Source organism: Podarcis pityusensis, assembly GCF_964106645.2.
Source record: "Podarcis pityusensis genome assembly, chromosome: 2".
NCBI classification, from domain to species: Eukaryota; Metazoa; Chordata; class Lepidosauria; order Squamata; family Lacertidae; genus Podarcis; species Podarcis pityusensis.
Genome location: NC_138029.1, coordinates 9,660,973 through 9,920,368, shown reverse-complemented (window position 1 = coordinate 9,920,368; position 259,396 = coordinate 9,660,973). Strand labels below are relative to the sequence as shown.

At 46.4% G+C, this 259,396-nt stretch overlaps 4 protein-coding genes and 6 long non-coding RNA genes across 16 annotated transcripts; 3 read left to right on the top strand and 7 right to left on the bottom strand.

Moving 5' to 3' along the window:
• Positions 1–313: 313 nt before the first annotated feature.
• On the bottom strand, positions 314–2,554 carry LOC308472070. The gene is made up of 2 exons (XR_013983295.1): positions 2,209–2,554; positions 314–1,504 (listed from the first exon to the last, which is right to left on the bottom strand). It is a non-coding gene; the product is annotated as an uncharacterized lncRNA (long non-coding RNA).
• A 1,151-nt stretch (positions 2,555–3,705) lies between these two features.
• LOC308472069 lies at positions 3,706–5,685 on the bottom strand. The gene is made up of 2 exons (XR_013983294.1): positions 5,366–5,685; positions 3,706–5,240 (listed from the first exon to the last, which is right to left on the bottom strand). It is a non-coding gene; the product is annotated as an uncharacterized lncRNA (long non-coding RNA).
• Positions 5,686–18,165: 12,480 nt separating this feature from the next.
• On the top strand, positions 18,166–31,838 carry TMEM106C (transmembrane protein 106C). 5 transcript variants are annotated; one of them, XM_080995012.1, is made up of 9 exons: positions 18,210–18,312; positions 19,519–19,539; positions 24,868–25,096; positions 26,381–26,444; positions 28,298–28,457; positions 28,571–28,711; positions 28,817–28,866; positions 29,593–29,646; positions 30,226–31,838. In XM_080995012.1, exons 3-9 carry the CDS (start codon positions 24,910–24,912, stop codon positions 30,440–30,442), a joined length of 873 nt encoding a protein of 290 aa, XP_080851138.1. In that variant the 5' UTR covers positions 18,210–18,312; positions 19,519–19,539; positions 24,868–24,909; the 3' UTR covers positions 30,443–31,838. The 5 variants fall into 5 exon arrangements, with proteins under 5 accessions (XP_080851135.1, XP_080851138.1, XP_080851137.1 ...); XM_080995011.1 differs by lacking the exon at positions 19,519–19,539 and adding an exon at positions 18,588–18,619 and having other exon boundaries at positions 18,237–18,312; XM_080995010.1 differs by lacking the exon at positions 19,519–19,539 and adding an exon at positions 18,588–18,623 and having other exon boundaries at positions 18,244–18,312.
• Positions 31,839–33,066: 1,228 nt separating this feature from the next.
• AGAP2 (ArfGAP with GTPase domain, ankyrin repeat and PH domain 2) lies at positions 33,067–152,806 on the bottom strand. Of its 3 annotated transcripts, none has more exons than XM_080994388.1 (19): positions 152,287–152,806; positions 61,820–61,878; positions 60,227–60,314; positions 59,082–59,167; positions 57,173–57,314; positions 55,617–55,751; positions 53,494–53,591; positions 52,763–52,915; positions 51,671–51,757; positions 51,454–51,558; positions 50,594–50,756; positions 45,128–45,229; positions 44,858–45,004; positions 43,139–43,198; positions 41,708–41,859; positions 40,614–40,704; positions 39,146–39,368; positions 37,869–38,124; positions 33,067–35,358 (listed from the first exon to the last, which is right to left on the bottom strand). In XM_080994388.1, the coding sequence occupies exons 1-19, from the start codon at positions 152,444–152,446 to the stop codon at positions 35,152–35,154; spliced, it is 2,514 nt and encodes an 837-aa protein (XP_080850514.1). In that variant the 5' UTR covers positions 152,447–152,806; the 3' UTR covers positions 33,067–35,151. The 3 variants fall into 3 exon arrangements, with proteins under 3 accessions (XP_080850514.1, XP_080850512.1, XP_080850513.1); XM_080994386.1 differs by lacking the exon at positions 152,287–152,806 and adding an exon at positions 108,723–110,466; XM_080994387.1 differs by lacking the exons at positions 43,139–43,198; positions 152,287–152,806 and adding an exon at positions 108,723–110,466.
• LOC308471229 lies at positions 35,732–37,862 on the bottom strand. The gene is made up of 2 exons (XR_013982818.1): positions 36,906–37,862; positions 35,732–36,524 (listed from the first exon to the last, which is right to left on the bottom strand). It is a non-coding gene; the product is annotated as an uncharacterized lncRNA (long non-coding RNA).
• Positions 80,483–82,836, bottom strand: LOC308471186. Its single transcript, XR_013982768.1, has 2 exons — positions 82,689–82,836; positions 80,483–80,586 (listed from the first exon to the last, which is right to left on the bottom strand). It is a non-coding gene; the product is annotated as an uncharacterized lncRNA (long non-coding RNA).
• Positions 132,994–134,904, top strand: LOC308471204. The gene is made up of 2 exons (XR_013982788.1): positions 132,994–133,467; positions 134,663–134,904. It is a non-coding gene; the product is annotated as an uncharacterized lncRNA (long non-coding RNA).
• A 16,135-nt stretch (positions 152,807–168,941) lies between the features above and the next one.
• Positions 168,942–171,496, bottom strand: LOC308471174. The gene is made up of 2 exons (XR_013982750.1): positions 171,231–171,496; positions 168,942–169,385 (listed from the first exon to the last, which is right to left on the bottom strand). It is a non-coding gene; the product is annotated as an uncharacterized lncRNA (long non-coding RNA).
• Positions 171,497–176,185: 4,689 nt separating this feature from the next.
• On the top strand, positions 176,186–198,089 carry TSPAN31 (tetraspanin 31). Its single transcript, XM_080995087.1, has 6 exons — positions 176,186–176,452; positions 184,575–184,742; positions 190,429–190,509; positions 191,847–191,987; positions 193,427–193,540; positions 194,803–198,089. The coding sequence occupies exons 1-6, from the start codon at positions 176,390–176,392 to the stop codon at positions 194,875–194,877; spliced, it is 642 nt and encodes a 213-aa protein (XP_080851213.1). The 5' UTR covers positions 176,186–176,389; the 3' UTR covers positions 194,878–198,089.
• Positions 198,090–201,168: 3,079 nt separating this feature from the next.
• On the bottom strand, positions 201,169–222,733 carry CDK4 (cyclin dependent kinase 4; the record flags this gene model as incomplete). Its single annotated transcript, XM_080994879.1, is given in 9 exon segments — positions 201,169–202,106; positions 205,081–205,216; positions 206,796–206,846; positions 211,461–211,570; positions 212,735–212,902; positions 213,396–213,531; positions 218,452–218,700; positions 222,581–222,684; positions 222,686–222,733. Coding segments are annotated over 9 exon segments (1,095 nt in total). The 3' UTR covers positions 201,169–202,013.
• Positions 222,734–259,396: the final 36,663 nt, after the last annotated feature.

Here is a 259,396-nt window from a genome sequence, read left to right as displayed (position 1 = left end):
AGGAGTCATTCCCAACAGCATAGTTTTGGGGTCCAATGCAAATTTAGGGGTTTTTTTACATTTTTTCATTTCGAAATGAACTTTTCTCCAAAACTTTTTGGTCTTTTCACAAGTGCACCATAAATGGAAGAAGATTCCTTAAGGTCTATCACATTTCCAGCAATGTCCATTCATTGCATTATTCATCACCACCCCCACCCATCGTTCCCCCCCTCCACCTATTTCCCCTTTTCTTCCTAATGTCTCAACAAATGAAAATGATTTATAAAAATGTTACATGGGGAAAAAAACATGAAAGAGAGACATTGCACACTTTTGTAAATCAACAAAATCTTTAATAAATAAATAAATAAATAAATAAATAACTACTAGTCATAAAAAAGAGGCCTCCTCACCTGAAGGACATCAAAGCCCACCTGAAGTCCCAAAACAAAACTATCATATCCTGATCCACGCAGATCCATCCGTGTATGGAGCGATCTGCGTTGATCTGGATCTGATAATTTACGACTCCCTGTTGTAGGGTATAACATGTATAATAGTATGTTTTGGGACTTCAGGTGGACTTTGATGTCCTTCAGGTGAGCTTTGGGGCGTACGGCTTTCCTCCATCTCTACTGCACAGGATTCCTCAGGAATGACAAGATCACTTGCACAGCTTTCCTCCATCTCCACTGTGGAGGATTTCTCTTGAATTACCAGATCTAGCAAAGAACCACACTTCGAACAAGTAGTTAGACTCTCGCTATTCACTGCACTTCCTGGGGTAATCACCACTACAGTTTCTATTAGAGATGTATCTGTTGTGGTGGTCCTGATGCAACATCTCTCCATCCCAACCAATGCTGCACTCAGCAGCTGGAAACCCGCAGCGATATAGCCTAGATAAATAGAAGGTCCAATATGCTGCTCGCTGGGAATTTGAGGCAATTCAAAAGTTTCGGGGAAGTCAATTTCCCCATTTTGTAAGACAGCAGACATGTTCCATACCACAGAAATCAGGACGAGTATTCCTGCAGATAAGTTCAGCAGAGCTCCAAGCCCAAAAAAGGTTAAGAGAAAATCCTTGTGTTTTCCGGGCTCCAGCACATTGTAAAGGGCAAATGACTGTAGTACTATGGCCGCTGAATTCATAACGGCAGCTAAGACCATTAAGTCCTGAGCAATAAAAATTTCCCTCGGGAGGGTTGGATATTGCTCACTGAGATCTTCACAATGGTAATAAGAGTTGCCGTCGTTAGAAGGGTCTTTCCAAAAGCAGGCATCCCAGATTCCAATCCAGATGTTTCCAGAGCCGATTCCCTTGACGTTTTCCACACGCCACACTCTCCAGTTGACACTGAGTGTTGACACAATGCACATCGGCAAGGCCAAAATATCCATTAGGAATGCGGATAATTGGAGGCAGGACACGAATCTCAGCCACCTGACCACTAGGGAGCCTTCTTTCACCCGCAGGGGGGGTTTGGCCAGGAGGGGACCCAGGAAGACATTGGCAGACATCCTGGAAACAAAAGAGAAGACAAGATGCAGTGAGAGAGGGAATAACAAGCATGTCTAGTCATTGAAGGACATCCTTCCTCCTGCATTCTTCCTTCCATGCACAGAAAGAAGCAGCAAAAGAAAGAGTTCCCCTGCTCTCTCCCACCCCCTGGTTAGGTAGAGACATCTGATCCAGAGAAGCCGACACTCAGACTTTCTTCCAGCACACTGCTACTGATTTAATCTACTGTTGCATTGTTCCTGTGAAAATGGCCAGAACCTCAGCAACCTCTTGTGGATGGGAAGCTGCTCATGATTTTGCTGTTTTGTGGGTTAAACCACAGAGCCTAGGACTTGCGGATCAGAAGGCTGGCGGTTCGAATCCCCGTGACGGGGTGACCTCACGTTGTTCGGTCCCTGCTCCTGCCAACCTAGCAGTTCAAAAGCACGTCAAAGTGCAAGTAGATAAATAGGTACCTCTCCGACGGGAAGGCAAACAGCGTTTCTGTGCGCTGCTCTGGTTTGCCAGAAGCGGCTTAATAATGACCCGGAAGCTGTATGCTGGCTCCCTCGGCCAATAAAGCGAGATGAGCACCGCAACCCCAGAGTCGGTCACAACTGGACCTAATGGTCAGGGGTCCCTTTACCTTTACTGCACCTATCTTTTTCCACTGAGCATAAACACAGCTGATGGCATAGTGAGGAATGTTTAATCCATAAACTTACGTGAAATGCCTTCCTCAGCTACAGTCTAGCGTGCCAGGAACAGCGCAGGTATTTGAGCTGACGTTCGCCTGAGCAGCCAGCCAGCCACAGCAGCAACTGCTCTGCAGAATTCTTAGGTCAGTTACAGTCCAGTTAGAATCCTGACAACAACACAAATCATAACTCCAGGGTACTGGTCATTTGGAACATCAGGAAGTGGAAAATGGGAGGGAACTCAGTTCCCTTCTTTCCCAAAACAGAGTGTCTATTCCAGGACACTGTGCAGTTAAAACGCGTTCTTCCTGAAGTCAGATTCAGAGCAGTTCCAGCAGTAAAAATGGTGATACAGTATGTGTATCTCAGTACAGATTTGATGGGCCTGAATGCATTTCATAATGGATCTCCATGTACAAGAAAGGCTAATAGCATGAGCCATAAGAATTTCCTTGGCAAAATTATTGAAGACTCCTTACAAACCTCTCATTCTTCTTCCCCATCACATCTTGTTTGGACATTATAGTAAGGGAGAAGATCTTAGCTCTTTTCCTTTGCACTGGGACCACATGGAATGTGTGCCATGGGACCCCATCCCTCACACCAATACAGGCAATACCATTTTCAGAACCTAGGTGTCCGTGATTTAAAATGGCTTTCCTAAGACTCTTCCCTCAAAATATTTGTGTGGCTTTCTTTCTGTTTCTTTCTGTGTTGATGCTCCGAATGTGAGCTGCTCAGCTGCATGCAGTTTCCACTGAAGTGTGTGTGTGTGATTAACATTCGGCCAAGCAATAGGCGTAAATAACTTTGGGAGCCAGCCTTTAAAAATCTAAAGGAGATATCAAATTCAGAGGAATTAAAAGCTGTCATCTTTTTGACTATTTGAAACATCTTAGAACATACACAAATGCTAATGTTTGAAGGAAGGCAGCAAATGGAGCATTGGAGCCATCCATTCATTTCAGGAGTTGTGACCATTGATAAGATGAAGCACTTTCACATCGCATGGCAGTGTGCAGTGCTTTTAAAAAGGTAAAGGTAAAGGACCCCTGACACTTAAGTCCAGTCACAGGCAACTCTGGGGGGGGGGGTGCCACTCATCTGGCTTTACTGGCCGAGGCAGCCGATGTTGGTCCGCCGACAGTTTTTCCGGGTCATGTGGCCAGCAAGACTAAGCCGCTTATGGCAAAACCAGAGCAGCGCACAGAAACGCCGTTTACCGTCCTGCCGGAGCGGTACCTATTTATCTACTTGCACTTGGAACTGCTAGGTTGGCAGGAGCTGGGACCGAGCAATGGGAGCTCACCCCGTCAAAGACGCAAGTCCAGTTCTGTATCTGCATGACATCATCCACACCCAAATGCTCTCCCATTCTGTTTCCCCCACTTAATCCGGATACACCATCTCCATTGAAAAGTCTGCTCAGTGACACCCATCCAATAGAAAAGTGCTGACCGTCTTCATGCAGATACACTTCCGTGCAGGGGTTTGGCCGACAAGTTCTTCCCGAGTGGGGGGATGTTTTCAGGGGCTCTTTGCTTTTCCCTGCCTCCCCTTTCATCCTCACCTGAGGAGATCTTGGCCATTCTCTTGACAGGGACCTCCGTTCTCAGGCCGGATTTCTGTTTTCCTTCATTCCTCCTTCTCCCGGTGTGGTTCACTGAGCAAATAAGAGAGAGGAGGTTTCATGCAAGTCAATGTGTGCAATGGATCTTCAGGGCATTTAGAAGGAAGAAAAGGTTCAGGAAAAGCGACGCAGCAGCCCCCCAAGCGTAAAAACACATTTGAACATATCGCTCATGAGATCCCCCCCCCCCCCGCAGGATATAAATGCAGAACATCCTGTGCTCCTATTAATATACAAAGTGGGGTATTTCATATGATAAGAACAGAGGAAGCTGCCTTATACGGAGCCAGACCAATTTTGGGAAAGTGCTACATGGGCAAGTCCACCGATTGGCTACCAGTGAGAACATAGCAAAAGACAAAATGGCTGCCATATGGTGTGGTATGAAATAAATTTGCCTGGCTGTGGGGCCTGAAGGCCGCACCCTGCAAGACCCTTTCCACGTGGCCTAGGCCCAGACTCGCTAGCCCTACAAAAGAGGCCCCTCATGAGGCCAGAGGAACATGGCCTGGCTGTGGGGCATGATTCGAAACCTCCAGTCCCAGTCCACTGCTCTAACCACTAAACAAACACTGCCCCCCATTGCAGTCTATAACAGCCTGGAGGGCCACAGATGCCCCATATTCTCTGGCTCTGAGATTGCCCAAAGTTTCCTTTCTATCCCTTGTTGTGCAAAAAGAAAAATGCCCATGACAAAAGTGACATTTTTGGTTCTTTGGAGACAGTTCTGCTTCTCTCTCTCTCTCTCTCTCTCTCTCTCTCTTCATTTGAAGGAGCCTAATTCCTTTTCCCACCCAACTTCCTCCTGCACACAGCTTCAAAATTTCCATGAAGAACTAACTAACTAACCAACCAACCATAATTGGAATTTACGAGATTAAGGAGATTATTTATTTTTATATAATGAAAATAGACGGGAGGATAAGTGAATTGCGCAAGGCAAGAATATATAGGATGGCAAAAATTAAAAGAAACAAAGAATATGAGTTGGGTTCTTAAAATAACAACACATGCCTCCTCAGTGGATTTCAGAACAAATGTGTCTCTCTTTTTTAAAATTACCCAAACACTGTAATGCAAGGAGTTCTGGTGACAATGCAGTGAGATTCTACTCAGAGTAAGCCTATTGGAATGAATGGGTTTGAATTAGTTGTGTCCTTTAGTTTTTGCTTTTTACCTGGATAATGCCTAATTAGGGGTAGGGATTGGTTTGGTTTCTTTCTGTTCTGGATTTTATTAAATATTTTGTTGTGTTGTTGTTGTTGTTGTTGTTGTTGTTGTTGAAATTCCACAAATTGCACATCAGGATTCGTTACATAGTAAGTTTCCCCCCCTTTTCTATTATCTGCTTCCCATCCCATTTCCTAGGATGTTTTTTTTCTTTTCCACCCTTAGCTGCAACTTATCTTCCCTCTTTTATATCAGAACACTAATGCTCTATTAGAATTAAAAGAGGGGGAAACCCAGCCGGATGGGCAGGGTCTAACTAAATCATTATGGTTGTCTTATTTATTTCTGTTTTTATCTTGTGTAAAAAATTAAACTCCCCAAAACCAAAGTTGAAGCAAGAAGGAATCTTCAAATATTAAATAAATGCAATGAGTGAATTGCCAGGACTTGGAAGCCCCCTGGTGATGAATTCACTCTTTCCACCCACCCACCCCCCTTTCAAAAATGTGCATGGAATGAATGAGCTGGCATTCAAATCTATTCTTTAAAAAAGCATATTTCCTATTATTATTGGGTCCATTCTGACAAATATTGGGTCCATTCTCTCACTTCTGACCCTTCTTGATTCCCTCATTCCTGGGGGTTGGACTAGATGACCCATGGGGTCCCTTCCAACTCTTCCGTTCTACAATTCTTTCGCCTACAATTCCCAGTTCCCTGGGAAGTTGTGGGCATCTCTTTCGAGAGGCAATGGAGTGCGCCTCTGGGGGTGAAATCAAAGGTTTTCAGCAGGCGCTAGAAGGAAAAACGTAGGAGACGCCTGCGAGAAGCCAAGTTACAGGGAACCAGGCAGAGGCCTTCTGGGTGGTGGCACCTTCTTCATGGTGATCCACAACTGCTTTAAGGGAGGTCTTGGAATAAGTAGATTTGTTGCTGATCCAAAACACCCACCCACCCCACTCACACATGAAAACAAAGACCACCACAGCCAACTACAAATGAATAACCACACCCTAGGCCAACCCCAACCTCTCTCACCACCAAAGGAACACAAGCAAACAGCAAAGAACTTGCACAAACAACGCTGACACCAAACCCTACATATAGGAAGAAAAATATAAAAATCGCCACCCAACCCCACCCCACCCATCTTTTCCCCTCCACCTCTTTCCCCTTTTCTTCCTAATGTCTCAACAAATGAAAATGATTTGTAAATGTGTTACATGGGGGGGGGGGGGACACACAAGAGAGAGACATTGCACACTTTTGTAAATCAACAAAATCTTTAATAAACAAATAAATACTAGTCATAAAAAAAGAGGCCTCGTCACCTGAAGGACATCAAATCCCATCTGAAGTCCCAAAACAAAACTATCAGTTTAGTCTTTACGGTTGAAAGGAATCACATGTATAATCATATGTTTGGGGACATCAGGTGGGCTTTGATGTCCTTCAGGTGAGCTTTGGGGTGTATGGCTGTGGCATTTGCCTCCTAGGATGGGTCATAAGGAAAGGGTAAAAATGGGTGTCATGTGATTGGCCAGTGAGAATGCAAGGGGGGAGTAAAAGTTTTGAAAGTCAGTTGAGGTTTGGGAGTTGGAGAAGGAAGAGGGAGGAATAGGCAGTGGGTTGGTCAAGTTGTATTGTGAGAGAGTGAGAGGAATTGTTAGGGAGAGTCAGATAGATAGTTGGAATAATCAGTTTGGAGTTGTTAGGAACTAAAATTAAGAAACTGAGAAGAGAAAAATAAACGGAAACCGTACGCTTGTTCCTGCATTTAAAAATAAACTTGATTATTTGTTAATGTTAGCAACTGTCTGGACTCCGTGTGTCCCCGTGAGAAACGGGGTGGTGGCAGCCAAGAAAGCAATCACCCTGGTGGCCACATGTGGTGGGAGTGTGAAAAGATGAAAAAAAATTGGGACTTTATATATAATGAACTGAAGAAACTTTTTAAGTATACATTCCCGAAAAAACTGGAGGCTTTTTTATTAGGGATAATAGGGGAGGAAGTAAAAAAGGAGGATCACAAATTATTCCAATATGCTCCAGTAGCAGCTAGGATCCTTGTAGCTCAAAAGTGGAAGTCACAGGAGACCCCAACGGTTATGGAATGGCAGGCTAAATTTTTTGAATACACAGAATTAGCGAAAATGACGTATAAAATCCGGCACCAAAAAGGGACAAAGTTTGAAGAAGAATGGGGTAAATTTGTGGCATACATAAGAATTAACTGTAGAAGTTTAAAAACTACAGCAGGGTTAACATAAATCCTGTGATGCGTATAGAAGTGAATAAGAATCTGTAAGAGAAGATCTATATTAAGAAAACCGCAGCTGGGAAGGAAGGAAGTCTGGGCGTGTATATACGCAGTGTAAATAAGATGACATAAAAGGATGACTAAAATATTGTTTTATTTTGTTTATGAAAAAACTGAATAAAAAGCATTTGCAAAAAAAGAAAGCAATCACAGTGGTGGCACAGGGTCAATAGACCGTCAAACGTCCGGGGGCCCTGTGTGATCGCAGTGGTGGGATAACAACCGTAGGTGGGATCACAACCGTACCTGTGGTGGAATAACATCCCTACCTGTCACCACAGAAGTGGTAGGCAAGTGGTGGGATTCGGTGGGAAAAACAATACAACTGGAGGGTCAAGGGTAAATCTGTGAAGGGATTACCTAGCCCGGGGGTGTAGTTGTGAGGTACCCAAGATAAGCCTCAAAGCCAAGATAACAAAGAGAAAGAGAGCTCAAAGTGTGTTCTGGTAGAGGGTTTCGGCTCCTGGTCAGAGGAAGGAGAGCTTGAAGGGTTAGAGAGAAAACCCATAGCAGAACTTTGGGACCAGAGTCTTGAGAGAAGCCTAGCCAGAAGAAACAGAACTGAGAGGAAATTTCTCTTATTTGTTAATTTATTGATAGTTCTCACTCACACAATATGTCACCCAAAAAGATAAGAAACCCTGTGAGGGAAACAATTTATGAAAGCTCTGAAGGAGAGGAGAATGGAAATCCTCAGAGGGAAGAGCAGAGTTTAGAAAATATAACTAATATTCAACCTGAGGCAGGAGGTCCAAAATTCTCTGAAGCGGAAGTTAGAACAAGAATATAGATTGGAATTGGAAAAGATTAAATCTGCACAGAATTAGAAAGAATGCAATTTCAGTTGGAGATGAGGAAACTGGAATTGGCAGCTACGGAGAATCAAAATAATAGTAATAACACCAGTAGTCCAACTCAAGTGAAGGTAGATTTAAAGCGTTTTCCTGAGTTTAAGGAAAAAGTTTGCCCTGAGGCTTTCATTATATCATTTGAAAGAGCTTATCAAGACTTTCAAGTGAAAGATGAGGATAAGATGACGATCCTTAGAGCCAGGATCAGTGGGTCATTAGCACCAATTTATGCCCAAATGTCGGAGAACTATTTTAAAGATGTTGATATATTTAAGCAACTAATATACACCAGGTTTGGGATTACCTCAGAACAACTGAGAAAGAAATTTAGAAGTTTGACTAAAGTGAGGGAGGAGACATCTGCTCAGCTTGGGGCAAAAATCTCAAACTACCTCACAAAATGGTTAGAACAGGAGAGGGCAGACTCTGTTCCAAAAATCAGAGAAGTGTTTGCTCTGGAACAATTTTATGAAACAATAAACGACCAATTAAAATATCTTATAAAGGAAAGACACCCTCAAATCACTTCAAGAAGCCACTAACTTAGCTGACCAAATAAATGAAATAAGGGACCATAGGTTCAATGAACCAAGTTTTGGCGGGAAAGTGTGGGGGACTAACAGAAATAAATTCCAACAAGCAAAGGGAAACCCCTCTTCAGAGAAAGACAAGGGAAGTAGGCCATTGTCAAAAGGGCAAAATGACAAGGCCCAAGCCAACACCAGTCTCACTGAGGAGAAAGGGTGGAAAACAAATTATACAAATCCCAAAGAAGTTCAACGCTGGGGATGTGGAAAATTTGGCCACAAAAGTTTTAATTGTAGAGCTGGAGGACAAAAGTCTGGTAATATTAGCCCTCAGAAAAAAACACTTTGCATCAAAGCTGAGGAGAGTCAAGCTAGACAGGAAAGGCCGAAGCCTATCACTACAACTCCTTGCATTATAGTGTTTGGGTAATTTTTAAAAAGAGAGACATATTTGTTCTGAAATCCACTGAGGAGGCATGTGTTGTTGTTATTTTAAGAACCCAAATCATAATCTTTGTTTCTTTTGATTTTTGCCATCCTATATATTCTTGCCTTGCGCAATTAACTTATCCTCCCATCTGTTTTCATTATATAAAAATAAATTATCTCCTTAATCTCGTAATTTCCAATTATGGGTTGGTTGGTTGGTTGGTTGGTTGGTTAGTTAGTTCTTCATGGAAATCTTGAAGCTGGGGGGGGGGTGCAAGAGGAAGTTGGGTGGGAAAAGGGATGAGACTCCTTTAAATGAAGAGAGAGAGGGGGGGGGGAAGCAGAACTCTCTCCAAAGAACCAAAAATGTCACATTTTGTCATGGGCATTTTTCTTTTTGCACAGCAAGGGAGAGAAAGGAAACTTTGGGCAATCTCAGAGCCAGAGAATATGGGGCATCTGTGGCCCTCCAGGCTGTTATAGACTGCAATGGGGGGCAGTGTGGTTTAGTGGTTAGAGCAGTGGACTGGGACTGGAGGTTTCGGATCATGCCCCACAGCCAGGCCATGTTCCTCTGGCCTCATGAGGAGCCTCTTTTGTGGGGCTAGCGAGTCTGGGCCTAGGCCACGTGGAAAGGGGTCTTGCAGGGTGCGGCCTTCAGGCCCCACAGCCAGGCAAATTTATTTCATACCACACCATATGGCAGCCATTTTGTCTTTTGCTATGTTCTCATTGGTAGCCAATCGGTGGACTTGCCCATGTAGCACTTTCCCAAAATTGGTCTGGCTCCGTATAAGGCAGCTTCCTCTGTTCTTATCATATGAAATACCCCACTTTGTATATTAATAGGAGCACAGGATGTTCTGCATTTATATCCTAAGGGGGGGGGGCCGAATCTCATGAGCGATATGTTCAAATGTGTTTTTACGCTTGGGGGGCTGCTGCGTCGCTTGTTCCTGAACCTTTTCTTCCTTCCAAATGCCCTGAAGATCCATTGCACACCTTGACTTGCATGAAACCTCCTCTCTCTTATTTGCTCAGTGAACCACACCGGGAGAAGGAGGAATGAAGGAAAACAGAAATCCGGCCTGAGAATGGAGGTCCCTGTCAAGAGAATGGCCAAGATCTCCTCAGGTGAGGATGAAAGGGGAGGCAGGGAAAAGCAAAGAGCCCCTGAAAACATCCCCCCACTCGGGAAGAACTTGTCGGCCAAACCCCTGCACGGAAGTGTATCTGCATGAAGACGGTCATCACTTTTCTATTGGATGGGTGTCACTGAGCAGACTTTTCAATGGAGATGGTGTATCTGGATTAAGTGGGGGAAACAGAATGGAAGAGCATTTGGGTGTGGATGATGTCATGCAGATACAGAACTGGACTTGCGTCTTTGACGGGGTGAGCTCCCATTGCTCGGTCCCTGCTCCTGCCAACCTAGCAGTTCCAAACCATGTCAAAGTGCAAGTAGATAAACAGGTACCGCTCTGGCAGGACGGTAAACGGCGTTTCTGTGCGCTGCTCTGGTTTTGCCAGAAGCGGCTTAGTCTTGCTGGCCACATGACCCGGAAAAATTGTCTGCGGACCAATGTCAGCTCCCTCGGCCAGTAAAGCCAATGAGTGGCGCAACCCCAGAGCCGTGACTGGACTTAACTATCAGGGGCCCTTTACCTTTACCTTTTTAAAAGCACTGCACACTGCCATGTGATGTGAAAGTGCTTCATCTTATCAATGGTCACAACTCCTGAAATGAATGGATGGCTCCAATGCTCCATTTGCTGCCTTCCTTCAAACATTAACATTTGTGTATGTTCTAAGATGTTTCAAATAGTCAAAAAGATGACAGCTTTTAATTCCTATGAATTTGATATCTACTTTAGATTTTTAAAGGCTGGCTCCCAAAGTTATTTCAGGTGAAATAAATGGATTTAGGCCCATTGCTTGGCCAAATGTTAATCACACACACACACACTTCAGTGGAAACTGCATGCAGCTGAGCAGCTCACATTCGGAGCATCAACACAGAAAGGAACAGGAAGCAAGCAACACAAATATTTTGACTGAAGTGTCTTAGGAAAGTGATTTTAAATCATGGGCACCTAGGTTCTGAAAATGGTGTTGCCCGTATTGGTGTGAGTGATGGGGTCCCATGGCACAAATTTCATGTAATCCCAGTGCAAAGGAAAAGAGCTTAGATCTTCTCCCTTACTATAATGTCCAAACAAGATGTGATGGGGAAGAAGAATGAGAGGTTTGTAAGGAGTCTTCAATAATTTTGCCAAGGCAATTCTTATTGTTCAGGGCCTCGTGCTATTAGCCTTTCTTGTACATGGAGATCCTTTATGAAATGCATTCAGGACCATCAAACAAATCTGTACTGAGATACACATACTGTATCACCATTTTTACTGCTGGAACTGCTCTGAATCTGACTTCAGGAAGAACGTGTTTTAACTGCACAATGTCCTGGAATAGACACTCTGCATTGGGAAAGAAGGGAACTGAGTTCCCTCCCATTTTCCACTTTCCTGATGTTCCAAATGACCAGTACCTTGGAGTTATGATTTGTGTTGTTGTCAGGATTCTAACTGTAACTGTAACTGACCAAAGAATTCTGCAGAGCAGTTGCTGCTGTGGCTGGCCGGCTGCTCAGGCGAACGTCAGCTCAGTGGCCAACAGCTCAGTCTTCTTGAGGCTCAGGAGCACCTAGCAAATACCTGCGCTGTTCCTGGCACGCTAGACTCTAGCTGAGGAAGGCATTTCACGTAAGTTTATGGATTAAACATTCCGCACTATGCCATAGCTGTGTTTATGCTTGCAGTAGCAGATAGCAGAACAGCGAATCATGAGCAGCTCCCATCCACAACAGGTTGCTGAGGTTCTGGCCATTTTCTCAGGAACAGTGCAAGAGTATATTAAATCAGTAGCAGTTTGCTGGAAGAAAGTATGTGTGGATCAGATGTCTCTACCTAACCAGGGGGTGAAAGAGAGCAGGGGAACTCTTTCTTTTGCTGCTTCTTTCTGTGCATAGAAGGGAGAATGCAGGAGGGAGGATGTCCTTCAATGACTAGACATGCTTGTTATTCCCTCTCTCACTGCATCCTGTCTTCTCTTTTGTTTCCAGGATGTCTGCCAAGGTCTCCCCTGCTCCCCTCCCCTCCAAACCCCCCGTGCGGGTGAAAGAAGGCTCCCTGGTGGTCAGGTGGCTGAGTTTAGTTTCCGGCCTCCAGATATCTGCATTCCTGGTGGATATTGTGGCCTGGATTATGTGCATTGCCTCAACAGCCGTTGTCAACTGGAGAGTGTGGCGTGTGGAAAACATCAAGGGGATTGGCTCTGGAAACATCTGGATTGGAATCTGGCAGGTCTGCTTTTGGAAAGACCCTTCTAACGACGGAAACTCTTTTTGGCATTGCGAAGATCTCAATGAGCAACATCCAAGCCTCCCGAGGGAAATTTTTATTGCACAGGATTTAATGGCATTAGCTTCCATTATGAATTCAACAGCCCTAGGATTACAGTCATTTGCCTTGTATAATGTGTTCAAGCCCAGAAAACATAAGAATTTTGTGTTAACCTTTTTTAGGCTTGCAGCTCTCCTGAACTTAGTTGCAGGGATACTCGTCCTGATTTCCGTGATATGGAACATGTCTGCCGTCTTACATAATGGGAAAATTGTCTTCCCAGAAGCTTTTGAATTGCCTCAAATTCCCAGCGAGCAGCATATTGGACCTTCTATTTATCTAGGCTATATCGCTGCAGGTTTCCAGCTGCTGAGTGCAGCATTGGTTGGGATTGAGAGATTTTGCATCAAGACCACGACAACAGATAAATGTCAAATAGCAACCGTAAGGCTGATTACCCCAAGAAGCGCGGCAAAAAGCGAGAGTCTAACTACTTGTGGAAAGTGTGGTTCTCTGCTGGATCTCGTAATTGAAGAGAAATCCACAGTTGAGATGGAGGAAAGCCATGCGGAAGATTTTGTCATTCCAGAGGAATCCTGTGAAGAGGAGATGGAGGAAAGCCATACACCCCAAAGCTCACCTGAAGGACATCAAAGCCCACCTGATGTCCCCAAACATACAATTATACATGTGATTCCCTACAACAGGGAGTGGTAAACTATCAGATGCAGATCCACACAGATCGCTCCATACACGGATGGATCTGCGTGGATCAGGATCTGATAGTTTTGTTTGGGACTTCAGATGGGCTTTGATGTCCTTCAGGTGAGGAGGCCTCTTTTTTATGACTAGTATTTATTTATTTATTAAAGATTTTGTTGATTTACAAAAGAATGCAATTCTCTCTCGTGTCCCCCCCCCCCCATGTAACACATTTACAAATCATTTTCATTTGTTGAGACATTAGGAAGAAAAGGGGAAAGAGGTGGAGGGGGGGAAAGATGGGTGGGAGTGGGGGTGGGGGTGGGTGGCGATTTTTTCTATTTTACTTACTATATGTAGGGTTTGGTGTCAGTGTTGTTTGTTCAGGTTCACCTGAAGCGGTTGTCAGAATTGTATGCGAGAGAATTGTAGAACGGAAGAGTTGGAAGGGACCCCATGGGACATCTAGTCCAACCCCCAGAAATGAGGGAATCAAGAGGGGGCAGAAGTGGGAGAATGGACCCAATATTTGTCAGAATGGAACCAATAATAATAGAAAATATGCTTTTTTAAAGAATAGATTTGAATGCCAGCTCATTCATTCCATGCACATTTTTTAAGGGGGGTGGGTGGGTGGAAAGAGTGAATTCATCACCAGGGGGCTTCCAAGTCCTGGCAATTCACTGCTTGCATTTATTTAATATTTGAAGATGCCTTCTTGCTTCAACTCTGTTTTTTTGTGTTTTAATCTTTTATACAAGATAAAAACACACACACATAAATAAAACAACAATAATAATAATTTAGTTAGACCCTGCCCATCCGGCTGGGTTTCCCCCTCTTTTAATTCTAATAGAGCATTAGAGTTCTGATATAAAAGAGGGAAGATAAGTTGCAGCTAAGGGTGCAAAAGAAAAAAAAAACATCTTAGGAAATGGGATGGGAAGCAGATAATAGAAAAGGGGGGGGGGGAACTTACTATGTAACGAATCCTGATGTGCAATTTGTGGAATTTCAACAACAACACAACAAAATATTTAATAAAACCCAGAACAGAAAGAAACCAAACCAATCCCTACCCCTAATTAGGTATTATCCAGATAAAAAGCAGAAACTAAAGAACATAACTAATTCAATCCCATTCATTCCAATAGGCTTACTCTGAGTAGAATCTCACTGCATTGTCACTGCAACTCCTTGCATTAGAGTATTTGGGCAATTTTTAAAAAAGCCATGCAGAAGATTTTGGCATTCCAGAGGAATCCTGCAAAGTGGAGATGGAGGAAAGCCCCAAACATACCATCATACATGTTACTCCCTGCAACAGGGAGTAGCAAACTGCTAAATATTGGAATATATTGATATATGGCAATATCTGAAATAAGGATGGAGCTATGTAGAGGCATTGGCTGGCTTCACAGTTTTCCCCACGTTGTGATTTTTGTACAACACACACTCACACACTTCACTAGTTGCGGGACAGAATCTTTAAACTATTTTCTGTCCCCTGTGCGTGTCAATACTGTACATAGATTTGAGTCACCTGAACCTGCAGATGCAATCTCTGGAACATGACTGTATAATTGGATGCTGGGAGTGTGTTTGGGAGGAGCTGCAGGAGTCCCCTGTTCTGCTGTCCTCTCCCCCTTGGTCAAGCAACTACTCACCAGCTACTTCTCTGTCGTCAGTGCCTCTGGCATGTGCCTCAAGGTCACAAAGACCAACATCTTGCACTTAGCATTGCACAGAAGAGCACAGGAGCCCTTCTCGGCTTGGGTGAGGAGCTCTCAGTAGAAGCTAGGGTTACCCAGCTGGCGTGCAGCCCATTGATGTTTTTCCTCTTTGTGTTTGTTGGCCTTGTGCTGGTGCCAGGCTATTTTGTGTCCTAGGCATGGCTAGCTACTTGCTCTCCTCTCCCCAAAACTGCTAAGTTCAACTTTCCAAAACAGGTGCCTTGCCGGGGGGGGGGGGGGGATGAAAAACACAAAATGTGAAACTGCTATCTTTATATTAAATTATTACCAGCCTCCTCTCTGCAATTTGTTCTTATTACAGTTACGTTAAAAACAACAATAGCTTCTCTCACAGATATTTGTCAAATCAGTAGTTCGTGCTTTGAACCTTAAAAGTTCTAAGGTGTTGTTTAATACCGTAAATGTCTGAATTTGAAAACAAAACAAAGTTTGTCTAAGATTTTTGAACAATTAAGATGAACCTACTATATATATGAAGTGAAACAAACATAGAAAGATTTCTTCCAAATAATCTGAAAAGGAGTCTGAGAATTCATTGACACAACTCTTGAGAACCTGCAGTTGTAGAATGAAAAGAACAGCCAATAAGGAACAGCATCTGTAGCTACACCTTCACAAGAGTTCGAGAATTTTCTGTTTTTATTTTAGAGCTTACAGTCTGTAGACTACAGTTCTTCAGTGTAGCTCATGGTTTTGAGAGCTCTGTAATTGCTTTATTGAAGAGCCCATTTTTTCAAAACATCAACTTTTGTCAAAAGATTGACCAGGTAGAAGATGTAACATTTTTAAAGGTATACTGCTATTTTAAATGTGTCGTTTACCTTTTTATTTTAATTCACAACTGAATGCTTATTTGCTTTGAGGACAGATTAACCACAATATAGAATTCTGGAAATGGGAATCTTAGTACAGTATTTGGAGGGTCTTGTATGAGTATAGCATCCTGATCATGTGAGCTATTAACCAGACTGACTCCAAGAAACCAAATTAAGGTTAAAGAGCTTGCTTCAGGAAATTTCCAAATGACATTTAGTTGAGAGATTATTGAAGCCTCCAAGGAATTTTGTAATCCAAGCCAAACTTGGCCTTGTCTCCAACCTGCCATTTGAAGTTCGAGCTATTAACACTTGCAATGTACAGTATGGGAATAATAGTATGGCTTTGGCAACAGAGCAATTTATAGAAGTTTAACAACCTCAAAAAGCAAAAGCAAAGAACCAACCATCCTCAAACCTTTCTCCCAATGAAATAAGATGTAAATTAGGAAGACCTTAGGTTCCCTTTTTTGCTGCTATCTTTTATTTCTGGGTGGACATCCCACTGGTCAATGTCAGGCAGCCTAAAGCCATGAATTGCGACATTGTTTTCCATTGTTCTCACTTCTGCCCCACCAAGGTAGATGGTGAGGAAGAAACAGCAGAAAAAAGAACCAGGAAATTCCATCCCAGACAATTGAATCTTATATCTTTTCCTGTCTCTATGCATAAGAGGCCTAAGGATGTAAGTGCAGAAATCCAGTGAACTAAGTGGGTCTTATTTCTGAGTAAACATAGAGTAGAATACAGTAATAGAATTATAGAGTTGGAAGGGATCCCAAGCTATTTCAACCCCCTGCTATGCAGGAATCTCAACTAAATCATACATGATAGATGGCCATCCAACCTTGGCTTAAAACCTTCCAAAGAATCATAGAGTGCTTATTGTGAAGTGGTGCAGGCCCAGCTCTACCACCTCATTGCCACACTATAAGTCATTTATTAAGGGACGCGGGTGGCGCTGTGGGTAAAACCTCAGCGCCTAGGACTTGCCGATCGCATGGTCGGCGGTTCGAATCCCCGCGGCAGGGTGAGCTCCCATCGTTCGGTCCCAGCTCCTGCCCACCTAGCAGTTCGAAAGCACCCTTAAGTGCAAGTAGATAAATAGGTACCGCTTTATAGCGGGAAGGTAAACGGTGTTTCCGTGTGCTGCTCTGGTGCCGGTTCGCCAGAGCAGCTTCATCATGCTGGCCACGTGACCCGGAAGTGTCTTCGGACAGCGCTGGCTCCCGGCCTCTAGAGTGAGATGAGCACACAACCCTAGAGTCTGTCAAGACTGGCCCGTACGGGCAGGGGTACCTTTACCTTTACCTTTAAGTCATTTATTTGCCTTACTCTTAGGTTGCAATACTCTCCGCACTCATGGGAGTAAAGCCCATGGAGCTCAGTGGATTGCTTCTGAGTAGTCATGGGATTGTAGTGTTATGCACCTTCACTTTGGAGGCGAAGGTCAGTGGGATTCAACAGGGAATACGTGGGTTTAGGATTTATCCCAGAACCAGGAAGGGTAAGCAGCCCATTCAAAGGGAATAGGCTGGATTTGGACATAGCCATGCTTAGAGGAGACCCACTGAATTTAAAGAGTCTGCTCTCATTGTAGAATTAATTCTGGATTCAGCTGGGTCTTTTACAGCTCATGCAACAGAATGCTTACCACTGTGGAATTAAATGCATATGAACCACTGGTGTGCATGTGTGTGTGTGATTAAACTGAATTAATGGCACTGGAGCAAATTGGTGTCAATCTGTATTCAGATACAAGACAGTTTGGGCAGCTGAGGCGAACCACAATATGGTCCCCCCCCCCCCCAAGGCAGAAAGGGTGAGTGAAGATATGCATCCGTGTTTCCTCAACTTGGGTCGCCAGCTGCTTTTGGACTACAACTCCCATCATGCCTAGCTAGCAAGACCAGTGGTCAGGGATGATGGGAATTGTAGTCCATAATCAGCCAGCGCCCCAAGTTTGGGAAACACTGATCTACATGGAACAAAGCGGGGAATAATGGGCTAGAATGATTCAATAAAGCTCTATACTGTCTTGGGATCTGCTGCCCCAGCGCCTCCTGCGCCCGCCTTCTTTTGCTTCACGGGCGGGACCGCCCCTTTCAGACAGCCCCGCCCCTCTCAAGAGACAGAGCCTTCACTGCCTAACCATCGTTCGCACATGCGCAGTGAAACCAACAGCGCTCCCTTGTGGGGGGGGCGAGGCTTCGGCGTCTCAGCGCGTCGTTGCACCTGCGCCTACTCCTCGTGATACGGGCTGACGCCGGTGCTAGGACTGCGCACGCGCGCTGGGGTGTCACGCCCGTATGCCGCGCCTGCGCACGGAGAGGTGAGCGGCTCCTTATATGGGGCGGGCTTGAAAACGCCCCTTCTTCTGTTGCGTATTGCGGCTCCGGACGGGGGCGTGGCTTCCTCTCGGCCCCGCCCCTCCCTCGTTGTGACGCTGCTGGGTGTCATAGCGACGCTAAGCGGCTTCAGCAGATGGCGAGGAGCCGCCGGTGAGGACGGAGCTGGGGCGCCTTCAGCCCGGAGGTGAGGGAGGGTGAACGTGTGAACGTGTGACGCGGGAGAGGGAAGAGAGGGGTGGCCCGAAGCTGGTCGGGGTCTTCCTCAGCTGAGGCGAAGCGGTTTCAAGATCCCTTTATAGCACCTGCTGTTTCTACGACACCAGTCTCCCCCCAAATGCTTAGAAAGCTGAGGTGGTTTTTAATAGGGGTCAGCGTTTTAACTTTTGTATTTCTCTCTCTCTCTCCATTTCACTGTTTTATCTTTCTCTCTCTCCATTTCACTGTTTTATCTTTCGTAAGCTGCTTTGGGGTCGTCGTTTCGCAGTCAGGCGGTGTGTAAGTTTGATTAAATAAATACCTCTCCTTTTCCTCCAAGTTGCTCCCCCTCCCTCCATTCTTACGTCTTTTTATTTTATTCCCACAACACCCTTGTGAGGTAGGCTTTGCTTAGAGAGGGGCAGTGGCGGGTGGGGCTGGCCGGCCAATAATAATAATAATAATAATAATAAATAATTTATTATTTATACCCCTTCCCCAGCCACTCTGGGCGGCTTCCAAAAAAATATTACAATACTGTAATACATCAAACATTAAAAGCTTCCCTAAGAACCCTTGAGCCCTAGTTTGACACCCCTAATCCTTACACCCTGCTGCCTTTCTTCTAGTATCTGTCCCAATAGTCTTTTAACCTTACCTGCTATGTGAGACTGGCTTCAATTATTATTTTTTAGGAGTAGCTCTGTCAGTAGAACTCATGAATCTTAATCTCAGGGTCATGGTTCAAGCCCCACGTTGGGGCAAAAGATTCCTGCATTTCAAGGGGTTGGACTAGATTGACCCTTGTGGTCCCTTATGATTCTATATACAGTGGTACCTCGGGTTACATACGCTTCAGGTTACATACACTTCAGGTTACAGACTCCGCTAACCCAGAAATAGTGCTTCAGGTTAAGAACTTTGCTTCAGGATAAGAACAGAAATCGTGCTCCGGCGGCGCAGCAGGAGGCCCCATTAGCTAAAGTGGTGCTTCAGGTTAAGTACGGACCTCTGGAACAAATTAAGTACTTAACCTGAGGTACCACTGTGTGGCCATCTTTCTACCTTTGTCTTCTCTCCCCACCCTCTTTCTCCTTCTGCATCTCATTGTTTGAAACTGACACCCCCTTTAAAAAAGAAATTAAAGGGTGGTTCTGCCTTTGCACAGCCTATCCAACATGTTTCTTTTCCCCAGTTTTGGCTGTCAACCCGCCAGGTGAAGTATCTCATTTAGTCTTGCTATCTGCTTTAGTAATTCAAAAGCCACGGGTTGTGAGAAAACTGCTTGTGTGCCATGAGAAGTAAAGTTTGTGCGCATCCACGAAAGAGGCCGTCTGTTGTGTCTCTGCAATGCATGATTCACTATATGGGTCTTGCCTCCTTTCAGTTAGTCTCTTTGCCAGGGGTGAGAGGATAATCCTGCCACCTCTCTGCATGGGGTTGTGTGATGGCATCATTCAGTTACCCCAATATAGAGTTGCATTTTTGAGTGCCTCTTGACTGTAAGGTGGAGGCAAGCATGAAGTGAGCGGTCCTTGTAGAAAGGTGAATGTGCACTCATCCTATAGAAAAAAATTGGCCGCTGTCAGAATAGCCTTTTTCAGGTTGAAGAATGATGTGTGCCTCCAACTTTAAATTTGTGTGTGGGATTGTACTGAATAGTTGGGCATGGTAGTTTTAAAAACTAGCTCCTCCTGTATGACCCTGCCTGTCTATTGTGGTCCTCAGTGGAGGTTGTTCTGTTTCGCGACCATGAGAGGTGTGGCTGGAGTCCACATAGGACAAGGTCTTCTTCTTTTGTGGAACTCTCTCTTGAATATTTGTTTGCCCCCCCCCCCTGTATTTCCACGGCTTGTAAAGGCTGTGTTCTTGTCATGCCTTAGGGGTGGATTAGCTCTCTCCGTGACTTCTGTTTGTGCTGCTTATAAAGCGTTTAAATTTCTGAGATGCTGTTGTGTTTGATTATGGCCCCTTCCAGATGCCCTTTTTAGTTTGCATTCATGATCTGTTCTCATGATAGTATCAAGGTGGTTATGTGATCTGTTTTTCTGGTACTTTTTGCACATGCAAAAGTTTTGGGCATACAACTTGGTTTCCTGCCAGTGCATGTCCTTTAACTGAAATTCTGTAAGTTTTTATGCCATAAATGTCCTGCCTTTTTTTTTTTTTGTCCCACTCTTGATACATTATAGTTCAAGAGTGCCTCTCCAAATGGCACCAGTGCAGTAGCACTGGGGAAGCATCACAGAACAACTTATAAAGCAGAATGATGGGTAAATGGTCCACTACAGTGGTACCTTGGTTTAAGAACAGCTTAGTTTATGAACAACTTGGATTAAGAACGCTGCAAACCCGGAAGGAGGTGCTTTGGTTTGTGAACTTTGCCTTGGAAGCAGAAAATGTTCCGCTTCCTGTTGAGTGTGTTCCATTTGTAAATTGAGTCCCCCGCTGCTATGGGAAAGCATGCCTTGGTTTAAGAACGGACTTCTGGAACAGCTTAAGTTCATAAACCCAAAGTACCACTGTACTAATGTTCTGTTACTGCTTCAGTGACGTATTGCAGAACACGCCCCAAAACAAACAAAAAACATAGGCTGGAGGTGCCCTACACATTTTCCTGTTTTGGTTGGTTGGTTCTGTTAATTTTTAAGTTTTGAAAGGTGCACTTGAGGGCCTTTTAAAATGGCCAGGTATACTATTTGGATTACCAGGAATGTGAAAATATGAACTTAATCGGTGAAAAAGGACTGTCCTCAACATTTTCTCTCAGTATTCTGTCATACACCAGTGTGACCCAAGTCTTAGAGCCCAACCCAGTGGTGTCCCCGAATGCACCCTTGTATAAATCTCTCCCCTTCTCTCCCCCATGTAAAATAATGATGAATAATCCCATCTTTGTTGGGGGGATATAAAATGCTGTACAGTATATGGGAGGAAGGGCAGTGTTACAGTGTGATCAAGGCCTTTCATTCCTGCTGCTGAAAGGCCTGACCCACAATGACAGTACAGTATTGCAGTCATCCCTACAGTCACACATTGTCCTAATGACATTCATCTTGCTAGTAAATAATGTTTTTGTCTTGGTGCTGGTGGGGAGCGAGCTACTTGTAGAGAAATGGGGTGGGAGGCCCTGTAGGAGAAGTGGGTCAGGGCCATGAGAGAGATGCTCTTGGGGGTAAGAAGAAGCAGTGGGTTTAAGTGGGGGGAAGGGGGTGTAGCTGGATGTGGCTTGTGCTTAGGGAACTTGGATTTCCTCACTTTCTAGGAGAAGTCTAATTAGATACAGTGGTACCTCGCAAGACGAATGCCTCGCAAGACAAAAAACTCGCTAGACGAAAGGGTTTTTTGTTTTTTGAGCTGCTTCGCAAGACGATTTTCCCTATGGGCTTGCTTCACAAGATGGAAACGTCTTGCAAGTTTGTTTCCTTTTTCTTAACACCGTTAATACAGTTGCGACTTGACTTCGAGGAGCAACTCATAGAACGCGGTGTGGTAGCCTTTTTTGAGGTTTTTAAAGACTTTGGTGATTTTTGAAGCTTTTCCAAAACTTTCCCGACACCGTGCTTCGCAAGACGAAAAAAATCACAAGACGACAAAACTCGCGGAACAAATTAATTTTGTCTTGCGAGGCACCACTGTACTGTTATGAGTGTTTCTGGTCTTCCTTAGTGACCCTCTCTCTCCTCCTTTTTTGCCCATCTTGAGTGGTGAAGGGTCTGGTCTTGATTTTACGTGTTTTTCTTTGTGTTACGTGTTTTAAGTTTGTTCTTCCAACATCTCCCAACCAGTGCACATTCTCTTTATCTATCCAAAAAATAGCGCTATTGTTTTTTAGACATGGGTATGCTTCTTTTAAGGTTATGTCCACAACTAGAGCTTAGTTCTTGTTTGTTTTATTTATTAAAACATGTTTCCCTGTTTGGGTGGCTCTTAAGATGTCTCACAACATATTTTAAGAACAATACCACTGGGGTGGATTTGATTTAAATCAAATAGATTTAAATCACTAGTCAGTAAGACTTGATTTAAATCAGTTTCTGCATACTCGTTCTTGCTGGTATAATCTTAATATTTACAACCAGATGAAGGTTTCAATTTTGGAATAATAAAATTTAAAAGTAGTTTTTACAGTTATATCAAAAATTACTGATTTGGTTATACTATTAGAAATACATAGACATAATTATGAAATTATTGTGAGGTTTAATAAGTTAACTGTTTACATTTAGACAACTTTTCTGCTGTACTTTATTGGAAGGAGAAAAATAATCATTTCCTTAATAACAATTTAAATAATTTATTTATTTAACATTATAGCATATGTATCCATATTTGTTAACTAATGTGGTTAGAGACTTTATTGTTTAGACAATGTCAGGCGAGTCCTGGGAAGAAGGGCCTGGAACCAGTGAACTCTTATTAGTTGACTGGCAAGCACTTTAAGGACTTATAGATCCCAGTTACTATTTCCACCCTACCCCCCTTTGGCTATGCTTCTACATTCAGGTGTATATTCTGTACAGTTCAGTGCAGTTGTTGGAACCCAGTGGGGGATTATTTAAATAAAAAAAATCCTATTTTTTAAAAAAAAATATCGTTGATTTTTATCCACCCTGAATACCACAAATGAAACAGTATTAAAAATCATCAGCTGATCAGAAAATGTTGTTAATCTTGTCCACATTCTTCTTTTACAAATCCAAACCTTAACTTCTTGACTCAAAGTGAGCGGTGCCCTGGGCGTTCCATAGTTTAAATGTTACAGTTGGGGAAAGTCTCGTCTCACATTCATGCATGCCTTACTTCAGGTGAGGGGTGAAGAACTTGTGCCCCCCTCCCACCCCCATGTTGCTGGACTAAGTACCATGATCATTGGCTGTGGCTGATGGGAGCTTGAGTCTGACAATATCTAGAGGGCCACAGATTTCCCCATGCCTGCTTTAGATGACGGGGGTTCAGGCTGCAGACCTGCAAGTCTTGAATGGTGCATATTACCAAGTTTATATCAAAGGAGGCGGTTCCTGAAGTATCTTGGTCCCAGACTCTTTAGGGCTTTGAAAGTTAAGACTCGCACAAGCGGGCACTCAATGAAACTGGAACAACACTGTATGGTAATCCAAAACATCTTGCAGCAGGCAACAGTCTGGCTGCTGCATTCTGGAGCAATGGTAGTTTCCAGACTTACTTCAAAGGATGATGCTGGATCCACAAGCCCTTCCTAGGTGTACACTATACCTTTTCTTGCCTGGGAGCATAGCCCCACCAGCGGCAGGCCAAACATATGGATCTGTATGATACAGTATACATATATATTCATGTCATAGCTGTCAAGTGTCCCTTATTTGAAGGGACAGTCCCTTATTCCAGCGCCATGTCCCACTGCTGTCCCTTATTGATGGATGTCCCTTAAATGATGTCCCTTAAATTTCAATGGAAGCACCTCCTCTCCCTCCCTCCCTGCCAGCCAGGGAGGAGGGAGGCTCCAACTGTGTTGCTTGGCTGTGTTGCTCACCCAATAAGAAGTCTAAGAACGAATGGGGGGTGGAGCTTGCATGCCTTGTGTGTGGCTGGTTAATGCAACCTGAGGGGGTTTTTGAATGCTGGACGCCATTTTGTTGCACGTGCTGCTGCAAACTTTGCAGTGCAAAGCCAGGCCGGGGAGCCATTTTAAGCTGAGGCTGCATAGGCCTTGTGGTGCATGTGCTTCAGATTCTGTTCAGTTGAACCTCTGGTTACAAAGTTGGTTGGACAGTGTTCTCGAGACTACCCAGCATGTTTGACCAGACTGCAGGAGGACAGGAAAACTGGAGTGCCTGGAACAGGTGAGGCTGCAGGTCCCTTATTTTGGCTGCTGGTCCCTTATTTTCAAATCTGTAAGTTGACAGCTATGATTCATGTGCAGCGAAAACAGCGTCATTTGCTGTTTTTCCCCCTATTGTGATTGCATTAGCAAGAGGGAGGACAAAGGTGCTGCAACTGTTTATATGCTGCAAGCTGTTTGGGATCCAGATAAAGTGCAGGAAGTAGAACTGGACAATAAATTTTGGTTTCCGAGTACTGTATCTACTTTTAATGATTTCTAGGCTGTCTTTCTAGGGCAAACCCTTCTCAAGGCAGCCTAACTTCAAATTTAAAAAAGGCAGTTAACTTAAAACATTTCAAAAGCCAGCACCCTGCTCATATACTTGGTTGTCACTCTTCTCTCTCTTTCTCTCTCTCTCTCTGTGCTTTCTTATGCCTGGGCAAAGCAAGCTACAATTCTGAGGTGAGAGAAATGAGATATCCTCTTGTTTTGCCCCTTCCCAGAAATTTAGCACAGCCGTAATACATGGTGTAAAAGTGAAGAGAAACAGTGCAAAAATGTAGATTGTATACAGGTTGCAGAATTCATTCATTTCCCCATCACCATCTTGGTGCAGAATTCTAACCTTTTCTTTTGGATTACATGTGAAACTGATGGTGTCCCTTTCTGAAGCAGATTAACCTGGGGTGGGAGAGATACTGATTTTAATGTCAACATTTGCCCTCTGCTTCACCATTTCAGGACACATTAGGAACCCCCTCCTTCCCGAAAAAACCTGATGCAATGGGGTCTTTGCAATCTGTCGGCACCAGCTCCTACTCCTCCAGGCGACGACAGAGAGAAGAGGACAACGATTTGCTAGACAACAAGGATCGGGAGGAAGACATTGCTAAGTTTCCATATGTTGAATTCACTGGGCGAGACAGCATCACCTGCCCCTCCTGCCAAGGCACTGGCTGCATCCCAACAGGTAATTCTGGCTCTGTATACCTTAGCCTGCTAGCTTACTTCCAGAGGACGGTGAGTTTTTGCACTACTAGGCCATACCTTAATGGCATCCTGAAGTGCCTTTTCCTACTCCTGCAAATCCTGTCTTCTAGCATTTCCTACGATCTCACCTTGGGCTGTGCAATAACTGTACTTGAGAAGTTCCTCTTGGGCCAGGCCGGCCAATGGCCTGGAGAGCTTCACCTGTGTATGTTGTGGCTTACTACTTTGATCTATCTGGATTTGTGTGGAGTAAACCAATCCCTTGTCCTGCAGGAATCACTGGCATGGTATTCACACAACTTGCTGTTGTTGCACACCAGTCATGCCTAATAAGTGAGGGCTGTTGGAAGCTAGGAATCCTACCCCCAACATAGTACTTGGACTGGGCTTCCTTCAGGCCCCTTCCTGCTATACAGTTTTGCAATCTGCTGTTGTCAGTGGACTCTATAACAAGCTTCAGCTCCCACTGGTTTTGAAAGCATGTTTCATCCCGTGGGATCTTCCCTGCTCCCCACCCCCTTGTGATTTTCCTGCCACTTGTAGCTTATGTCCTTTATAAATAACAGTCACATGGTGATGTGGTGTGCACCTCGTTTCTCAGAGGTGAGGTTGGACAGACTGAATCTCACTCTGCAGACCTGATGTTGCCTGCCTCTGGTGGGGCAAACTTGGCAGATTCTGTGGAGTGGTAGGTAGCACCTCTAGATCAGGATTCTAGACTCATTTCTGCCACAAGTGTATAATTTTGTTCAAGTTACATTTATTTCTATTTCTACCCTATACAGGGATGAAGAACCTGTTGCCTTCTAGATATTGTTGGATTCAAACTCTCATCAGCCCCAACAAGCCTGGCCAATGGCCACAGGGGATGGGAGTGGTAGTCCAATAATATCTGGAGGGCCTCAGGTTCCCCTTACCAATCTTGTTTGTTTATTTTACTTAAACTAAAGGTTCCCAAGGTGGACTTGAAACCAGTCTGTTGTTTTGTTGAGTATGAGTTATCATAGCCTCCAGTCCTTTAAACAGCTTAGGTAACACCTACCCCATCCCACCCGTTCTTGTAGAGTTGTTCACTTCTCAGTCCTGTTGATAATTCAGGAAATTCAAGTAAGCGATTTAGGACTTTTTCATATGGAAACCCAGATTTCACAGTTCTCAGGCTGACCTTAAAAAACTGTGAGGTGCATATCTGTGCATTGAAAACAAGCCTGTAAGACTTGAGAGCTTCTAGCATTGGCAATTACTTCTTGCTTTCTTCTTCTAGAGCAAGTCAACGAATTGGTAGCTCTAATACCATACCATGACCAGAGGTTAAAACCTCAAAGGACGTAAGTACAAATGAAGTCTCTAACTCCTCTTGCTGCCTTTATGTTCTGGACATAGACATGGAAGTGAATTAATATCCTGCTGAGATATCTCACCTCCGCGTCCAGTTTGCTTTCTGCCCAACTACTCTAATCTACAAAATGCCTTGACTACTTCTTGATTGTAACCTGAAATGTTTACTGAATAAATCAGAGCCTATAAAAAAAGGCAACTCAGTTTGTTCCCATTCTACAAAGTGAATTCCAGTATTTCTGGTGTTTAGCAAGGCAGGTGTCTTAACAAGTTTGCTGAATGTGTTAGCAGATGCACACCATACATTTAAAGCACACCAAACACACATTTAAAGCACATGGCTTCCCCCAAAAGGATCATGGAAACTAGTTTTAAGAGCAGCGGAACTGTAGGTCTGTGATGGGGGAACTACAGTTCCCTGGATTTGTTGGGGAGGAGTCATGTGCATTGAATGCACTTTAAAACATATGGTGTGGAAGCAAAACTGAACGTCTCATATTGAAGGCTTTCCCACACATGAAGTTTACATAGCCATCGAACATCTCTTCCATAAGCTTGGGGATACAGGAGAGCAAACCACAGATTTGCTACTGTAGGTTTTTATAGAACTAGAAAAATAACTGCTTTAAGTTCCATGTGTGGAAAGGTCTTCAAACCACCAAAAGGAGACTTTAAATACTTTAAAGACTGACAGGTGCATTGCGGCAGAAGCTTTCATGAAGAAGAGTTTGCTTCCTTAGAAGTGTTTTCCTTGGTCAGCAGATGTGCACCCACTCATGGGGAGAGCAAATGTTTAGTCTTGAAACTGTTCTTGGCCAAGTTGTGTTTTCCCTGTAAAAACAAACTCTGGAAGTACTGTTTACAAATTCATTCTTGGCTTTAACAGCCATTTTGACCACAGTGGCTGGATTTTGAAGGGAAGGAGAGGGAGACAGTGACTTGTGGGCCTAGTGAGTGAAAACCTAATGTTATGCTTCAGATTGCAGCCAGCTTTGTACAGAACCTCTCTCTGCCTTGTTGGGGTGAGCCCAAAGATGGCATTGTCTGAGCATCATAATTTCCTATTTCAGGCTTTGTGCTGGAAAGCTGTAGTGCTTTTTTTGCTGCCTGGCTTGATGCATATCCTGAACAAAAAAAGGGTGTATTATCTGTTGCCTGCCCCCAGAGATACTGAGGTGCATCTTCAGGATGTTTTGAGGAGCTTTTGTATAATGAAGGGTTAAATTATTTTTTCTGATGGGAGGATAAGGGGAGAATTTTGCAATGATAGGACTTTGTGTGGAGAAGAACTGATGGATTAAATATAACAGCCTAGTCCAGTGCCTTGCGCTTCCTTTGTGTTATGTACTGAAGTTCTCACCCTGGGCCAGCAGGGGGATACTGTAGATAGTTATGCAAATAAGGGATCAAAAGTGACACTCAGTGATTGGATAGTTTTAGAAAATTGTTACATTTACGTTGTACTGGAGCTCTATATAAGCAGGCTGACTGAATCCTTCAGTTCAGTTCTGTTCTGGCCTGTGAATAAACAACAGCTGTTTGAAGAATCGCTGTGTCGTCTGATATGTTCACCCACAACTTAACACTTTGCAAAATGGAGATGTGCTTTGGTGTGTTCACTAGTTGCTGGGAATCACGAGCAAGGAGAGTGCTGTTACCCTGAGGCCCTGCTTGCTGATGCTCTTCCTGTAGGCATCTGTTTGACCAGTATAAGAACAGGAAGCCTTTGGCCTGATCCAACAAGGTCCTTCTTATGTCCTTATGCATATAATGTGTGGATCTGTTAGCAGGAGCTGAGCCTAGGAAGGGAAGCTGGCTAAACTGTTGATCTTGTCCTCTGCAGGAAACTCTATGTTTTGGTGTCGGTGCTGCTCTGCCTCCTGGTGTCGGGGCTGGTGGTCTTCTTTCTCTTTCCTCATTCAGTCCTTGTGGATGACAATGGCATCAAAGTGGTTACGGTCTGGTTTGACGAGAAAAACTCCCTTGTGGTCCTTGCCATCACGGTAATACCCAAGTGTGTCTATATATTACTTAATGCAGCTGTAGTTTTCTGGATTGGTGCTAAGAATCTTACCGGCTTCCTGCCTTTCTTTTCCTCTGTCCTACTTTATAATAGGCCACTCTCCGGATCAGAAACTCCAATTTCTACTCGGTAGCAGTAACCAGCTTGGCCAGCCAGGTGCAGTACATGAATACTGTGGTTGGGACTCGGCAGATCAACAACGTCACCCGTATCCAGGCACTGAGCGATCAGCTGGTACTGCCGTCTGGAAAAGCAATAGGGGTCTTTCCTTTATGGTGGGGAGAGAGGAGATGCAGCCTCTTAAACTAATGCGACTTTGCTTGTGCCCTGTTTTTCCAGGTGAACTTCACAGTGAAGGCTGAAATGGGTGGACCATCTTCTTATGTATAGTAAGGACTTGGTTTTTGCTTATCTGTGTTTGGACCTCAGCTAGGCTCTGCAGCACTTACCCCAGAGTAGCTGCCACCTCTCTCCACCCACCTCCACTTTTCTAGAGAGCTTTTGGTTCCCTCAAGTAGTTAATTGTCTTATGCCTGCTGGAGCAACTGCACAAGCTTTGGAAATGGTCTTTCAGCAATATCTTGCAATTGTATTATAGCATTGCCTCTCAAGATGTGGAGAATCATGCCCCTCCCAGCCAAACTTACGATAGCTTTTATTGCATGCTCCCACCACAAACCAAGAAGCCTCACTCGAGTGTGGTGTCTTGGTTCTTCCATGCCACTGCTCTCCTGGTTCCTAGGTTTCCCTTCCCTCTTCTTGCTACTTTGCTGCAGGCCCAGCTATCTCACACCAGTGTGGTATAGTGGTTAGAGTGTTGGGCTAGGACAAAAGAGACCCAGGTTTGAATCCCCACTGGATGGTTGGGCTAGCTCAAGCTCTTTGCGTAACCTGCCTCACAAGGCTGTTCAAGCTAGAAAGTGCAGATAGCTCCCAAATAAAGCTAAAAAAAGGCATCAAAATGTTATCAAAGCTTGAAGAGCACTGCACTTCATTAAACACTTGTCGTGAGATGGTAATTTGTCAATATGATTAACGTGACAAGACTTCACATTTTGTGTGTTTCCTTTTAATTGTTCAAGTCTCTTGCCAATTTATTTCTTGGTCTCTTCCAGTTTCTTTTGCACTTTACCCAAGATCAGAGTGCACAACATGGTGATTTTCATGAGGTATGCTGCTCTTATATTCTGCTTTGCCTCTGCTAGAAGTAAATTTGACATCAGTCGATAAAGTGTGAATTCCTAACTAGACCTGTTCCTGACCTGTAGGACCATTGGACTCCCAGTAAATGTGTGGGTTGCAAGGAAGTAGTGTACCTTGGGTTACAGACGCTTCAGGTTACAGACTCCGCTAACCCAGAAATAGTACCTCGGGTTGAGAACTTTGCTTCAGGATGAGAACAGAAATTGCGCAAGGGCAGGCCCCATTAGCTAAGGTGGTGCTTCAGATTAAGAACAGTTTCAGGTTAAGAACGGACCTCCAGAACAAATTAAGTTCTTAACCCGAGGTACCATTGTAGAGCTTTGTGAGAAATAAAATAAAAAATTATCTGCTGGGTCAGTCCAAATCTTGAAAGCTGAACTCTGTGACCAGAATAAATCACACAAATCCCCAGAACAGATTGGGGAAGGAGAGGGGAGAATGTTTGCCTCGGTGCTTCTTTGAATGACTGCATTTTTAGCATAGTAGAAAGGGGTACAGCCTCCCCCCCCCCGCTGTGATTCCTTCTCTTTGCTTCTACTTCTCAGGACTTCAGTGAAGATCTCCTACATTGGCCACATAACTCAGAGTTCCCTGGAAACTCATCATTACGTCGACTGTGGTGCGAATATCACCTATACCCAAGGCAGTTCTCGGCCTGTACCCACACTACCAACTAGGGTAGGTGTAGCTCAAGAGAAGAACAGTTTAAGTCAGCTAATGTACTTCAGTGATCCTAGCAGCCTGGTTTCGACTACTGTATAAACTCAGGACAATGGGACTTTGCTTTTGTATTTTTGGAGGGCAGAGAGGGGTTGTTGTAGTTCTTGGTGAAACGGAAGCTATGAATGTCTCTGCACGCAGCACTTCTCCCACATTATTACATGAATAGCTGGACGACGCCTCGGCTCTTGTTTCGGAACAGCCTCTGCTTAGTCCCCCCCACCCCCTTCACGCTGCCAGCATCTAGCTTGTGTTATTTTGCTCTTAGCTGATCAGCCTTGGTTCTTGAGGACACCCTCTTGAGAGCTTCTCTGTTCCTCCGTAAAATTAGGGAAAAGCGTGTTTCTCCAGGTGCTTCATTCCGCTGGACTACAAAGAATGAAATAATTCCCAGGATGGTGCTCCTAACTCTGTTGTTACCAAAGAGGGAACTAATATTCGATTGTGGAAGGGGAAGTAATCTTAACCTCATTTCTCGTGTACTGGTTTGAAACACTTGGCTTGCTTGTTGTCGGTGAGACCGACTAGCCAGGAAGTGAGAAGACTAGCCAGCAATCTAAGTTTTGCCGAAACAAATGGATTTTGCAATAGTTACAGCCGTGTTGTGGGTGGGGATTTCTAGACATTCAACGGGGTTTTCATGGTTGCAGTTCTTTTTAAGCTAGTTTTGACATGCTGAGGATTGGGAAGCTCCTTTGATGTCTCTTAAGTGTATTGTTCTAAAGGGAGTGCTATTGATTTAGAGCAGAGGTGGCTAACCAGTGGTCCTCCTGCCCCTAGCTTTCATTCTTCCTTCCTGACAACTGGCCATGTTAGCTGGATTGATGGGAATTGGAAGGCCACAGGTTCCTTATCCCTGACTTAAGAGTTGTCACACTTTCTGCATCAGATTTTTCTGCTAGGAAAGGGCTACGAGACTTCTGGATCTTTGCATTAGGAAAACCTATGAGCAGTGGGCTTTTAAAAATCTGACTCTCCAAGCTGGGAAATGTTGGGTCAGTTTAGTTGGCCCCTGTGCTGTTTAGAGGGGTTTGTTCTCAGTATTTTTGTACTTTGTAGTAAATAAAAATATTTATCTTTTTAGTGTTTCTGTCTACAATGTTCCCCTCTCTTGTAAGGATCAAGAGGGATACATCCTAGGTAAACCGGGAAAGTAAAATTTAGGACTGGAAGGATACTCCTCTGGGTCACTACTAATCCTTTTCCCTTTACACTTTAGTAACTTAAAATATCTGCTGCTGAAGTTCATCTTCCCTTTAACACTTTTTTGTGTTCTAGCCAGTCTGTGGAGAAAAAAGACACCCATTTGAAGTGAGTTTTAACTCTGTATTTTGATACTTAAATGACGGGGAGAATTAATGTTTCTATAGAATCTGTACCTTTCTGCTTGGAAGACTCTAGTGCTAAAAAGTTAATAAACCTTGTCTTTTGCTTTTGAGAGTGGTGTGCTGATTTTTCTCTAGAATGTCAGTTTGATACAACACGGCTTTGTAGGATACTTGATGGCATTGCAGAAGTTGTGGTTTCCGGTCTTGCAGTACAATGACTGGTGGTAATAAACCCAGTCACAGGTACGAAGCCTGCTAGGAGGGAGTTGGCCAAGGATAGTCTGGGACCTGCAATGGCTTATTGCTCAGTGGAATGTTTATCCAAACTAATAGTGGGGTTTCTTCCCTTGGACACACTTTCCCTCCTTTTAAACTCTGTGTTAGCCGATCGCCAATTTCCACAACTCAAAAATTGATTTGCCTTCATTTGGAAATTACTACACCAGTGGATTGTGGTTGTAACAAGAATGGGCAGAAGCTTTGTTGATACAATGAGAATGATTTGTTGGGTGGTGCATGTACTTGGAATGTGCTGTGTGGACAAACTGCTTGTGAAAATGAATGCCCTTCCTACATTCATAACGTTACCATCAAAGCTAATGTACACCTGTTAGTGTTAGTTCCGGCACACGTTTTGTTGCAACTCAGACAACATCCCTGGTTCAGGTGTGATACCACTTGCTCCAACAAACTGGTTTGTAGGCAGCACCTAAAACCTTAGTTGCTCAATTGGTTGAAGAGCAGCATTTATTGCAGCTCCTGTGGACCCTGAGTCCAGCAGATTTGCACACCTGAGCCAAGGAAGGAAGCAACATGAAAACCTCCGAATCACCAACCTTACCGGAAGCAGGCTTTCATGTTAATGCTAGTATTTTGTGAGGCCTCGCATCAGATCAAGCAGTATAGCTAACTGGGGTGGGGTAGGTAAACGAAGCAAACGCTCTCCTTCTCTGTCTCGCTAGTCCTCTTGTTTATAGTCCCTCCTGTTCACCAGGCCTGTGTGGTTTGAGAAACATTTTGCCTGCTGTGATGTGCAGAGGAGTGTTGTTCTGTTCTTGCTTCCCCAGGCAGGGTGAACTTGCTAGCTGCTTCTGAGACCTCTCAAGGCGAGAGCAGCATTGAAGTGTCTGTGCAGCCAGTCCTCCACCAACCTCTTGACACCCAGCCTTGATAATCTCTCTTGTGGCCACAAACACTTTCCTACTCCCTCACCCGTGCAATTCAGGGTGGCCTTAAAAGGCATCCTTTCCAGCTTTAATCTCTGCTAGGAAGGAAGGAAACCGAGTAAGAACTGTTTCCCGCCCAGCAGCAAATCCAACTCCAGACCACAGTCACAAGAAGGAATAACCAGTCTTTGTTATTACATCTTCTTACATTGTCACGTACTTACAAGTTACAATCCAAGAGATTACAACAGCGGCACAGGGCCAATACTATCAGCTCTGGCACTTCTGCGTCCCCCTCCCCCCACCCCCAAACCTCACATTTCCCCCCAGGAGGTATTATAATCCCATCCCACTGTGAGGGCTGGCACCAGAGACTCTCCTAGAAGCTTGTGCTGAACTGCCATGCCCAACAGCATAAATTACATTCAGTCTTCAAGAGCCCCCCATACCCCACCTGTCCCCCTCATGACCACAGGCTCCAGTCCTCCAAGGCAGGGGGAGGAGGAGCGCAGGGGTCTGAGGTGCAAGGGAGCCCCTCTCAACATCTGGTTGTGCCAGGCCCAGCTTTCTTCACTCTGTAAGGGAGGAGGCAGTGGCACCAGGGTAGTCCTTGCCAGCAGGCCCTTCCACCTCCACCCAGGGCCTGTAAGCCTCGTGCAACACAATTGCCAATACATTCATGAGTGTGGTCCAATTCAGAAGGGCAAAGAAAGGCCTGGCGCCTCTGTGAGGTGGCCGAGGTGGGCTTGTGCATCTGGCCCACTCGTTAGCTCCAGCCCTGAACAAAGCAGCCCGGATATGAACTGAGCCACAGCCAACCACTGTGGGGAGTCAGTGCCTGTTCACCTTCCTCCTGGAATTCATTGCCATGACCCTCATCACAGATTTGAAATAAAGCCTGAGGCCACACCACTCATCGCAAACCACACAGGTGCCTCTGCTGCAGTGATGGGACAGGAGGACGACGAACCCTGGCACCAGACATGCTGCCCAGCCAGAGAGAGGGAAGAGTTTTATGAAGCAATAAATTAAAACAGCAGTAGTCTAGCCAGAGAGGGAAGTGGAGGTGGCGTCTGGGTGACAGGGGGAGGGAGGGAAGGGCCTTTTTTCTTTAGTTTTCAACAAATAACCCTTTATAAAAGCACTCTTGTTTTAAAAGCCAAGGCCTGGGCTTTCCTATCGGTGTCCTTTGTCACACTCTCCCGGCTTTTTGTAGGCCACACCGCCAGCAGGCTGCTATAAGCTGCATTCACAGCAAACAACAGCCACGCCTGAGCTGGCAGGCAGTGTTTTGGCGGCTGATGGCGGGAGCCTCTCCCAAGGAACCAGAAAGTGATTTGAAGGGATGAGCAGAGAGCAGGTGAGGGGGCAGATCAGTGGGAGGGGGAGTGCGCATGGCGGTTGAGGGCCAAAAAGAAACCTTGTTGAAAGGCAGAAAAGGTGAAGGGTTGAAGCAGTGCCTTCTCACCCCCTCCCCAGAGGGAAAGGAATCAAGGTGCCAAGACTGAAAGGGGTGTGTGGCCTATTTGGAGAGGCCTGGCAGGGCCATGTGGAAAGGCCAAAGGGTTTCTCCCTCTGCAAATGGCATGGAGGCCCCCTCTCAAACCTTGGGCCCCTGCGCACTGCCTTACAAAAGATAAGACTCGCTGGACCATTTTTAACCTTTTCCCTGACAGCCAAGCTTTTCTGGGCCCTCTTAGAGTTGGTTAGGTGAGGCTGGGTCACTGACCACTCCAATAACACTGATTTACATTCCACCTTCAAAGCTTGTTACAAACACAGAAAGAAAGAAAAGGAAAACCCCCACTCACCACTTGCCCACCCCCGCCCTCCCCATTTCTAAAAGTCCCCAGTAACTGGGAAGAGAAAGCCATCCTGGGCCCTGATCCTTCACTCCAAGCGCTGGGGCGCATTGCTCTCTCTGTTCCCCGCAGGCGTTGGCGGCCTGCCTTAGAGATGGCTGTTGCCCTGGAGACCAGCAGAGCAGCTCAAGGCCTGGCAGTCGGGAGGAGAGTCGCGAGCCGCCGAGGTGGTTCGGGTGACGGCGGCGGCAGCCTGCGCCAAGCAGAACCATTGGAGCAGAGCTCTGGGTGGGCACCACCTCCTCATCCTGTGCGAGACGGGAACTCGTGATCCAAGCTCCTTGGCACGTAGTCCGGATGCCAGAGGGGTGTGGGGTCTCCCTAGGGAGAAGAGGCATCAGTTGCTGGACCCCTGCTGCACCACTGGGATAGGGAAAGAGGCTCCCCCTGGGATGCTACACCAGGGCAGTTCGGGCCTCGGTCCTTCCCACGCTGGCACTGCTGCTCTTCCGGCGCAGGCCAGGGGTGGCGATGCTGCTGTAGCCTTCGTTTGGGCAGCCGTGTTGCAAGAGGATGTCAGTGCATTCCTGGCTCCCTGATTGGCGGGCGTAGAAGAGGGCTGTGTGCCCAGTGGCGTCGCACGCCTTCACGTCAGCCCCATACTGTGGGGGAAAGAGCGGTTGAGCCATGTTAGGAACCCCAAGGTGCTCACTCCAAGAAGACACAAGCATACACCTAGCCTCATGCTGAGGATTGGGAAATTAGGGTTTCACCGAGTCAACAGCCTACGTTTGCACCCTCGGCTTCCCTTCCACTTCTCCTCTCAGTCCAGAGGCTACCTCTCTCACCACCACCTTACTTCCCTTCTTAGCTTTTTCTCAGACTCTCTCCCGCTTTTCCCACAGCTGTAACGGCAGGCTAGAACAACTTCCTAGGGCTGGGACACTGCCCTGTTGCTTGGGTTTGGGGAGGGCCTGGTTTGTTCTGGAATCTGCCAAACCACCTGTGACTACTATCTTGGTGTTTTTTTTAAAAAAAAAACAACAACCCTTCTTTCCCATCCATTCCAAAGAGCCTTTCAGTAAATACCGTATTTTTCGCTCCATAGGGTGCACCTGACCATAGGGCGCACCTAGTTTTCAGAGGGCGAAATCAAGTAAAAAAATATGACCCCCCCTCCCCCAGCTCTGGGAGCAGCGGACAGGCTGCAGGCAGCCTGTGGGCTTCTCCCAGACCTTCTTCCTTCTTTTGCGGGAGGTGGGGGAATTCCTCCATCTCCCGCAAAAGCCCACAGGAGCCACGCACCCTTTAAGGAGCGCACGGCTCCTGTGGGCTTTTCTACAAGGAGGGAGAAGGGACTGACGCGGCCAGTCAGTCCCTTGTCCCTCCTCTGGGAAAAGCCCCCAAGAGCGCACGGAGCTTGTGTGCGGATCTTGGGGGCTTTTCCCGCCTGCCTCCCCCCTGCATTCGCTCCATAGGACGCACACACATTTCCCTTTGCTTTTTAGGAGGGAAAAAGTGCGTCCTATAGAGCAAAAAATATGGTAACTATCCCTGTGCCCCACTCTCTATGCAGCAGACACTTCCAACCTGCCAAGCTGACATACGGCGCCAGCAGCACACTAGCCAGCCACCCCTGCCGCAACCTAGTACCAAGTTATCCTGCCTATGGAATGGTCCACTAACATTTTTATGCATCCTGCTGACCCTTGCTAACACTGCCATGAGTACTGTTTTGATTTTAACTTAGAACAGTTAAACCATGAGAACTCCGGGGGGATGGGGGGGGGATTTGGGGAAATCTGCTGAGCCGCACAAATACTTTGGCCTGGGATAAAGGTAAAGGTACCCCTGCCCGTACGGGCCAGTCTTGACAGACTCTAGGGTTGTGCGCCCATCACACTCAAGAGGCCGGGGGCCAGCGCTGTCCAGAGACACTTCCGGGTCACGTGGCCAGTGTGACAAGCTGCATCTGGCGAGCCAGCGCAGCACATGGAAACGCCGTTTACCTTCCTGCCGGAGTGGTACCTATTTATCTACTTGCACTTTGACGTGCTTTCAAACTGCTAGGTTGGCAGGAGCTGGGACCGAGCAACGGGAGCGCACCCCGCCGCGGGGATTTGAACCGCCGACCTTTCGATCGGCAAGCCCTAGGCGCTGAGGCTTTTACCCACAGCGCCACCCGCGTCCCCTGGGATGGGGTCACTGCCTGGGATGGTCACTGCCAAAAACTGCTGGTGGGAGGACACACTGATTAGAAGCTACCCTAGTCCATCCATCCCAGTACTGTCCACTCTGATTGGCAGAGGGTCTCCTGGGTCTCAGGTAGAAGTATTTCACATCACCTGCAACCTGATCCTATATATATATATTGAAAACCTGGATATGCCAGGGTTTGAACCTGGGACCTTCTTGCAAATCACATGCTTTGCTAGTGAACTCTGGCCCCTTTCCCTTATATCGATTGCAGGTTAAAGCTCCATGGGCTTTAGATTTGGACCATGGATGCTCTGCATTTTTTTTTAAGCTGCTTTTAAAAATCTCAGCGGATACAGGTGTCTGAATCATTTCTTAAAGAGCCCACATTGCAGTTGTACATGCTACCACAGAACTGTCTTAATGTGATTTGGGGCTAGGGCATGGAAAATGGTGCTTTTGATGAATAACTCAGAGATTCTAGTTGATGTATACAAGCTACAAAAAGTGGCATGAGAGAGGGGGACCTAAACTAGCCATATGGAGTAACTCATGAGAGTCAGCTCAATGGCAGCCCTTGTAGACACTTGTCTCTTGTTTTTCTTTCTCCCTATATAAGGGTCTCATCTGCACTCTGCATTTCAAGGGGGCTGAGGGATGTTAGGAGACCCCTATTGCCCTCCCAGAGCTACTATTTCCAGAGTGGTTTATGAATCCATCAACCCCTGCATCCAGGGAACTTTGGGAAGAGAAATAAAGGTGGTCTAGCAACTCTCAGCAGCCTTAACAGACTACACTACTCAGGATTCTTTGGGGCAAGCCTTGACTGTTGAAAGTGGTATGATACTGCTTTAACTGTAGAGTGCAGATGGGGCCTTAATCCTTTTTGACCCAGGGCACATGAAGAGAGCTGGAAGGGAACATCTGCTTCCCTTGGATCCCCAACACCCTTCACTGTCCACTGTCAAGAACTTACCCAGACCAGAAGCTGAGTAATAACCACGTGCGCCAGGTCACATGCCACGTGCAGCGCCGAGCGCCGGTCTTTGTCGCCCGTGGGGGCGTTGATCTGATCCTTGGAGCTGTGGGCCAGCAACAGCAGCACAGCACCCAGGTCCTGGTCCAGGACGGCCTGGAAGAGCTGGCACCCGAGGGAAAGTTCAGACGGGGGCAGCGGTGCCAAGAACAGCCGCTGCTCGTATTTGGCTCGAATCCATGATTCCCGCTCTTCCCTGGGAAGACAGAGAGAGAAAGAGGGGTTATGATGGCTATAGGCAAATTCCAGTTTCGGAGTCTGTATGCTGCGGAATACAAGGGGAACAGAAGGGAAGGGCTATTGTGCTTATGACCCTGGTTGAGGTTTCTTTCCCCCAGTGAGAAACAGGACTGGATGGAACAGTTGGCATGATCCACCCAGCATGGTCCTTCTTAAGTAGAGAAGACCATCCCGCCAAGTGAAGAATAAACTAGATGATTCTCAGGGACCCAGCTCTACAATATAATCATTCTGAGTCTAAGCACCGGCCTAGCACTAAAAGGAAAGAGCAGAACCCATAGCAATGTACACCTAGAGTTTATAATCAGTGAATGTAAATGGATTCTCTGTGCCCTTACATCTGCAACAAGATATTGATACATTGAAAGGACAAAATATGGCCTCTTTTGATCAATAGATAGATGACATGACAACTTCCAACCCATGAATAGATCGTTTTGCGATGAAGATTATGTATGGACAAATTTAACAATATTTGGAACTTATTTATTGAAACCATAGTGACCCATGAATCAATGTATGTTTGAGAGAAACAGTATGTTCATTCATTTACATATATGTTATATAGTTCTGTAATCTTAATTATATTTTATTTTCATATTGTTTTTCCTGTGGCTTTTAATGTTTTATGTATTCTTTTTCTTTAACTCATTGTATTATTATTATTAATAATAATAATAATAATAATAATAATTTAGAGTAGCTATTAAGTAGGACCGCAAACTCCAATCAGTTAAGGGCACAATAAGCCAGGCAAAGTGAAGCCATTTTGAAAGTGTGGCAAGTGCTTAAGTTCCCCCATCTACCCCAGGTACCAGTCTAAACTGGTAGTTTAACAGCGCGATTCTGCGCATGTGGACTCAGAATTTAACGCCCACGACTTTCGACAAGATTACGCTCCTGCACAGGGCTGCAGCCTTAGGTCCTGGAGGCTCCAGTTGTGGCTGTGTTACGGTGGCAGCTTGCCCTGCACTCACCGCGACGACTCGCAAGTGGGTTTCCGGCGTCCTTGCGTGCATTTCTCCCAGACGCTGTTGGCCGTTTCGTTGCCGATGGAGGTGAGGACCAGCGTGAGCTCCAGCGGCCAGTCGTCCAAGTCGAGGGAGCGGACCCGGGAGAGGTGGGTGCCAAGGTTCCGGTGGATGCCAGAGCACTCAATGCAGATCAACGCCCCCAAGTTCAGGCTGGCCCAGGTTGGGTCTGGGGGTGAGACAAGCCAGCCAATCAGAAATCAGGGAAGGCTCCCCTGCAAAGAGCTCACAGAGCTACAATTCCCAGAGTTCAATAGGAAGCGAGGTTGTTAAACCACTCTGGGAATTGTAGCTCTGAAAGGGGAATAGGAATTTCCTACTAGCTCTCTGCTCTTTTTGCAGACTACAGTCGCTAGGATTCTTTGGGGGAAGTCATAATAGTTTAAAGTGGCATGATGCTCTTTAAATGCATAGTGAAGATGGGGCCTTACTCTTGCACAAAGCTTGTGCTCCTCATGCCAAGATCCACCTTGAACTGCTCACCTGTCTTTTTAAAGGATTCCTCTACCTCCCCCCTGACAATCATATGCTCCACTGAAGAAAGCTTGGAGCTTTTGATTTTCCTGCCCACAAACAAGGGACTGCTCCATCTTCCAGTGAAACAATGGCTTTCTACTGCCTTCACATCTGAGCCCCAGGAGTTAGCAAGTTAATGCTACAATACCCCAAATGAACAGACAAGAAAGACATGCAACAGAATTCATACAAACAATCCAGAACAGCAAAGTTCAATTGCTTCACAGACTTACAACCCCCATCAGTCCCAACCAGCGTGGTCAATGTTCAGGTTTGATGGGAATTGTAATCCAAAACATCTGGAGGGAACCAGATTGAAGAAGGCTGATCTAGTGGACAGGGACTAGGGAGACCTGGGTTCATGTCCCTGCTCACCATGTGACATTGGGCCTATACCCCACTCTAGCCCAAGCTACTTCAGACTGCTGTTGTAAAGATAAAGGAGGATTTTTCTACGCTGCTTTGTGAAATAAGGCTGGGATAAAAATTTTAAAAGAATTAAACGCACTCAATCCCAGCTCAATCCTGTTCCCCTACCTGCAACTATGGCATTTTGCCTATCACAGATTGTTTCATCTCGGGCAGAAGTCACACCCTCTCTTTGTTCTGCATAGCATCTAGCACATAAAATAAAGATTACATAGAAGCTGTCATAATACTCCCAGGATCCTCTGTCTCCAGACAGGATTAACCAACGTGCTAAAAGGGAACTACCCGTTCCTAAGGAACTGGCAGAAAGCAGAGCTGTGTGGTGCCAAATGGCAGCACTAATATCTCAATAGCTTTAGTGCTAATAATACCCAAGGATCAATCACTGCCACCCAGGGGGAAAACACACACACACACACACATCTGGAATCCCTTTAGATCCGACTGCATACAGAAGAGAAATACTTACTCAAGGCCCCACAGTCCACACATAAGGAATTGCCTTTGGCATTACGGATGGCCTGAATCGCCACTGCTTCACTCTGGCTGTCCATGCGAGCCTGTAGGGATAGAGACAGAGGGGGCATCTTCCTGCTAGCCTTTTCTTCAGAGCGCTCGAAGCCTGGTCTCCCTCCCCAAGGCAATAGTTCAGTCCCTCTTCAAACCTTGAGCAAGGTTCTCGCTTTGCATGCCAGTCTTCACGCCCAACTGCAACAGGGTGGCCCCTGGAGACATTGCCTTGGGCCATGGACTTCCCTTATTTGCACTGAGACAAATGGGATCACAGAGCCTCTGAGATGGGACCTGCTTTATGGAATGCTCCACACAGGGAGGTCTATCGAGAACCCTACCTCCCCCCAAGCTTTTGCACTGCATGTTTGGATTTCTACTGTTTTCTCTCTTTGTGTTGATTTTGTTGTAGTTTTTTGGTACGGTTCTTATGCAAGTTGCCGTTTCCACCCTCCCTATTCAAAGTAAAAAAACGCATCACCACCAAATACCCAGGGTGGGGTGAGGATGTTCTTCCCTGGTGCCAGAAAAATGGGGAAAGTGTTGGGGAAATGGAGAGCTATTACAGAAAAGGCCCATCTATATAACACACGGGTGGCACTGTAGATTAAACCACAGAGCTTAGGACTTGCTGATCAGAAGGTTGGCGGTTCGAATCCCCGCGACAGGGTGAGCTCCCGTTGCTCAGTCCCTGCTCCTGCCAACCTAGCAGTTCAAAAGCACATCAAAGTGCAAGTAGATAAATAGGTACCACTCCGGCGGGAAGGTAAACGGCGTTTCCGTGCGCTGCTCTGGTTCGCCAGAAGCGGCTTAGTCATGCTGGCCACATGACCCGGAAGCTGTACGCCAGCTCCCTTGGCCAATAAAGCGAGATGAGCGCTGCAACCCCAGAGTCGGCCATGACTGGACCTAATGGTCAGGGTTCCCGTTACCTTTATATAACACGTCATGACAACTACATGGTAGCCAATATTGAGACAGGCAAGCCTAGATCATTGCAGGGTAGAGTTGTGTGTATGTGTCCCCGTGTTTTTTGGGGGGAGGGATCAGTACCTTGTTCTTGCTACTCTCGCAGCACTGCAAGCTAGCCAAGATCTGGCTCTCGATGGCCTGGACCCAGGAGTCCCTCTCTTCAATGGTGCTGGCTTCAAAATGCCATGTCTGCCCTGTACTGGAGACGATGATGAACTCAAAGTTCTCCTCCTCTGTGGATACAAAAGAGCAGGTTCCAGCTGGACCGCAGTGGAGGCTGGATGAATCCTAGGGCTTCCAACCCACATATTTTCCCTCCCTGCGCTCCCCTAAGGGGCAGGTTCAACACAACCAGAGAATGGGGAGGATGCCCTGCAGGGGGAGTGACATGGCAAGAGCCACGGCTTGTGCTCGCTAACAGCCCCAAACCCCATAAGGAGAGCCAGAGGCAGAGTTTTGAGGCACACACCTTCCTGAGAGCACGAGTCCCATGATTACAGTTATTGAAATATTTGCCACTGCCAACGTGCAAACGTATTTGCTATTGCAAAAGTATTTACATAGCGCCCTGAAGTTGTGGAATGCTGTACAATGTGTGTTTTGCCTGGGTTTTTTTTGACGGCTCTCTCACAACCGTGCTATAAACTGCCAGTTCCCATGTTACAGATGGGAGGGGGGACAAGGGGAGTGAAAAAATGGCACACGCTGTGGGGTCCAGAAGAGGCGGGGCTTGAACTCAGGTCCCCTCAGCCCCAGACCTGCGGCTTGAATAAATGGGCCTTAGTCTCTTCCGGAGTCTTCAAGAAAATCTCCAAAACTTAATGGTACAGCAGTGCCCTTAGTAAGGACAACTAAAAGGTGACAAGCAAACAAGCAAGGTTTTAGTTCATCAAAGCCCTTCATCAGGTTGGTGGAAGGACACAACAACGACAACCACCAGGGCATTAAAAAGGGGCTGGTGCCATAATGCCACAAGGTGGTGGCTTCCCAAACTCTCCCCCTTCAGGGCTCTCTGTCCTGTGTTGATGTGCCTGCCAAGGAACCTCTGGGCATGGCAGAGGTTTCTGGGGGAATGCATTCTAGGGCACCCATGGGGCCTTCCTGTTCACCTGCACACACTAAGAGGGGACTCCAGACACACCCGCAATCCCCAAGGCTGTACAGTGCAGGACGAGATGGGGCTCATCTGCCATTACAGATCTTCCAGTTGAGGAAGCCCTGAGGAGCCCGCAGGCTCTGTGGAACACAGTTTGGAAACAGCCATCTTAAAGGAATTCCAGGAGCTCAGCCACCTTTGCAAACCCGATGTGAGCAGGGAGGGACATTTTAACACTCCCCGGGGGCTGGGGGGTTGTTAAGGAGAGGCAGAATAGGACGGAAGCTTTCTTGATCACGGGGAAGCGTTTTGGGGACATACATCTACGCAGGCTGCACGTCACAATGTAAGCACAATCGCATGCAACAGGCGCCACGGCACAAAAGGAGCTCACGCCTGCCCCCGCCACTCATTACCTGTTTTATAAATATTTCTTAAACTACCAAAGGTTTTTAATTTCCACATTTTACGCTTGGCTGCGGAGGGTCCGGAGGGGAAGCAGGAAGCGAGAGGCAGAGAAAGAGAAGGGAGGAAAAGAAGAAAGGGGAGAGTGTTCAGAGGAGGAGAAAAATAAGAACCAAAAAAAGCAGAGGCTATCCAGAACCCACGGGCCCAGGTGGTGGCAGTGGCAGTGGATGCGTGAAGAGTCGCAAGGGAGAGTGAGGGAGGAAGCTGCGTGAGCCGCGACAAACCCTTCCTGGGCAAGGGGGCATACAGCAATACCGCAAGAGTGGAAATGAAAGGCTTCGCATCAGCTGCCTAGTGTAGACAGAACAGAAGAGGTGGGGGTGGGGGTGGGAGCGGGAAGCCCAGTTGGACTTAGGGTGGTGCCTTCCGGACTCAGAATCTGTGGGGTGTTACCCTTCAAAAAACCCATTGGTTTCAGCATGGCCTCCCCACAGTCTAAATTCGTACTTCCTGAGGCCAGGCAGGCTGAAGACAGTGCTGGCCTTTCCTCTAGATCAGGGGTGGCTAACATTTTCCTTGAACCCTGTGGCCAATTCTCCAGCAAGTTATGGGGCCAAGAGTGGGTGTGGCCACACTCTTAGGGCTCATCCACACTTACACTTCCCCCCCAGGAAAATCCATTCTTTAGCGCTAAATCGGACCAAACGTCAATTGGATTTCTCTGGGTTGACGTATGCTCCAATTGAGCACTAAAGAATGGGTTTTCCAGCGGGAAGCAGTTGGGCAAAGGCAAACCCGCTTGGACCCATGCCTACAAAGCAGGGGACAAGTGGACATGTGGATGAGCCCTTGCATGCTGGCTGGAGTGGATGAGAGCTGGGAGTCTAACAACACTGAGAACCACAGGTTCCCCACCCATGATCTAGTGTGATCCACTAGATCAGGCAGAGGAAGCTTCCAGTTCACAGATCACATTGGTCCCAGCAGAGACCATTTCCGCCCCACAGACAACCATCTGCTCCACACCCAACTTCATAAGATCAGAGATCATCAGAGGATCCATTTTCCCTTTGAAAACCAGCTTGCCTTCACAGTGATGTAAGGTGACTGACAGGCGGATGGCCCTACTCACCTGTCAGCCACGGTAAATACCCAATCCCAGTTCACAGGATCATTCCCTACATTTTTCTGAGGCAGAAGGAAGATGTGAAGTGGGAATTTGGGCAGAGTGCTTGGGGGTTCGCACTGTGGAAGGGAGTCTTCCCTCTCCTGCAAAGACTGTCACTCTGGCAAATATATGCATGTCTTCCCAGGAATGTGGCTACTTATTTTGAATGGTGAGGCGAGCAAGCTCCTTCTCCTGTTCTTATGAAAATTTGCATTACCAGGAGCAAACCAGCTGGGGCCACAACTTTTCCTACCCTAGAAAACAACGGGGTGGTCCTTCTAAGATCTCAAAAACGTTAACCCCTATCTGAAGACAGAGACGATGTATGTACCTTTGTAACCCAAGAAAATCTTCAATAAAAACATTTTTTTAAAATGTTAACCCCTGAAATGTAGGGTCAGTGTGATGTCACTACAGGCACAATTTTTAAAAATCAGCTCAATGCATCATTCCTAAGTCTGTCCCCGCAGTCTGGAGGGGCAAAGAGTGAGGTTCTCAGGGGCCAGGAGTCCACGAGCCAGTCTCCCTTGCAGACAAAACTAAGGCAGCTACCTCTTACCTTCTGCCTGCCCTGCAGACCCCTCTGTTTTTGAAGGAGTTGACAGCTTCTTCCTCCTGTGCTTCTTTCTGTCAACCATAGGGGATGGAGGTGGGTCTTTCCCACCGCTGCCAGGGCTGGAGAGCCCTTCTGCAGCCATGGCTACCTCTGCAGAAACAGGCAGGAGAAACAGATCACATGGCTTCATCCTTCCCTCTGGGCTCAAAGCAGCCCTTTCCCAGCATCCTCTCTCCTCCATCCTGGGAGCTTCCAGGTCTGTGCTGAACTTACCAGCCTTGGAAGAGGACACAGATCGCTGCAGGCGCTCAGGTTTGCCTAAGAGTTTGATCGCTGGGTCCACAGGAGGATTCAGTAGACCTGGACTGGGGCAAGCTGGGGGAAGAGAATGAAATAATGAAGCTGTGTCAGTCAAGACGTTTGCACAACTGGCCCAGAACTGCCACCTCTGACTCCCGTCAGCACTTTAAAATCTCTCAGGTTTTCTCCAGGTTTCAACTGAAATAGGTGGAAACCTGTATCTAATACCTTCTGCCTGAAAAGCTGTGGCCTGTCAAGGTGTGAATATCCTAGTTTCCTAGATGTGAGTTCCTCAATATAGTGGTGCTGTGGGTTAGAATCAGAGAATCATAGAGTTGGAAGAGACCACAAGGGCCATCGAGTCCAACCCCCTGCCAAGCAGGAAACACCATCAGAGCACTCCTGACATATGGTTGTCAAGCCTCTGCTTAAAGACCTCCAAACAAGGAGACTCCACCACACTCCTTGGCAGCAAATTCTACTGTCGAACAGCTCTTACTGTCAGGAATGTTTAGGTGGAATCTTCTTTCTTGTAGTTTGGATCCATTGCTCCGTGTCCGCTTCTCTGGAGCAGCAGAAAACAACCTTTCTCCCTCCTCTATGTGACATCCTTTTATATATTTGAACATGGCTATCATATCACCCCTTAACCTCCTCTTCTCCAGGCTAAACATGCCCAGCTCCCTTAGCCGTTCCTCATAAGGCATCGTTTCCAGGCCTTTGACCATTTTGATTGCCCTCCTCTGGACACGTTCCAGTTTGTCAGTGTCCTTCTTGAACTGTGGTGCCCAGAACTGGACACAGTACTCCAGGTGAGGTCTGACCAGAGCAGAATACAGTGGCACTATTACTTCCCTTGATCTAGATGCTATACTCCTATTGATGCAGCCCAGAATTGCATTGGCTTTTTTAGCTGCCGCGTCACACTGTTGGCTCATGTCAAGTTTGTGGTCAACCAAGACTCCTAGATCCTTTTCACATGTACTGCTCTCAAGCCAGGTGTCCCCCATCTTGTATTTGTGCCTCTCATTTTTTTTGCCCAAGTGCAATACTTTACATTTCTCCCTGTTAAAATTCATCTTGTTTGTTTTGGCCCAGTTCTCTAATCTGTCAAGGTCGTTTTGAAGTGTGATCCTGTCCTCTGGGGTGTTAGCCACCCCTCCCAGTTTGGTGTCATCTGCAAATTTGATCAGGATGCCCTTGAGTCCATCATCCAAGTCGTTGATAAAGATGTTGAATAAGACCGGGCCCAAGACAGAACCCTGTGGCACCCCACTAGTCACTCTTCTCCAGGATGAAGAGGAACCATTGATGAGCACCCTTTGGGTTCGGTCAGTCAGCCAGTTACAAATCCACTGAGCGGTAGCATAGTCAAGACCGCATTTTACCAGCTTCTTTACAAGAATATCATGGGGCACCTTGTCAAAAGCCTGTGGTTAAACCACAAAGCCTAGGACTTGCCAATCAGAAGGTTGGCGGTTCAAATCCCCGCCACGGGGTGAGCTCCCGTTGCTCGGTCCCTGCTCCTGCCAACCTAGCAGTTCGAAAGCACGTCAAAGTGCAAGTAGATAAATAGGTACCACTCCGGCGGGAAGGTAAACGCTGTTTCCGTGCACTGCTCTGGTTCGCCAGAAGCGGCTTAGTCATGCTGGCCACATGACCCGGAAGCTGTACGCCGGCTCCCTTGGCCAATAAAGCGAGATGAGCGCCGCAACCCCAGAGTCGGCCACGACTGGACCTCATGGTCAGGGGTCCCTTTACCTTTACAACATAGTACCCATGGGGCCCTAAGACATCACTTGGCGCTGGCCAAGGGCCCTTGCTCTTCCCATTTTAGTTCATCTAAATAACTATGGCTTTTGAGGGGGGGGGTACCTGATTTTTAAAAATTCTTGGCCTGCGTTCTTTTTGTTTTGTTGGAGGTGTAGGTGTTTTGGGTAGGGATTCTGAGCATTGCCAGTGAGCATTCTTTTGTGAAATGGGTATTTTGTAGCACTCACAACAGTTTCTGAGATTTCTAAATGTGCCCCGTTTCTCAAAAAAAGCTTGAATAACCAGGTCTGGTTATTTACACGGCCATTTCATCAGTCTGAACCAGTGAGAAATCACAGCAGAGTGTGCAAAGCTAAGCCTAAATCTCTCCTGAGCGTATCTTCAGCTCAAGAGATGAAACGGGCCACCCGTTAGGCCCCCGATTTCCCCCCTCATTGCCAATCCCACCCCTAGTGCTACAATTTCGCCACCTTTGAATGAGGCAGCAAATATAAAAGGGCCTTAGGCTTTATCCCCGCTTCCACTTGTGCTGTACATTTGTTGTTGTTGTTTAGTCGTTTAGTCGTGTCCGACTCTTCGTGACCCCATGGACCAGAGCACGCCAGGCACTCCTGTCTTCTACTGCCTCCCGCAGTTTAGTCAAACTCATGCTGGTAACTTCGAGAACACTGTCCAACCATCTCGTCCTCTGTCGTCCCCTTCTCCTTGTGCCCTCCATCTTGCCCAACATCAGGGTCTTTTCCAGGGAGTCTTCTCTTCTCATGAGGTGGCCAAAGTATTGGAGTCTCAGCTTCACGATCTGTCCTTCCAGTGAGCACTCAGGGCTGATTTCCTTCAGAATGGATAGGTTTGATCTGCTTGCAGTCCATGGGACTCTCAAGAGTCTCCTCCAGCACCATAATTCAAAAGCATCAATTCTTCGGCGATCAGCCTTCTTTATGGTCCAGCTTTCATTTCCATACATCACTACTGGGAAAACCATAGCTTTTACTATACGGACCTTTGTTGGCAAGGTGATGTCTCTACTTTTTAAGATGCTATCTAGGTTTGTCATTGCTTTTCTCCCAAGAAGCAGGCGTCTTTTAATTTCGTGGCTGCTGTCACCTGTGCTGTACATACAAGGGAAATTTATTGCAGTTGCAAGGCTTCCTGTAGGGGGCGCTGCTGCTTCACATTACAGCTGTTTTTCCCACACTAAGGCTGAAGGGAAAATTCAGTTCTCCAGGTTTGTGAATTCAACTGAAACGATTATACTTAGCAAATGCTCCAATTCAACCTGGCACCATTAGACACCTCGGCACAAAGAAATATGACTTCATTTAATAAGTTAAGCTAATTGCCCAAAGCCAAAATTCATCATAATTTTTTTTTTTTATTAGAGCTTTGATTAGATTAGATGGGAATCAATTCTTCGATTTGAGCATTTTCACAGAGGAGGAGAAGGTGTGCAGCTCCTCCAGGAAACCCAAAGATACCGTGGAGTTCATTTACTGCAATCGTGCAGGAAGGGAATGTTGTGTTTTGGAGCTGGAACTCCTTGCAGCAGATGTACATAACTTGTGTCCCACCAACCACAAATGGGGACGTATTAAGAGGAGCTCGATAGACCAACCTTGTAAATAACCACTAGCCTGGTCACCTGTGGTAAAATGGTGACAAAAGCAAGGAAGCTTTACTGAAACCGGCTCTTTTTATCTTCTGGGTACAAATGCCTCACGTAGGCGCACGCTGCCAGGCTGGTTAGGAGAACTGGAATAGTTCCAGGAAGTTATTCGCATGGCGGCAGTAGATCTCCTGGGTTTGCTGCCTGCCCATGACTGCAGAAAGTGCGTGGAGGGGGTGTCAAGATCCTAGCAGACAGTCATGGGGGGGTGATATGCAGGTGGGTCACAAGAGGCCCCACTGTATGGATTTTTACATCCTCTGCTGGAAAGAGGTGAATGGTTCTGATGTACAATGAGGAGGAGGAGGAGGAGGAGGAGGAAGGGCGAACGCTCCCCATCAGGGGGCAAATTGCATGCTGTTTAGGGAGTGGTTGGAATGTACAGAACTGCTCGCCTTGACATTTCCTTTCTAAGGTACCATCGCCGTGGGACGATATTTCTATTTTCATCGGACATAATTCAATCCCAAATGGAAGCTATTTCTCCCTTTTGATGTTGTTTTCTATGACCATAAGGGTAATCCAAAACATACCCAGGGACTCGCCTCCCATTTTGGAATTAATTGGAAGACTGGGAAATATTATGCACATTTGCAGACTTTTGAACGCCCACGCACCACTTTTTGGGTGATGTCTCCCAGCTCATGTTCATGATTTGATACTCTTGATCTGTTTTACGCGGTGCGTGTGTTTCTTAGGGAGTCATCTGGGACTTCAGTGGTTCCCAAACAGTTCTCATGGGCTACTTGAAAAGTGCTGATTTTCTTGGCGGAACATTTAATGCCTTTTCGGCTTGTGGTAGCAATGTTTTTAGATGTTGCATGACTTTTAATTGTATTTTTGCTGATCACGTTGTATTTTATCGGATTACAATTTGCATTCAATGGAATACAAATTATAATACAATAAAATACAATATAAGAAGCAATAAAAATCGAAAAGCAGTATGAATATTTAATGCCACAGACAACCTGAATGAAGCTTGTGGAAGCCCTATTTTAGATCACTTATGTCTTTAATTATTTTGCCTTAATGCATTACACTGTGATCAGAATGTGGTTTTTATTTCCTGCTCCCAGCTGATTCGCTTTTTAAGAGTTTGACTTATTTTCTTGATTCCTATGTCTGTATCAGTAGAATAAAAATATTTCAGGAGGCACAGCCACTTCAAACTTTCTCACACGCAAAGCATTAAATACTCACACACAGATTGTCTGACAATCTCTCACACACCTGTTTCCCAGCACATGGCATGTGCAAACTGGCCTGTCATGACAGCATGCACATGTACAGAGAAAGAGACACATGTTCAAACCATCATGCATGACATGTGGGTTTCTCCCCCCCCCATACGAGGGTGTTTCCCATGTAGAAAGGCGTGTCATAGCTGAGCCAGCCCTTCGTTTAAAACACTATTTTGTTGTTTTTCATGATTTCCTTCTGTTACACCCTTCCTTGGCTGTTACTAATTAAGGTTAAACAAAAGTGTGAGTGCATCAACATCATAGTGCAAAGGGAGGGGGGACGCTTGGCTTCCCGAGTGGCTAGAATCTCAGAGAATTGCAAATAAAGAAAACACAACGTATCGGGAGTGTGAACTAACAAGCAGTAATTATACACACACCTACACAGCCAAACACCATGCAAGTATTCCTTCCCTGGCAAACCTGCAAGTGTCAGAGCTCTGATTTTTGTGCTGTTGCTGCCCAAGAAACCCCATTTGAGTATGGAAGCATCTCACACTGAGGCATCAACCTGCCTAGCTAGGATGTCCAGGCCACACGTGAGACTCATTGTGTTGTAGTGTGATCCCTAAAGGTGCTGGGGCAGGGAAGGAGCAAAGCACTCGGGGTCTCCTGTTAAAGTTAAAAATCCTCTCCCGCTCCTACCCCAGCAACTTGAAAGGGTTTGGGGTTTTTTTTGTTCATGTCAGAGATACAACCGCTGCAGTGCTCTCCCATCCTAAATCTGCTATGCCCATGATGTGGGAACAAGCCACTTACTGCTGGTGTCCCCGACTCCTACGCTGCTCACGTCTTTGACCAAACCGTTGATGCTCGAGGAGGTGCCACAGGCAGAGATGGCTCTGGGTGGGCGTTTGCCAGGCACCTTGACGGTGGTGCGGAGAAGGTCCATTTCTTTGCCGTGGCTGCTATGGATATAGTCCTGCAAACGCACAAAGACCAGATTCTTTTTGGGTGGGGCGGGAATTAGGAGAATGGATCACATGCACATACATACAGAATGGTGCAGCTGTTTTGGACATGAGTAGGGATGGACAGAACGCTATGCACCCAGTCTCTGTGTCCCTTGCACACAAGTAGACCAGCAGGTCTGTTACACCAACTGATTGTGTGGATTTTTAGGTGAAATCTGGGGAAAAAACCACACGCTTTTAAAATGCACCTGCTGGAAGCACACATCTTTTTCTTCACACCATTGCCCAGGGACTGGTGTTATGGCATCATCTGCTGCCACATGAATGTCACAAGTGCCACGCTTTCTAGCATCTCCAATCAGCTAGAAATGTTTTGTAAAAAGAAAAGGGGGTGGGCAAGAGCCAGAAAGCCCTGGCATTACCTTGCAAATAAAAACTCCAAAACAAAACAAAGAAAGCCCCTAGCAACAGCAACAACGTAAGCATAAGTGGACCAGGCTCAGAACGGTCTGTAGAAATGTGATCTAATCCATATGTCTATTTTCCAATCTGGCCATGATCTGTTGGATGTCTCCCTCATACACATTTTGTGGTTTTATTGCAGTCTGCTGCCTTTAGATGGTAATGTGTAGGACTTGACAATGCGACTAGCCGAGCCCTGGTGTGTTTGGAGCTGATGGAAGCTGGAGTACATGGCGCACTTACATTAATGCTGGGGTGATAGAAGAGAAGCCCATTGCTGGAGAGAGTCACGTATTTTTTCTTCCACTCCTTGTTCAGAGAATTGCCGCTTCGTTTCAGCAGGAAACTCTAATGGGAGAGAGGCGGTGAAGGCCGGGGGTTACCGACGGTGCCCGGACTCTTGCAACCGAGGGTTCAGAGGACTGGCAAACAGTTGCCAGGACAAATATAAGGAGGTCACCTGTTTGATGGGTATGGCTCGGCCACTTCCCGTGTTCTCCCCTCTGCTGTCCAGGCTCCGCTTCTCGGTGTCACTCCCTCTGCGATTCTGCAAAGAGACACAGCTGGGGTTCAAATGTAACATCCAACCATGGTTTGCCATTATGCCTTCACAAAACATGCCTTGCAAAATAGCCAGCAACATGAATCTGTAAACTATGGCTTGAAGCTAATTTACAAACCATAGTTCGGGCAAAGTGATGTTACAGTCGAAACAACAAAGCATGGGGTTTTTTTGGGGGGGGGGCATTGCTTGCCCCAAAGCTGGGAATAGCCTAAGAAGCGAGGAAACAGACCTGAAAGTCTTTGGATACTGGGGCTGGTGGAGTTGCTTCCATGGTGGCCTGTCTCACCATCAAATCACACTGGGAGAGGGGAGGGAGGCCAGGGAAGGTTGAGGAGGGCAGGGCCCAGAAGAGATTCAAAACAAGGGGAGCTGCCTTATTTGTTCATCTAATCCAGTAATGCCTACTCTGACTGACAGCAGCAGTTATCCAGGGTGTTATAGAGAAACACTTTCCCATCTCCTGTTACCCAATCCCTCGGTGTTGCTGTGGTTCACGATGTTGCCCCTTGATAGCGGAGGGTTATTTTCGGTCTGGACTAGGGGGTGGAGGAGAAATTTGATTCCATTTGCATTTAAAGCTTCATTTCTCAAATCTGCATTTTCCAAAACAACGTGAGAACCAAAGCACAGCTACCCTTTGAAATATTTATCTGAATTTTGCAATGCAGTTTTCTAGCCAAACCGTGCTTACAGAAATGAAGATGTTCCTGAAAATAATGTACAAAAATGCGTGATTGCAAAAACGTGTAGCTCAGCCAGCACTGAATTAAAAATGTGTTTATTAGAAGAAAATCACACCAAAGACTCTTAAAAAAAAAAAGTAATTTGCAAATTGCTGCAAAAAGACAGAGAAGCAAATTTAAGATGGGAAAAATGAGAAAATGAGTGAACCAGAAATGGAGAGATCCTTCCACCCTCAGCCTGGACTGGGCCACCCACCCTTTGGCCTCCCTTGTCCCGTGGCTGGTGGACTCCCCTGGAACTCACCGCAAAAAGGCTGGTTCGGCGTTTGGTCCCACGATGCAGGGAGCTGGGTGTGCCAATTATAGCCGTGGCCTCCCCACGCAGCTCCCGGTGGCTGATGTTGGGCGTGGAAGGAAGGGATGAGGAGTAGTCGCTCGTGTGGCCACCGTTACTTGCCTAGAGGGGGAGGAAAAGACCAGGCAGACTTATGCCAGCCCCTAAAAGCAAAGGAAGACAGACACGCAGGTCCGGCGGGGCCTTGGCTGTGGGAAATCAAGAGGCAAAGGTCCTGCGTGTGTGATTGAATGCTGACCCCATTTTGAAAACAAAAAAAGCAGCCCCCCAGATCAAAACTAGCACTGTCAAGGAGATAGGTAGGCTATGGAATTTTTTCGTCCACACTTCTGCTTGTCCTTCCACTTTCCCCCAGGAAAACCCACTGTTTACCACTTAACCAATGGCAACAGGTTTTTCTGAGGATTTATGTTTCCTCTGATTCAGTGGTAAAGCGATGGGACAAACGAGAAACCGCTTGGACCCGTGCTTTCTAGGCACAGGAGAAGCGGAAGTGCGGACGACGAGCCCTAAGGGCCAACAGAGGAAGCTCATGCAAGGAGGTCCACTAGATCCATGGGGCTTAGCCTCACACCCTCCCTCTCCATTCATGGTGCTGTGCCTCCAGCAGGAGGAAACTCCGATTCCCGTAACTGGGCCCATTCAGGGGGATGTACTTGCGCGAGGTAGATTCCACCCACCGGCGTGGAGACGGCTGAATGGCTGGGGGTGCTGGGCAAAGATTTGCAAGATGCAAGGAGCTGCTGCTGTTTCTTCATATTCACAATCTTCTGAGCAACTGCAGTTGGGGGTGGGGGAGGAAAATACATATATATATCTGTAAATCGTAGGGCTGCTCAGATCCTACAGTTGCCACACTGGAAATCGGGTATAACTGCTTGAAAGGAAAAAAAACTTTGCAGGGGACATGACTGCAGACCCTGCAACATCCAAGCTCCACAGACACCCTTTGAGTCCCATCCCATCCACACTTGCCAGTCCTGCAAGGGCCAGGTCATGCACACCCTGAGCAAACTCTCTGCTGGGGCCCTTGACACCCCCCCCCCCATCTAGCAGAATAGGAGTCACATCCAGGAGGGGCTCATGAAAGGGGTCTTTCTCCATGCAATCAGCCCCATGCTGGGAGGGTGCCAATTGGGTGGGAAATACACATGTGATGCATCCCCTTCCCCCAAACCTGGTCATATTATTTACATGTGCTCTTCTGCAGCATGAGATCACACCATGTGCAAGCAGCTCCCGCATCATCTGGTGCATGTGTGATGGGGAGCTTGGTCTCTCTGTGTCCATCCTGGGGTGGGGAACCTGTGTCTTCCCAGGTGTTGCTGGACTCTAGCTCTCATCATGTGCAACCATTGGCCATGTTGGCAAGGGCTGATGGGTTGGACTTAAGCAACACCCGTAGCGCCCCAAAACTGCCAACCCTGGCCTAAACCAATAAATATATGGTGCTATCAGAGACTCCTCAAATGGCAGTCTCGATATTCTTGTATGCCAGATGTGAAGAAAGCAAAAGTACTTTGGGTCGCAAACCAGGGTTTCCGCCACAACCACAAAACTGAACACAAGAAAAGTTTTTGACCTGTAACACACTGCCTGCAAAGTGTACTCTCTCTGCTACAGACCCCTCTATGTAGACAGAAGTCAGTCCTGGAGTCAACAAATCCCCACATACACAACACAAGCTGCTTGCCCCAATTCTTATTATGCAGGAGCACACCTCCCGAGAACAGTAGAGGCTCAAGCCACTGACTCTCCAACCACTGACACGGAAGAACCAGTTCTCACAGTTCTACCGGCCTGTAGACTCCACACATGATGGAGCACACAAGGCAGTCATGAGGTCCCTGGCACCCCTCCGTTGCCTGTTTATGTATTTAATGGTCGTTTCCACTCTCCTCATGCCCAGAGCAGGTATCAAAGTGACAGAATGAAGCAACACATTTAAAGCACCAAGTACAGTGGTGCCTCGCAAGATGAAATTAATTCGTTCTGCGAGGTTTTTCGTCTTGCGAAGCACGGTTTCCCAAAGTCTTCAAAATCACCAAAGTCTTCAAAAACCTCAAAAAAGGCTACCACACCGCGTGCTATGAGTTGCTCCTCGAAGTCACCCTGGGTATTAACGGTTTTAAGAAAAAGGAAACAAACTTGCAAGACGTTTTCATTTTTTTCGTTTTTCGTCTTGCGAAGCAAGCCCATAGGGAAATTCGTCTTACGGAGCAACTCAAAAACCGAAAAACTCTTTCGTCTTGCGAGTTTTTCGTCTTGCGAGGTACCACTGTATAATGCCAGAGAACAACAACAACAATATAATAATAATAATAATAATAATAATAGCTTCACAAAACAAATTTAAACTATTATATCAGGTGCAGTTGGTGCATCCTTGTATAAAAATATGTACTTCTTGCTTGCACAACCCACCATTTTTGCCACAGACAGATTGGTCCTGCTTGAGGGTCTTATAGGCACCTAGTTGGCCATTGTGTAACTAGCAGACTGGACTGGGTGGGCCTTTGGCCCGATCAAGCAAGGCCCTTCTTATGTTTACATTGTGTAGGCATGTAAGATGTCCACACGTGAAGATGGACATGCGTATGCACCAATCGCATGAGGAATTTTGCACCACTGAAGAGTCTGCAAACCCAGGACACACTCTCTTGCCCTACACACAGGGTTGAACTGCTCTTGTTTGCCATTAGCCATGTGTTCTCCCTTGGCTCATGTTCACAGGCGCTCTTGCAGCCATGAAACCCAACTTCCCATCCAATTTCCCAAGAACACATCCCAGAAAAGTCCTCACCTTCATTGAAGACCCGGTCAACATTGAGTCCATAAGTGGCACATGTCTCATAGTAGAGGCAGCGGCGCATTTCAGTGCACAGAGCTCTGGCTCGGGAATCCTCAATCACACGTGGGTTGCTGGCACTGATTTTATCTGCAAGGAAGAAGCAAAAACAGACACACACACTTCATCTCTGAGCTGGACAGAAATCTCCTGGAATCAACAGGACTTGCTTTTGAATAAACATGCATAGGATTGGACTGGAAAGTATTCTCATTCTGCCTTAGCTGTGTTATCTCCTCACCACGAAAACATGCTCCTATATATGGCCCTGATGTTTTATTTGGGATGTAAGAAGGTATCAATTTCCTTTCTGACCCACGTATACTGCATGCAGTGCTGTTGGTCTTCCACCGCAGTTTGACTTCCAAAAAAGCCTACGTTATTTGCCTCCCTGTCCTCTGTGGCAGAACTTGACATAATTAATTCTGTTACTATTACATTATTCCACACTATTCATTTTAATGCAAATGTGGGAGAGGAAATGCCACCAATTGCATATCATTTGCAGACTGGAAACAATAATAACAGTGAATATCGCTTGTATTCACTGGATTGGTTTCCATTCTGGACACGGGGCAACAAATTTTGGCAATTTCCACTGGAATCCTTCAGTATCCCTAGTAACAGAGGGAGCCACAGATCTAGAAAACTGACCGGATTTTGCTTCTTCTATGGTGCTCCCTTGTCCCAATTTGGTGCTTTCATTTCTCCACCAGTGATATGAACACTCACAACTAGAGTTTCTACTGGACTGTGTTTTAGCGTGTGCCGCTACCTCTTGGTTTCTGACCTCAGTTGACCTCTTTATTCTGCTCCAGCTATTCTCATCGGCATCTTGACCCAGCTGGACAGGTGACCTAGTAATACTAAACCGGCTTGCACTTAACTTTGCTTTTGTACAACCTTCCCTGCTGGATCAGGCTTGCTGCTGCTGCCGCCACGCTAAACTTTGGATTGGATCCAGCAAAGGCTTACCTGACCATACCACCCCCAGTCTGGTGTCTGGGATATGCCAAGACCCTGGGTCAAGGCTAAGAGCCAACAGATGTCCTGCAATGGAATTCCTTGCCTGGCTAACAAAACCACCAGGTGTATGCATTCTGTGAGTGCGTTGTGCACATGCAGAAATGGATACTAGGATGCTATTCCTTTAAACAAACAAACAAAACAAGTTTCTAGTCCTTAATGAGGACAGGCTTGAAAGTAAGCGGGCAATGTATGGTGGAAGTTCAGAAACCAGAGAAAGTCTGAGCAGAGCTTTAAGCGGCTGGGAGGGGGAAAGGGGCAGGGTCTCTGTGTAGCCCCCTAGCAGAAGTAATTATAGTCCTAACTGGGCTGTCAATCTCTTCATGTATAAAGAAACAGTTAATAGCGAGCCTAGAAAATACAAAAGCTTCTTCCAGTTGGCCTCAGGAAGACCCCAAGGAACAACTCCACCTGACTGCCCCTTGCCGCCCACCCATGCCCCCAAGATTAAATTCTCTGTAGGGCAGATACTCTCGCCCACTCACCCTGAGTGCCCACAAGCGCGAGAGCCATGTCGGAGACCGCGCGGTAGTTTGTGAGGAACCCGTAGTACTGGGTCAGTTCTTGAAAACTGGCCTCGTCCTCCAGGCTGAAGACAAAGATGACGGCATCTGCCCAGTTTGCAAACTGCAAGCGGGAAGGAAATCGAGAGGGAGAGGCATATCAACGGGGGGACAGTGTTCAGACCGGTCACACCTTCTTCCTCTGTTTTGGGCATTGAGTCAGGGTGGAACCAGGAGTATGAAGGGATGCTACTGTTCTAAGGTCTACCCATCCCCTCCACTCCAGCAATTATACCAAACCTGCAGCTCAGTGGTGGAGGGGCCAGTGGAAGAGAATCTACCTTGCATGCAGAAGTCCCCAGCATCTCCATGTGTGCAAGGTGCAATCCCCATATGAGACGGGGGATTGCAGGGGGTTGGACTAGATGATTCTCAGGGTCCCTTCCAACTCTATGATTCTGTGACTTGGATAGACTCCTGCCTGAAACTGCTGCTGCCACTTGGTGTAGACAATACAGAGCTAGATGGACCAATAGGATAAGGCAGCTTCCTACATTCCTAAAGGTAACGTTAAAGGGACCCCTGACCATTAGGTCCAGTCGTGGCCGACTCTGGGGTTGCGGCACTCATCTCGCTTTATTGGCCAAGGGAGCTGGCGTACAGCTTCTGGGTCATGTGGCCAGCATGACTAAGCCGCTTCTGGCAAACCAGAGCAGCGCACGGAAATGCCGTTTACCTTCCCGCCGGAGCGGTACCTGTTTATCTCCTTGCACTTTGACGGGCTTCCGAACTGCTAGGTTGGCAGGAGCAGGGACTGAGCAATGGGAGATCACCCTGTCACGGGGATTCGAACAGCCGACCTTCTGATCTGCAAGTCCTAGGCTCTGTGGTTTAACCCACAGCGCCACCCGCGTCCCAAGGACCTACATTCCTACAGAAGCCCAACTATGTGGAGAACCTCGGACCATGCCAGGCTTACTTTTATCCAGGTTTCCTGCAATTAGGTCCCTGTAGTGCTGTTTATGGTGAATCCAGACATTTCAGGTGCAGTTCTTTTAAGTTCATTCACAAGTCATGATTGGAGGAGGGGCGACTGTCTGATTTCAGATAAAATCAGCTGTGAGGGTAAGCGGAACCATTCCCCCTCCTTTCCTCTCTGTTGACTAAGGTGTCTGTCCCCCCGTCCACCGCTCCCCAACTCGGCTCAGCTAAGATAAGAATTTCAGGGACAAGAGGCCTTGCAACTTCTTCTTCTTTTAATTCCCAAATTGGCACTTTAATACCGTATTTTTCGCCCCATAGGGCGCACCTAGGTTTTTTGGGGGGGAAAATAAAGAAAAAAAGTTTATTTCCCCCCCAGGCGCGGGGCTGGGGCGGGGGAAGCCTGAGCTTCCCCCGACCCCAGCCCCCAGAACAGGCTGCTATCCACAAGCCTTGGGAGCCCGGCGGGAAGTCACGCCGGTCTCCCTAGGGTTGCGGAGAGCTGTGCGAAGCCCGGACGCGCTCTTCAGCGCACCCCAGGCTTCAGAATGCAGGCAGCTCTGCGCAACCCTTGGGAGACCAGCACGAAGCGGCGCCGGTCTCCCGAGGGTTGCGCAGAGCTTCCTGAAGCCTGGAGAGCGAGAGGGGTCGGTGCGCACCGACCCCTCTAGCTCTCCAGGCTTCAGCAAAAGCCTGCATTCGCCCCATAGGACGCACACACAATTCCCCTTCATTTTTGGAGGGGAAAAGTGCGTCCTATAGGGCGAATAATACGGTAATAACTTTTCTTAGCATCAGCCTCTTGAAGGATGCTCCATGCAACTTCTGAAGCAGTGTGAACTGCAGCCTGGGAGGGTCCACAGCGCCCCAAAGGGACCCCACAAGGACCTCCAAACATTCCTCGGCCTACCTTGGCATCCGGCGGTCCTGCTTCCTCTCGAATCAGCAGGAGGTGGCTCTGCCCATCCACCACCACTTCCTTTTTGAACTGGCCCCCTGAAAAACAGAAGGAGGCAGAGCTGGGGTTGGGGAGCAGCCAAGCAGCAGAAACAAAACTGTCCTTTCAGTGCAATGGCTCTCAAGTGGAAAATTAACACAGCTCAGTATAACAACATAAGAAAAGCGCCGCTGGGCCAGGTCATTGGCCCATCTAGTCCAGCTTCCTGTTCTCACTGCGGTCAACCAGGAAAGCCTACAAGAAGGACCTACAAGTAGCACTCTGCTCACTTGTGATTCCCAGGCTGCAATACCTCAAGGACCGTCTCTCCCCCGTGATCATCATCTGAAGCCCTTCTTTGTGTGCCTCCTCCGTGACAGGTCCAGAGGCAGCAACAGAAGAACCGGCCTTTTCTGGGGTGGCTCCCCGTTTGTGGGATGCTCTCCCCAGAGAGGCCTGCCTGGTGCCTAATAATAATAATAATAATAATAATAATAATAATAATTTATTATTTATACCCCGCCCATCTGGCTGGGTTTCCCCAGCCACTCTGGGCGGCTCTGGGCCTTCTTTACATATCTGCAGGCGCCAGGCAAAAATGTTTCTCAATAATCAGGCCTTTGGCTGATTGAGGTTCTATGGCCTTTTAAATGTGTTTTGTGGGGAGGGGAGTTAATGGTTTGTTTTCGTTTCATTATTTAACTTGTGTTCTCATTTTGTATTTTGCTGTTCTGAACCACCCTGGGATCTTTGGATGAAGTGCGGTATACAAATTTTAATAATAATAATAATAATAATACTGCCTCTGGGGGTGTGTGGGGGTGGAACATGCAGATAGCTGAAGCCTGAGATGGGAAGGAGAAAACCAGTGGCTCAGAAACAAGTATTGTACGTGGGGGATGATAGCTGGCTGGGGTAGGTTCCCAGGTTCAATCCCTGCCATCTCCAATTAAAAGCAGATGATGTGAAAGGCAAAATTTGCTCTGTTTACTTTCCTCGTCTTCCTTTCTTACTTCCCTACTCCTTTACGAGGAAAAGAAAACTGAGTAGGTGCGCATTGGGCAGGGCACAAAGAAGCGAGTTAAAATTTAGGGACAGGGCGGGGGAAAGCAGCTCACCCTCTGCAGGCTCTAGGCCCAGGTAGGAGCCGGTCAGGTAACGATGAACGAGGGCGGATTTCCCACTCTTGATGGTTCCGAGAATACCCTGCGGAGGCAAAAGAACAGAAGTCACTGGCAGGGCGTAGCTCGACATAGTACAACAATAACACCCTCACCCTGTGGCTCTCTAGGTACTTTCGGAACATGCCGACCTCACTGTTCCAGAACTTTCCCCCATCCCCTGCACACACGCTCGCCAAAGAGTGCCCCCTGGAACCAGAATTAACATCAGAGGAAGTTGCCTTGTGGCAGAAGCTCCCCCTGAGTAGCCATGGGCAATTCAGTATGTTTTGGGTTTGTGCCACTGTTACGGTACATTTGTCCTTTTCTTGCATCAATCGGCAAGAAAATCTGCAAGGAAAGTCACATTTTAATGTGTATTTTAAAAACTGTTTCTTCCTCAAAGCACTCATTTCTAAACTTGGTTTGGCACATTTTAAAAAATATCAGAATTCGTAAAGATTAAATTTCTCAAGGATCCCTACCCCAGAGAAAGTCCAGTGACGAGGCAGCAAAGTAGGATAGCTAAAGCTGAAGAGAGACGGGAAGTGGAAGTGGCCACTCATGCCACCATAAGGTCAGGCTGGCTCTGTGTGGTGCAGTTGAGTTTTAGGGATGGACTGGGACTTGGGAGACCCAGGTTCAAAGCTGGGTGATCTTGGGCCAGTCACTGTCTCTCAGCCTAACCTACCTCACAGCGTTGTTCTGAGGACAAAATGGGGAAGATGGGGACCACGAATGCCACCCTGACCTTGGAGGAAAGGTGAGGTATAAATAAATGATTTTTGTGTGTGTGCCAAAGCAACCTAAGTGAATCAGCTCAAACTGATGCAGTTGGAAGGTGATTGACTACATGGAATTGGCAGAAATGACTGGCAGAATCCGAGACCAGGGAGAAGAGTTGGTGAAAGAAGACTGGAAGAAATTTAAAGACTATTTACAGAAATATTGTAAAATTAAGGACTCTTAGAAGGATGTTGGATAGAAACTAAGTGGTTTCCAGCTGTAATGCTTTAAGAGATACGAAAAAAAAGGTTTACAAATGGGTAAAAGCTTATTGGTAAGGATTTGCTGAACTAACAAACTGAACTGGAATACAAAAAAGGGAGGTACGAGGAGGTCCGGGGAAATAAGTGTAAGGAAGATATGCTTTGGAAAATTAACGTGTTTTTAACTGTTTTCATTTTGTATGTTTCTTTTTATTTTTCATTTTTTTTTGTTATATCTTAAAAACTTTATTCTTTTTTCTGTATTTTGTATTTTCTTGTATTTTTATTTTTTGTTTTTTGTGTAATTCTTGTACTCTTTGAAACTTCAATAAATATTATTCAAATTGATGCAGTTGGCTAGGGACACCAATGTCCATATGTGATGCAGCATGGACATGTAACATGAACTGTGTTATTTATATAGGCCCATGGATGTGAATGTCCATTTGCAGAAGGAAAAGATGGCAGGCCTCCATCAGCTTGCAATCTAAGGAACACATTTATGATATCCAGATACATACTCAGTGCATGTATAGGTGACAAAGGTCATCAAGACACCTACCAGTCGTAGCTCCGGAACGGAGCGTCCAAGGGTCCATTCTTGGCTGTTTGCAACGGCCTCTGAGGAAAGGAAACAAGAGAGACAGGTAAGAAATTAGTAATCTCAATAATCCGTGCAACAGCCCTGTGAGACAGGCCCGTAGCTTATCACTCCCACACTGCAGGTGGAGGAAGCTGAGAAATCGTGATTCGCCCTAGGGCAGGTGGTGAATTTGCGGCAGAGGCACCATTGGACCACTGGCTTGCAGCTCACAGAGCTCTGAGCAGATCAGTCTCTTTTTTATATATATAATTTTTTATTAATTTACAACAAAACAAAACATACATAAGATTTCACATCCAATTTTCACAAATTGCTTCTTTTCTGGACTTCCTTCAGCTTCTCCGTAAATCATCCATAGTCATTATTTTAAATACGCATTTCGTAATTTGTATTGACATTATTTATATCCTTAATTTCCTTTCTCTTTAGACAATACTTCTTAGTTTTTCACAGTGCTTTTTTAAACCCCTCTAACGTTATCTGTCCCTCACTTATACTTTCCAGATATTCCACAAATTTCCCCCAGTCTTCGATGAACCTTTGGTCTCTTATGTATCTGATTTTCCCAGTCAGTTTATCCAACTCAGCATAGTCTAACAGTTTCATTCTCCATTCTTCCACTGTCGGTATTTCCTGTTGTTTCCATTTCTGAGCCAGTAGCACTCTTGCTGCAGTCACTGCGTAATGAGCAGATCAGTCTCAAGACAAGTTGGTCCTCTACACACAGAGCTGGAGATCACCCTCCCCCCCCCCCCGACTGCTGTTTGCAGCTTTCTGAGGAGGCAGGAAGTTGGGGAGCACAGTTGGGCATGTGTGCCCCTGTGTGTGGATGGAGGAATGGGGAGGAAGGACAGAGAAGGCAGGCAGGGATGAGCTTCTCCCCTTCACGTACCATAAGCTGCTCTGTGGGGACAACTCCTCTAGCCCTTTGACTCTCCCACACGCAACAGTTTCTCCTTTGTGCTACTTCCGGGGTGGCAAAGGAATGGAGAAGGCAGCTGCAAGTGGGTGGGCACAGAGCACAATACCCATCCAGGGTTCCTGGGACAAGAGTCACAGTGGCGGGATGCATCCGCCATGGGATAAAGAGCCAGTTTAAGGCCCAATGTGAGCTGCCTGGGAGTCAGGAAGCGAGGCTCAGAGCAGGTGTCCTGGCAGGCTCCATGGGAAAATTGGTGGGAGGGCAGGAGGGGAATATAAAGAGGACTTTTCCCTCTTTAGGCACCTGCAGCCAAGGTCTGAGTTGCCAACTCTGAGGCTCAAAGAAGCATTTTGATTTCCATGCCCAACCAAATGCCTGGGAGTTCTGCACCCTTTGCTGAGAACCTGGTATTGGCAACCCCAGGACCTGGTCTAGTTTTACGGCTGTTTTTTGTTTTTTTAATCTTGGTTTAATGTTTCTTGTTATTCTGATTTTTGCCATGTAAATTGCTCTGAGATACTTTAGTGTACAACACGATGGATAGATGGGGATAAGGATTCATAGAGTAAGAGACTGTGGTGTAGGGAGGTAAAGGAGCAATGGCTGTATGGGGCAGACAGAAGGGAATAGAAAATATGTCTTAGGGTATCTCCAGGCTGTCAGTATTTTGTTGGAGGGACACAAGCACATACCAGAACTTTAGGTTTGTGCAATTAAAGTGGATTAAAGGCCTCTGCCACCCTAGCACAACAAATCCACTGGGGGTGGGGGGGAGAGGGTTTTTTTGCCATTTGGAAAGAAACAGGGAGATTCACTGAAAAGTATGGGGTGCACAGATGATTAATGGGAAGGCGAGGCAACACCCCAATGAGCGCTCATTGTTATATAACCACCTCAGAAACAAATCAGAATGAAACAAAGACCAAACATAGTCTAAGGCTCCAAGCTTTGCGGAAGCAAAATCAAGATAAGTGCCAAATAAACAGGTTATCTTGGGAGGTCTTAATCTGCCCCCTATTTTCCTTAAATGTTTTAAGTATTAATAAAAAGTGCTTCTGAACATATAAAGAGTGTTTCCCCCAGCTATTGCCTGCCTTCACACACCTGCGTTTCAAGGGATAGCGGTCACATAGCATAGCTCCCAGGAAGAATTCACCGCCCAGCAGTTCTCTTTTGAGAGACAAATGACAGGACAAACAGATATACACTGGTACCTTGGGCTAAGAACTTAATTCGTTCTGGAGGTCCATTCTGAACCTGAAACTGTTCTTAACCTGAGGTGCCACTTTAGCTAATGGGGCCTCCCGCTCCCACCACGCAATTTCTGCTCTCATCCTGAAGCAAAGTTCTTAACCCGAGGTACTATTTCTGGGTTAGTGGCATCTGTAACCTGAAGCATCTGTAACCTGAGGTACCACTGTATACACATGTGCCTATGGCCAGATTGCTTGCTTTTATGTCTGCCTGTTTATAGCAGGAGTAGGGAACCTTCTTTGCAGCCTCAGGGCCACATTCCTTGGGGTGAGCTTTCCAGGGGCCACATGCTAGAGGCAAAATGGAAGTGTCTCGTATTTCCACAGCAGGCTCCATTCCAACCAAAAAAGCACCAGAGATTTCCACAATCCCCGCATGCATGCTCCACATACAAATAAGAGGCATTGTTGCAGTTCAAGGACGCATTCCCGCAAGGCAAAAGCACTCAAGGAGGGTGTTGAGCACAGACAGTGAAGGGTGTGGCCTGGAGAGAGGGGGCGTGGCCTAGAAAGGGGACTTGGCCTGGGGAGAGATTCAGGTGTCAGGCAGAGTTACCTGGAGGGCCACATTTATTTCCCAGGCATGGAGCTCCTCCACTCCAAGAGACAGCAACAGAATCACCACTAGCTCTCCCTCTGAGTCCCACATCCATCTGTAGAGTGCTGTTGCTCAGTTGACACTGAATGTACAGGGAATAGGCAAATCACACCTGAGGCTTCGACCGCCCATGGAAGAACTAACAAGAACCAGGCAGCTAGATGGCACTAAGGAAGGTACCAGTTCTGGAAAGAGCTCCAGAGACAAGGATGCAAGTGCAGGCACTAAAATTATTTGCCAATATTAAAATTAATCAGAATTTCAACTTTGGCGGCTCACAGTTTGAAAGTGAAATACTGACACTGAATTTGTACTTAAGTGTGGAATTTTATCCCAAAATTTAAAACACAAATGCTAAATGCCATTGCATGTCAAGTATTAGGTAGTCATCAAATACTGCCAGATATCAACACCATTCCATGTCAGCTATTAAATTTTGCCAGGTTTTAAGTACTGTCTAACTGTGGATTTAGGACTATGTATCCCTGGCCTCCCTAAATTCCTCATGTGGTCTAGGGGGATCTTGGACCAAAATCCAATTTCAGCTATAAATTCTCACTGAGTGGCTGTCAGGGAACTGCCATCGGAAGGAAGGGAAGTGAAAGGGCTCACACAGGTTGGGAGAGACTCAGCAGCTGAAGAGGGAACCAGTAGGGGGAGAGGAGCTGAGCTGAGGGAAAGTGAGCTGGAGGGATGGCTCAGAGACACTTCCAGCGAAAACAGTGGGGAGGTTTCAGGACCTCCTGTAGGGACACCCACTCCTCGCCGGAAACTGTCACGCAGAGAGTCCAGAAGACGTGTTTCCGTTAAGGAGCTTTTATGTTGGAAGCGATTCCGAAAGCAACCACTGTCGGAATCTGCCAGCGACTGACGGAGCCATGTTTAAGGGGCTCCGTTACAGACAGAGGTTTGCAAACTTGACCAAACTCTGAGGGACTAGGATTTTACACACAAGCAGCTCATCGTCCCATCACAGCATTCCGACAGTCTCCGTGAGCAGCTTGTGCAGGAGAAGGCATCATGAGCAACCCAGCCGGAACCGGAGAAGCAGGAGCTGGAGCGGGTCCAAGCCTGGAAGAAAGGTACCGGGTGTTGGAGGTCCAGCTAGCGCTGCAGACGGCGAGGCTTGAGGAGAGGAGGGCTCAGGATGCAGACAAAAAGGGGAAAGACACCCAGCTCGTCAGAAAGGTACCAGGATTGGTGCAGAAGTTTGGGGGGGAGCCCAAAGACTATCATGGCTTTCGGACAGAGATGCAATATGCCCTCAATCTGCAGTTTGATGAATTCCCTGACGAGGAATCACGAGTGGCTTTCGTGATTGGGCATCTTGAAAAGGGGGCGAGAGACTGGGTTAGACCCCTGATGGCAGCGAATAGTGACGTCCTAAAGGACACGATGAAGTTCTTTCGCGCCATGGATCTGATGTTTTCCAGCGATATTGAACAGGGAGTGGTCCGCAGACAGTTAATGGCTTGCAAACAGGGGAGCCGATCTGTCCGTGAGTACTGGACTGAGTTCACCATGTTGATCCATAAATTGGGGTGGGATCTATCGGCGGAACCCATTCAAATGCTCTTTGAAGAAGGGCTTTCTTCGGCTGTGAAAGACGAACTTTCCCGGGCGCCCAGGGCGGAGTCTATGGACCAGCTGACCAAATCAGCGCTGACCATAGGAGCGCGCCAGGAGGCGAGAGCATTGGAGAGGCGGGAAGGGAAGGGGGAACGTTGGAAGGAGTTCCGCATTCCAGACATTCCAGAGCCAACTTTCCCGCCGGCAGAGCCGATGGAAATCGGAACAGCGCGCGCGCGCGCAGTTTCAAAGCCCAGTGAGGGGGGAAAGAAGGAGGGAAAAGGCGCCCGGAAATGCTATCTCTGCCAACAGCCAGGTCACTTTGCCAGAGTCTGCCCCCAGAGGAAGGAATGGCAAGGGATGGTAGGAGCTGTGGAGGGAAGAGAGGAAGAAATACCGAAGCAAGTAAAAGCCAACGCCTGGCTGCCACCGTCGGGGCACAGCAGCCAGGCCAAAGAGCAGTGAAAGTGCCCACGCCAGAACCTCCTAAACCCGCCCTAGTGATAGAAGTGGTGCTAGAGCTGCCAAACGGACACCCTCTAAAGATAAAGGCGCTGTTGGACTCAGGCAGCTCCTGCAATTTCATGAGCAAAGAGTTTGCAGCTGAACACCAGATACAGACGATCCCTTTAAGCAACCCCCTGCAGGTGACCACGATCGATGGCAGGGAGCTGTTGGGAGGAGAAGTCAGCTTGCAGACCGTCCCAATGATAATGAAGGTGGCAAGGCACACCGAACTGATAGCGTTTAATGTGGCCACCTTGGGAGGAGCTCCCATTATATTGGGGATGAGCTGGCTAGCGTTACATGATCCGCTGGTGGGCTGGCATCAGAGAGTGGTTTCTTTTGGTTCAGCACATTGCTTAGAACACTGCAAAGAGGGAAAGGGTTTGGCAGGGGCCCAAGCCACCCTAGCAGGGACTGAAGTAACGGAGAACGTGAAGGTACCACGACAATACGCAGATCTCCGCGACGTCTTCAGCGAAAGGGAAGCTGACCAACTACCCCCGCATAGACCCTTTGACTGTCAAATCAATTTACTCCCTGGGGCACAGCTCCCTGTAGGCAAGCTGTACGCCATGTCAGACAGAGAGATGCAGGAGCTAAGAGAGTTCATTGACAAGAACCTGAAGAGAGGGTTCATCAGAGAGTCCAGGGCGGTGGGGGGCAGCCCAGTGTTTTTTGTGGATAAAAAAAACACGAACAAGCCGAGGCTTGTGTGTGACTTCAGGGCCTTAAATGCAGTGTCAGAACCAGTGGCTTTCCCTATGCCCAGGATTGACGACATTTTGACAAGGGTCAGGAAGGGAAAGATTTTTACTAAACTGGACCTAAGGGGGGCGTACAACCTGATACGAATAAGGAAGGGGGATGAATGGAAAACCACCATGTTCACCCCTTTGGGGGCATTTGAATATTTAGTTATGCCCTTCGGCCTACAAGGAGGCTCCGCGTGCTTTCAATCGTTTATGAACCACGTCCTGGGGCCTTTGCTTTACAAGAATTGTGTGGCCTTCTTAGACGACGTGTTGGTGTATTCTGAGAATGAGGAGCAGCATGTGAGAGACGTCAGAGAAGTGTTGAGCAGGCTGCAAGCCAACCAGCTGTGGGTGAAACTGGAGAAGTGTCAGTTTCATACCAAGGAGGTGGAATTCCTGGGGTATCGCCTGTCAGACAAGGGATTGGCCATGGATCCCGGCAAGGTCCAGGCGGTGCTGGAATGGAAAACACCCAAAACAAGGAAGGATGTGCAGAGGTTCCTAGGATTTGGGAACTTCTATCGTAAGTTCATCCGAAACTTTGCCCACCTGACGGCGCCCATTACGGACTGTCTCAGCAGTAAGAAGAAGTTCGTTTGGACTGAGGAGGCGGAGCGAGCATTTGAGGAACTAAAAAGGGCCTTCGCCTCGGAACAACAACTCCTGCATGTGGATTTACAAAAACCGATGAGAGTGGAAACTGACGCATCAGACAGAGCGATTGGGGCGGTGCTTCTGCAGCCAGGGAAGGAGGAGTCAGAGTGGAGACCGTGTGCCTTTTTTTCGCGAAAGCTGAACAAATCCGAGAGGAACTACACGGTGTATGACCGAGAACTACTAGCCATTCATGAGGCGTTCCGGAGATGGAGGCACCTGCTAATTGGCGCACAACATAAGGTGCAAGTGTGCACTGACCACAAGAACCTAGAGTATTGGAGGACGGCACGAGTGCTCAACCAACGGCAAGTGAGATGGGCCCAGGAGTTCTCCAAATTTAACTTTGAGATTTGTTACGTGCCAGGCCCAGAGAACATTAGGGCGGACGCTCTCTCACGCAAACCTGAATATTTGGAGGGGGAGGGAGCACCCGAAGAGAGACATGTCATTCCAGAGGACCGCTGGGTGTGTGGGGCGGCATTGGTGGGACAAAGAGAACTGGTAGAGGAAACAGAGAATGATGAATACGCCCAGAATAAGCTCAGAGGTCTTAGGGGTGAGGGAGAGGAACCAGGGGGTTTCGAGGAAAGAAATGGAGCTTTGTATTACAAAGGGGCACTGTATATCCCTGAAGGAGACTTAAGGGGGAGGGTACTCAAGCAGTTGCACGACAGCCCCACGGCGGGGCATTTTGGACAACACAAAACCATGTGGTTGGTCACCAGGGAATTTTGGTGGCCTAAGGTGAGGGAAGATGTACGGGAGTATGTAAGAGGGTGTGAGCAATGCCAGCGAGCCAAAGGGGAGAGGCGGGCACCGGCGGGGCTATTAGAACCCTTACCAACCCCAGAACGACCTTGGGAGGCAGTGTCGATAGATTTTATGACTGATCTGCCGAAGTCCAAGGGGAAAACAGCCATCATGGTGGTGGTAGACCTACTAACAAAGATGTGCCACTTTGTAGCCTGCTCGCATGCAGTCACGGCGGAAGAGACAGCGAAGTTATTTGTAGAACACATTTTTAGGTTGCACGGGGTGCCATTGAGGGTGGTCTCAGACCGAGGAAAACAATTTACTTCCAGGTTCTGGAGGAAGCTCATGAGCTTACTGCAGGTGGAGGTCAACTTTTCGACTGCCCGGCACCCTGAAACCAACGGGCAGGCGGAAAGAGCAAACGGTGTCCTCCAGCAATACCTGAGGTGTTATGTCAATGACAGAGAGAATGACTGGGTAGAAAAGTTGGCGCTGGCGGAATTTGCCTACAACAATGCCGAGAATGTGTCCACAGGGATGAGCCCCTTCTTGGCTAATTATGGGTGTCATCCCAGGGGTTTCCCAGGGGGAGAAGGGGAGAGATGGAGCGTCCCGGCAGCCGAGCATTTTGTAGAAGAAATGGAAGCAATCCATCGTCAGCTCCAACTCAACTTAGAAAGGGCGAAGGAAGAATACAAGAGGCAGGCAGACAAGAACCGAAGGGAAGGTGAAACCATAAGGGTGGGAGATAGGGTGTGGCTGTCAACCCAAGGGTTGCCGTTCAAAGGAGGTTGTAAGAAATTAAGACCCAGGAGATTGGGTCCCTTTGAGGTCATTCAACAGGTCAACCCAGTGGCTTTCAGGCTCCGGTTACCCAACCACATGAAACTGCACCCAGTATTTCACAGGTCGTTACTGTCACCGTATGAGGGGGGACGAGAAGGGATGGCCACTCGGGGACCGGTCATAGAAGAAAGGGAATGCAGCAGCCATGTGGCAGAAATCCTCGACGCCAGGTGGAAGGGGGATCAGGTGGAGTATTTGGTAGCGTGGGAAGGAGAACCGGAGTCAGAAAACACTTGGGTAATGGCAGAAGATATCAATGACGAGGTATTGATAGAAACGTTCCATCAAAGGTTCCCAAGGAAACCTCAGCCTGTGGAGAGGTTCCGGAGGGAATACTTTGGGACCACCGATGAGGAGGAGGAGTTGGAAGGATTCTCGGACTCGGAAGGGGAAGGGGAGATGGACTCTGAGGAGGAGGAGTACTTCGAGACCAGGAACCGCAACAGGTGGAGAGAAGTGTTCGGGACATCGGAAGATGAAGGAAGTTCATTCCGGGGTTTTGCCTCCTCACCGCCCGTAGAGGAGGGGGCGAGAGGGGATGAAGGGGGCCCTGGAGGGGAGGTGGATGTCAGGGAACTGCCATCGGAAGGAAGGGAAGTGAAAGGGCTCACACAGGTTGGGAGAGACTCAGCAGCTGAAGAGGGAACCAGTAGGGGGAGAGGAGCTGAGCTGAGGGAAAGTGAGCTGGAGGGATGGCTCAGAGACACTTCCAGCGAAAACAGTGGGGAGGTTTCAGGACCTCCTGTAGGGACACCCACTCCTCGCCGGAAACTGTCACGCAGAGAGTCCAGAAGACGTGTTTCCGTTAAGGAGCTTTTATGTTGGAAGCGATTCCGAAAGCAACCACTGTCGGAATCTGCCAGCGACTGACGGAGCCATGTTTAAGGGGCTCCGTTACAGACAGAGGTTTGCAAACTTGACCAAACTCTGAGGGACTAGGATTTTACACACAAGCAGCTCATCGTCCCATCACAGTGGCTTATTATCAGTTTTGAAATAATTTTCTACCCGTGTACTCTTCCTCCTAAGAGCCAATACTCCCAATGATGTATTTTCAGTATAAAAACAATTGACATTTGGAGCAGGGGAAAGTGAGGAGTTTGATTTTGTATTGTTGACATCTTGCCTGACTCCCTTGTTGTTGAATGATATTTTGTTAAGAGCTCTCCCCCCTGTTTATTAACTATTTTTAATTGATGTTTTTAAAATGTTTAATTGATCATGCAGATAGTCATCATGAGGACCTAACGGTGAGGCAGAAAGGCAGAGCAGATAGGATTCAAATCAGGGATGAGGAAAATGTTCAGCCTAAGGGCAGCATTTCCCTGTGGGCAATATTCCCAGGGCTGCATGGCAGTGGTAGGCGGCGCCAGAGGCAAATGTAGGCAGAGCATCAAATGGAAATATCCTCTTTGTATCTACACACACTCATACATCCCTCTCTTTCCTCCATCCGGGCAACCAAAGGGCATTATCAGAGCTCAAGGACACAGTCCAGACAGGCAAAAATGTATGAAGCAGGGCTGGTGAGGAAAATGGCCTGGGGATAGTTCTGGTGGCCACCTAGAGGGGTTTGGAGGACTGTATCTGGTCTCTGGGCCAGAAGTTGCCAACCCATGATCTAAATCAAGTTGGTCCAACATGTGGCCCTCAGGACGTTTTGTGATGGCCCTCGGCAACATTTGATGTCCCCCAGAGTCCACGATGCCTTCCCAAATGTTAAGTTGTGGGTGAATATATCAGACGACGCAGTGATTCTTCAAACAGCTCTTGTTTATTCAGAGGCCAGAACAGAACTGAGCTGAAGGGCTCAGTCAGCCTGCTTATATAGAGCTCTAGTACAACGTTACTGTAGCAACTTTCTAAAACTATCCAATCACTGAACGTCACTTTTGATCCTTCATTTGCATAACTATCTACAGTATCCCCCTGCTGGCCCAGGGTGAGAACTTCAGTACATAACACCAAAGCTGGGTAAGCAAGGAGCTGGGCTTTGGGAAGGAAGCGTGAGGGCTCTGACAGGCTCCTAGAGTCCTCCTGCCTTGCTCCCAAAGCCTAGTTAGCACTTTTCCAGAATCAAATTTAGGGCTCACTCCCCCACAATATGCAGCAAGGCAGTGGGCGGGTTCGGTGTCAAAATACTCTTGCAGCCTGCTTGGTATGAAAAGTTGGGCTGCCCCTGATTTAAATAAACATGCTCACAAAATTTCAGTCCAGAACTCAAGGCTATTTTTTCTCCATCTCACTGATCCCAGAAAACCCTGCAGCCGTCCCAGTGTAAGCAGTCAGGTGACATTGAGATGCCTCCAGATTAATTATTATAATTACGATTATTTATTAAATTTGTATACCGCCCTATACCCACGGGTCTCAGGGTGGTTACAACATAAAATCACAATATAAAAACATAAAATACGTAATAAAAATAAAGACAAAAGTAACTCAACCTCCTCCCCAACACAATCAGCCAAAGGCCTGATTAAAGAGGAATGTTTTTGCCCGGTGCCTAAAAATATATAATGAAGGCACCAGGCGAACCTCCCTGGGGAAAGCACTCCACAAACAGGAAGCCATTGCAGAAAAGGCCCGTTCTCGTGTTGCCACACTCCAGACCTCTCATGGAGGAGACACACAAAGAAGGACCTTAGATGATGATTGCAAGGTCTTGGGTGGGTTCATATGGGGAGAGGTGGTCTTTGAGGTGTTGTGGTCCTAAGCCGTTTAAGGCTTTATAGGTCAAAACCAGCACTTTGAATGGGGCCTGGAAACTAATTTGGTCTATACCTGGTGGTCGGTAGCATATTTGTGCTGCCAGTGATGTGTGAAGCAGACCTTAGGCCACCTCCCTCTCCTCACATGTTGGGGTGGCGAGACAGCCGCCGTTTCCTCCTCCTCCTGCCAACTCCCCCCTGTTTGAACCCCAATGCTGGCTTTGCAGGCTCCCTGGCAGAATGGCCCTCGCCTTGCGTGCACCTGAGCAAAGGGAGCCCTGAACAAAAGCACAGCTCACGCCTTTTCTCGCTCTCCCTGTGTGTGTTACTACGAAACGGTTGCTTAGCAGCAGCACCCTGAACACATCACCAAGGTAACCGGAGAGGAAAGGGGGACGAGGAAAGGTGCAGCAGCCCCTGCTGGCCTTTTGATGCAGAGCCAAAAGGGCAAAGCTGTTGCCCACTTTGAAGCAATGCCACCCCCTCCGCAATTTGACTAATCCTGCTGCCACCCGCTAGCCAGCCAGCCAACCTTCCCCTCCCTCTCACACCAGCAAACTACCGTGGCCATCTTTTTCCATTTCTGGCAGGCCTTCTGCCATACAGCGGTCAAAAATTCAACAGGTGCAACCATCCCCAGCATAGCTGTAACCTGTTGAATTTCTGTCTGATGCAGCTGCCTACAATCAGAGGCTGCATTAGGTTAAGCACAGGGTAGGAGGGACACTCTAAAGTACACAACAAAGGTGACTGGGTTAATTTTCTTCTCTCTGATGCAGCAATGTCAGCTGTCAGTCAACCAGCCAAATAACCAGGGGAAACAGCCCTTTGCTCATGATAACGGTATCTGTGGCGTCTGCCCCACGGTGGGTGCCTAAAACAGGAGAGCAGCAGCAGCAGAAACTGCTACTACATGCATACATTATGATGCAACATTACTCAGCGGATGCAAATTGATTAAGGAATGTAATTATGAACCCTAAATAATAAATCGGGACAGCTGCCATCTTATAAGGGTGGTGTTTTCCATTCTAGGACTTGGCTCCAGTTTTACAGCTGAATGTTAGATATTTGATCTGCCATTCGCACGCTGCAGCTTACATGCATGTTTCCAACACAATCCTTCCGCTAGAAAAACTGTGTGCGTAAACCCTGGGAAACACAAACAATAAACGCTGCTTAACATCTCTTGGTGAAAACTGAATAGATATGGAAGTGACGAAGGAGGACATACATTCAGAAGGCACATTTCCCTTCTGCATTTTTATTTTTGTTAGAGCTGAGGGGAGCTCACTCCCTCCCTTTCCCAGGTGCCTCTGTTCAATACACCAAGAATAGGATGTCCACTCTAGAACGCCGTGGAGAGAAGAACTGAAGGTTAGCTTCACATGACTTCCTGATAGGGGAAAATGTGGGCGAGGTACACCCTGATTTTAAGCAGTATGCCAACCACATGCGCCTTCCTGAATTACCCTTTCCAAAGTAGCTTAGGAACATTTCTGTTGTTACATCACCGCAGCCTCAGTTTCTAAGGGGCTACCACACTTTGGACTTTTACAACTGCAATGTATTTGGGCGTGACTCAAGCATGTACATAATCCATGTCCAGTCTCTTGGTTTTTAATTATGTATACTGTGCCATTAATGAACTATAGAGCACCTTGCAGACATTCATAAGCAAAAGGAAAGGCAGGTTATGTCTGAATTTGGAAAACCTGGGTTCAAATTTTCCCGCTCAGCCACAAAGCACACTAGGGCTGTGTACACACCACACATTTAATGCACACAAATTTCCTCCAAAGAATCCTGAGAATTGTAGTTTGTTAAGGATTCTAGGAATTGTAGCTTTGTGAGGGATTAACTACAGTTCTCAGGATTCACTGGGGGAAGTTAGGTGCTTTGAATGTATGGTGTGTGTACATCAGTAGCGTACCATCAGGGGCGGTCATCCTGGGCACAAAACTGTTAGGGGCACAAAAAACCAATACCAAGTGCTGCCTCAATACAGTTGCACACTTCTGTTGCTAGCCTCTGGTTTCGCCATGTGAACCAGGAAGGGACCTTCAGATAAGGGAACAACTCTTCTTTTCTGATCTCTGTAGCTGCGATCTCCTGGGTGAGGCAGACACCATTAGGCAGTTGAAAGTGCATGTGTACTCTGTCCATTTCCCTCCCTCTTTGTGGCCCCGGGTGCTGGCAACCCATGCTACACCACTGGTGTGTACACAGTCTAGGTAGCCATTGACAAGAGTCTCTTTCTCTCTGTTATTAAAATACACCTATGAAAAAACATGGAGTCACCAGCTCTCAAGACATTTTTCTTCCTCTTTTCCTGCTAAACACCTAGCTTAACACATGACATGACATCACCATACTGTTAGTTTCCCTGCTCCTGCCTCTGTCTACATGCGCTACATCAGGAAGATTTGGGGCATTACATGGCAGGACAGAGCCTCAAACAAAGATGTGCTCTCCCAAGCCCACGTTCCCAGCATGTTCGCACTGCTGTGTCAGTGACGCTGATGCTGGCTTGGTCATGCCCACAGAAAGGAAGATGGCAGGATCTCCAAAGACCTGCTCCACAGGGAGCTGGCTTCAGGCACCAGGCCTATTGACAGACCAACTCTGAATTACAGAGATGTCTACAAAAGTGACATGATGGTTGGCAACATTAACCCCGCCATGTGGGAATCCCTTGCAGACAACCACAGCACCTGGAGACAATCAATTGGACTGTGTATCCATAAGAGTGACCAGAGAAGAAATGACCACTGGGAGGAGTGCAGAGAGAAGAAACACCATCATGCATCTGCAGTAGCACAACTGGACACCTTCATCTGTCCCAGCTGCAATAAAACATGTCTCTCCCGTATCAAACTGCTCTCCCGTAGCAGTTTGACTTCACCCCAAAAGACACCCTCTTCCATTCTCTTCCGAAACAGATGGATGCCAACAACAATAAAATTAAGGCAAAGGTGGAAATGTCTCTGTACCTCTTTCCCAGCCCTCAAACATAAACATAAGGATGTGAACATCATTTGCTGGACCCAGTATGAGAGGGTGAAAGGCCCAATATGCTGAGGGGAGGTACAGTGGTGCCTCGCAAGACAAAAATAATCCGTTCCGCGAGTCTCTTCGTCTAGCGGTTTTTTCGTCTTGCGAAGCAACCCTATTAGCGGCTTAGCGCTATTAGCGGTTTAGCGGCTATTAAAGGCTTAGCGGCTAAAAGGCTATTAGCGGCTTAGCGGCTTAGAAAAAGGGGGGGCGAAAAAAATTGCAAGACTCGCAAGACGTTTTCGTCTTGCGAAGCAAGCCCATAGGGAAATTCGTCTTGCGAAGCGCATCGAAAAACGGAAAACCCTTTTCTCTAGCGGGTTTTTCGTCTTGCGAGGCATTCGTCTTGCGGGGCACCACTGTACACACATTGCACCTGAGCTAAGCCCTACAAGGCATGGGTAGATGATTACATTATCAATCCAGGCCATTCCTTAGTGTAAGTACTGTCCCTAAATTACTAAAGCACTGGTTTGGGTCAAATTTCCTACTCTGTCTACCAGAGGCAAGTTTGCCCATCTTTGGAGTGGCAAAGACTTCAAAACAACCAGGCATGTGACCTCTTTGCAGTCTTTGGCTGCAGAAAATTGAGGCTGATGACTATCCCATTATGATGATTGCCTCTTGCTCTTTCTATGACCTTCCATTTTGCCCAAAATGGATGCACACAATCCCTGACTCTAACTTTCAATTTAATCCTATTTTTTGAAGTGCCTAGTTGCATTTGCGAAATTCTTCTTCTTCTGGCCTGCAAATACTTTCAAAGTACTCTGGCCTCTGGCCAGCGCACTAAATAAATTTACCTTACAGTACAAAACTACAAGTCAGGGTTAATATAGCTGCCTCTATTGCCTGAGGAGGAACTGTTGATTTAAGATCCTGGGAGGGTTGTGGCATCATGGCAGAGTGGTTGGCAGGCATCCATTACCACATGCAAGCACGCACTCACTCACAGTGTGACTTCTGTCCCAAACTCCGTACATAATTCTCTTGCAAAGAAGAGTTCCCGTGACAGGCTTGAAGCTTCCCTTTTGAGTGACTGCTCCAGGCTGACAGTGTTCTCTCCTCTCAGGATGTTACATAAGGAGCAGTGTGTGTGTGTGTGTGTGTGTGTGTGTGTGTAGAGGATACTGGCACCCTCCTCCTCCACCTGCAGCAGGAGCTTCTCCCCTTATCCGAAGACTTGGGCTTGGAGATGCAACAAGGTTGCATATGGAAGACACCTCACAAGGCACCACTGCCCACTTCCTGCCTTTGTTGTCTGCAAAAGGAGGGCTGTGCCATGGCTTGCATGCAAGGGATGTACGCTTTCAAGCCTAGAGCCTCACGTCTAGGTGACAACAGCAGCCAATTTCCAAACAGGCACTCATCTTCTGCTCCCCAAATCCTCGAAGCTGGGGTGCTCAAACCTTCCCCTCCAGCAACATGAGCAGAGGCAAACAACATTAGATACAGGTTGAAAGGGATGTGGAGAAGCCATGAGCTTCTCTAAAGTTCCCACATCCTTTATGTGTAGGAGTTTGCTCCTTCTCCTTCTTCTCTCTCTCTTTCTCCCACACACAGGAGAATCATGTGCTGTGAAGCCGCACGAGGACACCTCAGGGTGCTTTTTCTTCCACTCTTGCTTTCTAGGCAGAAAGTGCTCCCATCTCCCTTCGAGTGGCTGAGCACCCACAGAAGGGGTGCTGGAAATCCTGCTCCAATCACAATCAGAATGAACAAGTTGCTCTGGAGTCAGACTAGCCACCTTTCTCTTTTAAAGAGCTCATGTGTTTGCACCATCCACCAATGCTCCAGCCCCTTTGCTTGGGCCTGATTCAAAAAACAAAATTCCTGTAGACAGCTCCTTGAAATCTGTGGAATATCCACAGAACAACCCAAAACGGTGTTAAAAACACAGACTGGGTCCAGAGGCTCAACTGAGGGCTTATCCAAACTTACCTTTCCTCAGAGCTCCAGGTCAGAGAGCCCCCCCCCCCCTTTTTGCTCTGGAGTTTTCTCTGTGAAAACCCTCTCTTTAATGCTCAACTGGAGAAAACAGCAATCCTTAGAAAACTCAAATTGCCATTTGTTGCAATTCAACTTTAAAGAGCGGGTTTTCACAGGGGACGCTCCAGAGGCGGGAGGGAAGGAGCTCAGCTTTAAAGTACAGATCTGTGCCTGGAAAGAGCAGAGCAAAAGCTAAGTGTGAATGAAACCTGCCTGGGGAGCAGCAACGAGGAGCAGAAGGTGATATGATATGAACAGGTGAGAGCCAGTACAGTGTAGTGGCAAATAGTGTTGTTGAGCCAGGAGCTGGGAAACCAGGGTTCAGATTCCCCACTCAGCCATGAAACCCACTGGGTGACCTCTGGCCAGCCACCAGGCACACCAACTCCATGGGGCAGGGGCCTCTCCAGCCCCCCTCCATGTCCACTGGGATGGGGCTCAACCCCCTCAGCAATCTTGAGGGGGCAGAGGAGGCCTGGCTGGGCGTTCCCCTGGGCTATGCGTCATCTTCTGCCACCATGCGGCCTGGCAGGAAGTCTTTGGGAGACGCTGTGCAGACTAGCATGGCCTGGCAGGCAAATGTCGCATCAAGAGGCAAATGTCGCACCTGGCGAGCCATCGCACACGCATGCATGACATTAGCCTCCCCAATGTTGAGTGCAATTGGTGCCTGTGCCAGCCACGGTCCCTCAGCCTGGCTTACCTGACAGGGCTGTTCTGAGGATTAAATGGAGAGGGGGAAGAACCTAAACGGCCTCGGCCCAGTATACCTGAAGGAGCGTCTCCACCCCCATCGTTTTGCCTGGACGCTGAGGTCCAGCGCCGAGGGCCTTCTGGCGGTTCCCTCATTGCGAGAAGCAAAGCTACAGGGAACCAGGCAGAGGGCCTTCTCGGTAGTGGTGCCCGCCCTGTGGAACGCCCTCCCATCAGATGTCAAAGCGATAAATAACTACCTGACATTTAGAAGACATCTTAAGGCAGCCCAGTTCAGGGAAGCTTTTAATCTGTGATATTTTACTGTATTTTTTGTTTCTATGGAAGCCGCCCAGAGTGGCTGGGGAAACCCAGCCCGATGGGCGGGGTACAAATAATAAATTATTATTATTATTATTATTATTATTATTATTATCAGCTCCTTGGAGGACAACACTGTAATGATAAATAAATACGCAGGGCATTTTCACCCAGACTTGAAACTGACGCAGGTAGCCATCAAAATATGTTTGCCTTAGGAAGACTGTCTAACCTTGCCTTAATAGCAGGATCAGTACCAGCTTGATAAGGAGATTCAGCCATGTGTGGGCAGACTGGCCAGTTGCTGAGCCCATTGTGGGCGATGGGTATGTCGTTTGCAAGGGTTTTTATGAGAGAGAAGAAATGCCAAAGAGCACATAGCCTATTTTACAAAATGACCGCTGGCACAGTTGGGGGGGGGGGTTCAAACTGCCAAATTAGCCACCCCTCCTGCTGCCAAGCCACATGGAAGGGAGACACCCTGTTGAAATGGACAGATATCTGAAGAAATCAATGGAAAGAAAAGCTTATGGCTCGAAGGTGGGGAAGAGAGAACTAGGAAGACAAACAAACAAACCTGAAACCAATTTCAAGTCAGTATTTAGATAAACAGCAATAATGAAAAGCAGCCCTGCATGTGAGCCCCTTTCTGTGCAGGGCAGTGGCGCTCCATTGCTATTAGGGGAGCAATTATCCTCTCAGCTACGTCTGAGCTCCTGCAGGCCAACGGGAATGAAGTAGCCAGTTCTTATCGCCCATCTTTCCCGGGCTGCTGGCAGCTCCCGTAAATTAAACTGCCCAAGCAGAACTATAAAAAACGCTGTCTCAGCAAGCCTGGAAACCTGCAGCTGATTGAGGAATCAGCCTCTCACTTATTCAACAAGTTGCTACCCAGCTTTGCCAGCAATGATGCGTCATAAAGACCTATGCATGGAGGCTGCATCAAAAATACCACCACCAAACGAGACACCTGTAAGGAGTGTACCAAAAGTCTACCTACTCCAGCATTCTGATCCCAAAGGTAGACAGCCAGATACTTCTAAGCAGCTGACAAGCAAGGCATGAAAGCAGGAGTGTGTTCCAGTTCTTTGGCCCCCAGAGAATGCCATTCAAAAATATGCTGCGCCCGACAGTGGAAGTACCATTTCGCTCCAATGGCCAACAGCTGTGGATAGAGTGCCCCCCCCCTCTATGAACTGGTTTACTCTCTTTCAAAAGCAAGGGTAGGAGACATGTGGCCCTCTAGATGTTTTTGGATTCATGGCCAATGGCCAGGGGTGATGGGAGTTGTATTCCAGCAACATCTAGAGAGCCACAGAGGGTTTCCCCTTCAAAGTCAGTATTTGCCTCCACATCTCATGCCAGTGAACACAAATTAACCAAATTTCCCGAATCTGCTGCCCAGTTTCACCAGGGTCACATCCACACCATGCATTTAAAACACTACATGGCCTCCACAAAAGAATCATGGGGAATGCAGTTTGCTCCTCACAGAGCTCCAATCCCCTGCACACTTCACAAACTACAGCTTGGAGGAACCTTTGGAGGAGGCAAATTAAAAGCTTTGGTGTTTTAATTGTATGGTGTGCATGTCACCACTGAGTTATAATTTTGTGAGAAAGGACAAAAATATTATCCGTCCACACCATGCATCCTTTAATAATTCTTTAACATGCCTCCCTGAATTCATCCTCCTTTGCACAAAAACAAACAAACAAACAAACAAACAAAAAACAATAAAAGCCCTGAACACTTTTGGCTTTTGTTTTGTTTTCGGTATGTATGGATGGATATATGTATGCATGTATATAAGGTGCTCTGGCCTCTTGATTCATTTTTGTTGCATTTTTCCGTACCTTTCACAGATTCGCGGTGTACTTTTTAAGAAGATGGGGCAACTAGCAATGTACACAGTATTCTAAACGTGGCTGTACCAGGGATGTGTGTAAACGTTATTATGATATAGGCAGTTTCATTTTCTTAATAATCCCCAACATGGATTTTGCTCTTTTCATTTCCATTGCAAACAGCAGTTCCAGAAAACAATTCTGTTTATGGGCAGTTCCTTGTTTCGTTTCCAGTAACATTTATCCACTGAATCTGCAACTGGAAAGGAAAGATCAGTTGCAGGGGACGTTTCTTAATCCCTTTGCCTCAAGACTGTTTTTTACTGTTGCTGGAGAAAACATACAAGTGGGAGCAGAGAAGGCCCACCAACAGAACCTTCTGCTTGGATTATGAGACCTAATTATTTTCTCTTAGTCCCAGACTACAAAAACTCGGAGCCATCAGTGAAATTAGAAGTTAGACAATGTAAAGTCACATCCAGGATGGCTCTAACTTCAGAGTTTGCAAACATTGTTTTTGGCACTGGATGCAAGGAGTAGATGGCCTTTTGTAATAATCTGGCAGGGCTATTTTTATGTTAGGAGGACACTGGCTGGGATTGCCAGCCATCAGAAGATGGGGATCTGGTGTCCTACACAATCCCTCATTATACCCTACTACCCTCTGCCCCTACAGCCAGCCCTTTCCCACTTTCCCAATCCTCACTTTGAGAAGTCCCAAATCCTTTCAAGATGGTGGATCTGGGACAACAACATGAATACGGCACAATAAGCAGGTGCATGACTGTTAGCATCATTCCTGCAATTATGGAGGAAGGATTTGGGATACGGTCACATAGAGTTTTTGTGCGAATTGTTCTTCTTCTTGCAGAACATATACACAAACACACAGAGCTGTGACTACAGAGAGTTTGATTCAAATCAGACAATCTGGGATTAGTTCCTTAATAGGAAGATGCTAGGGTTCAAGCCAAGCCCAGCAGCCCACCTTCTGATCAAAGGACTCCGTTGGCTGTCCCTTTAGAACAGGGCTGGGGAACGTTTGGCCCTTTGGGTGCTGCTAAACTACAACTCCCATCAGCCCCAACATGTGCAGCCCATAGCCAAGGATGATGGGAGCAATAGGTTAGCAACAACTGGGGAGCCAAAAGTTCCCTACACCTGCTATAGAAGGCTGATTATTAGAACGGGAAAAACACTCTTCCTGTGTACAGAGATACTTTCCTTTATTACCACTACTGTACTTTCAACCTGTTCCGGGGTTTGAAAAAGAGGTCAAGAGGCTGCGCCATGCCTCCAATTAAGCCTTGGCCACATATCCCCCTGCAAGGCCCATCCAGGAGGACCCAGGTGCTGGTTAATCTCCGGCCTCTGACTCACAGACCCCGGGGTGGGGGGAGCAGAGCGCATTCTGCAACCTTATGCCAGGGGTTTGGCGCGGACGTTCCAGTCGATTATGTGCAATGATGAGAGCTGACAGCCGCTAGTTGCCCGCTGTAAATGCTCAGAAGTGCGATCTGGTACCAGAGCACCCAAAACAAAGTGCATTTCTAATAAATCTCCCCTCTCCTCGCCTTGCTCTTTCTTTCGAAGCTTGCTGCATACCGATTCTCTGGGGCTGGTGGCTTTTTTGAAACGTCAATCAGAGAGGATCAAAGGGAAAGCTGGAGAAGTCATTTTACACCCTTATAATTCCTCCTGATTAACACATCTGCTCAGACAGAGGTTTATGGCTGGGAAGGAGGGAGAGAGGGAGAGAAAGAAAGAGAGAGAAGATGGAATCAGGGCATCAAAGACAGCCTGGCACAGCTGTCTAGGGGATTCTGTTCATACAGCAGATCCGAGCGCTAGCCGGGAAAGGCGGGCAGGGGGGAGATAGAATCATGTCATCCTTAATGCTGCAGCTGGGGTTCAGACTCCCCCCTCTCTCTGGAAGCATGAAGCTTATTGCCTCTACGTTACTACAGGTAGCTAAGAGACAGAAGAATGAAATGATGGGGAAAGGATGACACACAGGGCATTCAGCACTGCTAACTGATGCACGAATAGTCCTAATTCTACATCTTCAGCCTTGGATTCTAAAGCAAGTGTGGGGGACTTGTGGGCCCCAGATGTGGCTGAACTATGACTCCCACCATCCCTGACCACTGATCATGCTGGCTGGGGATGATGGGAGGTGGAGTCCAATAACCTCCAGAGGGCTGCAGGTTCCCCATTCCTTGGTCCTGCTGTATAAGGCATAGCATTCTTCCAGTGCTACACCTATACATACATATACATCACTTTTAATTTGCAGAGTACTTTACAATGCCAGCCACATTCTCACAGAAGACATTCGTGAGAATGTTTACTTACTTCCACTTTAGAAAATGGAAATGGAGATGTAGAGATAAAGACTTGCCTAGGGCCGCACAATGAGTCCACAATAGAGGTTAAACATGAGCCCAGTTCTCCCAGACTCAAAGCCTCCAGAACCTGGGTCAATTAACTGTCCCCTGGGTTCACAGACTCCTAACAGTGAGACGCTCATGACCTCATAATGGAGGAGGTTCATGACATCACAATGAGGAAGGCTCATGTTGCAACAAGCCAATCAACAGCAGACTGGGCAGATGTCATTTTTCTATCTATATCTCACAGTTTTGCCAGTTAACTTCCAACCTTATGCACGCTTACATTGCATTAGGGTCCCACTGTGCTTAGTAGTGTCTGATCTGTGGGTGAACATGCATGGGACTGGTCCATAAAATGTTTACCTGCAGAGGTTACTTGGCACTCTCTGTAAATGCCCCTGGCAAGACAAATTGAGGCTCACAACTGTGAAGTCATGAATTTATATAATTATTTTGATTGACAACCATAAAATCAAGATTCACAACAGGTTAATTGATACCTCTTGATGTTCCAAGCACAAGTTGGGTGAGAGAGGGTCAGTATTATACAAAGAAAATCAAGACAGCAACACAAGTTCAGCTCTCAACTCAGCCATGGATCCTATCAACACTCATAGACCAGTGACTGTTTTGCAGCCTCAGTTCCCCATCTGTTAAAAAGGAATGGTGTGTCTACTTTACAGGGCTCTTAGGGTCATCAGAAGGAAATGCAGTTATTTACACTGTGCCATAGCAAGGACTGTAGATATGAACTAAACAAATTCAAAACTCTGTCTTGAGCTAACTCAAATGATGCAACCTGCATAGATTAAGCAAAGCCACGTGCATATATCTGCATCATATATTCTGCTTTTACAGTGGTACCTCGGGTTAAGAACTTAATTCGTTCTGGAGGTCCATTCTTAACCTGAAACTGTTCTTAACCTGAGGTACCACTTTAGCTAATGGGGCCTCCCATTGCTGCCTCACCACTGGAGCATGATTTCTGTTCTCATCCTGAAGCAAAGTTCTTAACCTGAGGTACTATTTCTGGGTTAGCGGAGTCTGAAACCTGAAGCATCTGTAACCCGAGGTACCACTGTACTAATCACAGGAATGGACAAAGTTGTGAAGATCCTTCTTAGCTTCTCTTGTGGCTTCAAATATCTTGCAATGCACTATCCTTACACTCTCATGTCAGCCCAAGAGGGCTGGAAATCAATAAAACCCAAAATCTTTTAATTCCAAATTCTTCACTCTATACAAAACTCCATGTGGATGTGGAGTTATTGCAGAAGCCACAGCCACCTGGCTAGATCTAATTCAGCCATCACATGAAAGCATGAGACCTCTGCATTGACATAGTTTGCAACCAGTCAGCAAACCAGAATGAGAAAATGTGATTTGAAATGGCATTGCATGGTGTCTGAATCAGTTACATACACTTCACCTCCAGAGGCTCTGACATGGCATATACACATACATACATACTTTTATTTGCATGCCACATTTTCACAGTTCAAGCCAAGCTCAAGGCAGCTTACAAATGAAAAACAAAGCAGACAAGCAGTTCTAAACTATAGTTTAGAATAAAGCTCAAGCCATGGTTTGGATGAGTACAATTCATGGTTTGAGAGGATGTCAGAATTAAGCATCACTCTACACAAGCATACATTTCCCTAAGAGGTGAATTCTGGTGTGTACAACTGACCCATAAGTTGTGTCGGGAATATGTGGGACTCACCTGAACAACAGAGCTTTGTGATCCATATAGCAACCACTGTTCCAGCATTTGTACAGTTCTAGGGACGGTGAAACTGAAGAAGTTATGCACTGCCAATTTTAAAGGTACCCTCATTCCATCATCTAGGATGTCAGGCTGCACAATCACACAGCCAAAGAAAACACACAACACGATAAATCTAAAATCAAGTCTTATAATCTGACTTGATTTTAGATTTATAATCTGTAGAAGATTGTGACAACACAACACTACCAGTTGTGTTTTCAGCATAGTCCAGTCTGAATCATGAAAAATGTTGGCTTTAACAGGCACATATTGGCTAGTATCCTTGGCAACTGCACCAACCCATCAGCCTCCATAAGTTTTTTAAAATTGTTTTAAAACTTTGTGGGTTTGGAAAGATGTGTGGGAAGGGCAAAGATATAAATGCATATGGGTTTTGGTACATAAGAGTTGGGGAAAGACAGAGGACAGATCTACCTCTTTGACATAGGAATCAACTCACTGACGCTGACATTTGTCTACAACCAGTTGATGATCCCACTGTGATCACCGCTGTGGGTTATGGTTTCTTCCTGTACACAAAGAGCCTTTAGTAGTTTTAATAAAGAGACCCACTGCCCCAGTTTGTCATATTCTGGACTCATGTTCTGAACTGTAATCTCTCTTACCTCTGTGCCCTGCAGTGTCCCACTAAACAGCAGCCTAATGACCCATCCACAATACAGAGCAATGTTTGGTCCTCCATCCTTTTTTGGGGAAAAAAAAGGATTTTATTGTGTTACAAAACAAACAAATAAACAAGGAAAAATACATATTGCATCTCCATTTTCAATTCATAGAGTCTGGACCCCCTAATCTCTTGCAATGCCAATACAAATAAAGGATCTACCCACGTGATGCTGACACAAATCCTACACTAACACTATGCAAGAACATTACCCCCAATGTGCCTCCCTCCCCTTTCTTTTCCTCCTGTCGCATGATGTCTATGACAACAGTGTCTCATACTGAACATAAACGAACTGTGAAACAGACTCCCCCAGCTCTATTTGAGCATCACTACCAAAAAGAATAGTGCCCCTTTCAACCACTCTACGCTCTCCAAGGTCCTGAACTAACCAACACTTTCATCTCCGTATAGGCCAATCTTATGTTTGAGCTGCGGTCAAATTTTAGGGCTCTCTCTTCCACTATTTACAACTTCTGTTGAAATTAGCAAACACTGATATGCCTCTGTGTGGCTGCTGGTTCTCCTGTTTCTTCCTCATCATCTTTTCCTTCAGTCCCTGTTCCACATTCCTCTGCTCCACCTGTACAGACTTGATTATGCGACAACAACAGGGGCTGCCTCCAGGATCTCTCTAGTCAATACCGTGAGAGTCAGGACATTAATAATGTGTTGCAGTTACACAACTGAAGTTGCCATAAACAGCCAGGGAGAGGCAACGTGGCCGTGATGAGTGTAGCGACTGGTGCAGGAGTGGGTTGCCATTCTGGCATTTGGCTTGTTCAAGAAACACACAAAGGGAGGCAGGAAAGAGAGCCTACATCTCCTGGCGACTTTCTGTGTCTCATACTTTGAAAATGATAGCAGAAAGCACGATCTTAGCTCACCAGCTGTACTCCTAATAAGGGTTGGCATCTCTCAATTATGCTGTGCTCAGAACCAAGAGAGGCAACTCACGAAGCATCTCCTTCTGAAAAGGTTTTCTCACATAGGTTTGACAGGCACTCATCAGGGATTCTGTAGGTATAGGAACACCCTGTCATAGAGCAGGGGTGTGGACTACTAGTCAATCCATTGGACTTCTTCCAAATCTAGAACAGCACAAGACCCCCCCCCCCCGCAAAATGGGAGCAATAACAGCAGCCTGTTTTATAAGTTGGTGTTTGCGTACAGATTGCTGCAATAATGCAAGTGGAGCAGTTAGAAGAGGCACTGCTCAAATACCAAGTATTTTATTATTATTATTTCTATTTGTACAAGCCAAGACTGGAAGGGACTGATCCTCTCAGCTGCCTGTCACCCTGGCTATCAAAAGACAGCAGCTCAGATACCCCTGGTGCTGTTCTCTGCAAAACAATTTATTCTCTGAGCCTGGAAAATCACATAGAGAGGAAGTGGGGAAGTGTTATTCTTCCAACTTCCTCCTTCAGCTCTAGGGAGAAAAAGGTAACCGTATTCACCACCTAATGACTAAGGGAATAGTGGGGGGGGGGGGACGACACTCAGGGTTTTTACTAGCATCAGGGAAAGACCATTGTGCCCGTGAGCACCATGTTGGTGGCCACTGCTTTAAACAAGCCTTGTAAATAACACAAGATAAGTTCCTGGCTTGCCTGCTCATTCCCATGCTGGTCACACATGGCACACTGGTGACATAATCAAATCAGCTCTCCTCAATTCCACACACATTTCCCTAACTAGAATACAACCCTTTCTCAACAGAACCTATCAATATTAGAGGCTGTTTTCAGGAAAGAGTCAGAAAACTGTGATGAGCTTCCACCATAGGTTAAAATGACCCAGGGAACGCTTCCTTGAAGGAAAGTTGGCATCTTGAGTGCTTGCCACAGTGAAATCCACAACAAACCTCCTTCCTTGGAGGTTTTTAAGCAGAGGTTGGATGGCCAACTGTCATGGATGCTTTGGTTGAGATTCCTGCATTGCAGGGGGTTGGAGATAACCCTTAGGGTCCCTTCCAACTCTACGATTCTATGAAATCCATCAGAAGCTGCAGGAGCCAACCTGTATGTGAAGGATCTCCAGGATTTGTCCAACTGCTCAGTCCCAAGTCTTGTTTACATGGCAACCCTCAGGCATGGGAAATCAATAGCAGGGATGGGGAACCAGCACCCCTCCAGATGTTGCTGCACTACAAGTCTCCATTGTCCCCAACCACTGGCTGTGTAGCCGAGAGTTGGGAGTCCAAGAGCATCTGCAGGGGAACCACTGATTCCCCCCATTCCCTGCTCGATGTTTTCCATAATGCACAGCATCAAAATCTCTGGAGAATGGCATTCTGGGAAATGTTCCCACAGTGCCAGGTGGCTGAGAGAAGGCAAGAGCAACTGTCAGCAGAACAGAGGGATAAATATGCTCCCCTTTGCGAGGCACCCTATAGATCATGGGGGCACGTTGATGTAAACAGGGACTCTGTGTACACAGTACAGCAGCTGTTTGCCTCCCTTGAAGACGAGTGCAGGGAAGAGACCTTCAAAGACACAATGGTGGGTGATGATGCCTCGACTCCGAGCTGAAAAGTAACTGTCAGCTCCTGCACTCTGAGTCACCAGCCAGGCAGCTCATTAAAATGTCAGCCCCTGCCAAACTCCGATGCCACAAATGGAAGTGAGTGCAGCGGGGAATGGGGAGAGGGGCGGGGGAACTGGGGTGGGGGTAATCTAGCAAGCATTGTTTCAGCCTGCGTGTGTCATTAACTCATTTTTAAAAGGCTGCTAAGAGGAATGAGCAGAAACGCCCCTGAGTGGGCGTTTGAGTGCTATGGAGCTCTTTTTATAAGAAAGAGAGGGGAAAAACAAAGAGCAATGCCCTAGTGGGTTAAAAAAGAAAAAACAATGGGGAGGGAATGAGCAGAACAATGTTCTTCTTCCATCCCCGACTCTGCCTACTGACTCCTCCTGGTGCTTCACTGTTACATCCTGTCCTTGTAGGGAAGCCAGCCCAAACCAGGTTGAGGATCAAGATCACCATCACTACCTGGGCTAGGACTCTCTGTCAGATTTCAACATGTGTTCTAGGTCACTCTGCCATTCCACAGGGCTCCACAATGAGGAAAATGCAATAGACCAGGCATGTCCAACAGGTAGATCATGATCTACTGGTAGATTACTGGACGTCTGCGGTAGATCACTGGCTCCCCCCAAAGAAGCTGAACAACCATGGCTCCCCTAAAAAAAGCTCCTCCTCCCTGAAAAAACTCAACAACCTTCTTTCCTCCTTCCTAAAAAAAGCTCAACAACTCTGACCTGAATCCCCACAAAGGGGGGGGGGGGGAAATCAGTGCCAGTTTGTAACTCTGTGAGTAGATCACAATCTCTTGGGAGTTGGCCAACCCTGCAATAGACAATCTGTCCACTGCTGTTGATCTTCCCTTGTAATCAGTGGTGTGCAGTCAGTGGACAGGGGGGACAAGGCTAGTCCCCTGGCGCCTCCTTCCCAAAGCCTGTGAAGCTTCAATCCGGCTTAAGGAGGGAGGGGGAGGTGTGATGCTCAGACGGGGTCCAAGAACCCACCCAGCTTTGGGAAGAAGGCAGGAGGGCTCTAGCATCCCGCCAGAGGCCTGACACCTTCTTCCCAAAGCCCAGGGAGCTTCTGCACAGCTTAGGGAGGGAGGCACGATTCTCATGCATGTAACATCAGGACATTGTGATGTCAGCTCCGCCCCCCAATTGTCCTTACAAGCTGGTGCCTCTGGCCCTAACAGTTCCCCTACAAAAAAATATCACTGCATGCCACTGCTTATAATGCACAGCTGCAGCCACACTTTACCACAGGAAGCAGTGGCAAATGCATGTCTGATGCATAACACGAGACAAGGAGCTGCAGTCAGTCCCAGTTTTCTGGCAAGCACAAATTTATAATGCACATAACTGAGCACATAACCTCGTTTTTTTTAAGGTTTTGAACCTTCTCATGGGTGCTCCCCAAATTTGCAGTGTACATTCAGGCCACCATCTGCGCAGAATGACAACAGGCCTGGCTGCGTTCTTTACTGATTGAGCTGGCACCCAAAAGCAGGACCCCAGGAGCTGCTGAAGTTGTGCAGCTGATGGGCTGATATGGAAAAAGCTTTCCCGCTCCTCACACATGCTGATCTTCTGTTTCAAATCGTGGCTGCAGCATGTTTGTTGTTTGTTTTTATTTTATTTTTTAAAAAAACCTCCTGAAAAATACATTAGTGCCGGCTGCCATGTAATTTAGGGGGTGGCCTCAAGCAAGCTTAAATGAGAGTCTGGGGTGGAGAGTTCATTCCGGGAGGTCGAAAGGAAAAAGTTGAAAGGAAAATTGAAGTCAAGTTAGAGTGTGCCTTTGCTGCCTCCTTGGCTGAAATCTGCTAGCTGTTGGTTACATTTATATCCTGTATATCTTTCAAAGCAAGCCAGGTTGGCGTATATAGTCGATCCCTGAGGGGCAGGTTAGGTCCAGAAAACATAAGAGGAGCCTGCTGAATCTGGCCAGTGACCCATCTCCTGCAGAATCCTGTTCTCACAGTGGCCACCCATATGCATGTGGGAAACCTGCAAGAGCCCTCTCCCCTCCTGGGGTTTCCAGAAACTGGCATTCAGAAGCATTGGAAGATAGCCATCACACCTAATAGCCATTGCTAGCCGTCTCCTCCATGAATTTGTCTAATCCTCTTTTAAAGCCAGGGATGAGCCTTAAAGCTTCACAAACAGCCAACTGTCCTCCTCTTTCCAGTCAACTTGTTTTTATAAAACTGGTCCTCTGGAAGGTTTTAAGGCAGGCATAGGCAAACTCGGCCCTCCAGGTGTTTTGGGACTACAACTCCCATCATCCCTGACCACTGGGTCCTGTTAGCTAGGGATCATGGGAGTTGTAGTCCCAAAACACCTGGAGGGCAGGGTTTGCCTATGCCTGTTTTAAGGGATTGATTTCTAGTTATTTATATTTATTTAAAATACTTTAATTAATTAAATACACTAAAGGTGGCTTGCAGAGACAACCTTCAGGCTTGCGTGAATGTCAGCTAATAGAGATGGCTTTGACATGCCTGCATTGCAGGGGGTTGGACTAGATGACCCTTGGGGTCCCTCCCAACTCTACAATTCTATGGTTCTATGATCAAGCGCTCTTCTCCCTCTGCACCTTCAGTTACGCCTAGCTATGGAACAGGTTAAGGAAGAATCCCCATTAACCTCTGTTACAGGTGTCCAAGAGACAAAGGGCATGAATTTCCAGGCGCCTCTCAAGTCACGAAACTGTGAACCTTAGATCTGGGCCGGCCTCGTTGTGTGATGCATCTTCCAGAACCAGGAAAGTGGAATGAGGGAGATTCTAGATCTGAACATTTGTGAGGTGGCTGTTGGAAGAGACCAGAAGGCAGCTTCTGCTCCCACCCAGGCTGTGAAAGGTTTGCAGCCAGAATCAAAAGGGTGGTGACTGGGGAGAGAAACCTCCTATTATTTACAGCAATAAATGGAAGCACAAAGCCTACACTGCAGGTGAGCCTGCATTCAAGCGTGAGCCCAGCCCACACCATCCGCTGCCGCCGGGGTTAGCTCAGCTGTTTCCTTGAGGATGCCAACTATGCAAGCTTCTGGTGTTGTGTGAAGGAGGGAAGGAAATGCAGGAGCGAAGGGAAATATTCCAGGAACAATGCCTGTGATTCTTTTAGGCGACTCTGCTGAATGAAATCCTTGCCTTTTGTCAGCTGGTGGAGATGGCTTTCCAGCTATGTGGACTTTTGTTTATCCTTCAAGGAAAGGACATTAAACAGAGGAGAGGGTGGATGCTCAGCCATCTGTGCTCACTTTCCTTTTTAAAAAAGTGAGTAACATAAAAGCGTATATAGAAGCTCACTTAACACACTCATTTAAGTTGTCCATTATATAAAAAAAATAAAACCGCATTGTACTCACAATCAGAACTGCTCTAAAGCGGTCGGGGGACACAACAGCAGCAAGAATACTTATCGCGAAGTATTGGAAGACACAAGATCTACCCACCCGGGAAGAATGGCAGATGAAGGTGATGGACTATATGGAATTGGCGGAAATGACTGGCAGAATCCGAGACCAGGGAGAAGAGTTGGTGGAAGAAGATTGGAAGAAATTTAAAGTTTATTTACAGAAACATTGTAAAATTAAGGAATGTTAGAAGGATGTTGGAATGAAATAATGTGGTTTTAGCAGAAATGCTATAAAGGATTAAGGAAAAATAGATTGTTAAATGGTGAAGGAGGGAAAGTAAAGTTACATTTTATTAAGATAGAATAGAGGACAAAAACTGGAAAAGATGGAAAGGATTTGCTGAAATAGTTAATTGAACTAGAATACAAAAAAGGGAGGAGTGAGGAGGTCAAGGAAAGAAGCAAATGAAAGACAAGTTATGGGAAGATGTATTTTTTTTCTTTTTTCTTTTTCTTTTTTGTTTTGATATTATCGTGTTGTGATGACTTGTATTTCTTAAATATGCTGTCTTTTTTAACTTTTTCTTTTTGTAACTCTTTAAAATGTAATAAATATCAATTTTTTAAAAAATAATAAAGCGATCGGGGGAAAGATTTCCTCGCACCCCTTCAGTGTCTGCTTTCTGCAATACGGGGTTCTAATGAGATCTGTGCCAAAATGGGACAACTTTCCTGAACACACCCATTTCTGGCAACTTCTTTGGGACTGGGATTGAAATGGCCTCCTGATGAAGCATGTGACAACAATATTTCTGGAATCAGGCACAGACTCAAAGGAGAGTTACTGGCTCAAGGCCACTCAGCAAATCCACTAGAGGCACAATCTGGAAATGACCCATCCAAATAGACACGGATTGAAAAGAAGTCCTATGGGGTGCCCATGGGAAACTAGTCCCAAAGCCATGGGGCAGGAAGAAAGCAAATTAGAACATACTGACAGATCGCTGGATGATTTGTATAGCCACAACAAGAAGACCCTTTCTTCATAAATGTTGGTGGTAGAATTCCTGATCTGTAGTAACTTAGCTGTGGATTTATACTTCTAAATGGAGGTCTAAATGGAATGTGTGGCACCTGCCATGCAGGAAGGTCTCTGCCCAAAGGAAGCTACAGTCGGAGGCTGACAAGAGGGAAGGTGTCAGCGTGAGGAAGAGATGGGTGTGGAGCAGAGAGGCAATTTGCCTTTCCAGTAAATCAAAACTTAGGACACAGGCTTGCCTCTGACATCAGAGTAGACCTATTGAAACAAATGAGCATGAATAACTGTGACCCATGACTCTGAATGGGTCTACGCCCTGCTCATGGGGTGCAATTGGTAACTGGCTCTGCTTAATTTCCCAAGCCACCATTTTGCATCTGGCTTCCATGGATGCACCTCTGAGTTCTAAAAAAATAAAGTCGTTCCCGCAAGCTTAAAATCTGCCCACATCTGTCCTAAGCAAACCCACCACTGGCATTTTATCCACATCTGGGTCAGAAGGGACCCACCCACCCACAATCATAGATATCCAGAAACCTTACATAAGCCCCTGCTGGACTCTCAATCTTTTACACAGAAGTTTCAGAGTCCATAGCAGAAAGGAACTCTCCTCCTGCTGGTGGACTGTAGATGCTACTTGGGTGGGTTGAGGACATCATCATAAGATCTCCCCAGTTCACCATGACCATCCCTTGGGGTTGGCCAGGATCCTCCCTCAGGCAAACAGTCTCCAGAGAGCAGAATGCTTAAAAAACCGATTATATTTTCTGACAGGTGGAGGAAACTACATCTTATCAAATCAGACTCAAGAAGTAAAAATTGCCTGGGGAAGCCCAAACACCCAGAAGAACAGCTCAGGAAATGAGAGTTGGCGTTCTCAATTGTGCTGTGCTCACAACAAGGGCAGTGAGCAGGAAGCAATAACAATTTGGAGTGTTTAGCAGACAGTGGAATTTTAATTCCAGTTTCCCCTTACTTAACCTGGCCAAAAGCAGGTATTCAAACTTCATTGCAAGCTTCCTGCCCATTACAATAATAATAATTTATTATTTATACCCCGCCCATCTGGCTGGGTTTCCCCAGCTACTCTGGGCGGCTTCCAACAAAACACTAAAATACAATAACCTATTAAACATTAAAAGCTTCACTAAACAGGGCTGCCTTCAGATGTCTTCTAAAAGTTTGGTAGTTATTTTTCTCTTTGACATCTGGTGGGAGGGAGTTCCACAGGGCGGGTGCCACTACCAAGAAGGCCCTCTGCCTGGTTCCCTGTAACTTGGCTTCTCGCAGCGCCAGAAGGCCCTCGGAGCTGGACCTCAGTGTCCGGGCAGAGCGATGGAGGTGGAGACGCTCCTTCAGGTATACTGGACCGAGGCTGTTTAGGGCTTTAAAGGTCAGCACCAACGCTTTCAATTGTGCTCGGAATCAGCTACTTTTGACTCTCCATATGTTGTTGGACTTCACCTCCCAACATTCCCAGCCAGCATGGTCAATGGATGACAGGAGTTGCAGTCAAGCAACATCCAGAGGATCACAGGTTCCCCATCCCACGTTTAACACCTTCTTTGGAACAGGATCTGTTTACCCTGGGCCGATGTCCTGCATAGTTACCCAAAGCCATGGAAAACTGGAGTCAAGATGGGTACTCTCTGGAAGTCACCAGCAACTTTCATCAAATACAACATTTCAGGGCTTTTCAGACTTAGCATCCAAAGTTTCAAGGCAAGTGGTGTGGGTGTGGGTGTGTGTCATAAAGCACCATTGTGATGAAATTGGAGACTCTTGCACAAACACCCAAGAACCTTCAGTAAAAGGGGGGGGGAAGGTTTCAACATTTCTCAAGGAGGTCCCATACATTGGTAACATTTCTCAAGGAGGTTCCACACACACCCTCCCTATATCTCTGTGTTTGGAAAATAAAAAAATATGGCAGGTTTGTTCACTTTAATCTGGTCAGGATCAGCCCACCCTTCATTGTCCTGATGGCTTAAACCACAGATGGGGAACCGGTGCCTCAAGAAGTTGTTGGATTGCAACTCTCATCATCCTTGATTACTGCCCATGCTGAGGCACAAGTTCACCTGTCCTTATGCAGAAATTATCCAAGATGCTGCTTTTGTGTTCTGTGATGCCACTTTCAGTCTACAAAATCCTGAATGGCTTGGGTCCTGCACATTCAGCCACGAACACTCTCTTGACTACACCTATGGTAAGCTCACCTCTATGATAAGTACAAGGGCTACCACATAACCATGTAAATACCTTCCTCTAGAGGTTTGCCGAAATACAAGTCCAAACAATTCCCAGAAACAAAGCAAGTTGCATTTAAACTGAATTGTTTGAACTGAAAGGGCAGCAGAGGAAAGTTAGGCTGTTCAGAGTTTTGAGGAGGCTTGCTTGCACAGGGCTGGGAGGACTGTGAAATTTGTGGGGTGGAGGAAAGGTTGATCATGTTATATGGGATTGTTTGACAGAACACCTCTCCTTTGTAGGTTTAGTGACTTGGGCTTTGCAGATTTGTCTGTGTGGGCTTCTCCTTCAGAGTTTGAATTTCTGAGGCTCAATATTGGACAATTTATGATGGTTTGTGAAAGATATAAGGCTGTAAGGGTGAAATATGATCACACTGTTGCCAGTAGAAGAAGTTCCTAGGAATCCTGCCTATCCAAAACGAGGATTTGTAGACTACATCAGGTTTCATTTGTTACTTGCCCTGGCCCCGTGAATAGGGAGAACAAGAAATCCAAAATAAAAATAGCACAAGTACCCAAAATCAAGACTCATCATATTCTTACCTCAACCAACTTTTTAGGAAGCTTTTCAAGATATGGCAACTCCTGAATCAGGATAGAACACACCTGAGTGGACAAGTCAAACACACTGGTTGTGAAACCAGTTAATCAACACACCAAAACCCACACAGAGGCTGGAATCTAGACACATAAAAAAAAAAAAAGTTTCAGGAAAACGCATTGTAAAGCTCATGATGGGAAATCGAGTTGCCAAAGGTTCAAACTCTACAGCGCCATCAGGTGCCACAGTGTTATAACACATTTTAAATACTTAAAAAAAACAACTACTAATGAAGCTGAGTCCAGAGTCAACCAGAGTAGAATGTGAATTGGCCTCAAGATCATACCTACCGGTATTTCTAAGGAGAATGGAAACCTGCCCAGTGCTGGGTGTGGGGAGGAAACTGGACACACAGAAATGCAGAACTTCCATGAAAAAATGGTAAATATTAATTCTGGTACAGGACTGGTGCTTAAGGCAATGCAAGTCCTTAGCAGACCACAATATTCGTTCAGGTCTGCTTGCATTAGTTTCCACGTAAGCTCATTTAAAATTGCCCAATAGCGTAGAGGCTCCAGGCTCAGAAAGCTGGCCGGCTCAACACCACTCCTGGTTCAGCGTGGTCAAGCCCTACCCAACTACACTTCCCCCCCTCTAAATCACAAAGCCTTCTTCCCATCTTAGTTCCTCCCAATACCTTGACAGTCTTGGCAATAGAGTTTGCTTTCCATTGATTTCCAATTGCCAGGCACGCGATGGATGTGCTCTGGGGGGAAAGATCGGCTTTACTCTTCCCTCCAGCATCCAGAAGAGAATGCCAACCTCCCTCGTACTTGGCTTTGAACTCTGCCAAGAGGCTGCTGCATGTCTTCCTATCTTGTAAACCAAGAGGTCAGGTGGGACCCAAGATAGCAAATTACAAGATGGCTCAGCTGGCACCATGCCTGCCTGCCACTCATGCTAATTGCAGGCGGGAGAGGGGACTGACTTGAGGCGGAGCCTGGAAACAAGAGAATGAAGAGATACTTCCAGTCAATGACCATCTCCCATGTGTCCCACAGATTTCTGGGAAACCTCTCATTGCGAGACTGTTCAACGCTCACGCAGATTTCTCATATGTCTGACCCTGTCTAAAGATGCTTCAGCCTCACTCACTGACTCAGGCCACATTCCCACCATATATTTAAAGCACTATTATGCCACTTTAAACCGTCATGGTTTTCCCACTGCAAAGGAACTTGGGAAGTGTAGTTTGTCAAGGGCCCTGAGAATTGTTAGGAGACTGTTATTCCCATCACAGAGCTACAATTCCCAGAGGCATACCCTCCAACATTTCTCCGGTGAAAATAGGGACATCCTATTCAATAATAATAATAATAATAATAATAATGTTTATTATTTATACCCCACCATCTGACCCGGTTGCCTCAGCCACTCTGGGTGGCTTGCAACATATATAAAAACATAATAAAACACTAAACATTTTTTTAAAAACTACCCTATACAGAGCTGCCTTCAGATTCTTCTAAAGGTTGAATGGTTACTTATCTCCTTGGCTCAGGGATCGCATAACTCCATATCCTCCAATATTTCTCTGATGAAAATAGGGACATCTTAACGAAAAGTGGAACACTCCCAGATCAAATCAGAAACAGGGAAGGTGTCTGTAAATCTGGAAATGTCCCTGGAAAATAGGGGCACTTGGAGGATCTGAGAGGGTGCAACAATCGATACCTCTTCCCAGGGAACCCTAGAAATTGTTATTTCTGTAAGAGGAATAGGGGTCTCTTCTAGCATTCTCAATAAACTACAGTTCCCAGGATGCTTTGGGGGCTGGAGCCATGACTGATAAAGTGGCTTAATAGTGCTTTAAATGTATGGTGTGGATGTGGCCATATCCTCTTTTCCATGAGTCAAAATTGTTGGGGGCACTTCCACAAAAGATTGAAAGCTGAAGTCCGGCACGCACACCACTCACACAGAATCTACGTCACTTTATTAAATAACGCTTTCATCTCTCTCGCTCTGTGCCCCCAGGGCTCGGGCCTGCCTCATAATAGCAACCAGCACAGAGCAAGCAATATAGCACAGATGGGACAGAACACTAGACTCTGAGACCCACCAGTCAGGCGCAAAAGAGACACGCTTAGGATTAAAGAATTCTGAAACAAGAAATTGGTTTTGAGTACTGAAACTGAGTGCACAGTTAAGAATGGGAGAGAAGTTCGATTTAGTCCACATTTAAAGCCTAGTTTGTCAAATTTTCACTTTCCAAAACAATATGAGAACCAAAACACAACCATCCTTCAAAATTCACACTTATCTGAATTTTGTGGTACAGTTCTCTGGCCAAATAACATTTCCAAAAATGCATATATATTTGGGGGAAAGAGTGCATAAAAATGAGTATCTTAGTGAAAACAACATACCAAAAAATATATTAGGAGAAATCGCTTGCAAAAATGTTGACGTTCATCAAAACTGCACAAAAAATGTGCTTATTAGGATAATTTTGCAATAAAAATCTGAACAATTTTCATGATTATTATTATTTAAATCACAAATTTCTGCAGAAAACTGGATGTGGAGAACTACTCACAGTTGGTGCCTACATACATTCTTCATTTCAGGTGAGTTGTTTTTGTTTTAGTTTTGGTGGGGGAGTCAATTTTAGTTGCTACTGTTAAACCGGGGGGTGGGATCAGAATCCAATGTAATTTACAATCATCCAAGCAACCACTAGTAGATCTCAATCTATTGCCTGGCAACTCTTAGCCAATAATATTAAAATCAAGTGTACCTCTGAGTATGCAGAAAATAAAGCAGAATTGTTATGTAAACTTTTTAATATACTTGTGTGCCAAGAAATTTATCTCCCTGTTGTTTTTGGCTACAGAGACATCAACATTCTCATCCCCAACTCAGGTCTTTCAAAACCTTATAAGTTCAAAATATTGAGGATCCTATTTTCCACTGTGAAGGTGCCTTAGCAGGCGGCACCCATTTGCCACCCATTTTTACAGGTCAGGATGCCGACCATGCATGTGGTTGTGTTGCATTGGACTGTACCACAATTCACACACTTGGCATCCTGCAATGGTCATAAAAACACCCACAGGCAGAATACAAAATGCATCTCCTTTGAAACTGCAGCTGGTGTGCTGCTGATAAATGGAGCCGTTCTCCCTGTGTGCGCGGCTAGCAGCAGAGCCCCTCACAGACATCTCCTTCCATTCTGTGGCACTCTGTATGCTGAGTGCATTACCACTCAGAACCACCCCAGGACTTTAACGGAGGAGGAGGGAATTATTTTATATTCACTTTGCAATTACAGGATGTGAACGTTGCGTCTCTCACTGAATCATCCCTTGACAAAGGGAAACACAAGCACATATATTGTATGTCTGCAGATCCCTTTCATTACCTTATTTTGCAGAGCGGAGAAGAGTCTGTGGCCCTCCAGACTCCAGTTCCCATCATCCCTGGCTATTGACTGTCTGGGGCTGGTGGGAACTGCAATCCAACCATATCTGGAGGTCCACAGGATCCCCATCCTTGGGCTAGACTCTATAAATGTGAGCTTTATGTGTCGAAGCCAAGAAAACCTAAATACTGCAATCTAAGCAAGTTGCGAGAAGCAAGTAAATTTGCATCTCCTCCACCCATAATCTATTTTGCTTGTGCTAGTCATGGGAGAGGCAGAGGTCTGTGCAGTGCACTGCAACCCCACAGGAAATCCAGCACTCAGGATTCAGAGGCTCCACAAAGAGTCACCCACACAGAAAAATCTTTTTGCAACCATAAGGACTAGAAACAAGAAAAAACCCCTAAATGCCGAGGTTCGGGGGGTCTTACTTCCGCAGTCAATACCATATTTTGGTCCCGTCCCCCCCGATCTTGCACAGAGTTGCAGTATATATGCACTTCCCCGCTGACAAACTGGATCAATGCTATTTGATGTAATGCGCCAATAAAACTGTCAAATAAATGTGCCTGGATTGCAGAGTTCACAAATTCCATTCAGCAGCTGCTGCAGCCATAATTTGCCAGTATATCGTTGGTTGGGAATGGACTATTTCTCAATGGAAGCGCACATGTTCTGCATGCTGAAAGTTCTCTGCTCGGTCCCTAGTGTCCCCAGCTAAAAGGAGCTCATGTAGCAGGAACAGGGAAAGACCCCTGTCTGACCCCTTGGAGTGCCACTACCAGTCAGAGTTGACATTGGGACCAGAGGAAGCTGCCTTATTCTAAGTAGCTCAGTATAGTCTGCATTGACTGCTAGAGGTTCTCCATGGTTTTGGGCTGGGAGATGCTGGAGGGCTTCATCCTGGAACCTTCTGCATGCAGACAATGCTCTGTCACTGAGCTATGGTCCTTCCCTAGGAAGGACTATACTGGGGAACAATACTGGGCTAGATGAGCGAATTGCATGACTCAGCAGACGGCAGCATTATATGACGCAGAACCTCCAAGTGTCTCTGTTTACCTGGGGCAGTCCTGGATTTACAGAAGCCATCCTGGTTTCTGATTTGATCCTGGAATGTCCCACTTTTCCTTAGGACATTGCCATTTTCACTGGAGAAATATTGGAGGGTATGGAGTTATGCAAAACCCCTCCCAAGCCAAGGAGATAAGTAACTATGCAACCTTTAGAAGACATCTGATGGCAGCCCTGTATAGGGAAGTTGTTTAGTGTTTAATGTTTTTATATACTGTATGTTGAAAGCCGCACCAGAGTAGCTGGGGCAACCCAGCCAGATGGGTGGGGTAATATTATTATTATTATTATTATTATTATTATTATTATTATTAAATAAGACATCCCTATTTTCATCAGAGAAATGTTGGAGGGTAGGACGGCATAGACAAAGCTATCCAAAGGGCATCCTCATATATTACATATATATATATATATATATATACACACACACACACACACACATATATATATATATATATATATATATATATATATATTACACCTAGTAAAAAAAAGTACAACACAAGTGAGAAGTAAGAGTCTGCAAACACATCACCCAAGCATACTCACCAGGAGAGCTCCCTGTTGAGCACACATTTGCTGCTATACCCAGGTTTGCCTCTGTGTGTGGTGTACAGACATTGACCAATAGATGTGTGACCGTGCACATCATGGTGATCCACAAGGGGGTGGAACGGACTTGTATCCACTCTGCCTTCACACATGATGACCCAGAATGCAATCCCTGCACAAATCAGGGGTTGCCTATACACAAAGCCCCACAATTGCACAGCAACACAGTGATGCAATAATGATGAAAATTAAAAAGATGAGATTTGCAGGATATTTGCAAGCAGTAAGCAGCATGCCAATATGGCTTTGATACCACAGAATCACAGGGCTGCAAGGGATTGTAACTCCACCTGTCCAACACAAGGCCAAATTTTTCCACCTACTGAGTCCCATCCCGCAGATTGACCCATATAATCAAGGCCACAGGAATGCTGAGAGGGAGGTGCAAGGCAAGGAGGAGCTGGTGGAGCAGATAGCTCCAGGTGACTCATGGGGAGGGACAGTATCTAGGGAAACAACTTCCAGAGCAGGAAGCACATTAATCTGTTGCAGCAAAAATAAACCACAAAGTCCTTTGGTACTTTATAAAGACTTGAACCACAAGACTTGCTTTCATCCCAGGTGAGTAGTTGGGGACACTCTGGACCTACTCGCAGATGCTTCATAGTACAGTGGTACCTCGGGTTACATACACTTCAGGTTACATACGCTTCAGGTTACAGACTCAGCTAACCCAGAAATAGTGCTTCAGGTTAAGAACTTTGCTTCAGGATGAGAACAGAAATCGTGCTCCGGCGGCGCAGCAGCAGCAGGAGACCCCATTAGCTAAAGTGGTACTTCAGGTTAAGAACAGTTTCAGGTTAAGTACGGACCTCCAGAATGAATTAAGTACTTAACCCGAGGTACCACTGTACCAGAGTCTCTGTAGTATTGCCACCATCTATTTAAAATGTATCTTCAACCAGAGGGGTAAAGTCTGAAGTACCAGTTCCCATAACAGTAACCAAACAGTAGGACTTATCAGCAAATCTTCCGGGTCTATTTCTCTCCAGCATATTGGGATTCCATTTTTAAAAAACAGCAACAACTAAGGAGCAGTAAGTTTTACTTGGAGTAGGTCCACTGAAATTAATGGGCCTAACTTTGATTTCAGTGGGTCTGCGCTATGTAAAAATTTAGTTAAACGCCGCCTCAGGCTTTCATTTTTTTTAAGAAGAACCCTGCCTCAAGCCATAGCACACAAAACTGTCTACACACAGCTATTCCCCACTGCATACCTCGAGCTTATACACACCCCAAATCTGTATCTGGCAACGCTCTGGGACTTTCCAAGGAAAGGCATAAAACCATAGACCTGAAAAAAGGCCCACTCCAGTCTTCCCCAATATCTGGTGTCCTCCGGATATTGTTGAACTGTAATCCTTGATGGGTGGGGCTAACAGGAGTTGGAGGCAGGCCCCACCTATTCAGACCAGGGAAGTCCCTAAGGCAGGGGTAGGCAACCTAAGGCCTGTGGGCCAAATGCGGCCCAATCACTTTCTCAATCCAGCCCACGGACGGTCCAGGAATCAGCATGTTTTTACATGAGTAGAATGTGTCATTTTATTTTAAATGCATCTCTGGGTTATTTGTGGGGCATAGAAATTTGTTCACCCCCCCCCCCAATATTGTCTGGCCTACCACATGGTCTGAGGGACGGTGGACCGGCCCACGGCTGAAAAAGGTTGCTGACCCCTGCTAAGGTGTTACACTCACAGGCGCTCTGCCACTGGCAGAGAAGCAGCACCAACACTGGCACCATTTTCTGGTAAGATCTTGTGAGATTTCACCATAAATCCACAAGAGCTCACTGGAAATTGGTGCCAGTGTTGTTCCCACTTTTCCAACAGCAGAGGCGGCACAGGCACAGCAGGGCACAGCAGCACATCCTGTTTCGCCTCAAGCAGCGAAATGGGACACATCACACACACACACACACACACACCGGTTGGTGACCATTTTAGGAAGCTGGGGAAAGTCTAACCTGGTTCAACTCCCTGCTTGATGAAGGGAATTCAGAGCTAGCGCATCTCCAATAGTTGGTTGCAACAACTAGAGAGGAAGAGTTGAGATCACAAAATCGACACAGGTTCACTCTTCCTCACGGACCATAAAGCTGATCTGGCCAAGTTGGCTTCGAACTCCTGCACTAAACTGTCTTTTTAACTTGCTGCATTTAATTTGGTTCCATTCCTGGAGGATGTCCAGTTCTGTGAAATTATAGCTGCCTTGTGCCTTTTTGTCTTCTGCTGCTTTTAGTTATTTGGGCTTCATTTGTTTTTAACTACACATCGTCAGCCGACTGGAGCTTTGCAAAGGAAAGACAGGATATAAATGCCTTATTTAAGCTTGACGCCAAGCCTTATTTTCATATAGCGCTCCCCACCAACTGATCACACAGATGATCCCAATTCTAGCTCCCTGGTCAACAAGTTACCAGTGGCGTAAGGGGTGAGGCTGGCTCCAACACACGCGAGGGAGCTGCAGGGACAGCTTCCTCACGCGACAGTCCAATACCACCAACAACAGCTCCATTTCCAGGGTGGAGAGAGGTTGCAGCACACCAGGCGCCCAGCCCGGTAGCTCTGGCTGAGAGAGGACAGTGGTGGACTGTGTTGCATGAATGCACCCCCTGTGCCACTTTACGAGGCAAGCCTCAGCGGGCTTCTTCTGCACCCCACCCCCTTAGGGGCATGCCCTGCACACCAGCCCCAGGCGGCGTTTGCATGTGCTATGCCACTGCAACTCACTTTCCTAGAGGCGAAAATATGGTGGTCCACTTATCAACAGGAGCTATGTACACACTGTACATTTAAAGAACATTTAAAACACCTAAAAAGAAGAATTATGGGAACTATAATTTACACCCCTGTCCCGCCCCCAGTGTTGGAAACTCGGATATATAAGCTAGGCGCCAAATGGCTCCTTACACCAGGGTTGTAGGGTTACAGACACCTGATGAATTGCTATGAAACCTTGGATTCCCTCCACCATGGCACAAAACAGATATTCAACCTGCAAGTCCTGACTTTCATTTAGAGTTGCAAACACTTTGCAGAAAGCCAGCCATGTTAAATGGATTTGGTAGCAGAAACAAAGAATCCCAAATCCCCTTAACGGCTAATCAGTTATACTGGCATAAGTTTTGGGGCTCCTATTTGATGAAGGAAGCTCTCTAGCCCATGGGTGCTTGTGTACAACAAGACTTTAAAGCCACCACAGGAACTTTTGTTGTTTCAAAAAACAGATCAGAGCTTAAGAGTGACGCATCAAAAATTATCCAAGAGGGGGTGGGGTCATACAAGCAGTGAGGCTGGGAGGGCTCACTTCCACCTGGTTCCTGCCTTTGACTTTCCAGGTGACCTTCAGGAAGGTCCAAGGCTGCATCTTGAGCCTGTGCCTCAGTTTCTCTTTAACCAGGCCAGTGATCAACTTAGGAGGACTGAAAACTGTCAATGGTCAGTACTAGTAAATGGCTCCGTGATCCTTATACTGAGATGCTACATTCAGCTCACTGTCAGCAGCTGTAAGGAGTTCCATTAATTCTAGGGAGCCCATCTGGGCACAGAAACAGGAAAGCTATAGAAAAGAATTGGCTGCTCTGACAAGAGAAAGCATTCCCCGGACTGTCATATATTTTAAAAGGCAGCTGAAAAAATTGTGGCTCATTTCCTAAAATGGCACGTATCTGGACACCACACCACAAAGGAGGGCTTGATGTTTAAGTTCAGTGTTTCCTTGAATTCCCCCGGACGACTCTGGAACACTTCCTCAGCCTGGATGCCAAAAGGGGCTCTTCCCTTAAATCCTTATATGCAAGAGTGTACACCCCCAATAACGTACATTCAATTTCTCCTCCATTCCATTTTATCCTGCATTAACAATATTCATTAATAATGATAATGATAGCAATAGCTCAAAGGGTGCTTTCCAGCCTGAAAACCCTTATTGGGCAGGCCAGCAAAACCAGTAGCCCGCCAAGCTGAACACACCTCAGCAGGGGCTGGTTTTGCCTCCTGCAGGATAAACAACTGTGGGGGTCCTCCAGACTCGATGGCTTTTTGTCTGTTTTTGAAGGGGTTTTCTGCAACATGCCATTGATAGAGCTGATTGTGATAGGGGCATGACGGAAATCTATAAAAGCTATGCATGATGCAGAGAAAGTGGACAGAGAGACTTTTTCTCCATCTCACATCATACTAGAACTGCAACCATCTAATGAAACTGAACGCTGGAAGATACAAGACAGGCAAAGGAAAGAACTTCAGACAGTGCAAGGCCCCTCCAGACCCTTCTCTGCAGGTGTCATTGATACAAAAATAGTGCATTGGTGATGGATTTATATTGGGCTGCCCACACATTATTCCACTTCATTAGTTCTTCTGTGATGCTTACCCAATATGACTGTGTTATTGCCATCTGGAGGGGCACGTTTGCACTCAGGGGTGCCAACATGAATAAAATGTTGGGAGACCCACGTAAGCCTCACCCTGCATAATTGATCACATGGCACTGTGCATGCACACTATTTGAATGGCAATGCCCATCAACTATGGGGGGCGCACGCACGAAGGAACCTTGGCCCCTAGGAGCTGGCTCCTATTCTTGCACTAAGGTGCAGCCAAAGCAGAACAGCAAACAACCTGAACTATTAACAGCATTTCAGTTGGAAGTTGTAAGACATGTGTCAAATGAAAACAAAGCAATGTGTCCATCCCAAAACCTTTGTAAGGGCAGAAAATATTGAAATCAGGGTTGCATGTAAGCTCCTGCGTACCATCATGAGCACAAATAATCATGAATCCACAATCAGAAGGATATCTGGAAGATCCCAGAAACTTCCAGTGCAAGGGAGATTATCAAACACCTGGTAGGCCATAATACTTGGTAGAGATGGTCAGCATTCAGCATAGTAAGGCCTCAATCTCAAACATATTGGTTGCAGGGGTTTTAACTGTTGGCTGCTCTGAGCACTTTTGGATGGACAGCATATACATTTTATTTTATTTTTTAAGTTGCACATCCCGAATGAAGCCTACAGCTCTCCCTAGGAATGGCGGCTTCTGCTCAGCTCCAGCTTCAGCACTAAACCAGAAAGATGAACTGCTAACCAAAAGAGAGAGAGGCAACTTTCACCCTGCCTTCATGTGCAGGATGAACAATTCTTCTTTCTGATTTGGGCTCATCCCCTTTGTTAATGGGGACTGCCAGGCTCACAACAGGCACCATTCATTGTAGCCTCAACACACATGTGTAACGCAAGAGGCATGTTATATGCATTTCTAGACATTTTTCAAAATCTATGTGCACATGGTTAGCAGGTCATTTTCTTGAAATTGGGAGGAGGGTATGCTGCCAGGTTCTCAAATTTCACTGAGTCTCCCATTCCTTGTTTATTCTTTACAGAAACCGCTCTTCACTCAAAGCACTCCTACCATGCAAATCTAGATTCCTGCAGAGAACCCCCAGAATGCAGTTTGGCATGAGTGCTAAGAATTATCTGATAAGAGAACTCCCCTTAGCTCCCTTCATAGGATTTATAGCTCACAGGGTTCCTAGGAAGAGGAAATGACTACTAAACCAGCTATAAGTCTCTGGTGCAGGTGTCTGTCCACAGAGGATCATGCTGAGCTCTTTTGGGAGATCTCCCCAGACTGGGGTCAGCTAGTACTAACCTCCTTCCATCCCTCAATGTTCTCCTAATTACCAGAAGCTATCAGTTGCCAAGGGGAGCTGAATGCAGAAATATGACCTTGGAGAAGGGAAAGGATCAGTTCTTTACACAGTACCATATAAATTTGCAGGGGTGTTTCCTGCTAACAGCACAGTGGGAACAAGGACTTGCCTTAGCTGATGGGGGACGACAACTAATTCCTGCCTTCTAAAATATACCCTTTAATCTAAAACTTTCCACTGCAATTAACCTCTCACTTCAGAGAGCAATTAGAAGAACAGTCCTTCTGGCTAGAAGGTCTCCCAACCCTCCCACAATGGGAACACATCAAAATCAGAAGAACAACTAGACTTTGAAGGGCTGCAAAGAAGCCATTAAGACCATAATCTGGTCTTTTGAGGGTGGCAGGAATAGAGAAGACATTCTTAAAAAACTACCCAGAAATGGGAAAAGTGATCCATCCTTAGGCAACCAATGGATATACCGAAGAAAGACTCCTAAGCAGGTAGAATCTTTTGATCACCAACTGATGGAGATATTTTTGTTGTGAACTTCATTATTCCACACACACACACCCCAAATTAAAAGCCTAAACTCTGCACCAAGAGAACTGGAACATTAATTGTACATTAATATAATAGAAAATAGATGCATGCTGACATAAATTAATCTGTCAAACATGATACTGAGCTGTGTGCCAGTTTTCACAGTTTCCACAGTAATGCCTGTACCAGCCTTTCCCAACCTGGTGCTCTCCAGATATCTTGGACTGCAATGCCCATCAATCTTAACAACCAGGCTGATGGGAGTTTGAGAGTCCACACTACCTGGAGAGCACCATGTTGGGAGAGGTTGATTAGAGGAAGATGCTCTCCAGGGACTCGGGCAGAAGTCTTCCCCAATCATTTGATACCTGAACCTACTGGCTGGAAATGCCAGGGATTGAAACTGCGACTTCTACTGCTACGCTATGTCCCCTTCCTTAAAGGAACAGAAGGACAATGGGAGTAGAATGCAACTGGAGACCACAACAGAAATCAGAGAGACAGGCAAGAGACTCTGCCTCTCATACAATGGAGGTTTCCGTTGAAGTACACTGGACAATGTGAAACTTATCTTCACAACCATGAGGGATAGCAACTTGCTTTTTAAAAATAGAAAGAAACAGGCGCATGCACAACTGAGATTCTCAGGTCAAAATCCACAACAGGTATCAAATAATCACGCAGAACACATACCAGTTTCTATTAAAACTTCCACAACACCATATAGCTGTGTCCCACCATTCACATCCATATGGAATGGTGTCTGAATTTTCTGAAACCAGTAACAACAGTCTCCCCATCTTTACTTTCTATTACAGTGGTACCTCAGGTTACATACGCTTCAGGTTACATACACTTCAGGTTACAGACTCTGCTAACCGAGAAATAGTACCTTGGGTTAAGAACTTTGCTTCAGGATGAGAACAGAAATCGTGCTCCGGCGGCGCGGCAGCAGCGGGAGGCCCCATTAGCTAAAGTGGTGCTTCAGGTTAAGTACAGTTTCAGGTTAAGAACGGACCTCCGGAACGAATTAAGTACTTAACCCGAGGTACCACTGTATATTTTTATATTCTTGTTGCCTGTTAGATTTTGTTGGATGCTGTTATCTCTTGCCTGGTAGGAAAGGGCAAAAAGAGGTACCCAGCTCCCCATACACTGTCAAACATAATTGCCAGTATCTCTGCTTAATTATCTTTTATAGAACTCTAAGAATCCATTCCACACACACACAGGTACGTGCACACACCACACCTGCCTCCCATCCAATACTCATGAAGCAACCTGTAAAATCAGCAGAGTTCTTGTTCAGCACAGTGAGCAAGAGAACCATTTGCTGCAGAGGTTGATTACGCTCCTGTTCTGCACTTACTGCTTCTGCTTTGGTGGGGTCCAATTCGTTGTGCCGTAGAGGATGCAGAGATACCACCACCCCTTTCAGAGTTAGCCGAGCACCTCCTAGGTAATCCCTAAATCACAACCATTCATTACAACAAGGCTTTGACACATAACATGTAATGGGGGCGGGGGAAGAAAATATACAGGAAGCAGAATGTTCTTGCATTTGAAAATTCGTCAACAGCTAGCCCCGGGATTTTGCTTATTGAATGGCTTCACAACCTGTACCACTACAGCGGTAGTTCCAAGTCATTCTCAGGACTGAGATCCACCCTAAATGTTACCCCCTTCAGCATCTGGCTTGTTGACCACATAGTGGAAAAACCCACTGGAGAAAGCGTCCTTACCAGCCTCCGCAGACACCCAATAGTGATAATATCATTTTTGTCACATTCCACCATAAGGGAGATATTGAGGTTGTGAATCCCATCTCTCTCACACACACACACACACTGTTTGAGGAGCTGCTGCAGCAGCACATACCTGGGCTCACCCCTCCTCACCTAAGTGAACTGCTCCATTTTTGAGTACATACTCATTGGCTGCCATCACCTACCCATCACCGTGGCAACAAAGCTAAGCAGTCCAGAATCTCCTTCCCAGAGAAATTCCACGTTTCTCTCGCAGGGTACACCCACCAGTGGTCTTGAGGGCCCATTCAGCCCAGACATATATCTTTGGAGTGAAATCTACAGAGGCGACTCTACAGAGCAAGGATGGGGAACCTGATGCCCTCTAGGTGTTGTTTGACTCCAGGACCCCATCAGCCGGCCCGGCACACCCAATGGGCCAAGGATGATGGGCGGTAGAGCCTGGCAACATCTAGAGGGCCACATGTTCCTCAGCCTTGCTATAGAAGAAGTTGAGCAGAGGCCCACACAGATCTGTGGCTGCTCCATGCCAATTTTTCATTCCGGAGCTCCTTGCTGGAAAGAAACCAGCCTAGCATTCCCATCGTCACATCCCAAGGCAAATTTATTGGTGCCAACATCTTCCAAGCCAGTAATGAAACACCTTCGGTCCTCAAGCCCATCTCCCATGTTCCACAGTCAAACCTCCACCCTCACCCATCCCTTCCATTCAGAGAGAGGCTGGGCCTCTTAGGCCACTGTACTTACTGGGCAATTCACCCTTGGCCAGTTCAACGCTGAGCAGCTCCTTATGGCTAAGGCTCCAGCCAGGTCCAGGGTGGGTGGGAGTGGATGCCGGGCTCTTGGTGAAGATGCCGCTGATGAACTTGAGCATTTTACGGTCCCGGGTAGAGGCCCGACCACCCTCCCGGCCTCTCTTCAGCCCCACAGCTGCCTCTGAGGAGCAGGAGCCAGAAGAGGCCAGACTGCCCGGGCCATGGTTGAGGTCACTGTTGTCCAGAGTCTTGCTTTTGTTCTTGTGAGGGGATAGTTTTGCCCGGGATCCCCCTCTAGGGACCGTCTCCCCACTGCCCTTGACAGCTACCTTCATGCGTCCCTTGACTTCGCTCTCGGGCCACGACAGGCGGTTGGGGGTGGCCCCCTTGTGGCCCCCTTTGCCAGCCTTTGGCTCGGCACTCACCTTGGCCCCGCTGGTGGTCACTGTCTTGAAAGGCTTATTGGTGGCCAGGCGAAGGCGGCGGTTCCCAGCGGCCGGGTGAGGAGAGGAGGCTCCCGAGTGTGAGAAAGAAGAGCCACCCACCCGGCCCACACTCATTTCCAGGGTCCCAGGCTCTGGGCCACCCCAGCTGGCATGGCTCACCAACATTCGGCGCCCTGGCGCTGCGGCACTGGAGGAGCAACTGGCAGTGGTGGGCGTTGGAACTGGCGACTCGTCCCCAGGCACCCCCAAGGTCTCCTTCAGCCCAGCCTTGGGGGGGATTGGAATCACCTCTGGCTTGGGGGGAATGGGGGGAACGACGGGGACCAAAATGGCTTTGGGTTTCGGAGCCACAGCTGGAGCTGCAGAAACCACAGTTACTTCAGGCTTGGCAGTTGCAGCTGGAGGAATGGCAGCCTCAACCTTAGGAGCGGTGGGCGAAAAGAGAACAGCTGGAGGCAGCTCAGGTTTGGGGGGGACAGTCGGGGCTATAGAAGGAACAGCCGGCTCAGGTTTGGGAGCCAGAGGTGGGGCGACAGAGGGCACAGCCAGTTCAGGTTTGGGGGCCAAAGGCGGGGCTACAAAGGGCACAGCTGGTTCAGATTTGGAGAGCGCAGCTGTTGCCGGCTTGGGGGGCAGTGCCAGCTCAGGTTTGGGGGGCACCGCCGGAGCACCCAAAGACCCCAGCCCTTCGGGCTTTGGCGCAAGGGGTCTTCCTTCTGGGCTCATGGCGGCTTTGGCCTTGGGGTCCCACGGGCTTCCTCGGCCGGCGGTGCCCCTGGGCGGTGTCCACACGGAGCCCGGCCGCCCTGTGCCATCTGGGGACGGGGACGAGCTGGGCGTCCCGGGGCTGCTGGGCGAGAGCTGCAGCAGGTAGTCGGACGTGCTGGCGCTGCTGGTGCTGATCCAGAGCGCATCCTGCCGGTGGAAGATGCGCTCCTGCCTCTTGAGCTTGGCGGCCGCCGCTTCCTCGGCTTCCTTGCGGTCCTTCAGCCCGGAGGGATCCGCCGCGCAGGGCGACGAGACTCGCGCGGGGCCGCCGTCCCTGCCGTCGGGCACGACGCCCCCATCGCCGGCGCCCGCCTTGTCGTCGCCTTCTTGCTGCTGCACCGACTCGAGCTTGACCAGGGTCAGCGAGATCAGGTAGGTGGTCCGGCGCTGCAGGGTCGCTCCTCTGCTCATGAGTCTCTGCGGGAACCGCCGGCGGCGGCCACGCCGCTAACCAACATGGGCCACACGCTCCTGCTGCTGCTGCTGCCGCCGCCGCCCCCTTTGGATGGCACCGGTTGCCCGCCGCCGCCGCGGACCCCTAGCGCCCCCGCGCACAAAGGGCAGCTCGACTGGGCATCTCCCAAGCACGGCGATCCCGGGGAGCCCTTACCTGCTCCTCCGCAGCGCAGCGGCGGGCGGGCAGGCGCGCATCTTCCGCCGGAGGAGGAGGAAGAAGAAGGGGCGGCGGAGGTGGGCCACCGGGGGGCTGGTCCTGGGTCGCTCACCGGAGGCGATCGCCCAAGCCGAGGCGGGGTGCGCGCTTCTCGCGAGCAGGCTGCGCAAGGCAGGGCGGCACGAGGAGACGGGTGGCTGTTCCCATGCAGACGAGCCGGAGCGCGGGCGGGTTCAGAGGCGGGCGGGGGGCGCGAATCGGCGAGCGGATCCCCCTTCGCGGTCTTGCCGCAACCTCGGCCGCCCCTCGGCGCGGACCTCACGGCTCGGGCAAGGCGCCAGCAGCTCTGCTGCTCCCCCGCCGGGTCTTGGCGCTCGCAGCCCGCCTCCAAGGGCGCATCTCCGCCTTCCCGCCGCTGCCACCGGGTCCTGGCTGGAAATCCGCGCTCGCGTACCAGGAGGCCGCCTCTTCCCGCTCCCCCACCCGCTCCGCTGCGCCAATGCCCTCCTCCGAGCCTTCCTCCTTCTTCTTCGCCGCTGCCACCCCTCCTCCTCCGCCGCCGCCGCCGCCTTCCTTCTGGCTTCTACTTTCCAATGCCTCTTTGGCGAGGTTATGGGCGCGCGTTTGGCGAGGTGCTCTTGCGCCTGCCTGGGCGACAGCAGCGGCTGGTGGCGAGCCGGAATGCGGAGATCAAGGTGCTGGTGGGCGGGTGGGATCGTGGAAATCAAAAAAGCAGAGCTATGGCAGCAGCGGCGGCGGCGACGCCAAACCCCTTCGCCGACGGTTTCCGAAGGAGGGGAAAAGAGGAAGAAGCTACGGCCATTTGCTGTAGCCTACGGAGTTATAGGTGGGGGGAGAATGAGAGAGGGGAGAATTAAAACGGGGTGGGGAAGGCAGATCCTGAGAATTCTCACATTGGGAATGCACAAGCCAAGAAGTGAAGGATTTCTGCAGGGGCACGTGGAAATCCCGGACTGGATCGCATGGAATCTGGCCCCGCGCACGCGCGCGCACAAGACCTGAGAGATTGCCTGGCTCAGGGATTCATTAGGCACCCTTCCGGCGCTGGCGCAAGGGGCGGGGGGGGACAGCCGCCGCCGCCACCCGCAGATGTTACATGTCGTGGGACTAAAATTAGCCCGCGCTGATTGGCTTCCTTAGTCTGCCCCAACGGACAAGGTCATCTGGCGACCCAGCTGGGAAGGCGCAACATCTGGAGGCTTAGGGGGATGATGCGGCTAATGTGCTCAAATCCCCACCTGCTGTGGCATAAGCATCCAGGTAATTCGAGAAGGGAAACGATGTTAAGGTGAGGCTGCAGGTGGAGTTACAGGTGGCTGCAATTGTCTTAACAAGCCTGCCTTTCTGGCCCGGCCACCACCCACCCGCACCTCCATCAACTGCTCCTCCCATTCATTTCCACAGAGGACATGCCTATGACTTAATCAAGCAGGAGTAACTGCTGCACCGGTTTCGGTCATATGTTTCTGGGTTGTTGTTGTTTATTAAAAAAGCACATCAATTATTATTATTAGATTTACATTTGTTAAGTGTGTATGTGTGTGTATATGTATGTGTGTGTAGTCTCAAAGCAACTTAACAAAATACAGATAAAAAGAAAAAAAATGGCAAAATATGTAAATACAAAATTCTTTAAAACGCTCATCCAACAGCACAATAAGAAGGACAAGTCCTATCCCACCCCACTAAAGCATATGCACCACAGCAGAGGCTGATTTAACTATTAAAAGCCTGGGTAAATAGCAATGTCTTTAGTCTGGTGCCTAAAAAACAGACCATGATGGCACCAGGCACATTTCCCTAGGGAAAGCATTCCACAAATTGGGGTGGGGGCACCACCGAGAAGGACAGTTCTCATGTGGCCACCCTTCCCATCTTCCTCAGATGAGATACAAGGAGAAGGGCTTTGATGAAGGTGGTTCATATGTTTAACCCCAAGGTTAGGAATGGCACAGACCACAGAGAATCTCTGCCCAGTAAGTATGAAATCAAAGATGGGTGGCAATCTGTGACCCTCCAGGTATTGTGCAGCTAAAGCTCCCATCATCCCAAGATGATGAGCCACTGGTGTTGCCCATCAGATCTAAGGGCTGCTTGTTATTCATGTCCATTGGATGATGAAACTATGGCACTGGGTTATTTTTAGCATGGCAGCCAGCTTTGTGAATGTGCTGGCAAATCTTTTTAACATGTAGCAAGATCACAGCTCCCTATGTTCTAAAAGCGTGTTGAAATGCTATTTGACCTAGAACATATTTGAGACATAATCTCAACACGCATGGGGGAAGTTGCAAAACTGACCACTTTTGCCAAAATTGGCATGAGCATCATCGTGCCCGAACAGGTCAAGTGAATTAGTGTGGTACAGTACAGGGGGAAATGTGGAGGCAGAATCAAACTGTGGTTGGCAGTGGAGATGAAGGAGGTCAGGTTATGTGACAGCAAGTACTGCAGACCTGGTAATTCTATGGCAATTGAAGAAAGTGTTTGCTGGGGAAAAATATTATTTCAAGGGGGGGGGCAAGAATTGCCTTGACTAAATGCTGCACACACAGAAGATCTGGAGTAATTTGCCACCTTCTAGTTTCATTCAATAACTAATGCCTCTTCACCCATTGTTTTTACGTGGGGTGGGGAATAAATAGGGGTATGTTGCGTCATAATTCCAGGTGTCAAAAAGCAGCCTGCTGTCAATACAAGGTGGCCAAAATTTGCTGGTGTTTCAATTATAGGACATTGGCTCTTTGTGAACTATGCAGGCCTCCAGTCCATTTCCAGGCCCAGTTCAAAGTTATGTGGTTTTGTTCAAAGGCCTTCATGGCTTGGGACCAGGGTACCTTGAGACTCTCTCCTCCCCTGCTAGACATCTGGTACAATGTGTCCTAAGTACACCCAGCAGTCTTCCCTGGCCATTTCTATGCTTTCAAAACAAGTACCAAGAAGGAATCCATCCATACCATTGCCTCTCTAAGAAGACATGTGTGCACCCCCCTCAAAGAGCTTCTCAATGTGCTGGTCCAGCCAGTATTCTGATGTTGCCAGCAAAGGACCAATTAATGCTAATTGCACCTAAATATCCCAACTGACGGCACCGTTGAAAATGATTCATATTCAGAAAGCAGCACATTCTGCACTGGCTGCTTCCTTTCCAAAGTGCTGAGGGAGCATTTCTAGCCAACTGTACTTACATCACAGCACATAATCGCCACAGTTCTCTTACCTGGGTCACAAGCTGCCGTGCTGTGCTGCTATAGAAAGGTTTCACTGGCAGGCACCCACATGCAGGACCCGTGCTGCTTTTAAGAGCAGGTGTGCACAAGGAGTGGTAGAGACATGGTCATTCCGAGACCAAATTATATCCTCTACGTGTAAAATTAATACCCAGACACAGAGAACTGGGCTCAGGTCTGCAAGGACGTATATCCTATCTGCATGGACAGAAATCCACCCGTCAGTTTAGCAACAGCAGTGCACAATGCAGAAGAGATTCACACAATCTCCATTGTACCCCGAGGCAGTAGGTATGTGTGAGTAACTAGGCTGTAGAGTTTGCACACAGACCAGTGGAATTGCATGCGAAATCTCTGTGTCAGCACTTGCACAGGGTCAGACATGTCCTCATCCCTAGGTTTTCTTCATCACATCCATATTAATAATTGTGTATTAATCTTTGTAACCATCTTGATTGTAAAACTTGTACGAGGGTTAAAAAGGTTGTGCCATTCTGAACGGATTGTATTTTCCTTTGTTCCCAAATGCACGTGGAAGATTCCCACCTATTCTGTGCCTTCTTTTTGAACTCAGTCTGAGCTTTCCTCTCAAAAGCATCCGATTTACAGCACAATCCTAACCATTATTTATGAAATGTATATCCCACCACCCCTCCCAAAGGAACTCAGGGCAGGAAACACATGAGCAATAAAACAATACAATTAAAAACATCTTTAAAAATCCACCATTGAAACCATTAAAAACCATTCCTATTTAAATGCAGGATGGGATAAAGATATTGAAACGCTTGTTGAAATGTCCTACTGAATTCACTAGGGCATAAAAGGATAATCATAATCATAATAATCACAATAATTTCAGTTTCTTAGCCACCTTTTACTGTAAGGTTGCATGGAAGTTTGCAGCAATAAAAAACCCCACAATATTAAAAATTGTTTAAAACAAATTGCAGTCTCAGTGATCATGGTGACACTAATTATGTAATCAAGATTCCTAAATGTAATTTCCCTTTTCTGGGACAAGCTCAGGATCCAACCCTTATATAATGCCCATTGTTATTGAGACGGTCAAAAGGGTTTTGGAGATGGTTTCACTTCACCATTATGGGGATTCTTCCTATGATGAGGAAGGAGTCCTTACAGACGCCTGCAGGGTCATTGTCTTGGCTGACCAATATTATTGGATGCATCCAGCTTCCTCCTGCTAGGTGGCTATACAGGTCTGTTTTTGCACTGTACAGTGCAAACTAAGAAGACTCAATTTTTAACCTCAAAGAATCCTAATTCCTCTTTTAATGTACAGAAGCTGGGTCCCCCAGAGTACTAATTGCTGAGAGGCAAACAAAGGGGGAGTGTTGCTGTCTTCCTGCCATAGCTGTAAGTCTCCAGTGACTGACCATCACTGAAACTGTAACAGGGTACAAGTCAGTGTGATGTGTTTAAAACAGGTTATCATGTCGTCGTCATCAATACTTCTTCTTAAAAACTCTACATGCTCATAACAGCCCTGGGATACATGTCATTACTGTTATCACCACAAGTGTAGTGCAACCATTGAGGCCTGTCTGTGGAATATAACACCAAGACCTAGTTCAATCTTACCCACCACTGTGATACCAACCAACCAACCAACCAACCAAACTACCATCCCTTCTTTTATTATTTTAATTTATTACACATGCTTCACCTTAAGGTCCCAGGGTGGGTTATAACAATTTAAAATACAGTGGTACCTCGGTTTTTGAACATCTCCATTGATGAACGTTTCAGTTTTCGAACGCCATAAACCTGGAAGTAAATGCTTCCGTTTTCGAATGCGCCTCGGAAGTCGAACTTCCGAGGCGGCTTTGGCTGAGTGCAAGATCCTGTCGGCTGTTGAGTCCTGTTGCCTGGGAAATCGCGCCTTGGTTTTCGAACGTTTCAGAACTCGAATGGTTTTCCGGAATGGATTACATTCGAAAACCGAGGTACCACTGTAGTTTTGAAACCATGCCAGTCTCTCATGAGCAGTGACTACATTATTACATGAGCACTGTTCCACAGCATTTGATATTTTCATTTATATAGATTCATTCGAAATAAGATGGGTTTATGAAGCAGTCTATATCCACCCACCACGGTGACGAAGAATTCTACAAAACAGTAGTCAATATCCGGAATTACTGTTCAGTGTTGGAAATCATTGTTGAATACACAAAGCTTCACAGCTTGTCTTCCACCGTACAGAGTTTGGTACCTCACTTCATTTAAAGATTTTCAGAGACTTTGAGACTAAAGATTTCATTCTGAACTTTTTATGATTTGAAGGAATTCTATAAAGATTGTCTATTACGTATGTATATGGCCATCGTGTTGCCTAGACATTGTTGACAGTCTCTCATGAGAGACAACTGAAGGAGCCTCTTCAGAGCAACCCACTCCTTTCTTCACAATGGCTGGCTACTTCAAGCCAATTTGTTCATGTCAGCCTCCTGGCCATTGCCTCATAAGGTGGCTATGTGTCCCGCTTTACAGTGGACAGCGTTACATTTGAAAGTGCCCTCTCTTTGAAAAGCCGTCCCAGTCTGAGTCTAATTCAAAGATAAGGATTCCAAGGAAGGTAGCTTGAAGTTGCCTGTCAACAGTTTGGCACCTGGGTAGCAGACCAAACAGGGCCAGTGGTCACTTGGTCAAAGTCTTTCCCACTATAATGAGATGTATTGTACTTCTGTTTAAGTTATAATATTTCTAAATGGATGTCTATGCGTATAAATTAATATATTGTATACATATCTTATGCAAATCTGCGTCCTTTTTTAAACAATGCATTTCCTCTGCTTTGGCGACACAGAAATTGTCAGCCCTAATCTTGGGCCTTCTTCAGAGCCTCCAGATCTTGATCTGAGAGCACCCACTCTGTGCTTAGTCCTCAGCTAACTGAGAGAAACAAGCCAATACACTGAACCACATTTACTGGGAAGCAACAGATTGTTCCGTATGAACCAGACTGTGACTAGCATTCAGCGGCTCTTTTTGTTTCACGACAGGCCAGATTTTTCACAAGCACTTTGTGTGCTGCTAACTGGAACCTTTTGAAATCCCAGTCTGTAGATTGCAGATGGAACTATGAAACGCAAGATGAGAAACCCTTTTTAAATCTTAACTGGGAGTTAGTAAATGAATAAATAAATAAGCAAGGAAATAAATAAATAGCAAGCAAACAAATAGCCACTCTGCAAAGAGCTCCCTGCCAGTCACGCTTTATCTTGGTTATTTCCATCACTCCTATCCTTGTCAAATCCGACTGCTTCTTTCTGAGTCAGAGAAGCTAACAAAAATATGTCTTTGATTTTTTTTAAAATCCCTACATTTTGTTGTTATAGCAACCAAAGCTCTGAAAATGTAGGAAAACAGCAGGAATAATTAAACTAAGCAGTGAAATCAGCATTAATGGGAACAGTCAAAGGTACCTCAATTCCAAGTTCATCAAAGGAGGAAGGATGTGCAAGAGTGGTGGTGGGGAAGGGGCTGGAAACGAGAGTACCAACTTTTATAAAATATTGGGGGGGCAGGTAAACCCCACCCCACATAATCAATCATAAGACATAGCTCATGCATACCATTTGAATGACAATGCCCATCGACTTGGGCTCAAATATTTTATTGGGGGGGTGAAGGGGTCTTGATCCCTAGGAGTTGGCTCCTATGGCTGGAAAGATTATGAATACCCCAAAAGAAAGGCTGAGATAGGTTGATGAAAAGGATAAGAGGCAGCTACAATTGCAGGGAATCTCCTTCCTTTAAACTGCAAAAAGGAGAGAGAGCTGTACCAGTAGAGTAACTGAGATTACACCTGAGATTACACCAGAGATTCCTCTAAAACAATTACATAAATGAATAATTTAGCAAACCCATGCGTCCTTCTTTACAGAGGACCATTCTCTGTTTGAAGGGCTGTCAGAGGAGGGCCTTCTGGTCCAAGTCCAGTTTGAAGATAAAGAACATGAGGAAGGGAGACCAGCGAGGGCTTTCATAATTGCCCCTCAACAGTCAGTTGGCAGCACCTGGAGAAACTGACTGAGCAGCCATACAAATAGCTCGACCACAGCCTTCCCCACTATGGTGAGATGCATTCTATTTTGATCTCAATTAAAGTGGTTGCTTCTAAATGTATATCTGTGCAATTAAATTAACATATCCAGACCCATGTCCTCTTTTGTACTGATACACAAGTGACCTCCCTAACCTGACCACAATGAAGCTGTATCAGTTTCACTGGCTGGAGATTGGGTGGGTGGCTTTTAACAGATGTAGTTTTGGCTTCACTTCATTCTAGGAGGGGAAGGTGGGAGCCAGATTATAGCAGGTGGCAATTTTATTCCACGGACTGTAATAAGCGAAATTTGATGTATTCGTTTCCACTGAGGACCTGTCCTAGTGGCCAATTTACACTTTCTTGGATCTTCTAGCTCTTTTCAGAGACATACAATGTAGTTTTATCTTGTGAACCACCCTGAGATCTTATGATGAAGGCGGTATATGATATACATATAATAAATAATACAAAAAGGAGGGCATTTATTCTGCTTACTTGGGTGTAGAGGAACATCAAACAACCTATATTGCCAATGGTTCCCATGTCCTCTATATTGGGCATATGCAATAAACACAAGTTGCTGAGAGTTGGACGGGGGCAGGCTGATATAGTGCAAGCACAAGTCCTAGCAGATGGGGGAATAATGGTATGGGGAAGAAGCTTTGAGTTCCTATATAGGATACTCCAAAAAATTAGGGATGTTACTTGGTCCATGGCTGCCATTAGTGCAATACTGAACTTCCTCTAGAGACGGGTGGAATTCAGTGTCATGCTATGATGAATGTCCCATTGGCATAAGCATTGCCGCTTGTCAGTCAGAATGATCCCCTCACACTCTGTTCTAGGGCCGCCCCAGAGCCAATTTCAGGGGGTGTAGGGGGCCCATAGAGGGAGGAGATGCCCATGGCTTCTCCCAAAGAATCCTGGAAACTGTAATTTCTTAAGGGTGCTGGAAATGGCAGCTTTGGGAGGGGAAAGCTACAGCTGAAATGCATTGAAATTAATTACGCCATTAATTACTTTAGTTTTGGCCGCAGGGAATAGCAAAACAAATAATGTAGGTTTCAGCCGCCGTCAAACTGTAGCAGACTGGAAACTGCTGATTGCGACAAACGGACGCAGGACAGGACAGAAACCGCTGCCTCCCTGCCTCCCCACGATGTTTTGGAGGGCATAAAAAGCGCTGTAAAGCTCTTGGTGTATTGTAAATGTGACATATAATCATCACAATGTCATAATGGGCATCCTATATTTTTGAACCTCATCACTTCAAAGGAAGGTTTTCCAGAACAAGTGCTTTGTATAGCGCTAATTTGAAATGGAAATCCAGCAGCCCTGGCTGAAAGCTCAAAAGGATAACTGTAGGGTTTCCCGTTGCAAGCCCTTGTTAGGGAATACCTTTTGCTGGTCAGCAGGTGTGCTTTGCAAGCTTACAAGCCCAGGCATCCAAGCGGCTCAGGCGGGCCCACAAAGCCTTGCAAACAAAATCCCAGCAGCTCTCACAGATCCAGCTGCTCCCATCTCTTTCTTTAATGCCAGTGCTAGCTGGGAGGGGCTGCCTGAAAGAGGTATCCTCCGAATCCTGTGGGCTGCATTGGCACCAGCACTAAAAATCCACAGCTGAACCTGGGGACTCTTGGCCCTTTTCAAAGTAGCTCTTTGTTCCAAGGGAGCCATTAGTTTCAGCAGGCAGCGTCAGGGATGTGACAGCTTACTGCCCAATCCGCATCCCAACGAAATCAAAGGATGTGATTTTAAGCCAGTTGAGGCTCATTTGATTCAATTGAATCACATACCCTTGTAGCCCAAATTAATGGATATCAGGCCTTAACATGAGGCAAGATTCAGCCTAGCAACCTGTTTTTCAATGCCAGGATCTGGAACGAAGAGTACAGTTGTACTTATTTGCTAATTTATGTACTGCCAAAACTGTAATGGGAAGAGCACCTTCAAACCTGCACAGAGTGCAGTTCTCTCACTAGTAAGTGTCCACCCACCCAGATCTGGAGTCAGTGGGCAGGGATTCTAGGTCAGTGGGTGTGGTTTTCAGGGATCCTTTTCAAAAATAATATTTAACCACTGATGGCTACTCCCCATTAATTTCATGCTTACCCAATCACCAATTCCCACTTCATACCATAAGTACACATCGCACCACCGGTTGTGATTACAACAGAGGATTAGAGATTAAGCATAATCTGTATTGTAAATCTTGAATGGGTACCCTGGGGAGTTGTAAATCTTGAATGGGTACCCTGGGGAGTAGGGGAGTAGGGGAGAAGGTTAGTGGGTCTGACAACTTTCAGCCCTGCTGAAAAGAGCTAAATCACATCCACACCATACATTGAAAATACTCTTAAACCACTTTAAACAGCCATGGCTCCTGCCAAAGAATCTTGGGAAGTGTTGTTTGTTAAGACTGCTTAGAGTTGCCAGGAGACCCCTTACAGTGCTGCAGTTCCCAGCACCCTTAACAAACTGCATTTCCCAGTATTCTTGTTGGTGGTGGGAGCCATGACTGTTAAAGTTGTATAAGAATGTTTTAAATGCACAGTGTGGTTGTGAACTAATTTCTTTCCCTATAACCCTAAAGGCACAGTTTTAACATTCAGAATGATGGGGATCTTTGTACTGTACAAAAGTAAGGCATTATTCTACACACACACACACACACACACACACACACACACACACACCCTACAAAAAGAAGACTCAGTACTTGAAATGCTTTCAACAGGTACTGGTACTAAGGATTTGCAATTGAGTGTACACAACAGGGAGCTGAAGCTAATCCTGGTTCACTCGTGAGGGTCCATATATAATGCACATACATGTTGGCAAAATGTGCTTGCCTCATTCCTTTGTGTTTGGGTGAACTAGAAATTTGGTGGCCGACCAGGGTTACTGCTGATCACCTGTAAAGTGCCAGAGATGGCAGTTTAGAAAGGAGAACCCATCCTAGGCCTGCTCTTTTCCTCCACACTGTTTCCCCCAACTAGAGTTCCCAGATCTACGTTAGCTACAACTGAGGGGAGAGCAGGAGAGAAATGGCAGGTAGGAAAGGGTTAATCATCCTCTCCCGCTGCTGCTTCTCCATTCCAAATTGAAGGAGCCCCCACTCCCCCCCCCAAAAAAAAGTTCTCCTGCTGCTCCTCATCAACCCAGGTTCCTAGACTAGGATCTGCCACAGAATGTTTTGTTCAGTCCTGGAGAACATGATGTATGAAGCAGCCCATAGGCTCCAAAAGCATAGCTTGCTTGGCTTGCTCACTGTCGCTTTGGGGATAATAATTCACATTTAGTGAGTGCTACAGGAAACCCAGATAGTAATATAACACATCACACCACGTTCTGGAAAAACCTTGGCACGTTGGGTTGAACCTGGAAGTGGCACCATTTTTTTGAGCTGTCTCCAGGGTTGGCCCTATCGCCAGACAGCATAAGGTGGTTGCTTCAAGCTATTGGTTTGGGGTTTTATGAAAACAAAGCAAACTCTTAATTACCATATTTTTCGCTCTATAAGATGCACCAGACCACAAGACGCACCTAGTTTTTGGAGGAGGAAAACAAGGAAAAAAATATTCTGAATCTCAGAAGCCAGAACAGCAAGAGGGATCGCTACGCAGTGAAAGCAGCAATCCCTCTTGCTGTTCTGGCTTCTGGGATAGCTGTGCAGCCTGCATTCATTCCATAAGATGCACACACATTTCCCCTTACTTTCTAGGAAGGGAAAAGTGAGTCTTATAGAGCAAAAAATATGGTATTTAACAAATTACGATTGTGTTTTCACTCCCAGGGAGAGGGACTCACGGGTTTCCCACCCCAGGTGCCAAAATCACTTGGTTGGCCTTGGGCACAATGCCTCAGGCAACAAAATGTCTCGGGATGGCCCTGGCTGTCTCCTTCCAAGCGCTTGCAGGGCTAGTCACACAGAAGCTCCCCAGTAAGAAGCTGCCTTATTCCACATCTGACCATTGGTCATCTTGCTCAGTATTGTCAGCACTGGCAGCCTTGTTGTCAGGCAGAGAATTTTCCCAGCCAGCCCCAGAGAGCTGCTATCAGGGACTGAACCAGTGCCCCTTCCCCTCAAGTTGAGTAAATCAGCCTTTATATAAAGCACAGGCACAGCTGGTTCACTTCATTTCTCAAGTGCCGATCGGCATGTCATTCTAGAGGTGGGTTCTTGTCGCTACATCTGCTAATTTCCCTCAGCCCCTGACTCACGATGCCACTGCAATGCAACTCCTGACTAGGAGCTGACTTTCCTCCATCCTCTCGCTGCCTCTCAAGCCACATATCTATATACCAACAAGGACGGGTGCGCAGATGCTCTATCAAGACACTTACCAGCGTCATGGAGATATGAATGATTCAGGGCTCAAATTAAAGCAGGGAATGCGAATGTTTGCCAAAAGCCAGAGGGAAAATGCTGGCGCTGGCAAGCTACTGACTTCGTAGTGGAACAGAACATGCCTGCTGTAGCCACAGAAAAGCATTGCAGAGCAACTTGTTTTGGGATGTAATCAACAGCATCACCTCCTTGTCACTCAGGCACCTTGGAAAGGGAAACATTTTCTTCCCCAAAGGATGAAAGCAAGACAGCAGGAACAGGGCACCCAGGAAGAAGAGCCACTAGCCAAAATGGAAGCAAGCTAGTGAGCTTTCTTATCATTTTTGTAGGCCTTCCAACTTGTACTCTCCATTTTCTTTCTGATGGAACGGAAGGTTCTTTTCTCTTTAATATGACTGATCTCTAATCCTACTGGGAGATATGGGTGCAAATTATCCCTTTAACCCTTCACCTCCCCCTTTTCCAACAAACCAAGCAGCTTTTTTAAAAAAAGAAACTCCTCTTTGAATATACTATTTATAGCTCCATGCCTCCCTCACTCATCTTCTGAACATTCACACACACACATACTGCCAGCACAATGGAATTAGGAGGTAGTGCAACTGTGTATAAAATAGAAACATTCCTCCTGCTCCCCTCTCCCCAGGCTAGGCTACATGCCAATCATTCTGCTTGCTCTGCAAGCCCATCTTGCAGTTGCAGGACCGGATTTCTGACCCTAACATTGAACATTTTGCAAATGAGAAAAATCTGCATTCTGCGTTACATTCATACCAAACATTGCAGTTTGTTTGTTTCAAATAGTCATGTTTTGCAGAATTGGGAATTATTTGACAAGGACTGTGGCAGAGAGGGGAGCTAAATGGCACGCTGGGGCGGCTATTTAGGAATGTTTAGAGTTGAAGGGAAAGGACTGAAGGTGCATTGCAGTGGCTAAGGAAATGTGCAGAGCAAAGACATGTTACTCCTTGGCCTATACTCCTAACACCCAGATCCACCGTTGTGTTTCATGTGTACACACAACAGACGGTGCCAAGAGTAATCTGCCTATAAGGACAGTCTTAATCCTTTGGTGTTGCCAGCTCCCCTTAAAAAACTGTTGCCATGCACATGCTAATCAGAAGCCTGCAAAACAGGGGGCTGGGTATGATGAGAGCAGCAGCAGCAACCTCTCTTTGTAGGGAGGAGCTGCTCTTAAATCCCCTCACACGCTTATATCTTCAACATGCTTGACTGCAAAGCATACGTTGCTTCAATGCTCAGAGCCCTTTAGCACTGAGGAGGCGTTGCTTTTCTGCAACCATCTGGATTTAAAATGGAAGATCCACACAGCACTTAACACAGCACCGTATTATCGAGCGTTGCTCACCCAAGTAGCCAAGATCTTTCCACATACAACCTTTGTGGGCCCGTGAAGATATCTGCAAGCCGGAGATACTGATGTGGACACCACGTGTGCACCCAACACTCCCCACCTGAGCTGCAACCCCATATCACCCCAGGCTGCAATTAGGCTTGAAACTATTTTGTTATACTGGAGAACAAAAGTCTTATGTTGGCCAAAAGAGGTTATGTTCAGCAGAGGGAAAGGCAGGGGGGACAGGTCCCTGCAGGTGTCAGGAAAGGCAGGGCTGCCCTTGAAGCTGACCCAGAAACTCCAGCAGGTGCAGAATGCCGTTGCGAGGCTCCTTACGGGGTCCTTGCTGCGAGACCACATTCATCCAGTGCTATACCAGCTGCACTTGCTCCCGGTGGAGTACAGGGTCAGGTTTAAGGGGCTTGTTTTAACCTTTAAAGCCCTATACGGCCTAGGACCCTCGTAGCCATGGGACCACCCCTCCTGGTATGCTCCGCGGAGGACCTTACAGTCCGCAAATAATAATATCTTGGAGGTCCCAGGCCACAAGGAGGTTAAACTGGCCTCAACCAGGGCCAAGGCCTTTTCGGCTCTGGCCCCAGCCTGGTGGAACACTCTATTGCAGGAGACCAGGGCCCTGCGGGACTTGACATCTTTCCGCGGGGCCTGCAAGACAGAGTTGTTCCACCTGGCCTTCGGTCCGGGCCCAGTTTGACCCCCACCCCTCTATGGAACCCTGTAAGTTACCTCTTTGACCTTTTTATCGGCTCATGTGGGACCAACCCCTATGGTTGTAATTCGTGGGCAATCATTTGATTTTATCCTGATTCTAATTTTTAAGCTGTATTTTAATCAATTGTTTGTGTTTTAATGTATTTGATATTTGATGTTAGCCGCCCTGAGCCCGGTCTTGGCCGGGGAGAGCGGGGTATAAATAAAAATTTACTTACTTACTCTGAGGGCTCATGTGTGTCTGTGGGGACCACATTGTTGACCTATGTTCTGCTGCTTTTTGCAAGTCTGCTATATCAAAAAACGTGTTTCTCAAAAATAATTTTTAAAAATTTGACCTTGCAGACATGTAGATAAATACCTGGGCACATGCTCACAATGGACCTCAGGTTTCCAGAAACTCATGGAGGCTGGGGAAGTATTAGTTAAGGGGAGTGGACACCAAGACAAAGTGAAAATCAAGCACCACCCATTAAAGTCTGGAAGGGAAATGCAGAGAAAGAGTTGAATGAAAGTGCTTGTGTGCGGATGAGCATGCACAAAAGTGCACCTGAATAAAATGGACCTGTGCAACCTGCTCTGGTGTTTAAACAGCCTGCATCAAGAAAAGCTGAATTGTGCAACCAGTATAAAGCACACAAAATTAACACACTTATTTGGCACAACTTGTTCGGCTTATTTAACCATAGTGAAGGGCAGGGATGTCCACAGGGCAATAACAGAGGGCTGTCCTGCCCTCACCTTTCCTGGTTTCTCACAATTCAACTTTCACACTAACCTCACCCCCTTAAGCACTGGGAATTTATGAAAGCTTAGAGCATTGGGGATGCTGAACTCTGCATCCAGTACCATTATTTGCCCCTGCATGTTGCAAAATCAGGATTCTGAATACATATAGCAAGTCATGATATACATGCCACGTCCTCTCCCAATACTGCCATTTATATGGGTGCCATTGCATGAGCTGGTCATGTATCAACCCTTAGACGATGTTCTTTCTCCCATTTCCAACTCTCTTTCGGCAGAGGAACGCACAGAGGAATAGCCCAGTTCTTCCATTTGTCTCCTTTAGACACTGATCTCCCGCAATATTCAGCAATGCAGGAACATGCCATACTAGGATGGTTGAGGAATGGCACCCTGCATCACAGTGATAGTGCTGCTGGCGTCTCCATAGCGACGCACCCACATTGTCCCAGCTTCTGCTGGCTTCATCATCTTTTGCCAACCCCCGCTAGAGCCCAGAAAAAGGGTCCCCCTGTGAAGAAACGCCCAGGGTAGAATTAGCCATCAGCTATGGAAGCTTGAAACCCAGAAGACTGCCTGAAGGCATCTGATAAGCTTCAACGGCTGAAGTTAAGGAGCTGCATTAGAAGCTAAGGATCTGCATTAAGAAGACTGTTTGCAAAGAACATGTGAACTGCTCTTCAACTCCTTGGAGGAAGAGCAGTAAATTAAAATGGAAAATACAGCCATGTCTATCTCAGTACCAAACTATCCAAAAGCAAAATGGAAAGCCACCATTAATGCAAAGCAGACTTCAACGACTTGGTGCTCTTCAGCTGTTTTGGACTACAACTCTCATCAGAGGTCTGCTTGCTTGATTTTGGAAGAGTTCCCTCTCCCATGCCAGTCCCAGCCTCCCCCAACCCACGCTGCTCGGCAGGCCAGCCCTGCACCCTTCTGGAGAGAGTTTCCAGCCATGGAGGCAGGTCCATTAGGGTGGACAGGTGACTGCCCCACCAACCTTTGCTTGCCCTCAGCCAGGCCCAACCTGCCTGCCTCCTTACATACAACCGGTCCAGGGAGAGGCACTGCCCGGGGCAGCTTCCTCCATCCTCAAGTGTTGACCTTCTACAACTCAGCAAAGAGGAGGGTGGGGACAAAGCTAGAACTGGTTGGCTTCACCCCGGGCGCATTTTTCTGGGTGCATGCTGCTCCCGCTGCCCACCCTGAGCCGCTTTGGGAGACCTTGCAAAGTTGCAAGTTCTCGCAAACAGAGACTGGGAGGGAGTTTTGAAGCAGGGTTTAATTTGCTGCGGAGACAGAGAGTGCGGATTCTGATGTTTGACTAAAAGACACACCCAGAAGCCTTGCCTCATCTCTGAAGCATTTGGGCTGGTATTTGTAGTAACCATGGAAAGGGAAGTTACTTTGAACACACACAAATTTACTTTCCTTGCCAAACAGCCTGCAGGTTCAAGAGAAAAACCACATGTAAGCTGTCCATGACTCACATTCCACCATGGTATGGCTGATTCTCTAGGAACGGTGAAAGGTATGGAAATTCTTGCTGTGCAACCTTATAGACAGATGTGAGCAGGCAGAATCTCTGGGACTGGGGTTGCCCCCTTTTGAAGAGAAACTCTCCACCCAGACATTGTCTGTCATGGATGCTTTAGCTGAGATTCCTGCATTCCTTGCAGGGGTTTGGACTGGACGACCCTTGGGGTCCTTTCCAACTCTAAATTTCTATGATTCTATGAATAATAACAACACTGTTAGATTAGATGCCATTCAAAAAGAGGCAGCCCATCCCATGTCACCACCTTAGGTGAAATAAGAAGGTGCCACCCCTGCCCATTCTCCTTGCTACCACCACTTCTCCTTGCTTCTCTAGTGGTGGTGGTGGTGGCGGCGGCAGGCTACCCACAAGAGCACTACCCTGACGGATTCTGCTGCTTGAGGCAGCTACCTCAGTCTGCCTCATGGGTGGGCCGGCCGGCCTTGCCCTTTTCCATAACACTACAGGGTGGGTTACAATGGCACAAATAATATAGTTAAAACCCAAATAAAAACCAGCCACAAAAACAAGCACCACCATACGTTAACCAGAACTTTTCAGGTAGATTTGAAATTTTGCAAATATATTTGCAATATATGTGAATTGACACCAGTGCGTTTGGCAGGCAACTGAACTCATCCAGCAAGCCAAGGAACAGCCATCTAATTGTCAACAACACACACAGGAAGCACGCTCTGGCTGCAGGGAGCATGAGGATGAAGAGCATGCATCCTATACACCTGTATTGTGTTGTTGTTGTTTAGTCGTTTAGTCGTGTCCGACTCTTGGTGACCCCATGGACAAAAGCACGCCAGGCACTTCTGTCTTCCACTGCCTCCCGCAGTTTGGTCAAACTCATGTTTGTATCTTCGAGAACACTGTCCAGCCATCTCGTCCTCTGTCGTCCCCTTCTCCTTGTGCCCTCCATCTTTCCCAACATCAGGGTCTTTTCCAGGGAGTCTTCTCTTCTCATGAGGTGGTGGCCAAAGTATTGGAGGGCTGATTTCCTTCAGAATGGATAGGTTTGATCTTCTTGCAGTCCATGGGACTCTCAAGAGTCTCCTCCAGCACCATAATTCAAAAGCATCAATTCTTCGGCGATCAGCCTTCTTTATGGTCCAGCTCTCACTTCCATACATCACTACTGGGAAAACCATGGCTTTAACTATACGGACCTTTGTTGGCAAGGTGATGTCTCTGCTACTGTGTACTCCACATTAATTCAGAATAACAACCATTCCCTATTTCATGGGTAAACTGCCCCTACTGAAAAGCAGTGTGTGTGTGTGTTTCCCCCTCACCCTCAGAATCATTAACAAAGATTTGAATTCCCACAATACGAATGCACATTGGATGAGTGGGAGAAATAAATGGGAATATTCCAGGTAGATGGAGAACAATTAACCCATGTTAATTGCCTTTATCTAGAACTAGCCCCCCTAAGTACTTAAAAGGGACGCGGGTGGCGCTGTGGGTAAAACCTCAGCGCCTAGGACTTGCCGATCACATGGTCGGCGTTTCGAATCCCCGCGGTGGGGTGCGTTCCCGTTGTTCGGTCCCAGGGCCTGCCAACCTAGCAGTTTGAAAGCACCTCCGGGTGCAAGTAGATACATAGGGACCGCTTACCAGCGGGAAGGTAAACGGCGTTCCGTGTGCTGCGCTGGTGCTGGCTCGCCAGATGCAGCTTGTCACGCTGGCCACGTGACCCGGAAGTGTCTGCGGATAGCGCTGGCTCTCGGCCTATAGAGTGAGATGAGCGCACAACCCTAGAGTCTGGCAAGACTGGCCCGTACGGGCAGGGGTACCTTTACCTTTTTAAGTACTTAAAGGGCTTCACAAACATCCTTTCAGAAACTCGTACAACCATGGTAAGGCAGAGATGGGAAACTTGGGGCTCTCCAAATCTTCTTGTACTACAACTTCCATCATCCTTGGCCCATGCTTTTTGAGCCTTATGAGAGCCCAAGATAATTTGGAGGACCAAAGGCTCCCCATTCCTGTTACAAGGAAAGTCATGATTAGTCCCACAGACAGGAGAGGGTGGAGTTGAGGGTGAATAATGGCTTGTCTGGTGTCACTTACTGAGTTCCTGGCTGTGGTGAAGTTTGAACTTGATAGTACAGCCTTGCAGCTGAGATCTGGTGTAGCATAATAGCTAAGGGCTGGGGAGGATCCTGACTCCAATATACATCAGTCATGAGCTGACTAGGTAGCCTTAGGCCTGCCAGAATTGCCTCATCACTTTCAGCTAAGGATGTTACAGAATTCTGATTAAAACATAGACGGGAGTGGAAATTGCCAGGGTTCACTTATTTGTCTCATGTCTGGAACGTAAATCAGTCCAGTGAATACGATTGGTATTTACTGCTGTTGCTTTCAGCCTGCAAACAATGCATAACGGATTATGTTTCCCCTCCTTTGCAATGAAATCAGTGGGGCAGAAGAGCGTAATGAAAATGTAACTTACATAACTAATTACATAAATTATGTAATCTCGCCACTGTGGGCAGAGACGAGCAACGTAGTTTTCGGTGGAAGATGAACTGCAGTGGAAGGCAAACAGTGCTGTATGAATCTGATACAGGGCAGAACAGAAAACGATGCCTTCCTACATCCCAACATCTACACACAGAAATGATAATATTGCCCTACCTTATAGGCTTGTTGCAAGGATTATTAAGATAATGTTTGTTGCAGTTATCAGGCACTAGTATATATATATATATCCCCAGACCGGTGATGATCCAAGATGTTGGGATGCCTGAGGTGCAAAATCCACACAGCACCCCCATCATAGTAAAAATTCTCAAAATAGATTTCAGTAATTTGTAATTTTGCTGCTTTTCCAAGGCACCCCCCAAATCTGCCACCTGAAGAAGAGGCTGCCTAACCCTGCCTCATGGGCAATACCTGACTTTTTTGCCAAATTAATCCTCTCCCAGGAACAGCCGCAGGGGTTTCATTCTCTTCCCTGCTCTCTCCACCCCAACCCCCCTCCATTTCAGCTTCTCCAAGGGGCTGATTCCCCCAACAGCCTGCCAGGTTTTGACAAGCAGAGCAGCGAGTTGTGTGGGATGCAACTCTCTCAGTCACGCTTTGCAACGCACTTGTCCCTTTCCCCTCCCTCCTTCTCCCTCCCTCCCTTTCTCCGCCCTGCCATGTGGAAGGACAGCAGCAAAGTACAGTCCTCGCCCCCACACACACGAGACAAGGATGTCCTTAAAGGGGCTGGAACATTGTGGAGAAAAGGCTGTGTGTCTGACTCACTTGCAATCCTGGGAAGCAGTCCTTTAAACAGCACAGCAGTCCTTCGCACCTCCACTTCCCTCATCCATGTTGGCCCACTGTGCTTGGACTTCACACCTGAAGTCACTGCCCCTTGTCTGTGACATCACCAACCACAATGACGTCACAATAGGGGTTAGCATTATTCATGAAGCATAGACAGCATTTTTTATACACCAGTGTGTTTTATAATCCTTCCTCCATGGAGTATTTTATTCAGCCTTCCTCACAAACAGCCTTTCCTATTCCCATCCGTATATGGGAATTAAGATGGTGACTTGTCCATCATAGCGACTTCCTATTCCACAACAACAGCAACAATTTCATTATTGGGCTTGGGTTGCCCCAGCCACTCTGGGCAGCTTCCAACATATATAAAAACGTAAAAAAACCCCAAACACTAAACATTAAAAAAACCAAACCCTTCCCTCACAGTGGGCCAGTTTTGATGAAGTGAAGGGCCATGACCAAAGTTGTTGACTTTTTTTTTAGGATTGAAGTTGTTGAGCTTTTTTTGTTACTTTTCCCCAGGAAAGAAACTGCCACAGGGGTCAGATTAAACCAACCAGTGGGGACCGAATTAGGCCCCCAAAATGGACTTTGGACATGCCTGCTACAGGGCTGCCTTCAGATGTCTTCTAAAGGTTGTATAGTTGCTTATCTCCTTGGCTTGGGGGGACATTTCACCTCCAACATTTCACTGATGAAAATAGGGACGTCCTAAGGAAAAGCGGACATTCCAGGATCAAATCAGAAACCGGGGCGGCTTCTGTTAATCCGGGACTGTTCCTGCAAAATGGGCACCTGGAGGGTCTGCCTTCAAGCCTGGATTTATATGGGGTTGCTCGTGGCCCCAGCTCAGCCCTGACAGAATAGGGCTCCCCTGCAATTCCACATTTTCACGTCTATTAGCCAAGCCATGCCACTCTAAGCCACTTTCCCCCCTTCAGTTCGCCTTCTCTATCCAACTGCCTGCTCTGCTGTGCAGCTCATCCAGCCGTACCTCTTCCCATAATGCAGATTGTCCAAAGGGAATCTCACACCAAAAGGCAGCCATTAGGTGTGGGACAAGCCAAGTCAAGTGAGTTGGCTTCAGATGCTCCTTGGAAGCCCTGCTGTCTTCCCCTGTGCTTTGGCTGAACTTGTTTTTAGAGCCATGTCTATTCATGCTGCAGAACTATTTTGTTTGGGGGATTAATTCATTTTGCAGCCTGGCATGCTCTTTCCCCTCCCTGCTCCCTTCCGTGTCCCATTGGCACATCTGATGGAAGCAGACGATGAAACCAGGAGGGAATGAAGCCCACACAGCAGGCCACAGGATGCAGCCAGGCAAGCCAAATTTTGCAGCTCCATCTAGTGAACCAACCATGGTTTCTGTGGTTATGGCTGCAAAAAAATAAAATAAATAAAAGGGAGAGCCAGCTCTAAGGAAGCCAATGCCTTGTCAGATTGACTTCCCCTGAGAGCTGTACTTGGCTAAAGGAGTTGGCAATTGTAGCTCTGTGATGGGTAATTTTAGGGTTGCCATATGTCTGGAATTTCCTGGACATACCTGGAATATGGCAGTCGGAAGCAGTGTCTGGGCAGAAATCGCTGAAATTTCCAGGAAAATCAGGACATGACAAGTCTAGATTTTGCTGAATTTCCTCAAAAATGTCATTTTTGTGTGTCCAGATTTTCACTTTTTGAAATATGGCAACATTAGGTAAACTCCAATTCCCAGAACTTGTGGGGAGTGCTTTAAAAGTATGGTGTTTGTGCAGCTTCATGGTTGGTATCCTAATGGGCAGAGCTAAGCTAGCAAGAGGGAAGAAGAAGAAGAAGAGTTTGGATTTGATATCCCGCCTTTCACTCCCCTTCAGGAGTCTCAAAGCGGCTAACATTCTCCTTTCCCTTCCTCCCCCACAACAAACACTCTGTGAGGTGAGTGGGGCTGAGAGACTTCAGAGAAGTGTGACTAGCCCAAGGTCACCCAGCAGCTGCATGTGGAGGAGCGGGGAAGTGAACCCGGTTCCCCAGATTACGAGTCTACCGCTCTTAACCACTACACCACACTGGCTCTCCCCCCCCCCTCAAAATCCCAGAATCCAGAGCTCTATTCATGCTGCACAAATTAGAAGGGGAGGTAGAGGAAATAGTGCTCAGAATAAATTATGCAGATTAAGACAATCAGCCTTTATTTTCCTACTTTATGTGCTTTATATAGTGCTTCCAAGAGCCAGGTTCTCAGACAATATGGAACTATTCTCACAAAGGGAAATATGAACTAAAGGGCATGATGTTTCAGGCAGAAGATATATTATCTTATAGCTGGAAGACGGAAGAACATCAGAATGGATATGCCAGGGGTCTTGGCCTGGCCAGACCTACTGATCTTCAAGATCATCATTCTCCTCTGCTGTCAGAAGACACAAATATTCCTTATGGATGTTCACATACAAATGATAAGGACAATAGTTGCCCCCTTTTAGAATGCAGAAAGCTGCCTTACAGCAGGACTTTTGTACTCTGACTTGCTAGAGGTCTACAGGATATTCCCATCACATGCTCAAACACTCACTCACAAACTCAGAAGGAGAGGAAACTAATTGATTTTAGGAAGTTCAGGGGTTTTTATTCAGGAAGCACCACCCAATCAGAGTTTGACCCTTGTCACTGGAGATGCCAGAAACCAAACCTGGGATCTTTTGCATGTGTACATCTTCTGAGCTATGTGTGCTGTTTTGCACAGTTTTGGAATATCAAAATGTCAGGCTGGGACCACACCCAGCCTACTAACTTCACTCAGGCAGAAGTGCCTCAGCCCTGCTTCTGAAGACAGGACCAGAACACATAATATTGCCTTGCCTTAAAAGTACAGGCATTTGGAATTTTATCCACTTAACCCAGCCTGCTGGGGTGTGGAAATAGCACATGCAAGTCATTTCATGCTTCACCTGAAGGGCTTCCTAACTGAGGGTCCTACCACCATGGGGCTAAAGGTACTATAGCACCTATGCTTTGGCTATAATCAAGAAAGGTGCCACATCGCATCCCTAGCAACCCTCCATCCTTCCCACGCTGTCCTGTTGTCATGGCAGCAGAATGCTGGGTTGCTATGTGGGAGATGGCAGCAATTGTCTAGAGCAGCAGATGCAGCAAGGTCTGGGGTGGCAGGCAAGGAGAAAGATGGGGGGAGAGTGGCAGATACACGTGTGCCTTCCAGTGAGGACAGGGTTGAGCGGGTGATGCTGCTGGCTGTAAGGTGGCAGGCACTGCGAAAGCGCTAGGCTGCACTTGCGCCATGGCCTAGACTTCTTGGGGAGGAGAGGGAACTAGCATAAAACCGCCCTGGCGTTACAAGTGTGTCAGCCTGGAGTTTAGAGAACAGCTGGGGGCAGAGGGGTGGAGTGAGGTGGCAGCTACAGAGAGAAGGGGAGGCAGGAGTCCTGAGTCACACGACCATTCATGAGGCTGGGAAAGGGGAGTAGGAAGAGACGTGGCAGGAGATGCTTGCCAAGGAGGGTGGCAGACAGGCTCTTCCAAGAAATGTGCCGATGTCCGAAATGGCAGGTGACCAGTTCAGTGTAATGCAGGTATGGACAGGGGAAGAATTCAATTCAGTTCACATCTGGAGGCAAAAATGCCAAATTCATGCTTTTCAAAACAGTACATGAACTGAAACAGCCACCCTTCTAAATTCATACTCCTCCGAATTTTGCAATGCCGTTCTCCAGCCACGTAATGGGTATAAAAATGCACGTCTAGAGTAAAGCATGCTCAAGACAGCAGGGATCAGTCATCCCATATAACACAGAATTATCCTGATTCACAGCTTTATAATAATTTTATTATTTATACCCCGCCCATCTGGCTGGGTTGCCCCAGCCACTCTGGGTAGCTTCCAACACATATAAAAACTATAATACAACATCAAACATTAAAAGCATCCCGATACAGGGCTGCCTTCAGATGTCTTCTAAAAGTCCTTGACATCTGGTGGGAGGGCTTTCCACAGGAAGGGTTCCACTGCTGAGAAAGCCCTCTGCCTGGTTCCGTGTAGCTTCACTTCTCGCAGTGAGGGAACCACCAGAAGGTCCTCAGAGGTGGACCTCAGTGTCCAGGCTGGACATTGGGGTTGGAGACGCGGCAATGTTTCTAATGGTGCCAATAAAGCAATGTGATATCCAAAAGAGAATGTCATACCAAGGAAGAAGGGCATGGTAACCTTCCTAGAGACCCTCTCAGAGTCCTGCTCTGCCTAGCCCTTCAATTTCTGCTCTCCATTGCTCAAATGGACTGAGCTTCGAATAAAGGAGATCGCTTAAACTGAATCAGACCATCGTCTGTCTCAGGGGTAGTCAATGTGGTACCCTACAGAAGCTGTTGGACTCCCATCACTCCCAGCCAGCAAGGTCAATGGTCAGAGATGATGGGAGTTGGGATTCCACAACATGTGCAGGGCACCACGTTGGCTACCCTTCATCCACATACTCTGGCTGGGAGTGGCTTCCCAACATTGCAGGCAGAGAGGTCTTTCCTAGCCATTCATCAGCCGATGCCAAAGACTGAGCCTGAGAGGACTATATCCATGCACAGAATTGCACTACCAATTAGCTACAGCTTTGATGAGTTGGGGATGGTGACTTTGTAATTTCTTGTGGGCACTTCCTGTTCCATTCTCCTGGCCCTGCGTCAGGGTTGCCAGATGTCCATTATTTTATGTAAATGCTCTTTATTCTAGAACGCAGCGGCATTGCCACTGAACATTTGGACGTACTTTTGTTTCAGAACATTCTGGCTTCTAGAACTCACTTGTGCAGATACCATAATTCCAAGATATCTCCTTTTTTCATTAAAGGAAATTCTGACAACTCTAGTGTCTACAGACATACAGATTTCTCTCTCCTTTTCCTCAGACCATCAATAACACAAAAAAGCATTTAATGAAGGCCAAGGGGAGAGTTCTTCACTAGCCTTCTGCTCATTCTCTCACTTCCTCTTTTATTGTGACTGAACAAACTCTGACAATTCTTCTGTTTTTGTATCAAGTTTTTTTGTGAGGGTGGGGAGACTTCAGGCTTATAGTATCTATTTTGTTTTTACCAGAACCCTGAGACCTACCCAGCACAACCAAATGCAAAATACTGAGGTGGCAGGGGTGGGGAAGCATGCCAACAGATTCACAGAACAAGAGTGCCTCTGAGAACATGCTCAGTGCAGGAACTTGTTTTCAGAATCAGAGCTGAGCTCACAGCCCTGCCACACAAAACCCTACCCTTGGTCCCCTGCCCTGTTGCCCCACCGCAAGCTTCCTTCATATCTCCCGTCCACTTTAGAAGGGAAAAACTAGGATTCAGGACTTCTGCTAATCTACAGCAAATCAGAGCACATCCAGTAAACGCTGATAAACCTTCTGTCCATATTTGGTTTCAGGGTATGCAGGAAGGGATTGTGCATCTATCCTACATGGAGGACTTTCATGCCATGCAGAGCAGTACAAATTCTAGAAACTGTATATATTGGGCACAGTTAGCTATTGATAAGGAAACAACATTCTTTGCTGTTCCACAAAGTTGCAGGTACAGGGGGAAACTTTCAGCCAGCTCAGGGTTGAGGTGCCTCTGACTTTAAGGCCTAGCAAAGGATTTTACAAAAGGAGTTCCACCACAGGCAGTGGAAGAGGGAATAGCAACGCCCATCATAGAATTGGACTGGGTTATCTAGTCCAACCCCCTACAATTCAAGAATCTTTTGGCCAATGTAGGGCTCGAACCCACAACCCTAAGATTAAGAGTATCACACTCTACAGACTTCCCTGGGCCAAATACAGCCTGACGAAGGATGTCAGTGGACTCGCCTACCATGAACAGAGACAGAGGATGGCGTTGCATTACATTCTTCTCCCTTTTCCATCTGAAGATTGTGGGTTGTACTCTTGGGACAACTTCCACTTACACAATGGGACTTCCCCTCCTGTTCCTCCCTATCTGTCCCCCTACCCTGTACCCTCCCAAAATCTGCTCTAGGGTTGTCCTCAACCCTCTGGAGCATATAGGGCAGCCGGGGAAGAGGGAAGTTCGGTTGAGTGAATGGAAGTCATTTCTTGAGAACAATGACTGGATCCGATTCAACCTGGTTCTCCTTTAGAGCAGGAGGGGAGGAACTGTGGCCCTCCAGATGCCAATGGACTCCAACTCCCATGAGCCCCAGCCGGTGTGTCCAATGGTCAGGGATGAGCAACATTTGGAGGACCAAAGGTTGGCTGCCAGTGCTTCAGAGGGGCATGTGTTTGATGGGCATCTCAAGTTGTTTCCCAGAGGCTGCATACACACAATATTTTATTCTAGAATCAATGAAGAATGATCACTTGGTTTTTTTTCTACACAGAAAACCCTACATTTAGACATTTGAGGGTGGGAGAGGAAAAAAAGATAGCTTGTCAAATCAGTAGTACACGATGCAGGAAGCTGTGTCTGGCAGGAAAACCACAGTGCTCAGCAGCTGTGGGTTGCAACCTGAAAAACAGAGGCCTCATGATGCCCTTCTCCCTTAACCCATATCTACATAATGGCCTAGCAAGCCACTTCCTGCTATTTTTACATAGAAGTACAATCATGTGCTTAAGGATTTGACAGAGAAAAATAGGTATGCTTGCTTTATGTTAAACAAGCAAGGCAGGAATTCCTGGAATGGTGCTGAAAAGTTAAATCAAAGTAAGCCATTGCAATGGAAGTTTGCCAGCTTTTTTTTAAAACTAGCCTTACTCCTCTGACTTAAAAAATGAAAAAAGAATGGTAATCAGAAATTAAGTAGGGGAAGAAGCTTTCCCCAGCTCTTTATCCCCATGTAAGGAAAAGCGTCAGTTGCTTAAGTTTATACACATCAGGCTGCTATTAAAGGCATAGGAGCAGGGTGAAAAGTAAAAAGTTGGCAACCTTAATACCATGAAGGAGGTGAAGCACCTGTTAGGGGTTTGTGACAGATAGTCATTTATAGCCTCCCCCCCCCCCCCCCGAATCTGTTTGACTCCTTTTTAAAGCCATCCAAGCTGATGGCCGATACAAATTCCACAGTTTTAAGTATGTGGTCCCCTGCAGGCATCCTTTTTATTAAGCATTCATCATGACTTGCACTCATGGTGTTATCAGGGTGGTTACATGCAATTTGCATTTTCAGTTCAATTTGTGCCTACAAACGCTTTGAGGCAGTCATGCTGCTTTGCTTGCGGTATGTGCATGCCCTGTAGCTTCTGGCCAAAATCCTGCAACTTTTCACATCACAAATGTTCCTGGGGTTTTTTGTTTTTTGTTCCTGCTTTTGTGGTGCCACAGTGTAAGAATATCTCTCCAGACGGCAGCAATATGGTAACATTAGGGAAGCATCACAGAACAGCTGATAAAGGGGAATGATGTGTGCGGCCCAGTATAAATCCACCACTAAAGCACCATTAAAAGGGATGCGGGTGGCGCTGTGGGTTAAACCACAGAGCCTAGGACTTGCCGATCAGAAGGTTGGGGGTTCGAATCCCCACGACGGGGTGAGCTCCCGTTGCTCGGTCCCTGCTCCTGCCAACCTAGCAGTTCGAAAGCACATCAAGTGCAAGTAGATAAATAGGTACTGCTCTGGCGGGAAGGTAAACGGCGTTTCTGTGCACTGCTCTTATTCGCCAGAAGCGGCTTAGTCATGCTGGCCACATGACCCGGAAGCTGTACGCCACCTCCCACGGCCAATAAAGCAAGATGAGCGCCGCAACCCCAGAGTCGGTCAGGACTGGACCTAATGATCAGGGGTCCCTTTACCTTTTTAATGCACCATTATTGCATCAATGACAAGTTGCAGGTAATGCCTGCAAGAAAGCCAAGAACCAGGGAGGGGCCATGTGCTGTCTGAAGAAGTTCTTTCTTTTGTTGGTCCTGACTCTTCCAACGTTCAGCTTCACTGGATGGTCTCAGGTCTAGTATGATGGAAGATGGAGAAAAACATCTCTCTGTCCACTTCCTTTGCATCACGCAAAATTCTTTATGCATCTTTATCGCACCCCCAACCTCTTTACTCACCAAAGCCCCAAATGTTGTAATCATTCCTGATAGGAGAGTTGGTTCAGTACTGTCACCATTTGGGTTGCCCGTCTCTGAACCTTTTCCAGCTCTACAATCTTTTTGAAGATCATAGAATCATAGAATCATAGAGTTGGAAGAGACCACAAGGGCCATCGAGTCCAACCCCCTGCCAAGCAGGAAACACCATCAGAGCACTCCTGACATATGGTTGTCAAGCCTCTGCTTAAAAACCTCCAAAGAAGGAGACTCCACCACACTCCTTGGCAGCAAATTCCACTGTCGAACAGCTCTTACTGTCAGGAAGTTCTTCCTAATGTTTAGGTGGAATCTTCTTTCTTGTAGTTTGGATCCATTGCTCCGTGTCCGCTTCTCTGGAGCAGCAGAAAACAACCTTTCTCCCTCCTCTATGTGACATCCTTTTATATATTTGAACATGGCTATCATATCACCCCTTAACCTCCTCTTCTCCAGGCTAAACATGCCCAGCTCCCTTAGCCATTCCTCATAAGGCATCGTTTCCAGGCCTTTGACCATTTTGCTTGCCCTCGTCTGGACATGTTCCAGTTTGTCAGTGTCCTTCTTGAACTGTGGTGCCCAGAACTGGACACAGTACTCCAGGTGAGGTCTGACCAGAGCAGAATACAGTGGCACTATTACTTCCCTTGATCTAGATGCTATACTCCTATTGATGCAGCCCAGAATTGCATTGGCTTTTTTAGCTGCTGCGTCACACTGTTGGCTCATGTCAAGTTTGTGGTCAACCAAGACTCCTAGATCCTTTTCACATGTACTGCTCTCAAGCCAGGTGTATACAACAGCCAGGTGTATACAACAAGCCAGGTGTATACAACAGCAAGATACAACAGCCAAAACTGTACAGAGTATTCCAAGTGTTGTCTCACCATAAATTTGTACATTGGCACTATGATATTGGCAGGTGGTTCTTGTTGTTTTCAATCCCTTTCCTAATGATCGATAACATGGAATTCACCTTTCTCACAGCTGCCGCACACCGGGTCGACATTTTCATCGAGCTGTCCACCACAAGTACTCCAATATCTCCTTCCTGATCCTTCACCACCAGATCAGCCTCTACAAGTGCATATGTGAAGTGAGGTTTGTTCCCCACACCAGAATGTGCATCCCTATAGCTATTGCCTTTAACAGCAATGTGATGTGCAGATCCTAGCAGGCGATAGTGCTGATATCCATGCTGTGAAAAACCAATTTCAAGTCAATGTCAAAGGCATGTCAGGCTGGAATGGTCCTAGTCAGTTAGCAACCCTACCTTTCCCCTTAGCTAGCTGTGTTGTGCTAGCTGTGCACAACATCCACTTTAATATCAAGCTGTAGTGCAATAGAGTCTTGGGTGTCAGAGCTCGTCACTGGATTTCCAGCTGCCTTTGCTAGGGTCTTCTAGAAATTGTCCCTCGAGCAGATTTCTGCAGAAACAGGAACTATCGGCAAACTAGAGTCCAGATCCACATTTCTGGTCCATGTTTTCCAAACTACAACCTGCCACTTCAGATAAAGGACAGGACAAGGAGTTAGGCATCTGAGCAGGTTTTACTTGGGTTCTGGACCTGAATTACGTCTGATAATGCACAGCACACCATCAGAACATTTAACTGCCTATCATACGGACCACAGGAAATCTGCAATATCAACATATCCAGCTGCGGCTTTGAGTCTGTAATGGCTACATAACTGGCAGAAGAAGTTCAACAAGGGAAGCTTTCTCCATCGCTGCATCACAACAGACTTCTGGTTCAGCAGCTGTTGAAAGCACAGGACCTCTGTCTTAAGAACAATGTCAAATGGCAGCTCTGCCGCTGAGGAATTTGTGGCCCTCTCAGTGTTCTTGAATTCTGGCTGCAACTCCCAGCAGCCTCAGCCAGCATGGCCCAATACTCTGGGATGATGGGAATTGTAGTTCAACATCTGGAGAGTCACAAGTTCTACATCCCTGCTATAGGCAAATAGCCAGCTGTGGCTATGAGGCTGTAATATAGACAGGGGGTGGCATTTCCAAGGGGCAGGGGGTGATCAAATATATTTCTAATGCCACAGCCCTGCCTCCATCTGCTCCTCACCTAAGCCATTTTGTTTCTGGCGGTCCACACAATATAATTGTGTCCATTTCCACCAACTGTTGCATGGCAAAGGCACATCTGAATTACAACAACCACCAGGTTAGGTAGGAGGAGCTGTAGCTCCAAATCTCCACACCGTGCATTTGGCAGACTAACTGGGCAATCAATTGTGGCACATGCACGAGGCTTTATTTTGTTTCGGTTTTTAATAGAGGCACTTTGTACAAGGCTTCTTTATCACTCTTGTGCGAACCTTAGTCTGGAAAAATAACATTTGTGCAAGATCTCAGTATTATTCTTTTAAAAAACACACGAATGGAAATGGATATTGTGTTCCCTCCACACACACACACTCTCTCTCTCGCGCACAGAAAGGGCAGCTCTGACAGGAGGGCCAATATCCCTTCTTGAATCAAATAAAGTTGAAATATTCCAATTAACACTTCTGAATTTTGATTTAACAGTGTACACATATTTGCACAACCCTTGTCTTTTTTAAAAGACTGCATCAGTTGCTTTTAAGCAAAGTCAAATATCAAGTTCCATTAGTATAATTAACAAAGTAAAAGTTCCTGTACAGTTTGAGGTGGGCTTAAAATAAAATAAAAAGCAGAACTCGTTTTACTGTAGTGCACGAACGTCTACATTAAAAATAGCTAAATCAAACAAATGATAGGCTTTGCATCTTGTGACTGTCACCAGCCTAGAAAACGTTATAGCACCAATGAATTTCATATTAAACACATTACAACTGCACATGCTCAACATCAAACTAACGGCGTTCAAATACTGAATTGAACAGCAGGTATAGAATTGTTTTTTAGAAATAATGTAAGAATCTACATGCAGCCTCTCCAACCTCCAAGACTGAAAAGTACTGGAAAAATGTCAAATTCACATTTCTGCAGTAGGGATGTAAAAAACAAAAAACAAACATACACACACATGTTAGGGGAGTCATTGTAGGTCTCATATCAACTCCAGCATAGCCTATAATCTGCCTATCTGGCAGATAGGGTTGCCCACTTTTTGAACCTCTGTAGCTCAGGCAGGAATCAGCAGGGGAAGCTTTGCACAGGCATGGAAGTAAATAAATATTATCACTTGCTAATCCTGTATATCCAGAGCTATTAAAGACACAACAGCAGGCCATTCCAGTTTTCCTTCTGGTCAGCTGGCAACCCTACTTGCAGAACCCAGAAAGAAGCCAGTGGTTTTCACGGGTGCTTTCACCTACGCAGAAAATCCCTGCTGACTTCCAGCCTATACTTGTGTGCTCTCAGCAAAGCACGTTCATACCAACACAGCAAGCTAACTCAGGGGTAGACCAGTTCTTGTATATGCAACTCTATGAGTAGCTGCTAGCCAAAGCCAAATTCAGCCGTGTTAATAATGACCAGATGAGCCACGAGCAATGCAACTGTTTTCTTGAATTAATACAATGGAGCAGTTTTAATATTTCAGACCTTCCAAGTGTCCCTATTTTCAGGGACAATCCCGGATTTACAGGAGCTGTCCCAGTTTCTGATTTGATCCGGGAATGTTCTGCTTTTCCTTACGACATCCCTATTTTCATCAGAGAAAAGTTGGAGGGTATGGTAGGACGTTCCTATTTTCATTGGAGGGTATGGAGTTAAGCAATCCCCGAGCCAAGGTTATAAGTAACTATACAACCTTTAGAAGATATCTGAAGATATCTGTATGGGGAAGTTTTTATGTTTTACTATGTTTTTATATATGTTGGAAGCTGCCCAGAGTGGCTATCACAGCCCAGTCAGATGGGCAGGATAGAAATACAACAACAACAACAACAACAACAACGAATAAGACATCCCTATTTTCATCGGCGAAATATTGGAGGGTATGATTTTTTTTAAGGTCACATTCACATCATACCACTTTAAATTGTCGTGCGCTGGGTGCTGTCACGAGACCCTTTTCCCTCAAAGAGCTACAATTTTCAGAGTAGTTTAACAATCAATCCCTCTTCCCAGAGAACTCTGAGAATTGTAGCTCCCCGAGGGGAATATGTGTCTAAACCACAGAGCCTAGGACTTGCTGATCAGAAGGTCGGCGGTTCGAATCCCCACGACAGGGTGAGCTCCTGTTGCTCGGTCCCAGCTCCTGCCAACCTAGCAGTTCAAAAGCACGAAGTGCAAGTAGATAAATAGGCACCGCTCTGGCGGGAAGGTAAACGGCGTTTCCGTGCGCTGCTCTGGTTCACCAGAAGCGGCTTAGTCATGCTGACCACATGACCTGGAAGCTGTACATTGGCTCCCTCGGCCAGTAAAACGAGATGAGTGACGCAACCCCAGAGTTGTTCTTGACTGGACCTAACGGTCCGGGGTCCCTTTACCTTACCACCTGCACCAAACTGCAGCTCCCATAATTTTGGGGGGAAAGCCATGGCATCATAGGGCATCAAATAGATGGTATGAATGTGGTCTAAGTTAAATCTTTGAAAATGTTTCTGAATATGATTTCCAGGTTCCTTTAAAAATATATTCTTTGTTTACTAGATACCTGCGCTCATTCACGTTTTTTCTTTTTGCATAGGATCCATTTCCATCTTCCATATACTACGCAACAGGCCATCACACAGTGGCAAATATTTTGTGAATATTTATCTTACTCAGTAAAATCTGCATACCACTTCATTGTCAAAACGTCTGAACACTTTACATAAAACACACGTTACAATTATCTATAAAAGTCAGAAATTAAAAACAAGTTGACATTAAAAAATAACAATTCAAATACGAATAAAACCAGTAGTTAAAAATTTACATGTTCAAAAAGAAGAAAAAAATTACCTATTAAAATGCAGGTCAGTTGTACATATTACAGTAGGATTGCCTAAACAAAAACATGCATTTCTTTATGAAATTACTATCCCACGCTTCCTCCCAAGAGAGCCCAGGGTGCCAGAAACAATATACTGTGAAGGTGTCTGCCTCATATCAATAAGCAGGGAGTTCCAGGGTGTCGCCACACTGAAAGATCGGTTCCATACAAGTACAGAACAGACCTTGTGTAGCACTAGCAAAAGCACCAGTTCTGCAGATCTAAGGTGGTCTTCCCATCTATGGATTTACGTTGCCACGTGTCTCTGGGTATATTAGCATCCATCTGCTGGGAGAAACTATACTATACACTTGCCTGGGGAGAACATAGAAGAGCGCCTTGCTGCTGCCAACAGCAGGAGGGAGCTCTCTGCTGTCAGGGCTGTTCATCCCCATTGTGAAGCTAACCCCAACGGACTGGATATCAAGGAAAGGGGGTTCCCCCCGCTGCTCCCTTTAGGAAGGGGCGTGCCTTTTAGGCAGCCAGCTGCCTGCTGCTACTGCTCAATAGATCCATTTCAAGCTGCTGAGGATCAGCCGATGTCTCCGAGTCCCCACCAAGATGGGAAGTGACAAGAGAGGCAAGCGCTTTTCACTTGCTGTTTCAGGCTCTAGTGCGCACAAACATTGCAAGGGATGGGCACGCACACTAGGGTATCCTGCTTTTGCCTCCCCCGTTCCGTTCTGAGGACCCCCTACTGAAACCAAGTGGATGGTATGATTTCTTCATCTCAAGTATTGTCAAAGAGAGCAGAAGGGGCTCGTCATCCTGGGAAGGTAGTCCATCTAGGGGAAATGAGCGCTGATCTTAAACGCCCACTGCCTTGCGGCCATACTCACTCTTGAGAAAAGCTTCGGGAGAAAATCCCAAGGAACAATCCATACCTCTTGCCTTGAAGGACATATTTGGGAGAAGAAAAGGCTGAGGAGTAAACCCTACCGAAATGTGGAGTCTCTAAGACGGTTGGATGGCGCCTCATAGAATCATAGAACTGTAGAGTTAGAAGGGACCCTGAGGGTCATCCATTCCAACCCCTTACAATGCAGGACTCTTTTGCCCAAAGTGAGGCTCAAACTCACAACCCTGAGATTAAGAGTCTCCTGCTGTACCAACTGAGCTATCCCAGAAGTTTCATACCAGGGCTGGGGAGCCTGCGCTGTTGTAGCATCTGCTGGGTGCAATTCTCAACTTGCACATGATGTTGGCAGCAACATCAGAAAGTGTGTGTGAGTCCAGAGGCCGTTGAAAAGTCTAGCCTTTGCTTTCCTAGGCCTGTCAGCATGAAAGCAGTCCCCACCAACAGTTTTCCAAGGCTGTGCACACATTACAGTTTGCTCTGGCTCCCGTGCTGTCTTACCACTGGTGTTTGAAGCTGTGCACAATGATGCGAGCCATCATCCCTATCAATCCTGCAACTTCTTGAGAAACGCTGCTGTTTGAGGCATTGCCCCTCAAACCAGCTTCCACCCGATTTGAAAATGTGCAATCCACATTCCCTTTGCAATATAAGCTCAGGTGTGTATGTTTGAGACAGCTGCTGCGCATGCTCAGATAACAGCTTTGTGAAAAGGAGTTCAGGGGTGTTACAGATGTGGGAGGAGGACCAGACAGGAAATGTGCATTAGGTGAAGACATTTCTGCCCCCTTTCTGGTGTGTATGCAAATATGACTTGAAACACACGGGTGCAGGGGGAATGGCCTTGCTGAGTTTTAAACTGCTAATGTGTGCATTAAACACCTTTTAATTCTCCCTTGTCCTTTTAGACAACGGCTGCTGTGCAATAAGTCTGCTTAGGCCTTGGGCTGATTCACGCCTTCCCTGTTCCCTCACAGCCTAGTGCTGCCCTCATGAGGCAAGTCACCCGCAGGCCTTGCGATCAGGAGGAAATTACAAGGCTGAATTATAATGGGTTTGCTTATCATGGGTTTGAAATCATCCACCTTCTCCTATCTCTATCTAAATTATTTGTCCTCCCATCAAATTCCCCCTCGCCCTGACAGATTTTTCACATAGCCTGGAGAAGAGGAGGTTAAGGGGTGATATGATAGCCATGTTCAAATATATAAAAGGATGTCACATAGAGGAGGGAGAAAGGTTGTTTTCTGCTGCTCCAGAGAAGCGGACACGGAGCAATGGATCCAAACTACAAGAAAGAAGATTCCACCTAAACATTAGGAAGAACTTCCTGACAGTAAGAGCTGTTCGACGGTGGAATTTGCTGCCAAGGAGTGTGGTGGAGTCTCCTTCTTTGAAGGTCTTTAAGCAGAGGCTTGACAACCATATGTCAGGAGTGCTCTGATGGTGCTTCCTGCTTGGCAGGGGGTTGGACTCGATGGCCCTTGTGGTCTCTTCCAACTCTATGATTCTATGATTCTATCTCTGCTGGTACAGGAAGCACCCCAAAACACTCCGTGGTGGGATGTTGCACATGTGTGTTGAGGAAACGAAATCATTTTCTACAATTAATGAATTAACAAGTAGACATACATTATGCCCCTTGCCAGCAGAGGCTGAGCTTTATGCTAGGGTTGCCATATTCCGAAGAGCAAAAAAGAGGACACCTTTCTAGGTGGGCATTACCTTTGCTGTCTTCGGCCTCCTGCTCACGAGACGCTGCGTCTCCAGGCGATGCGAGGCTGAGCAGCCCCGGAAAGGCCGAACCAGGCCTGGCGACCACCAGAAATAACACAAGGCCTCACCACCACGAGGCCGAGAGCGGCCCTGGTATGAATGGTGTACAAACAATAAAAAATAAAACCCAGGGCATTTTGGAAAAATTTAAAAATCCGCCCTGAATGGTGATTTTACCTTTGAAAAAGAGGACATGTCTGGGAAAATCTGGATGAATGGCCACCCTATGCTGTGCTCTTAAGACCAGACCTTACAAAACAAAGCACAAGTCAACACACTGGGGCTGCCACCCAGCCCAGACAGGCTGATTCCTGAGGCAGCTGCATTTTACAGTGGACGCTCAGGTTGCGAACACGATCCGTGCAGGGCGCACACTTGCAACCCGCAGAGTCCGCAACCCGCAGCGGCACGAAACCCGGAAGTAACCCGTTCTGGTACTTCCGGGTTTCGGCGGTCCACAACCCAAAAAAACGCAACCTGAAGCGTCTGTAACCCAAGGTATGACTGTACTGCCAATCTACATGTGCTGTTTGATTTATTTATTACGTTAAGGTGGCCATCCTAAACCCACTTGCCTAGGGGTAAGCCCCACTGAATTCCATAGGGCTTATTTATTCTGAGTCCATTTTTCCTCCATCTCTGGCTTCATGGCTGAGAGAGCATGTGAAACCAAGTCTCCTCTGTCCTTGTCCAACACCCTTAAAGACACTCTGTGGTTGGAATCTAACCACTACACCATCCTGGCTCACAAGGTTACCCATTCACATAAATGTTGCTTGCACGTGAACAGGCCCAGAAGGCCCAGCAGAGACTTTCCCTGTTTCTGAGATACCCACATGGTGAACTTCCCTTGTGTGAGTCAGCTCAGTTTACTCAGAACGTCACTTTTAGGAACTGCTGCTAAGCCGGTATTTCCTTGTGTGTATATTAAAGGGGCACAGAGTTGTCTATGGACGCTCCATAATTCACATGAGACACCCTGCTACACACACTTAAGGGGGAATCAGGGACAACTTTTACACTTTGGAGAGGAAGGATTCTATATAGTACAGGGCCTCCTTTACAGTGGCACCAAAGTTTTGGAGCTCCCTCCGCAATGTTGGGGTGTGGTAAGTACATTCTATCCCCTCACTGCTAGTCTTCCAACAGCAAGGAAATACTGTTTTCATTCAGAAGGCATTTGGGGCATCAATATTACACACACACACACACACACACACACACACACACACACCCCAATTGCAGACCTGTGTTTCATTATTTTTACAGCTTCTTGTCTATTACAGCTGTTTATTAATTTCGTTGTAATGTGCTTCAATACAAGATGGTGCCCTGGATTTTTAAAAAAATAATAAGCAAAATAATATATCTTTATCACATTGCAGATTCTTAAACACAAATATTGATCCACCAAGGGCCCAAGAATGATGCACCAGAGCAGAATAGAGCCTGTTTGGGAGCATTTATGTATATGACCAGGGACGCGGGTAAAAGCGGGTAAAAGACTGTGGGTAAAAGCCTCAGCACCTAGGGCTTGCCGATCGAAAGGTTGGCGGTTCGAATCCCCGCGGCGGGGTGCGCTCCCGTCGCTCGGTCCCAGCGCCTGCCAACCTAGCAGTTCGAAAGCACCCCCGGGTGCAAGTAGATAAATACGGACCGCTTACTAGCGGGAAGGTAAACGGCGTTTCCGTGTGCTGCGCTGGCTTGCCAGATGCAGCTTGTCACGCTGGCCACGTGACCCAGAAGTGTCTTCGGACAGCGCTGGCTCCCGGCCTATAGAGTGAGATGAGCGCACAACCCTAGAGTCTGTCAAGACTGGCCCGTATGGGCAGGGGTACCTTTACCTTTACCTTTATGTATATGACCAGATCACCACTGCTACACAAAGTGACTATTATTGTAACCACGATAAAGATGCAGATGCAGATGCCAAAGCCACCACCATCCCTTTGCTTCAAAAATAGGGGACAATTGTTGAACCTGGGTATTACTATGAGGGATTAAAGAAAGACAAGGCGCAACAAAGGCTCTTCAGATACAGTGCTTTGTTAGAAGTTTAATTTCTGCAGGTAGCATAAAGCAAACCTTGCTAAGAATCTTGCTCCCTCCTCCCATCTGAATCTGGCATGCTTTATTGCTGAAACCCTATAAATACCAAGTGCAGAAATACAATGGCCGTTTGGAATTACAATTGCCATTCTGGCTACTGTTACATCTTGTGAGATAAACTACCCAGCATCACTTCCATCTTGGAATTTCACCACCTATCCCCTTCCATTTCCCCTCATGAGCTATCACACATGCGCCTCCCTCCCTTCGTTTCTTCTCCCTAAACAATGTTCTCAGCTCATCAAAGAAACTAAAGAAGTTTGCTTGTTTTTTTTATAAGATATTTATTAAGATTTTCAAGATTTTACAAAACACACAAAAAAAGAAAAAACACAAAGTAAAAATATTTAAAAACAATTCATTCCTTCCAATACTTGACCTTCATTTGCTTATTTCCAGGACCTCCTCACACTTTCCTTTTTTGTATTCCAGTTCAGTTATTTCGTTCAGCAAATCCCTCCCCTCTTTATGTATCCTAATCATTAGTCATAAAAATATTGTAATTTTAGATTTTTACATATTACATAATAAACCCTTTTTTCATATTCCCTTGTAACCTTTCAGCTAAAGACCACTTAGTTTCTATCCAACAACATTCTAGCATTCATTAATTTTACAATATTTCTGTAAATAATCTTTTTCCAGTCTTCCTCCATCGACTATTCTCCCTGGTCTCGGATTCTCCCAGTCATTTCCGCCAATTCCATATAGTCCATATAGTCTAAAGAAGTTTGGCAAGAGGTGAGCTGCTAGACCAAAGTAGAGTTTCTTGCAGGACCTCAGTTCATGTAGTTCATAAGAACCTAAGAGCCTACTGGATCAGGCCAATGGTCCATCCTGTCTAGCATCCTATTCTCACAGTGGTAACAGTGCTGGTAACAGCGGCAACTAGTTTTGGGCCAGCCGCCTACCTGCTTTTTGTGTGCAAGGCACTAAACCTCTCATCAAAATATCGTTTCAGCAAATTTGATTACTGCTGTTCATTCACATCCCCTGTGTCTCTTTCTCTTTCTCTCCCTCCCAACCACAGTGCCTAGAACAGAGATGGGTAACCTAATTCCCCCAGATACTTTTGTGCTCCATCAGCCCCAGTCAGCATGGCAAATGGTCAAGAGACAACTTTCCCCATAAGGTGTCAGTCCCTTGCCTGAAACTACATGGTTCACATGGGTGTAAAGACAGGATATCAGTAAATGGGAGGAGGCTAAAAAAAAAAATCTTCATCACATTCTCCTACCCAGCCTTCTGAATGTGACTCTGTGTGTTTCTGCTTTGAATTTCCGCAGTCAGGAGAAAATGTGCAGGAAATTGCAAAACCTACATGCATAACCACATACCTCCTTGCATGAGATCTACTATCCAGAAAGCTTAGACTGCATGAAGCAGTTTCTTCCAATACATGTAGCTCAGATACATTATCAGCACTGGGGGAAACTGTGGCTTCGTACAACCTTGCCTTTCCAGTATGGAATATTGCCTGCTTATTGTCACGTGTGTGATAATCTTACCTGCCTCTAAGTTGCTGCAAAAACATGCCTGGGAATCGGATGTTTATGTGGGAAGCTAAATATGGAATTTGTGGGGTTTTCTGTAGAACTTTTGCAATGCTGTTGAAGGGGCTTGAGCCGAAGGTAGATGGAGTCTACTGGTAGATTTCTGCATGGTTTGCAGTAGATCGACAAGCGACAAATCAGGCTGCCGAGTTAAAGAAAGCTGGCCAGGTGGGAACTTCCATGCTTGCTGATGTAGCTCGGGGCAGCTTCACTTCTTGAGAAAAGATGGCGAGCTCTGTTCAGCTGTGGCACTGAAAATACCTTTCCAGGCTCAGAATGTGCTCCGAGGCACCCTGTTCTTTTAGTTATAACATCAAGCACGGGCTTGCTGAGGCTGCTGGGAGATGTAGCTCAGCAAGGGAGGGCCAAAGTCTGCCCACACCTGCTCTACGTTGTTTGCACCTGCCTCTCTTGAGTTCATCTTGGAATTCTAATTTTAAAAATGTAGGTCTGGCAAGCCCAACATCTGCCCGCCCCTGCAGTACACCCTACGACTGGGCTGCCACTTTTCCTCCATTCCATTTAAAGCCAAGAAGGTGATTTGATATAGATATGCTGGAAAAGCAAAACACTGCCTTACAATCTTATTGCTAAGGTTTATTATCGGCATTTCACTTGTATTGTAAAGGGAAGAGCCCCAGCAGAAAGCCCCCGATTCATTCACTAGCATCTCCGAGTACAGCTGGGAGAGTCCCTTGCCTGAAAATCCTGGACAGCTGCTGCCAGTCAGGGCAAACAATGCCAGGTTAGATAGACCAATAGGCTGATTCAGCATAAGGCAGTTTCCTATGTTCCTAATGCATTTTTTTATATATTAAGTTAGACATTTTTTAAAGTTATTATATACCTTGCAAGACCTGGTGTGAAAGGCACTATAAAAACGTTTTAATAAATAAAATAATATTGTCATATCAACCATGCAGACAACACCTCAGCGCAAAATGCAAAATGCCAGTGTTTGCAACGGAGTCTTACACATTCATGTGTGTGTGCATTGACACACACATGCGCTAGAGACGGAACACATCCATTTCAGGGCTGTCTTAAGCATATGCGGTGCCGGGGTGCAAAGATCCGCCTGGCCGCTTCAGCGTCTCGCTGGCTCAGTTGCCCCCGAACTCGCGGCAGCAGAAGAGCCAGCTGTGGCACTCCAACCAACGGGCGGGCAGGCTCTTCCCCGGACTCAACTCTCGGGTCCTGGACTCTTGTCCTGGCGCCCCTGAGAGCCCGGCACCCGGGTGCCCTGCGCCCCTAGTGCCTATGGGTAGGACGGCCGTGTCCATTCCTCACTCAGCTCTCTTAGCTTCTAAATATCCTTCAGTCGAACGCTGAAGACTGACAGCTATAGCAAGCCACACTGACGAAACAACAGGAACCATAAAGCAGACTGACCCTACTAAATGAAATTCGGAAACAACAAAAAGAAAAAAAGGGAACCATTCTCAAAAGATGCTGAAGGGAGTGAGGCTTTTTATTAATGCCCAGCGCATTTTGGCCCAAAAAGGACTTCCTCTGGACAAGAGTTAATAAACTATGCTTAAAACACACTTCTTTAAAAAATAATGCTTTTATATATTTTAAGCATGGTTTATTAATTGTTGTTCAGTTGTCTTGTTTTATTTTAGTAGAAAAGCCCCCCAATTGAAGCACTTTGGAGCCGTAGCCATAGCAAACCTAGTCCCTTGTGAGCATATAATCCTAATAGCTGATGGAGGCCCCTGACTGCAGGTGGCCATTACGTATATAATTTCTGCTCCAGTCTTATCCTAAACATTTGTCAGGCTGCTGCTGTGCAAATGTAGCATCACAGCAGCACTGGTGTAACAAAGCTGGAAAAGTGACCAGCGCAAGGCAGTCAAAAATTTAAACACGAGCAGACTAATTTCCTTTAAATTGACGCTTTCAAATGCATTAACAAATTAAACACCTGTGCTTAACAGTTAGCCCAGTGCTGTGGCACTCATTGGCAGGTTGCTGATCCATTGAGTAGATGTACTTGTTACTCATCAATTAGGTACAATACTGCCTGCATGCTTTTCATACGGGTGCAGATTTGCAGCATGATCCTGATGACGTTTCGCATGCTTGAGCCCTATTGATTTCAGTGAGGTTTAATAGTGCTCATGCTTAGCTTTTGGATATATTGTACCTCTCGTGTGCCCCCTCCCCATTTTTTTTGTGATGGAAGCCACTGTGAAAAAGAAGAAGCAGACATTCTAGGAAGAGGCCTCATTATAAATATGTATTAAATTCACCCGTATGATTAGTCAACTCAAGTGGGGTTAGGGAATTTCCAGTCTGTGGTCTGAAAGTGACCTTCCAAGCCTTGCTGTACAGCCTTTGACAATCCCCAAAGGCAACCCCCCACCCCTATATCCGCAGGCCACCCCCTTCACCAGCCCATCTCTGTGCCTTGCCAGATTGTCTTCTTGAGCTGTGAGGATGCTTCTTGAATAGATGTGTCTATGGGCACAGAAACGTCCGGCTATTGTGCAGCTGGAATTCCCCCAGAAGATGGCCCATCAGGGAAGCTAATTCTCAGGCTGAAAATGATGCCACGATCCTGAACTAAAAGTTCAGTCAGATTAGAAGCTTGCCCCCCTAACCCAGACTAGTTTGTGATGATGGAAAGGTACACCTGGCAAGGTAACCAGGTAACAACCTGGCCAGCTCTTGTGCCTTTAGCATCAGCTTGGTGAAGCTTTGTGTCATGAATAGATAAGCACTGTCACCTGCTGATGTTGGTCATGTATGCTGCTCTTAAAGGCAGAGGAGCAGGAGGCAGTAAACAACAGCACTTGGCAACTTTACCTACAAGACATTTCTATCTGGATATTTTAGAGCCTTTTCATTTCAAGAGTCAGTTTGACTCTTTTGGGTTACCACTCCCTTCCTTCAAGACTTTCAGAGACTTTGAGGCTTTGTGGTATATGCAAATTGAGAGAGTTAAAGCAATTTAAAAGATTGACCCATTAATGGGCCCCAGGAGAAGTGCGGAGGGAGGGGGAGAAGAGTTCACTCCAACAGAAAGTGTTTTTAAATGAGTGGTCTGAGAGAAAAATGCTTCTAGCCTGCCCAGACAGTCCCTCCATCGCTCCCTTTGAAAGGCCCAGCCCCATACCTCGCACGATGCTCAGGGAAGTCTTGATGCTGCTCTTCAGATGTGGGTCCCCGACCAGCTCCACCAGCCGGAAAAGTTTGTTGAGCTGCACTTTAACGCCCTCATATCTCTGTGCCTCCGTCCGGATGGCTGCAGATGTCAACTGCCTTTGCACATTCATGATGGGCGTAAAAAACAACAACACAAAACCTCTTGACGGGGCAGGCAGAGGATCTCAGCCCATGGTACAGCTCCCAGCTCAGTGTCTTCTCTTGCCAGAAAACTTACATATGCCTCATGCGCAGATAAAGCACCAACCTCTCTCAGACATTGGCCTGTTTCTCTCTCTCTCTCTCTCCCTCTGTCAGTTGCACTTCCTGAGCAGAGCGTCACATTTCAGAGCCACTGCTTTCGGTCCCCCCATCTCTATCTGATTCTGACACCAGGCAAGGGCGTAGCACAACCAAAATACAACGCAGCTACTTCTCAGCCCCGGCTGTGTGAAACATCCTCCAAGGATCTCAGGCAGAACTGGGTGCACCCAAAGCAGGCGGGACAGGATTGGCAGGTGTTTGGAGCTCTGGCTTTCCAAAAGGTGTAATTATGGCAATGCTTTTTTGTTTTGTTTTTTCTTTCTGGCAGCTGCACCTAGATAAACAAAGAGCCATGTGAAGTCATTCAAGAGGCCAACAGGCATGCAGTTTGTCATCGCCGTCCATGTCTGCAGACACACCCATCCAACATTGACGCATCATTTTTCATAAGTGTATGCTATCATCCTAGCAAGGAGAAACCAGCACCAGGAGATGAAAGGCAGACTTGGGGCTTTAACAGGTGACCTCGCCAACGTAAGACCATGAAAAGAGCCTTGCCAAAGGCCACCTAGTCCAGCATCCTGCTCTCATACTGGCCAACCAAGCACAAGAGCCCTCTTCCCTCCTGTGTTTTCTTGAAATTGGTAGTCAGTAGCAAAAAAAGGTGGTGCTGTGGGTTAAACCACAGAGCCTAGGACAGTCGGTGGTTCGAATCCCCGTGATGGGCTGAGCTCCCGTTGCTCGGTCCCTGCTCCTGCCAACCTAGCAGTTCGAAAGCACGTCAAAGTGCAAGTAGATAAATAGGTACCACTCCGGCGGGAAGGTAAACGGCATTTCCGTGCGCTGCTCTGGTTCGCCAGAAGCGGCTTAGTCATGCTGGCCACATGACCCGGAAGCTGTACGCCGGCTCCCTCGGCCAATAAAGGGAGATGAGCGCCGCAACCCCAGAGTTGGCAACGACTGGACCTAATGATCAGGGGTCCCTTTACCTTTAGCCGATGGCCTCTGGCTGTGGAGGCAGAGCACAGCCATCACTGCTAGTACTAACTGAGAGCCCTCTCCACCATGAATGCATCAAATCCTCTTTTAAAGCCATCCAAGTTGGTGGCCATCACTGCCTCCTCTTGGAAGCAAGTTCCTGACTCTTCCAAGAGTTCTAATGTTATGAGAGAGAGAGAAAAAACTAATCTCTGTCCACTTTCTCTATGTGCTGCATAATTCTATAAACTTCTATCATGTCACCTCTTATTCACCCAACTCTACAGGAGCCTTTTTTGAGGTGGGGGGGGGGTGACCAGAACTGTATTCCAAATGTGGTTGCACCATAGATTTGTATAAACCCCAGCAAAATTTCAAGAAGCAAATGAAATTAGGGTGTGCCTATTTTGACCAGGATTGTAATCATACTGGGGTGTTAGGGACAGGGTAGTACCTCTGGTGAGGGACACATTGTGTTCCTTCTGGGGTAGTTTGTCCACCTTTGGTCCCCACCCTGCACTCAACTCTCACCTGTGGCTCCTAGAAGCTGTCAGCATGAGACAGCAGCCACACCCAAGGAATGGCTTCAACTAGCCGGCTAAACCAGGGGAGTGTAACCAACTGGGTCTCAAATGCTTGGTAAGTTAGGGACTTCCCCTGCATGCGAAGACAGGCTTCAAATGAGCAGACAAGACCAACAGTGGGTCCCAGGGTCAAGAAGATTGTTTCTGCACATGCCGTAGAAAGAAGTCAGGGGCAGATGGGGCTCTTCAGCCTAGGAAGGTAGCCCATCTAGAAGGACAACTCTGATCCTAAACCTCCACTGCTTTGCAGAATATCTTTGGGAGAAGAAAAGACTAAGGAGTAAACCCTACACAAATATGGAGTGGAGTCCCTTGCACACCTCCTTCCAGCAACTCCTGCAGTCCAGACGGTGCTTAACATATTGCTCTGCTTTCCTTTGGGCCACATCAGTGAGGCCAAGAGGGAGGTCTTGCTGTCTGGGCAGCCATATAGCACCGGTCCTGAAAGACCTACATTGGCTCCCAGTACGTTTCTGAGCACAATTCAAAGCATTGGTGCTGACCTTTAAGCCCCAAACGGCCTCTTCCCATTATACCTGAAGGAGCATCTCCACCCCCATCGTTCAGACCAGGCACTGAGGTCCAGCTCCAAAGGCCTTCCAGCGGTTCCCTCACTGTGAGAAGTGAGGTTACAAGAAACCAGGCAGAAGGTCTTCTCGGTGGTGGCACCCGCCCTGTGGAACGCCCTCCCACCAGATGTCAAGGAAATAAACAACTATCTGACTTTTAGAAGACATCTGAAGGCAGCCCTGTTTAGGGAAGCTTTTAATGTCTGGTGTTTTATTGTGTTTTTAATATTCTGTTGGGAGCCGCCCAGAGTGGCTGAGGAAACCCAGCCAGATGGGCAGGGTATAAATAATAAATTATTATTACTCCATATACACTGCTCAGGCTTGTGCCAAAGGGAGGTCATTTCAGTGCTGCTAATACAGTGGTTTGACTTCACCCCCGAGGTGCACTCCATTGTCTCTTGAAACAGACAGAGGTCTGCAACAACAATCATACAGAAACAAGCCTTCTGATAGGGTCTGGGGGGCAAGAGGTGTCATCCTCTGGTCGGGAAAGGGTATGCCTCAGCAGAACAGCATCTGCTCTGCACACAGAAGGTTCCAGGTTCAATCCGCACCATGCAGAGCCGGGAAAGGCTCTCTGTCTGAAATTCGGAAAAGCCAAGCTGAGCTTGATGCACCAACAGCCTGGCTCAGCAGAAGGCAGCAACCGACAGTCCAATAAAAATTATTAACTATTCTCAGAAGACACAAGAACTTCCCACGCTGGAGGAATGGCAGATGAAACTGATGGACTATATGGAACTGGCGGAAATGACCGGCAGAATCCGTGACCAGGGAGAAGAGTCGGTGGAGGAAGATTGGAAGAAATTCAAAGATTATCTACAGAAACACTGCAAAATTAAAGAATGTTAGAGTGATGTTGGATTGAAAATAAGTGGTTTCCAGCTGTACAGGATTTAAAGTTATAGATAGACTAAGATTAAAGATTAGGATTAAAGAAGTTTAAGGAAATGGAAATTTGGTACTTAAGAGGTAAAATTTTAATGCTATATTACATTAAGATTAAAGATTGGGATTAAAAAAGTGGAAAAGAAATTGCTGGACAAACAATTTGGACCGGAATACAAAAGAGGGAGGTATGAGGAGGTCCAGAAAATAAGTAAATTTAAAAACAGAAATGAAAAGGTGATATTGTTTTTAATTGTTCTGTTTCTTTTTTTGTTTTTTGTTCTCTGTGTTTTTCTTTTCTTTTTTGGATTATGTACTGTGTATTTGTGTATTTCTTTTTTATGTTTTTCTGTTTAACTTTTTACTGAAACCTTAATAAAAATCATATTAAAAAAAAAAATTATTAACTATTCTGCTGGAAGGGGATCGTAGTCTGTGGGCTCGTACCACACACCTGTTGCTGTACCAGGGCAGAGTCGCTGGATGAGGCATAAGACTTTGCCGGAGTAGGTCTCAGGGAGGGGTGCTTTTCTACCTCCAACCTGTCTCCCTGTCATTAAGAAAAGAAATCAGGAGGGAATAGCTATCATTTTAAAGTTTTGCTTCAGGTGCGAAAGCATCTAGGCTCTCCTTAGCCTGAAGTCTGCTTTCAGTGCTTGGTTTCTGTAAGCAGTGCCCTCAGCTGGTACAGATGGAGGACTGCCCAGGATCCATGGGCAGCTGAAAGACTCACTGAGCTAGGTAAGTTTTGGAAGAGATGCCATAGTGATGTCAGTCTGAACTTACATTCCATTCTGCTGTTCCAGTGTTCCGGAGACCAGTGGTGAAGGCGGATTACAAGGTATGGAAACAAGCTACAGGTGCATTCAGGAGACAGCCCCAGGTCTTTTACACTGTGCCCCAGATCTTTCCACACATAACACTTAAAAACAAAACAAAAAGCACAGTGCCACTGAGAACCCAGCCACCTACCATCTTAGCTTCCCCAGAGATCCAAATTTGCATCTCTACATATAAATCAGCATATGCAAATTTTCTGCAAGTCTGTCATGGGCCTATGTACCGAGCCCTCTAAGTAGCAATGCCCCTGGCTGCATTCTTGGTGGGAAACCACCAAGGGGTGTGGGTGAACAGAGGAGCCACTGGAGCAGGTGTGGAGGACCTGTGGCCTTCCAGATATTGAAGGATTACAATTCCCATCATGCAGTTCTGATCATTGGCCATGCTCCCTGCGGCTGCTTGGAGTTATAGTTCAACAAATATCTGGAGGCCCACAGGTTCCAGTGTTTATATATCTGAAGGAGCGTCTCCATCCCCATCGTTCTACCCGGACACTGAGGTCCAGCACCGAGGGCCTTCTGGCGGTTCCCTCACTGCGAGAAGCCAAGTTACAGGGAAGCAGGCAGAGGGCCTTCTCGGTAGTGGCGCCCTCCCTGTGGAATGCCCTCCCACCAGATGTCAAAGAGAACAACAACTACCAGACTTTTAGAAGACATCTGAAGGCAGCCCTGTTTAGGGAAGCTTTTAATGTTTGATATATCACAGTATTTTAATATATATATTTTTTAAGCCGCCCAGAGTGGCTGGGGAAGCCCAGCCAGATGGGCGGGGTATAAATAATAAATTATCATAAATTATTATTATTATTTCTCAAACTTGGGTCTCTAGCTGATGTTGACTGCCACTGGCATCAGATCTAGCTAGCAGGACCAGTGGTCAGGGATGATGGGAGCTGTGGTCCTACAACAACTGGGACCCAAGTTTGAGATACACTGGGTTAGCCATTCCTGCACTGGAAGGATTTTGCCCAGAAACCTAGAACGTTCCCCACCCAGAAGAATATTTTCTTGAACATGTCGCCAAGTGATTCTCTCACCACCGAGTAACCACAACTACGGTTGCCAGGCTGCAGCTCAGAGTTATGTGCTGTGCTTTTAAATTCACCATTGCAATGGGAGACAAGATAGCCACAGCTTCTCCTGCCCTGCAGCTGCCCATTATTCCTCCCCTAGTCTTCTTGTGTGGCCTCTTGCCTAGCGGCATAACCAGAGTCCTGCTTGCTGTAGCGGGTGGGGAGCAACGGGAGGAAGAAGTCATGGGTGCTTGTCTCAAACCACACTGGGAAAGGCAGACGTACAACACAAATCTCTGAGTTACACCTTGTCAATCCTAAGCACATCCGGTCCCGCACATACACACACACCCAGAGTTAGAGACTGGAGGCTTCCATGGCAGTTGGATTCACCTCTTATTTAGAAATTCAGCCTTGCAAACCCACAGTCCCATGGAGAGGATGATTTGATGCTTGAGAGACTGGGGCAAGGCACCTGAGTGTCTCTGCCAGCCCTGCCACTGAACTTCAGGGCTCCTCAAGACAACCTGTTTAGATGAAGCATTTGTCCTGATTTGTTTGCACAAAGCTTACATGGAGTCCAGACTACAACCTTTGGAAGACTGGGTCTGTTTCGTTTGCAAGGCAGTTCTATGGCAATGAGCACTCATCCTGATTTGCTGCGGGGCAGTATTTACAAGTCTTCCCATCAAACACTTGTTTATATCACACTTTTATGTGCATTCCCCCATCACTTTCCTAACCTATAATGCAGCAGGAATGGGTAGGAACAAAAACGCAATGGAAGAACGGTGGGAAGTATTACATTTGATGTTAATTTGTTAAAAATTGGTGAAGCTTAATAAAGAATTAATTGAACAGAGAGAGAGAACGAGAGATGTTATGCTAGGGTGACAGAGCACTTTCACTGCGCAAATTTTAAATTTCCAGTATGTGCTTGAACAGAATACCGACAGTCCAGAGGCACTCTCAGAAACCGCTAGAAAAAGTTATTTTCTTTGTGGCCAGTAGCGCAGTTAGATAATTTTAGATTCTAGACCGGACTTACTTCAAAATGTGGTAAGCCAACTCTGCTGCATTTCGGGGCCAGGACTCTGCCCCAAAGTCCTGTCCTGAAGGCACTATAGCTCTTGGCCACCATTTGTTCCCTCCATTTCCTGTGGGGAAGAGATTATGGCTTCGCATGGCTGTGCGTAGTATTGTATCTTAATGGAGCCTCAAAGAAAAATCACCTCTAGAGTGGTACCTCGGGTTACATACGCTTCAGGTTACATACGCTTCAGGTTACAGACTCCGCTAACCCAGAAATAGTACCTCAGGTTAAGAACTTTGCTTCAGGATGAGAACAGAAATCGCGCAGCAGGGGTGCGGCAGGAGCAGCAGGCCCCCATTAGCTAAAGTGGTGCTTCAGGTTAAGAACAGTTTCAGGTTAAGAACGGACCTCCAGAACGAATTAAGTTCTTAACCCGAGGTACCACTGTACTTTCCTTTCAGCAGCAAGGGTTTTTGAGTCAGACCACCTAACAGATGGGAGTCAGCAACTGTATCCTATGGATAATTGCCATATTTTCCTCAGATCTCTTAAATGCTAATGCAGTATGATCTTGTTTTGCAGCTGAGGGGAAGGCACACAGAAAAACAAAACTAACCCACCCATCCCCGCAGTTCTTCTTAAGAGTCTTGGCTCACACTCAAGAAGGCTTCCTCTCAGTCTGGGTACAGATTACCACTTGCTCTGGCTACAGTGCTAACCCACCGCTAGTATGTGAAGCTGAGAACACATGACGCTAGTCACATTCCCTCTCTGTCCTGTAGTTTCTTGAGAAATACTTCTGTTTGATACTTTCCCCCTCAAACCAGCTTCCATCTGATTTAAAAAACTAAGGTGAGATGTGTGCACACCATACATTAAAAACATGACCCTTTCCCTCAGAATCCTAGGAACTGTAGTTTAATAAACAACATCAATACAGTTGTACCTTGGAAGTTGAACTGTTTAGTTCTCAAACATTTTGACTCCCGAACGCTTCAAACCCGGAAATGTTCCGGTTTGCGAACTATTTTTGGAAGCCGAACGTCCGGCGGGGCTTCCACGGCTTCCGAATGGCTGCAGGAGGTTCCTGCAGCTAATCAGAAGCTGTGCTTTGGTTTGTGAACGTTTTGGAAGTTGAAAAGACTTCCGGAACAGATTCAGTTCAACTTCCCGCAGGGGGAGCGGTCCATCCCGGGGGGGGGGGGTTGACATCGCGGCCGCCCCTGCCCCCACCCCCTGGGACGTGCGCCGCTTGCTGCGCACCCTCCCAACGCACGCCACGCGCCCCACAGGCGGCGTGCCACACCCCCTGGGCTGCGACCCACATCCCGGTGCTGGCGGATGCAGCTCCGCCACTGGGTACGACTGTAATAATATGATGCCACCCATCTGACTGGATTGTATACCCTCCAACATTTCTCCTATGAAAACAGGGGCCTCCTGCTCCGTAACAGGAATAAAACTTTCAGGAATCTCTGGCGGTGTGAAGAGAGATGCAGCAAGCCTTCATGATGGCTGGCCAGCTGGGGACAAATCAAGTGTGCTCCTTTTACAGTAGTCCAGACATGAGGTCGTTGTTATTAAAGGCCTGAGGGCTGAAGGATCAGAACCTCAATTCAGCACACAGCTTGATTTATTATGGCAAAGGGAGGGATATATATGCCTTGCCTTGGCTGAGAAACTGAATGGATATGATGGGTTGATGTTCGTCTTTTCACTTAGAATCACTCGTTTTTCTTACCCCTTCCTGCCCCCTTGAGGCACGGAATAGCCATAACATCAGTAAGCTAAGCTCAGAAAACCACAGCCACAGAGGTTCTACTTATACATAAAGGCATGTAATAAATTGATATGTACTAAAAAACACAGCTGTACACCTTCGCAAGTGATCGCCAATAACTGACAATGTAGCAGAAACACTTTCCTCATCCTCAAAGTATTTATAGCACTTTCCTCATCCTCAAAGCACATTACAAGGTATCAGCGATACCTCACAACAATCTGGCGAGGTAGGCCAGTGTCATCTTCTGAGGGAGGGAGAGCTGTATTTTTAGAAAGTTCGCTGCTATTCAGCTCTTAAAGGCAGCGGGGCCTTGCAGGAAGAGGGCAGGTTGCCAATATTATTCCCAAAAAGTGTTCCAGTTACTCCAACCTGTAGCAGCAGAAGCCTCTGTCACTGGGGCAAAATCCCAACAGCTGGAAGCTCTGCACAGAATGAGTGACACCTTAGGTTCTTTGCTGGTCTTTACCTCTGAGATTGGGTCTCACTCCAGATGCCATTTCCGTCCCTCGCTGCCACCTTTGTCAGCAGCCAGCTGCCTCCACTTCCTCTCACAGACCACCAAACATCCCGGTGCTAACCTCAAAAATACACAAAAAAAGCAAGGGAATAGAGATTAATTCAATATGATTGCAGAGGCCTGTGCAAAAAGGAGCAAAACAAAACTTGTGTTATCACAGATAGCACAATCTGATAACCACCGTTGGGAGTGCTCTGCGGGTTCAAAGTGCTTCCTACGTGACAAGCTACATCTGTTGAAATACCCTGCACTATTTAAAAGTGCAGGAGACTCTTTTGCATCTAACCACCCTGTGCATCATATACATTATCTCACTAATCTTTCCTTTAAGCTTATAACGCAGGTCATGAGAACATAAGAGAGCAGCCCTGCTGCTTCAGATAAGCGGTCCATCTGGTATAGCATCCTCCTTGAAAGAGCCCTCAAGCAGGGCTCGAAGGCAATTGTTGCTTGTTATTGCTCCAGCTCCTGCCTCCACCAGCTGCTGTTATTCCACAGCATCCGGCCTCTGAATTTGGAAGAAGGTTGCATGCAGCCATCATGATTAGCACCCATTGCCCCAGGTTGGTAAGTTAAGTCTGGAGTTGTTGAATATAACACAAAGTATGATCCCAGCTCCTGCCAACCTAGCAGTTCAAAAGCACGTCAAAGTGCAAGTAGATAAATAGGTACCACTCCGGCGGGAAGGTAAACAGCGTTTCTGTGCACTGCTCTGGTTTCGCTTAGTCATGCTGGCCACATGACCCAGAAAAACAGTCTGCGGACCAACGTCGGCTCCCTTGGCCAGTAAAGCGAGATGAGCGCCGCAACCCCAGAGTCGTTCGAGACTGGACTTAACTGTCAGGGGTCCTTTACCTTTTTTTATGCCAACTTAGCATGTGCAAATTGTATAAAATGTGACAGGATATTACATAGCCACTATGGCTAGTAGGCATTGATAGCCTGATACCCCCAGGAGTTTGTCTAATCTTTTTAAAAATCCACCCAAGTTGGGAGCCTTCAGTATTCTTATTCTTATTTTATTACATTTACCAGTCATACAAAAGAAAACGTTTCAAAGCGACATGGCAGGACAGAGCACAAGAAATAAAAGCATTTTTTAAAAATTAAAAAAGTAAAGCAATACAAAATACGTAAAATGGTCAGAATCAGTAAAATATTAGGGAGTCCTACTCACCTCACTAAACGATGAGCGTCACCATAGGAGACAACTTAATGAAAAGGTCTTAGCCTGGCACCAAAGAACTGACAAGGTGGGTGCCAGGCCTGTATCCCTGAGGGCAAGCCCTCTGCAGATGCAGGGGCCACCACTGAAAAGGCTCTTTCTCACCACACTACATCTCTGCACTACATTTTGTGTACGTTATGGAATTTTGTGTGAGGAAATTCCATCATTTAACTGTGCGCTGTTCAGGGTTGCCAGCTTTTCAATCGGCCTCTGTAGCTGCGCTTGCAAGGGCAGCGGGTCATATCTCCAAGCTGTGAAATGCTTCCTCTGCTAAATCCTACTGAACATGCCTCTTTTAAAGGTGCATCTACAAGCCTGGTTAGAAAGTTAATGGCCCTACTTTCAGTTTCTGTGCTTTCTGCTATACAGACCTGCCCTGCGGTTAAGATATGCTGTGGAGGTTCTGCTAGATCTGCCAACCTCAACGGAGACCTGCTATACAGCAATCATAGAATCATAGAATTGTAGAGTTGGAAGGCACTCCAAAGGTCACCTAGTCCAACCCCCTGTCATGCAGGAATCTCAACTAGATCATACAAGAGAGATGGCCATCCAGCCTCTAATTAAAAACTTCCAAGGAATGAGAGTCCACCACCTCTTGTGAGATTCTGCTCCACTATTGAACTCCACTACTGAACAGCTCTTACTGTCAGAAAGTTCAGTGATGGTTTCCCATCTTTGGAACTCCCTCCCCTCTGAGATATCACTGCCACCCACTCATTAATCCTTTTGACACCAGCTGAAGACCATAGTATTCACCCAGGCTTTTGCTGGACTTTAGCACCAGCGTTGATGGTTTAACCCACAGTGCCACCCGCGTCCTTAACAGCTAGTTAGAGATGCTTTAATGAGTTAATGTAAATATCATCCTGATCTGAACTTCCCACTACTTAAGGAGGGGAGGATGTGTGAAAATGCGCATACTTCAAGCACATGCCAAACTCAGCACAGATCCCATCTGCTCAACTCCCTTATTCAACACAGCAATTCAGTTGTGGGAACTGACCTTGACTCTTCATCCTCCACAGTTTTGGGGCTGGTCTCCAACTCCCGACAGTCCCAGCCAGCATGGCCAATGGCCAGCGATGGCAACAGTTGTAGCCCAGTACATCTGGAGGCACGAGGTTGGCTACCCTTGTTCTAAATGAAAGTGGCTTCTAGGAAGGATTACCGCCACCACACACCCCATATCTCTTCTTCAATAGGCATTGCCCATATGTTTAATCAAAGTTTTGCTTGACAATGGAAACAAAGGAAGGAATCAATGTGCCAATACTACCAACTGTTTAAAGCGCAGCCGACACACGTTTAAATCACATTGTTGTTGTTGTTGTTTAGTCGTTTAGTCGTAACCGACTCTTCGTGACCCCATGGACCAGAGCACACCAGGCACTCCTGTCTTCCACTGCCTCCCACAGTTTAGTCAAACCCATGCTGGTAGCTTCAAGAACACTGTCCAACCGTCTCATCCTCTGTCGTCCCCTTCTCCTTGTGCCCTCCATCTTTCCCAACATCAGGGTCTTTTCCAGGGAGTCTTCTCTTCTCATGAGGTGGCCAAAGTACTGGAGTCTCAGCTTCAGGATCTGTCCTTCCAGTGAGCACTCAGGGCTGATTTCCTTCAGAATGGAGAGGTTTGATCTTCTTGCAGTCCATGGGACTCTCAAGAGTCTCCTCCAGCACCAGAATTCAAAAGCATCAATTCTTCGGCGATCAGCCTTCTTTATGGTCCAGCTCTCACTTCCATACGTCACTACTGGGAAAACCATAGCTTTAACAATACGGACCTTTGTTGGCAAGGTGATGTCTCTGCTTTTTAAGATGCTTAAATCACATTTCTTCCCCCAGAGAATCCTGGGAACAGTAGTTGGTTAAGAATGCTGGGAATTGTGGTTTTGGGAGGGGCAAAGCTACAGTTGGCAGGATTTAAATGCACAGTGTGGTCTCAAACGAACAACAGCTGGAAGTCTCTGATGCGATGTCAATTTAAAAACAGCAACAGCAACTCTGCACTCGGTATTCTTTAGCCTTCGTAACAGACTATGCATTGGTAAAAATGCTGAGAAACAGATGTTCTTTGCACAGCCAAAGGATGCTGCTGAGATGGGTAGGGAGAATTCTGCAGACTGACAGCCAGGTGGCTGGGGCTGGATGTAAAGGAGCGCAGGGATCTTGCACCTTTAATCACAGTGCAGTAGAGGGAATTTCAGCAAGCTCCAGCTTTTCTGCACCTGCCCGAATCCCCTTCTGCTTACCTGTTTCTGCATACTGGCTTCTTGAGCCACCTGACAACAGCTGAGCATTCCTGCAGTGGTGGCAGCAAAATGCACAGAAGAGCAGACCAAATACTCAAACTTTGGGCAAGCTGCCAGGATGGCACAGAGTTCAAGGTCAAGACATGGTCTCCTGCTCCATGTAGCATGTCAAGGGAAGACAGCAATCAGCTTCTTGCCACCTTGGGTGTTGATCTATATGAAACCACCCATCTTCTTCAAAGCTCTAGACAAAACAAGGCTACGTAGGTGTGATGCAGGCAGTAGAGACTGGTCTAGCTGGGTTCATGGGGCACTGTGCCACCAAGCTCAGCCACCCCCCCCCAGCCTAACTCCTTATTCACAACCAGTTCAAGGAGTAGCACTGGCTGTCATCTTCCTTCATCCTCCTTAGTCTCAGAACTGCCCTTGTAGAACTCAGCAGGGAGGAGGCAAAACTAGAACCAGCTGTGGTGGACATGCCCCAAGGTAAAAGACTTCTGGGAAAGGATTTATAATGAATTGAAAAAAGTGTTGAAAAACACATTTCTTAAAAAACCAGAAGCCTTTTTACTTGGTATAGTGGGGGGTGGGAGTTTGAAATCCCCCAAAAGGATGTTACTTTTTTTCTGTATGCCACAACAGCTGCGATAATATTGTTAGCGAAGAATTGGAAGAAACAAGATTTACCAACTATCGAAGAATGGCAGATGAAGATGATGGACATTATGGAACTTGCCGAACTGACTGGGAGACTCTGAGACCAGAGAGAAGAGACGGTGGAAGAAGACTGGAAGAAGTTTAAGGAATATTTGAAAAAATATGTTAATATTTAAATCTTAGAATAGCTTTGGAAGTGGATATAGGCTGTAGGGTTAGAAGTAGAAGATAGGGTATTTAATATAGTATTATTTGTAAGTGATAAAATGTGAAGTTATTTTAAGTGTGATTTTAAAAAAAAGATGGTTAGAAATTATGATATATGGAAACTGCTAAAAATGAAAATCAGATAGGTGGGACTTGGGGAAGCCCACTTAATATTATTTTTAGAAAAATAAGGATATGAAAAGAATTTGTTTGTATGGTTTGTCTTTTCTGTTTGTGTTTTTTATTTGTGTTTTAACATGAATAAAAAAATGGGGGGGGGGGACTAGAACCAGCTGGCTCTGCCTTTCTTCGGCTCTCTGGCGCCACTTACTGTTGGCATCTCATCCTTTTGCCCCACCAGATCCAATGAGCACCAGCTGCCATTGGATGCCAGGGGTCCACAGTGGGATCTGCCAGGGCTTTCATTTGTAATTAACAGATACCCAGCTGGGAAAAAGGCTTTGGGGGCGGAGAGCTGGGCAGAGGTAACTGGCAAACGTCTTAACACCCCATTTCCTGCTAACGTGGAAATTTGCCCCTTTCTTTCTCTGCCTGAGGAAGCTCTGTGTTTAAGCTCAGAGCTGCTGCTGCTGTCATGTCTGGTTTGGCCCTGGCACTCATCTGTCTCAATGGCAAACCAGGAAATGTCACAGGCTGCGCAGCAAAGAACATAATCCACAATTTCTTTATTAATGAGGCCTAAACGGACAGCTTGGTGGAGAGCCGGTTCCTGTCTTTAGCTCTTACACCAGACATTCGTCTTTCAGAGCCGGAGCTGCAAGTATGACCTCAATTATTCATCGGCGACACACACGGTGATCCCTTATGATGTGCTACCTATAAGTCTTCTTCTTCTTTGGCGATCACTCGTAGCCGAGTAAGATTGTCTTTCATAAACACGGTTTTAACAATGAGTCCGTAAGTGACTGTGGAGGCCAATTCTGGATCCACACGTCCTTCCACAGTGGGGACATTGGTTTCCAGGCGGGGGTTGATCACGGTGTGGATTTGCCAAGCGTGCCTTCCTCTTAGCATGTTTCTCCCTTGCGTCCTGAGTTCAAGTGTCTTCAAAGTCCATGACACCTTTGGTAATGGCTGTTCTCTAACTGGAGTGCTTGCAGGCCAGTGTTTCCCAGTTGTCAGTGTTTATACTACATTTTTTTAGATTTGCCTTGTACCTATAAGTAATGGCACTAAGAAAACAGGGCTGCACTTTGACACACTACCTTTCACATCAAACTTCCCAGGGCTCCTCGATGCAAATAGTTGAATGGGGCTCTGTCAAACCTGCAGCACAGCGTGTCAACGCAGGGAAGTCCTCAGTGACCGCTGTAGTTTTGCATCTCACTTGTAAAGCTCAAGTTCGAGAAATCAGCTGCAGAGTGAGATGCAAACATTACAAGTGAAGAACAGGTTAAGCAAAGAGCAGCTGCCAGACTTCTGTGTTCCAAAAGCCACAACAACATTAAAAAGGCAAGTTCACAATGTGACAGTGTGACACTGTTGGGAAGACCTTGAAGATTTTTAACTAGCATTCATGGTTTTGGCTATTCTGTGATACCCTTCAAGGAGTAGCTTGAAAAGAAAAAAGCACCCACAATTTGAGAAACTTCACATTATCACCATTGCTCCTTCGAATACTGAACTTGGGTGGGGTGTGCCAATGGCTTTGTAGCAAAAATGGCAGCACCCCAAAACAAGGGGGAGGTATCTGTGAACTAGGGTGAAGCCCAAGATTTGTAGAAATACAGCAATTAAATTCAGGACCCCCCCAAATATTATTATTTATTAAGCATATGTAATTCTGCAGGTATATAAATAATAAACTAGGTTCCTCCCATAGCAGCTTACAGGCAGTTCCCAGGATACTTTGTGCGTACTTTAAATGTATGGTGTGTCACTGAGCACAGTGGGGCTTGCTGCTGTGAAAATGTGTGCTGGATCAGGCCACATGAGTGGACAGTGAGACAGAAAGATCCTGGAAGGAAACAGAAAGCAAATATTGCATGATCTCTAAACAGGATCAATTGGCACAATCCTCTCCTCTTGCTAATAATGACTGGAGGTTAGCGGAGGAGACAGTCAGCCCCACGTGTTCCCTCCTGAGAGCTGGAAGGCATAAGGCATGGCATAAGGCAAGGACTTTGGGTACAATATACAGTTAAAAGATTGGGGGAAACTGTGGAAGGAAGGATTAAAATTTACAGCATGCAATGCTTTGAAAGAAAATGTGATGAAAATGATGTATAGATGGTATATTACACCAGTGAAATTAGCCAAAATGTATAAAACAAGTAATAAATGTTGAAAATGTAAAGAAAAAGAAGGATCTTTTAATCACATGTGGTGGGAATGTAAGAAAGTGAAAAGCTTCTGGGAAATTATATATAATGAGATGAAAAAGATGTTGAAATATACATTTATAAAAAAAACCAGAAGCATTTTTATTTGGCATTGTAGGGGAGGATATTAACAGACAGGATAGTCAATTGTTTTTATATGCAATAATGGCCGCAATAATATTATTGGCACAGAAATGGAAACAAGAAGAATTACCGACGAAAGAAGAATGGCAGACGAAATTAATGGACTATGCAGAATTAGATAAGATGACAGGAAGGATCTGAAACCTGCGGGACCAGAGATTCTCAGAGGACTGGAGTAAATATTTGAACTATTTGAAAAGCAATTGTAATAAACAGATTACGCTAGTAGGATTGCAAGAAGTTTTGTAAGGAAGATTATGCAAAATATTATGAAGAGAGTTATTAGTAAAGGACAATTAAAAGTAATAGAGAAATTAAGAAATGTAGATTAAATGATAGATTGAAAAATCTTCAGATGCGGTTGATGGAAATCCAAAAAATTGTATAAGATAAGAAAGTATGTTATATGATTTTTGAAAATTATTTGTAAAAATCTCTCTCTCTCTCTCTCTATATATATATATTAAAGGAAGGCATAAGGCATTGCTGCAGGTACGGGAAACCAGTGACACTCACTCCCTGAGCACTGGCCATGCAGGCTGGGGTTAAAGAGGGCTGGGAAAGCTTCCAAGAGGCCATATGGAAATGGTGGTCAGAGGCAAAATTGGGCAGAGAAACAGATGCAAGTTTTGCCTTTGTACAAGTGGGCGGTTTTAGGGTGGCGTGACCGGTGTAGTCACACTGGGCATCGCACTGCAGGGAGTGCTGAAGCAATGCTGTAAAATGGAGCGCAAGAGGCGGGGGGCACCAAATTTTAGCATCTCATGGGGCACTGCTGTAATTTGAGAGCCCCAAGTCTGCCACTGCTAGCTTCCACAAACCTCTTTTCTGCACCCAGGCAAGCAAGAGCCATGACCTCAGAGTGCAAGGTAGAGCCAGAGAGGGGCGTGGCCTGAGCATTGGCCTGCACTCAGTTCCCAGGGCTGTAATTTCCCACCACTCTGCTAGAGACAAGGTACTGTATTTTTTGCTCTATAAGACTCACTTTTTCCCTCCTAAAAAGTAAGGGGAAATGTGTGTGCGTCTTAAGGAGCGAATGCAGGCTGCGCAGCTATCCCAGAAGCCAGAACAGCACGAGGGATTGCTGCTTTTACTGCGCAGTGATCCCTCTTGCTGTTCTGGCTTCTGAGATTCAGAATATTTTTTTTCTTGTTTTCCTCCTCCAAAAACTAGGTGCGTCTTGTGGTCTGGTGCATCTTATAGAGTGAAAAATGTGGTACTTTATATGGAGCTTTATATGTGAGGGTCGCTGCAACTGCAGCTGCTGCCAAGCTTTCCGGCTCTGCCATTAGGCAGAGTAAGGTGGTTGTTTCAGACTGCTGATCTGGGGTGTCATGAAAAGACAGCAGTTTATTATTGTTGTGCCTTTACTATCAGGGATGTGGAGAGATGCATGTGAGATTTTCTGCCTCGGGTACCAAAATAACTTGGCAGACCTTTCACTGCTATACATTTTGATCGGAGAGAGAAGCATCAAATGCGACTTTCCACCTTAGGCAGCGAAATGTCTCGCGCTGGCCCTGAAGGGAGGGAGGGATGAGCAGGGAGCGTTGATGCGTTCCTCCAGGCTACTCCTCTAGAGTTCTAATAATCGTCCGCTAGATGTCAGGTTGATAGGAGGAGGAGAGAGGCACGCTGTCCGGCAACAGGAGGCAGGCAGCCAATCACTTTCCGTCCTGGAGAAGACTGCTTCCCTGCTGGTTCTGTGCAGCCATCAGGAACCGGCTGTCGTCAGGCAAACCACATCTGTGCAGCAAAAGGAATCAAACCTGTAATGCAGGGTTAGAAAGGGGGGGAGAGAGAGATTAATGGCAGCATGTAGAACTGAATGCAGAAAGCTGCAAAATGCATCTCTTTTTAATGCACGACATCCAAACAATATCTAATGAGGGCAAAACAAGATTTTTCGGGAGATGGGGCTGCTACCCAAGACACAGTTGCCTGGGTGCTGAATTCAGTGGGATTTATTTCTGAGTAGACATAAAAAAGATTGCCGGAAAAGAACCCCTCAATACACACAAGACTATTTGTGGCACATGATAAATGTGTCTATAAGGCATAAGCTTCCCCTCTGTACAGAAAAACTGAAAATCCGAAGAACCTCCTTGTATGAAAGCGGTTGTGATTTCATTCTTTTCTATTCCCTCACCAACTAGTAAAGTGAGCTAGTCTGGAATTTTGCATTAATGTGAATAAAGCCTACATTATCACTGTATGGCTGCAATCGCCTCTCCTCTTGCCTGCTAGGAAACCTCTAAGTGTCAGTTGGGGGGGGGGCCTCATAGCTGTCAACTTTTCCCTTTTCTTGCGAGGAATCCTATTCGAAATAAGGGAACTTCCCTTAAAAAAGGGGAAAAGGTGACAGCTATGGGGGGACTTTGGGGTGGGTAACAGAAAATAATTCTTCACTTTGGAACTGGCATATTAACCCACAGCTGTGGCCTTAAAGCAGAGGCTTTCATCCTTTTTGGGTCCATGACTCTCTTGACCAACTACCGTATTTTTTGCTCTATAAGACTCACTTTTTCCCTCCTAAAAAGTAAGGGGAAATGTGTGTGCGTCTTATGGAGCGAATGCAGGCTGTGCAGCTATCCCAGAAGCCAGAACAGCAAGAGGGATTGCTGCTTTCACTGCACAGTGATCCCTCTTGCTGTTCTGGCTTCTGAGATTCAGAATATTTTTCTCTTGTTTTCCTCCTCCAAAAACTAGGTGCGTCTTGTGGTCTGGTGCGTCTTATAGAGCGAAAAATACGGTACATTCTTTCTGCAGCTCCCTTGTGGGGCTTAGGAGCCCAGTTAGGTCCCCCCTTGCCTGCAGAGCTGGCAGCCTCTCACCCTTTTTCGAACACACTCCCTTGTGGAGTGTTCCCTCAGCCTCCTCTCTTCTCCCCTCTCCTTGGGAGTTTTCTGGGCAGCTATTGCTGCAGCTCCCTGGTCTCTGAGCTGCCCCCCATCCTGTCCCAAAGAGAGGTGCCTCCTCACACTGCCCCACAGGGGCCTAGGAAGCAACCCCTGGCCAGCCCCAGAGGCACCATTCGCCTAGGGAGATTGTAGCCAGGGCTGCTGCAGCAAACAGCTGTGCAAGCCTTTGGGGGGCAGATACACAATAGGGCATCAGAAGCGGGAGGGAAGGGGAAAGGGACAGAGGCCAGGCCTCCCTGACCATCATTCAAGGCACCCCAGGGTGCCACGGCACACTGGTTGAAAACCATTATGTTAAAGGGATGAACTGCAGTATAAAATATACAAGTGAGACCTGTGCCAAAATGTTGCAGTATATTTCTTGCTTGCTAGTGTTATAAGAAATTTAAGGTCATATATAAAAAAATTAAATGTTCATAACTGTATATATAAACCACATGTCTGAAACCCCACAGATTAGGTCCTGAACAAATTGACCTCAAATATTTCTCTGCAAGGTCAAAACTGGGAAACCTCCTCATTGTCTCTTTCCTCACAAATCCTGTCTTAAGGGCACATTCAAGATATGAACAGGGTGTGAGCCTGTGACCTGTGACCTAGATTCAGGAATTAAGTAGTTATAATAACAAAAGAGTGGCCAAAACCCAGATAATGCAATCAGGTAACTTGCCAGAAAGGAGGCAAACAGCGCACTCAGATTTCTGTTGTAGACCACCTTTTCTGTGATGTAGGTATGATGTATCTGGGGGGTGGTCTTGGGCTACACCCCTTCTGTGATGTATGTATGATGTTTCTGGGGGTGGTCTCGGACTCCAGGGCGGGCAATTTAAAATGTCTACATAAGGGCGGGCACACCTTTGTTCTGGGTCCTCCTCCTCTCTCCTGCGTGTGGGGGAGCACCCTGCTGCAACAGTTAATAAAGATCAGGCTTACTAGCTGCTTTGCTTCTCAATATTCTCTGGTTGGTCTCTGTTGTTTTCTCCTACCGATAGAGAACCTACAAAAGGACTCAAAGTTTGAGGTGCTTTCGAACTGCTAGGTTGCCAGGAGCAGGGACCGAGCAATGGGAGCTCACCCTGTCGTGGGGATTTGAACCACCAACCTTCTGATCGGCAAGTCCTAGGCTCTGTGGTCTAACCCACAGCGCCACCCGCATCCCTATATGGGCTCTTGGGTACTCCATAAGGGAAAAGGAGCAGTTTTCCCCCCTTATATCACTAGCAAGAGTGCTCTGGTTGAAGGTGCAAGCCAACAACCAGCCAACCCCACCTTCCTCTACGATGCTATAAGCTGCTATGCAGCTGAAGAGGGACATTTCACTCTCTCCCCCTTTCCACTTTTTTTCCACAGATGACACACTCTAAATTCTGTGGCTAATGAACATGCTCATTTTTTTTTACTCAACTGGTGCTCTTGTTTCTTTCTCTTTCCCTCTCTGTTTTTGCCCTCTTAGAATTCATCAAATACAGTGGTACCTCGCAAGACGAATGCCTCGCAAGACAAAAAACTCGCTAGACGAAAGGGTTTTTTGTTTTTTGAGCTGCTTCGCAAGACGATTTTCCCTATGGGCTTGCTTCGCAAGACGAAAACGTCTTGCAAGTTTGTTTCCTTTTTCTTAACACCGTTAATACAGTTGTGACTTGACTTCGAGGAGCAACTCATAGAACGCGGTGTGGTAGCCTTTTTTGAGGTTTTTAAAGACTTTGGTGATTTTTGAAGCTTTTCCAAAACTTTCCCGACACCGTGCTTCGCAAGACGAAAAAAATCGCAAGACGAAAAAACTCGCGGAATGAATTAATTTCGTCTTGCGAGGCACCACTGTAAATATTTTGTACTTCTGCAATCGTTGCCGTTTCTGACCATATCAATCTATACCTCACCACCTGCGGATGGCAGCAGAGAGTGATCAGCTATGCTGCAGAGAGTGGTTGAGAGGGCCACACATGGCCTGTGGATTGCCCACCTGGGCACCTTGATTGGCTGTGGATATTTCCTAAGCTAGCAATTCATGCACACAGGTGAGATAGGAAGGAACATAAGAAGCTAGCTTATACCAAGTCAGACTATTGGTCCTGGTAGCTCAGTGCTGTCTACACAGACTGGGAGTGGCTCACCAGAGTTTCAAGCAGGACTCTCAGCCAGTTCTACCAGGTGTTGCCAAGCAATGATCGTGGGACCTTCTGCATACGAAACATGATGCTCTTCCACTGAACCACACCTTCCTCAACAATCTCAGGTGGTGCTTGCGAGCTAGCAGGGTGGGTAAATGGTAAATGGACCCCTGACCATTAGGTCCAGTAGTGGTCGACTCTGAGGTTGCGGCACTCATCTCGCTTTATTGGCCGAGGGAGCCGGCATACAGCTTCCGGGTCATGTGGCCAGCATGACTAAGCTGCTTCTGGTGAACCAGAGCAGTGCACGGAAACGCTGTTTACTTTCCCGCTGGAGCGGTACCTATTTATCTACTTGCACTTTAACGTGCTTTCGAACTGCTAGGTTGGCAGGAGCAGGGACCGAGCAACGGGAACTCACTCCGTCGCGGGGATTCAAACCGCTGATCTTCTGATCAGCAAGTCCTAGGCTCTGTGGTTTAACCCACAGCGCCACCCGCGTTCCTTAGCAGGGTGGGTGGTTCTCCCTAAAAAAAGGGGGGGGGGAAGGAAAAAGCGTTTTTTAAGAAAATCCTTCCAAAATTTCACACCAGAGCAAAATAGTGACAACATGGGAACAATGATCTACCAAGGACAGGGCACAGAAAAACTGGGACAGACTTTTGTGAAAAGGAACAGCTGGAGCAGATGACAACTTTTGTCGACCGTTTTTTCTTTTTTCCATTCCTCCATAAACACATTCTAATCTCTGAACTCCAAATTCCAACCAAGAGAAAAAGAGAGAGGGTTGACTAGTTTATGCCAAAGAACAGCTTCCCTGACAGAACGTGGGGAGAACTGATTTTCCAAAGCTTACAAGCTCACCATGAGCCCAGTTTTACTAGAACAGCAGAAGGAAAACGTGCAGTTCCTGGGAAAAACAAATTGCTGAAGTGGAAGATGAGGTGAGCATGGGGGGGGGGGGTCAGTTCCTCTTGTTATAGGACTTCTAAGGTCTTGTACATTTATAAACATTTACTTTATATATATAAGGCAAACACATACCTAAGTATATAAACCATGTGTCTGAAATAGTACAGAACAATCCTGAAGCCATTTTGACTCTCCCAAATTGACCTCAAATATTTCTCTTCAAAGAGGAAGGAAATGGGAAAAGCTTTCCAATTGTCTTTGGAATATAGGGGCTTATACCTCCCTGTAAATACAGTCTGGAAAGTATCTGTTAAGCTGAGCACACTATCAATATGCATAAAAGATTCAGGAACTATTTACCATCTCAAAGGAATGGCCAGGTTACCCAGAAAAGGCAATTATCAGGTATCCTGGCAGACAGGAGAGAAGCAACACGCTCAAATTTCTGCTGGGGACCACCTCTTTCTGTGATGTATGTATGATGTTTTGGGGGGTGGTCTTGACGCAGGTGGTGCTGCGGGTTAAACCACAGAGCCTAGGGCTTGCCGATCAGAAGGTCGGCGGTTTGGTCCCTGCTCCTGGCAACCTAGCAGTTCAAAAGCACATCGAAGTGCAAGTAGATAAATAGGTACCGCTCCGGCGGGAAGGTAAACGGTGTTTCCGTGTGCTGCTCTGGTTCACCAGAAGCGGCTCAGTCATGCTGGACACATGACCCGGAAGCTGTACGCTGGCTCCCTTGGCCAATAAAGCGAGATGAGCGCCACAACCCCAGTCATCCGCAACTGGACCTAATGGTCAGGGGTCCCTTTACCATTACCTTGAGCTACAGGGTAGGCAATTTCAAAAGTCTATATAAGAGCTTGCACACCAGTGTTCTGGGTTCCTCGCCTCCCTCCTTGTGTGGGGGGGAGTAGGGGACCCTGTTGAAACAGTTTAATAAAGACCATGCTTACTAGCTGCTTTGCTTCTCAATACTCTCTGGTTGGCCTCTGTTATTTTCTCCTACTGATAGAGAACCTACATAAGGACTCTATACGGGCTCTTGGATACCTCATAAGGAATAAAGGAGCCGGTTGTTTTTTTATAACACTCTCTAAGGAATACAGTGGTACCTCGGGTTACATACGCTTCAGGTTACATACGCTTCAGGTTACAGACTCCGCTAACTCAGAAATAATACCTCGGGTTAAGAACTTTGCTTCAGGATGAGAACAGAAATTGCGAGGTGGCGGTACAGCAGCAGCAGCAGGAGGAGGCCCCATTAGCTAAAGTGGTGCTTCAGGTTAAGAACGGTTTCAGGTTAAGAACGGACCTCTGGAACGAATTAAGTACTTAACCCAAGGTACCACTGTATCTCTGTTGGAACAGTTGCTGGGCAGTGCAAGCAGTAGGGAGGACATTTTCAAGATGGCATAGGATGGGGTTAATAAATAACTAGCAAAATGCCTGTCGCTTTGCTGGAGGTGTGTGGGTGTTTGTGTGTAGGTGGGTAGAAAGAGAAGTTGCCTCTATTGCAGCATCTGAATTTCTATGGTACATGTATTTCCTTTCAACAAGGGAGGCCCAACAACCTCTGCCAGGGGCGGAGTGGAGGTTTTGCCTTCAACAGTGTCCCCAAATACAGCGTTTTACTTGCATGGATGAAGACAAACCATTAACATAACTTATCATGGGCATATATTTTACTTCCATTGCCAGAGGCATCATACCAATTTTCTGGGAATCTCAAGTGGAGAGTAGTTTAGGGCTGCTTTGGTCTTCCCAGTGGCATCTGCTTGGCCTACTGGGAGAATGGGATGTGGGATTAGATTAGTCTTTTGGCTTGATCCAGCAGGGATCATTTTATGTTCCTAATTTGGCAGTCAATTTAATGGGGTACTTATGGGCACCACTGAGCTAAACCCCAATCCTTGAACTGACACCAGATATATATATAAAAAACATTGCAGGAGAGAAAAAAATACATTCTACACTACTCTATTAAAATAATTTTAAACAGCAAGGTTTTAATTTCCTATCTTCTCATTAGCAAGCAGGTTCATCTGCAAAACTCGACTTGGGCGGGGGCAGGGGGGTCGAGGTCACTGTTATTTCCAAGTATACTGTATTAATAATAATAATAATTTTTATTTATACCCGGCCTCCCCAGCCAAGGCCGGGCTCAGGGCGGCTAACAAGCAATATTACTATTGCATTAGAAATATTTTAGTATTATTAGAATTATTAGTTATCAATTATTAATTATATTATTGATTATTTATAATTAATTATAAATATTAATTAATAATTAATAATAAAAATTATTAGAAATATTGTATTAGAAGTATTAGAAATATTTCCAAGTCCTGCATGTGTTGTCTCGTTTTGTTTTTTAAAACCCGTACGCGAATCACTACGTACTTCCGCCCCCTCCTTGACCCGCATATGGCGGAGCCGAACCGGCACCGGAAGTGGAGGCGGCGTCAATTTCCCCTGCTCTGTATATTGACGCAACTTCCTCCTCCTCAGTGCCCGGATGGGATATGGAACGCAAAACCCCCAATGAGGGAAGCTCCGCCATGTGCGCGTGCGTAGCAGGGAGAGGGGCGAAGTGGGTGGGGCAAGAGGAGGCGCGCTAAGAAAGGGAACGCGGCGCCCAGCCGGTCAGAAGCAGCGGCGGCAGCGGCAGCAGGAGCAGCTGCGCGCAGGCGCACTGGCGGCGGGCTGATATTTAAAGGGACCGCACCAGCGGCTGCTGCTGCCGCCCCCGGACAGGGAAGGAGGCGCCGGTCTCTGTTGTTTTTTTCGGCGGGGTGGGGGCCAGAGGCTTCGCTTCTCCCGCCCGAGAAGATGGTGTGCGGGGGGTTCGCCTGCTCGCGCAACGCGCTGTGCGCCCTGAACGTTGTTTACGTGGTGAGTGTGACAGGCGGGCGGCCCCTCCCTTGCCTTAGCAAGATGGGGGGGGTGTTTTGGGGGAGGGGGCCTGAGAAAGTGGGGCGGGGAGGGGGCTTGGCCATGAATGGGGCAGCTGTGGGCCCTTTCAGGATCACAGCAGGAAGTGTCTTCCTTCCTTTTTTAAAAAAAGAAAGGGGTGGGGGAGGGGTTGAGGGGGTGGGGTTTATGGGGGAGGGGTTGAGGAGTGGGGGTTATTTGGGGGGGGTCAGCTCCTCCCTCTCCCTGGGATAATAGGTGAGGGTGGAGCAAGGTGGCTCTCTTGGGTGGCCTCCTCCTGCCTGGAGAAAGGATGGCAGGCCCTTTCCCTCCCTCCCTCCCTGGTGGGGTGGATGTGATGTGGGGAGGGTTGAGGTGGGAAAAGGAAAGATCTGGGTTTTTAGGCCAAAGCCCACGAGACCCGGGAGGACTGGAGAGGTGCGATGCCAGGCCAGTGCGGGAGAGGGGATCTGGCAATGGTACCCGCCTGGAGAAGACCAAAGAAGTTACAGAGTGCAGCTTTTGTTGGTTAAAAAGGATGCTGAGCCTCCTGTTGTGTCAGCTGCGTGTTTCTCTCCCCATCTAGTTCTAAGAGGCTGTGAGGTGTACAGTGGTATCTCGGGTTACATATGCTTCAGGTTACAGACTCTGCTTACCCAGAAATAGTACCTTGGGTTAAGAACTTTGCTTCAGGATGAGAACAGAAATCGTGCTCCGGAGGCGCGGCGGCAGCAGGAGGCCCCATTAGCTAAAGTGGTGCTTCAGGTTAAGAACAGTTTCAGGTTAAGAACGGACCTCCGGAACGAATTAAGTACTTAACCCGAGGTACCACTGTACTTGTGTGCATTTTACCAGTACTGCTGCACGTGTGTTTCTTTGCTAGAACAGGTCAGAGTTTTCCTTCCGTGCTTCTCCATTGCAGATCTGGAACATTGCTTCGGGCTGCTCCTCTGATTACTTGGAAACTGAGATAAATGAGCAGGGAATGGCTATTACCTAGTTTCTTGCTTGTGGGTGTTGGCATTCCCCAGCATTGGCCTATAGGCCTCCTCACCAAAAAGTAATCTCTGCCGTTTAACTAGGCCCCCAGTTAAACTGCAGGGAAGCTTTGATCATCTGAGGCTTTCGCATACGAGCAATAACTTGAGCAAATGTAAAAGGCTGCTTTAATAGCAGTGCAGTATTTCATGCGCAGGAAGTATTAGATAATGGTGTTATGAGCAATGGATGTCTCAACTACTTGGTGGACGGTTGTTGAGACCTAATATACCTCTGCTCTGCTAAGATGTACAAAAGATTTAGGGTGAATAAAGCATGTCTGGGTGAATATAAGGGTGTTTGTTGGGGTATGTGTTGCTGTGATAATGCTGGAATATTAGGTGGAAAAAAGAACAGAACTTTAAAAGACTCCTGAGTCTGATTAATTTACTAAGTTACGCTGCAATTCCAAACCTACGTATTGGGCATTAAGTTCCACCGGACACATTATCTGAGTAAATGTGCATAGGATTGCGCAGTCAGGGAGGAAAGATCACTGAGTTAAGAGTAGGCCAGTCTGCACCAGGTAACCTGATTCCACATTTAACAAGCCAACCTGTAGGCACATGGAGTGTTCCTACGCAGATGTCCCTGAAAGTACAAGTCACTTTGAACTCATATTTTTAAGCAAAGTATGTTTTTATTTTTTATTTTTGCTTTGAACACTTAGGCCAGTGGTTTTTAACCAGTGTGCCGTGGCACCCTGGGGTACCTTGAATGATGGTCAGGGAGGCCGCAGGCTACCGTGGCCTCTGTCCCTTTCACCTTCCCTCCCTTCTCTGATGCCCTCTTGTGTCTCTGCCTCCCAAAGGCTTTCACAGCTGTTTGTTGCAGCAGCCCTGGCTACAAGCTCCCCAGCTGAATGGTGCTTCTGGGGCTGGCCAGAGGGTGCTGGTTGCCAGAAGCTGAGGTGGCCCCGGGATAAGCAAGCAAGCGGGCGAGGGAGCCCAGCCAGCCAGTTCACCAGCCCTTGCTGTTAGGAATGGAGTATAGACAGACAAGTCCCAGATGCCTGTGGGGCAGTGTGAGGAGGCATCTCTCTTTAGGGCATGGGGGGGGGGGCAGATCAGAGACCAGGGGTAGCATCAGTGGCTGCCCAGAGGACTCCCAAGGAGATGGGAAGGGTGGGGAAAGGAGAGGAGGCTGAGGTCAACACTCCACAAGGGAGGTTGTTCGAGAAAGGGTGAGAGGCTGCCAGCTCTGCAGGCAGGGGGTGGCATAACTGGGTTCCAGAGCCCCACAGGGGTGCCCTAGAAAGACTGTAATTGGTCAAGGGAGCCATGGACCCAAAAAGGATTAAAACCTCTGCCTTAGGCAGTAGAAAATCTCAGCTCGAAGATTCAAGTGTGTGTTGAACGTCTTGCAACCATTGCTTCTTTTCCCTGTAGTTTGTAGGATGGAATCTACCTGAAATCAATCATCCCTCTCCTCATGTTCTTCAACATGTTCTGGGGGGGAGGTGCAAATGCTTCTACCAAGCTGCTAGTAGAGAGGAAAGGATGAAGAAATGTTTGCTGGTAGGACAGTCTCTGGGAATTCCATGTTTTCTGGTCAGGTGAAACTGTAGCCCAGCCATGCTTGCATCTTTAGTGCAGGAATGCAGTTAAAGAGTTTGTTCAACAGTGTGTCCTTGCCGCCACAATTTCTTGGCCCAAACCAAGAGTGTTAATGTGCAGGAGATATTCAGATATGTTGACATTCAGGGCTGAGCATCTTCAGTAGATCTGCAGTTCCGCAGAAAATGTCCAGCTTTTAAAAGAAGCAAGTATTTGCCCCTTAATGGTTGCAGGGGCAAAATGTTTTTTGCCTCCCCTCACCAGTCATTTCTCACACAAATCAAGAGAGGATTACGTGGGCTGTATGTTGCACACGCCCTTCTCTCTTCTGTGTAACCCCTGTTCCCTGCTAAAAATGAATTATCTTGATCTTGCTGGACATTTGGAAATCTTCCAAAAACTTGGAGTTAGGCCAAGCTATGCAAAATAAGCAGATAGTTGTAACATCATCTGATTTTGTATAATTTATCCAAGTCACAGAACATGAATTCTTCTATGGTGCAGAGGATATATAGTCTTACAATTGCTTTTACTTTACCAACAATATTCCTGCCATTATGATGGACACCCTTTACAGTCTCCTGTAAAAATGGTTGTTCCCTGTGAATCCAAGGTAATGGGGCTGTGCTCATGGATGTAGTTACTGTGGGGGCAAAGCATTCTTTTTGTTAGGCTGGGCAGATTTTGGCTTCCACCTCAATACCCTTTTCTTGATTAGGAGAATCGTAGAGTTGGAGGAGGACTTGAGGTCCTTAGTCTTTCTGCCCTCTGCTTCGTGGAGGAAATTGAGCTAGAGCCTCCCCAACAGATTATGGTCCAGTCTCTGCTTGAAAACACCCCACAACCACAATGAGAGCCCACCACTCCTCTTGGTAACTGGTTTCCTTGTGTAACTCCTCTTACCATCAAGTTGTTTTTCCTAAGGCTCTGCTGAAATTTAACCTATAACGTCAGACCATTAGATCTAGCTCTTGCCACCTGGAAAAGCAGAAAACAGGTCTTTGCTCACATAGAACTGAAAGAGGACAATCTTCAAGTACCCATAGAGCTCTGTCATGTCCTCAACATCCCCATCTTCGTTTTTTCCACCTCTAAATTATTCAGTTACTTAAATCTTTCTTCATTTATTTTCTGCAACCCTCTTCATTGTCCCCCTCTGCGTCTGTTCCAGTTTGTCTGTATTCTTAAAGTGTGGCATCCAGAACGTGACACACTGCTCAAGATGAGTGTGAGGGCTGCAAGGAAGTCAACAAAAGTCATTCACTCTTACAAATAAAGATGACCAGTGCTGGCAGCTGAGGAGCACGGCGTCCTCTTAGTGGCTTGATTCTCGGTGAAGAGTGAGGATCTGATTTAGCCCTTTAACTCAGTGATGTCCTCGAGTGAACCAAGTAGAGAAAGCCATGCAACCAAAGATTCACTATAAAAATACCAGAACAAAAATACAAACCCCATTTCAAATAATATTTACATTTTATTGCATGTATATAAAGCTCTGGTAGGTCACCAGTTTACTGGAATGATTTATAAGGAGGAGTGGAGCAGCTGAACTGGAGAGTCATCAGCAGATGTTGCAAGTGATATTAAGTGCTGAAGTGGGATGTTCTTCATTGTCTCTGTATGAGGGCAAGCACCTAGCTTTACACGACTTGCTACAGCATGTCTGCCCATGCTCAATTCTGTATCGGTTGGCCTGGGAGCAGCTTTGAACCATTTAAATGCAGTTAACATAATTAAAAGTTAACATCCTGGATGGGTCCAGGGCCAGCAAGAAAATATTTAAGAGTGCTTTAGGTGAATTTGTTATTGCCTTAGTCACTATGTTGTAGTGTGGTCTGTTCTTCCACCTGCTTTTATCTAGGTGTTTAATGTATTCTGTGTTATCTGTAGAATATGGCAGTAGCAGTGAAGGAGAGCACGGGTAGGGTTTGGGGTCGGGGCTTTTGGTGGGCCACAGGCAGCTGGAAAGGCTCCTGGAACTTCTTCCCTGATCTCTTAGGAGATGCAGAACCAGTCTTGTAAGTCACATATTTCAGTTTCATCATCTGTTTGCTGCTGCAAGGATTAAGGAAGAAGGCTGAACCTGCAGAGCAATGTGGGGCAATGGGTGTGCAAGGATACAGGAGCAGTGACATCATGGGATTCCGCCAGCTGATCAGGGGTTCCCAAAATCTGGTCCGCAGACCATTACTTCATTCAGTTGGTCTGCTGAACATCTGTGGATTTGTGGCTGAAGACGGGAGATGGCAATCCATCGCATCAATTATTCATACTGATTTTTAATTGTGTTTCAATTTCGGCTTTTATTTCTTACATTGTATTTTATTCTACCACTGTTTGAATTCTGCGGAATACAACACATAAGAAATGGCAGGGCCAACTAGAGTACAAGTATAATTAAAATCCTACAGCATCTAGTAGAGTGCATTATCATTGCTACAGCTGGCAAATAAATAAATAAGCAGTCCACCTTCAGCAGTTTTCAAGTTGTCCCCAGCCACTTTGGGCGGCTTCCAACGAAGATTAAAAATACATTAAAATGTCACACATTAAAAACTTCCCTAAACAGGGCTGCCTTCAGATGCATTCTAAATGTCAGGTAGTTGTTTATCTCTTGGACATCTGATGGGAGGGCGTTCCACAGGGCGGGCACCACTACCAAGAAGGCCCTCTGCCAGGTTCCCTGTAGCTTTGCTTCTCGCAGTGAGGGAACTGCCAGAAGGCCCTTGGCGCTGGAGCTCAGCATCCGGGCAGAACGATGGGGGTGGAGACGCTCCTTCGGGTATACTGGACCAAGGCCGTTTGGGGCTTTAAAGGACAGCATCAACACTTTGAATTGTGCTTGGAAACATACTGGGAGCCAATGTAGGTCTTTCAAGACCAGTATTATATGGTCTCGGCGGCCGCCCCCAGTCACCAGTCTAGCTGCCACATTCTGGATTAGTTCTAGTTTCCGGGTCACCTTCAAAGGTAGCCCCACGTAGAGCGCATTGCAGTAGTCCAAGCGGGAGATAACTAGAGCATGCACCACTCTGGCAAGACAGTTTAGGGCTGAATGACATGTTTTATTGGCAAATGTGCTTCCCAGCTGGGGAATGCCAATTTAGTAACTGGGTATTTGATTGGGAGGGTGGGTGGTTTGATAGGCTGGGGTGTGCATGCGCACGCATGTGTGTGCGTGTGTGCTCGCACTCTTAACCATTTCCTGCCCACAAATACTGTGTTTGAATTCCTACCCTACAAGGGTGGAACAAGTGCCAGGACGGAGGTTGCAGGTCAAAAGTAGTAAGGGGAAGAAGAGTTAAGCACATCCACCTGTGAGCTGATCCTCCCTTGCAAGTGCTGCCAGGTCCTTTATTTGCATTTATACGGCAAACATGGTTTCGAGGTCCCTGCATGTGTTGTGTAAAATGTAATTCTGTGTTCTAGAAGCTGCTAATGGGTGTTGAAATTTCTCAAGGGCAACCATGAGAGCTAGAAATATGTTTTAAAATAGATCTAAATGCCTCTGATCAGGATTCCATTATTAGCTCTCTAATCCCATATTCCATGCTATTACTGCTGTCGTTTCTTTTCATATGGGTTTTGAGATTTCCTCATGTAGTCATGACATGCAATATAGATATTACACTTGCACAACCATAAAATAAAATAAGATAGCTTAAAACAGAACAATTGTGGAGCAGGGTGCATTACAGTTGACAACCATTTCACGCAGGGGTTCTGTTCCTGACCCCCACGTGCATTGGAGGAGTGCGCATGAGGACCCCCGCCCCCATTACACCCTCCCCCCAATTTACTTTACTTTTATTTTATTTCTTCTCAGTTCCCCTTGTTTGTTTGTTTATTTATTATTATTATTTTAAATAGTAAATTTTATTAGTACTTTCCATACAACAACGAAAAACAAAAAATAACAAAACACAAAAACAAGCATATGAAAAACAAATCCAAATCTTACAAATTAATAATATAAACACTAAAAAGGAAAACAAACATTGACTTCCACCAATCCCACAGCACCTCCTTTACCTCTCATTGTATCTTCCTGTTTTCCTTATCATCTCTATCCTAGCATCTACATATAAATCCCTCTTTCTTATCCTTTCACTTCACAAGGTTATTCCAGACTCAGCCAGATTTCTGTCCTCAAACCTTGGCTTTTAAGGTATTTGTTTAGGCACTCCCATTCCTTTTTCAATTCACTTTTTGGTTTCCCATTACACCCATTTAGTTTCATGCTTTTTTGGGTCACTTCCAGGTCCCGCAGTGTGTGCACGTGCGCAACTGCGTATCATTTAGATGCACATTAATCGGTTGTTGCCTGTACTACCATTGCAGGCTGATTGCACAGCACGGTGTAGTACAGGACTAAACTTATTTTGCCTTCATCACCTCAATATGTTATTTCATGTGGCACAATACTGGTTTATGCTGCAGAAGTTCTCTAACATATCAAATGTGTAAGAAGGTACTGGCAGTATTGAGATAAAGATAACTTCAGTTGGGAACAGGGGCTGTTGAACACTGATAGCCTTCCAGTCTTCTCAAATTATAGCATGCACTCAGTTAACATGTGCACTATAATTTATCTGTGGGCTTGTGTAAATTCTAAATATGAGTTTAGGTCTCAGAACAAAAATGGGAAATGTTAATGGCACTTCTAGCATGAAGGAAAGTATCTAGGGACTAAACAAGAAGCGGCGAATAAGACAGGTGCAACAGTCAAGAGCTCTGATCCTGCTAGTGAATGGATGATCCATTTTTCAAATAGCCCCAAACATGTAGAGAATAATAATAATAATTTTTATTTATTTATACCCCGCCCTCCCCAGCCAAGGCCAGGCTCAGAGCGGCTTACAAGCAATAATAAAAACAAGATGCATGATTACAACTTAAAAACAAAAAGAAAATACATTAAAATAATAGAACATTAAAATTGCTGCCTGATAAATTTCTTGCGTTTTTCAAGGAAAGCCTTAGATAAGCCAAAATGAAATCAAGTCACAGATGATGGGAAGCCTGATCCAGCAACCTGCCGATTTAGAGGACTGATTTTAAACAAGTATTTGTGCCTGTTGACTTCCGTAGGATTAAACCTCTTTAAATCTGAAGCATGCATGTGGCTGAAATGAAGAGGGCAACCAGAAAGAGTTGAAGATACGGTGGTACCTCTGGTTATGCACTTAATTCGTTCGGGAGGTCCATTCTTAACCTGAAACTGTTCTTAACCTGAAGCACCACTTTAGCTAATGGGGCCTCCTGCTGCTGCCGCACTGCCAGAGCACTATTTCTGTTCTCATCCTGAAGCAAAGTTCTTAACCCGAGGTACTATTTCTGGGTTAGCGGAGTCTGTAACCTGAAGCATCTGTAACCCAAGGTACCACTGTACGTATGAATGAATTAAGCCTCAAAGGAAAGAAGTGCTAGCGCTGCCATTCCCGCCCTCCTTCTGTTCTATGCTTCCAACTCCTCCATTCTGACTCCCCTGAATTCTTCTTTCTTTCCAGCTGGTCGGGCTGTTGCTGATTGGCGTGGCTGCCTGGGGCAAAGCCTACGGCATTGTTTACAGTCTCCACATCATCGGAGGGGTCATTGCTGTGGGTTTCTTCCTGCTTCTGATCGCCATCGTGGGGCTCATCGGTGCTATCAACCATCACCAAGTCATGCTGTTCTTTGTATCCTTCTGTGCTGTTGCCAAGCGGGGACCATCGCGTCCGCCCTGCCTTCCAGAAACCGGTACTTTATTTTCTTGCCGTGCAGACACGAAACTGGACATGCCCAGCTATAAATTGCACCATTAGTAGAAGCAAAGAACTCTGCCGGTCAAGAGGGGGTTAATGGTTTTATTCTGGTCTTCACTTGTGGGCTTTTATGGGGTGCGGGAAGGAAATGGAAGCACACATACTTCGCCTAAGATGTTTATAGGTTTTTCCTCTTTCTTTAGTCTTTGGAATATTGGGATTGCCAAAAAGGACACACACGCACACACCTTTTTTTGAAGCTGGCATTTGGGTTCACGCTGAGGGTCTGCTCTGCAGATTCTTGTTCTGTCTGTGGTGTTGTGTGGAGAGCCTTGCAATGTAATGCATTGATGAAAGGAGGAAAGCAACTTAGTGGAGGTTCCTCTCTTAAGGCAAGTGGGCTGGAATTTGATTACCACCTAATCCATCCCTCTGACTCAGTTAATTCTACCCCTGCATATTAAGTGTAAGTCTGCAAAGCATTGTGGCCTGAGTTGTGGCAGTCTCTTTTTAAATTTGCACCTTGCCCCTTCCTCCGTTTTGCATCTCACAACAGCCATTCCAGATAGCTTAAGTGGAGAGATGTGACCTTTCCAACCCAGTGAGATTCAGAACCAAGCAGGGTTTATATGACACAAGGGTGTATGCTGTCGTCTTAAGGTTCATGTGTCTTGGATGTGAAAGTCACTGGTGTATGCTGTCTGCCTGGAGAGTTGGACATAATGGAAGCCCAACAAAAGTTAACATCCCTGGGCCTTGTTCTCCTCTCTAAGTGAAACTGAAGCAGGGTGTGATACCATTAGGGCAAGTTTCCTCACCCTAATCCATGTCTTTATATCCTATAGTTGAGTAAACTTGCAGCGCGATGACATCACAGGGGATGTGGAGAATTGCACGTATACACCGCACCCTGGGATCATGTAGCGAAGGGCAGGAAGTAAGTCCAAATAAATAAGGACTTTGGGAGAGGTGGGCAGCTTCTTATCTGCCATATTACCGTATTTTTCGCTCTATAGGACGCACTTTTCCCCCTCCAAAAATTAAGGGGAAATGTTTGTGCGTCCTATGGAGCAAATGCAGGCTCCTTGGCTTCAGCGATAGCAACTCGAAGCCTCCGAAGCGCAGTGGGAGCACTCCCTCCATGCTCCGGAGGCTTCGTGTTGCTTTCGCTGAAGCCTGGAGAGCGAGAGGGATCGGTGCGCACCGACTCCTCTTGCTCTCCCGGCTTCAGCGAAAGCAACATGAAGCCTCCGGAGTGCAGCGGGACCTCACGCTGCACTCCGGAGGCTTCGGGTTCCTTTTGCTGAAGCCAGGAGAGCAAGACTCTCCTGGCTTTAGCAGAGAGGGAGAGCTGCGCAGCGCCCCTTCAGCCAAGCGGGAGGAGAAATGGAAGGGGCTCCGTTTCTCCTGCCGCTTAGCTGAAGGGGCGCTGAGCAGAGAGGAGGAGAATTTTTTTTTCTTGTTCTCCCCCTCTAAAACAAGGTGCGTCCTATGGTTGGGTGTGTCCTATAGAGCGAAAAATACGGTACCTACCGTATTTTTCCGTGGATAAAACTATAAGACTGTTTTCCCCCCAAAGAAATAATGTCAAAAATCAGTGGGCGTCTTATATGTGGATAGTGCTGAGGGTGGACTGGCGATTGGTTGTTGCCCAAAAATAGGGGGCGTCTTATACATGGGGGGGAATCTTATAGACGGAAAAATACAGTAATTCTGCCAGAGGGTCAACCCAGGCATTTTCAGTTACTCCTGCCAATAAGTTCAAAGCATACAAAAATGGAAGTGGGGGAAATAATGGCCTGAGGGCTGTTTTTTCCTAGGGCTGCCATACGTCTGGAATTTCCTGGAAAATGCCAGGATTTGGCTGCCGAAAGTCGCATCCAGGCGGAACTTTCGTCAGCCGGTTTAAATGTCCGGGGAAACCCAGAAGTATGGCAGCCCATTGTGGAAGTAGGTTTTTTGCCCAAGTTTCTCAAAAAAACTCACCAACTTTGGCAAAAGAAAAAGGTCAGCAACTTTTGTGTCCGGATTTCCACCTCCTGAAATATGGCAACCCTACTGTTTTCCTGCACCACAGTACAATGTCCTGAGTTTCAGGTATACAGGTATCTGCCACAGGAAGCTTCAGTCAGTCACTGTGTTCCTTGTAAAAAACAAACGAACAAACAATTATTTTATTACTTTACCATGTATGGCACCATAGCCGCCAACTCTAAGGGGCCCAGCTCTTTTGATTCCCCCTCCACCAATATTTTTTCCCAAAAACTTACTCCAGCGTGTTTCAGATATGCAGTGCGGCCCAGTGAGCAACACAGATTTATCAGTTGGATGTGTTTGCCAGCGATGTGTGTTTTTGAAGAGACAGCTTAGTATGAAATCCCACTCCTCCCTACAAGGGACAATGAGATTGTCTGGGCATCGTTTGCCTCTGCTTTTCAGTGCCTGGCATGGAACGATACGAGGAGATGTCCCAAATATTCACTGGTTCCAGTAGCTTCTAGTAAAATTTGGTTTGGCAGGGATGGTTTGTGGAAAAATAGCCTCCTTTGAAGTGGTGATGGTTGCTTCGAATGTGGATGGGGGAAACTCTTTTAATTAATAGGAAAGTACTTAAGAAGAGTTAAGCACTAAAATTACAAAATAATAAACTTTTAGGATGCTAAAAGTAAAATAACAATGTTTCAGTGGACAAAAGGCCTATGTAGTTCTTAAAGAAAAACAGTAGCTTAAGGAAGATGTTCATTATTTTCATAGGGTGGCATTTTGTGGGGCTGGGGCTGCCTTTCTGTATTTAAAGTTTAGCTTCCCCTGTCTACCCTAGTCCCAATATTGGCCAAAACCATCCAAGGGCGTGTCAGAAATGATGCACACAATAGTTGGCGATGAATGGCATTCTGCCTTTTACAAAACTCTGGAAGCAGCATGGCTTTCTTTCATATCAGGTTTGGCAAACTTGTTGTCTTAACTTCTGCTGTACAAAAAAAATGGATACCATTTGGCTAGAGAGGCTTATATGTAATAAATCTTACTGCCACCTTCCACCTGTTAATACCAAACCGCATGGTTTCATGTCAGTATCACCTGTGTTTAGAGGGTGCTGCACTCTTAAGCTGGTACTCGGCTAAGTTTTACACAATGTAAACCCACTGAAATTAACAAACACGAGTAAGTTAAGTCCTGAGTAAAGCTTAGTTGAGGAGGATGTTTGGCATGCCATTGGATTGTTCTGGAGTTTGCTTGAATCCACTAAGACAGGGGTCAGCAAACTTTTTCAGCAGGGGGCCAGTCCACTGTCCCTCAGACCTTGTGGGGGGCTGGACTATATTTTGAAAAATATATATGAATGAATTCCTATGCCCCACAAATAACCCAGAGATGCATTTTAAATAAAAGCACACATTCTACTCATGGAAAAACACCAGGCAGGCCCCACAAATAACCCAGAGATGCTTTTTAAATAAAAGCACACATTCTACTCATGGAAAAACATGCTGATTCTTGGACCGTCATTGATAACCCATAGTACATTGCTATGGTAACCCAGGTTTTGTGGGATTGTTACAACACATGTGGCTGATGTATGGGTGATTAAATAAAAAAATCTGGCATGTGGGGGGAAAGGAAAGAAAGAAATGTAGTTTGCTAAGTTGTACTGAAAAAGCCCTTTTTTTCTGAAAATAGCCGTAAGCAAAGGAAGACTAAGCTTCACCTAGTTTTCTGCTGACACAGTTAAATTTCCCAGAAATGAGCTTTGGGCTTTTTAGAGGGAGAGGGTGGTTGAGGGGAAAGGCAAATGACACTCAAAATGAAACCACAGAGCACCTCAAAGTTTCAGGTGGTGTTTATCTTGAGGCTGCTGGCTGCTGTTTCAAGACCACAACATCTGAGAGAGGACTAAGAAGGGTGTGGCAAATCAGGGGTCTGGAGGGACACCATCCATTCACTTTTATGGGAGTACTGTAGAATACATCTCTCCCCTCACCCAGCCTCCAAATTGAGATCATTTCTGTTCTTGTGGATTTCTGAATGGAACAGCAGAGTTCATGAATGACAGGATGTATGCACAGGAGTGATCAGATCACCACTTTGTTTCCTCAGACGCCTGGGAAGTGCTGATGTAAGATTTCCCAGTAATTACTGTTAGGGAAAGGGACGTGGTTGATGCTGTGGTCTAAGCCACAGAGCCTAGGGCTTACCGATCAGAAGGTCAGCAGTTTAAATCCCCGCGCCGGGGTGAGCTCCCGTTGCTCGGTCCCTGCTCCTGCCAACCTAGCAGTTCGAAAGCACGTCAAAGTGCAAGTAGATAAATAGGTACCGCTCCGGCGGGAAGGTAAACTGCGTTTCCGTGTGCTGCTCTGGTTCACCAGAAGCGGCTTAGTCATGCTGGCCACATGACCCGGAAGCTGTACACCGGCTCCCTCGGCCAATAAAGCGAGATGAGCGCCGCAACCCCAGAGTCGGTCACGAATGGACCTAATGGTCAGGGGCCGCTTCTGGCAAACCAGAGCAGCGCACGGAAATGCTGTTTACCTTCCCGCTGGAGCGGTACCTATTTATCTACTTGCACTTTGACATGCTTTCGAACTGCTAGGTTGGCAGGAGCAGGGACCGAACAATGGTAGTTCAATGTAAGACCCCTCTTAAAAACATCTAAAGAAGGGTGGCTTTCAGAAGCCGCTTCCTTCCGCACCAGAACTGTGTTGCCTCAAAATCTCCCTTTCTTGCTAATGTATGGCAGGTATTCTGCGCCTTTTAATCTGATCTTCCAATTGTGTCATCGCTGGAGGTGGGGAGCATTAAGGGACCAAGGAGATATGGATGTTGAAAGTCTTAGAAGTAAATTTGGTTTTGAAGTCGCTGAAAGAGAATTCAGAACACCCTTCACAAATAAAGGATGGTATCTTGGGAACCAGCAGTAAACTTTTAAACCTGGAGTTAAGTTTACAACTTAAAGAAAAAATAAGGCATTTATTCCCTGTGTGTCCAAGATATCTGCCAGAGGTGGAAAAAACCCTCTTAGAAAACTGCTTGGTATACCATAAAATGATAAGAGTCTAAAACACAGTGATCCAACTTTCCAGACCATGAGTACACAGAATCCTCAGGCCACACACACACACACACACACACACACACCGAATTAAGTTTCGATACCTTGAATAAAATGTTTTAATGTTATTTAATATACAAATGTTTTAATGTTATTTAATATACAATAATATATCAATAGTAATAACCTTGAATAAAATGTTTTAATATTATTTAATATACAATAATATATCAGTAAATATAATTAAATGCACAATAAATTGATTTAATATATTTAATTATTAAACAAAAGTAATAGATGCTCTCATCAACAATGCATTACCGAAATAATATTTTTTTTAGGCTTTCAGGAGTTTTTTCTCGAATGTTACCAAGGGCATTTTTTTAAAAAAGGCACCAGGGACTGCATGCTGGACCACCCTGGTCTAAAATGAAACATGACTGAATACATTTCAAGTTGAAAACTGGAAGAGGTCGGAGGTGTTTTATCTGCAATTAGCTCTTCATTGGTGCTTCCCTTTAGAACCTCTCTACTTTCTCAAGCATTTCCTTAACGTCACTTTCTCATCAGTACATGATCATTTTAGGCCTAGTGTTTCTCTTCCAGTTTGGAGTCTCCTGTTCGTGTCTGGCACTCACAAGAAGTAAACAGGTAAGGGCACCTTCCTGCCTTGAAGTTCATTCAGGTTTGGAGGGAACTCGTGGAGTGTGTTTTTTTAACCTGCAGCTCAGGTTGGGAGAGAGATATTGCTTGGGAGAAAAACAAAAAGGTAAATCTTCATTTGCACATCACTACTTCCAGCTCAAAGGGACGTGGGCGGCACTGTGGGTTAAGCCACAGAGCCTAGGGCTTGCCGATCAGAAGGTCGGCAGTTTGAATCCCCGCGACGGGGTGAGCTCCCGTTGCTCGGTCCCTGCTCCTGCCAACCTAGCAGTTCGAAAGCACGTCAAAGTGCAAGTAGATAATTAGGTACTGCTCCGGCGGGAAGGTAAACAGTGTTTCTGTGCACTGCTCTAGTTCGCCAGAAGCGGCTTAGTCATGCTGGCCACATGACCCGGAAGCTGTACGCCGGCTCCCTCGGCCAATAAAGCGAGATGAGCGCCACAACCCCAGAGTCGGCCACGACTGGACCTAATGGTCAGGGGTCCCTTTACCTTTACCTTACTTCCAGCTCAATTGCACCCCCTTCCCTCCAGCGCATCCCATCCAGATCTTAAGCACATCAGCGAGTTTCTTCTATTAATTGGGGATGCCGGACGGAAGAGTATGCTCAACCTCCTCTCCCTATAGCACCTTTACAGTTCCGAGCACACAAAAGTTGCAGGCTAGTGACAATGTGTAGTAGCCTGCTGGAGACTGGTGAAAGAGGGACAGGTTGCTCCTGCCCTTTCCCAGCAGCCTGTTGCAATCCCTTCCTCTGTTCTTCCTCTGGTGGCCTACAGTCGTACCTTGGAAGTCGAACGGAATCCGTTCTGAGTGTCTGTCCGACTTCTAAAACGTTCGGAAACCAAATCACAGCTTCTGATTGGCTGCAGGAAGCTCCTGCAGCCAATCGGAAGCCGCGGAAGCACCATCGGGCATTCAGGTTCCAAAAGAACATTCGCAAACTGGAACAATCACTTCCGGGTTTGCGGCATTCAGGAGCCTAAATATCTGATTTCCAGGGTGTTTGGGATCCAAGGTACAATTGTATTTGGTTTCTGTGCTGGGAAAGGGGAGGTCCTCTTCCGCAAGACTTCTCACTCACCCACATGCAATTCCTTCTTGGCCATGGATACCAGGCCACTACGTAAATAGCAAGGTTGCTTTAGTAATTGATTTTGGGGTGCTTTTATTCTAATTTAACCATTTACCATGAATTAAACTTGCCACCACCACAGCAAAAAAATTCCCTGTCTTCATTCCTGCTATTCGTTATGAATTGAGAGGGGATTGTATTTCAAGTAACACGGAATGTCTGCCCTCCCTATTTTTTACTTTCCTCTCAGGAAAGTCTCCTGAATGGTGCGTGGGAAATGAGCAACGACACCAAGAAGTCACTGGAAAACAGCTTTAACTGCTGCGGGCTATTCAACAACTCTCTCGAAGCTAGCAAGAAATTCAAGGCTGATGTTGAAATGTGCAAAGCGGTAAGTGTTCATTTCACCTTGAACCCTTTGTGTCTCGGGTGACAGAGAAAGATCTCCATCCATCACTAAATTACTGGGGATAACGGATCTCAAATTAAGACGGCTTAGTCAAAGGTCTGCTCCTTGAAGGTGGCTGGATGATTGTCCCTATACACTGTGAAAAACAGGCTGTCAATGAATATACTTAAATGGTGAAAACATATTGCTGTGATTGCAGTTGTTTAATTAAAGTTGGAGGTCATGGGCAATGAGACAACCAGATTTGTGACTTGACCTAGCAGACCATTGATTGGCTTCTAAAAAACCATTGAGGTTTGTATGCACTGATAGTTGGCAATACCTAATGCCTGCGCTGATGGAGCAATCTGCATAGTGCTGTGTAGGATTTCCCCCAATGTACAGAAGCAGTAGAGAACTGTGTTAAAACACAGGCCATTTTAAAATAAACGAAACAGCAGTATAAATCCCGACAGCTAAAAAAAATAAATTATACAGTACATCTCTTTTTACCGGAGTCTCACTTTTCCTCTTCTGCTGCTGATGTCTACAGAGGCCTACTTTCCCTTAAGAAACCTTTTCTGTTCTTTCTACCTTCTTCCATTCAGGGCACTTAACCAATTCCTAAATTACCAGACCATCCACAACTGTGTATTTCCTCCCATTGTCATTTTGATCAGTATGGCTGGCCATTTAAGACTGAACAGGGATCAAATCCAGTATTTTGCCTCTTCTTATTAGTACTCTTTAACACTAGCCGCCCTTCTGTTCCTTTTGTCTAACGTGCCTTGGGGTATTTCCCCTGCCCTGCCCCTTTCTCTTTTCTCTTATTTTCCAATTGCAGGGTTGTTTCTTTGCTTTTTCAAACTTATAAAATGGGCTTTGCCTAGGGATCCCCAGCTCTTTACAGAATATTTTTGCTAATATACTTACTGTCTCATACAGGATGAGCCAGACTTCTTCTGTCTGGGAGAGCCAGTGTGGTGTAGTGGTTAAGAGCGGTAGATTCGTAATCTGGTGAACCGGGTTCGCTTCCCCGTTCCTCCACATGCAGCTGCTGGGTGATCTTGGGCTAGTCACACTTCTCTGAAGTCTCTCAGCCCCACTCACCTCACAGAGTGTTTGTTGTGGGGGAGGAAGGAAAAGGAGATTGTTAGCCGCTTTGAGACTCCTTCGGGTAGTGAAAAAGCGGGATATCAAATCCAAATTCCTCTTCTTCTTCTTCTTCTTCTTCTTCTTCTTCTTCTTCTTCTTCTTCTTCTGTTTCACAATTGCCTAGATAAAACATGGCATTTCAGGAGAAGACTAGCAAGCTGTATTTTCAGAGATGTTTGTCCATCATTACTGATCTTTCCCCGCTACATAGCGTAGAAACAGTGTCTCCCTGCAAGTGATAACCAGAGTCACAGTGCTTTTTTTCTTTTAACCTTCCCACCTTGCAGCCATGCACAAAATCAAAAACCGGGTGCATCAGTTGCGGTGAGGTGATGATGGAACATGCGGGCGAGGCCTTGAAAATCCTTGGTGGAGTTGGACTCTTCTTCAGTTTCACAGAGGTAACTCTGTCTATTAGGCTGATTGGGGGAGGAACAGGAGAATATTCTTTGTACATCATTGGTAGCTTTGCCACCCCCACCCAGGGCTCTTCCTGTACAGCTAAGAAGCAAATCTCAACAGCTGCAGACTGTGCTGGTATGAATGGTAATGATGTAAAAAATCGTACCAGTTTGAATTTCTGCCTGATAATTCAGATATTTAATAAAGGAAACTAGCTGCACTGGGGAAAGAGGGCAGCCATTAGGCTAGATGGATGGTTGCTTCGGGACGCGGATGGCGCTGTGGGTTAAACCACAGAGCCTAGGACTTGCCGATCAGAAGGTTGGCGGTTCAAATCCCTGCGACGGGGTGAGCTCCCGTTGCTTGGTCCCTGCTTCTGCCAACCTAGCAGTTCGAAAGCACGTCAAAGTGCAAGTAGATAAATAGGTACCACTCCGGCGGGAAGGTAAACGGCGTTTCCATATGCTGCTCTGGTTCACCAGAAGCGGCTTAGTCATGCTGGCCACATGACCCGGAAGCTGTCTGTGGACAAACGCCGGCTCCCTCGGCCAATAAAGCGAGATGAGCGCTGCAACCCCAAAGTCGGCCGCGACTGGACCTAATGGTCAGGGGACACTTTACCTTTTAAACTTGTCAATAAGACCTCAGTAGGGAAAGGGCTGCAGCTCAGTGGTGGATGCAGGTGGTCATAGGTGCAATTCCAGGTATCTGGGCTGGGAGAACCTCTGTCTGAAACCTGGGAGAACTGCTGTCAGTCATTTTGGATGATACTGAGCTAGATTTGCCTTGGTATAAGGCCGCTATGATCCTGCCAACCAGCAGTTCGAAAGCACATCAAAGTGCAAGTAGATAAATAGGTACCACTCCGGCGGGAAGGTAAACGGCGTTTCCATATGCTGCTCTGGTTCACCAGAAGCGGCTTAGTCATGCTGGCCACATGACCCGGAAGCTGTACGCCGGCTCCCTCGGCCAATAAAGCGAGATGAGCGCCGCAACCCCAGAGTCGGCCACGACTGGACCTAATGGTCAGGGGTCCCTTTACCTTTACCTTTTATGGTTGCTTCACCTTCTCTTGACATCCCATCAAGGCGATTCTGCATCTTCCCTATTTGGAGAATTCAGTTTGGATTGCATCTCTGATGTGACCCACATCATCACGATAGTTAATACTCCATAAGTAACATATTGAAGAAGGTGATTTGGGGTGTGATTTTTCAAGTAAGTCCCATAACTAGATCCTTCCCCCCTTTTTCTCTTCCAGATCCTTGGAGTGTGGCTTGCCATGCGCTACAGAAACCAGAAAGACCCCAGAGCCAACCCCAGTGCCTTTTTATAGACCATCACATTCCCCCATCTTCTCTCCACCACCTTCCCCAACCAACCATGTGTTTTCCTTTTAATTAGTTGCACGTCCCTTATTCAAGAGATCCTTTTCCGTCACGCAAGAAGAAAAGCAATCCTTGAAGCAGCTGTGAGGGAGCTGGGGTTTTTGCCATTCTGCCAAACTGCTGATTGGATGAAATAGCAGAGCAAAAGTTCCATCCTTGACATGAAGCCTTTGGCAGGTGGCAAAGACGACTCTGCCTTTTTTGGGGGGGAAATATGGAGTTATCCCTTTGCAGAGTCACTTATCTAATTGCAGCTCATAGCTACAATCACTTCTGTGTTTTTAAAACTTGTACTTTGGGTCATTGTCTTTAGTGGGGGGCTTTGTTTTTAAGGCACGGGTTGAGGGGAACCTGTGGCCCTCCCAGATGTTGCTGGACTCCATTTTCCATCACACTTGGTTTTGCTGTGGTCTCACTTGGGCTGAGGGCAGTAGACATGAGAGGCACGTGCAGCGATTCTGTAAGGGAAGTTTTTAGATTTCAGCTGAACTACATGGGTGGGTCTTTTTATTATTATTATTATTAAGAAGTCGTGGGGTTTTTTTTTAATCCATAAGTTGAATTTTGCCTGACTTAATCATAAGTGCAGGTTCCCTCCTTCCGAAGGGAAAGCAGGGGCCTGTGTAAACCTTTCAAAGAACTGGATCACCCATAATGTAACTGAAGTTTGCATCTAGTGTGCACATTTTTAAGCTGGCTTGAAAGTGGTTTTTCTGATGACTTGTTCTAAAGGAACAGAGGACCAGAATCTCGTCGGTCTACTGAGTCTCAGATTCCTAGTCCCTTTGCAGTCCTCCTATCCCTTTGGTTCCTTGACTGGGGAAAATAGGCTTGAAGCTGCTCGCAGAATAGATAAGCTCTAGTGCTCCTAGAATATTAAGCGCTCTTCAGGCTCTTCTCCCCTAAATCGATCCAGTAAGGATGTACAAGGGAATGCATAGCTAGCTCCAGGGGCATGTTTTGAACCCTAGCCCAGTTCATGTCCCTGCAGATACTTCCAGTCTTGGTCTACTGTCATTTAGTTATAGATGGGCAGCAAGAAGCTGGAACCACAATTCCACTGAGCACCGAAATGCTGTAAATTTGTACTAAGCTCCTCCTGTGCTGGTGCTTTCAGCTGGCAGCCTAAGGGGAAAAACTGCTAAGCTGTGGGTGCTTCTTTCTTCTATCTATTTGTCCCTGAAAACTCACCTTGGCTGTTTTAGAAGAGGTTACTTGGACTTCAGTAGGGCGTCGCCAATTTCTTCTCCAAGAATAATGCATATTCGTTGTTGGAGCTCTTAGCTGCCTACAACGGACTCCTTTTGAAACCCAACATTACACCTTATCTTCTGAAACCTTGGAAAACACCCACAATGGACTCCTTCCAGAGTAGCGGCTGGGCGGCGACGATGGCAGAACAAAGGATCCGGCAGCAGGACTGTTCAGCATCTCCACAGGCTCAACAAGGGTAGATGTGACCTACTGCCTTAAGGGGCGGGGCGGGGGAGAGTTACAACGGCGGAGACAATGACAGCCAGAGCGGGACAATAGGGGACGTTACTGCTGCAGCAAGAATGTTCCCTTTCCCCACAAACCTAGCCTCTTGGGGCAGCAAGGACTCTCCCATAAGGGGGAAGATGGGTGTGCCTACAGGTGAGAAGCAAAAGTCTGTTCCCTTAACCATCAGCACAAATGGGCACACACCTGGCACTTGGCAGAGTGGAGAAATGGAGACGTTGGAAAGCTAGGTTAAGAGGGCGGTGGGTTGTGCAGAAAAACATGCATGGATAGCATTAAGCCTGGGCTAGGTGTACCTGTGGCTCACAAACTGCTGTTGGATTCCATCTCCACTCTTGCCCCTGTCAGCAGTGTCAGGGGTGATAGGAGTCCTAGTTCAGCACCACCTAGAGCAGCCTTTCTCAACCTGTGGGTCCCCAGATGTTGTCGAACTGCAACTCCCATCAGCCCTAGCTAGCAAGGCCAGAGCTCAGGGATGATGGGAGTTGTAGTCCAACATCATTTGGGGACCCACAGGTTAAGAACTGCTGATCTAGAGGCACAGACGTTCCTCAGCCCTGGCTCAATGTGAATGAGCAAACAAGGAATTTCAGAGTGAAGACACTGGCTGCAGCACTCCTCCCTCCAGTGGTGCTAGCCAACGCTAAACCATGGTTTGACAGTGCCACCACCAAACCCATTCTCTCTGCCTCCCCCTCCCACAAACACGTTAAACAAAACAAATCTTGGTTAAAAGCTTGTGGTTCACGTACAATGAATGCTGAGCCAAACCATGGCATAGCCCTGGAGAACATGGCAACTGCCATATTTTCTCCAGGACGCCACTCGTTCACACTAAGCCATGGTTAGACACACACAAACCAGATTTTATACTACACCGCAGTGACTGCTCTAATGGGCACCATGCTATTTATTAATTTGGGGTGGGGGGAGAGACACCTTTTTGCAAACATGCACCAAAGTATGAGGCAGGTTGGATAAGGTGGCAGCTTCTGCAGAAACAGTTGAGCCAAGGCGTGTACTGATCAGGTGTAAAACTGCAGCAGGCAGTATGACCATGTACAACTAGTTACTGGCTTGAGCTTGGCCTAGCAAGGGCTAACAATATTTAAAAGCTAGAGATGGTATTGCTCTGTACTACCCTAGAGTAAGCCAGAAAGAGGACTTAATTCTATTAAGCAAAGCTGTTGGCACCACTCTTTTGAGCTAAACTGCTGGGGTGGGAGACACAAGGCAAAGCTGAACAGCAGCAGCAGGGGCTGATCAGAACAAGCTAAAATGCACTTTATTTAGGGTATAGAGCACATAAACGTTGCTATGACTCCTAGCCAGGTTAGTATTGCGAGCAGGTCTGTCATCCTATTTACTTTAGAGGAAAGACTAAACAATATGCCTGCTCAACCACAGGGCAGGCAGCTTTGCCGGCTGCTTCCAGGGCCCTGGGAGACTTCATTCAGTGCTGCCTAGTTGCCCTGAACTTTTGGTAGTGGGGGGAAGAAGAGTGGCACAGGCTTAATGTGTGAGAAAAAAAGACGCAATGCTCAGAAGTTCACATCACCAGATGGCTTTGTTAAAATCAATATACTTCTACCATCATGTACACTGACTGCTGCCGTTGTAGATTGGAGTTACTATTTGAATAAAGTACATTTCTCTCAAACCCAGGCCTTGTGAGTCTCGGGGAGGAGGGTCGTAGAGAGCACACTTAAAAACAATATGGTACTCAAGTGCAAAATCCCACCAGCCATCTTGCTTGTCATGCAATTTTATGTGACCACCGAGATGCAAATTTAATACATAATAATTTGCATGATTTATGTTTACCAAAGAGAAATGATGCTCAAGTCATTCTCAAGCTCTTACAGAGCAGGGATGGTGTTTCATCTACTAAAAAACTCTATGAAAAATGAAAATCTTCAACCCATTCTCAAAATTTTTGCATATCAGCATTCTTGCCAGCAGAGGGCAACATAATTCCCTTTGGATTTAAGCCAATTCAAGAGGCCTGTATCTTCAATTTTTTTGATTGATTTTCCAAATTTATAAACAAACAAACATAAATCCTAACTGTAATTATTCCGCTATTATTAACATTGTTAGGTGACTTCCTCAAATCCCCCTGGCTGAGTTTCAATGTATATCATTGTGACAGTTTTCCAAAATTAATTTCTCATAAAATTTACTTAGTCAATTAACTTCTCAAGAGGCCTATATCAAAGGAATAGCGGTGGAAGACAGCGAGCTCTTGCCATCTTTTAAGTGAGCATTGTCCGCTACCTAGAATTGCTTTGCAAGATCAGATCGGGTCTCCCCACAGTCCAGCAAACCAGGCAGGCGAGAAGACAACGGGCCTTCCTTCGCAGTTTGTCCCTAGCATCTACTATACAGAGGTAATAAGCTTTCTTATTAAAAGTTCTTCCAGTAACTAAGCTGTCAAGTGAAGACTTGTATGTGACACAGCTTGCCGCATCTCCTGCAAGCAATGTGATTTAATGAAGGAAGTTGACTGATTTGCCTGCAAGGCAACTGCAGGCTGGAGAGGCTCTGTGAAGTTATCTTTCAAGAGGTGACTGCTGCTTACCAGAAAAGGAAACTGCTTCTGACAAGGTTCTCATTTGAGAGTAGTAGGCAGTTTACTTGAGATAAGATTGCCTCTTGCACCCAGGGCTGAAACATAAAGAAATACCCTCCAAATTTGGCAACAAGGAAGCCCAAGAGTATATTTGCATCTACAATTCTCCAGTTATATGTTCATAATTGAGATATTCCAAAGGGATTTGGGGGAGAGATTGAAGATTTTCAATGGGCGAGCGCTGGCTCACCAGACAGGGGAGTGCAGAGGGTGATTTCCCAGGAAGGCGCTCTGGCAATCTTCAAAGGGACACCCACACATCCTGGCAGGAGTGGCCTGACTCAGACACGGGGCAAATTCTCCTGTATTTGTTGTCGTTTAGTTGTTTACAACTCCTTCTGACCCCATGGACCAGAGCACGCCAGGCCCTCCTGCAGGTCTTCCACTGCCTCCTGCAGTTTGGTCAAACTCATGCTTGTAGCTTTGAGAACACTATCCAACCATCTCATCCCCTGTCATCCCCTTCTCCTTGTGCCCTCCATCTTTCCCAACATCGGTCATTTCCAGGGAGTCTTCTCTTCTCATGAGGTGGCCAACGTATTGGAGCCTCAGCTTCAGGATCTGTCCTTCCATTGAGCGCTCAGGGCTGATTTCCTTCAGAATGGATAGGTTTGATCTTCTTGCAGTCCATGGGACTCTCAAGAGTCTCCTCCAGCACCAGAATTCAAAAGCATCAATTCTTCGGCGATCAGCCTTCTTTATGGTCCAGCTCTCACTTCCATACATCACTACTGGGAAAACCATAGCTTTAACTTTAACACCTTTGTTGGCAAGGTGTTGTCTCTGCTTTTTAAGATGCTGTCTAGTTTTGTCATTGCTTTTCTCCCAAGAAGCAGGCGTCTTTTAATTTTATGGCTGCTGTCACCATCTGCAGTGATCATGGAGCCCAAGAAAGCACTCCTGTATACCCACAAACAAAGGCTTGCCAAATGTCCTGTTACATTATAAAATAGTTACCTGCACTGTTACTGTATGGGACAGAGCAGCTGCACTCCCAAGTGCCAAAAATCAGAGTTATTGGATTTTTGGAAGCAATTTCCCCCCCTAAGAAGATGGCCATTCAAATCTGCTTTATACTGAATCATATAGCACTGAAACACTGACGTATTGCTCTCCCAACCTCATTCCCACATCTGCTACTAAAAACTCTTAAGATAGGAATTGAACCAGGCACCCTTCTGAATGCAAATTTTGGGCTCTTTCGCTGAGACCAAAACACAACATTCTCTATTATGGACAGGGTTGTGTTTTTGTTTTTTTAATAAAGGTTAAAGGGAACTGTAATGTGCTACTTAAAATCAAGTGAGAGATTTTACTTTCTTGGGCTCCATGATCACTGCAGATGGTGACAGCAGCCACGAAATTAAAAGACGCCTGCTTCTTGGGAGAAAAGCAATGACAAACCTAGACAGCATCTTAAAAAGTAGAGACATCACCTTGCCAACAAAGGTCCGTATAGTAAAAGTTATAGTTTTCCCAGTAGTGATGTATGGAAGTGAGAGCTGGACCATAAAGAAGGCTGATCGCCGAAGAATTGATGCTTTTGAATTCTGGTGCTGGAGGAGACTCTTGAGAGTCCCATGGACTGCAAGAAGATCAAACCTATCCATTCTGAAGGAAATCAGCCCTGAGCGCTCACTGGAAGGACAGATCCTGAAGCTGAGGCTCCAATACTTTGGCCACCTCATGAGAAGAGAAGACTCCCTGGAAAAGACCCTGATGTTGGGAAAGATGGAGGGCACAGGGAGAAGGGGACGACAGAGGACGAGATGGCTGGACAGTGTTCTCAAAGCTACAAACATGAGTCTGACCAAACTGCGAGAGGCAGTGGGAGACAGGAGTGCTTGGCGTGCTCTGGTCCAGGGGGTCACGAAGATTCAGACATGACTAAACGACAACAACTTAAAATCAGATTCTTGAAACCAATGTTTAAGATTCCCATTTCAAAAAGCAAAGATTTTTCACCACCAGATTGAGTTGGTGGGAGATTTCCATTTCAGGACTTAGCAGAAATTGCCCCCACATATCAGTGGATCAGCACTCAAGCAACCCATTCCCAGACACACACACTTGTTCATTCATCATACTAATAAAAACACGATAGATCTTCAAGTGACAGGAAAGGGGGAAGACCAAGCTATACTTGCCTGGCCCCCCAGCCCATCCACATTCTTTATTGAAATTTCGTTTTCGGAAGCTTTTTTTATATTAAAAAGGAAAGAAAAACTTCACATCAATGACTGGAATCAGCTGATCTCTCCATCTGAGCAGATCTCCCATGCCCAGATCCCAGATTACATAGGTCTCTCCTGACCAGTGTCGTGTCAATTCAAAAAATTTTTTGAAAATGAATTGTGAATACTTTATACAAAAATATCCTTTGCTCCCGCTTTCATGGCGCTCGGTGTGTAACAAGTTAAGGCAAGGCTTTAGTGTCAAACTCTTAGCCACAGGAATGTGATAAAAGGCAGGAACATTATTGTGTGTAAACTGTTATAAAAAAATTATTCATTTTAAAAAAAAGTTATTGGAGACGCCTTTGGCTATGAACTCAGATGGCACGAGAGAGATGCCTCTAACTGGGCTGTCTCAAACACAAACTGACCTTCAAGAACAGTGCTGGGACTCAGCCCAGGAACACAGAAAGTGAGTGTGCGCGTACATCTGCGAGGGTGTTGTTGGCACAGAGATACCACAGGAATCCTAGTTATTTCCAGGGCAGGAAGGATTTCGGCGTTGCACTTCCTGCAACAGGCACCTTTTCGTTTTCGTTCCGCATGTTGGCAACGGCTCCGGCCCCCTCCCCACCCCTCAAAGTCCCAGCACAGCCAGGGGGCTTGGGAGACGTTCTGACTGCAGCCTCCAGGCGGGGGGCCAATTATCCTCATACACACGCAAAGTCTTTTTGTGTACAGTCTTTTCACCCCTTGCCAGGGACCTGATGGGATGTCGCTAGCCTTCACCTGCACTCTGGTCTCGGAAGTACTGGTGGTGCAGTGCTTTGAAGGCAGAGATCCGTTTGTACGGGTTGAATGTCAGCATTTCCTAGAGGGAGACAGAGTGGGAAACATTGTGAATATCACATCATTTTTCTCCCCCCCCCCAATTTTTTTATTAAATTTTCCAAATTTAAAACAAACATATCATCGAACAAAAAAAGAAAACATCAAAAAACAAACAAACAAATATCCTAACTATAGAAGTTCCACTTTTGTTAACATTGTTAGATGACTTCCTCGACTCCCCCGGCTGAGTTTCCATATAAATCATTGTAGCAGTTTTCCAAAGCTAATTTTACATAATATTTACTTAGTCCAATTAACATCTTTCTTTTTTTTCATTTTAACTTTTATCCATAGTATTCTACAACATCACATATTTAAATCCTAGGCCAATTTGGTACTCGCAAGTAATTCTATTTAAGTTATCTTAACATATTTAACTAAATAGTCTTTAAATTTCTTCCATTCCTCTGGATACTCCTCCTCCTTCTGGTCGCGGACTCTTCTGGTCATGTTGGCTAGCTCCGAAAAGTCCATCATCTTCATCTGCCATTCCTCCACTGTTGGTACTTATTCCAATTTTTGGTCAGAAAAATTCTAACAGCAGTTGTGGCATACAAGAACAATCTAACATATTTCTTGGGCAATTCCAAACCTATTACAGTGGTACCTCGCAAGACGAATGCCTCGCAAGACAAAAAACTCGCTAGACGAAAGGGTTTTTTGTTTTTTGAGCTGCTTCGCAAGACGATTTTCCCTATGGGCTTGCTTCACAAGACGGAAACATCTTGCAAGTTTGTTTCCTTTTTCTTAACACCGTTAATACAGTTGCGACTTGACTTCGAGGAGCAACTCATAGAACGCGGTGTGGTAGCCTTTTTTGAGGTTTTTAAAGACTTTGGTGATTTTTGAAGCTTTTCCAAAACTTTCCCGACACCGTGCTTCGCAAGACGAAAAAAATCGCAAGACGACAAAACTCGCGGAACGAATTAATTTCGTCTTGCGAGGCACCACTGTATTCCAAGAAGAAAGGCCTCTGGTTTCTTGATAAATGTATATTTCAACATTTTTTTCAATTCATTATAAATCTTTTCCCAGAAGTCTTTCACCTTGGGACAAGTCCACCACATATGGTAAAAAGTACCTTCTTTTTCTTTACATTTCCAACATAGATTATCACTCTTATGATAAATCTTTGCTAGTTTTACAGAGGTTAAGTACCACCTATACATTATTTCCATAACATTTTCCTTTAACACCGTACATGCAGTGAACTTGACCCCTTTCCTCCACAATCCTCAAACATTATGTTATGTCCAACAACTCTTGCCCAATCTATCATCACAGATTTACAGTGGTGCCTCGCAAGACGAAAAGAATCCGTTCCGCGAGTCTCTTCGTCTTGCGGGTTTTTTCATCTTGCGAAGCAAGCCCATTAGCGGTTTAGCGGATTAGCGCTACAGTATTAGCGGCTTAGCTGGCTTAGCGATCAGCTGTTAAGCGGCTTAGCCGATCAACTGATAAGCGGTTTAGCGGCTTGGGAAAAAGGGGGGGGGGAAGGAAAAAAACCCTGCAGGAACTCGCAAGACATTTTCGTCTTGCGAAGCAAGCACATAGGAAATTTGTTTTGCGAAGCACCTCCAAAACGGAAAACCCTTTCATCTAGCGGGTTTTCCGTCTTGCGAGGCATTCGTCTTGCGGGGCACCACTGTAACTTGTTCATCCTTTGTGTGCCACTCCAACAGTAAATTATACAAAATGTAAAATGAATATCACATCATTTTTCATCGCAGGCAGAACAGGGTCCAGACCTCCTCTGCGCAAGATCTGCAGGAGGGTACCCTGAACGTGTGCAAACCCCAAATTGGGACACAGTGTGCCTTACTCCAAGGATTCTTCTTGCTACACAGCTTACAGCTCTCGAACGTCTCTAGCATCCTATTTCGAAAACATTGCCCCGCATCATCCTATGACTAAGGGCGAGTTCACACGGCACATTATTCATACGGCGGTGATCGCCAACAGCTTGAACAGATGAAAAGCCAGCAGTCCCTCCCAGTTACCAAACATTTGAGTCACCGACATTTGTTGCCTGTTTACTTCCACAGACAAATTTCCCCCAAAGGCAGGTCACTAAGAGCCAACGACTTGGCCGTGTGGCAACTTCTTCAAACAGTTTGCTTAGCAGAAATGATAAACCCTCCCTCAACCTCCAGATACTGCCGGATTTCCAAATGCCGTCAGCCCTAACCAGCAAGGTTAATGATGTGTGTGGATTAAAAATAATAATAATAAAAAGGTAAAGGACCCCTGGTCAGTTAAGTCCAGTCAAAGGCGACTATGGGGTTGTGGCACTCATCTCGCTTTCAGGCTGAGGGAGCCGGTGTTTGTCCACAGACAGCTTTCCAGGTCATGTGGCCAGCAGCACTAAACTGCTTCTGGCGCAAGGGAACACCGTGACAGAAACCAGAGCACACAGAAATGCCATTTACCTTCCCGCCGCAGCAGTACCTATTTATCTACTTGCACAGACGTGCTTTCGAACTGCTAGGTTGGCAGGAGCTGGGTCAGAGCAACCGGAGCTCACCCTGTCGTGGGGATTCGAACCGCCAACCTTCTGATCGGCAAGCCCGAGGCTCAATGGTTTAGACCACACCACCACCCACATCCCTTGGGCATGGATAGAAGACATTCAGCATAGGCACATCGCTCATGCAGTGCTGCCCAAACCACACTAAGACCTGCCCTCACAGTGCACAAGAAGAGTAGATCCCAACTACTGGAGAAGAGCGCTGCATAAATATTAAGTGCATTTCATCCACTCTTGAAGCCACCGTGGCGGAAACAGTGAGGCCAAGGCCACCCAGCTTATTCAGGATTAAATCTGGGTCTGTGGGGGAGGGAGGCACAGCTCATGCTTTTCACCATCATTCCAACTCCAGCTCTCAGATCCACCTGCTCCCCTGATCTATTCTCCCTGCCTCACACGGTGACCTGCCCATCTCTGTGGAACGTACCAACAGCAGCTGAGCTCCCAGGGGTTCGATTTCCGGCACAAACTTCTCGACGGGCTGCGGGGAGCGAGCAGCAAAGGCGCAGCGTGGCAGAGACACGTCCAGGGGCCAGTCCTCCTCGGATGGGAGCCCGATCAGGCTGCAAGTCAAGGAGAGATTGTGAGCCAGAGTCTCCTGGTGGCTTCCCCAGAAGGCAGCCCTCTGCCAAGATGTGTGGGAGGTTACCAGGGTTCAAGACCATCACCCCAGCAGCATGTCAGTTCCTGAGCCCGGGACGTCTGGTTCATGCCCACCACAACAGCGTTGGTCAACGTAGGAGTGCTGTTGTGCTCAGCTCCTGTCCATGGGGTTGGCCACGGTGAGCATAGAGTTCTGGACTAGATGGGCCTTTGGACTGCAGCGTCCCAGTCCCCTTGCCTCACCTATTCCCATATCACACTGCTCTTGTGATTGTGCCAGAAGTAAAGGTAAAGGTAAAGGGACCCCTGACCATTAGGTTCAGTCGTAGCTGACTCTTGGGTTGCGGCGCTCATCTCACTTTATATGGGCCGAGGGAGCCGGCATACAGCTTCCGGGTCATGTGGCCAGCATGACTAAGCCACTTCTGGCGAACCAGGGCAGCGCACGGAAACACCGTTTACCTTCCCGCTGGAACGGTACCTATTTATCTACTTGCACTTTGACGTGCTTTCAAACTGCTAGGTTGGCAGGAGCAGCGACCGAGCAACGGGAGCTCATCCCGTCATGGGGATTCGAACCACTGACCTTCTGATCAGCAACTCCTAGGCTCTGTGGTTTAACCCACAGCGCCACCCGTGTCCCTTGTGCCAGAAGTAGATCCCCTAAAATGATCCGCTTCGATTTTTGTTTTTAATCACCTCTTCCACGTTTTACAGTTTAAGTCACCCTGGAACCTTCGTAACTTTCCCGTTTCTTTAAATTTCAAATTCTTGTGCTTTTCAAGGAAACCTTTAGGAAACAATCCTTTTGATTTTTGTGAGGCTGAGCCCACTTACCCAGGAGTAAGCATCAGTGAACCCAATTAAGCTTACTTCTAAATAGATTGTCTAAGTGGGGGACTTCACAGATCATTCTTGCCGCTCCTTTTTCCCTTCCTTTCTACTTCAAGAGTGAGACACGCACCTTGAACTACTTTAGCTTCTCACAATGTTGGAATGAGTTTAAGAGACCTGCCAGACTAAATAATCCAACATTTATTTGCATTCATTATGTAAGTAGCATATTTGGAAAACTTGGAAGTTTTCTGACTTGTGCACGCACAAATTTCATTGTGAATGATCCAGAGACCACCTATTTCAACTCCTTGCTGCAAGTCAGGATCTTTTCCTGCTAACCAGCAATCATCAAACCCAGTGCAACCTTCAATTAACTGGGGCTGTCAGAGCAGATAACTCCAGCCGACATCACCAGACAGGTCTGTGCTCTGCAGCGGAGAACACACACTCGTCACTAAGACGAGGCAATGTGAACTGGGTGGGGAGAAATCTCTCAGGACCCCAGGCCAGAATTTACTAAGTAATAATAATAATGAGGAACTTCTCTTACGCATACACATGCCTTGACTTAGCACGCTCATAAAAACGAGCAGAGTCATGCACGATTATGCTGAGTAAGGCAGATGACCTAACGAAAGAGATTTCCCTTTCCCCCAGTGACTTTCACCAGCCCTTTGGAGCAAACAAAAAGGCGAGACTCACTCAAAGATCTTGCCTAGCTGGTCAGCTTCAGAGTTGCCGCAGAAGAGGGGCCTGCAGAGAAGACAAAAGGGAATTGTGGTTACTTGTCATCGCAAGCCCTAAACATGAATTACCAGAAACCTCTGTCATCAGTTTATTTGAGTTCACGTGTAGGACATGTGATATATTGTGTCACTGCAATACTGGGACTGTATTACAGGCAGTCTGTCACAAGGCAGTTGCGACTTGAGCCACAGAACCAGGAAACGTAACATTCAAAATTGCACCGGGCAAAGACAGGGTTCCCTGGTCCAAGCCATGCCCCAGACAATGGTGGCTAGCAAACAATGAGAGATGGGGTGAGGCCAAGAACAGATCTATTGATAAGGTTGTAGCACCTCAGGATAGTCCAGTTACTCATCCCACTGGTCAACTGGAAGGCTAACCCTTCCCCAGTGGTCCATATAATGTCACCAAGCAATGACAGAGGATTTCATCATACACACAGCAACTTCATGAACCCTCTCACACAACCAAGGAAGTCTTTAAGGAGAGCACGACAACTTTCAAAATTAACTTTTTATTTAAAAAGGTTTATAGAAACACCACCACTGCTACATTTACGACCAACCCTTTCTCCCTCATTTGACCCTAGCCATCACTCTGTGAGGTAAGTCAGGCTAGAAGAAATACAGTCACTGGCTCATCAAAGTCTCAAAGTTTCACAGCTGGGCGGGGATTTGAACCCTGGTCTGCCAGGTCTGAGTTCAACCACCACACCGGCTCATGAATGGCTCTGCTTCCCCCCCATCTTTTGGTGGAACCAGGGATTTGCACAAGAAGATCCCTTCAACAGGACTTTGTGAAGCCAAGTCTACATGCCAAGTTTCTGCACTCCGATGTCAAGGTGGAGAGCCAGAAGCGCAGGAAGCACTCATGGAAAAATGCTCTGGAAGGAGGCAGCCATCTTTTTGGCGGCAACTTCCTGTTGCGCCGTGCCCCCTTCTGCACCTGAACATCTGAACAGAAGTATACACCTGGTGTGCCATGCCTCAAACAGAAGTGCTTTTAAACAGCAGTCTTCAGCTATTTCAAACCTGAAACCTACCTTAATCTAAATAACCATCTGGGGACCCACTTCTTAATATATCAACATTATTTATTTGTATGGTGGTATGGTTGCAAAAGGCTGGGCTGGATGAATCCCAAGCCGGAATTAAGATTGCCGGAAGAAATATCAACAACCTCAGATATGCAGATGATACAACCTTGATGGCAGGTGAAGGTGAAAGAGGAGAGCGCAAAATATTGTCTGAAGCTCAACATCAAAAAAACTAAGATCATGGCCACTAGTCCCATCACCTCCTGGCAAATAGAAGGGGAAGAAATGGAGGCAGTGAGAGATTTTACTTTCTTGGGCTCCATTATCACTGAAGATGGTGACAGCAGTCATGAAATTAAAAGACACCTGCTTCTTGGGAGGAAAGCAATGACAAACCTAGACAGCATCTTAAAAAGCAGAGACATCACCTTGTCAACAAAGGTCCGTATAGTTAAAGCTATGGTTTTCCCAGTAGTGATGTATGGAACTGAGAGCTGGACCATAAAGAAGGCTGATCGCCGAAGAATCGATGCTTTTGAATTATGGTGCTGGAGGAGACTCTTGAGAGTCCCATGAACTGCAAGAAGATCAAACGTATCCATTCTTAAGGAAATCAGCCCTGAGTGCTCACTGGAAGGACAGATCCTGAAGCTGAGGCTCCAAGACTTTGGCCACCTCATGAGAAGACAAGACTCCCTGCAAAAGACCCTGATGTTGGGAAAGATGGAGGGCACAAGGAGAAGGGGATGACAGAGGATGAGATGGTTGGATAGTGTTCTTGAAGCTACCAGCATGAGTTTGACCAAACTGGGGGAGGCAGTGGAAGACAGGAGTGCCTGGCATGCTCTGGTCCATGGGGTCATGAAGAGTCACCTAAACGACTAAACAACAACAAATGGTTGCTGTTACCCATCTTACGCCAGGCAGCAGTGGCCTCCAACTCTCCAGCTGAAAAGCAGTGGATTGGACACAACACCAACTGACAAAAGTCTCTTTGAGCAGCTTTTTTTCTTAGGGGGGTGGAGGGGGTGGTCAAGAAGGCGTCTGACTGCTCTGACAGTGCACGACAAGGAGGGTTTGCAGAGAGATTGATGAGCTTCTCAAATGCCAAATAATACGCAGATTGAGTTGACAGACCAATCTAGCTGCCACCTCACCGCAGCGGCGTCTTGAACAAAGACAGTGATCTCAGAAACACACAAGGCGAATGAGCACACAGTTGCAAGCCAACGTTGAGCCAAATACTGAATCATATTAATTCACCAAGAAGCAGTGGGAGGAGAATGCTGCTCTATTTTATGTTTTTATGATGTGAATAATTTTTTTAATCATGATATTATATTTTACTATGTATTGTACACTGTTTTGATTTTTTCCCTAATATTAAGGCACCTAGAAATCTTCCTGGCAACCGTAACATTATTAGCTGTGAGGATATGTGATCGTTTTAAAAACGTTTTTGGATGCTCTTAATTTTTTTAGAAGTTTTGCTTAATTTATTTTTAACTATTGTGTTTTTCTGTCTTGTTAGTTTGCCAGATCCTGGGTCCCTCCCATCAGATGTCAAGGAAATAAACAACTATCTGACTTTTAGGAGGCATCTGAAGGCAGCTCTTAATAGGGAAGTTTTCAATATTTGATGTTTTACTGTGTTTGATGTTTTAATTTATTGGAAGCCGCCCAGAGTGGCTGAGGCAACCCTGTCAGATGAGAGGCATATAAATGCTGTATTTTCCCGTCTATAAGACGCCCCAATAAGACGCCCCCTATTTTTGGGGACACAGATTTAAGAAAATGGAGGGAGATGTATCCGTGTATAAGATGCCCCCTAATTTTTTACATTATTTTTTAGGGGGGAAACCTAGTCTTATACATGGAAAAATATGGCAATAATATACTACTACTACTACTACTACTACTACTACTACTACAGCTACAAATTCCTTCCCAAACAGTCGTTTCCCCCAAAGCCTGAACAACATAGCAGAAGTGCCTGCGTGATTGTAGCAGGAAAAAAAGAAAAAGAAAGCCCCCAAACCATTTGCAAGCTTCTGCCCCCAACGGCATCTGTTGTCACTCCATCTTCTGCAAAGCAGGTCACCAGCTCCTCCCTGCCTAGCAGTCCTCAGCCCGAAAGATAAGCAAGACAGGAGGTTTGGGCAGGCCCAGCCCTAATCTATTGTCTTCCAGCTGTGGCAATGGCTTGGAGATCTAGCAAGTGGAACGTGCCCCAGAAATTCACAATATCAGTCCCCCAACTGCAGTTTGCAAATCCTTGGCAGAGTTTATATTGTCGAAGCGCACGGAAAGCAAGGAGGGGCAGCATGCAGGTCTTCAGAAGAGTGAGGAGACGTAACGTATTCTTGGGACTCACATCTCACACGCTACTTGTGTCTAAACCGCCCACCCCATTGTGCCTCACTGCTCCCATTAAGTTGGAGCGGGGTACATTTGACATAACCCGTGAGCCCATGAAACCCCCTGCTTGACTTGGGCCAGGCACTGTCTCTTAGCCTCTGACACAAAGTTGTTGTGAGATAAAGTGAGGTAAGGGGGAACTATGTACTCCACTTTGGGCTACTTGGAGGAAGTGGAAAATAAGTGTAATACAGTGGTACCTCAGGTTAAGTACTTAATTCGTTCCGGAGGTCCGTTCTTAACCTGAAGTACCACTTTAGCTAATGGGGCCTCCTGCTGCTGCCGCGCCGCCGCAGCACGATTTCTGTTCTCATCCTGAAGCAAAGTTCTTAACCCGAGGTACTATTTCTGGGTTAGCAGAGTCTGTAACCTGAAGCGTCTGTAACCCGAGGTACCACTGCAATGAATATGATTTTTCAAAAAGGCCAACACACACACACACACACACACACACACACACGTGCAAACCTCCTTTCTCACCTAGTCCTCCCTCGCCTCTGCAAACAGCCAATCCATGCCAATTTGTGCAAAGCTTTTAACAAAATACAATGCACAAGACTACAAAAGTCTGCTCTGATTGGCAGGATTCAGGATTCAGGCAGGGGTCTTTTCCCCACCGTCAGGAAGTGCCAGGGATTGAACCTGGCACCTTCTCCAGGCAAAGCACTTGCTCTTTCCCAAAAGAGGGGTGTCCTTGCCACAGAATGTGCCCTGCTGTGCCAGTTTCTGAAGGCACATTGGCTCCATCCATACTATCCATTGAAAGGAGCACTGTACCACTTTTGAGTATTCAATAGCGTCCCCCATTGAATTCTGGGAAGTGTGCTTGATTGTTAAACCACTCCGAGAACTCTCCAAAACAGCTCTCAGCACCCATAACAAACTACAGTTCCCAGGATGCTTTGGGAGAAGCCAGAGCTGTTTGAAGTGGGATGCTGCTGCTTTGAACATATGGTGCAGATGGGGCCTTTGGCACACAGCACTAGAGCTGCAGCAAATCAACTTCCCATCCAACAGCGGTGCCCCCGACAGCTGTGTTGGAACCCCTCTAACGACAAAGGCCGCATCTGCTCAGCCAAAATACCACCCCATTCCCTGCGCCTGGTGAGATGTGCCAACCCTGCCGCCACCGCCCCACAAGCGAACGATCTTCCCGCGCCACTCACTTCCTCCGAAACATTTCCGCAAAGATGCAGCCGACACTCCACAGGTCCACGGGGGTAGCGTAGGCCGACTGGAGCAGCACTTCTGGAGCCCGGTACCAGAGGGTGACGACCTGCGGCAGAGATTTAGCAAGGGTTCACAGGTGAAGGAGGCCGCTTGTTTATAAAGCACCCCCACCGCTTCCGCTCAATGCATCACCACGAAAATCCCTTGAGCAGCCCGTGCACTTTGGACCTAGTTCTCAAGAGACAGGCTGGGCATGGGGCCAAGTGCCATTCCTTTCAGCTACATGGGATGACCTTTCTGGCTGCTACTTTGATTGGCAAGGGGATACACCCAGCCCGTTCTACTTCCCAGGGGGCTCCTGGTCAGCCACCCTCGGCTGGGATTCAGCAGAGCCTTACAGTCTGCAGCTCTGTGTCCCAGAGTCAGGCTTCAAGGAATCAGATCACGGCTGGCAGCCAGAAATGGGAAAACAAGAAGTTCTTACCATGGTATTTCACTCAATATTCACAGAGAGAGATGGATGAGGCCAACATTCAGATAATGGCGTTGCTCTGAGTAAGGTCCCACCCCCTCCGTCTCTCCTATTCAACGCCATCCCTGCATTGGCTGATCTGCGCTCTCTGCCTCTGAGCTTTCTGTTCTACTACTCTCAATGCATGCCTGGTCCGGGGGTGTGCGTCAGGAATGCTTTCAAAAGACAGTGAGTGTGTCAACAGTCTCTCCCCTGGTGCTTCTACTTCCTGCTGCTCTCCCAATATTTCCCAGCTTCTCCCCTCTGCAGCCTCTGAACTATGACCTTCTGCAAACCACTGTTCTAAATCTATAATGCCCTCCTCTTCTTGGGAAGGTTCAGGGAGAGTGGGGGGACGGGTGGTCCCCACCATTCCTCCTCAATCCAGTCCCTGACACCCAGGCCTGAAAATGGTCTTCTGTGTAACATGGGTGGAGAACCTGGTACCCTCCTGATACTGCTGGGACTGCAACTCCCATCACCACCGCTTCCCACTGGCCATGCTGGCAGGAGTTGGAGGGCCATAGGTTGTTCTCCATCCCTACAGTGTAACGTACCTGCCCCATGGATGCTCTGGCAGTCTCCTTTTCGTGCTGTGCTTAAATCAACAGAAGAAGAACCAGACAGAGAGCCGCCCACCCTGTATCGGCTGAAAAGATCCAAAGATCTGAGAATTCCCTAGTCAATGTGCAAGCTGGTCACACAAGCCAGAGCAAAAGCCCTTGGATCTTTCACGGGACCCAGCCAAAGCAGACTCACCAGTGGCGTCAGAGCCATCTGGCAGCTGTAGATGCGAGCCAGGCCAAAATCAGCCAGCTTGACTTGACCAGAGCTGGTCACCAGGATATTCTCCGGCTTGAGGTCACGATGGACAATGCAGTTTGAATGCAGGAATTCCAAGCCGCTCAGGAACTGGTGCATCATGTCCTGGGAGGGGAGAAAAAAGAGCATGTTGCATCAACACCCACATTTTAAATGCCTTAAAAAGGTAAAGGGACCCCTGACCATTAGGTCCAGTCGTGACCAACTCTGGGGTTGCGGTGCTCATCTCGCTTTATTGGCCAAGGGAGCCGGCGTACAGCTTCCGGGTCATGTGGCCAGCATGACTAAGCCGCTTCTGGCGAACCAGAGCAGTGCACAGAAACGCCATTTACCTTCCCGCCGGAGCAGTACCTATTTCTCTACTTGCACTAGTGTGCTTTCGAACTGCTCGGTTAGCAGGAGCAGGGACCAAGCAATGGGAGCTCACCCCATTGTGGGGATTCGAACCGCCGACCTTCTGATCGGCAAGTCCTAGGCTCTGTGGTTTAACCCACAGCGCCACCCGTGTCCCTTTAAATGCCTTAGGGACCCCATATTCAGATGCCCCCTCCCAAGTACCATCCCAACGTCAATTCAGTATGCTCATAGGGATGTTTACCTTTATTACCTCCACGGGTAAGCCGGGAGGTGGCGTTTTTTCCAAATACGCTTTCAGGTCCTGATCCACGTGCTCAAAGACCAGCGTCACTTTTGTCTCGCGCTCCGTCCGTGTTGTCGTGCAAACATCCATTAGCCTACAGGGTGAGGAAGATGCTTATAAAGTGCTCCAGAACTACGGGGGGGGGGGGCAGGGAAGGATGGGGCTTGTGACATTGGGAAGTTAATAATAATAAAAATAATAATAAGTCAGCTCCAAATAAGAGCCTCGAATAGGGCTGGTGCGATCCAGGCACTTCTCCAAATGCAGAAATCTGGAACCTTTCATAGCCCAAGGCTGACGGAAAAAGTAGAAGGAGAAAGAAACATAAATCGGACCTTCGTAGATAAGCCAGAGGCACTCTCAGAGTCCGAATGCACATTCCCTCTGGGGCAAAACACCCTAGGAGGGTGAAAAGCAAGGGTCAGCGATGGGTGTGGCCTGTGGAGGGGGTGTGGCCTGGGAGCCAGGGGGTGGAGATTCCCCACCCCCGTCTTGATGTAATGAATTCTGTGGAATGCTCTCCCCAGGGAAGTTCACCTGGCGCCTTCATTATACACCTTTAGGCGCCTGGCAAAAACGTTCCTCCTTAACCAGGCCTTTGGTTGATCTGTATGACATCCTATACCCTTTTAAAATGGGGCTCTTTTCTGAGGGGGGTGTTATTGGGTTGTTGTTTTTATTCTGCTTACATATGGCGTGATTTTTTTCTGTGAACTGCCCTGAGACCTCCGGGTATAGGGCGGTATATAAACTCAAATAAATAAATAAATAAATAAATAAATAATAATAATAATAATAATAATATGTGGTGCCTCTGGATGCGAACAGGATCTGTTCCGGAGCCCCGTTCGCATCCTGAAGCGAGCGTAACACGCGACTGCGCGAGTTGCGTTTCACCACTTCCGTGCATGTGCGCGACGTCATTTTGAGCATCTGCGCATGCGCGAGCAGCGAAACCCGGAAGTAACGCGTTCTGTTACTTCTGGGTCGCTGCGGAGTGCAACCCGAAAATGCTTAACCTGAAGCGTATTCATCCGGAGGTATGACTGTAATAAGGCTGGAAATGATGCAGACTGCCAACAGCCTATGGCCACAGAACTGAAACTGTGAGAACATCACTTGCTCTAACTTATGCCACCCCGCCCACTGTTAATTCCGGCCCAGATCATAACAAACTGCACCTTCCAGACCCACGTTGCTGTAGGCACAGGGTATTTTCGTTGCCTGCTCATCTGCCAGAACCCTTCCGTTCCTCAAGACCCACCTCTCACAGCTGTGGCATCCTGCGGCCCTCACACTTTCTCTCCTCCCATATCCCCCCTGCTCCACACTCGCTTGCTCCTCTCTAAAGTCCTCCTCCCATTCCAGCCTTGCAATTTCCCCCACAATTCACCTGCAGTTTCTGCTGAGAACTGTCCCTCAAGGCAAACACTATCGGGGTTGTAAACCGTCTGCCTAACCAAGTCCTCTGCTCTCCCTTAGTCAGGAAACAACTCAGAGAGCTGGGGTGGGGGAACCAGTCTGATTCAATGCCCCTTGTCTGCAGCCCTGAAGCTGGAGGACCCAGATTCTGAGTTTGGCCTTTCTGAGTCTCCCCAAAGGAAGGAGTGATCAACCCAACCTGCAGCCAGCAGGAAGAGTGGAAGCAGATGGACATATACAGTGGTACCTCGGGTTACATATGCTTCAGGTTACAGACTCTGCTAACCCAGAAATATTACCTCGGGTTAAGAACTTTGCTTCAGGATGAGAACAGAAATTGTGCTCTGGCGGCAGCTGGAGGCCCCATTAGCTAAAGTGGTGCTTCAGGTTAAGAACAGTTTCAGGTTAAGTACGGACCTCCGGAACGAATTAAGTACTTAACCCGAGGTACCACTGTACCATATAGCCGATGTGGACAGGCCTGCATAACCATAAGCAGTGCTTTTTTTTTTTCCCTGGGCAGACGCAGGGGTACGCATACCCCTAAACATTTTGTGAATCTAAGTTTGGCCTCATTGAGGGGCAGTATTTCAATATGAGTAGGAAAATAAGAGTACCCCTAAACATTTTTTTTTAAAGCACTGACCATAAGTGAAATCTGAAGCAAAGCATTGTGGGAAGTGAGTTGTTTTTTTAAAGGTTCGGGATCCAAGGAACAGGGCCATCGGGAGATGTATATCACATCCCCTGTTTTTTACTCTGGGGCCAGTTAGTCCTGCTCCCTTCCTCTCTAGGTTTCCAAGCCAGGGATGAGAGCAGGGGTCCTCTGCTGACTCCACTGCCTTTGCTCTGTCTGCATTACCGACGGGGAGCCTTAAACAGGTTTCACCACCTGAAAACGCCAGTCTGGGCCCGAAGGAAAATGCCAACAGAGTGGGCTGTGTAAAGGCCACAGGCATCTTGTGCAGACATCGGCTGCCTTTTCCAAAATGTACATTCAAACGCTGGTTCAGGGATAGGGAACCATTTGTAGCCCTCTTTGGGATACCGGTGGTGGATGTAGCTAAAGGCACGAGGACAAAGCAGTAAATGCGAGCTGAGCTTTGGATAGAGTAGGCTAGTTTCTACACATAACGCAACCCCTCTCTCCATCCAGGGAAGCAAGAACCAAGATCAGAGATCAAGGACACATTCCAGCCAGGCAAAAACTCTCAAGGAGAAGGCAAAGCAGGGCCAGAGGGACCTGGAGGGCCATGGCTGTCTCTAGGGCTGAGGCTCCCCACCCCAGCTGTCACTGCTTACGGAATTGCTTCCCATTCAGTGTATTTAGGGTTGCAGCCCTAATTAAAGAGGAAGTCCCATCTTCCACGGTTGGCTCTACCCTCCCCCTAACAAACCCAACTATTGCCTCTATGCAAAAAACAAGAACCCCACAAAACACACCAAACCAATGGGCCAAGAACAGAAATTGCTGCCACCCCTGAAAGCAGTGTTCAAAATTAGCCAGGCGCCAGGCTTTCAACTACTTGCAACCAAGTGAAGATGCCTTGGCGCCAGGTGGCAACTGGAGGTGCATGCCTAGAGATCACTGGAACTGGGCTGTTTTCACTCACTAATGCCCCACCCTGTGGAATTCTATCAGTTATATTTTATCTGCACAATCGTAATGAATTTGAGGAACCAAAATGCTTTTTCTGTGCAGCCTGAGCAGGAGCAGTGAACAACGCGATAGTTAATTGTTGCAGCTTGTTGTCACTTACCCCCCACCCCCGCTGCCCTGCTCACAGTTGTGAAAAAATAATGTTATGAATGGTCCATGTCTCCATTAAGAAAAAGAGGTGGGAATAGGCCAATATATATGTGGACTGTCCCTGGATCAAGAGACTTTTCTTCTTTAGGTTCTCAAAGCTCTTAACCTAGCTCAAGGTTGTCATCTGAACTAGCCAGATGTTTAATTGATCATGCTTCATTTGAAAAGACTTTAGGGCCATCCTAACCTTGGTTTAAGGAGCTATTTGGCGCCTAGCTTATAGATCTGAGTCTCTAACACTTCCTAAAAGGTAGGAGCAATGAGGGGGATCTTTCCTGTCAGCCACCACCTTCCTGGGTGCCAGTTTTCAATAGCAAGACTCCGGGGACAGTAAAGGTGGTGCCCTCCATAGGAAAGTTGAATTGCATCTCCAGCTGGCATGGAGTCATGGAGAACATGTGTCCCATTGGGTATTGCTGGACTCCAATTCCCATCAGCCCCAGTCAGCATGGTTAATGGTAAGAGATGATGGGAATCGGAGTCCAGCGACATCCGCTGGCTACCTTGCTCTGCTCTTCACTAAGTGAACAGGAGCTTGGTCTAAAGTTTGGATAACTTTGTGGGGAAAGGGTGCAGCAGACAGATTTGAACCAGAGGCAGGAACAGAGGCAGACAAACGCACTGTGTGTGTCTGCAAGTAGCCCACTTCCTTCCTAGTTCTTAAGAAATCCCAGCCTTAAGGCGAACCGGGCAAAATTCCAACTGGCCCAAGAACAAAGACAAGTCTGCTCCACCCAAAGGAGAGCCATTCACTCTGAAATGGGCTCTCTCAGGAGGGTCTCCATGCCTCCTATAGGTCAGGTTATGAGCCAGCCATTTCAACAATCCAGACCCAAACACTATAGGTCTCGTCCGTGAGCGTCCTTCACGCTATCCCTAGCTTGTGTTCATGCTAGTGCAATTCTCAAAGAGGCGTTCTGGAACATTAAAAATGGCAGGACTTAGGCCAAGCAATAACACAAGTTCCTCTGGGCTTACAGGAGTCAAGACCAAGGCCTTAATTTGAGCTGGGCCTCTGGTCATAACCTCATATTCAATACAGTCCCGTCAATTCTGGAACATCACACTGTGATAAGATTATATCTGAGTATGTACAGAGTGCGTCTCCCTCCCATTCTAGCCTCAGCCTCCCCCTCTACCATGCTTGCAGCCCTTCAGATGTCCCTGACCACTAGTCTTGCTGACCCAAAGGGCCAGAGGATCAATACAGGAATGGACAATTTGGAACAATGCTCTACTAGAAAAACTGACATTACAAATAAAAGCAATGAGACATGATAGATTACTTTTCTGTTCAATGGTATAGATTTGCTCAATGGACAAAAGATAGCCCTAATAAAATCCTGCCGCCGCCCACTGAACTCTCCGGAGAGCCTTATTGGGATAAGGACAATGATTAAATGGTAAACTTGTTAAAATACTTGGAACGCAATGAAAAATAACGTCATCATGGATGGATACTCTACGGCTAATTTACTACAGAAGCAAAAACCATGCACATCATTGGTCTTTATAACTTCAGCTATGTTTCCTATGGATAAAAATTTAAATATGAATAGTGTGTTTAAAAATAAAAGATCTGAAGGGCCACAGGTTCTCCGCCCCAACCTATACCTTTGGAATTAATAGGTGTGTCTTAACATTCAGAGGCCATTGTTTCAGGTAGCCTTGGAATGCCAGCCTCCTTCCTCTCCCGCCCCTGAAAGAAATTGATTGCAGCACATGCCACAAAGCACACACTCCCAAGCCCCACCCTGGGATCCTTGCAGTCACGCCCCTCACCGAACAATGTTGGGATGGTCAAAGTGCTCCAGCCGCTTCAGCAAGGCCACCTCGCGGACGGTCGACAGCGGCAACCCGTTCTCGCTGTTCTGCACCCGCACGTTCTTGAGGGCCACAAACTTGCCGCTCTGCAGGTCACGGGCCTTGAAGACGGTGCCATAAGCCCCGATGCCAATCTCGGCCACGGGCTCGTACTGATCCCGCACTCCCATGGCCATCCTGGCAGTCTGTTCCAAGAGGCCGCAGAGGCTTCACAAGATCGAGGGGAAAGAAGGTGGTTAACAACAGTTAGACTTTCCCTTACAGTAGGACAGCAGGTTCCCTCCAGTGTCCCAACGCTCAGCTCCCTCTCCTTCATTCTTCAGTGAAACGCCGGCCTGTTCCTCCCATGTAATATAATAATAATAATAATAATAATAATTTTTTAGTTATACCCCACACATCTGGCTGAGTCTCCCCAGCCACTCTGGGCGGCTCCCAATCAAATGTTAAAAACAGTACGGCATTAAATATTAAAAGCTTCCCTAAACAGGGCTGCCTTCAGATGTCTTTTAAAGATAGGATAGCTGCTTATTTCCTTCACATCTGAAGGGAGGGTGTTCCAGAGTGGGTGCCACTACCGAGAAGGCCCTCTGCCTGGTTCCCTGTAACCTCACATCTCGCAGGGAGGGAACCGCCAGAAGGCCCTCGGTGCTGGATCTCAGTGTCCGGGCTGAATGCTGGGGGTGGAGATGCTCCTGCAGATATACTGGACCGAGGCCGTTTAGGGCTTTAAAGGTCAGCACCAACACTTTGAATTGTGCTTGGAAACGTACTGGGAGCCAATGCAGATCTCTCAGGACCGGTGTTATGTGGTCCCGGCGGCCACTCCCAATCACCAGTCTAGCTGCCGCATTCTGGATTAACTGCAGTTTCTGGGTCACCTTCAAAGGTAGCCCCACGTAGAGCGCGTTGCAGTAGTCCAAGCGGGAGATAACTAGAGCATGCACCACTCTGGCGAGACATTCTGTGGGCAGGGAGGGTCTTAGCCTGCGTACCAGGTGGTACACTCTCTTCTGATGTCACAACCGCACCACAAGTTTAAAGCACATTTGTAGCATTTTAAGAGACACAACTTACTTCGAAGAATTCTTGGAACTATGGTTTACATCTCACGGAGCTGCAATTCCCAGCACGCTTCACAAAACTATAGTTCCCAAGATCCATGTATTTTAAATGTATGGTGTGGATGTGACCTCGGCCTCTCTCTTTATTCCCTCCCTCCTCCCTCACTCCAGATTCCAGGATTCCCTCTCCTTTCTAGTTATCCCTCTAACCTTTGCTTTCCCATCCCTGAGACAGGAGGAAACCATAGGGGGAAAGTTGGCTCTCTTGTTAGATGAGTTTGGAGCACCTTCTTTTAAGGTTGAAGAGACAGTCTGCCTTAACACTGGCCTTGGACCAGAGCTCCCCAAAGTCCAGTTTCCATTATCAAGAAATGTGTGAAGAGTACTTCTGGGCATGTGCAGATTATAGTAACCAGATAAAAGGAGACAAGCAGGGAAGCTATGCTTTGAATGCTTAAGCAGGAGAGGGAGTCTCGGCAGGCGCACAGCTAATTGCACCTTCCAATTTGTACACCATTATTTACAGCATTAAGAGTGACAAAAAAATCCAGCCTTCAAAGGCTTTCAATCAAGCCTTTCTAAGTAGCACCCCCACCAACTGATCCCTCAACACATGCACACCCAGCCACTCCATTTTGGGCTAGCAGACACATTTGTTCCACTGAACACCATCAGTTGCTAGTACCTTTCTCAGACAGTGCATGTGCAATTGCTCCATGTGCATTGGGGGTGGAGGTGAGCAGGGCCGCAACTGCAGAGACACTAAACCAGGGGTAGGCAATGTAAGGCCCGGGGGCCGGATGTGGCCCAATCGCCTTCTCAATCCAGCCTGCAGATGGTCCGGGAATCAGCGTGTTTTTACATGAGTAGAGTGTGTGCTTTTATTTAAAATATATCTCTGGGTTATTTGTGGGGCATAGGAATTCATTCATATATTTTTTTCCAAAATATAGTCCAGCCCCCCACATGGTCTGAGGGAATGGTGGACCGCCCCACGGCTGAAAAAGGTTGCTGACCCCTGCACTAAGCGCACATACTGTATAAACTTGGCCCCACATAAACACACCATCAGGGACCCTGCAAAAGCAGCCTCCCCGATCACGCACAACTGAGTGGGTGTGTACTCAGCAGACAGTTTAGTGAACATGTGTAGGCCAAAGCCTGCTGCCATGTTCCCACTCTTGCCCCAACCTCACTCATGGAGTATACACACAAGCGCGCGCACACACACACACACACACACACACACGTTGACTAAAAAGGACGCCTGTCTCATAATCGCAAACCAGGAAGAGTGGGTGTTTTCCCCACCCTCTCAAGGCATGTGGGCAAAATGGGAATTCCAACTCACGTTATTACAGAACCCAGGGTGATCACTTACACAGGGTACAAGTGTGTCATCCGATGTACTTACTGACTCATTTGCACCTTGCTTCTCGTAATTCACCGTCAACTTAAACGGATTGTTTCTTGGCCTCTGTGAATGCACCAATGCCACTGCTACAGGGATGGCGGAACATGAGGCCCTGTAGATGTTAGGCTCCAGAACTCCCATCATCCACGGCCAACGGCTATGCTGGCTGGTTATTATGGAATTTGGGAGCCTAGCAACATGGGGAGGCCCTGTCCTTCAGGAGCCCAGCCTGCTGGGCAATACTACAGGGGCACCTTTCTCCCGGGATGCAGGTGGCGCTGTGGGTTAAACCACAGAGCCTAGGACTTGCCGATCAGAAGGTCAGTGGTTCGAATCCCCGTGATGGGCTGAGCTCCCGTTGCTCGGTCCCTGCTCCTGCCAACCTAGCAGTTTGAAAGCACGTCAAAGTGCAAGTAGATGAATAGGTACCGCTCCGGCGGGAAGGTAAACGGCGTTTCCGTGCGCTACTCTGGTTCGCCAGAAGTGGCTTAGTCATACTGGCCACATGACCCGGAAGCTGTACGCTGGCTTCCTCGGCCAATAAAGCGAGATGAGCGCCACAACCCCAGAGTCGGCCACGACTGGACCTAATGGCCAGGGGTCTCTTTACCTTTATCTTAACTTTCTCCCACCACAATAATTGCTCCACACAAAAATCTCAGCAGCATCTTCTTCAGGACCCAGTTGAAGCACCAACTGGCCTACAAGAACACACCCTACCCCACAATGCAACAACACTTATGCGTCCCTGCTGCTCCCCACCACCTGGGACAGTTCAGTCAACAAAGCGTTGGGCTCTTCATCATGGGTTCGAGCCCAACGTTGGGCAAAAGATTCCTGCATTGCTGCGGGTTGGGCTGGATGACCCTCAGGGTCCCTTCCAACCTGGCGATGCCATGTTTTCAAGAGGGTTGGCTCCGTTGAGTTGGTGTCAGCAAAAGCGTGCATTTTGCAGGCATTGAAAGAACAACCGCACAGGAGGCAAGAGTCCCCCGTTCCTCAGCTGCACGACGTTGTTCGCCTCGGGGCTTGCAATGCAAACTTCCTTTTTGAGCGCTGAAGATTTCAGCGGCAGGCCATTTTGCTGAGCAGAAGTCAGAGAGCAGACTCTGCCCATTGCGATTCATCGGTCGGCTTCCCGCGCGCAGGTCGCGCACCCCCTTCGGCCCCGACCCCTAACCATGCGGGCCCCCGCCCCACTTCCCCGAACAAAGCCCCATTGTGCGCTCCCAAGCTTGCAACTCCTCCCCGGGGATCGCCGCCACATGCTCCCTTCCTCGCCCAGATGGGCAGGGAAACAAAAGCCCCGCCACCCCGCGCTTCTTGCAGCCTCCGGCAGGAAACCCCAACTTGCAATAACTTGACGGCAAGTTTGCAAAAGGGGGGGGGGATCCTCAGTCCAAAGCCTCTTCCCATGATCGCAACCCAGTGCAATACTCCCCCCCCGCATGCACCCCCCCACCCCCATCCCATAATAATAAAGCCCCCCCCCCCAACTTCCCTCTGCCCAGCACGGAGGGGCAGCAGGTGCCTTTGTCTCCAAAGGAGCGAGCACGTTGCTGCCCCCCCCCCGCCCCCGTTGCCAGCGATGATCCGGGCCCGGACTCACCCAGCTGCAAGCGGCGAAGGGGCTGCTCCGTCCCCGCCGCGGTGGAGCGCCGGGAAGCGGGAGGAGGGAGGGGGCGTGGCTGGAAGACCTGGCCCAGCCAGCCAGCGAGGCGGCGCGGCCAGAGCGGCCGCCGGAGCGGAAGTGGGTCGCCATAGTGACCGGCCTGAGGGTTGTGGGAGGGGCTTGCTCTTTGCTCAGCTCCCTCCCTCCCTGGTAAAGAGGCAGCCGGGCTCAGTGGTTAAAGCCAGGGCCGGATTTACGTACATAAGCTAAACAAGCTAGAGCTTAGGGCCCCACTCGCTTGGGGGACCCCCAAAAATTAAAGGAAAAAACACCTGGAGGTACATTTCCAAAATATAAGATAAATAAATAAATAAAATAAAACCTCCATACAGCAACAGTGTTTTGTGTTGCGTGTGATGTAAGTAATGGGACCCGCCTGCTAGCCTGCTCCCTAAAATATCACTTCTTAATTGTATTTCAGTTCAACAATTACTTTGATAAAATACATAGTTTGTTATGCGCAAATGGCTTTAGATACCTGTTAGGTCCATAAATTACGGTACCATATAGTATATACTCAACACAAAGAAGAGCGACAATTTATTGTTGACAAAGGACAGCTGGACATAAAGGGCCCCATTACCTTCAGGAGCTTAGGGCCACATCAAACCTACTGTAAATCTGGCCCTGGTTAAAGCAACACCCTCCTGTACAATTATTATTATTATTATTATTACTACTACAGTATTATTATTATCGTTGTACCCCATCCATCTGGCTGGGTTGCCCAAGCCACTCTGGGCGGCTTCCAACACACCCACAAATAATAATAAAACATCAAACATTAATAGTAACAATCAGATCCTATATTAAAAGTCACAATAACTTTAAAATAAACAACCTATACCAAATAAAGCAGTATGCAATAATGCATTAGAATCCAATAGTAAACACTAAAATTAAACACCAGCAAGCAATAATTCAAACAGTTTGCAAGATATCAACAGGTTAAATCTGTAAGGATACATTGGGCAAAAGATTCAGGACATAACATACAAAAGGCAGATTGGGAGAGGCTATGTAAAACAGAACTGAAATTCACAGCAAGTTGTTCACTGAAAGAAAATTATATGAAAATGATGTATCAGTGGTATTTGACACCTGTCAAGTTAGCAAAAATGTACAGAACAAGTTCAAATATCTGCTGGAAATGAAAAAAAAAAAAGAAGGTACCTTTTATCATATGTGGTGGACGTGTAAAGTAACTAAAAATTTCTGGGAGGTGATATATAATGAAAGGAAAAAAATGTTTAAAATATCTTTTGTTTAAAAAAAAGCAGAAGCTTTTTTACTAGGAGTCATACGTACCGAGATACCAAAAGACCAGAAAAGATTGTTTATGTATGCTGCACGGATGCTACTAGCCCAGAGATAACCCAGACCAGAGAAGAATGGCAAACCAAGTTGATGGACTATGCTGAAATGGCAAAATTAACTGGGAAGCTCAGAAATCAAGAAGACAAGAACTTTAATGAGGAATGGGGAAAGTTTGTAATTTACTTACGAGACCACTGTAAGCAGTTTAAAACATTAGCAGGATTTTAACCACACTTGTAAAGTAATGGAATGTATGGATAATTTAGAAGGATTAAAAATTTGGATAAGTATTGATATGCAATTGTAAATAATATCATTAGGACCCATGGAAGTGATGGGAGGGGGCAGTCAGGATATGTGCTGAGCCCCAGAACGTGTGTGTGTATAGAAGGGGAGAGAGCCTCTGAGCACGTGCAGATTGCAAAAAGCATGCTTCTTCTATTTCTGCAAGGGGAGCCGGTCTAGAGGAAGGACTTCGCTGAAGGCTCCGTTTCTGTTCACACAGGAAGATCTGGAGTTCAAGGGCCCTTTACCTGCGGTCTGGGCTCATCAGGGTGCAAGTCAGCGGAGCCCATGTTATGGGCGTTTCAGACCTTGCTCAGTGTTTCCTGTTAAAAATGAGCAGCCGACGATGAATGTACAAGCAGCTGCTGTGGGTTTCCTCCTGTGCACATCAATGCTCATAGGATGCTGTGGTTATGTTTCTGGGATGATAGCTAAGGGTTTGCACTGGGAAGTGTGATCTATAATTCTTTGGTTTGAGATGATGGACTTTTTGGAGCTAGCTGACCTTACTGGAAGAATCTGTGACCAGAAAGAAGAAGAATACCAAGAAGATTGGAGGAAATTTAAGGACTATTTGAATAAATATTGTAATATATAAATATTGAATATTGAAAGTACCAAACAGGCCTAGGATTAAATTAGGATTTATTTAAATAAATGGGATCCAGAACACTAAGAAAAGTGAATAAATTTGATTATAATTGGAATATTGTTGTTTAATAACGATATTGGATAGCTGTTACATTCAGACACAAGGAAACTCAGAAGGGAGGGACTAGAGGAAGTCAAGTAATATGTTTATAAAGTTGGATTTTAAAATAATTAAGTTTGTTTTTGTTGAATATTTGTTTATTGTTGTTTTTAATAGATGTATCCTTTTGTTTTTGGTTTGTTTTGTTTTTCGGTTGTGCAACGCTTGTTGCAGTATTTGTTATAATTGTAGAAAACTTAATAAAAATTTTTTATATATATATATATATATATATATATATATATATATATATATGATTTGTTTGCTAACATCAATATTGCTTTCCCATACCCTCCAACATTTCTCCGATTAAATTAGGGATGTCCTATTCAATTATTAAGGGACGCGGGTGGCGCTGTAGTCTAAACCACAGAGCCTAGGGCTTGCCGATCAGAAGTTTGGCGGTTCGAATCCCCGTAACGGGGTGAGTTCCCGTTGTTCAGTCCTTGCTCCTGCCCACCTAGCAGTTCGGAAGCATGTCAAACTGCAAGTAGATAAATAGGAACCGCTCCGGCGGGAAGGTAAACGGCGTTTCCGTGTGCTGCTCTGGTTCGCCAGAAGCGGCTTAGTCATGCTGGCCACATGACCCGGAAACTGTCTGAGGACAAACGCTGGCTCCCTCGGCTTATAGAGCAAGATGAGCGCGCAACCCCAGAGTCGTCTGCGACTGGACCTAATGGTCAGGGGTACCTTTACCTCTACCTATTCAATTATATTATTATTATTGTTGTTGTTGTTGGTATTGTTATTAATATTATTATTATTGAGAATGTATTACTATTTATACCCAACCCATGGGTTGCCCAAGCCACTCTGTACAGCTTTCAACATATATAAAAATATAATAAAACACTAACAATTTAAAAACTCAACATTCAGCATTTATCTGGTGAAAATAGGGATGTCCTAAGGGACGCGGGTGGCGCTGTGGGTTAAACCACAGAGCCTAGGGCTTGCTGATCAGAAGGTCGGCGGTTTGAATCCCCTGCGACGGGGTGAGCTCCCGTTGCTCAGTCCCAGCTTCTGCCAACCTAGCAGTTTGCAAGCACGTCAAATGCAAGTAGATAAATAGGTACTGCTCCAGCGGAAAGGTAAACGGCATTTCCATGCGCTGCTCTGGTTCGCCAGAAGCGGCTTAGTCATGCTGGCCACATGACCCAGAAGTAGTACGCCGGCTCCCTCGGCCAATAAAGCGAGATGAGCACCGCAACCCCAGAGCTGGTCACGACTGGACCTAATGGTCAGGGGTCCCTTTACCCTTTACCTTTAAAGAAAAGCAGGACATTCCGGAATCAAATCAGATGAGAAACATGAGACAGTCCCTGTAAAATTTGGAGGGGCTGTTTTCCCCTTTCATTTGGAGGTTCAAAGCTGCTAACAAAAAGTTGATATTTGAAAATTTCAATTATTAGAAACATTAAAATATTTTAATAATTTTAAAGTAAAAGTTCTTTTTTAAAAAAAAAACACAAATAACATAAATTAAGGAAGCGAAATTTCCCTTCATTTCCATGTGAGGAGTAGCTTTGCCTGCTAAATTTATGGCAGGATGGGGAGCCCGCCACCCTCCAGATGTTGAGCTCCAACTTCCATTGGCCCCAGGATGGCCAGTGGTGAGGGGTCATGGAAGTTGGAGTCCAAAAACAATTAGAGATTGCATTATGGAGGGTAGGCAGCCGTTAAAGGCAGAGGCAGCATAGATCCCCTGTGTTGCAAACAGAAAAATCTGGCAACCTGCCGTGTTTCTTTTAGGTTGCCAGTTAAAGGCAGAGGAGCAGGGCCAATCATAAAGTTTGGCACTGCTGTAATTAAATTATACCTACTGTTACAACACCAATGAGGACGCCATCAGACGAGATGGTTGGACAGTGTTCTCGAAGCTACCAGCATGAGTTTGACCAAACTGCGGGAGGCAGTGGAAGACAGGAGTGCCTGGCGTGCTCTGGTCCATGGGGTCATGAAGAGTCGGACACGACTAAACAACTAAACAACAACAACAAAAAGCAAAAACAATAAGAGAATCTTTGGGCACCTTATAGTCTGCCAAATATAGCCTATTGGGCATAAGCTTTCCTGGCCGAAAGCCCATTTTGTCAGAAGCGTAAAGTAAAATCCTGATAGACAGGTATATAAAGGAGAAAATTGTAAGCTGGGAGCTGAATGGCAATGAGATGCAAAAATCACAGTCAGTGGTGATTAGAACTTGATTCTATGTTAAACCTTTAGCCTTTTGCAGTGATCATTGTTGAGATGATTAAAGTAACATCTGTGGCGGGGCAGGAATTTATATGCAAAAAAAAGTCATAGATAGCACAGATATCCTGGCATTGGTAAGTGGATTAATCTAAGTAGTGTGTTAACAAAATCCTTTGTCTCCACTGACCATGAGTGATGGTATTGAACTTCTTGATTAACCATAATCCAGTGTTTCACAGCTGTAGTTGTAGAAGATCCTATTCTGAGACCGTCTTCAATTTTACCTCCTGGCTAGATGATAAATGATTGCTGTCTGTTAAGAGTGAGGGGGGGCATAAACTGCTTCTCAAGCAAGTTAGCATCATCTCTGTTATTGCTTGCATATTTTAAATGTAGATGATAGTATACTTCAAATATTTTAATTGAATTTTTTAATTTACAGTACTTAATTCTTGTTTACAGGCTTTACTGCAATCAAGCAGCCTATACATTTTGTTAAATAAAGGAATACAATGAATTATCCCTGTGAATTGCTAGGGTTTTATTATTAATAATAATTTTTATTTATTATTTAATAAATTTATATACCACCCTTCATTCGAAGACCACAAGATAAGAATGCAAAATGAAAACACCAAATACCTAATAAAACAAAAAGCAAAACAGACCAATAACCCTCCTCCCACAGACGCATCTAAAAGGCCATAGAATGTCAAACTGGCCAAACGCCTGAATTTTGTATCTTCAATTATTCCGTATAAAAGAAAGGATAACAATTATGCAAAAGTTTCATAGAGATATAAGTAACAAACACAAGAAGTACTGGTAACTTTCAGATGGGAGCACAAGAGTCTTGTGGCATCCTAGAAACTGGCAGTGCAATGCCAGCATCTACTCAGAAGTAAGGCCTACTCAATAGGAAATCAGCCCTGAGTGCTCACTGGAAGGACAGGTTGTGAAGCTGAGGCTCCAATACTTTGGCCACCTCAAGAGAAGAGAAGACCTCCCTGGAAAAGACCCTGATGTTGGGAAAGATGAAGGGCACAAGGAGAAGGGGACAACAGAGGACGAGATGGTTGGATAGTGTTCTCGAAGCTACCAGCATGAGGGGAAGGAGTTTTGTTCAGCCCTTACCTGGGGATGCCGGGGACTGAACATGAGACCTCCTTTTTGCAAAGTGTGTGGTCTGCCACTCTCGGTGCTGTGCTCACGACAGCTTTCAGCTCTTGCCTTCCCACCCCCAGGAACAGACACCAGCCTGTAGCACAATCAGTTCATTTCAGGTGCCTGGTCTCCGTCCAAGATCCCAACCGATGCACCTGCTAACGGGGGTGGCTTAGTAGTTTGTGCATCTGCTTTGAGGTCCCCTCCAGTTCTTTCCACCAGAAGCTGAAACCCCAGCGGGCCTGACTCAGCAGTGCGTGTTTCTGTGGGAGATAATCTGAGCTCTGCCAGGCTTCTGGGAATAGGCGTCTGTCCCAGATAAGGCAGGAGGGAGGTTGTGGAAGGGAGAAGCCTGCGAGCCGAGATTTTACTTTCAAAACCATTTGGCGTCTGTTGCGTTTTTCAACGTTTTCAGACACGGAGATACAGCGACATCCCCCAACTTCCCCAAATATATTTCAGAGAGGTGTTTATTGGAGAGACGCCTCTTGATTGATGATATGCAAACAGCCAATTCTGCCTAGAATTTTTTCATTTTTTGCTTGCTGCAATGACGGTGACAGACTCGGGAGCTATGCGAAGGCAAAGGAGAGATGGGCTGGAGCAAAGTGAAAATATATTACTCAGTTTGTTTGTCGGTTTAGGTAAAATAAAAAATAAAATACCGCCCTTCATCAGATCAGATTCTAGGGCAGTGTACGATGATATAAAGAATAGATTATTGAAAGCTTGATACAATAAAATAACAATTTTCTATAAGAAAAGACAGTAAAAGGGGAGCACGGATCAAACTAAGGAATTATGCAAATTAAAATATCTTTACGTTTAGAACATGGCAGAGCATCAATCCCTGGTGTCTTCAGGTGAGACTGGGGAAAAACTCCTGTCTGCAAGCCAGTGTCGCTACTGAGCTAGATAGACCGAGGCCGTACGTTTTAGTTAGTCTAACGTGTATATCGTGCTTTCTTCCTCGTCTTTTTCTCTTAAAGAGAAGTCTGCATCCCAGGAAACCAAATTCTGGATCAGATACAGCTGAATTTGGAAACGCATGTATACATTCTGGAACGTGGAGCAAATTTACAGAATTTTCCTTACCATTTTACTCTTTCTTTCTTTCTTTTTTTGCTAGTTGAAAGGAAGGGCACAGAAGTTGGGAGCCAGCGTGGTGTAGTGGTTAAGAGCGGTAGTCTCATAATCTGGGGAACCGGGTTTGCGTCTCCGCTCCTCCACATGCAGCTGCTGGGTGACCTTGGGCTAGTCACACTTCTCTGAAGTCTCTCAGCCTCACTCACCTCACAGAGTGTTTGTTGTGGGGGAGGAAGGGAAAGGAGAATGTTAGCCCCTTTGAGACTCCTTAGGGTAGTGATAAAGCGGGATATCAAATCCAAACCCTTCCTCCTCTTCTTCTTCTTCTTCTTCTTCTTCTTCTTCTTCTTCTTCTTCTTCTTCTTCTTCTCAGACCGTGTGAAATCAGCCTATTCACTGATTTGAAAGATTTCAGCAGAAAATGGCTACATCCAGATCTTCGGAACCATAAGGACTAAAACCTTTTCTTAAGTGAAAACCAATATTTTCAGGATAGCAAATTCTGAATGCAATGCTCACATTATTCTTTTTCATGCCAATGGTCCCTGATACACATACACACACTTACATAATCCTGATTATAATAGAATTATCTATATATTGTAGTCCTAAGCATACTTACACAAGCAAGTTCCACTGGCAGCAATTTGCTTCCAGGTAATGTTTCAGGGCAGACATGCCAGAAGTTCAAAGTATTGTAAAGAAAGAATTATAGAATCCAAGGATAGCAGAGTTGGAAGGGGGTCATCTAGTCTAACCCCCTGCAACGCAAGAATCTTTTGCCCTATGTGGGTCTCGAACCCATGACCTTGAGATTAAGAGTCTCTGCTCTACTGACCAAGCTATCCCAGACAGCTGTCCAAAGCAATCAGTTTGCTTTCAGGTAAGAGGTTTGTGCACCTGTGGAACCACTGCTGTGCTGTATACAGCTGGCCCTAGTCAAAAAGAACAGGTCAAAAGGTCTTCCTTCTCTTTGGGTCGGCTGGTCCTGGATATCACTGGCAACAGGTCACAAGTTGCTGTGGATATGGATGGACGAGACGGATGCATAATGCCAGCAATGCCACATATTCCACTCTGTCTTCTTGTGATGCAGATGGGGCAGTATATACAGTGAGGGGGGTGGGGAGTATTTGATCCCCTGCTAAATTTGCCCGTTTGCCCCCTGACAAATAAATGACCAGTCCATAATTTTAATGGTAGGTATATCGTAGCTGTGAGAGACAGAATAACAACAGGGAAAACCCCAGAAACCCAGAAGACAAAAGTCAGAGATTGATGTGCATTATAATGAGTGAAATAAGTATTTGATCCCCATCAACCAGCCAGATGTCAGGCTAGCTGGTATCTTCACTGTAGGTAACGAGCTGAGATTAGAAGCACCTAATTAGCAGGGGATCAAATACTTTCCCCCCTCACTGTATCCTACCTGGGACCAGGGCTGTCTTTAGCAAATGCGGCGCCGGGGTGCAAATATCCGCCCAGCGCCCCCAAATTACTACAGCTCGTGTTGGGGTTGCCGTAGCTGTGCACTGCCAGCCATGGGGGGGGGGGGGCAATTCTCCCCCATGCCGCTGAGGGACAGCAATTCTCCCAGAGGTTTGGGAGGGAAGTTGCTCCCCTCCCAAGCCTCCTTGGGAGGAGAGCGATCCCCACAGAGGTTTGGGAGGCTTGGGAGGGAAGCTGCATGTTTGCCAGCCTTCTGGTTGGCGGGGCGCAGCTGGAGGGCATGTAGGGAAAGGGGAGGCCGCCGGCACAGCCACACAGCTCCCCTACTTGCTGTGGCGCCCCTGAGAGGCTGGCACCCTGGCGCAACACACCACTAAGCCCTATGGGAAAGACGGCTCTTCCTGGAACTACGGCACAGAGTTTCCCCCTTGTGCATTATTAGCCACACAGCCTTTAAAATCTTTCATCTCACCCAATGTGCCTGAGGTCAAACAGATATTTCACAGCTCAAGATGTCCCCCTAGTGCTGAGCTGGGCCTGCAGTTGCTGCGGCTACTGAACACAGAGCAGGCAACCAGAGCAAAGAGTGGACTTGAGGAGCCTAATTTTTATTATTATTTTTGAAAAATTATTAAAGATTTATTTGTTTACAAAAATATGTGCATTGTCTCTTTTTTCAAGTTGTGTTTTCTACGGATCACTTTCATTTGTTGTGAAACATTAGTGTTGCATGCAGTACAGTCGTACCTCGGGTTACAAACACCTCGGGTTACAAACACTTTGGGTTACAGATTCCGCTAACCCAGAAGTAGTACCTCAGGTTAAGAACTTTACCTCAGGATGAGAACAGAAATCGTGCAGCGGTGGCGGCAGCAGGAGGTCCCATTAAGCTAAAGTGGTACCTCAGGTTAAGAACAGTTTCACGTTAAGAAGGGACTTCCGGAACGAATCAAGTTTGTAACTAGAGGTACCACTGTATTAGGTTGGGAAGAAAAGAGGGGAAAAGAGGGAGAGGGGGAGTGGTGAGTGGGGTGGGGTAGCAATGCTTCTCTTCTTCTACTTAGTGTACATGTGGGGTTTGTGTCAGCATCACTTGTGTGGGTTCTCTTTCTGTTTGCTTCTTGCATTTCCTTGGTGGTGAGAGAGGTTGGGGGGTGGCCTAGGGTGTGGTCGGTTGTCTTTGGTTAGCTGTAGTGAGTTTTTTTTTGTGGGAGTGGGTTAGGGGTCAGGTTAGCCATATTGATTTATATGCTGTCGGTGGATTTTTGTTGTTGTCTTGTTGGGCTATGTATGTGATAAAGGGGAAACATACCTGGCTGAAGGCATCTTCTTCTATTTGTTCCTGTGTCTGTTTCTGTTTATTGGTTAACTTTTCTACTAAGGCTGTTTCACATACCATTTGATACTATTGGTCCATGTTTACTCCTGACAGGTCTCTCCAGTGTCTGGCTATGATGCTTCTGGCTGCTGAGAGTAGGTGGGTTATGAGCTCTTTATAATGTGAGTGGACATTATTATCTTGGAAGATGTTCAGTAGGGCCAGTTCTGGGGTCACTTCTAATACAGTGGTACCTCTAGATGCGAACGGGATCTGTTCTGGAGCCCCGTTCGCATCTAGAAGCAAACGTAACCAGCAACAGCACGTCTGCGCACACACACGTCGCTTTTCGCCGCTTCTGCGCATGTGCGTGATGTCATTTTGAGCATCTGCGCATGCGCAAGCGGCAAAACCCGGAAGTAACACGCTCCGTTACTTCTGGGTTGTCGCGGAGCGCAACTCGAGCGTGCTCATCCCGAAGCACATTCAGCCCGAGGTATGACTGTAATTGCTTAGTTATTTTGCCTATTTCTTGTATGACAGATGTCCAGAAGAGTTGGATTTAGGGACATTCCCACCACATGTGGAGGTACATGCCTGCAGAGGTACATCCTCTCCAGCATTTTGGTGAGGCTCCTGGGCATATCAGCACTAGTTTCTGTGGTGTTAGGTATCACCTGCAGGTGAGTTTCAGAGTGAGTTATTTTCTTTTAGATGAGATGGATTTAAAGGGAGGTTTAGATCACATTCAGGGACGTCCAACTCCCAATAGACTGCAATCTACTCACAGTATAAAAAAACTGGCAGTTATCTACCCATTGTCGTAAAAAGATTGGCAGTGATCTACCCAAAGTTGTGGAGCTTTTTTTAGGAAGTCAAAGTTGTGGAGCTTGAGCTTTTTTTAGGAAGCCAGAGTTGGGGGGGGGGGGTTGTTTCTTTGTAAGGAGATCACTGAGAGGTCAGAGGTCAACCGGGATCTACCAGGAATACCTGTTGGACATGCCTGTATTGAGTGGGGTTAATTTCATAGCCTATGTTGTCCTCCCTTTGTTTTTGTTTTTATTACGTCGAGGGGGTTTGTGGGATTTTGGAGCATTATTTTGTATATTGTGGATACCATCCCCTTGGTGGTCCCTTTGTTGTTAGGAGGAGGTTTTTGAAGGTTGTTAGGGACCAAGTCACTGCTGATTTTACTACTGGATTGTTTAAGAATGTGTGCAATTGGTGGTGTGTTAGCCACTGCAATTGGGTGTCTCCTAGTTCGTCCTGTATTTCTTGTGTCAATGTGGGTTTGTTATTTTTGTAGAAGTCTGCTAGGCGGTATTAGCCTTTGGCTTGCCAGGTTTTTACCTGAAGGTTTTGTGCTGTGTGGTGGAATAGTGGGTGGAAAAGTGAGACAGGGGCAGAGCCTAAATTTTGTAAGGCCAGAGCCTCCTGCCTTAGAATAACATAGACAAAGGCATACTTCATCGGTGCACAATCTGAAGGTGTAATATGCTTAACCAGTGTGGGTTTAGCTGGCCTTACTAGGGATGCGTCAGAGAGGTTAGCCCTTTAAATACACAACACACACACACACACACACACACACACACACACCAGGAGTTGAGAGATTCAGGCTAGAGACAGAAAACTGCCTTGTCAGATTGTTGAAGGGGATGTGATACCGTCACGGTTACCTGTGGTGTTCACATTCGTTATTTCTATACCCCTTGCATCTTTGGGCAAACATGTTTCAATTTTATTTTATTTTTTACATAAACCTGTGAAACCTCTTTGCTCCACAATGATAATACGCCAGAAAAGCAGTGTGTGTCCAACATAGGAGCGGATGGCTCCATCATACTGTCTTCAACTGTCTTCAAAACCATTCATTGCCTGTCTCCAGGCACAGCTTATTTAATTAATGTTTGGCTACGAAAACGCCCAGAGCGGCTCAGTCCCTATCTGAGAACGGCGAGATTAGCCGTTTTAGGATTTTCACCAACTCTAGTCCTGTGCTTTAATAGCTGTGCAACAAGTAAAAAAAAAACCAAAAACAAAGCCAGAAAGGTTTTATCACAGCATTGCCACGAGAGGAAAAGCTTCACAGGTTGATTTCTGTCAGTTATGTAGATAATAAAGGCCAAGCTACACATGACTGGATCACACACATTTCCTTTTTTTAATGAAATTGAGCAGTTGGGGGGGGGGGGCTGCAAGTTTGATTGGAACAGAGAAGGAGGTAATTTTATTTCTCTCTGTTTTCCTTCATGCCTTTTTCCTGTTCAGAATTGATTCCCCAGCTGCTGTTTGTCTGTGGCCTGGGGAAAGGGGATACTTCCCTTATGGGATGAAGAGTAGCCGTGGCGGGATTTTTATTTGAGAAATGACACGGGGGTGGAATGATGAAACACATCTTTTCCCTGACCCTGCTGCTGCTGCTCTGCTCCATTTGGCACCCCCAATGCAACAGCGCCACCCACGTCCCTTGCGTGGTATTTCTATTTAAACTATGGTCAGTAATTTTAAATTTGCATCTGTTGATAAAAATGAGCATGTGAACCTTTTGCACAAATCCTCTGCCACTTCTGTTATTTGGGGTGGGGTGGGGAATGATTTGACAATGTGTAAGTGGTCTAATAGGGACGTGGGTGGCGCTGTGGGTTAAACCACAGAGCCTTGGACTTGCCGATCAGAAGGTCGGCGGTTCGAATCCCTGTGACGGGGTGAGCTCCCGTTGCTCGGTCCCTGCTCCTGCCAACCTAGCAGTTCGAAAGCACGTCAAAGTGCAAGTAGATAAATAGGTACCGCTCTGGCGAGAAGGTAAACGCGTTTCTGTGCACTGCTCTGGTTCGCCAGAAGTGGCTTAGTCATGCTGGCCACATGACCCGGAAGCTGTACACCGGCTCCCTTGGCCAATAAAGTAAGATGAGTGCCGTAACCCCAGAGTCTAGTAACCCCTGCGAGTACTCAGGTCTCTCCTTCTCTCAGACCTCAGTCTCTGCAGCTCAGGAGATGTCGGTGAGTTACTAGACCCAGAGGCCGCCTTAGCCTCTCCTGAGCTAACTGGTAGTGGAGCAGCTGTAAGTGATTGCCCAGCTGGAGGCAACGAGGTAATCCCTGCATCTGGAGCCAGGGCAGGCTCAGGCCCCTGACTTGGCCCAGCTGGTGCTTGTTGCAGGGGAACCTGTACAGGCTGGGGCTCTTCAGAATCTGGCCCCAGACTCAGTTCAGATGCCGCCTAAGGCAGAGGATCTGGTGCTGAAATATACTCGGAGTCGAGAGTGGATTTCATGCTCTTTATTCAGTTCATAGTGGTGAGGAGGAATGGAAGTTCCCCAATAATGTCTGCTTTATATACATTATTTACACAATGGGCCCCACGTGATTGGCTAATTCTCCTGTAGGCCAATCAGGTTGCGGATTCACTTCCACCTGGAACTGGATTGGGTGGCTCCTGTGGACCAATCGGGCTGCTGCATTCTGCATCCTATTGTTCTAGGGCCAATCAGACTGCTGCGTTCTGGATCCTATTCAACTCAGTACATAACAGGTGCGGACTGAGACTCCTCCGGTTCCGAGCCTGCGTCCCAGGCCATCACACCACCCTCTGGAGCAGGAGAAAACAAGCTGGCTCCATCTTCTGTGTGACCGCCCCTGAGATGTTTGAAGATGGCTGTCGTATCTCCTCTCACTTTCCTCTTTCCCAGGCGAAACATACCCAACTCCCTCAATCATTCCTCATGAGCACAAGCCAGGCACAATTGTTTTTGCAGTGTTTCCATACAGCTGTTAAGCAGCGACCGAGTTCCCTCCCAGAAGTGTCTGCAACTCCTGCATATCCCTGCTGCTTGTCGTATTAGTAAACTGCCACAGATATTTAGGGGCCATTTTGGGGCTTGTCAGTTGAAATGGAAGGATGCTGTCACCGTGTTTGTCCTAGGAAGGCACTACAGAAAAGCATGAATCCACCCACCTTGCCAAAGTATTCTGTCACCAGAAATGATGGACGTTGTGCTCCAGGAGAGCCAGAGGACTAGGGAATGTAATCATTGCCCTTGTACTATCGTAGCAAATTTAAAGTCTTTCTGACTTATTTTTGGCAGATGTTCAAATCACAGATGAATGGACGGGATTGAGAACTGAGCCCAGAACGCTGCTGCTCTCCTTGATTCACACTCCAAGGGCAAGGAGAAGCTCAGCGCAACTTTAAAGGCCTCAGGCACGAAGGAGGGATACTTCTTCACAGAGCGTCTAATTCGACAGTGAAACTTACCTCCAGAGGAAATGATCAAGGCCAAGGATCTAAACCTATTTCTGAGTATAGCCAGTCATCCTTAGGGGTGGCAGCGGCAGCAGCAGGGGGAATATAAGTAAACGGAATAAATTGAAATGATTTTAGGGTTTAAGCTTATTTTTTAAAGTGTCTTAATCACTAGCCATTTTACACTAAGAATGTCTCTCTCTTTCTCTCTCTCTCCACTCGTACCTTGGTTGTCAAATAGAATCCATTCCGGAAGCCCGTTCGACTTCCAAAAACATTTGACAACCAAGGCGCAGCTTCTGATTGGCTGCAGGAGCTTCCTGCACTCAATCGGAACCACGGAAGCAGTGTCGGATGTTTCAAAGAACGTTCGCAACCCGGAACACTCACCTCCGGGTTTGCGGCGTTCGGAAGCCAAAACGTTCGAGTCGCAAGGCGTTCAGGATCCAAGGTACAACTGTATATTAAAAGCAAACTACCCTCTTTGCCACCTGGCAGGAGCACCAACTCCCCTGGCATACCCTCCAACATTTCTCCAATGAAATTAAAGGTAAAGGGACCCCTGACCATTAGGTCCAGTCATGACTGACTCTGGGGTTGCGGCGCTCATCTTGCTTTATTGGCCGAGGGAGCCGGCGTACAGCTTCTGGGTCATGTGGCCACATGACTAAGCCACTTCTGGCGAACCAGAGCAGTGCACGGAAACGCCGTTTACCTTCCCGCCAGAACGGTACCTATTTATCTACTTGCACTTTTGACGTGCTTTCGAACTGCTCGGTTGGCAGGAGCAGGGACCGAGCAACGGGAGCTCACCCTGTCTCAGGGATTCGAACCGCCAACCTTCTGATCAGCAAGTCGGTTTAACCCACAGCGCCTAGGCACATCTTATTCAATCATCATCATCACCATCATTTAATTATTTATACCCCACCCATCTGACTGAGTTGCCCCAGCCACCCTGTGTGGCTTCCAACATATATAAAAATAATAATAAAACATTAAACACTAAAAGAACTTCCTTATACAGGGCTGCCTTCAGATGTATTTTAAAGGTTGTATAGTTATTTATATCCTTAGCTCGGGGGTTGATAAGAGTGGCTGGGGCAACCCAGACAGATAGGTGGGGTATACATACTATTATTTTTATTATTGACTAGGACGTCTCTATTTTCATCAGAGAAATGTTGGAGGGTATGAGGTTTTGCAGCTTTGACTTAAAGAATTCTTCACCCTTAATTAAATACTCTGTTAACCTGAACTGTTCCCTATTGATCAGTGGGGCTGTTGAGCCTGCTGCCACGAAGAGTAAAGGTTCAGTTTTGGGGTTCTTCATGGAATAAGGAAGCCCTCAAGGGAAGAAGTCACGTCTGCAACTTGTCACTTAAAATGTGGGTGTGAGGGGGACACAGATTTTGAGGAGGATGTGAATCCTCACAGTCTGGAGAGGAAAAAATGAATCATGAAGTAATGGGATCAAATCATAACAGATTTGCTGCTGAATTATTAGTTGTTCTTTTTTTTAAAAAAAGCAGATCAGAATTCAGGTCAGACATCACAGGTAAGTCACTTTTGAATCCTGGCACCCATTGCTCATAACTTGGTGGTTAAAGCATTTGCTCTGCATGTAGAACACCTGAAGTTAAATCTCTGGGGTTGTAGCCAACATTACCCATGTTCACAGTAGATCCATGAAAATTAACGGACATTACAAATTTAGGTCTATTGATTGGGTCTACTCTGAGTAAAGCTTAGCTGGAAAGAACCCTTAGTGTCTCCAGTTAAAAATGCTATTACCTTTTGGGAGAACATACACCAGACTTCTTCTAATATTTGGACCTTTTAAAAATGGAGGAAGTACATGAGAAAGTGGTCCTGTTAGCAGGGTTGCAAAGACCTCTCTCTGTCTGGGAATCTTGCCCAGAGAATCATTACAGGGCACAATAGACAGTATTGCTAGACAGACCAAGACAAACATAAGACAACTTCGTATGTTTGCATGCTGAAATACAGCATATAGCTGAATCTGCTTAGGAATTGGTCAAGTAACAAGCGCTATATATTCTTATTAAAATGTGCATTCCCGTGATGTTTTATGTGCCAAATTGCTGCCTGCATTGAGAGAGTAAACACAAGGCTGGCTATCCTCTTTTCACCATCCAAGCTGGGCAGATTTTGCTAGGATTTTTATCTATCCGAGCTGCTCCAGCAAGTGGTACTATGGTACTATGATTGTATACATCAAGTGAGTGTCTGAGAGAGTGTGAGAAAGGAAGTCTGTATTATCTCTTCCTTCCTGAGTACTATTGGAAGTTAGTTTCACTTCTGTGTGTGTCGCAGGTTTTCTGTTCTGGTGTTCAGAGAGCACAGACGTACTGATGGAGTCTCTGTATATAGACTGTAAATAAAGTAGTTTAGAACTACAATTGAGTCTTTCTTCTGCTATGATATGTCAGAAGACTGGTGTGCTCTTTTCAGAAGAGGAGGGTCGCCTATTACCAGTCTCTCTGGACTGAGGGAGATTTATAGTCAGAGAGGACCACCGGAGAGATGCTCCAAAGACTTCGGAAGTTGGCAGCCATTCCCGGGCATTTTTCCAACAGATTTGCCAGCAGCTAATGTCACTGCTTCCTTCTTCCCACGACACCCTTCGGCCACCTCATGTTGGTGTGCTGATGCCTGGCACATGGTCACACCCCAGAAAAGGAGGTCCATTCCATGGTCAACTCTCCCAGATCTGAATCCAAGATTCCTGTTGCTATTCATAGCTCATATAACTTGTACACACACAACATGGCCCATTAACAGAAAGTGGGTAAAACACACGTGTGTGTGCACACCCCTTGCCATCAAAAACTTACCGGAAAACCTGAGATTTCTAGAGATAAATATTCAGAGTTCTTGGAGAGAGGATCAGTAATGCAATGGGAGCGGGCACAAGACATAGGACATACAGGTGAAACTCATAAAATTAGAATATTGTGGAAAAGTTCATGACATGGCTTCCCAAATCAACACAGACTGTGGAAACTTCACACTGGACTTCAAGCATCTGGCATTGTGTGCCTCCCCATTCTTCCTCCAGACTCTGGGTCCTTGGTTTCCAAATGAGATGCAAAAACTGCTCTCATCAGAAAAGAGATTTGGGGAGCCATGTCACCAGCTGGTATTGGTCCACTGTGCTTCATTAAATCCAGCGTCAATGCAGCTGTCTACCAGGAGATTTTGGAGCACTTCATGCTTCCTTCCGCAGACGAGCTTTATGGGGATGCTGACTTCATTTTCCAGCAGGACTTTGGCACCTGCCCACACTGCCAAAAGTACCAAAACCTGGTTCAATGCCCATGGGGTTACTGTGCTTGACTGGCCAGCAAACTCCCCTGACCTGAACCCCATAGAGAATCTATGGGCCATTGCCAAGAGACAGATGAGAGACATGAGACCGAGCAATGCAGAAGAGCTGAAGGCTGCTATTGAAGCATCCTGGTCTTCCATAACACCTCAGCAGTGCCACAGGCTGATAGCATCCATGCCACGCCGCATTGAGGCAGTAATTGATGCAAAAGAGGCCCAAACCAAGCACTGAGTACATATGCATGCTTCTACTTCTCAGAGGTCCAATATTGCTCTATTTGCAGTCCTTGTTTTGCTGATTTCATTTAATATTCTAATTTTCTGAGATTGTTAATTTGGGGTTTTCATCAGCTGTATGCTATAATATCACAATTATAACAAATAAAGGTTTGACATATCTTGCTTTGCATGTCATGAGTCTATCTCATATATTAGTTTCACCTTTTAAGTTGAATTACTGAAATAAATGAACTTTTCCACAATATTCTAATTTTCCCAGTTTCACCTGTAATATGCAAATAGAAGACTGGGAAAAACGATGGAAAGTGAACTTAAAATTTACTGACTGTATATTGCTGAAAGAGAATTATATGAAAATGATGTATTGATGGTATATCACGCCTGTAAAAATGGCAAAAATGTACAGAACAGGCTCCAACAAGTGTTGGAAGTGTAAATAAAAAGAAGGCACATTTTTTCATATGCAGTGGAATTGTTAAACAATAAAAAAGGGAAATGATTTATAGTGAAATAAAATGAATGTTTAAGATAACCTTTGTTAAGAGACCAGAAGCCTTTTTGTTAGGCATTATATATAGGTCAAGACTTGCCAAAAGAACTGAAGAAATTATTTATATATGCTACAACAGCGGCTAGGATATTACTAGCCCAAAAATGGAAAGACAGCAGAATACCAACTAATGAAGAATGGCAATAGAAATTGATGGAGTATGCTGAAATGGTCAAGCTAACTGGAAAACTTAGAGATAAAGACAATAGAGACTTTTAAAAAGATTGGGAACCATTCATGTTGTATCTACAGAAACATTGTTAAGAAGTGGACTCACTAGCAGAGTTTGAGTAAACACTTACAACTAACAAAATAAAGAGGATAAGACATAATAATCGAAAAACAACAAAGTATAAGAGGCAGTTTGAAAACAATTATGGTATAAAAATGATAAGAATACAAAAATATTTAATTTAAAGAACATTATATTATGGTAAAAGGTAAAGGGACCCCTGACCATTAGGTCCAGTCATGACCGGCTCTGGGGTTGCGGTGCTCATCTCGCTTTATTGGCCGAGGGAGCCGGCGTACAGCTTCCGGGTCATGTGGCCAGCATGACTAAGCCGCTTCTGGCGCACCAGAGCAGCGCACGGAAACGCCGTTTACCTTCCCACCAGAGTGGTACCTATTTATCTACTTGCACTTTGACGTGCTTTCGAACTGCTAGGTTGGCAGGAGCAGGGACCGAGCAACGGGAGCTCATCCCGTCACGGGGATTCGAACCGCCAACCTTCTGATGGCAAGTCCTAGGCTCTGTGGTTTAACCCACAGCGTACTGTATAATAAAACAAGCAGGAGAAGTTATTGAGTAAAGAACCAGAAGAGGTAGTTGAGGGAAGACGTGGAGGTGGGGTGGGAGAGTTGGGGAATTGTATTGTTTTTTCTTTCTGAGAGAATGTTATTGTGATGACACAAAAATGGTAAAACTCAATATATTTTTTATTTTTTTAAAGTAATGCAATGGGAGTCCTGAATATGTTCCAGGGCATGAACTCAGTTTGCACATGGTGATAATGAAGCAGAGAAAGAGAAAGAGAGAGGTCTGGAGGACCACATTTGAGGTTCCTCACCTCTGTAGTCATAGATCTCACCTGACATCCATATAGCCCGATACCTTTGATGATTTGAATCCAGAAAGCACCTTTCCCCCTTCAACGAGAGGCAAACATCTTTAGAAGCTGGATTTTGGACTGCAAATGGACTTGAGGAATGAGAACCCAACAGCAGGAGCCGAGGTGAGTCAGAAGGCCTGGCTTCACAAAACAAATCTGATATGGAAATATTGTCAGCTGCTGCTGCCATTTCCTGAAAGTCTGCATTTGACTGCCTTTCTCAGCGCCTCCAGACAGGCTTGAACTCTCGGTAGCAAGAATTGCCCTCTGCTTCTGAAGCTAGACACATCTCCAGGCCTGCAGAAGCGGTTTTCTAGCTGCAGGTGCCTCAAGCTCATGAAGATCTTTGCGAGCTTATCCAATAGACAAATCCAGGGCAAGGGAGGGTGGTTTTAAAACAGAAAGCTGCCTTTTTATCACTCCTTCATAGCCTCTGACCTTTGCACAGCAACCGAAATCTCGGTTCCATAGCAAAGCTGGAGAAGTGCTCCAATTTGGCAAAGCCAATCTGCACTCCAGTTTCCTTCCCCAATCTTTTCTGCCTGTCTCTACTCGGCTATGAGTGATTGCCAAAGAAGAAGAAGAAGCCTTTGAATACCAGATGCTGGCATTCACTCAGGTCCTGCCTGCCTTGTGGGCTTTCCGTAGGCATGTTGTCGGCCACAGTGACAAGAGGATGCCTGATCCAGCAGAACACTTCTTATGTTCTTAAAATACAGTCATACCTTGGGTTACAGATGCTTCAGGTTGCGTTTTTTCGGGTTATGGACCCGCCAAAACCAGGAACTACTGGAACGGGTTACTTCCGGGTTTCGGCAGCTGTGCATGCGCAGAAGAGCTTTGCGCATGCACAGAAGTGCTTTGCGCATGCACAGATGCGCCGAATCGCAACCCGCATGTGCGCAGACGTGGGTTGCGAATGCTTCAGGTTGCGAACGTGTCTCCCGCACGGATCACGTTCGCAACCCGAGCATCCACTGTACAATGTTATGGGGGAAGCCATGAGGTTGAGAAAGGAGGCTTCAAGGAAATGGCATGTTTTTATTCATCAGATGGCCTATTTGCAGAGGGAGCACGTTGAATTGGAGAAGTTGGGATGGAGAGGGAACATCCTTCTCCAAAACAGTTCTAGAGCCCCTTGGAGAGGAAGGAAATCATCCGCACATGTAAACTGGGGAATAAATGAATGGATGTGGGATATATTCACAACACCTGTATAAACTGAATATAAGATAAGGAGGCCCGGTAACCTTCAAGCACATCTAATACTTTGAGAATGGCTGTGCCTTGGTCACGAGAACTCAGAAAACTAACACAGAGGACCATCTGTGTCATATCTCCACCGCAGTAATACACGTAAGCAAACAAAAATGATTTCATTATATTTAGTGCACAAGTCCCAGGTTAGCTCACCGATGTCCTGAGCGACCTGCAGCAAGCCACTTAGCATGGCACCTCAGTCCCCACCCTGTGCCATCAAGCTAAAATTAAAAAGCGCTGTTCGATCTCCCCGTAGGCTCGGAGGCGATTAAGAGGAACATATTAAAAGGCTTCGAGGACTAGAGAGAATCCCAGATGGAACTAATTAAATGTTCTTTGGCGCAGAGACTTTCCCTGCCTGTCCTGGAAAGGGTTAAAGACTCAAGGATCTTCTTCCACCCCCCCCCCCCGGAAATGACTTCGATTGCAGCTCTGACCACACAACTTCCTTGTCCATTACCTTGATTGTCTTCTGAATGTGTGAGATAGATATCAAGTACTACGAAGGCCTTGGCCAAAAAAGAAAATAAAATCTAATTGGGGGCTCTCCCTGAAAGACAGGCAATAAGGCCCCAGCTGTCTCCTTCAAGATCTTCCCTTCAGCTGCATCTCTGGCTTTGCAGCATTAGTTAAAGCTCGCAGTTTTTCTAGCCCAATGCTTTTTCTCTAGGCAACCATGTCAACGAGACATCTCTTGGATAGGACCGGACAGGCTACTTCAGAAAGGGTTGTCTGAAATATGTCTTGTGATGTCAGGGCAATTGATCTGGGCACCTAGAATGCATGATGAGGAAAAGCATCCTTTTCCTCTGGACTGTATGCACTTGGGGGCAGAGGACCCACACTGGGCTTCCTCAGCCTTTTGGTGCTCACATCCAAACTTAGGAACATAGGAAGCTGTCTGATAATGTGTCAGACCATTGCATATACTTTGAAGCCCAAATCTTCCATCTGCCATCTTCCTGGACACCTCCTCCACATTTATCTCCCCATTATCACAAGAGAATGGCAGCCGCTTTGGTTGCCATGGTCTCGTGTGATTCCACTCTGCGATCCACCACAAAAGAGCATTTATTTATTTTTTGCATGATGCCCGAGGGCTTAAGCCTAGGGCTTGCCGACAGAGCCTAGGGCTTGCTGATCAGAAGGTTGGCGGTTCGAATCCCTGCGACGTGGGTGAGCTCCCGTTGCTCGGTCCCAGCTCCTGCCAACCTAGCAGTTTGAGAGCACATCAAAGTGCAAGTAGATAAATAGATACCGCTCCGGTGGGAAGGTAAACAGCATTTCCGTGCGCTGCTCTGGTTCGCCAGAAGTGGCTTAGTCATGCTGGCCACATGACCCGGAAGCTGTACGCTAGCTCCCTCGGCCAATAAAGCGAGATGAGTGCCACAACCCCAGTCGTCTGCTACTGGACCTAACGGTCAGGGGTCCCTTTACCTTTACCAAAAGAGAGCAGCAGCATGAAATAGCAAAACCCATACAATAAAAAATGAAGGCTCCAGTTGATTCAAAAAAACCAAGCAGACTCAGTTCACTCCCAGTGTCTCTCTGTAAAGTCAGACCTTGGTCTTAATTAGGTGTTCCATACCTGCTTATCTTGGAAATAAATGGGGCTTATTTCTAGGTAGATAAATATAGGGTTACCCTGTTAAAGTGTTGACTTTAGGGACTAGATGGGCCTTCCTAGGAAGGTTTTGATGCCACCCAATTGATGCCACTATCGAAAAGGACCTGCTCTTTGGGATATATCATTTGTCTTTATCAGGCTGCCATCCACAGCTGGGTTGTGATCTAATGAATGACCTTATGAGGAATGGTTGAGGGAGTTGGGTATGTCTAGCCTGAAGAAACCAGAGAAATGATATGCCGGCCATCTGTCATATGGAAGATGGAGCAAGCTAGTCTTCTGCTGCTCAAGGACAGATCCCAAACCAATGGATTCAAAGGACAAGAAAGGAGATTCTGATATTATGAATGCAGTTCTGAGGGCGAGAGCCATTTGATGGTGGAACAGTCTCCCTTAAAATGTGGTGGACTCTCCTTTACTGGAGATTTCTAAATGGATGTTGGATGGCCATCTGTCTGTTTATTTAAAGCAGAGTCTCGTGCCCAGCGGAAGGATGAGGAGTACGTGCTGCATACTCTATATTGCTTTATTTACAGTTCAAAGCTGGTATATTACAGAAAGACATCTTGCCTCTGCCGGAGCAGAAAATGCATCCTCTCTCCCTGACAGCTCGGAGAGAATCACAAAGTGAAACTGCAAAGTACAGTGAAAAACAGGAAACCAGTGTACGTCACATCCAGTCTCCCTTTCCCGTGAGAAACTCCAACAGTACAGACTGTGGAATGTAAACACCTGTCTCGTGACAAGCCCTTTCGCTGCACAGTGAAGGAAAGCAGAAACCAACATCCTCCCCCTTTCTGTGAACATCACTGGGCAGCGTGTTTGTACAATATCAGTACAAACCCAACTTCTGCACATAGGTACAGTGTTGATCCCTTGATACAATCTTGGACAATACATCAGCAGGAATTTCATTACCTGGCATATAGGACACCGTTACGAGTCCCTTCTGAATACATTCCCTAGCATGCTGCAACTTTAATTGCAAGTGCTTCGTGCTTTGCTTACAACCTTCAGACTTCAGCAAAGCCAAACATGCTTTGTTGTCCTGGTAAACCTGGATTGGACATTTGACAGGAATTTTCATATCTTTGCACAATTGTATTAACCATTCACAATCCTTAAGTGAATACGATAGTGCATTCAGTTCGGCTTCACAAGTACTTAAACTAACTGTTGTTTGCTTCTTGCATGACCAATCAAACAGACCTTGATTGTACATGTAGCAAACTCCAGACGTACTTTTCCTGTCTGTAGTGTCACTTCCAAAACTTGCATCTGCAAACATCTCAAGACCACCAGACTTCTGATTGTTAAATCTCAGTCTGTAATGCATAGTGCCTTTCAAATACCGCGCTATGCGTTTCAGAGCTTTCCAATCCTTGACACTAGGATTGTTGACTTGTCTGCTTAGCAAATTACAGCTAACAGCAATGTCTGGTCTTGAACATCTGGCAATGAAGTTTAGCTTGCCTAGCACACTCCTGTACAGTGTAGTGTCAGAAAATGCTTCTTCAGTGTCATCTACCTGATAACCTGTTGTCATCGGTGTGTCTACAGGGTTAGCATCCATCAGATTTAGTTTGCTTAACACATCAGCAATTTTCCGTGACTGGTGTACTAGAATGTTACCATCTTGATCTCTCTCTATTTCCAGAGATAGGTAGTTGTTTACCTCACCAAGATCTTTCATGTCAAAGTGCTCTTTCAGTTGAGCTAGGGCATTATTGTACATTGCGACATCTTTCCAAAAGAATAATAAATCATCAACATAAAACAAACAGTACAGTTTCTTTTGCCCCTCCTCTTTGACAAATACACATGGATCAGCTTTTCCTTGCTGAAAACCTAGAGAAAACAATACTTCAGTGAGTTTTGTGAGCCAACACCGTGCACTTTGTTTGAGACCATAAAGGGATTTCTTCAGAGCACAAACAAATCCCTGTTTTACCTGTACGCCATCAGGTGGAAGCATATAAAGTGATTCATCTAGAGATCCGTACAGAAAAGCTGTATTAATATCATGGTGACTAATGTGTAGATTTTCCTCTGCAGCTAGCTTGAGCATAAGCCTAATGCTTTCATACCTCACTGTGGGTGAGTAGGTCTCGTGATAGTCTTCACCTGGTACCTGTGCAAAACCTCTGGCTACCAATCTGGCTTTGTGTCTGACTATCTTGCCATTTTGATCTGTCTTCGCTTTGAAGACCCATTTGCTTCCAAGCAGTTTCATTCCTGGAACTACTGGAACTAGCTCCCATGTTTTGTTCCTTTCTAAGGAATCAAGCTCAGCCTTCATGGCATTTAACCATGGCTCAGCTTCCTTTGAATCCAAACCCTGGATGTCTTGAAAACTTGAAGGTTCAAATACCTTCTTGGAGCTTTTAACAGCTGTTACTGCTATCGTAGCAAACTCATCAGCAAATCTCTTTGGAGGTCTGCCTTTTGTGGCTCTCTGTGACCTACGAATTAGCCTTAAGTCTTCAACACTCTCCTCTTCCTTCTTGGGAGAAAAACGACCTATTGTGAACAATGGTTCCTCCAATTCTTGATCAGAGCTTTCAGAGGGTCACATAGAGGCTTTCGCACTCTTGAAATCCTCTGAATCACCCGATTCAGTTTCAGATTCAGACTCAGAACCTTCATCAGTGGGTTGTTGTGGTTGCTTTTGACTATCCTCAGTCTCATCACCGTCATCAGGATAACATTGGAAAATTCCCACATTCTCCCCCCACTTTGCATTGTACTCAACACTTCTCGTGAGCTTAATTGTCTTAGAGTCAGTCATCATTATTCTGTAAGACCCTTTCTGATAACCTAGAAAGATACCATGCAATCCACGCTTGTCTAACTTGGAATTTTGTGGTGAGTGAACCCACATGTCAGAACCAAATATTTTCATGTGTTTGATGTATGGCTTCTTGCCAAACATCTTCTCATAGGGGGTACAACCAATCGCTGAAGATAACCTGCGATTGTAACTGTAAACAAAACACGAGAGAGATTCGGCCCAATAACTCTCTGGAAGATTGGCATCATGCAGCAAGGTTTTTAACCCTTGAAGCAATGTCTGATTTGCCCTTTCCGCAAGTCCATTCTGCCATGGCGAGCGAGGACTAGACAAATCGTGTTGAATTCCTTTCTCAGTCAGAAAAGCTTCAAACTGCTGAGAAGTGAATTCCCCCCCGCGATCACTGAAAAGAGTCTTTATCTTCTTACCGTGCACATTTTCCAACCAAGCACAGAATTCCTTGAACCTAGGAAAAGCCTCCGATTTCTGCTTGAGATTGTACACAAAAATATATCTAGAAAATGCATCAATGAGAACCATGAAGTACCTATTTCCACCCAAAGAGGGCGCTAGTGGTCCAACCAAATCTGCATGAACAACCTGGTATGGTTCCGTAGCTTGCCTACTAGACACCTTACCTTTCGCAGCCATTTTCACCTTGTTTGCTGCGCATGCTTTGCACTTCATGTGGTACCTGCAGGGTTTAATAGTCATACCTTCAACCAAGGCAGGCATTTTAGATACTGCCTCAAAATGCAAATGACCAAATTTTCTATGAAAATCGTGAATACATTCTGCATGCAAACTTTTGTTAGAACCTGCAATGCAACAAGTGTCATCCTGCACAACATCATCATAATACAAAACAAACAAACGATCAACATATTCTGCATGCAATACATAATCATTTTTCTTTGTGATGATGCACTTCTTGTTCTTGAAGGAAACGTCAATGTTCCGCTCATTCAGCTGTCCAACGCTGAGCAGATTATGTTTGGCGTCTGGCACGTAAAGCACATTCTGTATCGATAAGTCCAAACTGTGAAGAACAACAGTTCCGTAGCCTTTACTGGGAATAGTGTGGTCATCCGCCTGGTGAATCGCACCTTCCTGCGGTGTAAAAGACACAAACAGTCTCTTATCGTTGCACATGTGGTGGGTCGCCGCTGAATCAACAACGAAGAAAGATCTAGACGTCTTCTGGACCTCTGCAACCTTTGGAGTGAAGCGTGAAACCATAGCCTTGTGCTGCGTTGTCCTAGACACCGGACCTTTGCCTTTGCCTCGGCCTTTTCCGCGCGATGAGCTTTCGCTGCGCTGCTCTGTCTTGGCCCTGGGATATCTGCATTCCCTCTTCATATGGCCTAGACGTCCACACGAGTAGCATTTCACTGCCTTCAAAGCTTTGGCGCCATCTGGTGGTTCCACTGCACTATGGGATGACGTCTGTGAAGACTCCCCCTTGCCCATGCAGCTAGCACCCTGGCGATCTGCTTCATTTAAAATCACGGCGGTAACAAAGTCCACTGTCAGCTGAGCGGTTGGCTGCACAGCAATCTGGGTTGCAACAGACTCCCAACCTGAACCCAAAGATTGTAGTATCATGAAAGAATACACAGCCTCTGGAAAGTTGAGTCCTCTCTGTTGCAGCTCATGTCTCAGATTTTGCATCTCCATCAGATGTAAACGCACATCTCCACCTTCAGCAAGAGCCATATTATGCAGCTTGTTAAAGTAAAACATAGTGGATCCAGCTTCTGTCCTTAAGTGAGCCTCTCTCAAAGCGTCCCAAATTTCTCTGGCTGAGGTCTTATCACGCAATAGACAGAGCTCTTCTGGGGATACTATCAATGTAAGAGTTCCCCTTGCTTTGGAATCCTTAGCTTCCCATGCATCTGTAACTGGAACTGGGGGGGTTTCTGTAATCACCTCAAACAAACCCTCTTTCCGCAGAATTGCCTCTGCATACAGAACCCAGTCCGCATAATTTTTCTTGTTGAGCTTAGGAATCCCACAAGCATCCTGAAGGGCCATCATGACTCTGGCATTAGCCTTCAGCGTCATATATGCTGCTTTAAATCTTGCTGCGTCACTGCTGCAGCTGCCTTATTCCAAAAGCGCACTTAAAAGTTACTTTCGATTTCCCCAGCATAGTAACTTGTGCCTGGGAGCCTTTTGCCTATTCCCGGCAAAACGGCTTTAAAAGTTCAAAGTCCAGCCATAAAGCCATTAACTAGAAGCTGGCAGGCTGCCCGGAGCAGTAGCACATACCTCATCAATCACCTCTACGCGCAGAGCAGATTCCGATCCGATCTGTCCCTCTGCATTCCGATCCTTTGCCGGCACTCCGATTCGACTTCTGGAGCCCATAACCACGTGTTGATTTAAAGCAGAGTCTCGTGCCCAGCGGAAGGATGAGGAGTACGTGCTGCACTCTATATTGCTTTATTTACAGTTCAAAGCTGGTATATTACAGAAAGACATCTTGCCTCTGCCGGAGCAGAAAATGCATCCTCTCTCCCTGACAGCTCGGAGAGAATCACAAAGTGAAACTGCAAAGTACAGTGAAAAACAGGAAACCAGTGTACGTCACATCCAGTCTCCTTTCCCGTGAGAAACTCCAACAGTACAGACTGTGGAATGTAAACACCTGTCTCGTGACAAGCCCTTTCGCTGCACAGTGAAGGAAAGCAGAAACCAACACTGTCATGGATTCTTTAGCTGTGATTGCAGCATTGCATTGGGTTAGACTATAGGAGCATTGGGATCATAGAACTCCACAGTTCTATGATCTACAGTAGGTTGGATAGATAGTGCCACAGTCTTACTTTGTGGAAAGGAAAAAGGACACAGAAAACAAATAGAGACGAAAGCAAAAGGAAAGCAAGCAGATTACTGTTGGCCGCCTTAAGGTTTACCATTGAAAAAAGGGGCGGGGACAGGATGTTAGATGCCATCAATAAACAATATAACTTGGGTCAGGGCTCAGTAGATCTCAGCATGTTTAAAGCCCTCATGGTCCTAGCATTCAGCTTTGTTGCCTTTTGCAAACAAAAAGCCATACATTGAATTAAGAAGACAGTTTTAAAACCTCACTGGAAATTTAATGGATAAAATAAAACTATTCTGTCTAATTTTTTCTGAAGTGCCAAATATGGATTTTCCTTGTGCATAATTTAATTGGGTTTCTGGACAATTTAGCATTATACATCCCTACAGCATGCCATTCAGGTTGAGAATTAAGCAAGTGTTCAGCTACAAGTCTTCTTATAACATACCATTCATCATTTAGCGGGTCTGATGCATAACATTATCCTCCAACTCTTCTCTTTGCCTATGTTCAGAAACTCCAGGGAATTTCAGCTGAAGGTTACTTTGCTTATTTATTGAACTATGAACTCATTCCCTACTGTAATATACATTATCAGGATAAGAGAGTGCTGGGTTGAGGGGTTGTTGATCTTGTATGATTCTGGATTTGATTTTTAAGCATTTTCATCTAACCTTTGATCTTGTAGATGTGATCTAAGTTCACCTTGTATGGTCTACCTTTTTTACACTATAATCTTCATTATCCACCAATATGTTTTAAATGTATGAAGCTCAAGTGTGTATTTAGGATCACTTATCAGCTAAAATTAAATTAACAATTTGTCTACCTTAAATGATTCTGAGTATGCACTTTTGCATACTCAGAACCTTGTAGGCTGGCTTAAATCCACCTAGTCCAGCTTGTCTTTGAGAAAATCCCAGCAAGGGCTGAGTAGCCCACTAGAAATTAACCCAAAGGATCACTGGGAAGAAGAAGAAGAAGAGTTTGGATTTGATATCCCGCCTTTCACTCCCTTTAAGGAGTCTCAAAGCGGCTAGCATTCTCCTTTCCCTTCCTCCCCCACAACAAACACTCTGTGGGTTGAGTGGGACTGAGAGACTTCAAAGAAGTGTGACTGGCCCAAGGTCACCCAGCAGCTGCATGTGGAGGAGCGGAGACGCGAACCCGGTTCACCAGATTACGAGACTACCGCTCTTAACCACTACACCACACTGGTGTATGCCTTTTGTCTAGTCCTGCTATAAGATGATGGCATGAAATGACCTGAAACTAGCTTTCTGTGTTGGAACAGGTATGTAAATAGCCACTCAAAGTAAATGTCTACCCAGAAGTACGCCTCACTGAGTTCACTGTCTCAGGTAAATATGCCAGGGATACAGTGGTACCTTGGTACTCAAATGCCTTGGTTCCCAAACATCGAAAACCCAGAAATAAGTGTTCTGGTTTTTGAATGTTTTTAGGAAGCTGAATGTCAGGCTATTGTTTCCAGGGCACCTGCACCAATCAGAAGCTGCGCCTTGGTTTTCAAACATTTCGGAAGTCAAACGGACTTCTGGAATGGATTAAGTTTGGCACTTTTGTTTTTGCTATTTATTTTGCGTTTTTGAGGCTTTTTTGGTTAAATTGTTTTTGTGACAGTGTGGAACCCAGTTCAGCTACTGACTGATTGATGAAAGCCCCCCCATCCAAACAATGACTATCATCAGTGCAGGTAAGAAGAAAAAATAATTTTAATTTTTATCATCTACAAAACTGTCTTATTTATTTTATAGTACAGTACATTGATTACTGCTTTCATTTTATGGATCAATGGTCTTGTTAGATAGTAAAATTCATGTTAAATTGCTGTTTTAGGGGTTGTTTTTAAAAGTCTGGAACTGATTAATCCATTTTGCATTACTTTCTATGGGAAAGCACGCCTTGGTTTTGGAACACTTTGGTTTTGGAACAGACTTCCGGAACGGATTAAGTTTGAAAATCAAGGTACCACTGTACTCTGAAAAGGCAGTGATTTGGAGAAAAGCACCATATTGACAACTGAGAATTAATGGAGGTACAGGAAGTGATAGTAAGAAACATATTGAACGACAGTATGGACGAGCCCTTACTTCATTGTAAGGAGATGAGATGCATGATCATTAAAGGGGATTATGACAATCTCTCCTTTCAAATGCTCATTGAAAGAATGGAGAAAAACCCATCCATACAACATGCTTACAGGTGAAACTCAGAAAATTAGAATATCGTGGGAAAGTTCATGACATGGCTCCCCAAATCAACACAGACTGTGGAAACTTCACACTGGACTTCAAGCATCTGGTATTGTGTGCCTCCCCATTCTTCCTCCAGACTCTGGGTCCTTGGTTTCCAAATGAGATGCAAATACTGCTCTCATCAGAAAAGAGATTTGGGGAGCCATGTCACCAGCTGGTGTAGGTCCACTGTGCTTCATTAAGTCCAGAGTCAATGCAGCCATCTACCAGGAGATTTTGGAGCACTTCATGCTTCCTTCCGCAGACGAGCTTTATGGGGATGCTGACTTCATTTTCCAGCAGGACTTTGGCACCTGCCCACACTGCCAAAAGTGCCAAAACCTGGTTCAATGCCCATGGGATTACTGTCCTTGATTGGCCAGCAAACTCGCCTGACCCGAACCCCATAGAGAATCTATGGGGCATTGCCAAGAGAAAGATGAGAGACATGAGACTGAGCAATGCAGAAGAACTGAAGGCTGCTATTGAAGCATCCTGGTCTTCCATAACACATCAGCAGTGCCACAGGCTGATAGCATCCATGCCACGCCGCATTGAGGCAGTAACTGATGCAAAAGGGGCCCAAACCAAGTACTGAGTACATATGAATGCTTCTACTTCTCAGAGGTCCAATATTGCTCTATTTGCAATCCTTGTTTTGCTGATTTCATTTAGTATTCTAATTTTCTGAGATTGTCAATTTGGGGTTTTCATCAGCTGTACGCTATAATATCACAATTATAACAAATAAAGGCTTGACATATCTTGTTTTGCATGTCATGAGTCTATCTCATATATTGGTTTCACCTTTTAAGTTGCATTACTGAAATAAATGAACTTTTCCACGATATTCTAATTTTCCGAGTTTCACCTGAAGATGTTCAGGGGTGCAAAAGGAAGACAGGAAAAATGAAAGACAGACAGACAGACAGAACAATTTGTTGCAATATATCTGTGTCATCGGTTGATGTATTCATTTCTGTATTTTTGCTTTGGCTCTGTACAAAGCCGTGTCCCTCCCACTGGCTTCGTGCCTTCGGTACAGCATTTCGGGGAATTGCCCTTGTGGCAAGATTTCAGCACCGCGGACAGAGTTTTGCATTCTCTGGCCTTGCTCACTCTAGCAGAGAGCAATCGGCTTGACACTATGACATTTATAAGGAGAAATCGTTGCACTTACACATTAAGGCTTCTGCTTGTGTCGTCCCCCCCCCGCCCCCATCCTTTCCTTATGTCTTCCCACCAAATAAAATTTGTCTGGTGGCCACAGTTCCTTCCTCCAAGACACAGCAGGAGTTTTGCTCTACAGGATCTTAAAATATTTATTTCTGGTTTTTTGAATGCCAGGAACAGACTAGAGAATATGGGATAGTCTCCACCAAAGAGCATACAGCCCAGTAAACAAAATTTCAAAGCACATGAGAAAGGGAACAAGCCCCAGGTAAACATACACCCAACCAAGATTTTGAAGCATATGGGCTCAGCTAGTAATTTATTCCATGTTTAATATATAAGTAGCAGAGACTTGGGGAATGATAACATTGCAAACTGGCCTCATTGATTTTGTTTGTTTGTTTGTTTATTCATTGTTTTGTTTTTCCAAATGGACCAAAGATCTTAAAGTAATTCAGCTAGTGAGCCTTCAAACTGTGCGACCTCATTCATCAAAGGAAAATCAAGCAAGTATATTGTCCTAGAGACATCACCTTGCCAACAAAGGTCTGTATAGTTAAAGCCATGGTTTTCCCAGTAGTGATGTATGGAAGTGAGAGCTGGACCATAGAATCATAGAATCATAGAGTTGGAATAGACCACAAGGGCCATCGAGTCCAACCCCCTGCCAAGCAGGAAACACCATCAGAGCACTCCTGACATATGGTTGTCAAGCCTCTGCTTAAAGACCTCCAAAGAAGGAGACTCCACCACACTCCTTGGCAGCAAATTCCACTGTCGAACAGCTCTTACTGTCAGGAAGTTCTTCCTAATGTTTAGGTGGAATCTTCTTTCTTGTAGTTTGGATCCATTGCTCCGTGTCCGCTTCTCTGGAGCAGCAGAAAACAACCTTTCTCCCACCTCTATGTGACATCCTTTTATATATTTGAACATGGCTATCATATCACCCCTTAACCTCCTTTTCTCCAGGCTAAACATGCCCAGCTCCCTTAGCCGTTCCTCATAAGGCATCATTTCCAGGCCTTTGACCATTTTGGTTGCCCTCCTCTGGACACGTTCCAGTTTGTCAGTGTCCTTCTTGAACTGTGGTGCCCAGAACTGGACACAGTACTCCAGGTGAGGTCTGACCAGAGCAGAATACAGTGGCACTATTACTTCCCTTGATCTAGATGCTATACTCTTATTGATGCAGCCCAGAATTGCATTGGCTTTTTTAGCTGCCGCGTCACACTGTTGTCTCATGTCAAGTTTGTGGTCAACCAAGACTCCTAGATCCTTTTCGCATGTACTGCTCTCAAGCCAGGTGTCACCCATCTTGTATTTGTGCCTCTCATTTTTGGACCATAAAGAAGGCTGATCGCCAAAGAATTGATGCTTTTGAATTCTGGTGCTGGAGGAGACTCTTGAGAGTCCCATGAACTGCAAGAAGATCAAACCTATCCATTCTGAAGGAAATCAGCCCTGAGTTCTCACTGGAAGGACAGATCGTGAAGCTGAGGCTCCAATACTTTGGCCACCTCATGAGAAGAGAAGACTCCCTGGAAAAGACCCTGATGTTGGGAAAGATGGAGGGCACAAGGAGAAGGGGAAGACAGAGGACGAGATGGTTGGACAGTGTTTTTGAAGCGACAAACATGAGTCTGACCAAATTGCGGGAGGCAGTGGAAGACAGGAGTGCCTGGCGTGCTCTGGTCCAGTGGGTCACGAAGAGTTGGACATGACTAAACGACTAAACAACAACAACATATTGTCCTAGAGTGATCGAATTGCAGAGTTGGAAGGGATCCCAAGGGTCATCTAGTCCAACCCGCTCCAATGCGGAAATCTCAGCTGAAGTATCCATGACAGATGGCACACTTATCCTTTATAGAGGTTGACACTACTTCAGCTTCCTGCTATAAATGCAATGAAATAATGTGGGCCAGGTTTACAATGAAGTCATAACAGGTGACCTAGTATGGATATTATCTTGCCATGATACCTAGGAAGTGTGGAATTAATGACCTGCAAATATAACAGTGTTTTAGCCGGACACTTTGGCCACAATCCAGCACATAGTTAGGCATGCTTCATAATCCCTCAGAGGATGTCAGCGGCCTGGAGGAGTCTAATGGTGTAGAACACACATCATCTCATATCTAATTATTTATGCCTGAAAATAAACATACATCTTTCCACTTGCTGGACATCCACCAGTGAATAATGAACATCACATTTAGGCAACTGTCAGTGCTCACCGGTGTATCTCTCGAGTTTTGGGCCATTTGCAAAAATTCATATTGAGCTGTCAACATTCTCGGACTGTCTTTATTTATCAAATTTTGAACCTTCACTGTAATGTCAGCTTTGCTGACAAAGACAAGCAAGACAAATCTGTACGTTATGGAATACCTCCAAGAAACCTATATTTATTCATGCCATACAAATCTGTTTTATTATCACAGTACACTATTCAAGCAGCACAGTGTGAAACCCAATGAAACGTAATCTGCCCAACACAAAACTATCAGGGCGCTGTATCTTATGGCTCCATTCCATACACGTTTATTTGGACATATGTCTCTGTATATTCAATAGTACTTGTTCCTGGAAAGGAATCCAAGGATATGAGCTGAAGGCACGCAATGTGGAGCTAAGCAGGCCTGGGCCTGGTCAGGACATGGATTGGAAACTGCTTTGGAACCCCATGTATGTGCCATGAAGAAAAAAAGGTGCATAAATATATAAAACAGGGGGGTGGGAACTTGTGGACTTTCAGATGTCACTGGACTACAACTCCCATCAACCCCTTTCAGCATGGCCAGGCATGATGGGAGTTGTAGGCCAGCAACACCTGACCACAGGCTCCCCACCCCAAAATAAAATAAATGTGCACAAGATTGATATCATAATGTTGTAACGTATCATTGCACGACAGTGTGTACCAAACTGCATCACACAATGCGGTACAGATTGCACTTTTCCTGCTCATGATCTCCACCAACAGCCTCTGATAGTGGCATCTATAGCTATTGCGACAAGCAGCCAATGATGGCTTTTCTCCTCCACAAATTAGCCTAATCCTCTTTGGAAGCTGGTCCGAGTTGGCAGCCATCACTGCCTCGTGTGCTAGCGGATTCCATAGTTTTATGTCCAATGTGTGAAAAAGAGCTTACTCTTCTCTACCCTGAATCTCCCAACCTTTAGCTTGGATGATCCCAAGTTCCAGAGATGGAGAACAACTTCTGTGATGCCAGCAGTTGCATTTTCTAATTTGTTTCCCAATTACCAAAGTGTGCTTCTTTTGCTGCTGCTGCTTCTGCATACTAGTTTCATGTTTTCATTGAGCTATTGGTCAAGACATCTGTGGCACAATAGGTCAGTGCATCTGGGTGTAAATCAGAAGGCTGGTGGTTCCAGTCCACCCAGGGACGGCTGTGGGCAGGGGGTTGGACTAGAAGACCCTCGGGATCCCTTCTAACTCTGTTATTCTATAATTCTATCATATAAGTGCAAACGTTGACATGGGTCTCCCTGAACTCTCTCTACAATTTCTTTTGTTTGTAGCCCATGTAAAAATTCCAGACACAGCCCCCCACGTCAAAGGAGCCAGTGGTGTTTTCTCTGGCAAATTAGTCTATTGGATTTCCATGCAAATCGTGCCCTGCATGATCTTCCTGCTGTAGGACAGAATGTAAATTTCCAAACGCCTAGCAAGGAAGGCAAACAAAAGCCAACGAGCTTTCAACGTGGGACAAATGAGAATGTGCACGCTCCCAAGGTCTGTTGCACGTTGCATCGAAACACAACTTCCAAGGTGAACGGTCCTCGCACAACAACTGCAACATGAGTGAGGCAGTGCAGCGCAACACAGCAACAATGCAGCGGACCACAGCATTGCCGAATGCAAAGCAGAGCAGACACACACAAACACACACACAGGGCAACGGGTATACCATCCAAGGGCCAGTTAACATGTGTATGTAAAGCAGCACAATCGTCAAGGATGTTCAACGTGTTGAAATCCCAGGAAAGCTGCATAATTTAACGAGTGACTATAATGCAATGCAAGATGGCACAACTCAGGAAAACTACAACATGTATCCCTTGGTTTGTTTTTTTATTAAGAGAGAGATGAAGGAACTGTCAGGAGTGCGTGCAGGAGCCAGGCCCTGTGACCAGTAGGGCTTCGCAGGACTGGGGCCTTCCTAAGTTTGTTCTGGAGAAGCAAGGCACGGCCACACAGGTGAGGCCGCTTGGTAACTCACTGCACCTGGTGGCAAGAGCCGGGAAGGGATATAAGGTCAGCATCTCGCTTCAGCTCTTTGCCACAGCAACATGTTTCCTGCCTTGCTGTGTTTGGCTTCTTGCTTCCTGATCCTTGGACCTCGGCTTCTTGACCCTTTGCTTCTCGACCCTCGGACCCTTGACTTCGTGACTCCTTGCTTCTCGACCCTCGGACCCTTGACTTTGTGACTCCTTGCTTCTCGACCCTCAGACCCTTGACTTCGTGACTCCTTGCTTCTCGACCCTCGGACCCTTGACTTCGTGACTCCTTGCTTCTTGACCCTCGGACCCTTGACTTCGTGACTCCTTGCTTCTTGACCCTCGGACCCTTGACTTTGTGACTCCTTGCTTCTCGACCCTCAAACCCTTGACTTCGTGACTCCCTGCTTCCTGACCCTCAGACCCCTGGCTGCTGGACTCTCATTCCTGCTCTCACCCCGCCATCTTGCCCTCGGTCCCGACATCCTCAGCCGGGATTTTGATTGCCTGTAGACCGGACCATGACAGGAATCTTGTGAATGGATTAGCTGTAAACAGGTGCTGCACTGTTGTAGAGGCTAGGCCCAGGGAAGAGGAGCACCCCTGCCCCCAAAATAAGGATAGACAGACAGATAGAAAGATAGATTTCAGACTACTGGAACCATTAGGGGCAGGCTTTTGCACCTGCCTTGCCCCATCCTCTTGCCTGGGACCCTGAGAAGGAGGAGCTTCTGCCTAGACTAGGGCCCTTCAGGATTTAACCTCCTTCCGTCGGGCCTGTAAGACAGAGCTATTCCACCTGGCCTTTAATTTGAATTCAGCCTGATCTTTTATTTCCCTTCTCTTCCCTCCCCTCCCCTTTTATGAAGATCACCCGCTCCGAGACCCCACAGCTAATTCTCCCCTGGCCTCCTCGCTGGCCCAAGTAGGACCAATTCAGCCAGCTAGTCCTGGGGATTATCCAATGCTTATTTCCCCTAAATTGATTTTTGAATTTTATTGTTAATGTTTTAATACTGTATTTTATGCTGCTTTTATAATTAAGTGTTTTAAATTTGTTGTTAGCCGCCCTGAGCCCGGTTTTTGAACTGGGAAGGGCGGGGTATAAATTAATAATAATAATAATAATTAGCAGAGGAGAAACTGCTGGAAGTCTCCACAGGAACCATATTTACTCTTGCTCTCAACATTTTATTTTATTTTTGCATGGGGAATGTCCTTTGCCTTTCCAGCACACAGATGCATTTTGCCCCCCCCCCCCCCCTTTAGGAAGTGTTCAGATCTCACCAAGGACGAGGAGGTTAAGGATGTTATGACAAAATGGGCAATAGACCTCGGATACAATTTGGATTTTAACAAATGGACGAGGCTGTGGACTAAAGGAATGAAATTTACAGCTTGACCACCCTCAGAGAAAATATGGAAAAGATGATGTACCGTTGGTACATCACCCCTGTGAAACTGCAAAAAATGTATAAGACTGGAGATAATAGGTGTTGGAAGTGTA

Bases quoted from the DNA above. Each gene is read 5' to 3' on its own strand.
- TSPAN31 (XM_080995087.1), top strand. From the start codon at position 176,390: ATGGTGTGCGGGGGGTTCGCCTGCTCGCGCAACGCGCTGTGCGCCCTG. The intron at 184,743-190,428 runs GTATCCTTCTGT...CTTTCTCATCAG, and splicing joins ACCAAGTCATGCTGTTCTTT to TACATGATCATTTTAGGCCT. The intron at 191,988-193,426 runs GTAAGTGTTCAT...CCCACCTTGCAG, and splicing joins ATGTTGAAATGTGCAAAGCG to CCATGCACAAAATCAAAAAC.
- TMEM106C (XM_080995009.1), top strand. From the start codon at position 24,910: ATGGGGTCTTTGCAATCTGTCGGCACCAGCTCCTACTCCTCCAGGCGA. The intron at 28,867-29,592 runs GTAAGGACTTGG...GGTCTCTTCCAG, and splicing joins GGACCATCTTCTTATGTATA to TTTCTTTTGCACTTTACCCA. The intron at 29,647-30,225 runs GTATGCTGCTCT...TCTACTTCTCAG, and splicing joins AACATGGTGATTTTCATGAG to GACTTCAGTGAAGATCTCCT.
- AGAP2 (XM_080994386.1), bottom strand. From the start codon at position 110,355: ATGAGCAGAGGAGCGACCCTGCAGCGCCGGACCACCTACCTGATCTCG. The intron at 53,592-55,616 runs GTGAGGACTTTT...CCCCAACTGCAG, and splicing joins TGACCGGGTCTTCAATGAAG to TTGCTCAGAAGATTGTGAAT. The intron at 39,369-40,613 runs GTAAGTATTTCT...TCTCACCCCCAG, and splicing joins TGTGGACTGTGGGGCCTTGA to ACCCAACCTGGGCCAGCCTG.